This window comes from Phlebotomus argentipes, unplaced genomic scaffold, assembly GCF_947086385.1.
Source record: "Phlebotomus argentipes unplaced genomic scaffold, Phlebotomus argentipes genome assembly scaffold_4, whole genome shotgun sequence".
NCBI classification, from domain to species: Eukaryota; Metazoa; Arthropoda; class Insecta; order Diptera; family Psychodidae; genus Phlebotomus; species Phlebotomus argentipes.
Genome location: NW_026776174.1, coordinates 7900093 through 8170383, shown reverse-complemented (window position 1 = coordinate 8170383; position 270291 = coordinate 7900093). Strand labels below are relative to the sequence as shown.

The 270291-nt window shown below is 41.9% G+C and overlaps 47 protein-coding genes and 1 long non-coding RNA gene across 72 annotated transcripts; 25 read left to right on the top strand and 23 right to left on the bottom strand.

The window, feature by feature from the left end:
• Window positions 1-10219: 10219 nt before the first annotated feature.
• On the bottom strand, window positions 10220-11001 carry LOC132257723 (heat shock protein 22-like). The gene has a single exon (XM_059754744.1). The coding sequence runs from the start codon at window positions 10977-10979 to the stop codon at window positions 10317-10319; it is 663 nt and encodes a 220-aa protein (XP_059610727.1). The 5' UTR covers window positions 10980-11001; the 3' UTR covers window positions 10220-10316.
• Window positions 11002-11619: 618 nt separating this feature from the next.
• On the top strand, window positions 11620-15278 carry LOC132257722 (nuclear hormone receptor HR96). The gene is made up of 4 exons (XM_059754743.1): window positions 11620-13428; window positions 14529-14738; window positions 14804-15016; window positions 15078-15278. The coding sequence occupies exons 1-4, from the start codon at window positions 12031-12033 to the stop codon at window positions 15276-15278; spliced, it is 2022 nt and encodes a 673-aa protein (XP_059610726.1). The 5' UTR covers window positions 11620-12030.
• Window positions 15279-16900: 1622 nt separating this feature from the next.
• LOC132257311 (uncharacterized) lies at window positions 16901-18286 on the top strand. The gene is made up of 4 exons (XM_059754169.1): window positions 16901-17312; window positions 17383-17860; window positions 17919-18045; window positions 18115-18286. Exons 1-4 carry the CDS (start codon window positions 17200-17202, stop codon window positions 18252-18254), a joined length of 858 nt encoding a protein of 285 aa, XP_059610152.1. The 5' UTR covers window positions 16901-17199; the 3' UTR covers window positions 18255-18286.
• Window positions 18287-18314: 28 nt separating this feature from the next.
• On the bottom strand, window positions 18315-22263 carry LOC132258408 (uncharacterized). Its single transcript, XM_059755733.1, has 11 exons — window positions 22150-22263; window positions 21847-22081; window positions 21544-21783; window positions 21256-21470; window positions 20622-20856; window positions 20319-20558; window positions 20107-20254; window positions 19294-19643; window positions 19080-19222; window positions 18954-19021; window positions 18315-18664 (listed from the first exon to the last, which is right to left on the bottom strand). Exons 1-11 carry the CDS (start codon window positions 22202-22204, stop codon window positions 18431-18433), a joined length of 2163 nt encoding a protein of 720 aa, XP_059611716.1. The 5' UTR covers window positions 22205-22263; the 3' UTR covers window positions 18315-18430.
• LOC132257313 (protein takeout-like) lies at window positions 19875-21210 on the bottom strand. Its single transcript, XM_059754171.1, has 4 exons — window positions 20921-21210; window positions 20622-20856; window positions 20319-20558; window positions 19875-20254 (listed from the first exon to the last, which is right to left on the bottom strand). The coding sequence occupies exons 1-4, from the start codon at window positions 20985-20987 to the stop codon at window positions 20053-20055; spliced, it is 744 nt and encodes a 247-aa protein (XP_059610154.1). The 5' UTR covers window positions 20988-21210; the 3' UTR covers window positions 19875-20052.
• A 243-nt stretch (window positions 22264-22506) lies between the features above and the next one.
• Window positions 22507-23525, bottom strand: LOC132257312 (protein takeout-like). Its single transcript, XM_059754170.1, has 4 exons — window positions 23420-23525; window positions 23116-23350; window positions 22899-23041; window positions 22507-22843 (listed from the first exon to the last, which is right to left on the bottom strand). Exons 1-4 carry the CDS (start codon window positions 23487-23489, stop codon window positions 22542-22544), a joined length of 750 nt encoding a protein of 249 aa, XP_059610153.1. The 5' UTR covers window positions 23490-23525; the 3' UTR covers window positions 22507-22541.
• Window positions 23357-24780, bottom strand: LOC132257316 (protein takeout-like). The gene is made up of 4 exons (XM_059754173.1): window positions 24513-24780; window positions 24310-24452; window positions 24165-24232; window positions 23357-24099 (listed from the first exon to the last, which is right to left on the bottom strand). The coding sequence occupies exons 1-4, from the start codon at window positions 24695-24697 to the stop codon at window positions 23863-23865; spliced, it is 633 nt and encodes a 210-aa protein (XP_059610156.1). The 5' UTR covers window positions 24698-24780; the 3' UTR covers window positions 23357-23862.
• A 291-nt stretch (window positions 24781-25071) lies between these two features.
• LOC132257315 (protein takeout-like) lies at window positions 25072-26478 on the bottom strand. The gene is made up of 4 exons (XM_059754172.1): window positions 26343-26478; window positions 26034-26268; window positions 25787-25929; window positions 25072-25729 (listed from the first exon to the last, which is right to left on the bottom strand). The coding sequence occupies exons 1-4, from the start codon at window positions 26401-26403 to the stop codon at window positions 25428-25430; spliced, it is 741 nt and encodes a 246-aa protein (XP_059610155.1). The 5' UTR covers window positions 26404-26478; the 3' UTR covers window positions 25072-25427.
• Window positions 26479-27011: 533 nt separating this feature from the next.
• On the bottom strand, window positions 27012-28984 carry LOC132257424 (protein takeout-like). The gene is made up of 3 exons (XM_059754312.1): window positions 28754-28984; window positions 27997-28231; window positions 27012-27926 (listed from the first exon to the last, which is right to left on the bottom strand). The coding sequence occupies exons 1-3, from the start codon at window positions 28818-28820 to the stop codon at window positions 27482-27484; spliced, it is 747 nt and encodes a 248-aa protein (XP_059610295.1). The 5' UTR covers window positions 28821-28984; the 3' UTR covers window positions 27012-27481.
• A 1902-nt stretch (window positions 28985-30886) lies between these two features.
• LOC132257657 (dynein beta chain, ciliary) lies at window positions 30887-51225 on the top strand. Of its 2 annotated transcripts, XM_059754652.1 has the most exons (20): window positions 30887-31130; window positions 31187-31795; window positions 32267-32711; window positions 32814-33096; window positions 33222-33487; window positions 33552-33894; window positions 33955-34063; window positions 34138-34372; window positions 34430-35765; window positions 35827-36099; window positions 36333-36362; window positions 36614-37869; window positions 37937-38459; window positions 41853-48132; window positions 48193-48368; window positions 48429-48854; window positions 49457-49630; window positions 49694-49842; window positions 50085-50217; window positions 50286-51225. In XM_059754652.1, exons 1-20 carry the CDS (start codon window positions 30887-30889, stop codon window positions 50445-50447), a joined length of 13452 nt encoding a protein of 4483 aa, XP_059610635.1. In that variant the 3' UTR covers window positions 50448-51225. The 2 variants fall into 2 exon arrangements, with proteins under 2 accessions (XP_059610635.1, XP_059610636.1); XM_059754653.1 differs by lacking the exon at window positions 36333-36362.
• Window positions 38475-39767, bottom strand: LOC132257662 (serine protease easter-like). Its single transcript, XM_059754659.1, has one exon. The coding sequence runs from the start codon at window positions 39765-39767 to the stop codon at window positions 38496-38498; it is 1272 nt and encodes a 423-aa protein (XP_059610642.1). The 3' UTR covers window positions 38475-38495.
• LOC132257660 (serine protease gd-like) lies at window positions 40014-41511 on the bottom strand. Its single transcript, XM_059754656.1, has 3 exons — window positions 41106-41511; window positions 40615-41046; window positions 40014-40543 (listed from the first exon to the last, which is right to left on the bottom strand). The coding sequence occupies exons 1-3, from the start codon at window positions 41470-41472 to the stop codon at window positions 40020-40022; spliced, it is 1323 nt and encodes a 440-aa protein (XP_059610639.1). The 5' UTR covers window positions 41473-41511; the 3' UTR covers window positions 40014-40019.
• Window positions 51226-51549: 324 nt separating the features above from the next.
• LOC132257664 (vasotab) lies at window positions 51550-53074 on the top strand. The gene is made up of 3 exons (XM_059754661.1): window positions 51550-52029; window positions 52497-52664; window positions 52726-53074. The coding sequence occupies exons 1-3, from the start codon at window positions 52005-52007 to the stop codon at window positions 52758-52760; spliced, it is 228 nt and encodes a 75-aa protein (XP_059610644.1). The 5' UTR covers window positions 51550-52004; the 3' UTR covers window positions 52761-53074.
• An 864-nt stretch (window positions 53075-53938) lies between these two features.
• Window positions 53939-55785, bottom strand: LOC132257527 (sarcoplasmic reticulum histidine-rich calcium-binding protein-like). Its single transcript, XM_059754477.1, has one exon. The coding sequence runs from the start codon at window positions 55328-55330 to the stop codon at window positions 54179-54181; it is 1152 nt and encodes a 383-aa protein (XP_059610460.1). The 5' UTR covers window positions 55331-55785; the 3' UTR covers window positions 53939-54178.
• A 310-nt stretch (window positions 55786-56095) lies between these two features.
• Window positions 56096-63775, bottom strand: LOC132257525 (protein Malvolio). 5 transcript variants are annotated; one of them, XM_059754474.1, is made up of 15 exons: window positions 63537-63775; window positions 62629-62798; window positions 62268-62343; window positions 61291-61399; window positions 61109-61203; window positions 60972-61041; window positions 60769-60907; window positions 59861-60016; window positions 59639-59797; window positions 59130-59566; window positions 58944-59059; window positions 58782-58873; window positions 58642-58712; window positions 57534-57588; window positions 56102-57325 (listed from the first exon to the last, which is right to left on the bottom strand). In XM_059754474.1, exons 2-14 carry the CDS (start codon window positions 62794-62796, stop codon window positions 57537-57539), a joined length of 1740 nt encoding a protein of 579 aa, XP_059610457.1. In that variant the 5' UTR covers window positions 62797-62798; window positions 63537-63775; the 3' UTR covers window positions 56102-57325; window positions 57534-57536. The 5 variants fall into 5 exon arrangements, 4 of the variants coding, with proteins under 4 accessions (XP_059610456.1, XP_059610457.1, XP_059610455.1 ...); XM_059754473.1 differs by having other exon boundaries at window positions 56096-57588; XM_059754472.1 differs by lacking the exon at window positions 57534-57588 and having other exon boundaries at window positions 56105-57325.
• Window positions 63776-64196: 421 nt separating this feature from the next.
• Window positions 64197-66635, bottom strand: LOC132257599 (src substrate cortactin). Its single transcript, XM_059754574.1, has 4 exons — window positions 66349-66635; window positions 65323-66286; window positions 64694-64996; window positions 64197-64632 (listed from the first exon to the last, which is right to left on the bottom strand). The coding sequence occupies exons 1-4, from the start codon at window positions 66501-66503 to the stop codon at window positions 64552-64554; spliced, it is 1503 nt and encodes a 500-aa protein (XP_059610557.1). The 5' UTR covers window positions 66504-66635; the 3' UTR covers window positions 64197-64551.
• Window positions 66636-66761: 126 nt separating this feature from the next.
• Window positions 66762-68135, top strand: LOC132257600 (large ribosomal subunit protein uL13). The gene is made up of 4 exons (XM_059754575.1): window positions 66762-66855; window positions 67250-67380; window positions 67441-67550; window positions 67735-68135. The coding sequence occupies exons 1-4, from the start codon at window positions 66835-66837 to the stop codon at window positions 68085-68087; spliced, it is 615 nt and encodes a 204-aa protein (XP_059610558.1). The 5' UTR covers window positions 66762-66834; the 3' UTR covers window positions 68088-68135.
• Window positions 68136-92397: 24262 nt separating this feature from the next.
• LOC132257337 (aryl hydrocarbon receptor protein 1) lies at window positions 92398-134597 on the top strand. The gene is made up of 11 exons (XM_059754199.1): window positions 92398-92594; window positions 117462-117652; window positions 125299-125423; window positions 127984-128073; window positions 129389-129598; window positions 130104-130398; window positions 130458-130536; window positions 130594-130909; window positions 130965-131363; window positions 131420-132153; window positions 132832-134597. Exons 1-11 carry the CDS (start codon window positions 92539-92541, stop codon window positions 132998-133000), a joined length of 2664 nt encoding a protein of 887 aa, XP_059610182.1. The 5' UTR covers window positions 92398-92538; the 3' UTR covers window positions 133001-134597.
• A 3014-nt stretch (window positions 134598-137611) lies between these two features.
• Window positions 137612-144074, top strand: LOC132257530 (organic cation transporter protein). Of its 2 annotated transcripts, none has more exons than XM_059754483.1 (7): window positions 137612-137987; window positions 140127-140842; window positions 141249-141403; window positions 141469-141637; window positions 142612-143072; window positions 143544-143672; window positions 143730-144074. In XM_059754483.1, the coding sequence occupies exons 1-7, from the start codon at window positions 137985-137987 to the stop codon at window positions 143981-143983; spliced, it is 1887 nt and encodes a 628-aa protein (XP_059610466.1). In that variant the 5' UTR covers window positions 137612-137984; the 3' UTR covers window positions 143984-144074. The 2 variants fall into 2 exon arrangements, with proteins under 2 accessions (XP_059610466.1, XP_059610465.1); XM_059754482.1 differs by lacking the exon at window positions 137612-137987 and adding an exon at window positions 138620-138718.
• A 184-nt stretch (window positions 144075-144258) lies between these two features.
• LOC132257658 (uncharacterized) lies at window positions 144259-151917 on the top strand. 2 transcript variants are annotated; one of them, XM_059754654.1, is made up of 8 exons: window positions 144259-144430; window positions 146797-146866; window positions 146937-147008; window positions 147149-148108; window positions 149772-150219; window positions 150295-150627; window positions 150706-150855; window positions 150929-151917. In XM_059754654.1, exons 1-8 carry the CDS (start codon window positions 144338-144340, stop codon window positions 151116-151118), a joined length of 2316 nt encoding a protein of 771 aa, XP_059610637.1. In that variant the 5' UTR covers window positions 144259-144337; the 3' UTR covers window positions 151119-151917. The 2 variants fall into 2 exon arrangements, with proteins under 2 accessions (XP_059610637.1, XP_059610638.1); XM_059754655.1 differs by lacking the exon at window positions 144259-144430 and adding an exon at window positions 145793-146011.
• A 104-nt stretch (window positions 151918-152021) lies between these two features.
• LOC132257661 (26S proteasome regulatory subunit 7) lies at window positions 152022-153761 on the top strand. Its single transcript, XM_059754657.1, has 4 exons — window positions 152022-152215; window positions 152305-152342; window positions 152423-152905; window positions 152969-153761. Exons 1-4 carry the CDS (start codon window positions 152146-152148, stop codon window positions 153677-153679), a joined length of 1302 nt encoding a protein of 433 aa, XP_059610640.1. The 5' UTR covers window positions 152022-152145; the 3' UTR covers window positions 153680-153761.
• Window positions 153762-153862: 101 nt separating this feature from the next.
• On the top strand, window positions 153863-155388 carry LOC132257663 (uncharacterized). The gene is made up of 3 exons (XM_059754660.1): window positions 153863-153970; window positions 154237-154661; window positions 154728-155388. The coding sequence occupies exons 1-3, from the start codon at window positions 153892-153894 to the stop codon at window positions 155007-155009; spliced, it is 786 nt and encodes a 261-aa protein (XP_059610643.1). The 5' UTR covers window positions 153863-153891; the 3' UTR covers window positions 155010-155388.
• A 728-nt stretch (window positions 155389-156116) lies between these two features.
• On the top strand, window positions 156117-157756 carry LOC132258407 (cilia- and flagella-associated protein 206-like). Its single transcript, XM_059755732.1, has 2 exons — window positions 156117-156672; window positions 156729-157756. Exons 1-2 carry the CDS (start codon window positions 156117-156119, stop codon window positions 157754-157756), a joined length of 1584 nt encoding a protein of 527 aa, XP_059611715.1.
• A 119-nt stretch (window positions 157757-157875) lies between these two features.
• LOC132258147 (exonuclease 1) lies at window positions 157876-159783 on the top strand. Its single transcript, XM_059755278.1, has one exon. The coding sequence runs from the start codon at window positions 157936-157938 to the stop codon at window positions 159730-159732; it is 1797 nt and encodes a 598-aa protein (XP_059611261.1). The 5' UTR covers window positions 157876-157935; the 3' UTR covers window positions 159733-159783.
• Window positions 159784-159792: 9 nt separating this feature from the next.
• LOC132258148 (RNA pseudouridylate synthase domain-containing protein 1-like) lies at window positions 159793-160818 on the bottom strand. Its single transcript, XM_059755279.1, has 2 exons — window positions 160580-160818; window positions 159793-160518 (listed from the first exon to the last, which is right to left on the bottom strand). The coding sequence occupies exons 1-2, from the start codon at window positions 160763-160765 to the stop codon at window positions 159850-159852; spliced, it is 855 nt and encodes a 284-aa protein (XP_059611262.1). The 5' UTR covers window positions 160766-160818; the 3' UTR covers window positions 159793-159849.
• A 103-nt stretch (window positions 160819-160921) lies between these two features.
• Window positions 160922-164020, top strand: LOC132258149 (phosphoglycerate mutase 2-like). 5 transcript variants are annotated; one of them, XM_059755280.1, is made up of 6 exons: window positions 160922-161033; window positions 161118-161639; window positions 161911-162098; window positions 162875-163067; window positions 163129-163626; window positions 163688-164020. In XM_059755280.1, the coding sequence occupies exons 4-6, from the start codon at window positions 162962-162964 to the stop codon at window positions 163849-163851; spliced, it is 768 nt and encodes a 255-aa protein (XP_059611263.1). In that variant the 5' UTR covers window positions 160922-161033; window positions 161118-161639; window positions 161911-162098; window positions 162875-162961; the 3' UTR covers window positions 163852-164020. The 5 variants fall into 5 exon arrangements, with proteins under 5 accessions (XP_059611263.1, XP_059611264.1, XP_059611266.1 ...); XM_059755281.1 differs by having other exon boundaries at window positions 161868-162098; XM_059755283.1 differs by lacking the exons at window positions 160922-161033; window positions 161118-161639; window positions 161911-162098 and adding an exon at window positions 162474-162545.
• A 207-nt stretch (window positions 164021-164227) lies between these two features.
• Window positions 164228-187051, top strand: LOC132258199 (alpha-1,6-mannosyl-glycoprotein 2-beta-N-acetylglucosaminyltransferase). Its single transcript, XM_059755357.1, has 12 exons — window positions 164228-164562; window positions 173111-173366; window positions 176597-176728; window positions 176804-176923; window positions 177014-177174; window positions 181515-181756; window positions 181967-182112; window positions 182212-182375; window positions 183517-183622; window positions 183759-183862; window positions 184965-185179; window positions 185667-187051. The coding sequence occupies exons 2-12, from the start codon at window positions 173360-173362 to the stop codon at window positions 185887-185889; spliced, it is 1620 nt and encodes a 539-aa protein (XP_059611340.1). The 5' UTR covers window positions 164228-164562; window positions 173111-173359; the 3' UTR covers window positions 185890-187051.
• On the bottom strand, window positions 177885-187160 carry LOC132258239 (uncharacterized). The gene is made up of 3 exons (XR_009468270.1): window positions 187060-187160; window positions 178195-178309; window positions 177885-178126 (listed from the first exon to the last, which is right to left on the bottom strand). It is a non-coding gene; the product is annotated as an uncharacterized LOC132258239 (long non-coding RNA).
• A 58-nt stretch (window positions 187161-187218) lies between these two features.
• LOC132258205 (4-hydroxybutyrate coenzyme A transferase) lies at window positions 187219-192449 on the top strand. The gene is made up of 3 exons (XM_059755403.1): window positions 187219-187504; window positions 190212-191009; window positions 191130-192449. Exons 1-3 carry the CDS (start codon window positions 187339-187341, stop codon window positions 191579-191581), a joined length of 1416 nt encoding a protein of 471 aa, XP_059611386.1. The 5' UTR covers window positions 187219-187338; the 3' UTR covers window positions 191582-192449.
• Window positions 192450-192911: 462 nt separating this feature from the next.
• Window positions 192912-195344, top strand: LOC132257720 (SPARC). Its single transcript, XM_059754741.1, has 5 exons — window positions 192912-193052; window positions 193511-193596; window positions 193802-193891; window positions 194194-194541; window positions 194847-195344. The coding sequence occupies exons 2-5, from the start codon at window positions 193522-193524 to the stop codon at window positions 195252-195254; spliced, it is 921 nt and encodes a 306-aa protein (XP_059610724.1). The 5' UTR covers window positions 192912-193052; window positions 193511-193521; the 3' UTR covers window positions 195255-195344.
• Window positions 195334-197134, bottom strand: LOC132257721 (histone H2A.V). Its single transcript, XM_059754742.1, has 4 exons — window positions 197020-197134; window positions 196764-196841; window positions 196569-196682; window positions 195334-196058 (listed from the first exon to the last, which is right to left on the bottom strand). The coding sequence occupies exons 1-4, from the start codon at window positions 197020-197022 to the stop codon at window positions 195873-195875; spliced, it is 381 nt and encodes a 126-aa protein (XP_059610725.1). The 5' UTR covers window positions 197023-197134; the 3' UTR covers window positions 195334-195872.
• A 555-nt stretch (window positions 197135-197689) lies between these two features.
• Window positions 197690-204362, top strand: LOC132258590 (protein strawberry notch). Of its 3 annotated transcripts, none has more exons than XM_059755957.1 (11): window positions 197690-197778; window positions 198420-198525; window positions 198608-198793; window positions 198871-198978; window positions 199317-199522; window positions 199800-199887; window positions 200024-200970; window positions 201047-202772; window positions 202842-202980; window positions 203088-203427; window positions 203503-204362. In XM_059755957.1, the coding sequence occupies exons 1-11, from the start codon at window positions 197758-197760 to the stop codon at window positions 203743-203745; spliced, it is 4110 nt and encodes a 1369-aa protein (XP_059611940.1). In that variant the 5' UTR covers window positions 197690-197757; the 3' UTR covers window positions 203746-204362. The 3 variants fall into 3 exon arrangements, with proteins under 3 accessions (XP_059611940.1, XP_059611938.1, XP_059611939.1); XM_059755955.1 differs by having other exon boundaries at window positions 198871-199002; XM_059755956.1 differs by having other exon boundaries at window positions 197696-197885; window positions 198871-199002.
• LOC132258593 (protein GUCD1) lies at window positions 204354-205343 on the bottom strand. Its single transcript, XM_059755959.1, has 2 exons — window positions 204970-205343; window positions 204354-204896 (listed from the first exon to the last, which is right to left on the bottom strand). The coding sequence occupies exons 1-2, from the start codon at window positions 205140-205142 to the stop codon at window positions 204365-204367; spliced, it is 705 nt and encodes a 234-aa protein (XP_059611942.1). The 5' UTR covers window positions 205143-205343; the 3' UTR covers window positions 204354-204364.
• Window positions 205344-205345: 2 nt separating this feature from the next.
• On the top strand, window positions 205346-206375 carry LOC132258592 (2-methoxy-6-polyprenyl-1,4-benzoquinol methylase, mitochondrial). The gene is made up of 2 exons (XM_059755958.1): window positions 205346-205863; window positions 205922-206375. The coding sequence occupies exons 1-2, from the start codon at window positions 205397-205399 to the stop codon at window positions 206361-206363; spliced, it is 909 nt and encodes a 302-aa protein (XP_059611941.1). The 5' UTR covers window positions 205346-205396; the 3' UTR covers window positions 206364-206375.
• Window positions 206376-206659: 284 nt separating this feature from the next.
• LOC132258594 (dynein light chain 2, cytoplasmic) lies at window positions 206660-216321 on the bottom strand. 3 transcript variants are annotated; one of them, XM_059755963.1, is made up of 3 exons: window positions 216190-216321; window positions 214521-214656; window positions 206660-208256 (listed from the first exon to the last, which is right to left on the bottom strand). In XM_059755963.1, the coding sequence occupies exons 2-3, from the start codon at window positions 214626-214628 to the stop codon at window positions 208095-208097; spliced, it is 270 nt and encodes an 89-aa protein (XP_059611946.1). In that variant the 5' UTR covers window positions 214629-214656; window positions 216190-216321; the 3' UTR covers window positions 206660-208094. The 3 variants fall into 3 exon arrangements, with proteins under 3 accessions (XP_059611946.1, XP_059611944.1, XP_059611945.1); XM_059755961.1 differs by lacking the exon at window positions 216190-216321 and adding an exon at window positions 215926-216120; XM_059755962.1 differs by lacking the exon at window positions 216190-216321 and adding an exon at window positions 215285-215477.
• Window positions 216322-216823: 502 nt separating this feature from the next.
• On the top strand, window positions 216824-228806 carry LOC132258895 (oxysterol-binding protein 1). Of its 2 annotated transcripts, XM_059756433.1 has the most exons (11): window positions 216824-217099; window positions 219923-220012; window positions 221466-221654; window positions 221890-221985; window positions 222073-222235; window positions 222306-222465; window positions 225931-226124; window positions 226581-227207; window positions 227279-227613; window positions 227693-227830; window positions 228428-228806. In XM_059756433.1, exons 1-11 carry the CDS (start codon window positions 216966-216968, stop codon window positions 228636-228638), a joined length of 2337 nt encoding a protein of 778 aa, XP_059612416.1. In that variant the 5' UTR covers window positions 216824-216965; the 3' UTR covers window positions 228639-228806. The 2 variants fall into 2 exon arrangements, with proteins under 2 accessions (XP_059612416.1, XP_059612417.1); XM_059756434.1 differs by lacking the exon at window positions 219923-220012 and having other exon boundaries at window positions 216825-217099.
• A 202-nt stretch (window positions 228807-229008) lies between these two features.
• On the bottom strand, window positions 229009-231246 carry LOC132258896 (torsin-like protein). Its single transcript, XM_059756435.1, has 2 exons — window positions 230982-231246; window positions 229009-230923 (listed from the first exon to the last, which is right to left on the bottom strand). Exons 1-2 carry the CDS (start codon window positions 231190-231192, stop codon window positions 230073-230075), a joined length of 1062 nt encoding a protein of 353 aa, XP_059612418.1. The 5' UTR covers window positions 231193-231246; the 3' UTR covers window positions 229009-230072.
• A 63-nt stretch (window positions 231247-231309) lies between these two features.
• On the top strand, window positions 231310-232143 carry LOC132258235 (large ribosomal subunit protein uL30m). Its single transcript, XM_059755443.1, has 3 exons — window positions 231310-231489; window positions 231559-231685; window positions 231755-232143. Exons 1-3 carry the CDS (start codon window positions 231365-231367, stop codon window positions 232040-232042), a joined length of 540 nt encoding a protein of 179 aa, XP_059611426.1. The 5' UTR covers window positions 231310-231364; the 3' UTR covers window positions 232043-232143.
• A 32-nt stretch (window positions 232144-232175) lies between these two features.
• On the top strand, window positions 232176-234241 carry LOC132258208 (histone-lysine N-methyltransferase SMYD3). 4 transcript variants are annotated; one of them, XM_059755406.1, is made up of 6 exons: window positions 232180-232607; window positions 232665-232906; window positions 232968-233095; window positions 233159-233633; window positions 233727-233892; window positions 233963-234241. In XM_059755406.1, the coding sequence occupies exons 1-6, from the start codon at window positions 232492-232494 to the stop codon at window positions 234159-234161; spliced, it is 1326 nt and encodes a 441-aa protein (XP_059611389.1). In that variant the 5' UTR covers window positions 232180-232491; the 3' UTR covers window positions 234162-234241. The 4 variants fall into 4 exon arrangements, with proteins under 4 accessions (XP_059611387.1, XP_059611388.1, XP_059611389.1 ...); XM_059755407.1 differs by having other exon boundaries at window positions 232181-232607; window positions 233730-233892; XM_059755404.1 differs by having other exon boundaries at window positions 232176-232607; window positions 232968-233633.
• Window positions 234242-234261: 20 nt separating this feature from the next.
• On the bottom strand, window positions 234262-236548 carry LOC132258196 (centromere/kinetochore protein zw10). Its single transcript, XM_059755355.1, has 3 exons — window positions 234871-236548; window positions 234545-234810; window positions 234262-234477 (listed from the first exon to the last, which is right to left on the bottom strand). Exons 1-3 carry the CDS (start codon window positions 236477-236479, stop codon window positions 234262-234264), a joined length of 2091 nt encoding a protein of 696 aa, XP_059611338.1. The 5' UTR covers window positions 236480-236548.
• Window positions 236549-238070, top strand: LOC132258211 (dihydroorotate dehydrogenase (quinone), mitochondrial). 2 transcript variants are annotated; one of them, XM_059755413.1, is made up of 2 exons: window positions 236549-236817; window positions 236892-238070. In XM_059755413.1, exons 1-2 carry the CDS (start codon window positions 236815-236817, stop codon window positions 238047-238049), a joined length of 1161 nt encoding a protein of 386 aa, XP_059611396.1. In that variant the 5' UTR covers window positions 236549-236814; the 3' UTR covers window positions 238050-238070. The 2 variants fall into 2 exon arrangements, with proteins under 2 accessions (XP_059611396.1, XP_059611397.1); XM_059755414.1 differs by having other exon boundaries at window positions 236872-238070.
• Window positions 238071-238642: 572 nt separating this feature from the next.
• LOC132258230 (casein kinase II subunit beta) lies at window positions 238643-240945 on the bottom strand. 5 transcript variants are annotated; one of them, XM_059755436.1, is made up of 7 exons: window positions 240847-240945; window positions 240457-240571; window positions 240274-240376; window positions 240013-240204; window positions 239369-239558; window positions 239155-239275; window positions 238643-238881 (listed from the first exon to the last, which is right to left on the bottom strand). In XM_059755436.1, exons 2-7 carry the CDS (start codon window positions 240526-240528, stop codon window positions 238879-238881), a joined length of 681 nt encoding a protein of 226 aa, XP_059611419.1. In that variant the 5' UTR covers window positions 240529-240571; window positions 240847-240945; the 3' UTR covers window positions 238643-238878. The 5 variants fall into 5 exon arrangements, with proteins under 5 accessions (XP_059611419.1, XP_059611420.1, XP_059611416.1 ...); XM_059755437.1 differs by having other exon boundaries at window positions 240457-240532; window positions 240847-240919; XM_059755433.1 differs by having other exon boundaries at window positions 240013-240376.
• Window positions 240946-241011: 66 nt separating this feature from the next.
• LOC132258406 (N-glycosylase/DNA lyase) lies at window positions 241012-242194 on the top strand. The gene is made up of 2 exons (XM_059755731.1): window positions 241012-241189; window positions 241255-242194. Exons 1-2 carry the CDS (start codon window positions 241104-241106, stop codon window positions 242192-242194), a joined length of 1026 nt encoding a protein of 341 aa, XP_059611714.1. The 5' UTR covers window positions 241012-241103.
• A 2446-nt stretch (window positions 242195-244640) lies between these two features.
• On the bottom strand, window positions 244641-245813 carry LOC132258217 (putative transferase CAF17 homolog, mitochondrial). Its single transcript, XM_059755419.1, has 2 exons — window positions 244774-245813; window positions 244641-244700 (listed from the first exon to the last, which is right to left on the bottom strand). The coding sequence occupies exon 1, from the start codon at window positions 245731-245733 to the stop codon at window positions 244786-244788; it is 948 nt and encodes a 315-aa protein (XP_059611402.1). The 5' UTR covers window positions 245734-245813; the 3' UTR covers window positions 244641-244700; window positions 244774-244785.
• A 2134-nt stretch (window positions 245814-247947) lies between these two features.
• LOC132258238 (dynein light chain Tctex-type) lies at window positions 247948-249750 on the top strand. The gene is made up of 3 exons (XM_059755448.1): window positions 247948-248105; window positions 248238-248403; window positions 249287-249750. The coding sequence occupies exons 1-3, from the start codon at window positions 248085-248087 to the stop codon at window positions 249433-249435; spliced, it is 336 nt and encodes a 111-aa protein (XP_059611431.1). The 5' UTR covers window positions 247948-248084; the 3' UTR covers window positions 249436-249750.
• LOC132258192 (gamma-tubulin complex component 5) lies at window positions 249682-252917 on the bottom strand. Its single transcript, XM_059755347.1, has 3 exons — window positions 252661-252917; window positions 251535-252599; window positions 249682-251472 (listed from the first exon to the last, which is right to left on the bottom strand). The coding sequence occupies exons 1-3, from the start codon at window positions 252724-252726 to the stop codon at window positions 249844-249846; spliced, it is 2760 nt and encodes a 919-aa protein (XP_059611330.1). The 5' UTR covers window positions 252727-252917; the 3' UTR covers window positions 249682-249843.
• An 802-nt stretch (window positions 252918-253719) lies between these two features.
• On the top strand, window positions 253720-258460 carry LOC132258228 (heart- and neural crest derivatives-expressed protein 2). Its single transcript, XM_059755430.1, has 5 exons — window positions 253720-254028; window positions 255528-255722; window positions 256083-256279; window positions 256414-256566; window positions 258162-258460. Exons 1-5 carry the CDS (start codon window positions 253887-253889, stop codon window positions 258273-258275), a joined length of 801 nt encoding a protein of 266 aa, XP_059611413.1. The 5' UTR covers window positions 253720-253886; the 3' UTR covers window positions 258276-258460.
• Window positions 258461-259901: 1441 nt separating this feature from the next.
• LOC132257699 (protein YIPF1) lies at window positions 259902-261491 on the bottom strand. The gene is made up of 2 exons (XM_059754707.1): window positions 260696-261491; window positions 259902-260639 (listed from the first exon to the last, which is right to left on the bottom strand). The coding sequence occupies exons 1-2, from the start codon at window positions 261365-261367 to the stop codon at window positions 260406-260408; spliced, it is 906 nt and encodes a 301-aa protein (XP_059610690.1). The 5' UTR covers window positions 261368-261491; the 3' UTR covers window positions 259902-260405.
• Window positions 261492-270291: the final 8800 nt, after the last annotated feature.

Here is a 270291-nt window from a genome sequence, read left to right as displayed (position 1 = left end):
GCTGGTAATCATTTTTACTGGAAATCTGAATATTCTGCAATATTCACCGAAGTCTCTGGGGAATTTCCTTACATGTCTGACAACTGTCCAGATTTGGAAGCATGTGTAATATCAACACACGCTGTTAACCATAGCTGGAACTTTCTCTGTGTGTACTCACATATTGTCTCGGAGCGAAATCCCGTCCTCGGCATAACCCTGTGCACTGTTGGGTATCCAGCAAGGCTACGTGAACAACATCCTCGGGTCTCCTGTGCAAACGTAGAGCAATTTCATTCCCAAGTTTCATATTTACCAGTTACAGAGTCCATAAAGTGTTTATAAGAGTTCCCACAAGTTGAATTACTTTCACTTCACTCTCTTGAGGAGATTTCTTCGACTTACACGTCTCTCTAGAAATTGTCTTCATGTCTACTTCTCTGTGCTGTGACAATTTCTCTAGATATTTTTTCCCAGGGCATGAAAGAAAATCCATCTATCCGATAAATTGAAATTTGAGTCCCATTGAGAGCGTGATTTCCTTACACGACTCATCCAATGTATAACTTCCTATTAAATACTCTCCACTGCACGAGATACACAGCCTAAGGTTTCAATATTTTAACACTAACATCGCTCGGAATGGGTGAGAATGAAGCAGAAACTGCAAGAATCACGTTCACTTGCATCCTTTCTAGTGCACTGAATTTGAGCTGTGTGGAAAAATGTTGAGAAAGAGTAAAGAGGTTGATAGCTAAGGTATTTTTTGCTCATTATATAAACGTGTTCATATAACTATATAGCAAATTTAAAATATCTAACAATAAATTGAGGTCAGGGAAGCAGATTTAAAAATGTTCGTTTCAGCAAGTGTTTTAACTACTCATTTTCCTCTGTACATACAATGAATTTTTCCCCGCACAAGGATGCGAGGGTGAACGTGTGAAAAAGTGGTGCATATGAAATATTCTCTTCATTTCATGAGGGGTGAGTGAAACTTCTTACTGCACTACAGAATTTTTAGTATGCAACTCCGTAACAGTTGAACGTGCCAATAAAAATTGCACCCAGTTTTATAAAGTTGTTTTTTCTCTCCTGAATTCACTTCATAGTGTCCCTTCTTATGCACTACGGTTGGACCACCTTTCACCTGCGATATCGCTGCACGTTCCTAATTTCCTCTGGTGTAATTTCAAAAAGTGAGGACAGTATATTGAGTTTAGAGCAAAGTTCGGACATGGCATTGAAAAGGCTCTTCAATGGGAAAGTTTTTGAGCTCAACTATTTGTGAATTATTCAGAACAGTTGCAATCTAATCAGAGTTGAGTCAATGGTAAATATTTATCTTCTACCCGAGTCCCCTGTGGTTGGCCGGACAGAAATATGAGGTCCAATTTGGGGGTGTGACGGAGAAAACATTGGGGGCAAAATGAAGAACAAAAATACTCCCACGGGAGGGTAAATTTTATCTTGGCCAAACTTTCCAGTCACTCGCATCGTCCTATCCGAAAATTTCCCGTCCCAGAGTGTTTGTGTACATTGTTCACCCCCAATGCGAAAAGATCCACTTTCGCTGGGTCTCCCAAAAAGCAACCCCGTAAACATCATTCCAATTCTGTTTGTCATCCGAGATGGATGTTTGCTATGGGTGACCAACTTGGCACACGAGCGAAACACTGTCCCAAATCCACAGCAAAGTGTCTGTCAGAGGAGCGGAAAGTTTCACGAAAAGTAAGATTACAGGGGCAATTGGGGTGGATAAGGATATTCCATTGAGTACCACTTATTTGATACTTCATAAAAACTTTTAATATTCTGTCAGCTCAGAAGAAGCCTAAAATCATGAGCATGTGGATTTGTAGGAGAAATTTATCTTTGGATTTTCTATTATATAGACAAATTAATACTATAAATCCTGATTTGCATAATAAATCAAAACTGTGCTAAACAATTTTGTCATTTTTTTCTTTAGTTTAAGTTCATTGGTATGAAAAATTCCTCCGGTGTGAAACTTTCAGATGCTCTTATTTGTGCCTCATCTTTGTCCCTACAGTATTATGTGAATAAATCCCACATTATATGTTGCTACAGAAGCAGCTTCTTCATCTTGGGCTCACCATGGAGGGGAAAAAGAGGCGACGAAGATGAAGGAGAAGAAAGGACAAGAGAGAAAAAAATACCTTGTTTGATTTGGTCCGTAATGTGTGTATCACAACAGGTTTCTTTTCACATACCACCAATATAGATATATACAGAAGGGTATTATGCCGCATTTATTTATTTATGTTTTTCGGTAAACAATGTTTTCTCTTTGCTCTGAGGATATCATTAATGTATTGGTTTTTGTTGTTCTTGGCCACCCCCGCCGACGCAAAGGAGGCCCGAGAAAGGCAGATTCGTAGCGCTAAAAACAGCCACAGTGGGAAGAAGAAAAAACCAAAGACTTAACAGACGAAGGAGGAAGAGAAGAAATTGTATTAAAATAACTTCATTTGGCCACAGGTAGACTCTTGCGAGTGGCATGAAATGCTGACTGAGGCGAAATTCACCGACAATTGAGATGGACTTGCACAGCATCAGTGGAATAAATTTTCCTCCAGATATTGGATTTCATCTCGGCAATTTGCGTAAATGGCATTCTCAAATTGACAATGAGGCAAAGTGCTGAAAGGAAGCAACACATGTCAATGTAATCCCGAGTCTCAACTTCCCCTTAATTCTACTCAATTACTCATCCAGTCTCAGTCGTCATTAATTTTATCACTGCACTAATTTCAGTGTGAATTCTTCCACAATTCCCTTGCACCGCACTTCCCGAGGGATTATCGTGAAATTTCGCGGGCGCATTTGGGTGGAAATTGGTGATAAAGGAAAAATGATGAGGCGCACATGGAAATCATTTTACAAATTGTCTACTCCAATCAGAGGACGATGAGTTGCGATGCTGTAGATAACATGATGATGTCTTCTCTTTGTGTTAATCAAGACATCACAAAGTGAGATGTTCTCTAAGGTATTCAACTCTGCCAAGAAAAGGGGGAAAAGAAAGCGTGTACTGAAGAACATTGGGGGGTTTTTGGGGTGTTTTCGGGATGAAAGTTCAGCAGCATTCATGCATGATAAATGACACAAGCTGTCGATGATGGAATCATAAATTTGATCAATGTGGGTTCCCGAAATATTCCCACCATCTCCCTATTTGTTCCACCAATCAATCCCCGGTGAACACACACACACAAATTGCTCTTTCATAGACGACTTATCTTGTAAGATAAAGTCAAACACTTTTCAAGGTGTTTATTTCCCAAAAATCATTTGGCGCCTCGCCTTTCTTCCTCCACAAACGCCTATCAGCACACTTTGGAGCTGCTAATGGGATAAATTATCACAGAGGGAAAATGAAGAGTGGATGGAGCCATTCAAAAGCATCTCAGCAGTTTCAATGCCCACTTCCCACCTTGGTAAACGGTCTGACATGAGCTAATTGGAGTGTCAGTTCATTTCACGCGTCTTCATATTCATCATGTCTTCACGAGGGATGTCCAATTCATGTATCCAAACAGGCACCAAATTATTACATCACTTCATCATGCCACTGCCCGATTTGATGATAGTGCAATTGCCGATCTCACGAGCTCATAGTAATTTCCTCCTTCATCCATCTCCAGGAAATTCTCCTTTCGGTGGGGCGCGCATTGAGAACGGCACGACATTTCAATTTGTTCTGCATCGAATGTGTGATTAAAGCTATTTCATCTCAGCTGCAGGTGCAGGAAAATGCTCTGTATTTTTCCTCACGTGCCAATTTCACTCTTCAGAGGCCACTGAAGTTTACCCTACAGAGTTTATGTAATAAATTTCAAAGTGAGGTGGAAGTTGATGTCAGCTCTTTGATGAACTATTTTGAAGGCTAGGATAAATGTTCCGTGGAAGTTTCTCCACAGGAAAGCGTCAATAGAGGCTTTGAGTGGAAGAGAACAGATTCATCAAAATCCATTTGAATTCTAACGACTCGGCACGAGAGGGAGGCTGTTTGCCTCCTGGTTAGCAAATGTTTGTCCAGATCCCACCGCGGATGTGTACATCAGACAAATTCCGCCCTGAGCCACTGGCAAATAATGGCTTCTTCAGCTGAAGAGACCACCGGGCTCGAGCTCGCAACACGCCAAGGTGCCCGAGGCTACGCGGCCTCTCTGGACTGGGCACATCCGCCATACTATACAGCTCAGTATAAACAATCAATGAATTTACACCGCACATTGTTGATGCGTTCACCCACTGAATCCACCACAATCCGCCCATCCTGGTCTCTCGTGTTGGATGAAAATGCTGTATCGAAGTTTTCCGAGGAGGGAAAAAAGTTTAGTTCGAGCATTCTCTAGGGTTGGATGCAATCATAAATTCCCCATCAGCCCCATCAGGATATATACTCCGCAGTGAAAATGGGGAAGAAAAAGGCGCTGGGAAAAGTTAGAGAACAAAAGTTTAGAGAGCATGGCTGCAAAGAGAGCGATTGAGCATATTTGCCATCTTTATGTTTTACTGTATATCGTGTCTATTGAATTCCCACGATCCGCCTCGATCCACTGAACGCCTTGTCAGGAACGTTTTCATCCAATTTTCCGGAAGATATCTGAGACAAAGGATTCACACTTTGCAAAACGTTTGTACAAAATCTCTTCATGCTTTTCTACGGTGAGAAGGAACATATTGTGTTACTCACCCTTGTTTTCAAGCCACGAGGCATGCATACAAAATTTTAAGTGCATGTGCAGAAAATTGACATGCAGTAATGAAATCTTTTACTCCATCAATTTTATTTGCAACGTGTCAAGAGAAAACGCAATTCACGCTGATGATACCAAATTTCACGGAAATAAAGACTCCCTCGGAAAAAGGTGCCAAAAAATTCAATTCTCGTCACATAAACGTCGTAAAAGTATCTATTAACATTTCTTTAATACATCTTTCTACTTCTGCATGGAGACGAAGACTAGGCGAAATTTTATTGCCTCCCGCGAGGAAGCACAATAAAATGACTCTGAAATGAAAATTTACACAATAAAAAATCACAAATGCACTCCAAAAACTCCCCTTTAAATGGGTTAATGTGAGGAAATGGCCAGTATAATTCGCAGTTCCACACCGTTAGTGTCCAAAGAGAAGCTCATGAATTTTTTATTCAAACAAATTGTGCTGGTTCGCGAAAAAAAATGCCATGTGCTGAAAATTGTAATAACCACACGGGTAATTTGCAACAAATTTCCCAATGAACTTTTCCACCCCGCCTAAAGTGACTCAGTGACTAGCGCGAAGCAACTTTTCCTCAAGACGACATGGCGAAAGTTTTTCAATTTATTGGCAAACGCATTCAAGACGTCTGTAAGAAAGTGCTTCCTGCTGAAATTTGTTCAATGGGGAGGCAATGAGGGAGTTTCACAGCAATGTTTCACAAGGCATTTTTCCATGCATTTTTCTTTAGAGGTAAATTCTCAGGTCTAAATACATAAATTCTCAGGAGTTGCAGAAAGCAAGAATGTTGCATAATTCAATTTTTAACGTGTTTTCTAGAGATTTATTGCAGTATTTTTGAAAATTTTTAACACTCTTAACTAAATGTCAGCCCACTTTGGTAAGTTCTGGTGCATTCAGTCCACCTTCTAACCACCTTCTAACCACCTTGTTACATAGATGTATAACATTATATGTTCTTGCCTTGCTTAGATGAATTCTGCCTTGTACGAAACTTCTCCTAATTTTTGTCAATAACTTTTTCAGCACTTATGGTCCAAGTTTGCTCGCAAAAAACTTCTTGGCCGTAATATCACGATAAACTTTTACATTGTTTCAGCCAGGAGCACAATAGAAAGATAAGATGCAATAAATTTCCTGCTTAGTGCATAGCATAATGTTGACGATGCTGCAGAAACTTTTACAATCTCTAAATGAAATGGAGCGCTATAGAGAGGAAGATAAAACCACATGGCTTCGCTCGGGAAAGCGTCAAATTGTTCTCTGTGAAGCCATCACACATTGTTCTCAGTTGGGTCCTTTTTTACCCCGTGACACCCTTGTCACTGCATTGAGGGTCGAAGCACTTAAAAATCCTCGCCAGCAGGGAAGATGCAGAAACGTTAATGCTCAAATGCATCGTAAAAGTCCCGGGGAACCGCAATCTTCTCTCCCTTTTGCTCTATCGCTCAACTTCGGGAGGACCTTTGGAAAAATGGATGGATGTGAGAACTTCATTCCACCCCGGGGAGCTATAAACGTTTATAAACGAGACACTTCCATCATACGAGAAATATGACTGCATGCATTTTGAGCAGTGAAAATGTGATTTATGAAATTTGCACTGCGAAGCGCGGAAATTGAGTAGAATTTAATATTTCCGGATTATATACAAGTATTAGATTTCACTTCTATCCACCCCCAATTCTGCATGTCTGATGCGGAAATTATTATGTGCAGAAAATAACACCTCCCAACATCATGCATGGCGCGGAGCAAACAGGTATTAAATTGTGGGGAGTGAGAAAAGCGTTCATACATGTACAGTAAAGTGAAATAAGACATTCCCATAGCATCATGATGACCACAACTCAGAACTTGTTGCTGTAAAATGGTAATGTTTATTTGCTGCGACAGCAAATTATTTACTCGATATTTCTCTCTGAGCGGTGAAATGCTGAAAGACTGTGTCTGTTATGTATGTGTTCTCAAAAGGGATGCAGAGATCATGTTTATTTTGCCATGGAGATGAAACTACATGGAAGGCAAACATTTGTAAATGAGGTTAAAGACTCTGGAGAATTACCCCGGTTCGAAAATTAGAGTCAAAAACGGTTAGTTTGTTTATTCATCATCCTTCACTTCCACAGAATTGGCAACATGAAAGAAAATCCAATATTTGCCCTACAGATTGCAATAATAAATTGTGACACTGCGGGAGAGCTCTGTGGTTGACCCAATTTCCTTCTGCTTGGCAAATATTTTCTCTAAATTGTCGTCACACTGAAAAATGTCTGTCTCGGCTGCAAAAGGGCGCTCGCAAGCTAATACATTTTTGATGTGGAGAGATGTGAGAATTCCTTACGTGAACACTGAAGAATTCTTATGATTTGCACATTCAATTGTCCTCAGCTTTGTGTTCCACATATGAATTTCACACAGAGTTGCTGGGATTGAGGATAAAGGATGAAACCTCAAGAATTTTGAGCGTAATCGTAAGAATAACTTAGAGAGAAGTTTTTTTTGGCCTCTACTCCATAATACCTAGTGCAACTCAACTCTGGGGACGGATTAGAGTTTGAGGGAACGAGCAAAATGCCAAAGCTTCTCGAAGTGGAAGCACTTTGGTAGAATTTGAATTTTACAATCTCAACCCCTTCGTTTGGGGTTAAAGTGGAAATGACGATCCGGAGAGATGTGGAAAACTTGTCCATTTCGCTATTCACTCCAGTTAGTGATTTATTATTCATCCAACGGTGTGGGTTACAATTTGCTCAAGTCTAAGATGGTGAGACATTTCGGCAGAGTTTGCCTCCGGCGATGGCAACTTAATAGCTCACACTAATTCCCCGAAAATCCACAATATCATCACAACACACTCATCAGTGCTGAAAGGGGAAGCTTGAAGTTTTCACGGGATTATGCCAAGCTCTGGCTGCGTCCCATTGTCTGGCCTGGGCTATGGAGCTTCGCAGTGGCGCCAAACGCCCAATTGAAGAGTCTTCAATTTATTACTCAATGCATTCATTCAAATAACAAATTGGATCTCATCCGGAATGGAGAGAAATGCTATAAATACAATACAATTCATTTGCCCCAAAACTTGGGCACTTCGTGCGCAGTCATTCTCAGAGTGTCACTAAAGGTAATCCATCTGGAATGGGAGTGTGTTCAATTGGTCTTGTCGTATCTAAATTGTTGACATGAAGTTGACACGGATTAAAATAAATGGAGAGTAAGTCTAGTAACACACTTGCCAGCTGAAAAATGAGATTTCCTTCCCGAAGACTCAGTGTGAGTCCGGAAAGGTGACAATGATCTATCGGAATGACACGGAGCTCGCTTTCACTTTTAATTTAACACAAGAGAGCGGAGGAAAAAATCCAAGGAATTTGAATAACAACACATCCGGAGAGAAATATTCCCCGGAAAGGACGTAATTAATTGCTTTCTCACCTCCTGCCGTCGGCCATAGCTTTCTTTTTCCATTATTTATAATCCTTCTGGGTTGTTTTTCAATACAGGGCATTTTCAGAGAATTCCATTTCAAATTAAATATTTATGGCCATGCGAAGCAAAGAGAGAGGAAATAATCTTACTTAGCGCAAGACTCCAAGGGATTTTTCTATAATATCTATTGTATTTGGGAAAGAAGAAAATGTATTTTTTTCTTTACTTTGTAGACTAAATTGATGCTCATGAAAACGGGGATTGAATGTAAGATTTTGTCAGTGAGCGAAAGAAATTTTAATAAAAAGAACTGAATGTGAACGTAACTTTTCACGCGGTCTTAAAGTTCTTTCTCTTCATTTTGGGGTCAGTATAGAGTTCTTTCTTTCATATAATCGCTTTCGAAGGAATCCAATTAATTGACGTTTGCAATAGGTTCATTTTCAGGAAAATTCATGACTTTACAAGTGGCTTTAAGAGTGACAGGAAGGGGTTGAGAAAATTGAGGGAAAGCTCATCGATGGAGCTTTCCAATTAATGCCACGTGATAATTCTGCGGTGGTGGCAACACAGAAGCAATTAGGCGACACCCCAAAATAGTGATGGTCATAAAGAGTACCCCAATGACCTCCATTAAGCGTCTGTCTCTGCCTCAGCGCCGCGCTCGTTCTATGAATACCAATTTAAATGCTTTCGCTGCCGCTCTCCATGTCCTTTTTGTCACTCCTCCTGCAGCAGCACTGAAATTTATATGGGACAGTGAAACTTTTTGAAATTTGCTCTACGCTTCCAGAATGCGATTTCCACCTGTCTCTGTCGGAGGACATGCTCTGAATTCCTCCGTTCTCGCATCCCACCCCCGGGAAAGTTAATGTACAAGGAATGGGGAGCGAGTCTGCTGGGAATTTCCGGTGTTTAACTCTCTTGTATTTACATCCCAGAGTCACCAATTCGAATGCTCACTCTCGTGATGGTATTTCCATCACGAGGTGGGTGGCAATAAATTTGTCTGAATCTGAGATTCTTCGCAGAGAGTATTTTATTGCCTGATGCCAAATCATTTTTCACCGTTTCGCAGCATGTCTAAAATCAAAATCATAATTTGCGCAAATTTCCCATAAATTATCAGCGTGTGTTAATGTATGTGTGTGTCTCTCTGGAATTGAACAATTCCCCGAAATGAGCATCGCGAACAAGTGTGCTCCAACATGGAACGAGATTTAAAATGTGCACCACTGCTAATGATGACAAACAGAACGTGTTAAGCAATTAATTCTCATGGAAATTGCCTCATAAACTATCACAAATTATTTGTACGCCGTTGAGGTGGATAATTTTGGGAGATATTCCCCGCGGAATGTGAAATACAGCGCACAATACTACTTAGATAGCCTCTCAATCAATCAAATGAACCGTTTTGGAGAGACACTTTTATTGGCTGACTAATGTTATATGGAAGATAGTGGCATTAATTGGCTCTTCGAATGATTCACGACAAGATTTGACTTTAGTACAAGCTTTAGTAGGGAAAATTCTTGAGTGAGCACAGAAATCTATTTGAAGATAAGTTTAACATGACCATTGAACAACGCTGTAATGCAAATTTCTTAATTCCTCTCTTAAAGTAAGATTTACGATCACTTTTACTGAATTTTTATAGCGTGTAGCATTTCTCATCTGTCTTCAGAGAGCAGAAGAAATCTTCCTTCACTCGTAGTTTTTTTTCCAATGCTTTAATGCCTGCAAATCAATACGATTTTCCCATTGAAGATGGTCAATAACCTTCCGGTCTGAACAGGTGAAGCGACGTCAGTTCCAGTCAACAGGTAATAATGACGAGAACATTTCCCAGACGTTCAGCCACTCAATCTGTCTGCAGAGTCTCCGGGGAGAATGGGATCTGGTCTGATTTGCGAATGAACCCCAAAAGTGGCCTCAGTGGCCAATTAATTATCCGGACATGTGCTCCAGTGGCTATGGAAATGAGGCGGAAGGTCACCGGAAAGCTCACTCAATAATTAATAAGATGCTGAAGTGCTGATTCATGCAAACAACTCTGTCGAATGCTTTGTCATAGTTTATTTTCCAAATGTGCAAATTTCTCATACAAAGTATAACCACTTGATTGATTAATTCCAATATATTGTCACTACTGATTAATCCATGTTGTCTTTCACCATCTCAAAATCTGACGAGTCATCCTTCTTCTCGGGCATCAGTTTCTCCGCTTCTGCCTCTTTGGGAGCCTCCTCGGGCTGCTGATGAGTTTTCCCTGTCTTCTGGATCGGAATGACTCGCTCTTTTGATTGTGTCGCCAAGAGAGGAACTCTTATACTCAGGATTCCATCATCTGAGAGAGCCGATGAGGCTTCCTCGATGTTGAACTCCTCGGGAATGCGGTAGCGTCGCACGAAACTCCTCGAAATGCTGCCAAATTCATCCTCCTTCTCCTCCTGCTTGCCCTCCACAACAACAAAGTTATCCACTGTCTTCACGTTGATCTCGTCGCTGGCGTAATTCTTCACATCCAGGCTCGCTGTGTAGTCAGTGGGATTCCCCTTTGCTGGGCAGGACTTCTCCTGGCAGAAATCTCTGCGACTGCACCGCCTCCGGCAGCCGTGTCCACGCCTGTGGTGATGCCCATGATGGCCAGATTGTCCAGGCTGATCTTGCCAAGAGAGCTCAGCCAGAAACTGCCGGATCTCGGGCTCCGCGCGATGCAGTTCACTGCTGATATCACTGACAAGTTGTGCAAATGCCATTTTCACTGGTTCACAATTTCTCACAATTTCTTCGGGAACACAAATTCTTGCTCGCATTTCTAGCTCGCTCAAATCGTACTGATGAACTCCAAGTGGAAATCGACTGTATTTATACAACCAGCATGGCATCGAGAAAATTCCATTGAATATCACACCATAAAAATGATGAAATCTGGTGAAAATGTTCTCGATTAGTCTGGAAGGTTCTTTAAGGGACTTTCTCTAGGGATGAGTCACCTCTTTGTTCAGCTGCGAATTGCATATCATTGTAAATTCTGATTATAAGAAGTACCATTTAAGAGGCAAGTAAGAGTGTTAAGAGAGGCGAATGCGAAGCATTTAAGAGGTACATTTTCATGCAATTTAAAAAGAAACTGAAATCTTGACTGAAATATTCCCTGGGAGCGTGATTAATAGAATGAATGTATGGGAAATGAAATTAAAAGTTCGTTTAAAAATATTCAACAAATATTCTCAATTAAGAATTATTACTCATGACAAGACATTTTCATTGCTAATTAATTTTCATCGTCTATCTCTGCAATACAGATATGATATATCAACTGTGAATAATAATTAAACCGAGAATAAACGTTGGACTCCAGAATATTTCACCTGATTTCCAAAGCATCTTTGTGTAGATTTGAATCCACACTTCTTCTCTTTTGGTTCCATTCGAATCTTTTTTAATTTTCAAGATACTTTTCATCCGCCTTATCTTATGGCAAACTGAGCAACTCGGCGGGGAAATTATGGCAGCGCGTGACAGTCAGTGACAGCGCCTCAGTTTCTCTCAGTGTTTTGGTGTGTTGTGCAGGAAAGAGTTTCGAGTGAGAAAAGCACTTTATCAGTGCCTATCAGGGAATTTGGGATCTAAATGACTACCATCACACTTGTGAACATCCACACTCCACCCAGGTGCAGATAGCGGGCGAGCTTATCGCATTTCTGTGCTGGCACAGGTGTTCAATTGGGGCCCCAAAAGAGACTGAGTGCGCGTCCGGACAGTGAGAATAGCAGCAGTGCTTAGTAATCAATGCCTCTGACGTCAGACATGGAGGCGCCGCGGAGCTGAGGGACTGGGTTCGCAGTTCAAGGCCGCGACAGAATGAAGGGTTCCGCGAGCCCGCAGGGCGATTCCGGGGCTGGGAAGCTGTGCAGTGTGTGTGGTGACAAGGCGCTGGGCTACAACTTCAACGCCATCACCTGCGAGAGCTGCAAGGCCTTCTTCCGACGCAACGCCCTGGCCACGAAGCCGCTCACCTGTCCGTTCAGTGACCAGTGCGAGATCACGGTGGTCACGAGACGCTTCTGCCAGAAATGTCGCCTGGAGAAGTGCTTCGCCATAGGCATGAAGAAGGAGTACATAATGTCGGAGGAGGACAAGATCCAGAAGCGCAAGAAGATCGAGCAGAATCGTGCGAGAAAGAAACTGGCCATGGGAGAGCCGCCCGTGAAGGTGAAGCGCGAGCCCATGGACTCTGACGTTTGGATGCAGCGTCCGGAGGGATTTGGGGGCTGCGAGGGCAACTCCTCCTCATCCGAGGCGTCATACCAGCGCCAGGAGGGACAGTTCTCCTCTCCGGAGACCACTGGATCACTGAACTCACCGACGACGCCAACTCTGGCGTCCAAAAACCTGCCCACGATTGAGTCCTCACCCTCGGAGATCGTCAACAGTATTGTGGAGTCCTCAGACGTGTCCAGGGTGATCAATCGCCTGATGAAAACACAGGAGGACGCAATTGACGTGATGGCGAAGATTCTGAACTCTCCCAAGGACGCCATCGTCCTTATCAGTCACTTCGTGGGACAGCCAGGAGATGCCCTGAAAGTCATTAGCAAGATCATGAACTCTCCCTTCGACGCCCTGACCGTCTTCACGAAGTTCATGTCCTCGCCCACGGACGCCCTCGAGATAATCGCCAAAGTGGTCAGCTCGCCGAATGATGTGTTGCAATTCCTGCAGCAACTCATGCGACAACCTGAAGACGGCCTCCAGATCATGCAGAAGTTCATCAATGCGCCCGCTGAGGCTCTAAAGCTGATCAACAACATGATGCACCAGTCGAAGGTGGACTCAACATCGGGCGACAAGTCTCCGGAGCTGGAGAGTCAGCTCAAGACAATACTGCACAGCATACAGCCCAGCGAGAGTCCAAAGTCCTCAATAGGACAGTCACCGGGCGTGATGGCTTCTTCCACGTGCGACGGAGCGCCATCGGAGGAGGCAGAACTGGAGCCAAAGGAGGATGAGGCACGGATGATCCTGGAGGATGTGGAGAAGATGCCCATTCTGCCCAACTCAATCGAGTCCGTCCTTTGCGAGGCAATCAAACTGGAGTACGAGGGATGTTCGTCCATGGGACAGTCAGGGACCAACAGTCGGGAGCTGAATGATGCCGAGAGGGCGAAGCTCAATGAGCTGATCGTGGCCAACAAAGCGCTCTACGCTCCAGTGGATGAGGATCTCTCCAGTCTCATCTCCGATGACTACAGAATGAGGGTGAGTTTGAGTTACTTTGACTGAATTCTCTGTAAATTGTTTATTGATCAATTAAACGCGTCATTTGATTATCATCATAAATTTTCTTACTCATCATTATGTTAAGACGTTAATTATGAGTTAAATGATCAAGAACTAAGCATAATTTGGTTTAAATCAGATTGGCAATTGAATTTGCCCATTTTATCTGCATTAGCATAATTGAGGGAATGCATATAGCTGGTATTCTTCACAAAACACTTCTGCTTCATTCTATTCAAAATGCCTTATCAGTGTTTTCTGCAGTGCTCCGCGATTAAACACGTTCGACATAGTCGAGCTAAAAAATTTCTAACAAGAGTTGTGATAATGTCAATGGCACTTTTGAACTTCGCTGTGGGTCAGTGAGTGTTTAAATATTAATTCATGGGAAAAGTGGGAAGAAAAGACAAATGTATTGATTTTAATATGGCTTCAAACCACCCACTTTGAAGGCCCGTGAATAATAATAAGGAACCCTTATTGAAAACTGGGTGTTGAGAAAGGTTTTGTTCACAGCATTTGGTGGGCAAAGGTTAAAATTCAACAATATATTGTTTGCCTGTGGGTGAAGAATTGTAGCCAAGTGGGCGAATTTATTCCGGAGCCAGAGAGGAGACCATCAAAATCAATTCAGGGTGATCAGTTGATTACAAACGTGAAATTCGTTGTTGGCTCTTTTTCTTAAGTGATAAGGAACACGGCTATCGCTGTCTCGTATTAATTCAGGCACGAATGTGTTGAGAAGAGTTCTCCATCCCTGACTCTTGATAAATATTTTATTTTGGAGTCACACACAGAAAAAATACCACAGCGTAATTTTTACATAAGTCATCCTCTCTCTTGACATAATCCCAAATGGGAAAGCTCGTAAATCTGCCATTGAGCAAATAATTGAGGCACTGCGCAGATGAAATAATGGACCTCAATCACACCCATTGTGGATGTTTGTGTGTCTCTTTGCTGTGATTCAACTTCTTAGTCTTCTAATCAATTTCCCATTCCGCTCCGCGCGCTCAACCCCGAGAGCCGCACTTGAGCTGACGTTTCTTTTTTATGATGGTGTGCTTGTGCCTTTGCAGACCAATCACAACCAGCAAGATCCGCAGCTGCTCAAGCTCGTGAACTTGACTGCCGTGGCAATCAGGCGACTGATAAAGATGTCAAAGAAGATCAGCGCCTTCAAGAATATGTGCCAGGAGGATCAGGTGGCATTGCTCAAAGGTGGCTGCACGGAAATGATGATCCTCAGGTCGGTGATGCAGTACGACAGCGACAGAGCGTCGTGGAAGGTAATGTTTTTTCTAAGAAACACATTCTTGACTTTGGCCTAAAATGTGTGGATTTTCTTCGGCAGATTCCTCACAATCTGGAAGAAATGTCGAGGCTGAAGGCGGACGTGCTGAAATTGGCCAAAGGGAATGTATATGAGGAGCACGAGAGATTCATCCTGACCTTTGATCCCAAGTGGAGAACAGATGAAAATATCATCCTGATTATGTGTGCCATAACACTCTTTTCGCCAGATCGACCTAGAATTGTCCATTCTGACGTGATAAAGCTGGAACAGGTGATTCAACAGCCAATAACTTCTCTCTTCATTACATCCTTAACACTCTTTCCATTCGCAGAACTCCTACTACTATCTTCTGCGAAGGTACCTGGAGAGCGTTTATCCGGGCTGCGAGGCGCGATCGACGTTCCTGAAGCTCATTCAGAAAGTGAATGAGCTGCGGAAGCTGAATGAGGTGATCATCAGCGTGTATTTGGACGTGAATCCGTCCCAAGTGGAGCCTCTTCTGCGCGAGATCTTCGACATGAAGAACCACTGAATGTTTCTGCCTCACAAACACACAGGCTTTCTATGGGACATCACACGACATGCAATTTTCAATCATAACAGGAGCTTTAAGAAATCTTCATCACATGTGATATTTGTAAACTTCTTCAGTTCATTACAAGAGTGCATAGAACAAGCTATAGAATAGTGGATCGTTGTTGCCCAAGGCGCCGACGATGGTGGATTGTCACAGAGAGAAAAAAAACAGTTGATTTTTGTATATGGAAATTTTAACACAGAACGCAGTTATAAACGTTTTAAATGTAATAGTGTTTAATTTTGGAGATAAAACTTTGAAAATATATAGATAAAAGTGTTAGAAGAATATCTCAGACGTTCTGAATCCATTGCAGATCCGATGAAATCTCCTCGCGCTCTCGCTTCATTTTCTTCTTCAAAGGCGACTTTTTCGGCGATGCGGTGTCTTCCTCACGATTCCTCCTCCTCTTCAAACTCTTTCGGGTCAATTCCACTTCCGGAGACTCTTCCTTGATCACCACATTCGCAATTTCTGCGAATTTCTCTTCGAAATTTGCACCCAATAGAGGATGGCGCACTTTCAAACTGCGCGGAAACTCCTCAGGAGCATTGTCCTGAGTGAAAGTGTAGCAAATCTCCGGCTTCTCGGTGCTCTCAGTAAGAGTGATCTTTCCGACAACGGGATAAGTCTCAGCTTTCAGCCTTCCCGCGTCGTGACACGAAACTAGAGTTACTGTCTTGGAAGTTGATTCCGGGAACTTGTCAATGGTAAATTCTAGTCCATTATCCTCGATTTTCGTGCAGCCTGTCAAGGCGATCTTGCGACTAAGCAACGTCTCGGGATTTATCGATTTGTGACACTGCAGAATGAAGACCTCCTCCTCGGAAAACACCTTCACGTCAGGATCATCATTTGTCGGCGCAGTCAGAGATAAATTAGATTGTTTCTGCATGAATTCCTTCACTTTCTCGGAAGCCACGACTTCTTGCTGGCGAATAGCTTCCCGAATAATGGGCTTCTTGATATCCTCCTCATCTGAGTCCTTGGCAGAATCACTCTCAGAACTGGAACTGCTGATTTGCCCCTTTCGGGGAGTCTTTTCGATGGAATCCTGCTCCTCTTTCACACTCAGAGAACCGCTTTTCTGTCGCTTCTTCGATGGACTTTCTTTCTCCTTCTTGAACGACACCTTTTTCCCTGGTGAAAAACTCTTCATTTCCACAGCTTACACAATCTATACGCAAGGAAATCGAGGAATAATTTAACACAACAATCCCAAAACTTGCTATCAATTTTTGTAAACATTCACATGTGCTCACTTGACCGTTGACAAGTTTCTCTCCGAAACGATCGCCGCGCCACAAGCGGCAATTTCGCTTCAGTCGTTTTTCCATCTTTGAAAATTGGAGACGAAGAAATTTTCACTTTGAGTTTTTATTGTTCTTAACAAGATTTGTGCTTTGATTTTGTGTGAAAATATTGTATATGTGTGTTAAATAGAATTGTACAGTATAATTTAAGTGCGTTTTGAAGAATATTCCAAGAAATTAACATAATATTCTGAAGGTAAGTTCTTGTCATTTTATTCTCATTTTTTCACACAACACTGGTTTTCTCAGAATGCAATTTCCCCAATTTTTGGAAGAAGCTAAAGATGTGATTTCTAGCATCATTTCTGTCGTTATATATAATTATTTTTATGTGAAAATAAGATTGTGGAAAAACTGTTAGTAAAATTTCATAAGAATTTCAATATGGCCGTGCTTTCCGAAGCAGCCGAAGAATTCGCCGAATTTCGGTCCGGTTTCCGAGAATTGGACATTTAAAAATTAAATGTCTTATTTTCCCTCTTTAAACTGACACCTTCGCGAGCACATTTTTCTCCTCGATTCCTGTGCATTTTTCCAGAGTTTGTACGGCCATTTTCATTGAAATGGAGGATCGCACAATTCCTGACATCATTCTCGAGCACAACATGCACACAGTGAGGCAGGATCTGTTGAATCTGGTGGAATATGACGAAGCGAATTTCCAGCAAGTATACGCGTAAGTTTTCTCAAATTTCCACCATGATTTTCCGAGAAAATGGATTCTATTGCGTAACTTGTGTTGTCAGGAATTCCCAGGGTAAGGTTCGTCCCATTCTCGGACGGAGGGGCTCCGCTCCTGAGCCTCAGGTGTCTTATTCTCGGAAAATGAGTGCGGATTCTGTCTTCTCCGATGGACTTCTGTTCTCCAAGACGACTCTTGCGCCAGATAGACCATCTTATTTCGACGAGGTGCGCCTTACCAGCCACAGCAAGTGCCATGGCCAGAAGTTCTCTCAAATGGAGCCTTCCAATCCGGAGAAGAAGTTGAATTTCGGCGCCATCAACGTTTTCCCCAAATCACGCGCTCAGCCCAAAGAGAAGAATTTGCCGCAGAAGCTGAAGGTTCTGGAGGATAGTCTTCTAAACTTTGTCAATCTCTCGAAGAGCTTAAACGCTCTCCAACCCATGAAATTCGCTGTTATCCATACAGATGCTGGACCTTTTAATGGATTGAACGAGTACTTTGATTACTTGATCAATTTGGCCATCAAGGAGGAATACTGGGTAAATCTTTAACCTCTCCATGAACCTGAAGACTTCTAATGCCTTGTTATTGATCCAGATCTCAACAATCACATCTACGCTCAATCTGACGGACACTTTCAAGGACGGCTTCTTCTACTTGAGCCACGAGCTCTATGAGAGCATCGTCGAAGCGGGGAAATTCACCAAAAAGCCCTTCCGATTTGGTAAGTGAAGCCATTGATTAGAAGCCAAGCATTTTTCTCCTCTTTACACGCACTCTTATACTCTTGTAGAAGACATGCATGAGCTTAATGATTCCATTGATGCACTAATTTACTGGATTCGTGTATTTTACACCTTTGTCTGGCTCATGATGCGCCACAGTGAGAATGTGGGTCAAGTGCAGGAACGAAATCTCTTCATTGGCGTCTAGATGCTTATGAAAATGCACAAGATGCATTAAAGCAATATTAATTATAGGTTTTGTAGTTAGTGTTTTAATACTTTTAATTGTAGCTTCTGTTTAAATGTTTAACTGAGAGTAAAATCTCAGAAGTATAAATTAAAAATAAAGATAAACCAAAGTGTTTCTCGAGCTGAGCGGCATTTTCACTGCACGAGGAAGAACTTCAGCGGAACTTTGGTGGACACTTTGTTGAACACATCCTCTGTGATCTTGGAAAATACCTTTGTGATCGATGGTTTCATGTCTTTGAAGACGTCTCGCCAGTTTTCATTGACATACTCGTGAACGGCATCGTCAATTTCCTTGTTCTCATTGAAGATATTGTCTAACTTTGTCCACATGCTCTCCGGTTTAATGTCCACCATTGTGTTTATGGCCTGAAAATGTATGGAAAATAATGCCATAAGTATTATAAAATGCTCCACTTTTGACGCAAAAGCGATGAATTTATTTGAATAAATTGTACGTAAAATATCAGTAATCGACGATCTTATTATTGCCACTATTGCAATTAAACAACTATGATTATTGTTATTACTCATAAGTATTTCCAGAATAGAAGAAATTGTTTACCAATGGAATTGCATTATAAATCTCTCACGAGTAGTTATTTGATTTGATAGACCCTGCGGGAAGATCTTGAAAATATTGATTCACTTATCTTACCTTGATGTAAATTTCTCCATTCTGTGTGTATTTCTCCAAAGTGTATTTCACTGTTAATTCCACATTATCTGCAAAAGAAAATCCCTCACTCAATCTTCACTTCTTGTACTGCACAAGAACACTTACTTATTGTGATATTGCCAATTCCTGAGCTTGTCAGTGGAATGAGATGAAATTTGCCTTTCATTTTATAGGGGCCGTGCAGGGTGAGTTGAGGCGCCGTGAGCACGATTTCGTTCTCTTTCCCGCTAAAGTCTTCCTGTATTCCACTGGGTGTGAAGAGAAGAAATATGGTTTGAATATATTTTGTCACATGAACAACAATTCCAAATGTTCCTACGTAGCTCTGACTGCCTTCATCTTCCGCAATCCGTGGAGTTTTACATTGAGCAACAGCAGTTTGAAATGCACTGTCGGTGTGTACTTTGTCGAGAGTGTGGCATTATCCACGAGAAGTGGATCCATTGGGCGAAAATCGAGAAAATCATCACCAAAAAGACTGAGAATCACATTAAAGAGTTTCACTACACAATCACCATCACCGTATGTGCAAGGCGTAAAAGGTTGTTGGGCGTAACTCAGAGAACAGAGGTTGATAAAGAGAAAAATTTTCCACTTTTCCATCTTTTCGCCTGTCGTGTCTGGTGGAATGTACGCGATAAAATACTCTTGAGTGGTGGAGAATGATTGCTTTTATACAGTCTGATCGGTTGCGAGATGCGAAAATGTTTTCACGATGCATAAATTAGTATGAATTCTAAATAATATGGATGCTATTTAACTGATTTCTTGCTAATAGTAATTATTTTGTGGAAATCAATACGACTTGTGAAGGAAATTATTGGGTTTTTTGATAAATAAGTCTGCTGAATGTTTGGAAAAATACTTGATAGACAACTTTTCTTGTCTTTCTCTCTTATAATAACAATTCCATATACACATATACAAATAATAATATGCTAAGCAAAGAACTACTCTGATGAATATTGTTGTTAGAATTTCTAATGACCTCAAGAAATTACTTCATGACGGAATTGGAGACATTTATCACACTAAACCAGTTTATTCTCTTTTTATCACTTTGTTTTGTGGTTGATTTTCAGTTTTCCAAGAAGAAATCTTTGTAGGGTGTCTTGGAGAACGGCTCAATTACGAGGCTGCTGAAGAACTTTCCACTCAACTTGAACATTATGGGCTTCATTTCGTCATAGAATAGCTGCCAATTTTGGTTAAAGAAATCATTGGCACTCTGACCCAAAGCCTGATCCCCGTTAAAGAGATTGTCAAAATGGAAGTACATCCTTGAAGAGAAGCGTTGTATTTATCGTTAGATGCGATTACGAGTGGCTCTAATAAATCTCTTACCTGGATGTTGTAAATTGTGTTTTGTGATTCAGCAGCTTCATGTACTTCTGATTGTCTTTTTCAATCAATTTCACTGTGGCATTCCATTTGAAATCCCAATCGAGCATTGTATAGTTACACTTTCCTTCGCCTTCCATCGGAAAGAGGAGAATTTGGGCACGCATCTTGTAATCTCCAATTACTTTAACTTTATCCAATGTGTAGTGAATGTAGAGATTCGTTGGGTTTTCCGTGAAACCTCTAGAATTTGTGGAAAATATTTCGTTTATCCACGTTCGAACGCACTTTAGTTTATCAACTTACTCAATTTCGAGTATGTTAGCATTAGAAAATCCGTACACGTCAATATCAATGAGGTTTAGTTGAATATTTAGAACTCCCTTCGTTGTCTTTTTCACGTCGATTTTGTCATAAAACAATGGATCGATGGATTGTATGTTCATTTCTTTAATTCCACCAGGAAAATTTTTAATAATATGCGATGCAGTCTCGCGAAGACATTTGGAATCACCATATCGACATTTTTGAATGCCCGGAGCTGTGAAATATTCATGATATGTAGTTCAGAACTGATTTGATAACTGTCGCTGATGATGTCTTACGAAATTCAGCATATGCCTTGTGGAAAAGTACAATTAACGCTGATAAAACTATCACAAATCTTTCCATTTCTCTGGGATGATGATTACTGCCAAAGTCTCGAGAAAATACTGGAAAATTTTAAAGATCAGGTCCATTTATATACTCTCTGCCCTGTCTAGCTGTCATTATCTCGAAAACAATTTAGCGTGAGATAAATAGTTTCAGACTTGATGCAACAATTAGTGGTCGACATAGTTTTTACAAAATAATTGTGATCTATGCAAATGACATGCTAAATTTCTAATAATTTGTTTATTAGCAATTGATCTTTGACTTAAATTGAACTGCATAATTTATTCATTCGCTATTTTCTCCTCGTCGAAGAGTTCATTGTAGGGAATCTTGGAGAGAGGACCGCTAATGACGTTCTGCAGTATTTGTGAGATTGCATCCGTGAGTGCTGGCTTCAGTTCAGTCAAGAGAACGTTCCAATTTTGATTGAGGAATTGATTCATGTTCTCACTCAGTGCTTTGTCACCGTTAAATAGATTCTCAAAGTACATGTGAAGCCTGACGAGAGACAGCAAATAGATAGTTATCGTAATAATCTGTTTGAAAAAGGCAATCCATTAAGTTTAATTACCTGGTTGTGTTAAAGAAAAGCCGCGAATTGTCGACTTGTACGTATTCCTTATTATTCTTTGTAATCTTTTTCACTGTAAATTTCCATCCGGCATCCCAGTTATCGAATGTGAGATTGCATTTTCCCTGTCCGTTAATAGGAAGTAGCAAAATACGTCCTTTCGCCTTGTAATTCGCTGTCAAGACGAGCTTGTCTAGACGAGCTCTCATCTCGATCTTTCCTGGATTTCTCTCGAAACCCCTTTTGCGATGTAAATTGATTGAATTAGAATTAATTTCATGCTGATATTCGTGATTTACTCACTCCATTTTGTAGACTTTCAATTGACTGAGACCATTGAGAACAATATCCCGGAAGAACAGGTTGATATTAACCGGTCCATCCGCATTCTGTCTAATGTCCACCTTGTCCACGTGAAGAGGATCGAGTGGGATGAGATTCAATCCTGGATTTCCATTTCCGGAAGACCTAAGAACGTCCTGAGATGACTCAATCAAGCATTGAGAATCTCCAAACTGGCACTTTTTCACATTGCTTGCTGGAATTTTTAACAAAATTCACATTAAAATATTTTTGTCAGTCCGTCAAAATCATTAGTACACTTACGAAATTTGGCTGATATCAAGACAAAGGATAGTGAAAGAAGAAAAGCTTTCTTCATTTTCTCAACTTAAGGATAGAACGGTTTATAATGACAATGTTTGATTGAATAACTTGGATTTGTGTGAAGTTGCGCGGTTTTATACGAGTTTCTCTCAAGGATTTAATCTGATTACAATCTCTTACGTCTAATTTCCTCTCTCTGTCTCTCACTTGTGATCAATCGTGTGCGATACTGGAAGAAAATGTGAAGCATTCAGTGAATTTGCATTGCAAATTTGTGCATGTATGCAAGCTTTACTGTAAAGTTTCCAGTTATGTGTGAAAATTTACAGAGACGAGCTTTATAATACTAGACAGAAGCTTTTTCTCATCACTTTATTTTGACATCACATTGATTACACATTGAAGAATGTTCTATAAGGTATGCGGCTTAGAATATGATTGAAGATATCCATCCAAATTTGCCCAAATGTCTTCATGGCCGATGGTTTGATGTCCTCATAAACCAATTGCCAATTTTCGTTGATAAATTGATGTCCATACTCATTCATTTGCTTGTTTCCACTGAAGAGATCGTCAAAGTTCATGTACATTCGAGTAGTACTGACATTGAGCTTGAGTTTCTCAACCTCCGCATATTCCTCGCCATCCTTGATGACTTTCTTCAATTTTAACTTCATCGATCCAGCAATGTTGTCTGAAAACAACTCCATTATCTTACTTGAAACAGAAATAATTCTGAAATTCCATACCCAATGTCACATTTGACGTTCCCGATCCTTGAATATCAAGCAGCAACAGCTTTCCTTTGATCCTATAAGGCCCTATTAGAGTGAATCTTGGTGCTTTAATCATCAATTCCGCCTTTGTTCCATCAAAATCCTCCGGGAAACCACTGGAATGCCATTCAATACATACAATAGCGCATAACATTGTTTTCACATTGAAAACGTAATGGAAAAATCTTACCTCACGTCAGTGATCTTTGTATCGCGATATCCCAGAAATTGAAAGTCTTTGAATTGCAACGTGAAACTGATGGTTCCTTTGCCTTGTTGAACAAGAGTGGCATTTTTGATGGTCAAAGGATCCAAAACTGGTAACTCTAACTCTTCATTTCCCATCCAGAATTGATTTATGATGGACTGTTGCAGCTCTACAGCGCACGCCATGTCACCATAGTCACATTTTATCAACTGAAATGCTGTAATTTATAGAATCGAATGCAATATTTTTATTCATGTAAATCGTATAAAACTTTCACTAAACTTACACTTAAATCCACCTATTAACTTAACTTTTAGTAGACCTACAACGAGTACGAGTGAGAGAAAAGCTTTCATTTTGTTTGATCTTTTCACTTTGCGAGCAAACTTAGGAATGCGAATCTTTCTCAATAGATCCGTTCAATTATATAGTGAGAATTTATATAATAAATTTCTATGTATATATAAAAGAATTAACACCTGTGTGGGTGGGATTAGATCGTCTGAAAGGCATAAATCGTCATAAAAGTAGTGTCGGAAAACGATTTGCATTGTGCAGTGATGAAAATACATATATGACGCATGTCTAGTCTGCTATTATATCATAACTAATAGCAACTTTGCAATAAAATTATGAATTATTTTTAATTATACACACTGAGGTGTTTTATTAATAATTGTTCTCCACCCCCTGATCCTCCTGACCCTTTACTTCAATTCTATTCTTACTCTATTCGTCTATGAAGAACTCTTCGTAAGGAATCTTTGTAGTGATCTGATTGAATATGTCTTGCCATATTTTAGTAAAAGTCTTATAAATTGAGCTTTTTAAAATCGAATACACCTGCTTCCAGTTTGAATTGACATATTCATAAGCAATTTCTTCGACAATTCTATTATCCTCGCGAGATTCGGGAAATTCAAGTCTCATCCGATCAAACTCAGCTTTAATTTTCATATTATCTATCTGTAAAAAAGAAGAAATGATAAAAATTAGACTATTAATCATACAGAAGGCAATTAAGAACAAACCCGGGCATAAATCTTTCCATTCTTCTCCAACTTTCTGCTTATGAATCTCAACCGTGTGTGCACATTTACTGAAATGGAAATTAATGCGTGAGAAATGTTAAAAGCTATTGATTTAGAGAAATACAGAAAAACTTTTCACACTTACATAAGATTACTGTGCTGTTGCCTGATATTTGAAGAGGCAAGCCGAAGAGAGTTCCTCGTGCATCGTAGATTCCGTTCATGACATATTTGGGTGTGAAGAGCATAATTTCATTCTCCTTGCCGTCAAAATCCTTCAGGAAGCCACTGTAATTATTTTATAAAAATTACAATCGAATCAGTGGCTAAATTACCATTTTCTCTTACGTGAACTTTTTGGTTGTCGTATTTCGGAATCCATGAAAAGTGGAATTGTCAAAAGTGCAGTTAATCTTGAATGGTCCTATTTCTTGAGTCTTTATAACAAAATCCTTGATTTCAACGGGATCTAGTGGTGGTATATCCAAATCCTTGTTGCCATCTGCCAACTTTTGAATGAGCGAATCATACATTGTCACAAGACAATCGGAGTTTCCATATGGACATTTCACAACGCCAAAAGCTGGAAAATTGTACGATAAATTGCAGTTACTTTCTCACAAGCGCTACGACGTTGTGTCTTACAGCTGATAAAATCCTGTGCCGGTACTACTGATATAATGCTGAAGAATTCAGTTAAAAGCACTAAAACAAATTTTGAACACTGCATTTTCACTAGTTTCTTCCAACACTGTTTCTTGTGCACTCAACCAAGGATTAATGCAAACTGTCTTGAAATTGTAAGTCAAATGCATTTTTATACGGTCTGTGAATTGATTACATATCAGAGCTCTTTGTTTTGTAATAGGAACTTCCTGAGAACCTTTGCATATAAACAAATAATAAATTGTGTGCAGTGTATTAAATATATTTTCAACTCAACATATCTGGGAAACCTTTCATATATGCACATAAAATCAACGATTATATTGTATTATTACTGTTATCATCTATCAATTGATTGACACAGTATAAGATTGAGTAAGGTAATTGACTTCGAGAAGATACAGTTTCGTTTTGTAATGCAAATATCTTTCCGATTGAGATTAATTTCCAGAAATCACTTATAAAATCTGTTTACTTTGTCAAAATATTGTTGTTAAACGCAGAGCCACTTTAATGATAATAGTAATAAGATAACATCTTTTCACAATGAAATAAAAATTCAAATGAATAATTCATTCGTGAGTAAAGTTAGTGAAGTTATTCGACAAAGTATTCTCTGTATGGCAATTTGGCGAAGACATTGTTGATGATTGTTTGAATGGCTGCTGCATAAGCTTTGGATATGTCTGGCTTCAATTCGTTAAAAATATCCATCCAGTTCTCATTCAGGAAGGTATTTGTAGTGTCCCCTAAGAGTTTATCGCCATTGTAGAGATTATCAAAATGAATCCAGAGTTTGGAGGTTGTCATTGAGATTTTGATGTCGTTGGTCTGGAAGTAGTCATTTTGGTTCTTCGTGACCTTCTTACCGGTGAATTTTACACGGATTTTAACGTTTTCTGTGAATAAATTAGTCTTAATAGTAATGCAAAATGCTTTAGATATCCAAGTCTAACCTAAGGTGAAGTTGCTTTGGCCATTTCCTTGAATGGGTAAAATTAAGACTTTCCCACTGATTTGATATTGTCCAACCAATTGAATTATTGGCGCCACAAATTCAATTTCATTCTTCGATCCTTCATACTGTTTCGAGAAACCGCTGGAAATATACAGAGAAAAATACGTAGAAAAAGCGTGAGAAAACTGCCAACAAGATTAATATTACAGTGATCGGAAAAATTATGCAAAATATAGTCTTATTACGTTATTCTCTGAATTGCGATATTTTTCAAGCCATGAAGGGTAACATTGTTGAAAACCAGTCTTATGTTGACAGCTCTGTTCCCAGAATTCTCAATACTTATGGTTTTTATGGTAACAGGATCCAGAGGAACCAGATTTAGGGATGGCAATCCATTGTAGTGTTCTGAAATGACTTTCTGGGCCACTTGAGTCATACAATTTGAGTCTTCATATTGACATCGTGATATTGTCGAAGCTGCAAAGATTTTATTCATATTCACGACAGTTTTATGTCTTATTTATGCAAAGGAGAATTATCTTGAAACTCACGAAATTTCGCTCCACTGCAACTCAATATGAAAATGATTATTATAATTCCTCGAGAAAACATGGCGATTATTTAGAACTTTGCACAAAACAACTGAACAAATTCACTTTTAATGTGTATTCGATCACTTTGTGATGTGTTGTGAAATCAAACTGATATAATTTCCTTGTTTTATATGAATTCTTGTGCGAAGGTTGATCAGTGGATATCTGTACATTACTCTTGGCAATGTGACAATTTTCAGAATGATATCTTAAGCAATATTTTATATGAAAAAAAAATCGCCGGATTGTAGACAAGTTTTCCCAGTTTATTCTCGTCTAGTGAGAAAAAAGGCAGTTCAACCCTGCACATCAAGATCACTGCTAATAAGTTCTGAATGGAGAGTGAAAGTGATGCGAAATTGCGTGAAAAAGTAAGCAGAATATGGATGTGAGAAGAATCCTTGAGAACTGCTTTTTATTTTTCACATCGCGATTGAATTTATCAGCGTTTTGTTTGCAATGATTGATTCATTGGAAGAGATTTACAGAGCATTATATCATGGGAAATGAGGAAAGGAATACAGAATAACCATTATTGGAAAGTTGATATTCTGTCTTATTGAATTCATCAACATATTTTCACACTGCGATCAACTTGCAATTTGCCAACATTGTATAGTGAGTAAAGGGGAGACAGAATTGGGAGTTGTTTTCCTTTCATATAAAGTTTATTGATGTGTAATTTTCGTATTATGATATAAAAGTACAACAATTATCTTATATAACTTGCAAGTGTTCTTTTGAATCTCGATGAATAAATTATATCATTACATCTTGTTGTTAATAATTGTAGAAGACTTGAAAAGAATTTTTTTTAAATAATGCCTCTCCTAACGCTTAAATAAACTTTCCTATGTACATGTCACTTCGGAATATGATACAAAGTTTTTTTTCTAGTTTATCCACGTGGCAGATCTCAATTGCAGCAAGTGCAAATGCGAATAATTTTGCATTCTTGAGTAAATTTTAACATCGTACGTGATTGAATATCATTTTGCCTGAGAGATTGAATCGTCTTAATTGAGAAAGCTGAGATTGTATGAAAAGTATCAATTACACTTGTTCACAGATGACGATGTTTAGCTTGTTGAACTCGTCTAGTCCAGGTAGATATCACTGTAGGAGATCTTTGAGAATATCGTGTTAATGATGTGATTGAAGATTTGCGAGAATGCATCGTTTATGGCCGGTTTCAACTCATCCAGAATATCCTTCCAGTTCTCATTGAGGAACCTGTTCATGTTGTCACTGAGCGCTTGGTCGCCATTGAAGAGATTCTCGAAGTTGATGTGAAGGCGGGTGGTGCCGAAATTGAAGAGGAAGTCTTTCGTCTGAATGTACACTTTGGAGTTTTTGTACGTTTGCGACGTCTTGAACTTGATCTTGAACGTGAGGTTGTCCAGTGTCAGATTGCTCTTGCCATTGCCCGTAATGGGCAGAATCAGCACACGCCCGTCAATCTTGTACTGACCCAGCAGCATAACGCGATCCAGAGTCGCCTCAGCCTCGAAAACGACATTCGTGGGATCTTTATCAAAGCCCCTGTTTTTTTTGTGAGAAAAGAGTGCATTTTTGTTATACAACATCAGTGACTTATTGCTTAAATACTCACTTCACTTTCGTCACTACGAGATTCTTCAATCCCGTGATGTCCGTATTGCTGAGCATGAGATTGATGTTGACAGGACTCTCTCGCTCCTGAGTGATTTTAATCTCATCAACGTGCAGTGGATCAATGGGAATGAGGTGAAGTCCTCGATGTCCATTGGGAACCATCCGAATCACCTTTGTGATGACTTCCGGCAAGCATTGTAAATCGGCTGGCTTGCATTTGGGAATGTCATCAGCTGAAGAGAGACAATTAACATAAATGGATTAAACATTAATTGTAAGCATTAAATCTATTGTTATTATAAAATCGCAATTGTGTTATTAATTAAACATGAATCATTAAGATTCCAATCCATTTTGTATTAGCATATTTTTTTCGCGTAATTTCTTCTTGGAAAATCACACACATGAATTGACGCACATTTTTTTGAGAGGAAGCGGCAATTTTTCATACGAAGGTTTCAAGTTCACGATAATTTATGATAAAAGTGGAATTTTACAGGAAAACTAAAAGGTATTTCTGTCACTTTTGAAGTGTTTTGCCGTCTAGTGTGAAACTTGAATTTATTCAATCATTATTTGTTCTCACTGTTAGCATTTAATAGCGATAATACATTTGGTGAATTCTGACCGTTTTTTCCTAAAATTACACAATGACTATGCGAAGAATGTTGTTGTCAAAAATCACCAATATGTGAAAAGTGTAATTTCCTGGATATTTATTTTGGCACACACGATGATCGAACTGAGTCACTTACGAAATTTAGCCGCAAGCGATGACTTCACGAAGAGCAATACGCTGATTAGGAAGATAAATCTGATCATTTTTGTATACACTTTTCTCGCTAATCTTCCCAACACACTTGGCAGAAAATGAATGAGTTAATTAGAGGCGGGAAATTTGCGATCACAATCACTGAAAATTTCCCTCTTGTTTGTGCGTACACGCAAAAAAGCCGTGTTCACCGGTTGACGGCGGCGTTAACAATGGTCTTGGCTGGTGATTAGACTGATTCTTTATATAGCGAACTTATTCAAGGATTTCTAGTCGTCTCGTCTCAGCTATCAACACTAGTGCATCGACTTACACTGCTTCACAACTACATTTATCTGCTAGACATAAAATAAGCTCTTCACCGGCGCTTTTTTGCTACAATATTTCGTTTATGTATTCAATTAGGGTCTGAGAATATCATACTCAACAGCGCTTATATTGTTTTGTCTAAATACTTCCAGGAAAAGAAAATCATGGTATTTACGGTTCACAACCTTGACTAATTCATCGAATTCATCAGTAAAAATTTCTATGTAGTGCAAAAGATCATAATCAATGCCGGTTCGGGAAGAGAATAGGAACAAGCTATATAAATAAAAGTGGTTTTTCGCTCAACAGACCATAACATTGAGGGTGGTGATAAAATTTTATGTGATCCTCACTAGCGAGGATCGCATAAAACTTTAGATGTTTTGCTTGTAAATTTGACTTTTTGTAACATTTACATTTCTCGCGAGAAGTTCATTTAAAAGACAAATCGACGGTCATACTTCTCATCTCATCAAACTGGCATTGCGTTAAATTGGATGGACTGTGTAGAAAAAAGAACAATTATTCCCATGTCACAGAGTACATTTCTTTGAAGATGTGACTTGAATTGGAGAGAAAACCTGCTTAAGAATTCTGCTTTCCAAAAGAATGAAGAACGAGCTCACGCTGGCACTTGAATTGCTAAACCACTTGAGAAGTCATTTATGTTTTTATTGATTGTAAATTTAGCAAAACGAGGGGAAAAAATCAAGTTCAGAAGACACTCTCAATGTCACTGGTTAAAACGTGACACCACTAATCTCTGGGTGGATCAACGAGTCGAGAGATAGAGAAATCCCTGATTACAAGAATTGCTGGTTAATCGGAAAATACTCTAGTTATCTTCCGTGTTTTTGTAGATTGAATTTGAACTGGAAATACCTCAGCTAAAAAATTCCACCTGTCTTGGGAATGCTTTTTAGGGCTTCGTGGTTGGCATTTAACATCAAAGGCGAGTTGAATGAACGTGTTGATGCATCAACAGGTAAAATCGGGTTTTTTATGCTCTCCAAGAGAGCTTCAGAACCATGACGAAAGTCTCCCCCATTCTTATTTATTCGCAAAGCCCTAAACTTGCTACAAAAGTTGTGTTGTTGGGGTGAAGTTTTATGTGATGGTATTTTTTCCACAGTCATAACGAGTGGTGGAAACATTTGAATATCACGATATCCGTTCCAACGTCATTCTTCCACCCCCAGCGCTAGTCTCCCTGGCAAATAAATTGTTTCGAATAAACGGCAGACAACTCTGGTATTGTCTCTGAAAAACTACTTTTAGTCGCAGAAGAATTTTCGCAGTGGAAAGTCCATGCTGAAATGCTCTGCATAAAGTCATGGGTCTAATTAAGGAAGAAAATTGAGTTGAAAATTGCGCAAAGTGTGCGTTTTAATGAGGATACCAGTGATTGTGTGGAATAAAAGTGGAATTTTGACCTGAAAAACCACAAAATTCCGATAAAGTGTTACGTAATAGTAGTTATGTAACAGCAGAAGAAGGTTTTCCCTGAGGAAAAAGGTGTATAAATCCCAGGAAATGCGTAAAAGACATCCAATGGAGTGATACAGTTTGGAAAATGATCAAAAATATCGTTGAATATCCAGGAAATTATACTTTTACTCTTGCATCTCTTGCATTTTCAAGTGAAAAGTGTTACATAACACAGTGATATTAATCACTACTGCTAAATCTCATGCAAATAGCATTAATCTATTGAAAAACCATCACATTTTAAATATATCTAAAACAGTTTTAGTCGAATTTAAAATTTAGTCGCAATTTGTGAGTGAAAACTTTTCCACTTTCCAATATGGAGGCTGGAAATGAAAATGGTGGTCCTGACCTGCGCTTTGAATTCATGGGATCTTATGTGCAGAAGACGCTGAAGCTGAAGCCAGAAAAATGGCTGAGAGTGGTGACAGTGGAGGAGCACAAAGCAATTATAAAGGAGTTTCTAGACAGGCCAACTCCTGTGCACTTAGTGATTCTTCTCACGCCATCGGCACAATTAATTCCCTGCACGACGTTTCCCCTGACGCAGCTCAAGACGAAAGGTGAGTGACTCGCGCTGACTAGAGCACTCTTATGCACTTGCTCTCCTCCATTGCAGGGGTGTACTTCATCAAGAAGTACCCACAGGAGGTGCCTCGGGAGAATTGCCAGGATATGCTGATTGTTGGTGATTTGGCAACGAGAACTATTGATCAGTTGTCAACGCTGGTAGATGAAATATTCGTTCCGTTGCTCTCGAATCCGCAAAACCACAAAGGTTGGCCAGAGATGGTGGCTCAAGATGTGCAGAAGCACGTTCACAGTCTCAAGAGCACGGTTTATCAGGTGAAGGGCCAAGTGAGTGGCCAAACTGTTCTCCCAATGCCAGTGGGAGTGGAGAAAGTGATAAAGGCAGCCCAGGACATAAATGCGGACAAGGAGTGTGCAGTGGATCTATATCTCAAGAGTGCCATCGAGGGAGTGGTGATAAAGTGGGCCACCCAGATTAATGATGTGATGATTGAGAATCCCAACAATGCCTTCAACGGTGGGGCCAATCCGTCGCCCAGTGTGGAGTTGAATTTCTGGAATAGTCGCTTGAAGAATCTCAACTACATTTATGATCAGCTCAAGAATGAGCGGGTGCGGTGTATGGCATTGATTCTCGAACATACCGACAGTGCATACTTCCCCTGCTTCAAGAATCTCTTTAAGAATGTCGTAACAGGTAAGGAAATCAATATTTTGTACTGAATTCCTCATCAATGTTTCTTTGGTCGGTTCGAGAATTCGCGAGCTGTCCTTTGTTTTATCCAAAATCGTCTTGACGATGGTAAAAAAAACGTTGCGAATATCACAAACAACCTTCACATTTCTTTTGTCACAGTCATTTTTCATGTTCGTGGCAAAGAGCTCTCCAAAATAGGTACAATATTGATCAATCAGAGCGACTTGTTGCGCTCAACAAAAATTCTACATACTGTTCAAAAGAATTTCCGTGCAAGTTTTTGATGTGAATGACTTTTTGGAAACTATGCGATTCCAAACTTCCGTGCTGGCACGCAAAGTTTGGGCGGAAAGTTTGCACGCTGATATTCTATGATTAGAATGCTCACAGAAATAGAGTCTAATTGATGGGGAATTGCAAAATAATTGTCTCGTGATGAAGTGAACAAATCAGTTCTATTTGCCTTTGCAGCTCTCGCTGAATCTAAAGACATCACGCTCTACATTAATCCTCTACAGAAGCACTTCACATCGATTGAGGAGTCGGATTTCTCTGAGTCGAAGATCCTCATTAAGCCAATGATGCACGTTGTTTGCCTTCTATGGGCCAATTCACGCTACTATTGCCACTCATCAAAGTTGATTGTGCTGCTGAAGCAGATATCCAACTTGCTTATTCATCAGGCTAAGCGATATCTCGATCCTTCGAGTATTTTTCACACCGACATCGACGAAGCAATGCAGAGAATCTCCTTCTCCATTCAACTTCTGAAGCACTTTAGGCAGATTTTCGATGAGTGCAAGGAGAATCTCGCATCTTACTTTACAGATCGTCCTCCGATTCACTGGACTTTCCATCCCAACGCTGTATTTGATCGCTTCAATGCATTTCTCGATCGTCTCAACACAATTCAATGGTGAGTGTGTGTCTATTTACATAATGATCTGGTAGCAATTGTATGTAAATTGCGAGAGAAAATATGCCTTAATTGACAATGGGGTGCAATGTATATACGCAGGTTCTTCTACACTGTGATTGAGTTCCTGAAGCTGGAGAAGGTGGAAATAGGCGGGCTGAAGGGGCGCAATTTGAGTGCAAGAATCACTGCTGTGTCAGTGGAGTTCAATCACTGCTTCTCACAATTCTCAGCAAAGACCTATGATGTTCTGGATCCAGATGATCCGTCATTTAAGGAGGACTTTGTCAAGTTCCAAGAGAGAATCCTCGAACTTGATCTCAAATTGGCTGCAATTCTGTGTCAAGCATTTGATGATTGTCACAATTTGGAGAGCGTATTCAAGGTAAAGAGGTTCATTTGCAGTTTAATGTCTCGCTCTCTTGTGGCTTTCGTAGTGTGCTGTTGATTTTGTGCGCGCAGAAAAAGTATGGTGAACAGTTGTTGCATAAGTTTGTACAATATTTGCAGCTGATCAGCATTGTGGGCAGTGTGCTGGACAGGCCGAAGATCAAGGAAGAATTCACCAACAAGTACTCGGAGATACTGAAGATGCTGGACGAGGAGATTAGCATGTGCGAAGATATCTATCAGATGCAAATGAGCTACCTGGAGAGGGAAGGTCACCTGTTTATTGACCAAAGCTGCCCACCGGTGACCGGCTGCTTGCGCTGGGTTATGCAACTGTCTGGTCGTCTGACGCCGCCAGTTAAAAGCTTCCAGTCACTTCAACACCCGTAAGACTCTCGCTAGTTTTCTTCAATGGCGATACACTGACTAACACTCCTCTTGCATTTGCAGCGTGACTAAGACACCCGAAGCTCTTGAACTTGTTAGGCGCTATGAGAAATTGATGGAGCTGCTGTCTGTGTTTGAGGACAGAGTGTTTAATGAATGGCGCGAAAAAGTGCCTGAGCAGATTGAACTGAATCTGCAGAAGTCTCTGATGATCAGGCATGAATTCACGAAATTGTTATCATTGAATTTTAGCCCGCAACTCTTTGCCATACTGAAGGAAGTGCACTATCTGAAGCTGATGGGCAAGGAGGGCATCCCAGAAGTGGGAATTCAGTTCTCTGAGAAAAGTGAAACGTACAGAGGATACACTTTGTCTCTCGAGAGAACAATTGACTGGTATAATGAGGTAGATTTAAATTAACTTTCCTTTAGTGCACACCCTAAAATCCCCCTTTAATTTGCCCAGATCCTCGAAAATTCCACAACAGTCGAATTGGAGTTGATTGAAGAGGAAATCCAGATGATTGACACACTCCTTGAGGTCGGAATTTCCGAGTTGACTTGGAATTCAGAAAGTATGCAAACGATTTCAAGACGATTTGAATATCGATGCAACAGATTATTTGATTTATTCTTCTCTTCCGATCAGACATAATGGATTACTTGACAAAGCTGAGGACACCTGTGGAGTGTCTTCAGCAACGCATGCAAAACATTCAGAAGAACCTGGCAGAAATGCGACAAATCTTGGGCGCGTGGTCAAGACTACCACTCTTTGAGCGGAAGGATGGGAAGAAGGACACAGTGCTGTGTCTGGATGAGAGATCGGACAGGATTGCAAAGCGTTATGCAGACATTGAGGCGGCCTCGACAAAAATTCAAGAGTAAGTAATAGCGTTTCTTCAGCTATTTACAACTGTATACGTGACTTCCCCTTCCAGACTGTTGGCGGAAAATGTGGAGCTGTTTGGTATGCAGGAGAAGCAAAGTGCGCCAATTTGGCAAGATTACGTCGCATTCATTGACAATATTGTTTATGAGAACCTCTTGTTGGCCGTTGGCGTCAGCATGAGTTATTTGTCCGACCACATGGATCCGAGCAATAATTTTGCCCCGCTATTTGAGTCACGTCTGGAGCTGCTGGATCCCGATCTGATCTTTGTTCCCTCGCTGGATCCCAATGATCCCAAGGGATTCAATCACCTCCTGGCTGGACTGATAGTGGACATCGCAAAGATGTCTTCGCTTATGTCGCGAATAAAGCCAGACAGCACGGATTCCTACGAGAGAATCATCACAGAACATCCGGACATAATAGAGATGAAGGAGGAGATTTTGGATGGAGTTGAGAAGGTTGTTCAGGAAGCTGCGGAGTTTTGCCGCGGTTTCGAAAGATACTCATATTTGTGGTTAGATGATAGAGTGCAGTGCATGGAGTTATTTCTGGAGTATGGAAGGATTCTGGATATTGACGAGATTGATCTGATTGTGGTGAAAGATCCAGCAGCTCCTCAGCCATCACAACCCACAATTGAGGCTTTTAGAGAGCAGATTGACAATTATGAGTCTCTGTCGCAGGAGATCGAGGACATCGAACCCTTCCAGGTCTTCAACTCCTGGTTCCAGGTCGACGTTCGTCCCTTCAGGCAGGCCCTAATCAACACTGTGAGAAAGTGGGGCAACATGTTCAAGGAGCATCTGGTCAACAGAGTGACTACCAATCTCTCTGACCTGGGAAACTTTATCCGGAAAGCTGACGAAGGCCTCTTGCAGCCAGTGAAGGAGGGTGATTACGAAGGATTGGTCAACATCATGGCTTATTTGCTGCACGTGAAGGAAAGAGGTGCTACAACGGATGAGATGTTCGAGCCAATGCAGGAGACAATTGAATTGCTGAAATATTATGACATGGACATCCCTGAGGAAGTGAATGTCCTTCTCCAGGAATTGCCTGAACAGTGGGCAAATACCAAGAAGATCGCCATCACGGTGAAGCAACAAGTTGCTCCACTTCAGGCGGCAGAAGTCGTTGGAATTCGCAATAGGATACAGACCTTTGACCAGCATGTCACCTTCTTTAGGGATGTTTTCCGCAATTATGACTTCTTCAGGTACGAATGCGAAGACCCTTATAGATTGGCGGACAGAATCAATGGAGATATTCTGAGGCTGGAGAATGAGATGAAAGATATCCAAGGATCTGGAAGTCTCTTTGAAGTGAATGTCCCTGAATTCAAGCCGCTGAGGCAGTGCAGAAGAGAGTTGAGAATGCTGAAAGTGAGTTGGATGCAATACATTAAGAAAATGGTCTTCGAGTTGATTGATTTCTTACCAACAGCAACTTTGGGACTACGTCTTTATTGTGCGCACAAGTATTGAAGATTGGAAGACAACTCCTTGGCGGAAAGTTGACGTAGAGAACATGGATATTGAGTGCAAGAAGTTCGCCAAGGATATTCGTCTTCTGGACAAGGAGATGCGATCGTGGGATACTTATGTGACTTTGGAGGCCACCGTGAAGAACATGCTGACATCTCTGCGCGCTGTGGGTGAGCTGCAGAATCCCGCCATTCGCGAGAGACACTGGAATCAGTTGATGGTTTCCACAAAGGTTTTCCATTTTTGCATTTTCTACCTTTTTCTTCAATTATTATTTTCACGCAATGACGATGTATTATACATTTAATGGCATAGTTAGATTTAATTGCTTTGTAAATATGCCGACACAATTAGCGAACATGAAAGGAGACAAAAAAACTGATTATGGGTGGCATGAGAGGGTCTCGAGAAGACTGTTCGCTAATATTTGTACAGTCACTTTTAATGTTTTTGATCACATTTCAGCATTTGGCGAGTCTGCCCAAAGAGATTACCGTGAGTATAGCTCCGTGTAAATACAATGACTTAGAATTTTTACTTAGATTGATCATATAATATTGATTGAAGATATTTTTTATTGTACAAAACAATACTTTTTAGTGTTTACCCCTACTTGTTGTGTTAAAGTTATGCACAAAGAGTTTACAATCACTTAGAACTTTTATCTTGATATGTAGTATACTTTAGATTGTAGACAAGAACTCTCTTTGGTGATATCAAGAGATTCTAATTCTAATAATTCATAGGTTCAATTCATCATGGATCATGACACCACGCTCTCAGATCTCCTGGCGCTAAATCTTCACCAATGCGAGGATGAGGTGAAGACCATCGTGGACAAGGCTGTGAAGGAGATGTCCATGGAGAAGATCCTCAGGGATCTCAATACAACGTGGTCAGCAATGGAATTTGATCATGAAACACACGGCAGAACGGGATGCAATCTCTTGAAGGCTTCTGAGGAGCTGATTGAGACTCTGGAGGATAACCAAGTTGTTTTGCAGAATCTCATCACGTCCAAATTTATAGCCCACTTCCTGGAAGAGGTGTCCACGTGGCAGAAGAAGTTGATGATCGCCGATCAGGTGATCACAGTGTGGTTCGAAGTGCAGCGCACCTGGACTCACTTGGAGAGCATCTTCATGAGTTCTGAGGATATCAGAAAGCAGCTGCCAGTGGACTCTGATCGATTTGACAGAATCGATGCGGAATTCAAGATTCTGATGAAGGAAATGTCTGTGACATCCAATGTTATCAACTCAACAAATCGCGATGGATTGTGTCAGCGTCTGGAGGCGTTGCAGCAGGAATTGACACTGTGTGAGAAGGCTCTGGCTGAGTATTTGGAGACAAAGCGACTGGCTTTCCCGAGATTCTACTTTGTGTCCTCGGCGGATCTTCTGGACATCCTCAGCAATGGGACAGAGCCTGATTTGGTGGTGAAGCATTTGACAAAGCTTTTCGACTCAATCGCCAAGTTGAATTTCATAAAAGATCCCAATGGAGGATCTCACAGGAAAGCCCTTGGAATGGTGGCCAAAGACAGCGAATATGTGGAGTTTAACGAGGAGGCAGATTGTGCGGGAGCTGTTGAGGTGTGGCTCAATCGCATCCAGGAATGCATGAGAAAATCCCTCTGTCACTACATCGCCGATGCTGTGGTGGCTTATGAGGAGAAGCAGAGAGAACACTGGCTGTTTGACTATCCAGCTCAAGTGTCTCTGTGCGGAACACAGATTTGGTGGACAACAGAGGTGAATATCGCGTTTGGACGTCTGGAAGAGGGATATGACAATGCCATCAAGGATTACCACAAGAAACAAGTCTCTCAGCTGAGTGTCCTCATTTCCCTACTCTTGGGAGAGCTCAGCAAGGGAGACAGACAGAAAATCATGACCATCTGCACAATTGACGTTCATTCCCGAGACGTGGTCAGCAAATTAATACAGTCCAAAGTGGAAAGTGCATCGGCATTTCAGTGGCAATCACAACTAAGGCACAGGTTAGTTGAATAGTGATAAAAGAATTGACTAATTACCTTGAAACTTACGTGAATTCTTGGTTTTTAGGTGGGATGATAAGGAGTACGATTGTTTTGCCAATATCTGCGATGCTCAATTTCGCTATAGTCATGAATATTTGGGCAACACTCCTCGACTAGTGATCACTCCTTTAACCGATCGCTGCTACATAACTCTGACACAATCTCTTCATCTCGTTATGGGTGGAGGACCCGCAGGACCTGCTGGTACGGGAAAAACGGAGACAACCAAGGATCTGGGGAGAGCTCTTGGCATCATGGTTTACGTGTTCAATTGCTCAGAACAAATGGACTACAAATCCTGTGGGAATATCTACAAAGGACTGGCTCAGACCGGAGCTTGGGGATGCTTCGATGAGTTCAATCGTATTTCAGTGGAAGTATTATCTGTGGTGGCCGTGCAAGTGAAGTCCGTTCAGGATGCCATCAGGGACAAGAAGTCCCTGTTCAACTTTATGGGCGAAATGATAGCTTGCGTGCCAACAGTGGGAATTTTCATCACCATGAATCCCGGATATGCAGGACGAACGGAATTGCCGGAGAATTTAAAGGTGAGATTAGCATTGTAGTTTGTTTATTAGACATTCTCATGGGTGGACATTTTCCTGGATCCAGTTGTAGTAGGACGGGACTTTAGTATAGACTCCTGGCCATCCGTCGAGGCCACAGATGGATGGGCCAAAAGAGACGATGCCCGCGCAGAACCAATAAGGTCTGTGTTCCGTTGAGTTTGCCATGGCGAAGAGAGCACTTCCCGAGTCACCTTTGCAGCTGTCCTTGTCTCTCTGGCCACCAGCGCAGATATGACGATCAGTGATGCTGACTTCCTCTCTCTTGTAAACAATGCCGCAAACCAGAGGAGAGACATAAGACAGCTGAACTTTCAGTTTAATGTTGCTAAATGCTGCACTCTCGGTTCTTCCCCATCCAGCCACGTAGAATTTCGCCCCAGGATTCGGTTCCCATTCCTTGTGGAGGCAGATAGGCTGAACAAAGGCTCCCAGAGTGGCTGGATAGAGTAAACGGATCAGGGCGATATCATGCAATTGATTTCTCGATCTAGATTTGTAATCAGGATGAGGCATAACACTCTCGACGGGAATGTCTTGAGGTTGAGGAGCACAATCGTTTTCCTCGCAGTCAGGATCTGTGGAGAGATTCCACTCGCCAAGGCGGCAGCGGATGAGCTTCCAGGATTTTGGAAGATAAACTCCATGAACACAATGAGCTGCTGTTAAAACATAGCGGCTGCTGATAAGGATTCCTCCGCAGTGAAAGTCCGTGCGATTCATTGGCTTTTGGTATTCCAGCAGAACAGTCCACGGAAATTCGTCAATGAGGGTTCTTTCTCCGCCGTAAACGTAATTCCCCATGGTCATGGTCCCACATTCGAGTCCCCGCTGAGGCAACAGAGAATCCTTTCCCGCGCAGCACACCAGATACTGTCCATCCTCATAACCACACTGACTTCTGCTCATGAACGAGCGATCCTCATTTGTCAAGGGTCTTTTGTAGCGCAGAGTGTCGTAGATGGAAGAGCACTGACTCAGGTAAACACACTTTCCCATCTTCTGGTCAGGAGTGAGGCAAGTTGTCTCAGCTTTCCTCTCTTCTGCATTCCCCGGACAGCACACAAAGATCTTGTCACTGTGAATCGCACACAGAGATGATGCGAAATATGCACGATTTGGAGCGTTGAGGGGCAAATCGGCCATAATACTGTAAATATTTGAACACTTTGCCCACTCAATACACTGTCCACGATGTCCAGTTGGAGTCAGACAGCTCATATCACACAACACAGATGTGAGATTGACCACAACACTGGCCACAATCAAGAGAATTTCCAGTGAGCTCATTGCTATTTATTTATCTCACTAAATATTTGGTGTTACGCAGCTCAGAATAAGTCACTTTTAATGAACAATCACTTCCAGTGCTGACGGATGGAGATTCAGAGTCCAAATGAGGTAACGGCTCCAGTCTGTCGTGTGATTGCGATCGTCGAATTTTGGCCACACTACCTGAGGAGACCAGCAAATGAGTTTTGCTGCACAAACACTCTTCAAACATCTAGACAATTAGGTTGAAATTGGTCACTAAAATGCTCCTCAGAATTGTTCAATCCACTGCACAAATTTCGATACATCCGTAAAAACAACATATTGGCTAAGATCACAGAGTCCAGAGATGGGATGTTTCACTGCCACCGAGATGATCCCCAGAAGTTGCCATCTGTGATCCTCGTATATCAAGAGACCGCTTCCGGAGTCTCCATGGCAGGGCCCACGTTTCCCATCTCGCCAGCCACCGCAGAAAGTTCTGGGTGTTGTGATGATGCTGAAGATTTTCCCGGCAGCGAGACATTCTGTCTCAGAAACGATGGGTATCTCCAGACGTCGAGGCTCAAATGTCAAGATATTATTGTGTTCATCTCGTCCCCAGCCCACAATCACTCCTAAGCGTCCTGCAGGGAGGATTGAAGAGCGCGAGAGACAAGCTGGCTGGATGAACTTCTGGTATTCTACAGGATCCCGCATGACGAGAACAGCAATGTCAGCGTCGAAAGCTCCGCCGTTGTTTCTCAAGAAATCCGGATGAATGTGAATTGAAGATATCTCAGAGATGACAACGTCTGAAAAATTATAATTGTTGTCTTACATTTCCATTTCCACTTCACTACATTGAGTGCAGAAAGTAAGTCACCTTTCTCAGTCAGCTTCCGAAGATTGTGCTTTCCCAGAAAGGCTATAACATCTGACGCAGCATAGAGATAATCATCCCTGTTGTGCAAGCAATGAGCAGCACTCAGGATAATCCTTTCCGATATCAGTGTTCCTCCACATATGAAGGACAAGTTTGTGGTTTTATAGGCGTGCAGTGCCACCAACCATGGCCAGGAGCCTCTCTGCATTTCATTGCCAAACATCATGAGATTTGTCACCGTGAACTTGTCGTGAATCTTCCCGCACTCATTGTCAGTGTCGTCAAAGCGATTCTGCAAGATGACTTGTGGGTCAGCTTTTGTGATCTTGTCGTGATTTTCTCCAGCTGAAAATCTCTCCTTGGCCAGTTTAGTGTAAAGTGTGTGCTCCAAACGGATTTGCGTCATGAGAAGACCTTCAATGTAATTGGGTTCTGCAAATTGAGAGTGTGTCAGTAGAGAAAAGTTGATCATTTGATGCATTTTCACTCACTATTAGTGCAGATTCGGTGACCATTGTAGATGATAGACGACACTCTCGGAATTGGTGTGTGCGGTGGGAATTTCACGCGATACCGCACTGCCTGATGATGAGCGATGCGCCGGAGGGTGTCCTCCCTATTCTTCCACAGCCCCAGACTGCCCAGATTCTCAGTGGCGATCTTCTGCGGCACTAAGAGGACCACAGCGAGATTCACTGTGACCCCCATTGGTGGACTAGTGACTTCGATAGCGCCCTGCCACTCCTCGCCATTGTAGATGTAGTGAAAGATTCTGGGACAAGGTGAATTCGGTTGACATCTGATCAGTTGAAATGCACTCACGATCATGAACACTGCCAATGGCCCCAAAAGTGCCATCTCTCCTGGCACAAGTCAACAGTCTCATTTCTCCCATGTGCCCAGACTGAAATCTCACCACTTTCTGACCGCGCGTGAGAGAGAGAAGGAGGCTCTCAGGAGGAGAAGTGTGTCTCTCACGAGGCTGATGAGGATTAAAAAGCCATGTTTTGTCCTATTCTCTCATACAGTTTTAAATGCGAGCGTACAGAAAGTCATTAAGCCAGACAGAAAAGGGACAGAGCAGCGTTTAACCATTACAGTCATTAGCAAAATACTCATATTCCCTCTCGTTCTTTTCTTTTATTGCCTTTTCATTGCACTGAAAACATTAGTCGCCCTCCAATGGAAATTTTGTTTAAAAATCACAATTTGTATTTATGAATGTTTTACTCTTTCAGGCCCTCTTTCGTCCTTGCGCCATGGTTGTGCCGGATTTTGAACTCATCTGCGAAATCATGTTGGTCGCCGAGGGATTTCAGGAGGCCAGAGTGTTGGCCAGAAAGTTCATAACTCTCTATACGCTCTGCAAGGAGTTGCTGTCGAAGCAGGATCACTACGATTGGGGATTGCGTGCCATAAAGTCCGTACTCGTTGTGGCTGGTTCGCTGAAGCGAGGTGATCCCGGGAGGCCCGAAGAAGAGGTGCTCATGAGAGCCCTCAGGGATTTCAACATTCCGAAAGTCGTCACTGATGATATGCCAGTTTTTATGGGGTTGATTGGAGACCTCTTCCCAGCACTGGACGTGCCCCGGAAGAGGGATCAAGACTTTGAGAAGACCGTCAAGCAGGCGGCTTTAGATTTGCTACTACAGCCAGAGGATAACTTTATCCTGAAAGTGGTGCAGCTGGAAGAGCTGCTAGAAGTGAGACATTCGGTATTTATCGTAGGAAATGCCGGAACAGGAAAGACACAGGTGTGGAAAACACTGTTCAGGACGTATCAGAATGTCAAGAGAAAGCCCCTCTTCAATGACCTGAATCCGAAGGCTGTCACTAATGACGAACTCTTTGGGATCATCAATCCAGCAACGAGAGAGTGGAAAGACGGACTATTTTCTGTGATCATGAGGGAGCAGGCGAACTTGAGTGGAGACAATCCCAAGTGGATAGTTCTGGATGGGGACATTGATCCCATGTGGATTGAGAGTTTGAACACTGTGATGGACGACAACAAAGTTTTGACCCTGGCCTCAAATGAGAGAATCGCTCTGACGCCCACAATGCGTCTCCTGTTCGAGATCTCCAATCTCAGAACAGCCACACCGGCCACTGTCTCCCGCGCTGGAATTCTCTACATCAATCCTCAAGATTTGGGATGGAATCCCTACGTGACCAGCTGGATAGAGACTCGAAAAGTGCCGGCTGAGAAGTCTAATCTCGTGATTCTCTTCGACAAATACATTCCGCCATGTCTGGACAATATTCGATGCAGATTCAAGAAAATCACTCCAATTGCTGAGATGGCACATGTTCAGATGCTGTGTCATCTTCTGGATTGCCTACTAACGCCACAAAACACTCCGGCAGACTGTCCGAAAGAGTGGCACGATCTCTATTTTGTCTTTGCCTGCGTTTGGGCCTTTGGATCTTCAATGTTCCAAGATCAGGCGATTGATTACAGGATTGAATTCAGCAAATGGTGGGTGAATGAGTTCAAATCCGTCAAGTTTCCAACGGGAGGCACAGTGTTTGACTACTACATCGACACGGAGACGAAGCAATTCACCGTTTGGACGGAGAAAGTGCCCAAATTCGAGTTGGATCCTGATCTTCCACTTCAAGCGGTGTTGGTTCACACGGCGGAATCAATCAGAATTAGATTCTTTCTGGACTTGCTGATGGCGAAGAAGCATCCGGTGATGCTGGTGGGAGCTGCGGGTTGTGGCAAGACTGTCCTGGTCAATGAAAAGCTATCTGGCCTGTCTGAGAACTATGCTGTGACCAATGTGCCATTCAACTTCTACACTTCATCAGAGATGCTACAGAAGATCCTGGAAAAGCCACTGGAGAAGAAAGCTGGCCGAAACTATGGTCCGCCAGGAAATAAGACTCTCATTTACTTCGTGGACGACATGAATATGCCTGAAGTGGACTGCTATGGAACAGTTCAGCCTCACACTCTCATCAGGCAGCATCTTGACTATGGGCATTGGTACGACAGGAGTAAATTGACCATCAAGGACATCCACAATTGCCAGTACGTGTCTTGCATGAATCCTACGTCAGGAAGTTTTACCATAAATCCACGGCTCCAGAGGCATTTTTGTGTCTTTGCCGTTAGTTTTCCCAGCAATGATTCTCTAACTACGATCTACCTGTCCATCCTGAACCAACACTTTGCTAATGCTGAGCAGAAGTTCAACATTTGTGTGACAAAGATTGCGCCTAACATCGTATCGGCTTCCTTGGCCCTTCACGCTAAGGTATCGCAGGTGTTCCTGCCCACGGCCATCAAATTCCACTACGTCTTCAACCTCAGAGATCTCAGCAACATGTTCCAGGGTCTGCTATTCAGCACCAATGATTGCTTGGGCAGTGCCACGGACATGATCCGTTTGTGGCTCCACGAGACACAGAGAGTGTATGGTGACAAGCTCACGGATGACAAGGATATCGATAGCTTCACGAAGATGCAAACGGACATCGTGAAGAAGTCTTTTGAGGAACTCGATGAGAGCATTGTGTTCGACAAACCGAATATCTTCTGTCACTTTGCTGGTGGCATAGGAGAGCCTAAGTACATGCAAATCCCCGATTGGGGATATCTGACCAAGCTCCTTCAGGAGGCTATGGTATCCTACAACGATCTGGTGGCCGCGATGAATCTGGTTCTCTTTGAAGACGCCATGATGCACGTGTGCCGGATCAATCGCATACTGGAGTCGCCAAGAGGGAGTGCTCTGCTTGTTGGCGTGGGTGGCAGTGGGAAGCAGTCTCTCTCCCGCCTGGCGGCTTTCATATCAAGTTTGGAGGTGGCCCAGATACAGCTGAAGAAGGGCTACGGCGTGCTGGATCTCAAAAACGAACTATCCGGGCTGTATCTCAAGTCAGGAATGAAAAATGTGGGCATAATGTTTCTCATGACGGACGCCCAAGTGCCGAATGAGCAATTTCTGGTACTCATAAACGATATGTTGGCCTCTGGAGAGATCCCAGATCTCTTTCCCGATGACGAGGTGGAGAACATCATCGCGGGTGTCCGGAATGAAGTGAAGGGAGCTGGAATGGTGGACTCCCGCGAGAATTGTTGGAAGTTCTTCATTGATCGCGTCCGGCGGCAACTCAAGGTGGTTCTTTGCTTCTCCCCCGTGGGATCGACGCTACGTGTGCGTTCCCGGAAGTTCCCATCCTTTATCAACTGCACATCCATCAATTGGTTCCATGAATGGCCTCAGGAGGCTCTTGTTTCTGTCTCAATGCGATTCCTGCAGGAGCTGAGTGTCCTCCCGGAGACTTTTATGGACTCCGTGGCCAGATTCATGTCCTACGTCCACACATCCGTCAACACCACGTCCAAAATCTATCTGCAGAATGAGAGACGCTACAACTACACCACTCCCAAGTCCTATCTTGAACAGATCAGTCTGTACTCCAAGCTCCTGAAGCAGAAGCACGCTGAGTTGCAGAGCAAAATTGAGAGGCTAGAGAATGGTCTTGAGAAGTTGAGAACCACAGCGGCTCAAGTGGCGGATCTCAAGCTTAAGCTTGCCGTCCAGGAAGTTGAGCTCAAGGAGAAGAATGATGCTGCCGACGCACTGATTGAGATTGTTGGTGTGGAAACGGAGAAAGTTCAAATTGAAAAGCAAATAGCCGATGAGGAGGAGATGAAAGTGGCCATAATTGCTGAGGAAGTCACCAAGAAACAGAAGGACTGCGAGGAGGACTTGCTGAAAGCAGAACCTGCTCTTATTGCCGCCCAGGAAGCGCTCAATACCCTTAACAAGGCCAATTTGACTGAGTTGAAGTCCTTCGGATCACCGCCAGGAGCTGTGACCAACGTCACGGCGGCTGTAATGGTTCTCCTGGCTCCCAATGGAAAGATACCTAAGGACAGGAGCTGGAAGTCAGCGAAGCTCGTCATGGCGAAAGTCGATGCCTTTCTGGATGCACTCATTCACTATGACAAAGAGAACATTCATCCGGAAATTATCAAGTCCATTCAGCCTTATTTGAAAGATGCCGAGTTTGAACCAGAGTTTGTGCGATCGAAGTCTGCCGCCGCGGCTGGACTTTGTGCGTGGGTGATCAATATCATTAAATTCTACGAGGTTTATTGCGACGTGGAGCCCAAGAGAAAGGCTTTAGCTCAGGCGAATGCCGAACTTGCAGCTGCTCAAGAAAAGTTAGCCATCATCAAGAAGAAAGTTGCTTCACTGGAGGAGCAATTGGCCAAGCTGACGGCAGACTTTGAGCAAGCAACGGCTGAAAAATTACGTTGTCAACAGGAAGCGGATGCCACGCAAGCGACCATTCAGCTGGCAAATCGCTTGGTGGGCGGCCTGGCCAGCGAGAACGTGCGATGGGCAGAAGCTGTGGCGGAATTTATGGCTCAAGGAACTACTCTTCCCGGAGATACTCTCCTGATAACTGCCTTCATTTCCTACGTGGGATGTTTCACGAAGCAATTTCGTCTGGATTTGATGAATAAGATGTGGCTTCCCTACTTGAGAGCCTTAGAACCACCGATTCCCATCACTGAAGGCCTGGATTCGCTGACACTCCTCACGGACGACACAACTGTGGCTATTTGGCACAACGAAGGTCTTCCCAGTGACCGGATGTCCATTGAAAATGCCACCATCCTGTCCAACTCTGACCGCTGGCCCCTGATGATCGACCCCCAACTGCAGGGGGTCAAGTGGATCAAGCAAAAGTATGGGGAGGGCTTGAAGGTGATCAGGATAGGGCAGAAAGGATATCTGGACATTATCGAGAGAGCCCTCGCGAAGGGCAACACAGTGCTGATTGAGAACATCGGGGAGAATTTGGACCCAGTGTTGGATCCTCTCTTGGGGAGAAATTTGATAAAGAAAGGTCAAGCAATTAAGATTGGAGACAAAGAAGTGGAGTACAATTCCAACTTTCGATTGATACTGCATACGAAACTCGCAAATCCTCACTACAAACCTGAGATGCAGGCTCAGACGACACTCATCAACTTCACAGTGACCAGGGATGGGCTTGAGGATCAACTTCTGGCCGAAGTGGTGAAGGCAGAGCGACCGGATTTGGAGGAGTTGAAGGCAGAACTGACAAAACAACAGAATGACTTCAAGATCATGCTGAAGAAGCTTGAGGATGACCTTCTGTCTCGTCTCTCATCAGCTGGAGGGAATTTGTTGGGCGACACGGCTCTTGTGGAGAATCTGGAGACGACAAAGAAGACGGCGGCAGAAATTGAGCGAAAGGTAGCAGAGGCGAAAATAACTTCCCAGGAGATTGACAATGCTCGAGAGCATTACCGTCCAGCAGCAGCACGAGCCAGTTTACTCTACTTCATCCTCAATGATCTCAACACCATCAATCCCATCTACCAATTCTCCCTGAAGGCATTCAGTGTGGTCTTCCAGAAGGCCATCTCCAGAGCAGATCCTGCAGAGGAAGTGGTGGCGAGAGTGAAGAATCTCATTGACTGCATCTCCTATTCGGTGTTCCAGTACACAAGTCGTGGACTCTTTGAATGCGACAAGCTCATCTTTGCCTCACAGATGGCCTTCCAGATACTTCTGATGAGTGAGGAAATTTCCCCGATGGAGTTGGACTTTCTCTTGCGCTTCCCTATAAAGCCACACGTGACGAGTCCTGTGGATTTCCTCTCGAACTCCTCATGGGGAGGAATTTGTAGTCTGGCGTCGAAGGATGAGTTCAGGAATTTGGATAGGGATATTGAGACGTCGTCCAAGAGATGGAAGAAATTTGTGGAGTCTGAGTGTCCGGAGAAGGAGAAATTTCCACAGGAGTGGAAGAACAAGACAGCCCTGCAGAGGCTCTGCATGATGAGAGCTCTCCGGCCGGACAGAATGACATACGCCGTGGCGGACTTTATTGAGGAGAAACTGGGCCCGAAGTACGTTGAGAACCGTACGATGGAATTTGCCAAGTCATATGAAGAGACCAGCCCGTCAACGCCAATCTTCTTCATACTATCGCCAGGAGTGAATCCACTGAAAGACGTGGAGACTCTTGGGCGACAGCTGGGCTACACTACAGACAAGGGGAACTTCCACAATGTCTCTCTTGGTCAGGGACAGGAAGTGGTGGCCGAGGCGGCCATGGATGAGGCTGCCAAGCATGGCCATTGGGTGGTACTGCAGAATATTCATCTGGTGAAGAAGTGGCTGCCGGCTCTGGAGAAGAAGCTAGAGCACTACTCGGAGGGATCACACGAGAATTATCGTGTATTTATGAGTGCAGAGCCGGCAGCCACTGCGTCGGCCCACATAATCCCTCAGGGCATCCTCGAGTCTTCCATCAAGATTACCAACGAACCACCGACAGGAATGATGGCGAATCTTCACAAGGCGCTGGACAACTTCACGCAGGAGACGCTGGAGATGTGTGGCAAGGAGGCGGAATTCAAGGTGATTCTCTTCGCGCTGTGCTACTTCCATGCCGTGGTGGCGCAGAGGAGAAAGTTTGGTCCAGCTGGATGGAATAAGATCTATCCATTCAACGTTGGTAAGCATTGCGGGATTTGCCGCTCATGAGATTCCTGGGCTAATTGGATTGTGTTTGCAGGTGATCTCAACATTAGTGTGAGCGTTCTTTACAACTACTTGGAAGCCAACTCGAAGGTTCCCTGGGAGGATTTGAGGTATCTCTTCGGCGAAATCATGTACGGTGGTCACATCACAGACGACTGGGACAGGAGGCTCTGCATCACGTATCTGGAGGAGTACATGCAACCCGATCTGGTAGGTTGAAACATCTTTCTTAATCCAGACAGAAGGGAAAAGGAAGAGTTCAACTTACAGGTGGACGGAGAGTTGTTCCTCGCCCCTGGATTTCCTGCGCCGCCCAACACTGACTACTCGGGCTATCACAACTACATTGATGAGACAATGCCGCCAGAATCGCCCTACTTGTACGGTTTGCATCCAAACGCCGAGATTGGTTTCCTCACCACCACCTCGGAGAATCTCTTCAGGACGGTCTTTGAGATGCAACCACGTGATGCGGGCGCTTCTGGTGGGACCACCGTCACACGTGAGGACAAAGTGAAGCAGATTCTGGATGAGATCATGGAGAAGTTGCCGGAGGAGTTCAACATGACGGAGATTATGGGGAAGGTGGAGGAGAGGACGCCCTACGTCATTGTGGCCTTCCAGGAGTGCGAAAGGATGAATTATTTGACCAATGAGATCAAGAGAAGCCTCAAGGAATTGGATTTGGGGCTAAAGGTGCGTTAATTTCAAATTGATGGCCTTTTTGCGGGAATCACGGCGTAAAATATTGTATTCATACGCAATGGGTGCCACGTTTTTACACACAAAACTCATGATTTTGAGGAGGTAAACTCACCAGAAACACTCCTGGGCACCCCAAAAAATTGGTCCAGGGAAGAGAAAAGTGGTAAAAAGATGGTGGTATGATTGTATCGGTCGGGCTGGCGCTGGGAGTTCACTCCGGGACGCGATCCCACTACTGCTGGCCACGGGGACTTTTGGCTGCTGGTTTTCACACCTCTGGCCCGGTGCGCCCCTCCTTAGCCAACCTGAACGCCTCGGCCTCCGCCGTGGCGCCCATATTGATGGCCAGCTTAGTGCGGACGTCCCGTCAACGTGACCCGACCAACGCACAGGACCCCCGACCTCAAATCAATCCACAATCCAACCTCCGAGAAGCACGGATTACAAGAGCTGCCAAACCCTCGGTTGAGAGTCACGAAGTGAATCGCCCTCTTCAGCTGCGCATGAGCTCAGCTGGGCTCCGGGAGATGGCGCTAGCCGAGGGGCGGGCAATTGGCACATGGATGGTATATATTCTTGCCTTTCAATTTCAGGGCGAGCTGACCATCACGTCGGATATGGAGGAGCTGGAGAACGCCCTGTTCCTCGACCAGGTACCCATGATTTGGGCCGTGAGGGCGTACCCGTCCCTCCTGGGCCTTACGTCGTGGTTCGTGGATCTCCTGCTGCGTCTCCGTGAACTGGAGACGTGGTCAACTGATTTCGTGGTGAGATAACTCATTGTGTGACTTCCAGAAGTTATCATATGTTCTAATGCGGTGCCGCAATAGTTGCCAGCCTGCGTATGGCTAGCTGGCTTCTTCAATCCACAGAGTCTTCTCACAGCTATTATGCAAAGTACGGCGCGTAAGAATGAATTGCCACTGGATAAAATGTGTCTGGTATGTGATGTGACGAAGAAGCAAAAGGAAGATTTCACGTGAGTACCAAATTGGAGGACTGGCATTGCTCAATGTCCCGCGCTTTCCGGCCACACTTGAATATGTATTTTTGGCGGGCTTTCATGATTTTTTTTTGGTGGTCACGGAAATTGGCCGGGACTTGAGCATACCATTGATGTCTCTGACTTTTTTGCTGCTTTTCCGGCTTATGTGTCGTGCGTGAATGTGTGCATGTGAAATATCTATGAATTAAACTTTAACAATAAAGTAAAAACTGTAGAGCCGCACCGCGAGAAGGTGCCTACGTGCACGGGATCTTCATGGAGGGCGCGCGCTGGGACGTGCAGCAGGGCATCATCATGGAGTCCCGCCTCAAGGAGCTGCATCCGCCCCTGCCGGTGATTAACATTCGGGTAATTGGGCAATGACCATAGCAAGTCACTTCCAGTCTCCCTACTCACCTCGCTCTGTCGCTCTCTAGGCCATCACGCAGGACAAGCAGGACCTGAGGAACATGTACGAGTGCCCAGTGTACAAGACGCGGACCCGAGGACCCACGTACGTGTGGACATTCAATCTGAAGACGAAGGACAAGCCCGCCAAGTGGACTTTGGCTGGCGTTGCACTCCTTCTGCAAGTCTAAAGTGGAAATCTTGATGGCGCCAAGAGTCATCAACGCTATTATTACATGTTAATTGGCGCCAAGCACGCCACAAAAGAGCTTTCAGCGTAAACTTTTCATTCAAATGATTATCTATTGACACTATCTGGCTGGCAAAAAAGCGCAATACTACAGAGATGAAAACAATCTTGAATCACTTCGCGATTGTTTGTGAATCTCGTGGAAGAGTTTGTATGTAATTAAGACGAGATGAGGAGGAAAAAAATGTGATTCACGCTTTTGTGAATTAATTTGCACACACGCAGCATAATTGTTAATCAATTTCCTGACACAGTGTTGTAAAATGCTATTTTTGTGATCAAATAGAGATGGAAAAAACCGATAAAGAGCGTCTCGAGAGTTCAAGAAGGCAGGAGTTCAAGTGATTTTCATATTAGAGGATGTTTTATTCATTTTTTCCTTAGTATTTCATTTTTTGTTGACTCTTTTTTTTTCTTTAGTATAATTTATTCTTGCAAGACCTTCGCCATGAGTGGCGCCTCGTGCATCTCATGTTTGGAGTCTTTTCGGTGTCTTGAGAGATGCTGAAGAGGCACTCTGTACTCCGGTTCCTCTCCATATGAGAGGAGTTTGTTGTATCATGAATTTGATGAATAATTCCCGAGAGTGCGCACATGCCAGCAGGAGCTGGGAAATTTTCAACACAATTTGCAATTGTCGTTGGTGTTTGAATTGATCAAGGAGTCCTAAAATGCACATATCAAATGAGATACATTCCCGAGAAGAGATTGATTTATGCAAATTGAGAAGTCGCGCTCCTCTGTACATACAATGTGACGTAATGTATCGCGAAATTGCTGCAGTTGTATGGTTTTAGTGGGGATTGAATGTGGCCCTAAACGGTGCCATGGAGCGTCCCAGAAATTCGCCTGTCCCTTTCTTGAGGTCATTCTTCGCACATTCCTTTGGCGGATGTGCGTGAATTTTAGGCGATCGCGAAGAGGAGAGCCAAAACTCTGACGATAATGACGCAAATATTGGCAGGCAGCGGCTCTTTGCCGCCACGATAATGCTTCCACGGAAAGCAATATCCACAGCTCAGTGTTGTCTATCAAATATAAGTAGACGAGTCGGTCGTGTCTCAAGAGTCAGTGAGCTTCCGAGAGCCCGTGAGACAACAGTCCAGCCAAGGTGGGGATCATTCTGTGGAGACTTTCCCAAGTGCCTCAAGTGCCGCCAAGAGAGACAAAAAGTAATATTCTAAGCAATTCTCTTTTCGGTGAAGTGGATGCTGTGCGAGATCAAGTGATCGCGAGGGGTGAATAGCGAGGTGTGGTGAAGAGGAAACACGGACGGACAAAACGATCAATTTGGGAGGATCACTTGGATCGGCTTGCCGAGAAGAGAAGCGTGTGGATTTTTTATCGATCGACGCAGACAGCAGAACAGCGCACATCACAAGAGAGGCCCGCGATCCGTCCAGCCAAGAGGATCACTTGCCATCGTATAAAAGTGATTGAGGTGGAGCACGGAGGATCAGTTGTATTGTGAGCGAGTGCGAAGAAGGGTGGATCAATCATGAAGTTTCTACTGTGCCTTGTTCGTAAGTAGAGATGCATTTGTGGGATTTTCCTGGATGTTATCACACACAAAGGGCACCAGTTTCGCGTGAATCATTTGAAAGTGACACTGAGCGGAAATTGAAGAAATTATTGGAATATTCCAGTTCAATAGGCGAATGGACTGGAGATAAGCTATAGTGTCGTCATATACTGAAGTCTTCCTGGAGGAATCTTTGTCTCCTGATCCACTCAGAGGCTCAATTCATCGGCAATTGTGCACTTCTGCCCCAGATTTGCTCACTCCCTTATCATGCGAGAACATTTTCCCGCTCTCTTTGTCATTCATAGAAAGTAATCGGAGTGTTTTAGACTCAATGAGACAGAGACAGAGAGAGAGAGAGAAGCAGAAGTGGTAATTGAGCAGCTCCATTTGTGTTGATAATGGTGGAAAATGTTGAAAAATACGCAGTGATTCTTCGTTAATTGATTGATGTCTCTATCTCGGCAGTTATTGGCGTTGCTGTGACCACACTGGTGGAGGCTAATGAGTCACTGGGATGCCAGACACTCTGTCCTCTCAGCTATGCGCCGATCTGTGCCACGGATGACTCTGGAAATACCCAGACATTTCCCAACGAGTGCGCCCTCAAGACAGAGAACTGTCTCAAGAAGACAAGTATTGTGTGCTTAAAGTGCTCTTGCCCAATCAATCTATAACACTCTGTCTCCCTTTGCAGACTTCCAGAAGACCGCCGACGGACCCTGTCCCTAGGCTTGGGCCACAGCCATCCCGGAGAGCAGCATTGCGACAAGTGTGAGTGTTTTTTGTGCGTGTCCAGCGCGTGAACATCTTCCTGATTCATCACGGAAACCTTAAACTTTGCCGCATGCTCGTGTGATGAGTTTTTCCGGCTGCCTCGAGAAAAAAAGCCCCCCGGACGGACAAGTAAAAAACAAGGAAAATGCTCGCCTCTAATGGAGAATCTCTGAAGATGTTGAGAAATATGTTTTGAATTTGTTAGAAATAATAAGAACGTGATTTGTATTCTGATGTCATGATCCAAATATACTTAATGTGAATAATCAATGAAAATTATTATCACTACTATGAGCGGAATGTAGATTGAGACGCTGTTCCCCTTCCTCCATTTCTCAGTTTGTGAGTGATGATGCTAGTTATTTGTCTTATCAACACTCGTGGACTCCCGCTGGAAGAGTGACGCTGAGAAATTCACTGGAAATATGCATGCGAAGAGAAAACGGTGAAAAATTATCTCTAACAAGAATTGCAGAAATTTGTTGCCATGATTGTTAATACCGTTTTATGGACACTTCATTTTATCAGCATATGCTTAATTTTCACACTTTTCTCTCCTCACATATCGTGTGTTGTTTCTACGAAGGAGAATTATCGCGTTGGTGTGAATTTGGTGCAGATGAATTTGAGAAAAACAACCGCCAACTGAATAAGCCTGAAAGTCGGCAAAACTGAGTCTTCTAGCAATTTTGAAAGCAATACGATTTCAACGACTTCAATCCGTCTCGCGATCTATAAAATAATTTCTAGACCAATTAAAAAATCCTACTTATAACTTGTATATTCCTGGGAAACCCGTGAATAAGTTCAACAATCCTTTCTTCGAGAAGAAAAAACAAAGCGATTGTATTTTGTTGAAATGTGTCTGTTTATGCCATTTCTCTTCTCTTTTACTAAGAAATTGGCGCGTCCAAGTGATTAGCTATCCGATCACCCGCAAAAGAAAATTGTCACATTTCACTGATCGCGAGATCATTCACCGCACCAGAAAAATTCCAAAGTGAGATCATGCTCTTTGTGGTGACTTTGCCGTGTTGCATAACACTTTGTAACATTGACGGAAGGAATTATGTTTATGTGGTGCATTATTGAATTGTTCCACTGATTAAGATGGTAAAAAGACTTTGACCAGCTTTTTCTTCCTCCACACATACGCCGCCTTTCAACACTCTCAATTGATTTTATAGGCCCCCTTTTTTTGGTTTTTCACGACTTTTTTTTGTCTTCTGTTTATTCTTCCATCAGATTCTTTCTCTGTTTCCGATTACATTTTGTCACGGTCGGGGCACTAATGAGCCATGCTACAAGTGGGGATCGATAATAAATTACAGGGATGATATGGAGATGTGGAGGATGAGTTGTTTGCAGTGGATTTAGTGGTAGTGCTTCTCGTCGAAGCCGTGATGTTCATCTCCGTCTTTGCCGTGCTTCTTGTAGTACTCCTCGCCGTCGTGATGATGGGCCTCGTGGTCGTGCTTCTTGTCGTATCCCTGATCGTCGATGTCATGGTATCCCTTGTCGAAGTGTCCCTTCTTGCCCTTGTGCCCCTCGTGATTGGCGGAGTCGTAGTGGCCGCCCTTGCCGTACTTTGAGGCTCCCTTGTGGTGGTGCTGATGGTCAGAACCGTACTTCTTGAAGTTGCCCTTGTGATCGGCATCGTCATAGAACGTGTGATCCTTCTTGAATTCATCCTTGTGGAAGACATTGTGATATCCTGTGGTCTTTGAGCCCTTCTTGTGGTGCTTCTTCTCGCCAAACTTCCCACCCTTGCTTGAGTGAGCGCCCTCGTGATGCTGTCCATATTCATCTCCCTCATCGTAGTAGGACTTCTTGTGGCCGCCATCCTCGTCGTAGTGGCCAGAGTGATCCTCCTTGTCGTAGTGACCCTTTGAGCCCTTCTCGAACTTATTCTCGGTGTCGTACGCCTTCTTTCCCTCATGGCCGTGCTTCTTGTGATACTCCTCGCCGTATTCTGAGCCATCTCCCTCAGAGTGATCATGATTATAGTGGTGATGATCATCGCCATCGCTGTAGCGCTCGCTGAAGTGTCCTCCGGTGGCGTCGAAATCTCCACCGTCCACGTCTCCTCCATCGTAGTGATAATCTCCTCCGGTCGACACGTATGAGGCTAGTGGAGGTCCAGCATCGGCTTCGAGAGTGTAGGCCGCTGAAGGCTGGCTGTTGTAGTAGAGATTCGCCACTGTGGCAGCCGAACTGGGCACAAACTGACTCGGATAGCCGCCAGAGTGGGTGACAACGTAGGAGTGCGTGCCGTACTGATCACCATCCTGGATCAGGGGCAGATGTGATGGCGCTGAGGACTTGAAGTGGGCCGCCACGGCGTCTGAGTCCAGATAGACAAACTGCGCGGGATTGGAGCCGTACTTGCTGTAAATATATCCAGTGGCACTTGTGTCCTGATCCATGGATGATCGCTTCATGTACATCTTCTTGTTGTAGTTGGTCTCGCCGGAGGCGCACGCGAGGGTGACAAGGAGGAGAATTGTGCAAGATATCCGCTCCATGATGATGATCAGAAGATCACGCTAATGTCAAACAGTCCTATCACCAGTCACCACTCGGAATCTTCAAACAAACTCCTTCTTCTTCTGAACACACTCAAGCACTGACTGACTCCCTATCGCCGCGCTCTGGCACTTTATATTCAGCGCCGCTGGCCGCAAAAAGAGATCTCTGCTGGTGCCATTGGAGTTTTCCTTCTCCCTCCGCGAAAGAGTGCGCCGGAAAGAGAGTAGGCATGAAAAACCAGTGGTTTTTCTCCTGCCATTATGCCATCGATCTCTTGGACTTTTCCACACCATTGGCCGCTCTGTGACCACGAAGAACCACGTTAGGAGGCTCTTTTTACTTCCCCAAGCCATACTCTGGCCTCCAAGAATCGCCTTGGGGGTCATTCTTGCAATTGTCACCCTGATGGAGCGCCAATGGCCCAAATTATCGCCTCTCCGCATCACCTTCACGCCGCCGATCCGATGAATTTTGGCCATTTGACGCCTTTGACCCGAATTGGCCCCTGCCCAGAGTCTTTCCCACCGTCCGGTTGCCCAATGGCACACTTCTGGCTCTTTTTGTCCTCCGACTGTTTGGGGAAGTTAATTGAATTGTCGCAATGCTGGGACGACAAAGAATTTCTGCAAGATTCAACTTCATACTTGATTTGCACTGCCTTTCAAGAGATTTCCGTCTGAACTCTTATTTCTCAATTGGATGTTCCGCTCAAGTCTTAACCCTAAACCAGGAATGAAATTGAAAAATTGCAATTGATCTTTTATACACACCATTCAAATTTATTGTCCGACAATCGTGTGAGGATCACATTTCTAGAATAAAACTAATTAGAGAACCGATTGTGTATTAATAGAAAGAAAAAAAAGACCTTTTTGTCTGATCATACAAATGTCTTGATGTATTTCTCACGTGTAATTTTCACTTAAAATGAACAGTGTACAATTTGTATATCGTCTCTCCAACATACATTATTTACAATATTTACAGTAATCTCTCCAAATTCCTCAATCCGCACGATTACTCTATAAATTACACTTTTGCCTCGTGGACAAACGTTCGTCGCAATTTCCTTTTTGTACAGAATTTTGGCTTCATTCTTCTCACTTTTCTCATGTCTTTCAACTCACCAACAAAAAAAACGACATTTAAGTATATTTTTACGCTTCATTTTTACCATTTTGCAGTCGAATGTCTTTTTCTTCTTCTTTTTTATTGTTTAGTCTTCTCAGCCTTTCTTTTCCCTCAATTGCCCCGAAATGCGAAGAAAATTTGAATTACGTGAATTGGAGAAAGTGATTCTTCATATAATTGGCAAAATTCATTGATCTCCTTTTGCCACAAAACGGTTGCTCGTTTGACGGTTCCTTTGTGTCGATCGGCGTTCTGGTTTGTTTCGCAATAAAGGCAAAAAAAGAAGCTTCTTTGATACTGATAGGCAGTCATGCATGAAGTCAAATGATCCAGTGAGGATTGATTTTTATTTTAATCATTAGCCAAAATAGTATATTTTCATAGTTAATCTTGCAGTGCTCTTTATCAGACACTTCACATCATGTGTCAGAGTAGAAATTTATTGAAATGGAATTCCCTGTAATGGCATTTCTGTAGGCAAGTCAATTGGAATGTACTTGAGTACTGCAAGAGTCACTAATTCAATTAATTGATTAATTAAAGTAACAGCTAACTAAATAACACTTTAGTTAAGCCCTTTTTCAGTTAAAGTATACAAAAAAAACAGCTTGATTTTATTAGTCCTCAAGTGACTGGGTTTTTTTTTAAACGCATCCTTGCAGCAACACAAAAATCACAAGTCTTACAAACTACATTAGATATTCACCTAGTTGACAAAAAAGGCACAAAATTGAGGGATATTTTCTATATATTATCATTATGAAGAGTTAAGTTAGGGAATAAACTCGGATGATCAATGTGATGCCTGCGCAGTATTTTGCGTTCTTCGATACAATCCAATGTCGTAAATGGAGTATATACTGGGAGAGGAATTAAATAAACACCATTATTCTCTATTTAATTGAAACAGAGGTGATGAAAAAAAATCAATGAAACCATAAAAGACAATTAGAATGAAGTGAACCGAAATGACTCAATTCTACCGTGAGGAAAAGAGAGAAGTTTTGGAGACAAGTAAACCCAAATATTAGTTGTTGCCAAAGAAAGCCCTACAAAAGAGATACTTACAAATCACGCAGCGTGGTAAATTTGATTCAAACCATACGATGGATAGGATCGCAAGCTATTCAGGAGTTGTTCGAACACAAGTTGTTTGTTAGGTGTGTATTTTTTTGTCAATCCGCAAATAAATGCAAATGACCCAAATTGTTAGTTGAGTTTTCATGTTGTTTTGAATGTGCGTTAGAAAAGAGAGAGAGAGAAAAAAACGTGTCATTGTTAGTGGGAGAGAGAGATTATTTAATCACCAGCAACAGCATAATTATATAAAAGCCAAAAAGCTTGCAAAAATCATCTTTTCTGCGCGAATGGCAAGCGAAACAGAAATGTCTCAAAGCACTGAACTGCTCAATAAAAAAAAAGATAGCGGCAAAGGAGAGAATGGAACTGTAAGAGAACAAAAAAATCGTCGCAAATTTTCTCCCAATTAGTCATTGGTCTATTTAGAGTATTCCTACACACTTTCCACTATTCCACTGGTATTTACGATCTATCTAGTCTATTGAGGTTAAAGAACTTGATAGAGTTTTAGCTTGAAGGAGCAAGCAAGTATCATTTCTTCAATATCTGCCATCAGAAATGATTGCTGTTGTACTGAAAACAACAAATAAAGTTCATTTTATCTCAGTTGCATTATGCAAAAATAGAAGAATATACATTTCATAAGCCACAGTTTGTTAGCAAACTCCGATCCAATTGAGGCGTCCAATTTTAGCCCACATTTGACCCCCCAAGAATTTTTTGTCTTACAAAAGTTAGTAAACTTACATGCATTAGGCGGAAATTTTATTGCCAAGAACTGTCGAAAAAATCACCAGTTTATAATTGCGGTAAAAATATAAAATTGAAAGAAACCTTGATAAATACTTTATAACATATAAGTAATACTTAATAGTTGCACTGTAATCTCTCGCAGAGGTTTTTGGATTAGATAACACAATGTTAGAAGCGACTTTATGTGCATGTGAGATGCTTTAGGAAGCCGCAGATTAACTTCATCTTCCAAAGAGTGCGGGAAGCGTGCAGTAGAAGCGATAGATGGTGTGATAAAGAAGCATTCAAGGCAATGCGGCGGCTCTTCGAGGGAAGGGCGCATAGGGAAAGGCACGACGCTTACCTTGCATACGTGTTCCGATGGGGTCCAAAGCCCAAATTATTGCTCGTATGCGTCACATACTTCTGAACCAGCTGAAACAACAATGTGTGGATTCATTGAGAATGCATGGAAATGATATATGATTGCTTCAAGAGTCTCACCGGCATTTCTGCAAGTCGTTCACTTCCCATATTGACAGCCATGTGAATAACAAGGTAGATGTTGAAGCAAATATATGCAATGCCAAATAAGACTGGAAAGAAGGAGAAGAGATTATCAGTCTAGTGAGCGAGAATGGCATGAATTTGAATAGATCATCATACCAATAAGTACCATCCAGCCAGTATGCAGATTGGAATGGTTGACTTGATCAATCACGAAGAATATGTTGATGGCAATGACTAGAATACTCAGCAGAATGGACACGATTTTGTTGCCACTGGAAGAAAAAAAAACAGAGAGAGAAAAGACATTAAAAAAGTGCCATTGTTGAAGAGATTCACACTCACATTCCGTTGACAAACTCCCCCATGATGTTGGGATTGGACGTGAAGGCAATGGTTGGGATCGTGGCAAAGGGCAGCTGCAGTGCCATCACAGCATTCAGGATGTCATTCATTCCCGTCAAATCCTCGATGCGACTGAAGAAGGCCACACAGAATGTCGGCACGATGGCGATGAAACGCGTGACGAGCACTCGCTTCCATCTCGCCCACTGCAAATTCAGGAATCCCTCCATCACAAACTGCCCAGCATAGGTGCCAGTCATCGTTGAGCTCTGTCCCGCGGCCAGGATGCCCACGGCCCAGATGTACATGGCGGCGATGCCGAAGGTGCAGCCCAAGAACAAGCCACCCTTGTACAAATCCGCATCCACATACTCATTATCCGTTGGGAAAACCGATGAGATGTCTGGAAAAACGGTAGAATTCTGGCATGTCTCCAGCTGAAACAGATATGAAATTTGATATGAGAAATGTACTCCCCAAGCATGTCGGATTGACAATCTCTCACTCACCACATCGTTATTTGTCTTTCCATACAGTCCATGAGCAAAAACCGCCACAACAAATACGTTGATAATGAACGAGACAAATAATGCGACACAAGCCTCAATGAAAAAGTAGAAATTCGCCTCGCGAACATTAGAAGATTTGCGTCTGTCCACATCCCTGGACTGCAAGGAGAAAAAAGAAGTGTCACAGATTGAAAGGATCTTCGCACAATGGCCAAGAATCACCTTGACTAGAGCCGAGTGAAGATAGAGATTGTGCGGCATAATTACAGCCCCCACAATTCCAACCGCCTGAAGCAGGGTGCGCGAGTCACAGCCTTCGCACCACGGCACGAACATGCCCTTCAGCACATCCCCTTGCGGGGGCGCCGAGACAATGTACTGCAAGTAGAAAAAGGCAGTTTGATCAGATAAAACAGAAGAGATCAAATGCTGTCGTGAGCACATTTTCATACAATTGTCTATACATGCATCTGAGGAAAAGAAACTTCGTTAGTATAACAATCTCGTGAACACAACAGCTGCCGTATGGTGACCTTCTCTCTGATTACACACTATCGCCTCATAACATTTCCATACACAATTATTATCTGCCCAGATTTCCCATCAATTGGGGGGATCGGTTAAGAATTCTGCTTTGCAAACAATTAGGAAAACCAGTTAAACCAAGAGTGCAAACATCAAATTCCTTTCGCCAAAGCGCAGATAGATCAGAAAACTTTCCATACAACTTCTTCTATTTTTGTTAAGAAGGCAAATTGTACGTGAAAAATTCTGATAAACACGTTTCTCATGACTCAGCTTTGTCATCTCGTGGTTTTTCCTTTCATTCGCTTACCATTTCGTGCATAATAAATGCAATTGTAATTAAATTTACGACCAACACAGTGCCTTGATGTAGTGGTTTCATCCACAGACTATTTAAAGTATTCATTTCATATTCACGTATTATTATAAATATGAAATGCTTGTTTATTTTGGTTGTTCCCCAAGATTTTTGCATTGTATTCTCTCTCAGGAATTTCAATGATTAGTGAATTGAATCAAGAAATTATATTTCCTTTGGCGATATTCACATTTAGAAACAAAGAAAAGACGATAGAGAAAAATCCCCCATAGTTAGCGATAATTACCTCATATCCAAATGTTACAGCCATGACAGTGATAAGCAGCCCGAAGAGGAATTCCAGCTTCCTCAGGCCATACTTGTCCAGAAAGAGAAAGGTGAAGGTATCCAGGATAGTGATAAGTGTTCCAGCCCACAGAGGAATCCTGCCGTAAGGAAATCAAGCAACATTAGAACATTTCTCTTGCACAACTTCGCCAGCATACTCACACTTTATTCGATAAGAGAAAAATGGCAATAGCTGTTCCTATCACCTCCTGAATATCACTGCCAATAATTGCTGAATTGCACCAGACGAGATCAATGAACGATTGAGAAATGAGTGGAAAATAAGCAATTTAACTCACCGGTCTCCACCATAAGCCAGAGAACTATTCTGGGTGCCCGCTTGTATTGTCTGTAGCACATTTCAGCCAAATGATGCCCTGTGACGACTCCCAATCTGTGTATGCAATGAAAACAGGGGCAATAAAGACATTTTGCAATGCCAATAATTACGCAAAGGAATGCTGGACAATAAATCCAATACCTTGCGGACAGTCGTTGCATGACTAAACCTAGAATTGTGGCACTTAGAAGGACCCACAGCAATCTATATTGAGCCACTACGCCGCTCTGCAAGTCCGACTCGATGTTTCCTGCAAGATAAAGTGATTTACTTTATCAGTCAATATAAGGATTAACTAATTAACTAGTGTGTGTGATAAAAATTGTATAAGAATTGTGAATGGAGTAATTGTGTTAACACAGAGATTTGGCAAGAAACTTGATAAATATGTGATCATAAAGTGAGATTTATCACTTTGGGGAGGAGATCACGTTAATGAACACACGATTCCAGTCTTGTTTACATTCAGCTGTTTTTCGCCTCGTACGCAAAACATGTACAGAAGAGGCACATATTATTAAATAGAGATAATTGAATATACTTGAAGGTATGTGATATCAGGCAGAAAAGGCCGCTGAACTTTAAACTTGAACCTACAATGAATGTGACACACCCGAAAATCGGGCTCAATTTTTGCAAAATACTCTAATCAAGGGAAAATATTCAAATTTACGCATTGAGACAAAAGTATCTACTTGAGCCAAAAAGGTGGTAAATGGCCATTCATTAGGACTTTACGTAACATTCGCGATGTGGATGAGACCAGAAAAAGTTAATTGTTCAAAAGCATGATTGATGTAATGAAGCTGTCCTGCCTTGAAATGAACACATTTTTGACTGATATTTTCCATTTTTCCATTGATAAGTCATACTAAAATGCGTTGGAAAAGCGGAAGTTGCTTCCTATTTATGCTTTTGTGGAGGTTTCAACAACCATTCAACTCCACAAAGACTTGAATTCGCTATTGCGATACTTCCACCAGCCACAAATCAGGGCTTTTCTCATCTTAATCGTTTTCTTATCGTCTCTCCCAATCATTCGCTGTTAATGGCAAAACTCTTGACATGATCTTATTCGCAGAAATTTCTTTTTGATAAGATTGCAATTAAGACATCACCTGGATCGAGATATGCGATGGACATGAGGAATCCTGGTCCCGTGAAGGCCCACAACTTGCGAAAGCTGAAGCCATCCTGCAAGACAAAGAGGCAATTTGTGTGAGAAAGTCTTATCAGCTAATTAGAGACAACTTTATCGCCACTGAATCTCCCCCTTTTCCGCGCGCATCAGACATTTTTCGGTGGAGAATAAAGCAAACTGATCTGACATCAACACGAAATGTTTCAATAAGATTTGAATTGGGTGGGCAAAAGTGAGGAATTGACTCCAGATAATCGCTTATCAGTTGCTCTCTTGGCAAAAACGCCTGAACTGATAGCAGAAGGAGAGAGATTCAATGGTATTGCTGGCGTAATCACCTTCTCAATTTGCGGGATGAGCACTTTCTCATCGGAGAAGTACGTTTGGATGCCGGACAGGAGAGTGCCCTCGTCCGGAGGCTCCGAGTCCTGATGGCTCTGGTGGCTCCTCTTCGGCTCTATGATGTCCACCTCCTTGTCATCCTCATATCCCCGGTTCACCGACATTCCTGGAGCGACAAGACAAGACACCCAAATTAGACTTCTAATGACTCTCAATTGCACTTCCCGCCAATTTCTTCCCATGCAAACCGCGAAGGCGCACAATTCACAGCCAATCGGACTGCAGTGATGCCTCAGTTTCAGAGCGGAGCGCTCATTTGGAGATTTACTGGCCAGTGTGGCTGAGCTGACTGCCTCTAGTCTGCAATTTGCACGATCCATTTTCCCTCGGGGGAGTTTTATTGCGACAACTATTTGTCTCCATTATTTACTCAACTTCTATCTTTGCAAATAAACACGCGTCTTGTGGACTCTCCTCCCCGCCACTCTGGTTACGTGGAATTAAGAGGCTCCGGGTGAATCCCCACTTGGAGGCGCGTGAATGATCATTTTCATTGCCGTACGGTGCATTTTCTAGCGTGAATTCATTACGAAGCGGGTCAGGTAGCATCTCAGACACTGTCCATGAACCCCTCCACCCAGACAACGGCCAGCAGCTGGAACATTTTCTCCCGCTCAGACGCTCATCGTCTCTCCGGAGTGTTTTTGAAAGTGCACAGAGGAGAAAAAACTGCCCATTTCTTCATCCGTGCGCTCTTTTTGTCCAACAAACAAATTGCTGTGACATTTGCATGAGATCCACAAGCTGACTCCAAGCAATCCCACAGAGCATCTCTCACACGGTGACACTGAATCCAATGCCAGTGGTTTTCGGACAAAAGTGCTGCGCTGAGAAATGCCCTCACCTGATGTGCCTGAAGCAGGTAATCCGACAGAAAAGTCCTCCTTGTCACTGCACTGTTTTGATGCGCTTCTCAGCTGTTTTCACGCACAACACTGTCACCACAGTCAGTGCCTAGTCACTGCCACATGCACTTCCGACCGATTTCCAGCGCTGCACCATGAAAAATGCCAGTAAATTGCTGAAATTAGCGGAGAAAGATGAGGTGCTTTTTATATGGCAATGGCCACCCCCTCCACGTAACATCTGACTCTGACAGCCCGACCGAGCGCGTCCACAATCGCCACGCGTTGACCTTCGTGTCGCTGTGCTAAACGCAATCCAACGAAAGAATGTGCGCTTCTGCAGGACGCATTTGATGTTTCTGCCTCAGAAATGATGATCTTAATCTCCTCAGTGGCAAGCAATTGCACATTTTGAGGAAAATGTCGTCTGATACATTTTCTCGAGACTCTTGCGTACTGCTGACGTGCGACAAACGCAGGCAAACGTGAAACTACAGCCGGGATGAAACCTTTCAATGTCGACACTTTTCAATTCCTTGCTTATCAGCGAATTTCCCCGCAAAATTAAATTTTCCCGGCGCAAAAAGAAAACACACCTTCGAGGAGTCCACGTAATACTTATCACACACCTGTATTCTATCCCATCAATCACGTACAGGGAGATAAATAACTCTCATTCTTCAGTTAAACGTTATCTCAATAGTTTTTTTTTATTAATTCTCAGTGATTTTTTTTTCCACATAAAAAGAAGTACAATTGCTCACTGGACTCAAAGAGTCACATGCCCTCAAATAAAAGACAATCTATTTTGTGAAATACATTAAAATAATACATAAAAAGTCATACGCGACCGTCGAAAATGTTCATTTTCGAGTCTAATGCGATAAAACTGGAAAGTAAAAATGCTTAAATGTGGGCTTTCCCACCCAAAATCCCACTAAAATTCATTGTGATAACAAGAAAATCACTCTTTTGTTCGAATTTGGCGGTCAGGAGTGTCCTCCGATGGGCTCATTATTGCTGCAATTGCACATAATTGGCCGGGAAGAGGCCGTATCGGTTCTTGCACAGACCTCTCCACCATCCCTCGTCGATCTGCAGAGGAAAAGAAGAATGCAATTCAGTCATGTTTAGAGCCACATTTCTGCCCACTCACCATCTCGATGTGTGTTATGAGGTCCTCGGGATCGAAGGAAATCTCGTCCTCGGCCGCTGCTTGATAGTCATAGAGAGCTACAGCCTTCACGCCAGTGTCCTCGATGTAATCAGCCAGGTTCTGATAAATCGTCTCCTCGGGGACTTCCTGGCTGCTCGTGACCACTTGGGGCGCCTCCTCCTGCACTGGATCACTGGCGAAGCTCGCCGGCGGATCGATCCTGTCGTTCTCAGGTATGATATCAGGCTGTACAGACGCCACGCGAGGCTCAGCCTGCACCTCTTCGTGAATCTCAGGTTTCTCCTGAATAACAATGCACACAAAAGATCATGAATATATCTTGAAAATTTCCATTTCATCAGTGTTCAGTGCTCTTGTTTGCTCTCTCTTTCGCATTGCAATAAAATGTCTTGAATGAATCACTCTCTGAGCTCACTGATAAAGCATCTAATAAAGCAACGGAGCGACGAAAACGGAAGACGTGTTTCCAAGAACGCGATAAAATTACTGTAAACTCCAAGTAATTTAATCAAGAGCTCCAATTTAGTCTCAAGCTGTGAGAAAAATAGACACTTTCCACTTTCTGACCGAAATTTGGTAATCGTAACAGTGAAATTGAGCATTCTCACCTCTTCCGGAGCCGCTCTTGGAATGGAAATGGGCTGCTTTCGCTCCTGCGGAGTCTCCTGTGGTGGAGCCGCATTGAAGGCGCTGATGGCACTGCCCACGCCTTCAGCCCTTCCCGTCATGATTGCAGACTTTCTCTGAGGCTTCTGATCGTCCTGAGCGGCGCCCTCGCTCTCAAACACCTGCCTCTTCGCTGCCTCCTCTCTGTCGCGCTTATCCTTCTCCTCGCGCAGCTTCTTCTGCTCCGCCGCCTTCTCAGCAGCCTCCTCCTCCGTCTGCTTGGCCAGGTTCTCAAACTTCGCCCGCAAGCTCGACGGTTTCGCGCCGCCAATGTCCGGCTTCACCTTTGTGTAGTTTGTGCCCACTTTGTCGCTCTCCCCGAAGCCCACAGCGGACTTATCCATCCTGTCCTGCTGCACGCCAAACTGCCCACCGAAGCCCTTCTTGTGATCCAGCTGGCTCTCGTGTTTCTGCGGCTTCTCCACGTGATCCCACCCGAGCGCCGACTTGTCCTGCCGATCATCCTGCACCCCGAATTTGCCACCGAAGCCGCGACTGTAGTCCTTTTGGGATTCGTGCTTCTCCACTTTCTCCACATGATCCCAGCCCACGGCACTCTTGTCCACCCTGTCGCTCTGCACGCCAAACTTCCCGCCGAATCCAGCAGCGTAGTCCTTCTGTGAGGCGTGCTTCTCCACCTTTTCCTTGTAGTCCCAGTTCACGGCGCTCTTGTCCACCCTGTCGCTCTGCACGCCGAACTTCCCACCGAAGCCCTCGCTGTAGTCCTTCTGGGACGCGTGCTTCTCCACCTTGCCCACGTAGTCGTGCCCCATGGCGGATTTGTCCATGCGATCCGTCTCCAGGCCAAACTTGCCCCCATAACCGTAGCCTGGATTTGACTCATCAAGTATCTTCTTCTTGCGATCCGCATCCGCCTGTTCAGTCTCCAATCGCAGCTTTTCCATGCTACAATGCGAAAGTGGCCCATTAGTCATCACGAAATTGCCCCAATTACCCTGGTAATTTACTCAATTGCACCGGCTGTCCGGCCTCCCTTTGAGCCCCATCGCTGCTCCTCCTCCGATATCTCATTCACGTAATCCGGATCCGTCTCCCAGTCATCATCACCTCCGGCCTCATCGTTGAACGCCTTGGTGTCTCGTCCGGCGGCGGCTTTCCACATTTTCTCAGGGAAAAATTGCACTTTCGCGAAAGTCCCACGAAATCACCCAGGGAGTGGTTTCTAACCTCAAAGCCAAGGAAGACACTTATCACTTCGAAAAAAACATAAAATCTCTCAACTTTTCACTCGTCCCCCGTTCACTGGTCACCTATCTTATCACCAAACACCCTCGCGTAAGATTATCGCCACCATTTATCGCGCAAATTGATAAAAAAGCGGAGATGCTGCTTTTTCGTGATTCATCCCGCCGCGGGCAACACTGCTAGAATGATAATTTCGCAGCTGGCAACTCCACATCCGGCGTTCTGTCTTTCTCGTTTCAACTTGCAAAATGACTGGCATCACGGGCAAAGTAAGTTTCCCATTTCTCGTGCTTACAGTGGGTATTTGAGCAGAAATTGTAGTGAAAAATGTTCCTGAGATCCTTCGCGAATGGGTAGATGTGAAAATAGTCTGAGAAGTTTGGGGAAAAGCGTGAAAATCAGTCTCGCATTTTGCGGCATTACACGTGTGTTGTTTTCATTATGATATCTGAAAAATGTGGATCTTTCGGCATAATTCCCTAGAAAATTGCTGGCTTTCCTTTTCTACCGTTATACGTGCAGATTTCCTTTATCAGAATGAGCAAAATCAGTAGAAATATCGTTTAAATTGAGGAACATTTTTGGCGTGACTTAACCTCACTCTCTCGCCAAGTTTCAGGAAGTTGATAAATCTCTCTAATTCTTTCCTTTTATCTGTTTCAGCGGATGGTCATTGATGGCCGCAACCACCTGGTTGGCCGTCTCGCCTCTGTTGTGGCGAAATACCTGCTGCAGGGCGGAAAGGTCGTTGTCGTCCGATGTGAGGAGTTGAATCAATCCGGACACTTCTACAGGTACTGAAATATCCTTCCGACTAATGTCCTTCTTTGCCTAATGCATTTGTCTTTTTGCAGAAACAAGGTAAAATACTTGTCATACTTGCGCAAACGCTGCAATGTAAACCCAGCTCGTGGTCCGTACCACTTTAGAGCTCCTTCCCGGATGTTCTACAAGGCAGTTAGAGGTGAGATTTGCCCCCGTGAGGGTTCTGTGTTACGTCCAGTCGGTCTCTGTGATGATAAACTATCTTACCTACATTATTTGATGCAAAAAATGATAGTACATATCCCGAATCTGATGACAAATCATGTCGCTAAATGGATTCGTTGACAAAGTGAGGAGATTTCAATTATTGCTCTGCATTTCAGGCATGGTGCCGCATAAGACCAAGCGCGGCCAGCAGGCCCTGAAGCGCCTCAAGGTGTTCGAGGGCATCCCGCCGGCGTACAGCAAGAAGAAGACGGTGTGCGTGCCCATCGCCATGCGCATCCTCTGCCTCCGCTCTGACCGTAAGTACTGCAGCCTGGGACGCCTGGCCCATGAGGTGGGCTGGCAGTACTTGGACGTGATCAAGAATCTGGAGGCCAAGAGGAAGGCCAAGGCGCTGGTGGCCAATGTGCAGAAGAGGAAACTCCAGAAGCTCACCCTGAAGGCGCGCGAAGTGATCGCCCCGCGAGCGAAGGAGCACAATGAAGTCATTAAGTCCTATGGCTACAACTGAGATCCTCAATTTGAAGAGCGCCACTGAATAAACCGATGCGGAAAAGAAGATCTTTTAGCCCTTTGGGACCTTTTATGGCCTTCATGTTTCACGGGGAGCCCCATAAAAGCGTTTAGCGCTCTTTGTCGGGTGTCGCTGCGGTGGGAAGGTGGCGAGTGTAAAGATAAATTAAGTTGTAAAGTCTCATGCAATTGCACTTCGTTGGGTGTAAGGAATGATTTGGCCAGAATTTCGCCGCTCAAATTGGACAGTCAAGGTAAGTGGGTCACATCTTGTCAGAAGTTTTGCTGAGAAATTTGTAATCTTGAAATGAGGACACAAGTTGAGAAGCATTTTATTGTTATTTTTTTTAATGTTCACTTGAACATAAATCGGGATCTTTGAGAAATATTAATTGAAAATTTTTAATGCCAAAAGAACTTCAATGAAATTCAATTGAAAAATTCATAAAATTCTTTCGGGCACTATTATGGGGAAATTAATAAATTTACAATTAAAATCACCCTCGTAAAAAAGACTCCAATTAAAGTGGCTAATTTGCCAGCCCACCTGGTGCAGCATTGAAAATGGAATTCATTCCCAGATGCACAGAATTGAGCTTGCTTTGGCTGCAAAAGGACGAGAATGTGCATTTCTGGGTGGAAAATTTGCAACAAAGTGTCGCTGAGGCTCAAATCCTCACCTGATCGTTCCAATTATCGGTCAATTTGTCCGTGGCAAGCACGCAAAATCGAGGTATAAAAGTGAGCTGAAAATCGCACCAGATGACGAGAAAAGCTCGATTTTGGCTGGGTGTAATTTATTTGTGACTCCTCGGCGCGTAATTTGTGGGTAATTGGCCAGCGCAATTATAGTAATTTGTGACTCCTTATCCTCCTCAGCCATACTCCGACGTCGCGCATAAATATTTATAATTAGGCACTGGACTATGTGGCATAATTTCAAGTGGGAATTGCTCACTTTTTGCGCCTTTTCATGCATAGACTTTGGTAGCATTTCTTTTGGTGCAAATGAATGAGCAGGAAGAATAGGTCATGAAGTGAGGAGTGCTTTTGAAGAGCGAAAAGAGTATTCAGTGATGCATGGTTTTGGCTCTTTTGTGATGCACAAAGTATTGGTAATTGAGAATCTTGTCCTTTATCTCCAACATTAAAATGTTGGTCAAGGTTTCATGATTCGTCTCTTCTTTCCCATGGAATTGAAAGATGCAAAATATTTTGATTTTTCACACCTTTGATTTCTCATCATTTCTTTACATGATTAATTGCTATTCACAACAAGAAGTCAGCAAGTGAGTCTGGGAGGCTTTTTCATTGGAAATTCCGAACAACGGCGCTTTTCATCGCATTGTAAACATCATTTTTCTAAGGTTTGTAAAACATTTCACAGAAATACTGAGAGATTATAGAAATTAAAGATCTCAATATAGCTTATATAAGTTTAGATCGCAGAGTTTCACAATTCTTTGTCGTCTGTCCCTTAGACAAGCCCTTTCCTATCGAACCACAACGTTTCCTACAATGAAAATCAGATAATTAATTTTGCCACCGGCGCCATAAAATGCATGTCATATCTTTGGCCTCCCCAGCGGATGAGGACATATCAAATGTGGCTGGCAAATGAACGGCAGGAGGGGGACAGACGGGAAATTAATTGTATTATTTACATTTGCTAATTCCCAGCTAAATTTAAACTCTGAGAACATGAGAGTAAACATTTCACAGTAAATTTATGTGTGATCCCCTGAATGCAATTCTATATAGAAATTGGGGAGCAGGTGGGAAAATTCATAAAAAAAATGGTTACATTTCATTTCAATTAACCTGTATGCCGGCTGGATGTGTGGTTTCTTGCACTCACTGTTGCTGTTTTGGGCCAGAAAATCCAACTAATTAACTCGGGCCATCAATAAATTGGCATCAAAAATAGCCTCAAGTGTGCTGGACAATGTTTTTGTCCTGTGCGGCTGCCGAGGGATAATTAAGAATTCACGCGGTGTAACACCTGATTTTGCGGATTAATTTCCTCTTTTTTTTCGGTGGTTGGCGCGCTCAACGGGAAAGAATCCATCATGTTGCCAAAAGGGGTGGCTCTCCACATTGCCACAGCATTTTATATGGAAATGGTGTGTATGGAAAAATTACAATAAAAATTGAAAAATGATTTATGAGATCTTGGCGAGGGGGTAAAAAAAAGCGTCCGGAGATCAAAAGACCGCCCATCTTTTTTAATTTGTCACGCTGCAGTGAAACTCTCGTCTTCCTCCTTCTTCGCCATTCCACCGCCCTCGACTCTCTTCTGCTCAGGCACAAGAATGAAATATGACGAAGCGCACTGCGCTTTGAGATCTTTCTGGTGCAAATAATTGTGCTGGGGAGTTAATTGCTCTTCAACCATTGCAGCGCGCTCTTTCAAGACAAACATTCTTAATCCGCAAAAATTTCTCTCATTTAATGCCTTAAGCCAAGTGATTTTTAATTGGTTGCGCCGATTATGCTTCAGCCACGACGTTGAGAGCCACATTTTCCGCCCTCCCACCCATAGTTTTCCTTTTCCACTGCATCGACTCAGAAGCCACCGTGCATTTCCCGCCTCTCCTTCCCTGAGAAAGGAAGAAATGGAAAAGGCACGGAGAAAAACACTAACCATTAACCCATTAAATGTAAATTGGAAAAAGGGGGTTGTAACTCTGAAAGCTCTTCCATTGACTGGTAGAAAAAGAGGCGGCTAGTGTTTTAAAAGCACAATTGATTAGGCAAGAAAATTCCTTTTAATATGAAAATTATGCAAAATGGGCCGAGGAGAAGTGCATGCAAACGATAGTTTAATGCTATTTCTCTACCTTTACTATGCATAAATTTCAGGATTTATGCCGTTTTATTGTCGCTCATGGACATTCCTCTTGCTCAATGAAGAAATAATACAGGTGACAAGAATTAACAGCTCAAGGATGGAGATTTTTATCCTGTTTTCATTACAACTCATTTTTGCAAAATATATGACTCGATTTTTGATAAACAATTCTACCATTTCGGAAAGGTCATCATATATTTCCTGCAAACCGACAAAGAAGTTCACCGTCATATCTTAATGTTACAGCTAAAGATACTTAAGTAACAACAACACCGTCTGCTCGATGGCACGCGTTTATACGGGGCAATTTTATCATTTTATTGCCATGCAGATCGACTTGATGGCAAAGAGCGCGCAAAATTGAGGCAAGTCAAGCTGATGAGCAGCTGCAAATTTGTCTCCTTCGCGCCCAAAATCATGCCTCAAGAGCCGAGACATTGACGTCAAGGTGACTCCAGCTTCGTCACCAGAGAGTAGGAATCCTCCATCTGCGTACGTCATTCATTGAGACGACACTCAGAGCCCATAAAGTTGTCAGCTGTTTGCGAGGCTCACTGGACATGAATGGGACCTGCGATGAATTTATCAACATACTAAAGCGCCAATATTAATTGGCATAATTTGGCGAGCATAATTTTCTCCGGTCGCCCAGGAGGGCAAGGCACACATAATTTTTAATTTCTGGGACAAATATGACAATTGGCCGAAGGGGAATTGAGGTCTTTTTCCCTCCGCTCTGCTCAACGCAAAACAACGCGTCTCACAAAGTTGCTGCACAAATTTGCATCTAGAGAAGAAGTCTTAATTTTTCAAATCTCATTTGTAGCCTTTGTTACTGACAATCTGCACAATCTATAATTATAAGATACATCGCGAAAGAGTCTTTAGCGGTGACCGCCGAATGAGGAGTGAAGGAAGTCATGTGTGATTGCGAAAGGATCACTGACTCTATCAGACACGATTTGGGCGGATTCCGTTGCCCTTTTCGCCTGTCCCCATTTCTCACTCCACAATTATTTGGCACAGACGAATTACAGAGGAATTCCCGGTGACCGTTTGATGGATGCCTTTGACCCTCTGGGCTGACCAGAGTCACAGCTCTGCGCGCACTTATCATCCTGTGAATTTTTGGCCAGTTCCGCAGCCCTGATTAAAGAGCCATCCATCATTTTTTGCGCCTGCACTGGCAAAAGTGCACCGGCACTCCTTCTGACATTATTAATCTTCCTATTAATTGCATGTGGCGATGAACTCAGGATGGAAAAGGGGCTGAAATACCGCCCTGTTAATCACTCTTTCATTGTTGCCAAAAACCAAATATTAAAGGAGTTTTTTCACATGTTTATCTTCTGCCAGAGAACTCAATGGTTTGACGTGGATGAATATTTGTACGATTCCATAAGACAATAGCTGAAACAGGACAAATTGGGATAAAAATATTTTATCCACATTACAGATTAATTGATAAGCACCCAATTCAGGTAGTTTGTTGTTATCAGCTGCACTTTCAATTCCTATTCTGAAGCGTGGCAATATCTGTAAAATTATACAGTGAAATTCGATGGTAATTGCAACAATTTCCATTGGCTTTTCGTGAGCCTTCGTTGGCTCTTGCGCCCATTCTGTCCTAGTGAGTGGAACTTTTAATAGATTCTCAAACAACTATTATCGCTCATGGTCTTATCACTTGCACTAATCTGTCTGCAACAATTTCATTCCTCCGACAATGTATTCTTGGTGGCCGCAGAATATTGTTGGAGGAAAAATGTTATGTATTAGCAACACGACGACGCCGTAAATTACTATTTCCCGGTACCTATTTATTAGCTCCGCGTATAATTCAGAGCATTTGAATAAACACCGTACATATGTGGCATAAACTGCAATTAAATGTAATTATCAGACTTTTTGTCGCTGTAATTTGTACTTTTTTCTTGATTACTCTACCGCCATGGAGGTTCTGCCGTTCTTACACTCTCTATTATGGATGGCCACACAGTCGCGCGTCCATATTGTCCGGTGAATTGGCCAACGACAGGGAGGGTGGACTGCGGGGTGGCCATCCCCCTTTTCGCTGGCTGATCAATCATACTCAGCGGCCCCAGTCGAGAGAGACACTTCATGGCCACATGGAAGTGGATTAGTTTGCGGGAGAAAGAGCCATTTGCCAGATGATGTGAGACTGAGAGACTTTCTTGCGGTGGCCTTTGTGGCTCAAGCAAATTTCCCCTAATTTGCAATTGCAAGTGCACGGCAGATATGAAGGCCGTCACGTGATTTTTCAAAGGATTTTCTCGAGCTTAGAAATGCAAGAAGTGAGAGATGGAAAAGAGGTGAATGATCATTGGCTCCGACAAATATGCAGCGAAATGGCGTTATGGCAGGAGAAAAATTAATTGAATTTAATTATATTTAAAAGTGGTCCAGAATTGAAATTTTTATTTTATATTTTCACAATTGAGAGACTTGCGCCTTTTCCACGCTCGGTAAAGAGAGAAACATTTATCACGGTACCGTTTAATTTTTAATTGGCATTAAAAGCTTCCATTTCTGACACTTTTTTCTGCACTTGCACTAAATTGCTCAAATTTATGATGTTTGCCTGGGTATAATTTTGCGGCACTAAAAGGCTTCAGATGGAAATAGATACACCGCAGATAAAATTGTAAAAAGAAAATGCATTAGTAATTCGCCTATTAATATGGACACACATTCATAATATGCCGAGAGAGCGACTGCATTGTGGGGGGCGTCCATTCGGAAAGGCTGCGGCCCATGGAACGAGAAGGAGAAAGATGGAAATAGGTACACTTGTGGGAACTGAGCACAAAGGAAAATGCATTTTTTCGCGCCGGCTTTTCCAAATGCAAAGGCGCGCGAGTAAAATATTGCACCACGATAAATTTTGTGCAGTACCGGAATGCACAATTGAGATGGTGAATAAATCCATAACAAAATATCACAGGCAACAGTGCTGCAATTTCGTGCTAATAAATAATATTTTTTTGCCATTAATTCAATTGCTCAATTAACAGTTAAAAAATGCTCATAGCTATGAACAATATGGTAAAGAGGCGACGAAAAAAATCGCAAGCATTTCTGCAATTGTTCTCTCATCGAGACGAAATATGTGCACTTTGGTGCAATGATGCTGAAGAAATGGCAAGAGCTAATGTACCTAAACTGCGCTATTGACTATTCATTTTGCCCTAATTAATACTATTGCCTTTTCCATCGCCTCTCCAAATGTCCCTTTTGCATGCAATCGCGGCTGCTCGCTTTCCCATGGCAGAAACACGGGCTTTTCTCAATTTTCCTCAAAACCATACTTTTCCTCTACCTTCACATACGTTTTCCTTCCTGACATCTTTATGCAAATTTGCCCAGAGAGCCATAAAAGAGTTATGTAGCGAATTAATATGCAATTTATGGTCAGTTGATATTCCAAATATAATTGAATTAGCGCCGCTGTGGTGGATTTTGCCGTGAATATTTTCACATGATTGATTATCGTGATCACGGGTCTCAGTCACACACATAAAGCTAACTCGAAATGGCATCAATTATTTCTTTAACTTTAATTGCACAGCCACACTTCGAATGCGAGAATTATCCCTCCTCGGAAAAGAGGAAATAAATTTTCCTCGGGCGAGCGCTTTTTACGGGAAGTGAAGAGGCTGAGAATTTGCTCTTGCGTCGTGTGCATTAGAATGCAGAAAAATGTTATCAAAAAAGGGCAGAAATTAATTAAACAAGAGATAAAAGTGGAATCAAGCGATGGGTAAAAAGCAGTAGGAAATATAGAGTCATGTGCAATCTGTGTGAAATGGTAATGGAAAATATTAATATTAAAGTGATTTTAATAAATACCAGCGGAGAAAAGAAATGCACTGAAAATTTAAAACATTGTATTCAGTGTGAGTACAACATTCATGTGCATGCAGTTCACAAAAAAAGAGACTATCAAATTGAATTTAAATGCTCTCCGATGCATCTGATTTCACGGAATTTTAATCTATTCATCGCAACTTTGCATCGCGTTATATCCGATTTTATACACAGTGTAAAAGAGCGTCACGAAGAGATCTTCTTACCGCCAAAAAGATCTCTCTAGATATGTGAGAAATTCACTTTCCATCGCGGCGTCTTTCTGAGTTATCATTGCGATTTTTACAAAGACTCGCGTGTCACACTGCTGGCAGAATAGAGAAGAGCAGGGTAGCTTTCGGCAGAAACATAATATTTGATTATAGGTAAGAATGAATAGTTTTATTTGAAGCTGTCTCTAAAATTCAAATCCCGTGTATCTGTTCTTCTGCTTTTAGTGACAATTTGTCGTTAGTAATTTGATCCTTCATTGCTTCTTAGCTAGACTGTTAAATGTTTTATCTAAATCAGCCCCCTTTTCATCTATATGAGAATAAAATATGCAAATATTTCAATGGGTGAGATGTGAAAGTAGAATCTCGTGAACTTTGAAAAGCATGATGTTGGACAGTTTTCATTTGTCCTGTCATTCACGAAGGTGAAATTGACCTCACAAGTACAAGTTTTCCCAATTCAGTCACTTATCGCACCTGAATTTCCGAACGGTGCACCTTACTTTTCCGTGTCAAGCGAAAAGGGGGTTATTACAAATTTTTATGGAACACATATAGGGTTACATATGAAATTTGAGCACGCCATTGGGTCGTATTTGAGTGCAAATGCTAAAATTTAATTTAATTTCCTTGTCGACAGGGAATAAAAGAGACTGGGAAGTCACTCGACTCTGTCAGGCCTTAAAAAGCGCATACGTAAATCCAATTATTTATTGTTACCGGTGGACGAGCAAAAATTCTAAATGTCACACGATAAGTCGCATAAATTGCACGCCGCTTTGCATTTTATACCGTTTTATCTAAATGGGGTATTATTTCGAAATTTTTATAAAATATCATCATTCGCCAGCAACAATTTTTGCGCCCTTCTTTCGGGGGCCAATTAAGCTTTAGTGAAATCCCAAGAGGGATTATTTTAATGAGGAGTGTGTACTAAATATTTCATAAGATCGATATACAAATTACCGGCAAAATCATCTATCGATCTCCTCATTCACTTATACATTTTTCCCATTAGGAAGATTGAAAGATTCGTATCGACAATAATTGGTGGAATTTACTCTTCACAGCCTGAAAGAGAGTGTTTTCCATATTTTTCCTCCGCCACGGACAATCAGATAAATTATCCGTGGTTGGAACATGAACAGTGGAGCTCCATCAGTGGGTTCCATTGGCCAGAGATTGGCCATGGAGATTACAAATGCAGGAGGTTCCCGTGAGCGTTAAATTTAATGGGAGCTCTCACTGAAACACTACTGGTGTTTGTCCAACGATAGAATGCAGACCGCCCGAGGGTTGAACCTCACCGACCATTGTCTGATCCGCACAGGAAGCCCGGGTTTAGGAAGACGTTGGGCTATTGTGGAAGATTAATGGTCAAAATGCAGGAAAAATCCTCGAAACACTTACTCTACAGAGTGTTGTTAATATGATATTCAAATTATCCAAATTATGATGAATATTTCACACAAAAACCAAATATTCACTAAATTACTACTGAGAATCTCCGCCTTCTTCTATTTGCATTTCCTCGAATTGGCAAGTCAAACACAAATATAGCTGGATTGAAGAAAAATTCCTCCCAAGTACCAATAACAGTGATTTTCCCTTTTACACGTTTCCTTTGTGAATGTTCTCAATTTTTCAACAAATCCCGTATTCCCGCAACTGCGAGTAATTATTAGAAATGGAGAGTAAATGAGGGGTGGAAATTGAGACCCTATTAATTTCATAAAACATTCAATCCCCATTTTTCACTTCTTGAGAATCTGTGATGCGTTCTGGGAATAAAAAATCGCCATAATGACGCACTTAGTGTGAAAGAATTACCATTGATCTTCCCGTAAAAACTTTATAGAAAGTTCAACTGGGCAGTGCAATTCCTGGCAATTTTTCCTCTTACACACATTCTTCGCATAAAAATTGCAGTTCTTTTTCCTCGGCTGTTCGATTGGTTTTCCCATGAACCCAGCGGATCAATTATCCTTGGCGGAGTTGAGGTGAAAAGCTCAAGGGGCTCGCAAGTGCCCCTCGTCGCGAATTTATCAATGGCAATCAGCGTGAAGCTGAATTAATGCAGTTGCCACTTTAATTTGGGGTGTAATGGGCGACCATTAATCACGTGTCACACGCGCCAATATAAACTTTCATACGCAACTCATAAATTGCAATTTCCATTCACGTTTCTGGACTTGGTGGCCTGAATGAAGTGACTCAATTTATATCTTCACTTGCAGGTGTCGCAGAATTAATATAAAAATATTATGATATTTTCGCCCATAAACTCTCTCGCTCATCGTGGATGTTATCGATGCCATGGGAGCGCAACAATAAAATGAGCGTATTAATTTAAATTGGCCAGTAGTCCCATTTAATTTCATAAAACGATCGAAACGTTCTCGGAATCACAAGCGATCCATGTTCCGCGGCATCTCTCTTAATTACAACTCTTCCCTTTGCACTCTCCGCAGCAGACGACCGATTGTGATAAGGCGATAAAACATTAATTATTGTGTCAATTTTTGAGTTGGGATTTTATGGCACATTTTTCTGTCCTTCACGTCCGTTTTTTGGCACTCGCGAACACCGGTCAAAGCGCGTGCCATCGATCTCTTGGACGATGAGCACGCGCAACATTAACGGACACTTCCTCAGTCCCGAACATTTGTCTTAGATAGCGGAAAAGTCAATTTCACTCGGTGGAGCGTCCCAAATATGAGTTGACACAGAAATTGGCCGAAAAGCAGATGAAATGTGCAACATGATCATCAGCGTGTTCTTGTAAATGCATCGAATAATTCACGGGGTAATTTGAGAAATTATATAGATGTTAAAAATTGCTGAGAGAATTTTTAACATCGCCGGGAATGTGTGAAAGACGCAGCAAAAGAGGGCACGTGATCCACTTTCTCACGCAGTGCCATATGGAGCTTTTTGGGCTGCACTGAGAGAAATGTTGAGAAAGTTCTAGATAGACTCCAAATCAAGCTCAATATTGGTATAAAAGCTACTTTTCTTACTATCATCATGATGTCAGTTCTTTAAGACTTGTCTTGATTCTAAATATGGATTGTACAACAAAAACTTAGAAACAATTATTTCTATATTATAATTAAACCAAAAAACTCTGGTTGTACCATGAAAACCTCTTCTATCGTCGCCTAAAACAGTGTTCAAATTGCACAATCAAGAAAGTTTTACTTTTTAGTTGATAGTTTGTTTTCCCTCAGTGCTAAGTGAAAACATTTCTCCACGGTAATGGCATACAATTAACTTTATCAACTGCTAAACGACACTCTGTACAGCTCCCCTTTTCTCAGGCCCTGACCAGCACATTTCACTTTTTCTCCGCGGGGACTCGAGAACTCGTGCAAATGGTATAAATTCGCCAAAGATGATGAGGTCGCAAAAAGATGAATAAACTGTTGTTATTAATCATTACGCGATGTGAGGCGCAAGAGAACTTGTGCCTCTTCCTCGCCATAATCATTGTAATTAGCATTTTGCCGTGGTGTTTGTGTCATTCTACTTTTTATTGCATAACACACTCATGGAGCATCCATTGACATGCGGAGACACCCTTTATATGGGGTAGAGTGTCTCCTTTGACAGTGGCTTGGCAAGTGCAACTGAAACCTCTAATTGAATGAATTGAATAATGGGCGCAGATATTCTTGAAATTGCCAGTGATCCATCAAAACGACACTTTGCAACTCCTCTGTTTGCTCATTCCTCAACATTTGCCATCAAGATATATTGTGTACGTTTGTGGTCTTTGTCCCACCACCTGGACTCACCTCTTCGCGACCACGGAGGAGTCACAACTGCGAAGATAAGCATCGATCGCTGGATGCAGTTCGCGTTGCACCCCTTTAAATTAGATGGCATATCGTGCAGACTTTTATTTCAAAATTGCGAAAATCCACATCGATCTTGTCACTCTGGACAGGCGGAGAAATTGACTGGGAAATTAACACCCTGAGCAGTGACTTACACGAAAAGGGCAGTCCGGGAAAATCCCTCCACATGGACAAACTGTTCCAGCAGACGCACTTCTCCTCGTGGAACAAACGGATAAAAGAGACGAAATTTGGGTTGATATTTTTTGGTGTGGAGATGATCCGAAGAAAGGAGCCCGCAAAAGGAGGCAAGAGAACAAAAATTGCGTCCAACCGCAAAAACTATCATTATTTTAATTGCCGCCAATTTGACGGTACAACTGTATCTTCTTGTTGTTGGACTGTTTATAAAGTGTCCAGAATGCTTATGCTTTTCTTCAGGCGTCCTCAGCGCTCCCTTTTGCCAAAGACATCACCCAGAATTCCGTGTCTTTTCGGTCTCAGATGCGTCGGCAAGTCAAGTTCACGGCGAACGATGTCGTCGATAAGCCATCAATCATAGGGAAGTGCCGCGGGGACCAGTCAGGAGATGCTCAATATTTTATCGGGAACATATCAATTGGCGAGCACGCGGCACGAGAAAGTATCACGCTTGCTCGTCAATTCGACAACTAGTACGGCGGTGTTCCATGCGAAATTTGTGTACTCCGCAACATTCCTCTTATGGATTCTTGTTGCATGAAAATTGGATGGATATTGATGATATGTTGAAAGGGCTTAAGTGGAGTTTATATTTACTATAAGTCTTCACTGCACATTGGCGGTTGACTGAAAATACTATTAGGACATTTGAAGCATATCTGACCATGTTTTCTGAATATTCTTACATTGAATCATCGTAATTAAAAGTTTCACCCCTTATGGTTACATTTTCAGCTCCTCACGGCAGAAATTGCTCTTGAAGGAATCTTCACGAATCCAATAGAACAAAATATAAATTGTCCGTCAATTATCATAAATGTTCTCCTCGCACAATTTACAATAATGACCGTTGCATTACATTTTTTAACGTCAAAATATAATTAATTTAATATTTTACATGTAATTAATCATCGGTACTGTGTGGTAATGAGTGTAAAATACCTCCGCACATCAAACTTGAGTGAACCTCATCATCTTCTATCGCATGAAGAAATCTCTCTCTGCCAGAATGATTGCCGATCGGTGTTATTTTCGATTTAGGGTTGGAGTATCGAAAATTTACATGATCTCTCGCAATTTCACGGCGTGTCGATCTAGTTAGGGCCAATTTGGCAGGGCATAATTCCAGAAGCTCTAAGCAGGTGAAGCTCGAGTGCCTCCCCGCTTAGGTGGAGGCCATCCCTTAGCTCGGCGGAGCGCAATGCGCAACTTTATTCATGAAAATTTATTCATCAATAAAATATAGGCAGAAGAGAGCAAAAGTGTGCATCGAGACAATAAATAAATTCCGTCTCACGAGACAATTTGCAACTGTTTGGGGGTCTGCAGATCATTAAGTGGAAGGTGAGGCAATTGTATTTTCATGTAACTATCGGCCACACCGATGAGGAATGTCGAGAGGGTCCGCCAATCACTATAAATCCCCGATTAAGGAGTTGTACGACTTTTTGCCGCTCTCCTCGATTCACCTCTTTGGGGATTATTATTGGGAGTAATATGAACTTCATTATTTTTATGGCTGCCATTTACGCGGCAATCAACGTTTCATCCAAAATTTAAATGCGCGGCAGGTGCTGGGCCGTGAAGTGCACTTTGTGCACACTTCAACCTCCAAAACAACCGAGATACTGATATGGCTCTTCAGCCTTCGCATCTCTCGCTCTCGATCAGCACAGAAGACAGGAGAAACTCCCAGATAAGTTGTTGAGGGGCGCTAATCCTTATAGTGTCTGCTTGGGGTTCATTGACAACTGAGGAACTCATCTATTTAATGGTTTATCAATGGCATAGAAAGAAGTTAAAGACTCACGTAAAACTGGGTTCAATTTCAAGCATCATTGCAATTCTGCTCATATAAATCTCTCACTCTCAGCTTATATACCCCCTGGCTGTGCTCAGTAGCGGTGTTCGGTGGCAAGGTGAATCCTTTAATCAAATTTCAACACATTTTCATTGAGTAAAGAGACCTCCGTGGGTCCCCCAGTCACTGTCTAGCATAAAATTCACGTCTTGTGCGTAAATTCATTTATGGTATTTACAGTGTGTGCATTGTAAAATGGGCGATTACTGTGTGCATTCGAGTTGCAATTACATGTCTTGTCCGTTGCTATGAATTTGATGCAGACTCACTAATTATACCTCAAATATGAGAACACATTCAGCGTGATTTCCACTAAATTTTCGATAAAAACTATGCAGATGGTGTGCGGTGAGGCAATTTTGCGCACAGCGGCGACGCTTATAGATGCCACGTGCTTCGGAGCAGACGCCAAAGTCTCTTGGCCACTCTCCTGTGGCCCATAAAATGTAGAGCAGTTTTATGAGTTTATGCATTTGCATATAAGCCTCTTATTGGGATCTTTTTTTCACAAGTTCCTGTGACACCGTTATAACTTCTTAATTTACCAAAAATGTGGCAGTCAGTGCGCATCAAGGAAGGAACTTTGGGAAAATTACATACATTAAATGATGAATGTACGAATTTCATCGTCAAATATTTGTGTTGAACAAAATATTGTTTCATTAATACAAAAGGCGGACTCGGTGACTTTTTATGGGCAGTAAATGGAATAAAATAAAATTCTTATGATCGGATATAAAAGATAATCTTCAAGTTTGTCCATTGATTTTAATGGGTGAATTTTTGCATTGAATTCACTTTATGGATGGCACTGATGGGAAGCGCAGGAAAAATGGTGAGTTTTCATCACTTTTGCAGTTGTGAGCAAATTGAGATATTCCATCAACTTACATTGTATGAAATATTTCACATTTCTCTGTCAGTTTCGAATGTCACAATTGATGATTCAATGAGTGTTGCCTTGAGTTAATATTTATAAATTTTGCACGATCTTGAGGCGTCAATGGGAGGAAAAAATGACCCAAATTGCCCATCTTCCAACGGAATTCTCCACTCTTTGTTCTCTCGCTTTGGGATTCATCACATCATCGAATCCGCAGCGGAGCGTCTGGTATTATTTGTGCTGGACTATGAAATGTGGTCCCGAAAAAGGCCAGAAGAAGTCAGTGGTGAAGAAGGCACGAAGAAGACGTGGAGAAAAAATTGCATTTTGTTAGCAATTCCAAACGAGATGTACAAGAGCTACCGATCGATCGAGAGCAAGGGAGCAACACAGGAGGTGAAATTATGAATTGGCGTTTCCAATTTGATGTTTTATGTATGTTACGATTGCTGTGGAATTGCGAGTAAAGTGTGTGTTTGCTCTTTTTTGTGTGGGGGCCTCTTTTGGACGAGAGAAATGGCGGCAATAGATGCATTAATAAAGATGCATTGCGGCACGCAGTCGGTCAATAATTCACCTGAGAACTCACAAACTGCGCAATGTGGATGGCTGGGACAAAGGGATGATCCTCTGTGTCGTGCAAAAGGCAGTGACACACTTATTTCCTGTCGTTTTTCCGCCCTAGAAACACCTTAGAGAGAGAGTGTCTCGATGAATTATGCATTCTAATTGGCCTCACGTGTGAAAAGTGCTTCCCGCCACAAATGAGGGATGCAAAGGTACAACCTCTTCTCTCTAATTAGCGTACAACAATGTCTTACTCTCCTGTATTGAAACAGAATTTTCAACGATGAAACTTTAAAGTGTGAAAATAACTGCAATTTTGTGGCACTCGGTGTGATGCAAAGGCGACACTAGGGGAGAATTGTTGCACTTTATTGTTTTATTCATTCATTCTTACAGCTTCGTTTATTTCTAAAAGTAATTTTCCTTTGTCATGAAAGTATAGGAAGTGCATAAATAAGTATATTCTGCATTTTGCAAGCAATTTATGTGGTTTTGTCTAACCGAATGTACGATTCCACCTCATTTTTTTTCTGGAAATAGTTCACCGAGAGTCACGGAGTTCAGTTCTTCCCATCATGCTAGTCTTCAAAATATCCTCAAGAACACTATAAATTATCCTCGCCGAGTTGGTTTTTTCTCCCCTCGTGAACCCGCCTGGAATTACAAGAGCCAAAAAGTTGCAAAAGAAGTGACTTTGTATCACGAGAGAAGACAAAGATGATGTTCTATTGAGATATGAGAGTTGGAGGGAGGCGCTGTTTTTGGTGTGTGAGCGATAATTTTTAATTAATAAATTAAATATGGGAGTTGAGAGAGAGTGGAAAAATTTGTGGAGCTTGTTGATCGTGTCGAGGGGCCAGCGCCTCGTCTAAATCAAATGATCAGCAGGGACTCGATTTCAACAACATTCAAGAATTTTGTTCGCTGTTTCTCCTCTCAAAGCATCCACCAAGATCCATGCACATGTTACTCCTCATAATTTTCCTTCCCTTGGCATTCACCTATGTCAGAGATTTCATGAAATATACCTGCACAAACACTTGTTGAGACGATGAGAAAAGTGTTGCACTATAAATAATTGCATCGATGCTTTTGCATTGCGAAGAGACATGAACTTATATAGCAAAAAGAGACCGGGTGGTGTAAATTTCAAGCAATTCTCCTCTCAGAGTCCATCACAGTGTCTGTTGACTTCTACTCTCTCTCTAAGCAACCACACAAATATCAACAGAACAAGGTCAATTGAATAAACAATATAATTTCTGTGTCAATCTAAATTATTCTTTCCACGATCCCTGAAATTGTCCCGCATTCCGGCAAATATCTCTCCGTCGCCTCACATACTCATCACATCCCCAGAACATCAAGCTCACAGTTCTTAGTGGCTGCAAAGGAGCATAAATTCGAGTATCGCCACAGCTGTCATGTGCCAAACGCGGGAGATTTATGGCTGTTCCCATAGTAAATCATCCAATTTGTCGGCGACACTATCTCAAACTGAAATCTTCCAACATCACAAATTAGACCTCCATCCAATTCGCCCGTTTAAATAAAATATGAGGAGTGGATTCGCGAAAAATGCGCCATGGCTTTGATAAATTATCTTAAATGCCCTGCAAATTATCACAAAATTGCTCCTCATCGATTTTCTCCCGAAAAATTGCTTTCATCTCTCCTGAATTAGATTCACGGAAGGCTTCGGCTATCCTTTTTCCGATTTTTTCCCAGGGATCGATTAATTTGGTGAGACTTTGTGGAGAGTGAAACATAATTGGTGAGAACCAACAATCATAATCTGTGACCTTTGCACGATTTTCGATGGTTCAAATTGTTCCAAAGAAGAGATTAGATGTTGCTTAAGTAGTCAAATGTATTGTAAATAAAACTTCTGTATCTACAATCCTTTAGATTTCTCTACAATCTATCTCTAATGAGGGAAAAATTACTGGCAATTACTATCCATTTCGATGGAGCAGCAATTTGGTGTATTTTTTTTTGAAATTCTCCCCTCAAAATTAGCAAAAATCCCATGAGAATGAGCTTGGGAAAGTTTCATAATTTCAGCAGTGACCCTGATTCTAAAAGAATAGATACACCAAATTTTCTCTTCTGACTTTTTCCATCTCAGCATTCATCGCTTCTATATTTTCTGCTGCTCTGAAGCTGAAGAAGGAAACTGAAGAGATCGTGTAAGTCACTAAACGATGCGTGAATTTAAATATGTATTAATTCTCATAATTATTCCCTTCTGACTCTCGATGAACATTAGATTTCACCATGGGTATCATATCTCAGTTGTGTTTATACTTGTAAATGAGCTCTTTGCATATCGGACAAGTGAGATCAAGAGGTTTCATGGCAGTTCTTACTTCCTTGGCACGTTAGAGCGGCGTATGGTGAATTTATATCGTCAACTCTGGAGAGCCATTGGTCTGTGATTGAGGTTCTGCTCATGTTCTAGTTGTGCTGTTTTCTACCATTTCCACAAAAAAAAATTTCTCCAAGAACCCTCGACGCTAAAGTGTGCATTTTGATTAAAACGATATTGTTGCAATGCTTGTTACACATTAATTTTTTTATTGCTCTTTTCATTGCCTTAATGTGTAAACAATAATACAATATGCAATAAAGGCATCAAAATATACAGACTCCACGTAATAACTTGGATGCACACATATTTTATAATAAAAACATATATGTAGGAAGTCACTTTATGACAGAGCATAAAGCATTTTTATAGCACTATATTTTGCACTTAACTATATAGACACGGTGGTGCATATGTAAGTGCATCAAGTTATAGTATTTTTGTGCATTAATAATTTAGCTCTTTTTTCGAGTGTGCCTTTTTCCATCCTCTCCTATAAACAAAACCACACACGGGAGGTATATTGGTTTAATATCCACGAGAACCGGTCGCACGAAACCGCGCGCACACTATTAACCATCCTCTAGATACATACATTTGAAAATCTCATGGTTAAAAGGCACAAGAAATGGGTGGCAGTGGGCGTTTTATTCTCTCAAGTAAGTACGAGCAATAAATCTTTAAAAGTTTCCCGCTCAGATGGACATAATAAACGGCAAGTGAAACGTCTTTATTAAAACATACACTTGGCGCTGAGTAGCATGACGCCTAAAATGAACATTACCTTTATGCTAGGCGTATATTTGCTGCAAAACACTGCACATAAAACATCGACTCATTGTCTGAAGGCACTGATCAATTTTTCAGCACTGCGGCAGAAGAAATTGTCGCTGAATAGTTGAAATAAAGATTCGCTTACATTTTACATTAAGATTGAGTCAATAGGTAGAAATCTATCTAGAATTTTTGAATAGAAAAAGAATTATAGGCACATCTTCATTTCACGGTTAGAATCATGTCGATGAAGGACACAGAACAATCGATATATTGCAAGAATCAGAAGGAATTTAAATAGAAATGTTCAAAAGAAATCATCACAATTAATTATTGATTTAAGAACGCAGGTTAAAGTTTCAATTATTTTGTACAAAAATATGAAATAAAAATTAATTTTATTTTAATAAATATTTTCTTTCAAACCAATCTTTACTTCCTTACAATTTTCTTCGGAATCATTCGCATTGATTTTCAAATGCAAATATTACGTGAGCAGTATATTGACAAAGTGAATCTGTAAATACATATTGACAAGTATATAGACTTTATCGATAGAATTTAATACATATTGACAACTTTACGATGTTTTGTATTGCGAGAGAATGATGTGAAAAGCCAATACCAATAATTTATTTATTCTCTGAAAATTGAATTCTCAAGTACTGAATTAAAGTTTCAACGTATTTTCTAATTTTCTAATGATTTTATGAGACCGAGAAAATTTATCTTTTATGATACTGAAGAAACTCTTTTCCCACTTATATCCAGAGCAGATTTTCTACTTGCCGACTGAAGAGTGGAGCAGATCCTGTAACATCCTTCCCGGTAAAAATCTTGCTCAAAACGCTCCGCGATCACTCAAGCCTCATGGTTGTCCGCGATACTTGGAAATCACCCTGTGATCTCGGCTGTGCCTGGCTATCCCAGAGACGCCGGGCAATCTTTGAGTGAGCACAGCTACTGTGAAGACCGCCTCTACAGCGCGCAAGTGAGTGTGGAGCGCGGAACGCCCCTCGTATGAGAAGCAATGGCTTCCGTTCGGCGTGGTTCTTATGGTAACATCACGGCTTCCCGCTTGGTCGCGACAATTTGCGCAAATGCGACAATTTCCAGGAGAGGTGCTCACTCTCATGCTCCAGATGCCACGAGGTGATAAGAAATGCGCCGCTGCGAGGAGGCGTTGATGCACAAACGCAACCATTGATTGCTGCACTCCGAAATTGCATAAAGATTTCAGGCGGTGCTGTTTTTTGGCTGAACTATCCAGGAAATAGACAGAAATTGTAATTGGGAATATTTCGCAATTGAATTCGGTTTAGCGTAAAAAAAGTTTCTGGTACATATTTTTCGCAATAAAGTCACGAGGAAGTGAATGTTTTTGGTGTGAAAAACTCCTATTTCGCGCTGACGATCGGGCGAAGCGAAAATGAAATAAATTTGATATTCAAATATAATTCCATCAATGAGACGGAAAATTATTCCAAAAGTGACTTGCACGAGTGAATTTGAAAGAAAATCATTTGGCCTCTTCAGGTTCGCTCAGAGGTGGTTTCCTTCAGGCTGCGACTGTAATTGGCAGTTCATCTGTGAAGATTCCCCAGCCTCTAGAAGTGCTCTTCTCTCGGAGCCGTAGAGAAAACGTCGAGAGGTAATAATAGAGGATATGACATGTTTTAGTTGGGGCCAGCAACTACATAAAGTATACATGTTGCTCACCGAAAAGGGTGTATTTCTAGTGGTATCGACGCCATTGATAGAAGTGAGCAATAATACCCATCCCGCAGGAAAAAAGGTTAAAACACCTATAATAATGTGCGGAGGCAGAAAAAAAGAGACTTTCGACAGTCAAAATGACGGCGAGTGGAGGAAAAACAAAAATATTATAGAATATTTCGGGTTTCTGGTCACGCAACATCCTCCTGCATTGGCCGCTCTCTCTCGCTCATTCTCAATTTCAATCATATATCGACGTAAATTATCTTTTTTTGTCCGCTGCATACAATTTCTCAAAATCATATTATTAAATCCAAACCGTTTCTGAGGCCCAGGCACAAAAACGGTGCCTCCATGGAACTCTGATTGGCCAATTTGCCTTACCATTCCCTACTCTTTCGGCTGAGGCTGCTTCTTGGGTAATATCCACGTTAATTTCCTAATACACTTTCCCATACCTTCACTTGGCTTTCGCGTAAGCTCAATACTATCCTGCTCAGCCCTGCATAGATGTTGGCCTAGGAGAGAAATACCTTCAAAATTACCATTCAACCTCGAGATACAATTTTCCTCTCAGGCACAGCCTCAAGTCGAGGTTGTCAATCAAAGATATACAAAAATTTTGCTGCCTTCCTCTCTGGACTTCTGGCAATAGTGATACGAAGGCCTTACATAAATGTTCGAAGGAAAATTTTTAATACTAATTAAAATAATTTGATTCTGAAAGTTTGTGGCTCATTATCTGGCCAGTGTTTTTGTCCATGGAGGCTCTGGCTGTGGCGAGTTATTAGAGATAATAATGTATAGAGAGTGTATGGATATGAAATAAGAGTAACAAAATTGGTACCTGTCCGTTGGTGAGGTTTTACACAAAAACCAGCAATTTGCTTGTCAATGTTGTGACAAGAATTTGGTGCGGATAAAAGGAGAGTCTCGGCAGAAAAAGAAGGCGAACGCCGAGGTTCAGGAAAAAAATGCCCTCAACTGCGAGGGACGGTGATTCTCTGTGGGCAATTATCAATTGTCAGTTGACATGAGGTATCATCAGCCTCTCTTGGGGCCCCGCAGAATCCCACGTTGCCGCCAAAGTCAATCCCAGATCGATCCGGGTGGGTCGATGCGAAAGCAAAAGTGAATCTCCCCATAAAGTACCCTCATAACTCCGATGGTTGCTGATCACCGAAGACGCGCCACACTTGAGGAACATATTGCATGTCTCATAAAAAATGTAATGTGACACTCCGTAAACCTCAAATTACTGTTTACATTTTGTAAATCTCAACAAGTTTCACCGTGAATAGAGAGATACGCTGTCTTCGAAGACACAACAAAACAAAACGTCTCTTTTGCAATGCTTTGATACCTTCTGACTAATAGCCATTTTCTGCAATGTGAAAATATCAGACTGTCATGATAATAGTACCATCTCACATGTCATTAGATATTAATAATTCATGCCTTCAAACCTTTGAGTCCAAATGCGCAAAATCACAGACTTGTGCAATATTGCATCAGTTAAAGAGTTGCAAATCATGTCGTCGAAGCGATTTGATGCATCAATGTTCTTGCCATAATCACAGATTTTGAAATGAAATTAGAATTTCCCATTGAAATGAAACATCGTGAAAAATTACTATAAAATTCTAAATATTAAACACACATTTTACATAGAATAATTTTTGTGCTTTGATTTTCTCATAAAAAAGAGTACAAAATCTTGTTCCAAGAATTTCTTTTATATGTAATGCAATATTTTTATTTTACTAAAAATTTGATTTATCGCAAATGACGCTTGTCACGTCTTAGAACAGGATAATTTTGTTTCAATTGCTTCACTCGAAACATTTCATTGTGCATTTTATTTCCAAAACTTGTTTTTACAAAATAATTTTAAAATAATCCTCAAATTATTTTTGAAAAAATCCTGCATCTTAAAATTCTCTTTTAGAATGGCATAAAATAATTATAAGAAATCAAAAACATGTTATTGAAAATTCAAATCACTCTACTTTTATTGGAACTTCTCTAGTTTCTCGTTGAAACATCAGCGTAATTAACAAAAAGTGAAGAAGACATGTTTAAATATTTTTTAAATTATTTTACAATGCAATTTTCCTCAGTGTACTGACCGAGAATTAAACCCCATTTGAGACACTTAATTTTATTTTCAAGTCTAATTTGAATATTTCTAAAGCTAAGGGCAATTATGGGTAATTTAGAGGAGAACCTTTAAAATATGTACTGATAATATAGCATTACTATTAATACACGTATCCAAGTTGCAGTAAAAACTTTGTATTATCATAATTCAAGGTTGTATGTATAGCACTTATATACCGGCGGGCATCTGCAACTATGTAGCCCAAATGGGAGGAGCTCTCGATGTTTTCGCTGTGTTGGTGTCATACCTATGTATGTAGCAAGTCTCTTCCACTCAATCATGTGAATGGGATCCTTTATTCGACTCTTATTGTTACTGAGAGAGACAGACATATATAAGTCGTGACTCGGTTTGTTTAGGTTCACCTTATCAGTTCGCATTGGCGCTTGTTAGTCTTGTAGGGATAAAAAGGAGCTTCCGATGGAGCGTAGATAGCAACTCGGGTTAAGTATGATCTTAGGTGGGCCACAGTTTGAAAATTAATTTAATTTTCAGTCGTAGAATTAGTTTTATCAAAAGCACACATTAGATGTGGGAAAGAGAGACTCGCTGAAGACAATGCTTCCACACTTCGGGTCTGTCCCTATCTCTCAAAGAAACTACTCTAGTGGTTTCACTCGTAGGCTCCGCCTCTGCGTGTGCTTCACCTCTTCTCGCCAAGGCAAAAGCAAACACCGTCGATCTTGCCTTTCATTCTGTTTCCGGTTTTCGTCGCATTCGCGCATTATTCCTCCATCTCTTGCACACCTGACGACTCGACCGCTAAAGGCAGTAGTGCCGAATCAACAGACCATCCCTCTCGTGTATCACCTGAGCTGTTCCTCGGTGGTCAGTGATGGCAAGCTGCACACGGAGACACGGCCAGCACGTCTTAGTTGAAAGCGAATACTTGCAGAGGGCGCACACAGGGTTACCTCGGTACCAGTTCAGACCCAATTAATTAGTGCTAAACTGACTGCATCATCGTCCTGCGGCCCATCCGCGCCTATGTGAGTAGTGGCCAATCCTGAGGCCCATGCCCAAGTGTTGCGATGGATTCTGTGGTGAAACTGAGAGGCATTGTTCGTGATGACTGAGCATGGAAGTGTGAACAGGAGTGATTGCAACTGCTGAAAAGTCGTGTTGGGAGAAATTAATGGAAAAAATATACATTGAGAAAATTGTGTATAGAGTTTCGCCAGGTATTTTGCCTTGTATTGCTCAGAGTGTGGTGAAAAGTGCTGGTGAGATACTCAGTGGAATAAACGGAATAAACATATAAACAAATTTGTACCGACGAGAAATTTATGGTGGAAATTAATCAAGTGTAAATTGCTTTCTTAGACCCCCTTTTCGCGGCCCCTCTTTGGGCCAAAAAGCACAGTGTTGGGTGTTCCGGGGAGGCCAAGTTCAGTTCCGCCGGCAAATGAGAAGTGCGACAAACATCCTCGATGCGAGCTTCTGGACACATCCTGAGCTTAGAGCTTTGCTGAGATGTTGATTAGTCTTGAGATAGGCGTGAAAACTAGAGTCCGACCACGAAGCGCCGTGTGGTCGTTTGTCAATTTTGTCAAATTGCACCTGCCAGCTTGTCAGCGTGCATACAAAATCGCAGTATTTGCGACCGGTGGTCGCATGAGTTCCCCTTGCATGGAAAACACTGTGAAAAATTGTGCACTGTTCCGAAAGAGACACTTGTCCACGTCAATTTTCATAATTTATTGATACAAGTTCGGGCGTTGAGTGAACATGCGGCATGAAAGAAAAATGTGTAAATTGCGAGTCTAGTGGAAATCATCAAGTTCGATCACTTTCATTTGTGGCTGATAATTATAGGCATTTCACCTGTTCAAATTGATTTCACTCCATTTTCACCCATGATTTATGCTGGGCGCGCGCGATCAAAAGTTTGCCAGGCTGTTTTAAAGTTTTTGCCAAGCTCAAGAAGGGGGTTCCGTCCACCCCCACGTCGAACGCCTACAAATTATTCATTACAAGTCTATAGAAGCGGAGGAGGGTTTATTTAGTTGCGAGAACCTGCGCGAGGGGGTGAAGGCATCCCCCCGAACGCCCAATCGTCCGAAAAGCTCTGGAAATGGACATGGAAAGTTGTGTAGTTTTTCGAGTGTAACTCCACTTTGCGTGTCTCGAAATTATTTATTTGACACTTTGGTACGACGGTATCGGTATACACACCGTTCACGGCTTGAGTAATACTCACAGATTATTTGTCATGCCAGTCATTCTCATATTAAGTAAATGTCTATATGGGAGAAGGGCCTGGGCATATGCAAACGATACCGAACTTGCGCCCTCCACCCCGGCTCTCGATCAATCAATTAATCACTTTGGCCGGCAAATTGTCCCAAGTTCACTCACCAATTGTTTTTCAATTAGCCCACACAGCCCCCCGAAGGCTCTAATCAGCGCCCATAGGCCACAGTCCGCGCTGGTGCGTTAATTGAATTCAACGAGAGTGTCTACGCGGTTGAGGCATATCATAATCAATTCTCACCTAATTTTCAAATCTAATATTATACAATATAATGCTAATGGAGTTCAATTACATTTGTTAAATAAATACAGCCCGGACTGTCCGTGGGTGTAGGCGGAAACTACCGGTTGTGCGTTTTTTTTATATATATAAAAATTTATAAAGAACACACCTCATTGAAATACTGGAACACCCAACACTCTGCCTTAATGAAGACGTCGCTTTTTGCCGAATTAACCACCGCGCGAGATAGCAAATTCACACTGCGGAGTCCCCATTAGAGTAGCAAATAGGCGATTTAAATGCGCATTTCGTTGGGCCATCCCATAAATCTCCTCTCTCTCTTGCCTAGCATCACCTTGAACTCGAAAGGGCTGTAGTCCGGCACGCAAGAGTGTGAGACAAAGAGAGTAAAAGTGATCCCAGGAGTGGACATCCTATTGCTGACGTGAACCTGGATCGGATTGGTGTGGCGGGTTGCTTCGAGGCGCCATCGAGAACGGGGCTCCCATGTGTGGAAACGGGTGAGCCGCTGCCGACAAGTGCTCACCTGTTCCACCATCAGACGGTGGATGATCCCAAGGTTCCGGCGCTGGCTGGGGTGACGAGCTCCTTGGCTATTCCGGGCAGCGGTGGACACTCGAGCGCACTAGCAATGAGTCAACTCGGCACGGTGTACGCCACGAAACGACGGAGACGCAACGGGAAGAGGTGAGCCTAGTCAGTAAGGCCAGAAATCCCAAAAAGTTAGATAAAAATCTGCCACTTTTTACGAGCATTTAAATGTCGCTCGGCGCTAACGGATTACTGTGTAGAGAAGAAAATTACAACCAAACTTTAGACAGGCTTCATGAATATGTACGAAAAGTCATAACTTTTTCCCAAAATTTCATTTAGTCCCGAACAATTTTGCTTTCGTCTTTACTTATTTTTTTTTCAGACCATAAAAAGCCCCAATAAAACCGTGCCGCTTTAGATAAGGGTGTTTCTCAAATGGCAAAAATTTCTGACATATGGTGAAAAAAGGCCATCAAGAGGTGCGCTGGTTCTTTGACCTGGCCACATTGAATCCGTTCCGAATTGTGTAATTCACCGGGAAATGCCAGAGAAATCTCTTTTCAGGAGGCGTCACTCACAAATTCAATCTCATCTTGAGTGAAATCTGTCTCGGGCGTCACTCTCATTTCTCCTCGCTGGGGAGAATAGAAGCAGGAGACGAGTGATCTCTACCTGGAGTCCGGAGAGAATATCTGTCAAGAGATTACCACTGAAGAAATCTAATAGTGCGCCCCGGGCTTCACATGTGGTGAAAAAATTGATTATTTTCATGTCATACGCACCTGAACATGTTGATTCCTGCCACGAAACCCCAATTTCTTTGCACTGAACAACAAAAGGATTTTTCCGACACTATTTTCTCCAAATTTACCTGCTATAGATATATGTTTGCGAAGATATTGAACCCGAGAGAAGACCAAATATGTGCGCTGCGAAAAGCAAAAATATGAGTTGTATCTCGAAAAGATGGCTAAATGGTGTTCACTTTACATAAATTCCCTTCTACATTCGACATAAATCTATGATGTGTAAAAATATTTCGTTGGTCTCCAGCTGAGATTGATATTTGATACTTCTAATCATTCTTCGGTTCTCCCTTCGCGACTACCGAAACGCCGTGGTTGCGGTTCAATAAACATGGAAGAGTTTGAAAAAGAAAAGCATGAAGAAGAATTGAGAGAAGCCAGAATTTGACTCTGTTGATAATTTGAATTGGTTGCCTGAATAAAACAATAAAATCCCCAGTGCTGAAAGTCTTCTTCTCCAGAGAGATATCATGGTCAAATTATCTCACCGCGCCGTTTCTATCTGCCAGATGCTTTTCACTTGACTTTTCGAAGAATTCCTCTGTGGGAAATTGTCGGTCGAAGAATCCTCAAGTATATGACGAGGAAATTATTTTTCACTCTAGATTGGACACACAAGGTTGGATAACTCTCGTGAGCGCTTGTACAAAGACTTCAAGTCAGCTTTGCTCTTTAGACATTATTTAGTGTTTCCATGCTGAAGAAAACTCAGCGTTCTATTCCACTAGCCTTAAAGCTCTCGACAATGAATTTTAACCAAGTTTTAACACAATTTTTGGACTAGTCCATATTTGTTCATATCAGTCCTATTTTTTCCCTAAAATTGTGCTCAATGAAAGGAAATTAAGGCATTTCGGGTCGATAAGTTCATTAACTAACTGAGTTCCCTAAGAAACCACAGTACAAACCTTTTGAACTGCCTCACCCAGGCATCTCTGCTTTATTGCGTCTAAATTCACAAAAGAAGAGATCCTCTATTGATTTATTCTGTCGCGTTGATAAAAAGCCGCATGATTATTTCTTCCACAAATGAATTTATTCCCTTCTATAAATCACTGTATCCCCTTTCAAATATTTACATATAGCCACTAGTGGAGATTTTTCTACAATTCCCCCGGTCTTGTGGACTGGGTGAAATGTGTGCGAAAAGGGGAGACTGCCGCCGTCTCATTCTCGCCTTTCCTTCTGGGTGCCGGAGATAAGAACCCCCGTCGCTACCTGAGTTACTTGGGGCCTCCTGAAGAATGTCTGGTGGCCTCGTGAGTGTGTTGCGAAATTTGTCCATATTTTTAGCTCAATTTATTAATTTTGCAGTGAGCATTTGGCGGAGATGTTTTATTCTCATGTCAAGTGGCTGTTTGTTTACGATCCTCAGCGGTGATGGTTCACCCAAGAGGTACCATTGTGGGCGCCACGGAGCTTGCCTTTTTGCGCCTCCCCTACAATTTTATTATTTAGTCGGTATGTGGTGCCCAACCGAAATATGAGAAATACCACCTCTTGGGCTGAGAAAAGACCCCCTAATTTTTTTTTGTCCAGAGAGAGAGAGAGAGAGGAATTTTCCTCCACTAACCCACTTTTTGGCGCCAGGCATTCCCTCCTTGGCACAAAAATATGTGAGCGCTTTCCTCTGGCCGAGAGAATCGATTTTCTCAACATTTTCCCGCGCTCTCTGTGCTAATTTCCAATTGAAAAACCATCACATTCTCAGGCCCGGCCAGAGGTACGTGGTGTGAATAAAAAGGCCAGAGTCAGTGGGCAATCTATCAGGGGATATTAATTGCAAATGTATGTCGCCCGGGAAAAAGTGGTTTAATTGCATGTGTTAAAAAAATATTTTTGTTCCTCACAGAGGACGTGCTCACCAACGTAGAATACACATAATTACGAGTCTCTTTTTAATGACAGTCACCCGGCAAAAATAAGTGGTTGAGGCTTGATGGTTGGAAAAAAAAAACAGTGTGTTTGTTCTCTCTGGGGAAGACATATAAATAAAAATTTGTCATTTGGCAGTCGTCAAATCAATCCTCGGCGTCTCTTAGAGCGCCCAAGAAGTGTCCGCGACAATCCATCACGTCGCCTCACCTGTCAAACAGCTCAATAACTGAATTTTCAGCGTCGAAAGTGAGCAAAAATATTATGCAAAGTGCAACAATTTATTTTAACGCGATCATGAATACATAATTGCCACCGTCATACATGCGAAAGGGCGAGATGTTTGTGTGGCGAGATGCAAAAAAGACGGAGGAGAAGAGTAACAAAAATAGTAAATTAACATTTGAAGAAAAAATTAATTATTTAATAATTTCATGGTCTGGATTTTGATTTAATTGCAATCGTTCATGAGGTGTGCAAGTACTCACATCGTACATAGACAAAACGAGGCTATGTTTCATGTTTTGAGCTTATTTATTATGATTTTCTTGTTTTCTAACTCCTTAGTTGAGTTCTATCCAGAGAGTAAAGTATCTCTATCAAGAAATGATGCACCAAATACTCTTCGTTCTGTTGGTTTGTTGCACCAGACAAAGACGGATTCTGCAATGCTAGCGAAATGATTCTTTTTTTTCTCTCTCTCTAAAATACTCCGCATTCTTGCAGACAAAATACAGTATTCTGTACAATTTACTATAATTATTTTTCCGTGGAATTTTTCTGGAAAATACACCCCATAAACTTTTTATTAGGCAAAATTGCTCCTACCATTCATGCAGGCACTGTTGGCAGCATCGTAAGACAATTAGTGGTCGAAATTGTGACTATTTGCGACGTCCAAGAGGTGAGATGTCCAAAAAAGCACCTTGAGTGTAGTGAGAGATGTAAACAATCGGCCGAAAAGCCTCTCATTCGCATATACAAAACACATCAATCTCGCGTTGGTCAATAATATGTAATTATCGCAATCACCGAATCGGACAATTCGCATCTCTGCGCCAAAGCAGCCCCATTTGCCGGGGCTCCCAAGGCGAGAGTCTGCGCACTTCCATGTGGCGTTGGCCAGGACTCTCACGGTGACGCAGGGGAAAAGGTCGGGCAACATTGATGACCGCTTAAAAACGCATTACAACTCCCATGCCTGGTCCAGTGTCTCCCTTCGCTCCGCGTGCGCCTGTCTGGTCGCCGGCAGACGGATGATGGTGCTCTGGGCAAATGGACAGCCAACAGCATCATTGCGGCTGATCCCGGGAGAAGGGCGAGAGTGCGAGAGAAACAGATGCAACAACATCGGATAAATATCGCCAACATTTCCTTCACCATGTGACCAGACGACGGGCAGCACAGTGACCACTTAATGGTGCCTTCAATGGAAAATCGCCCCTTCGCAGCACGTGAAGGAAATCAATATATCGGAGAGACGACCGCTCAATAGCCCATAAAAGCTGAGCTATTGTGCAACTTTTTATTCGAATTTCGGCCGGGAAATGATACGATGAACTGCATTCGGACATATAATACAAGAAATTGTATTGAATGCCAGTAAATATTTAATTGTAAGAAATGCCTCTACAATTTCCCTGATTATTATTGCACAATGTAGGTCATGTAACATCTGGAGAAAGGCTTTCCCCATACAAAAATCCTCAAAAAAAGAGTTAAATTGTGGTTTCTGTCACACAAAAAAATGAATGACTTTACAATCCTGAGTGTTAGATTGCTTCGGTCACTCTCGACGATCAAATGCTCTGGATAAGAACTGAGAAACTCTGTGAATCCAAAAGGGCCCCCCTATTATACCACTTTACTACCGTATGCGGATTGTATTATAGTGTATCATTTACCTGGGATGACCTCCACGAAAGAGTTGCATTGTAATTATTGTAGGGTCGGAACGGATAATTCCCATTTCCCGGCCTAGTCCTCCCTCTCCTGGCCTCAAATGGCACTGATATTAGCCTCACCATTTCCCACTTTACTCAAGACTCTCTCTCTATTCTTACACATTCGGGGAAAACTGTCAGTTGTGAGAACGGAGAACATCTGTTTGTGGGACACACTTTCCAATGAGAGTTAACTAGCCTGCGAACAGTGTTTCCACCATTCGAGAGGAGGGTGAAATTTCATGTGATTAATTCCTATAATTATTGCATTTAATTCGTGGAGGGATGCCGCACATCTATAAATAATGCAGAATGTGCATGAAGGCATTGCGCAATATGACCAAATTGTTCTTGACACTCGCGTCCAGGTTGATCCTGAGGATGGCCGTGGGGCGAGAAATTCAGCGATGCAAAAAGATACCCGGGGCTCAAATTATAGTCCTCGGGTGCACTCAATAATGCTTTGACTTCTTCACTTTCGTTGCAAAACATCAAGACGCACCTCTACAACCTGACAATTTAGATTTTGATGCATCTGCATATTATTATGGCCTCCGACGTGGGCAAAAAGCGAGACTCCTCAATGGCCCCATCGAGAAGGTGGAAAGTGTTCCTCAACGGTGCACCGATGGGCAAATTAGAGGGCTCGCCAATCCCACGGGATCACCCCACGGGATTCACCCGAGAGCCACTGCAGCTCATGCACTCCGAAATTCATTACAATCGCGCCGTAAAATTGCTCTCCAGATCAAGTATTGAAATTATGCTAAACGGATGAATTTTACTCATTATCCAAGAGCACATGTTGGAAATCATCAACGAGTCTTGCGAATTCTTTTCCTCCTTCCAATAGGAAGTTTATACAGGGGGCTATTTTGTGGCACAGAGTGAGCCGAGTGAGATGCGGAGTTTAATTTCCTTTCAAATATTCTTGATTAATAGTCACATATCAATCTTAATTTGAGAAATTGACCACTTCTTGGTCACACAGATGAAAATTCATTGCTTCAAATTCAATCATCCGCTTGCATAATCAAGCACACTTCGACTTTTGCTGGTCTTCTTGTCCCCGAAACAAACTACCAGATAAGAGAGGAGAGACTCACTTACTGAGAATGACCACCTGCTCAGTTCAGCCCCATTCTGAGAATCATCATTTGCTCTATTTATGCTTGACTCTCTTGGCAGCAGAAGAAAGGTATATAAGCTCACTTTCGGAGACTCGGTAATTGATTCATTATTTATACGACATACAATTGATATTTTTGTGAGAGAAACTCCGTACGAATTCCTTCTGATAGTATTTGTCTTTGACACGGCAATTTCAGCCAATTCAACTCTTCTTCTCTGCTCTACTTTAGCCACTTTAGCTGGGCTTTATCGGGGGTTGGGGGGACTTTTTAAATTGCACTCTTGCGATTGCCAAACAATGAATGATGTGTGTAATTAATCAATTCTGTGAAAAGTGATTGAGGGAGCGCCAAATCAGTGGCTTCACACGATCAAATGGAGAATCATTCAGAGGAATAATCTCTCTGAGTGGCTAATAATTGTCATTTGACGGCATTCCATTGAGTTGGGGCGGAATATAGCGAACAGTGGAATTAATTTGTGGATATTATTGATGATTCCTCCTTGGGCATACTTTGTGCCTCTTTTTCTGTACCCACGGATGACTCCCTATGATTACCCATCTGGGAATTAGTGGGGGGAAATTTTCGCGGAGAGTATCAATCTGGAAATGGGATTTTTATAGCACTAAACTCACCGGGTCATCCCACATAGTCTCTAATTTGCCTCGCGAGAGAGGCGCAGTGGCAAATTTTCTTAAACTGACGTGGAAATTTCTTGGAAATTGTGAGTTGATTTTCTGTCTCTGGCGCGGCTATAAATATGGGTGAATTGGAGCCAAATTCCTCTATGTAAATGGCCGGGTCTGTTTTGCATAATACATGAATTAAGTGGCACTCAAATACGTCCACAGACCATCAATGCTTTATGCGATAATTTCTCCAGGGGTGTATAAAGAATGCCAACCATTTGAATAACACTGCGACTCCTAGCCTTAATGCCATGCATAATCCTGGGAATAATTAATTTTTCGTAGTAATTAATTAGGTTTTATTTGCAATTTTAATTACATCGGCATACCTCGCTGTACCCTCCCCAGGATGATCCATTTTTCTGCCACAGCGGCGGATGGTTAATGTGCCTCCAAAGACACACTGGAGAGCGAAAGAATTGCCAGTGTGTGGCAAAAAATGTGCATTAGAGGAAGAAAAACGTATCACTAGAACTCCAACATTGTCAGACTTTGGCAGCATCTCTCGCTCACTCTCACTCTCCTCAGCTCGGCCAGTATTTTTCTCATAATTGTTCATCTGTAAGCATAGACAAGAGAGATGAGGAGAGAGGGAAAAAAGTGGAGAAGAAAAGACCTTATTCATGTATTATTGCACAATATTCATACTTCTATAAAGACTTTGCTTATGATAAATTAACTCCATACACTTGAATTTTCTGCTTATGACATATTTAATGTATGTTAACGCCTCAATAATAAGCTGTAATTAAAGATTGTTGTAAGCGGAGTATGGCGGGGAGAGTTAAACGTGAAAAAACCTAATAGAAAAATTTCACGTTGAAGCTTTTTTCCGCTTCTCTCATTTTAATCTCGTCTTAATTTAAATGCAGCTTTTTGTTAATAATCACACAGAACAATTTTATTTGTTTTTGATTAAAACAATAAAAAAATATTCAACAGCTCATTATGGCAATAAAAATATCATAATAAGATAGAATGCCTTGCAAGGGAGTGTGGAAATACCGCCAGCACTGAGACCGTTCTTTATGGCCTCCCCATGCATTTAGTTATGAAAATCATATTATAAAATATTATGGATGTTGGATATATAAAGAATTTTCACGCTGCTTGAATATTAATTGAGGCACACTCGCCTGCAGAAAATATAGCACAGAACGTATGCTCGGCGAGTTTCGCGACGAAAAGTCCAAGATTGAAGGTTTGCTGCGCGAGATTTCGCCAGAACATCTCACGTGTTGCCATGGTGGAGGACTTCTTAATTTATGATGATGTCTCCGGTCAGCAATTTGTCATTTCGGTAGCGCAAAAAGATAAATTTGTGCACTTAAATTTCAATAATGGAGGAATTATGTTAATTTTTCCCCAACATCTTTCACACGCCGTGAATTTATTTCAATATCGCGCCTCCACGAAATATTTATCAGGTCAGAGCTTGGTGTGAATTTGTAAATATTTAGTTACTTGAGCACTGCTCAACAAATATTCCCTCAAATGTTGATCAGAAATGCAGAATGCTCGATTTTGACCAGTGAAATTACGCACAATGAGCTCAGAAAACGATCACTCTTTGATGTGCTGCCCCAGCAACTTATAATCATTTCATTTGAGCAGAAGACTGCAAATTACAGAGATCAGCAGCTCTTCGCGGTGGATTTTAGCGCGTCAATTTGAGAAGAGCCCGCGATGCTCAATCCTATCCGCGTTTCCCGGCGAGGATTGCAGGTGGAGAAAAAATCGTCCAGACAGCATTTTGTCGGCTTAAATAACGGTCTATTTAAATTCACTCTCGATTCCTGAAGACGCGCGCGATCGCATCCTTGGCGTATCGATTTCGAATTGAGGCCCTTTTTCATATATCTCCAATTACGCCGCATTTGAAGGTTTCTTGCAATTATTTCACGTGGGAAAAAAACGCCATGGAGTTTCTTGAGAAATTTTCCTACCGTCTCTTCACCAGTTGAATAATTAATTTCCCCATTTAGCGATGCAATTATTTAATATCACCTGAGAATCGAGGAAATCTTCATAAGTCATTCCCCACTGTGGAGCCTTCGCTCACGCTGGGTGTTTAAAAATGACTTACGCCAAGACCATGTTGTCCTGATCAAAGCGCTATCAGAGCGTTGGCATCAAAAAATTGCAATTGAGTCTCCTGTTCACTCCTTGCCGTCCGTCAGCGGAGAGCCTCTGACGAAGGGCGAAAAAATAAATGGACGAGGGAGAGACGCAAAATGGAATTGCGAGAAGTTGGGGGAGTGCTTATTCATTTTTAATTGCGCCACGCAATAGCTTTTCAAAGTTCACCGGTGGGTGGGTAAACAAGTCATTTAGAAATTGACTAAATGGACAGTTTTTCATGTCCTGCTGACCTCCAACGCCCCATGGAAGACATTTCCACTGATCTCTAGTTGAAATCTGACTTGGTGTATTCAAAAACATGCAAATGGCACCAAAACTCCCCTTTCCCCACCCGTTCAGGGTCATCTCTCCCGCCAATTTGTCTGAAGGATGGCGATGATGTCTAGACCGCGATCGAATATGGAGGAAAAATTGTAATAACAGTGAAGAGAGTGTGTAAAATTTATGGTGTGAGCTTAATTGACCTGTTCAGTGTACTAATATTTAATTGTGATTGCAATTGATGAGTTGAAAACGAGGCAGTAAAAAATGAAAATTCCACCCTACGAGTGAAAAATGAGTCCAAATTATGAGAAGTCTCGTATGAAATTCATCATTTAATCCACAAGGGGTTCATCAACTGCCGTTTCCTTGGATTACACCAGACTTTACAACCTTCTCTGTGGTGCTTTGCTAAACCTCTAGCCGAGACGTATTTTTCACTGTGAATTTTACCAGATTGGATGCGGTATAAAGTGATTTCTTCATTCGTCTCGCACTCTCCTTCAGCATCTCGCGGCCCAAATAGAGCCGTAAGCCAATTCGATTCCGCCCAGTGAGTAAAATTCAAATAAGCTCCGAAGTGGATTGTAATTGATTTGCCAATAATTGAAATTTCGACGCCTTTTAAATATAAAATCCCCACGTTGATTTATAGGCGCAGTTGTCGGCCGGTGGAAGCGCCAAAGAGTTCAGGTGGATTGATTCTGGCCTCTCCCCGGCGCGACCCAGGGCAATCGGGGTGGCGGGCAGAGGCGGGCGGAGTCGTAAGACAATTTTAACCACTTTATCACTGCCTCGCGCTTTTTGTTCCCAATAAATTCCTTAATTTTTCATCACTCGCGCCCATTGATTGTGTGGCTGTTGAGGTGTTCCGGCGACCGAAGATTCACCGGTTAATGGCGAAAAATTGCACGCAAGGTCTGGGCACGAGAGCCCAAAAGGGGTCATTCGTTTGGGGTAGGAAATTGCAGCGGAAGGGGAGAGAGAGAGACAGTCTGCGGCCGTTTTACGCAACGGCTCCACATGGCAAGGAAGCCAAAGAGATGAATAAATAGGTTACCGGCGATAATCTACGCATAACAATTGATGGTTTCTCATGAGAGCGTCCCGCATGCACACGCACTTTTGCGTTCCCCCCACGAGGGGCTCATTTCACGCCACCGTGGAGTGGGGCGTTAATTGCAATTTTTTCCAGTGTCAATCTCGCACAGGTCTTGATTGCTCATCAGCTCGGCGGAAGCTCAGGCGGGCAAAGTTTTCACTGGTGAGCTGGCAGGAAATGAGATAAATCGTGCACTCCACCCGAACCCCTTCAAGCGGGGCTTTCCAGCCCACGGAAAAGTCTCCGATGGAGGCGAGAAAATTTCATAAATTTCACACCTTCGTGCCTCCCACATGAACTGATCCCGAGACCGCTCTCGTCTTATCTGATCTCGAGGGATGCATATGCCGCCCAGGGCTGTGACCCATCTTGCACTCGCTCTAGCCCTGAATTGCAGACTCAGAGCTCATACAAAGTGGGTATTTTAGGGCACCTCTAGTGCACGCCAAAGTGTTTCCTAAATTTTCAGCACACTTTTTCTCTCCACCAGTACGCAAGGCCTTCCATGTTCCAAGATGGCAATTTAACTGTCTCTGAGGGAATTTTCAAGAGAAAGTCTCTCACTCTCACACGGAGAACTTATCGATTTTACGGAGTGGCAAAAGAACTCCCAACTCTCCAAGGTCTCCCGGTGATAGTTGAGGTAACCCCTGAACGGACATTTCGGATAATTGTCCGCAAGATGTTGGCTGAACAAATTGCTCATGAGAATGTGAGTCAAGCTATTCTTCACATAGCGTTTGCTTAGCAAATATTCTCTACATATAAAAACTCTGCCTCGATGGCATCAGCATAATTAAAATTATGTTAATAACTTATGTTACCCAAATTAATGACTGCACATATTTGCATGCAAATCCATTTTCGTTAGAATGCCTGTTTCGGCGTGTTTGTGCAAATTTTAATAATTCCTCATATGTCAGTCATTACTCAAACATTCTGGAGCTAAGAAAACACCAATAGTGTGAGCCATAAGTTTTCTTTTTGGCAGAATTTCACGCTCGGACGCCCTTTTGGCACTTTTATATAAGACAATGAAGAGCGAGCTTCCGTTTTCCAATTAAAATCCCGCGCATATGCTATTTTCAGCCCTTTTTTCAACTCTCCTCATTCTTGAGAAATTTTTCGACTTGTTTGTTTTAATGAAAACAAAATGCACTGATGTATGCTCAAAATGATTTATTAACACTTCAAATTAAACGAAAATCACTTCATTGCCATCACTGCAAAATATAATAAATTCGTGCGAAAAGAGCTGCCTTGTGATGAGTTTCCATTCTTATTTCAGTGTGCATTTTTTTGAGAGAGAGAAAGAGAAAAAAAAACTTCCTTTTGATTCTTGGGTAAAAATTAATTACAATAGAAAATTGAGGGATGAAAAAGTGTACAATTTCCAAGAAATTTTCTCCACCAAAGTTGTAGCTCACGAGGGTGGGTTGATGGTGGAAAAAGCGGCAAATTCACGGCGCGTCTGAAACGGCAAATTCTTAGCAATATCGGCGCCATATTGTTGAATTCCACCCTGAATTGAGTTGAAGGTATCTCAACCCATCCACCCCTTGGGTCGTCTCTGGGGTGGAATTTATGTACATTCTCTCTGGCAGTTGCTGTATATAAGAGGGGTTGGAATCTTACTTTACATTCGGACTATGTACAAGTTTGGGTGAAGGTAAAGTCCTATATGTATTCCACTCTCTCGCTCTCTGTCTCTCTCTCTCTCTCTCCCTCTCTTCGGCTGTGTGGTACAATTTTCCCAGCCAGAGGTGAGTTTTGTACAACTGCAGACGGAAAATGGATCAATAGAGGACGAAAGGAACATTTTTGTTTACCAACTCGAGCGCCCAGAGAAATGACTTTCATTTGGGGACGAAGACGCCAGGGAAGGGTGCGTTTAGGGTGGGCGCCAAGAAGCAATTTCTCCAATTCAATTTCTCTTCGCCTTCCATCCCAAATTCCCCCGGGGACAAAGGAAACTTTGGGTCTGCAGCTCAAACCCTCCCCAAACCAAGGGAGAAAGGGGTCTTTTTTCGGGTAGACAATATCAGTGTTGTATTTGGCTTAATGTAGTGTCATCCATCTATGGCAATTGATGGGTATCCAGTGTATTTAAACAGGAAAAAAACGAATGAGTTGTTTACTTTGATTATGACCAGCGATTGTGTGTTCCTCATAATGCTCACTAAAGGGCAATTTACGTGGAATATACACAAAGTGTGTGAAGAATGAGAGAAATTCCTCAATTGCCATGAATTTATTCTTTCTCCGCGGTTATCTATTACTCCTCCTCGCAGTTCCGGATATCTCCAATCAAATGTGTATTAAACATCCGCGCCGCAAATGGCACGGCGTGTGTAGGCCAGGAAAGATCGGCGATGACCATAAGGCACATGGAGTATCTCCGACGATTTGGCGGAGGGTGAAAGGGATCAAGCGTTATGCAATTCCCATTGAATGTTGGGCAATTAATCCCCTCGCGACTTTCCCATCGATTCCACGCGCTCCGGAGCTCTTTCAAAGCGCGCGCTTATTGACCGCAGCTCTTGTATCCCACACACACCTTCCAACGAGAACCGCAGAGCACGCCAGAGAGCCTAAAGGCAGCGGCAGACTGAGGTTTAGCCAAAGTGAATTAGACATCACTTGGCATGTACTCAAAAAGTCGACTGAAAATCAGTTTTATGGGGCACTTAAGAGACAATGTAAGTCGATTTTTTATCCCCAAAACATTGAAATATTTAATGAATTTGATTTGAATGTTCTTGCAACGCTTATCTGTTAATTATCAGACATAAACCCGAAGTCTTTATCTGCACTCAGCATAATCATGAGAAGAAATGCAATTTTTCGCTGAAAACAAGCTCATTCAGTGTATCTCTCACCTCTCGGTTCGGACCTGTGATCGCGGAATTCGAATGATGGCAAATAAATATAGCAAATAAGTGAGTAAACATACATTTAATGTTTGAACAATACATCATAAATAACAAATAAGCATCAAGATAGGGGGAGGTAGATGGAGTTGTACTGTAAGAGGTGCACATTGCTGACCATCTCGTGTTGTTTTCTGCCTCTGATTCCGCTACAAGACTCTCCGATGGGAGACCAGAAGGAGTCTTCCGTCCCGGGCATTCCGCCTCGACTCTCAGCCAGGATGGAGAATTCCGCCATTCTCCCAGATCGACTTCTTTCGCCTCTCGGATCTTCCTCATTGATAGTGGGTGGACGCGCCTGTGAGAGTCTCTCACAATGAAACTTTTGTCGGTTTTAAATTGATGCAGCATGAAGTTGAATTTGATATCGCCTCGCGATGTTTGCATCCATCTTTAGCAAACATGTCAGAAGAGGTGAACAACTGTAGAAATTCCAACAGATCAAAATTATTTTATTGACCCGTGCATGACGTTATCTCACACTTCTATTCATATTTTCAATTCTCCGCGTGTTCGCTCGGCAATTTTCTCTATCTGACCCCGCAGAGTCTTGGGCGCTTTAGCAAACACAACCCTTTCTAATTGCATCGAGATTCATATCCATGCGATTATGGACTTCGGGCGGCTTTCTCTGCCGCATTTTCCCACACGTCTGAGGAAATTTTAAAATTTCAGCGAAATTTCAAATTCAATCTTCCCGCCGCACTCCTAAAAAATGCGGGAATGTGCGGCCGAAGGAGTGCAACAAAATCCCTCTGATTGCGATAAGAGCGAAGCAGAGGAGAGAAAGAGGCGAAAGAATCCTCCCTCGCCCAGCCAAGACAGCACCAAAACAAGTGAATCTTGCATCGGTGGTAAAAAAGGCGAGCAAAAACAATTATTCGATATTTAACATTCAATTAAAAAGCGCGCTGTATTTTCTTCATCGCGCTCCTCTATTTTTCTTTTCGCTCGCATCCTCCAGCCATGGCAAATATTTGAGGAATTCACACTAATTAGATCTTCTTTTCCATACTAGCCAACACACCTGGCCGGTGCCGATGCGGAATGGCTCGAAGTGAAAATACTCCATTGCCGGTGATTTGTGGTGAATTTGTTCACTAAATTGCACCTTCGCGGCTCAAATATCTCAATGGCTAATGAATGATAATTAATATATTGTATTATTAATAATGGCGTCGCATATCGTGTTCTTGTGAGTGCACAGCAATTGTTCATACTGCTCTATTGAGCTCATGTATGGACCATGGATGTTTGGTCAGTGTCTTGCATCACTGCACCCTTTAGTGGGTGTTTGTTTGCGCTCTGCAACATTTTTTTGCTCTCCCTGGAAAATCTCTCTGTTTTTTTTTCATTCTCTTGTTTTGTACACCTGAAAGTGCAGCTTGTTTGTGCCTCCTTTTGTGCTCTATGCTCCGCGATGTTCGGAATGCTGCACATTTCCCCTCATTTGCCATTCTACCGCTGAGCATCAATCTGCGCAACACTTTTAATTGTGGAAATGATCTGGCTGAAGAAGTCGCGCGAGTGTCGAGCGAGAATTGTGAATATTTTTTGTGCTAATGAACAATGACGAAAACTTTCGCTTTTGCCACCCAAATTGTGGTCTCTTCCGCCATGCCACGGCGAAACACGTGGTGGCATGCACAAATTACATTTCTTCACGAAATATCGGTCAATGGGCGCTGCACGAGGAACGCAATGGATGGAATTATTTAGTGTGTGACGCTTTTCGCCCCGAAAGACGTGCAATGTACGTCTTCCATGTCAATTCTTCGCAAGCCACACAGTGCGCCGGAGAAGTTTAGAACGATGAAAGTGAATTTCCCATGCGAGAGAACATATTATTTTTCTTCGTGAAACTCGCACCACGCAAATTCTCTTGGCATACAATATTTTCCCCCGGAAAACTGACTCGGAGGGAGTGCATTGGGGTCTTCAATTTTCACACTGAGCACCTCTTCAATCAAAACTTTGCAATTTTCTGTGACATGTAAATTATATTGCACACACACACAACCCCCCAATCATGCTCCCAAACAGCTCTATGGGTTTGTGGTGCGTGTGCGTGATTGCATGTCTTTCATGTCTTCCTATTGCTCACATCAAATTGAAATTTCTAATAATAAATATACGCCTCATAATCAATATTTAGGACTTATTACAGCTCCCAATGCACTTTTCGAGCGCGTAATCGAGTCTGTGCCGCCTGAAATTCACACCCTCCGCTAAGACACGCGTAAATCCGCCTCCTCCCTTGTGATGCTGATAAAAAAGCACCTCCACGACGAGCTCGTCTGACGTCACAGTGTGCGAGTTTTAAAATTGCGTGCCTGGAGTCGATTTATTTCATGACGTCACCGAATGGTTCGATCTTGTATTCGCTCCACGACACAATGCTCAACACTTTTTTCTCTCCACTTGTGCACATTTCCCGTGGATTTATGTGCATTTGCACGGGAATTTGCTCGAGCTTTTCCCCCCAAAAAAAAACAAACACTTTTCATGCGCGACTTTCACCACAAGGCACAAAAGTACCATCGGCCATCACTTGAAAATACATATTGACAATTTTCCCCTCAAGTCGGAGAGACGGCCAAACAATAAAAAAAAACAAATTTGAGATCATTAATACTATTGCAAATGAATTTTTCAAGAGAATTGTCATTAAATGCAGAAATAGCCTCCAATTAGAGTAATTTCAACTTCCGAATGCTGTAATTGAAGGTGTGTGTATGTATGAAAATTGTGGGACGCTAATAAGTTAGTTTCGTAACATAATAAAATTATTATTTTGTGTTCTTTTTTCCACCGGAGAAGCTCGGTAGTTTTGTCAGAAATTACACCTACAGTGCGGTCTAAAAGGAGATTTGTCATCTGGAACAATTCCATCTTTTCTCACACTGGTGGAGAGAAAAGAAAATCCCCCGCAAAGTGGATTTATTTTGTGGCACAGCGGCGATTCTCACGCGCTTTTTGACGGGGAAAATGCGCGACGCTGGAAAATTGCCAGTGTCGCAATGAAAAATGGCAAATGAAAGTGACCAAGACGCTCGTGGGGCGCGAGTGTGTGTGGATATTTTCAATAACAATGTCAAATGCACCGTCGAGAGCGAAAACATCACTTGTGGTTTCCATTCAAAATAAAACTCCTTACAAACGACTCTCTTGCGCCTTTACGTTTCAAACGCAAAATAGCGTGCAATTCTAAATTTTCAGTTCACTGGGTCAGGTGTTTGTGAATATGGTTATTGTTTTTGTCCCGCTATCCAATTGATTGACTGCACAAATCCACGATTTCTCAAGGGAAATTCCCTTATACTTTCCGGGGAAAACTCGCACCTATCTCCCATATTATCTGAGTTGTCAGTTGCTAAAAGGCAGTTTTTGAGTGACTTTGAGTCCAAACAACAAATATGATGTATTAAAACTTTACACTCGACTTGCGATACGTGGACATGACATATGTTGAAGTTATTTTTTACGGGACAACCGCACTCACCATTCCGGTAACTTATGCGAAACGAATCCATCTGTCGTCTCGCCTTTTCCCCACACTTCTTTCCAATTTATATTGCTCAACTCCCTCGCAAAAATTCATCTGTGGAAAATGTGCGGGGAGAAAGAGTGACTTTTTCCTGACTTCCACCGATCCCCAACTCCGGTTTTCCCCCCCTCTGACGTTCATTGAGTGCCGAAACACCCACTGCGACAGAGACAATTCCTCGAATTGTATGAATTATAAAACACAGCACTGACTATTTATTAAATGATATTGCATTTGATGGCAGAACTTCCTATGACATTGGACTGTACCCCACTTTCCTGCCAACCAGACTGCCTATTACGGGGAATTTTGTACAATTGAGAAGCATCGGGAGGAGGAGGAGAAGAAAAAAATTGAACATCATCATTTGGGAAAATTACTAGTGAATATAATGTGGAAATGGATTCAGAGACTGCGATGAGGAATTTCAAATGGCACCGCAACTCTCTGGGCGGTTGAGAAATGTCGATGATAAATTACAAAAATTATGTTATTAAATGGCATTGGCGAAAATATCTTTGCGATTTTGAGCAAAACAATGCGACACAGAACTTATGCAACGACTATCATTTCATTAATATGATTAAGCGCTTTTGCTGAACTCCCGCGTCAGGGCAAAAGGCACTAAAGCGAAGGAGAGAAAAAAACAGTGCTATATGGGAATATTCCTAATTTACCTTCGGGGAAGTTGGGAAAAGCCTTCCCCTATCTGATGTAGACGCGCTTAATTACCCCTGCAAAAACTAATGCACTCACGTTTTTGTGGTTTATCTCATTCTGAAAATTTCGGGGGTAATTTAAATTGTTGAAATAGACTGGCACCAGAGGGTTGGTCGCTCGATTGCTTCTCCTCTCCCTTCCCAGCTAATTAATTTTCCCTCCATTTCAGCCAAATCCCGCTCCACAGATCCCAGAACAAAATCCGATATGCTTATGGAGGTCAATTGACCTCCAATGGGATTACTAATGCTGCTCAATGAGCCGTGAATGCGAGGGTGTCTGTTTCACCAACCCCGATGGCCTGAGACTCGGGGAGGAACTTAGATTGCTGCAAGGCAGGATTGTTGGATCGTTGTCCGTGGAGTTGCTTTCATGCCTCGCTGGGGTTTGTTTGATATGTTTCCTGTTTCCTCCTGACTATTTTCTTGTTACCCGGAAATCACTTAGAATCTCAATTTCCGACAGAGACTCCAGCACACTGACTTATGAAACGGGCGAATTCTTATTTAGTTTAGAAAAACTTCACAAAATATCCACAAACTGCACACACACATTTCGCTCACACTCACTTCTCTCAATCGCGTCTAGTGCAAAAGGCAAAAAAAAACACTTCCCAGCAACTTTGCGAAAGATTTATTGGCAGAGCCGCGAATATACACGTTATCTCATCAGGAGCAAAACGGAGTGTTTAGTGGACAAAAGATCTGCAACTTCTTGGACACTTTTTGTGTGTCAATTTTAAAAGGTGCCCGAGTGCACTAATAGAGTGGTGAATCGCCAGAAATGCGCCATGCAGAACTCCACTACAAGTGTTTATCGGCGAAAAAGCGAGAGTCCGATGCGACAACTTAATTTGCATAGGTCGCGCTACCGTTCAGAGACAAATACGTGTTAAGTGCCCCACGCAAAATCTGTCAAAAGGCGCGATGGGCCTTGATCTGGGGGAGACAAAAAGGAGGGCACAACAGCCAGCACGCCGAAAGTAGCGCGAAATTGAATTAAAAGGAGAGGAGCAAAAAGGCAGAATGCTCAGGCAAGAAGTGAAATACAAACCGCGCGATAAATTCGCCGAGAGACCACAAATATGCAGGAACATAACACCGTGAACTTGAGACTCCTTGCCGGGACGACAATTTAACACTCTGCCCGGCGAATATTTTATCTTAAACACCGTGGAGACATTCAGCGAGTCTCAGTGAATCATAAGGAGCTTGAAGGAGTTTTTGAAATAATATTGAACTGGTAGATTTCTTTGCTAGAACAATCTAATCAGCATTGTTCTGCTTTAGAAGTTTATCTGGAAGATCGCTAGAATCACAAACTCTGCGTCAGTTTCTTTTAAAAAAATTCCCTTTTCTTTCACCACGAAGCGAAAGCAAAAGTGTAAATTCAGTGCCAACAGTAAAACAAGTCAATTAGTCCAAAATGCATCACAATTCCGCCTGCCCAAGTAGATTTTCCGGCCGGTGGGTCATGTATTATGGACATAATGAATTTATCTTAACATCCCAGGGTGAAAAGAGTCGGGCAATGTAAACAAATTTTTATGGTAATTTAACCTCATTATGCTGATTCCCGAAAAAGAGAATATTTGGCCTGGAATGTCGAATGAAGAGTGCCTAATGCTTAGGCGAGATAAGCAATTTCATAATGTGAAAAGTGGCCCGAAAAAATGCTGTTTTGTGGAGAAGTTTACTCGGCCGAGTGATTTCCTGGTCATTTGCGGCATTTACCACGGAGTCAATCAAGTTGAGACAATTTTTAATTAAATTCCGTGCGGGGGCTGCAGCCCGGCCTGAGGTGAGGCGGCGGAAAATTGCCGTCTGCGTCTCTTGGCGGGAGAAATGTAATTATTCATGCCGTGAACTGCCAAAAAAGTGACTGACACTTATCTCTGGCGATGATCTCTACCACCCACCTGTCACGCCAGCTTATCAAAATCATATCATCTAACAAGACTCTCCGGTGCGCACACACACTTTCCCGCCACTCGGAATTGGAACGCGTGATTATTCACCATTTTCACGAGGATTCCAGGCCGAGGGGCTCACCTGGAGTGGCACTGGAAGGCAAATTTATGCAACTTTCGCTCCTGCTGAGTGCCTGTTGAATTGTGAGTCCTTGCAAACTCTGCGGAGCTCCTCGCCATGGCGTCAGGGCTTTCCTCCTCACGATATCCATGAGAAGCCCACGAGTTATCACCCACATCTGGGCAAATATTGCCATGAGTGATTAGAATTTAATTGGCAACATTTAAATGTGCCTCCAGTCGCCGTATTGGTGTGAATTTTTCTCACTCTTGAGCCCAAGAGCTTATCTACGGACCCGTGGTGTTTGTGTTTTGAAGCATCGACACGCAATGATTGAATTGAGTGTTAATTACTTCATGAAAATGCTCCATTAATACCTTATAAAGCTGCCTCTATATTCACCTATGAATATATGGTGCACTGTAATTGCCTTCTTTCAATTGGCCATGGTTAACCATCTGGTGGTAATTGCAATTAAATTTATACCACTGCCCGGCCAAATGCATTTTCTTCTTCCATCTCAGACCTCCTCGGCACTATCTTAAGCGATTATCGGGCCAATTTGGCTGAATTTTCACCTCCCACGAAATTCCACATGGTACGAAAATTGATTCAACTCCTTCTGTAGTCCTTCAACAATTTTCCTAGAACGTTGTGAATTTTTTTTTCCCGTATACAATTCATGATAAAATTTCACCTGTCGAAAAGCCTTCCAAATTATTTTCAGTGGAAGTAAAAAACGAGCCTGCGGAACAAGGGTAGAGGCGTGTGGAGAGAAATTTTGAAGAAAGAAATTCATACAATTCCCAGAAAGTCGTTTCCTCCGCTTCCAATTCGAAATATTGACAAAACAACTGTGACTGTATGTGAGAGGGTATTAAATTGAGGAATGGAAAAAGGGGGGTTGACGCGGGGGTGGGCGGTCAAAATTCATTTTATGACTTACAACATTGAGGCGATATACATAAAAAATATACATATGCAGATTTATTTATTCACTCTGTGCATATAAAGCATAATTTCACCCCATTTATATGCTTTTTTCTCCTCTGTCAAGACAACGGGGAGTAGTGCTTCTGGCCTCTTTTGCCAAGACGCCAGCACTGTTTGCTCAACAGTGATTTATTTTGAATTTCAGTCAGAGGGAAATTTTGCACTTCCGCCCAAAATTAAAATGTCAGAATGTTTATTTAATACACTGGGTGGTAATCAATCAACGACCAAATCGATTGTCAAAAATTTGACCTCTTTTCCATTTGCCACATTTGACCAACTGGCAAAGATTTTCCCGTCATTTTCTCTGCGCGCAAATTCACCGTGCAAAAACTACACCTTCACGTGGAAACTCTCACTGTAATCTCTCGCCTAATTGCCCCCCAAAACATTCACCGATGAAAGAGAAAAATTGCCACTTTTAGCATTTAAATAGCAATCTATTTATTATTCAGTCTTCACTTTTGATGGTGTTAATTACCCTTGACCAATTATGAAAATTTTGACTAATAACCCTCAAATGTGGGCTTCATTTTTTCTCAAATGGCCAGTGAAAAATTCACTCACTTTTCCTATATGTAGTCTCTCCCATCTCAATAATACAACCATTTGACTCGACAGCGGATTCCGTTGCATATTCAAATCCACAGTGAAAGAGAGAAGATGGCTTAATTATAATTATTCCGAGGCGAGAGGTGCATTTGAAGTCCGAAAAGGTGATGAATTCAAATCGCGTATGAGATTAAGAGATACGATAACGCCGCCTCGAAGGTACAAGAGTTCACAGTCCAGGGAAGAGGAGACGAAAAAAAAACTCCCAGCTAAATGGACATTTAAGCGGTGTTAAAAAGTCACCTGTTTATACAGAAATTGTCTCTGCGGCAGACAATTTCTGGCAAGACAGACGGAGAAGAGGCTAAAATTGATTTTCAATAGCGCGATACGGAATTTCGGGCGGGAGAAGAATGGGATAACGAAGTGCCTCTGGTGGAAATGAGCACCAATAAATCCATAAAAAATTAATTACACAAAATACGATAGCGCGGATATTGTTAATCGAACTTTTCATTCACTTTATGGCCAGAGAGTCACCAAGTTTTACAATGTCGCTCTCTCAGCGTCTTGATTGAGCATTTTGGTGCTCGAGCTGGCGCTTCTTCTTCTTCCCCACTCGCAAGGAGTCATAAATGCTCTCTCTTATTGACGTGAGTGATGCATCTGTTTGAGTTAGTACATTTAGTTAAGTGACATGTCTTCATTAAATACCACCTCTCGTTCGCTTTTTGGTGTTATTACGAGAGAAGAACTGTCAAAGAACCAGTAATTGCATTGGCTCAGTTCATTTTACCCGTTTTTCTGCCTCTCTTCTCCCCCAGAGGGAGTCCAGGTGTCCACCCTCTGGCGACTACATATCGAAAATACATAAAATTAATCAAACAAATAAATTAATCCAACATGAAGAGAGCAATTATTGACATAGACTGTATTGGATGAATGTCGAGTATTAAACGTTTAATTAAAATTCGAATTGTTGACGATGGGGTGAATGGATTGGTGTGAGTGTTTACCTGTTGTCTTGCTTCACAGCGGAATTTTGGGGGGTGGAAGATGGCCATGAGGGTGGGCCCAGGTTGGGTGGAGGAGAATGAGGCAAAGAGCATCAATCATGGGAGAGTGGCACAAAAATTACCTGAAACTGATGAACTCACGATATACTCCCATCGATATTTGTACGAAATTCACGTCTTGTATATTTTAATTACTTTTTTCCCACCTCCGCACGTCTGGCGCGAATGTGATGGTCTGTCCAGACGAGCGACAGAAATTCCCAATTTCCCACGCTATTAAAATCATTTCACCACCCGAAATTGAGGAGTGGGTGGCTTAATTAAATATTTCTCCTCAGGTGTGCAGCGCACTGAACTTCTCTCGCAGAGATCCTTACCATTTTGCTAACCACAAAGAGTGCTCCTCCTCGGCCCAAGATTGCAGCCTGTTCTGTGGCCGTTCTTCTGCCAGATATGTCTTGCGCTGTGGCGTATAAATCTCGTGGCAGAGTGTTAAATAACAAACAAAAGTCAACTACTGTGTGAGATTTCTGCAATTGATAGGGCGAGAAGGTGTGCTTGGAGGACGTCATCGTTCGCAACTCCTCTCTTAGTCATTTGGGACTTTTCGAATAAGTGGCCAGAAGGTGGCTTTTATAATTGTTTCACAACAGCTACACTTCTTATCTGCCTCGGGTGCTCTATGCCTTTTGCGCTGCTGAAGGTTCTTGCTGGAAAAAGTGTTCCGATATCGGGGAATCTCGGGGTGTTTAAGTCACCAATTTGAGGTCTTCAGGGTGAACGAATGTTAAATTAAATCAACCAATCATGCAAATAAGTGCTCTAATAGCAAATTGGCGAGAATTTCACTAATCCGTGAGCAAATTCACCCATTCTATTTATGCAGAATTATCTGTAGAGCTTGAATTTTGTATAAATTCTCCACCCTTTTGCATCCAAGGAAAACATGATGCAAGGCTCAGCCTGACGAAGAAGGTGCAGAGAAGTCGTCGATAAGGTGGAATTGTCCCAATTCCACTGCCAACGACACTGGCAATTGAAGAGTTTGTGTTGTGATTATCAAATTGGTTGCTGGTGAGACATTCTTCTCATCGCACTTTGTCCCTTCTTTACACATTTCTCACTCTTGTACCCCAGCGATGTCTTTTTACTCCACCTTGACTGCAGTCGAGATTTATCAGTTTCTTCCGATTTCGACTCAAACAGTAGCAATTAACAGTCAGGTGAGAAGGAGATTCATTTCACAGTACAATTCATTGGGTGTGAAGAGTGCCTCGAGAAAGAGAGAGAGAGAGATGATAAAACACCATGAGAAATCGCACAAGAGCAAAAACATTCAATTTCGCCTCCTTTTTGCCACATCGTTTTGCTCATTTTAGGGCAGATTTCCGCCAAAATGTGCCTAATTAAAATATTTCAGTTATATAGGATTTCATTGAGAACCACACGATGAGGTGAAATTTAATGAGCCACCAAATGCTCAAGAGGGTGTGCGAAAGATCCACTTCATCTCGCCATCGAGAGTGATTCAGGAGGACAAGAATGGTGTGAAGGAGAAACAAGAAGGCAACAAGAGTGTCTGAGGAATGTCAATTGTGATAATCGTTTAATGGGAAGGCCTTTTTGCTGCTCCTTTTTATTGGGAATTTATTAAGGTCTTTAGATGTCGCGAAGTGGATTTGGATGTCTCGTTTTGATACATATTCGCCAGGCTCAGGCTTTATTTCCTGATCTTTTTTTCGCTCTCACTCTCGCCACGAGTTCAGAGGCAAAATGTAGGAGTTTCCAGGGGGCATCAGAGATTTCACTACCCATGGGAATTACATGTAGTCCGTATGAGAATTAATGAGTGACTCAGTGCAATCGCTCTTCACGGGCATTTGTGAATGGACAGCGTGTCATTTGTTATGCCAGCCACCGAGGATGGAGCCCTAAAACAAAGAATGGGAACTCAAAGGTGCTGATTATTGCCCATAGGTTAGTTCACATGATTGATGGTGGAATAAGAGGCGATTTATAATTTTGTCTAATACCTCAAGCACTCCCAGTGCCTGCGTATGGAGAACATGGGAGTTGCTAATTAAGCATTTGGAAGCTGAGCAACATTTCAGCGTGCAGATCGGCACAAGGAAGCGTTAGATTTGACTTGAAGGCACTTCTGATAGATCACAGATATGTTAATTAAATTTTATTGTTTCAATTTGTGTGCGATGGTGCAGAGAGACCTTTCCGGATGTGAAGGAAGATATTTCAAGTGTTGCTACTGGCAACATTTTATTAGCTCGCGAAACAATCTTATGGACACTTTGCGTGGCTCTTTAAGGCAAATAAACTCTTTAGCACTCTAGGCTCTGGATCTAGATAAGTGCCAATGAATTCAGGATAGTTTTCCAACCGTTGCACACCTTCTGTGTCGCCAATTGAGAATAGCAGAGAAGATTGGCAAAGGAGTGGAGGAGAGAAACGCGGAGATTTAAGAGGCAAATTTCTTCGCCTTTATTTACAGTCTATTGTCCAATGACTCAACTCACCAGCCAGCAAGAAATCATGGGCTGCAGTTTAATGTATTCGCTATCTAAACTACAAATTTATGCCCTAAATTCAAACACCCCACGAGGGCATCATTTACAATTTTCATTGCCCATCAAAATTCCCCACTTCACATTGCCATGTCTTGACAGGCAAAAATGATGTTCTCTATTAAGAGAAATTACACTGAAAATTGATGCGTGCTCAATCGATTTTCCAAATTAATTCCAGCCAATCGAGAGGGTCCTCCGCCCACCAGTCAGTTGCATGATCTCGCAAATGGTCACCCCTCTGACAGTGTTCTCAAATGTACGCAACTCTGGGAGACAGAAAAATTTGTTGATTAATGATCAATGAGTGACTTCAAATTATTTCCGTTTCACTTTTCTGCCCTCCCACCCACCCCACCAACCCAATAAGGCCTGAGCCACGTTTATATATTTTTCTTCTCACCACAATGGAGATATTTTTGTAGTACAATTCAGGTAACAAATAATAGCAACAATATAACAATTAGAGCAACAACATATCAATTATCATTTGAATTTTTAATAGATAAATTGCAATGTAATTAGCTTTTGTATCTTTTTACTTCATATACAGTCTTGTTAATGCTTTACATAGCCTCATATTTTACTCGGTGGCTTCATTGCAGAATTGAACGTGGAATTCACGCCGATATTTAGAGAGAAATGCCATAGATTTCAAGTAAAATCAGTGATTAACTCCTCAATTTTCTCTTATCTTTTCAGCCTGAAACCACCCCCCAAAGATGGTGTGACCAAGAGCAACCCCTCGAAACGCCATCGGGAGCGTCTCAACGCCGAATTGGACCTCCTCGCCTCGCTGCTGCCATTCGAACAAAATATCCTTAGCAAATTAGATCGACTGAGTATTCTTAGGCTATCCGTTAGTTATTTAAGGACGAAAAGTTACTTTCAAGGTGAGTGAGCACTGATATAATTTCACTTAATTCAAACATACTCTCCCCGTTCGCCTTGTCCGTCTCATTTGCGTTAACAAGGCGGGCGAAATGGGGGTAACTTTGCTAAATGAAGCATTAGGCACAAATATTTTAATTATGAAAACCCCTCCAGCGAACAAGAAACTCTCAATGAATATTCGTATGGGCAAATGTCAAAACTCTGGTTGGCTAATTAACATAAAAATGCGGTGGATTATGATTTTTATCATATATAATAAATTTTGGGCTAGAATTTATTAACATAATGCCCACATATATAATTTTTATTATTTTATTCTGGCCTTCCATTTTCATTACAATTCTACATTTCACATTTGTAACTTTTTCCTCCCTCCGCCCCCGCACACTTTCTGTCGCCTCGATGTGTTTTTTTTTCTCTTCCTCCTTCTGACACCGCAAATCGTATGAAAATGTTGCCCAATGTCTGTGGAAGGGGGTGAGTTTCGTTGGTTCTTTTCTGCCCTCCGCACGGCTGGCCGGCGATAACATCCAAACCTAGGGCAGCCGAGTGTCCGCATATTCCTGGTGAGCTCGGAGGTCCTCGCGCGCGAGGAAATATCCTGAATTTGTGGACATATATCACTTTTACTGGTAATTTCTCTTAGCATTTCTCCGACCGCACATTTCACGTCGTTTGTGGGAGGATGTAAAAATTCCGCCTAATGGGAATAAAAATGTGCTCTAGCGAGGGTGCTCTGCTTTTCACCGCACAGGAAAGTCTCGAAAGCCCGAAGAGGCGAAGCAGAAAAAGAGGTCAAATGGCGCTCGAATTTACAAAAAATTTCCAGTCATAGCGTCAAAATCATAGACAACACTTCACGATCAATTCCTAATGTCAAATTCATACTTCAATAGTGCCAACATAAAGCCCGCTTTTACCACGCACACCTGGCTCAACCTGTATTCACTCGCGAGGTTATATTTTTCTTGTGTCAGCGACAGTTTCCTTTTTAATTTCGCCAATGTAAAAATGTTTACGATGTAGTTGGAATAAAATAAAATTTACTTTAGGCTCCACCTCAATTTCCCATCCATTCTTCTCGGCCTTTAGCCACCCTCCCTCGTGTTTTATGTGATAACATTCATGCGACACAGGGAACAAGACATATTTTGGCTTGTTATAATATTTTCTGGGGAGATAATTAAAACAATGTCTATGATGATTGTCATAAAATCTGATTTTATTTCTCTTCCGTGGCCCGAGCGAAGAATGTTTTCAGGGAATCCCATTAAAGTTCACCCCCCACGGAAAGGCTATCTCCTCACCCTCTCCCTCGTGGCTTCTCCTGAATTGTGGCCTAAAAGTCCCGTCAGCCTGCAGCTGTCTATCTAATCTTCAATCGCGTAAAGAACTCCCGTGGCAAAGAGTGGATTTATTTCAATTAGAGAGCAGCCCCTGGAATGCTCACGAGATTCTTTAGTTTTCTGAATTTTTTTCGCCGCATCTAATGGCCGTGAGGGAGGCACTAAAAGTTGCCCAAAAAGTTTCTCCGACTGCCAGTGTGGTGGAAAAAAAGGCATCACACGAGAGAAATACTGCAAAATGCTGAAAAATGCTTATCTCACGTGCACGCGAGTGTTCACAGAATATTTTTGAATTACCACTGAAGCGTCATATTGCACCCCTTTATCATCTGCCACACGCCAAAAGAAAGATAGAAGCAGTGCGAGAAATACTGGAGAGAATTTTCAAATTCCAGGCCTCAAGAATGCCCCAAATATTGGTGGAATTTCACGTGGAATTGAAATTTTTATATCTCCCCACGCCAAGAGACTTCCACGCGAATATTTGACTCCCATGTAGTTTGGTAAAATGATGGGTGACAGTGGGTGGAAATTATTCCCGCAGGACCTCCTTCTTCGTGAGAAACTTTCGCTGTCTCTGGGAGAAATTCACCCCGACAGAGAACATTTATCAACATTTCCCGAAAACTTTCCACCCCCTCACATAAATCCATCGTGGTGAATTTTCTCTCTCGCCCACCCACGAGGAAAAACTTTACTCAATATCCGAGATTTCACTGTGCGATGATGAAGGAGAATTGAATTTTTTGTGTCCATCGAACCACACCTTTAAATATTCATTGGACGAAAATTTTCCAAGTTGCCTAGGAGTGTAACTTTGTGGGAGGAGGATTTAAATAATTAGGGGATAATCGTGATAATTAAAAAAATAAGTTGGGAAAAAAGTAAATTATGGGGAAATTGCAAATAATAACGCCGATTGCGGGTGTTCAAATCAGAGTTGATTATTGACTAGACAAGAGATGAAACAGAGTAGAAATGTTTAATACATTTTATATGTGATAAATAGTAAAGGATAGCAGCTATAAATAGCAGGACATTAAATACATCCAAATGGCAACACTTCATTCAAAATCATCTACCACTCAGCGTTTTTTCAACTCTGACATGATGTACATAAGAGATGGATCACATAAGACATTTTTGGAAGTTTCTGTACGCCGTGGGGTGGCATCGGGGGTGAGTTGCCTGAGACGCAGGCGCACTTTGGCCATGTAACGCCGCCATCGCGTGCAATGGATTCACCCGAAAATAAAATAAAACATCCCTTGAGCTAAGGAGAAAGAAAAACACCCATTTTCTCGTCTTTTGCTCTTCTCTCGGCCAAAAGGGCGGCCAGAGCGAAATTAGGGACCGTTGCCCGGAGTTTGGAATTCACCGAGATGAAGTAAGCGAGGGGATTTTTTGCGGACGAACCCTCCTAAAGGAGGTGGGCGAGACTGGAAAGCGCATTGGTCGAGCTTCACCCATAATTCACTGCAATTTTCCCAGCGCAGAGCTGATGATGGCGGTGGCTTAATGAATATCTTGGGATGGGTGGAGTGAATCATTTTGATTTTCCATTTAGCAAATTTGCAGGTAGTTTTCCCGCACTAATTTCCACCCTCATGCAATTCCATGCGATGGAGAATTTAGCACGGAGACACAGGGCAAAAAATTCTCTATACAAGAGTCAAAGGAAGAGAAATAAACTTCACAATTTAACTATCTTTTGATAAATCGATATGGAACAATGACCTAAATTGTGTGTCTATTTTCCCCCTCTGTAAAAAAAGGAGCACGTTGAAAAAATTGCCGGTGTCTTGTAAAATATCCACTCTGTCGGAAGTTTCAACTGTGAAATCCAAAAAATTTTCCATACACTTCCACTTCTTCAATTCGGGCATCGAAAACACCTTGACAGCTGGATGAAAATAAATCAACGCCACAATCAACACCCACCCATCCGAGAAGGGTGATGTGTTAAAAGGAATAAATACATAATTTTCCTCTCAAGTCGCAAAATGAGACACAGAACCCATCGCCGAGGGTTGAGAAGTGAAGAGAAAACGTTAAAAAGGGGTGAATGAAATTAAATCCCGCGATGGTTTTTTACTTATACCTGAAATTGCTGTGTCCATTGAGGGTTTCACCGTCTTCCGACGCCTAATCAAGGGATATTTGAGGGAAAAAAAATCTAAGGCCAGCGGTAAGAGCGCGGAAAACCTCAATTTACGGTTGAGTTTCTTCCACGTGTTTCCTAGCAAATCAGTGCTTCTCAAAATTTGAGTCAAAACAGCGTTTTTTTCTCTTCTTATTGTTGCTTATTTGTATTTCCGAGAAACCTGAGATTACTCAACAAATCGCCCTCAGTCATTTTGCTAAGCCGAGCGGAGTAGTTCAGTTGAGAAACCCTGGACAAAACCCCTCAGTGGATGGTAAACTGTAGCCCTGAAGTACTCATTCTTTCTAATTGGCGGGTAAGGTTGGACGGAGGAAAAGCTCGAAAATCTCCATAACGCTTGGAAGGGGATGTCAGAGGGCTGGAGGTGCAATAAAATCTTCAATTCATTACATTTGGCTATAATTTCTCGGGCCGCGCTGCCTTCAACCATTGATCCGGCCAGGTGGTTGTAGTCTCATGTTCACTGAGGAGGATATTTCCTATTTCGAGGTGAAATATACGAGCTCAAGAGGGGCGCACAATATGGCACACTCTGCCCACCAACACCAACCAAACGCCCGAGCGAAATTGTTAACAAAAATACACTGGTGGTGCACATAAAATTGGAAGCAAAACCGTGGGACGCGCTGGATGATTCATATCCTCACGTGGATGGCGAGAATGTCTACGGGAGCAGTGGAAGTGGTCTCGAAATAAAATACAGCGATATCTATTGTGCCATTTGCACAGCACAATAAATTTCCACTTGGCAATTGTTGCCGTGCATTTTTGAGAAACACAGAGAGACTTTTCGCCCATATTTTCCACCCTCGGAGTGTCACTGAGCTCTGACATGGCGAAATCCAAGGAGAGGGGCTAATCAGCAGCGGAGTCGCTGTCCCACGACACAATCCGCGAGGAAGCAATTAGAGATTATGTGGTTGTTGCGTAAGAAAGTCGTCTGCCTGTTTATGACTTTCGTTTTGCTTAATAATTTCTATAATTGGTCGCCCCACAATAGGCACAATTTTCAAGATTTTAACTTGTTAACTTTTATCTCTGCCATTCTCCACTTAATTGCCAGCACAAATGTGCAACATACTCGAATTTATCTCGAATGTGTCAATCAGACTAATGCAGAATAACCAGTTAATTCGCTTCGTTCGCACACCGTCGACTTCAGCCATTACCACCCCAAATCGAAGGGGATCATCAATTGGAAAGCTAATGTCTGACCATTTTGAGCACAAGAGGAAGCACATCACGTGCCGGATGGACTCTCTAGAGGAGGATTTCGCATTAAACTTAATGATCCCTTCCCTGACCAGATAATGGACTCATCGTGATTAAATTCAATCGGAATTCGATGAACCTCTTTCGCTCTTTTGCCGGAAGCTTAATGATTCTCCGGTTTTAAGCTCTGTTCTTCGCAGAAGAAGAACTTTCACAGACACCAATTGGGCTATTTCAGATATATAGACTTTCGAATAACTCTTCACATGGACCATTAGGACGATTGCCATGAAGATTCCCAGCGCCGTGCGGAATTGGGAGATTATTCGCCGGTACCTGGCTCACAGAGGGGATGAAAAAATGATGAGGTGAACAAAAGCCGACAACAATGGGCGCACGCCCTCAAATGACAGTGGTAATCCCTCATGGACATCGTCTTTTGTGAGCCGAACCCACAGTGGGTGAAGCGAGCCGACTGTATCAATTTCCCATTATGCTGCACCCCTCGCCCAGACTCAAAAAAATCCACCCCCGCAGCCCGAATTCGCCGCAAAAGTCGCCAGAGTGTAATAAATAAATTTCCACTCTGACCTCATATACACACTGTTAATTTCGATTATATGGACGACATATGTTGCCGGCCTTAAGGGATCATTTCACCCCTCGGATGGTGTCTCTGGCCCGGGCCATTACTCCTCAAACTGTAACACTTCTTCATCCAGATAAATGAGCCTGAGTTTGAGAGCGCATTTTCACAGCGAGTGACCCAACTCGGATGGGAGTTTGTTGGGGGAATTTTGAAAGTTTTGTAACCCATTAAAGGTCTGTACATGGCATTGTAAATATTCTCGCACAAGAAACAATAAGTTTAAAACTACCAGGCAGAGTTATAATGGCTAAAAGTAACCCCCCTATTTTAATAACCAACAACAATTCTGTGATAATTTTTGCCAGAAAATATTGCGCTTTAATTCACTTCTTTTCCTACCCATAATATACTTAATGTAGGCAGAGTTAACGTTCCCATTAAACTATTTACTTGCTGTTGTTATTATGTTGCGATTGTAATAAAGAGAGTATGAAGCGGAAAGTGTCTCTCTCTCGAGGGAATGACTCACATTGACGGTGGATTCGTACGGGGCTAAAATGCTACCTTTAAGCTCTGCGACAAAATAATAATTAAATATATACAGACGTATTTTTCAACTCCGCCACATCCCCAGAGGAAGTCCCAGAATAGAGAGAGATATAGAGTGAGAGAATAAGCCATTTACTAAGCTCTTTAATATTCACTTAATAAGATTAGTTTATCATTTTATTCACTTTATATTGCTAAAATAAGGTTTTCGCTTCGCATCCCCTCCCCTCGTGAGTGCATCTAACACATGTACTTAAGGCAAATTTATGTGGGAAAGTCTCAAGTGAATTCCCTTGGGTGTGAAAAAATCCACCCAAGTGACGCTCTGAAATTCGCACAGTAGATAAAAATTGAGATAACGCGTATTTTCCTAGAAATTTTCCAGAAGAAAAACTCATGTAATGAGACGAGGATTCAGGAATGGAGAGAAAAAGAGCCAAAGTGTCTTGATCACCTTGTCGGATTCTTTTCCTCAATTTCAATTTCGTCGAACGAAACGTCGACGAATGTGTGTGATATTGAGAGAAACAAATATACATTGGCATTTGCACATTTTTTATCCACACACGCATAAATTGGCTATAAAATATGAGTTGTATATATTTTGGATGAGAGCCATAGAAGACTCTCGCTGGCGCGTTTTCGCTAATGAAGATACCAAAATAATTAGAGATGCTCGATTCACGCCTCAGGGAGAGATGCTTCGCTGTGCCTCTTTTTTTGCCTTTGCGCCGTTAAAGTGAAGAGGAAGACGCGCGTCTTATCATTTCATCGCGAAATTGGTCATTTGAATGCGATCAATGCGTGGCCGGGATCCCCTCCTTTGCGGTCTTTGCTCCTGTTTTTGTTACCTCATCTCAGAGCCCTTTTCGGCCAGAGCAGAAAGTTTGTTATTTTACGATTATTGCTTATTCACCATATGCGCCTTTATGACGGTATCACCGTCAATTATTGGTCAATGCCTCGGTCAACGTGAGATGGAGTGGGGAAAGAGTGCCAAATGATGAGTTATGCCTTCATTAATGGATTATGCATTTTTAATGTGCATGCGAAGAGACACGGGAATTGTTCCCATGATGCCTCTATCTGCACTTCAGCGCTTGCGGTCGTACAAGGATGAATGGGCAGAGGATCAGCTGCACGTGTCGCAGAGTCAATAATAAAAATGCAGTGACTCTTCACCCAGTTAAATTCCCGCGTGAAGCCTCCAATGGAGATTTTATTGTGTAGCAAATGGGCTTGACTAATGCTCTTTTTGTTGCCACACTCGCACAATATTTACCATCCAAATCATCCTCTAATCGTCAAATCACTCTCCTGCCACCCTAATTGCTTTGCCCTCTGCTTCCACGAGGGTTCGACCTTATTTCCATCGATGTCGAGTGCCGATTGTGCAATGTTTTGGGTAAAGACATGGTCAGATGAGCAAATAATTGAGTTGTGATGTCAGAGGTTAATTCACGCAGGAATTGAAAGTCATTCTTCCGACACTCAATGCAACTCTGGATCAATCACTCAATCAAATTTACTCCATCTGCAGCACAGACGAATTTTCTTCTTGGGTGAAATCCCCCTCGAATCGAGAGATTAATTACTGTAATTGATGCGTGGGTGAGGGATTTCCAATAGAGGGATTAACATGGGTAATCCGCCATGGAGAAAATAATTTTTTCTCCGGATTCATTTTGCCGAAAGGGTTAAATGGCAATTTATAGCAAATATACTTCTCAATCGAAATGAATTTCTCGCCATCCTAATATTACTTCCAATTTCATTTCTTTGCAGTGGTGATGCTTAAGGAGAAGGAGGAGAATGGGATGCTGTCCCACCTCCACTCCCACGACAGCTACCGAAGTCGGGAATTGGGTGTTCTTGAGCACAATCTTCTGGACGGCGATATGTTCCTTCAGGTAAAACCATCGCCGCACCTCACGCACACTCTCGGTTTGCCGCTGAGGAGGCGACGAGGCTGGAATTGGAGTTGATGAATGAATGAGAAAAATAATAATGCTGTAAAAAGAGTACACTGTAATTACCAATTAATTGCAATTAGAGCAGTGATAATGGGCACTATCGCAGAGGAGGAAATTGATTCAAATCGCATCACTGATTAATTTCATCCTTCGGGCTTATTTATTGACTGTAATTTTCCACATCTTCTCAACTCATTTCTCATGGTGTTAATCGACCCAATCTCTTGTTTCACAGCACAGGATCATATTTGTGAGTTGATGCGTTGCACTTTTCTTCACCAAATTCAAAATTGAATTTCTAAATGCACTTGATTAGCATCACACGCGCCTAAAGTGGATATTCGAAAAATTTAATTACCGTCACAAACGCCAATCGAAATGCAACCGGTGGGTGGAAATTTGCAAGAGCGAGAGTGAGACTCCACGTCAGAAGTGTGCAATTTTAGATTTATATCCTGGTGAAACGCAAAATTTTCAGACAAATTCACACGCTCGTCTCATGCGAAAGGCTCTCTCTCTCTCTCTCTCTGTCTAAATTGCATTTGGCGGCCTCCATTGCGATACTAATCACACTCAATCGCAAGACCATGTTGCGTTCCGATGAAGGGCAAAGGCTCACCGCCTTGCCTAGGCAGCCTTCCGGACGCCCCGAGTCACATCACGAGACTTTGCGAGCGGCACGCTACAGATGTCGCATTTCGACGACTCTCCATGTGGATTTTTCGGGTGAGAATGTGAGATTTCTGCCACCCTCGCCGCCAAATTGGGGGGCTCGCGTACCCCTGAAAAGTGAAATCAATCAGCCCGCATGCTGATTGATAGTGGCGTGAGGGCAAAAAAAAGGCATGGAAAAGAGTGTGAGACAATTAGAGATCAATATGTAATGTGACGAGAAAGGCAACCTGTAGCTGAAATCACGAGGCGACTGACACTGTCGTGCGTCTAATGAAAAATGAAGCGAAAAAGGTGGAAAAGTTTAGTATTATTTGGTTATTTGTCATCATCTTCCTTTCACACGCCAACTCCCGAAAGGCCTTTCTTGCGCCTCTCTCGCATGTCAACCCTGGAAATTATTAATTATCCCTCCTCGAGAGTCAAAAGCCAGGGCCTTTTACACCGGACCTGCGGGGTAATGGCTGCAATTTGCACTGATTTTCCTCAATTACACCGTAAAGAGGCGATTTTTCGCTGGCAGACTTTGATTTTAAACCACCTGACGTCACTGGATCATCACTTAATAGGCAAAGTGCGCGATTGCATTCCGCGGCAGAGATGAAATATTCACAAATGGCAAATTCCCATGCATGTGCAGGGCGGATTTCGCCAACTTCCCGCCACCCCTGAGGTGGAGAGGCGCTCTCAGACAAGATCATAGAGGATGGATGTTCAAGTACGAGAATGAGAAGTAATTTTTGTGGTTAAACCAGGAGACTAACTGCTTCAATGGGTTTTTAATAAATTGAAATTAAACGTAGTAAAATTATACAGTATTTTCCCCTCTCTGATGGCACGGTGAGATTTTTCAGATATATCTGCGTCTTTGCGTTATTAAAATCGCATTAATGTCCCGCATCATCCCGCGAAGATCAGAATCACGTCTGAGAATTCAGTGAGATGATTCCGAGTTGGAGGGATAAAAAAGTGGCTCGATGTGGCTTTTTGAAAGGGTCGCGACGGTGTGTCTTTTTGTCTTTCCGAAAATACATCATCAATTCACTCTGAGGAGCATCAGTTTTTCAGCGTCCCAACATCTCCTTATAATTGCTTTCCTTTAGCATCCTCTCAGCAATGGAGCAGTTTGAAAGTAATTTGGCCTTTTATCCGGAGCGCACGCAGTATATTGGTCAGAGAGATTGAGGAAAGTCCCACTCTAAACCCATTCATTAAACGAATTTTTCCAATTGCTTAGGGCCAGGAAGTGATGTTTATTATGGTGAATTTTTTGTTCTCCTAATTTTCGATCGGGCAAGAAGCTAATGTGGTCTCATTATTCATGAGAGAAACTATAAAAGAAGTTGAGAGGCAACAACCCTTGTTAATCCAGTGATGGATTTGTCGCAACATTTTCACCAAAAAAAAGGCGTCTTGGAAGCATGAGAAGTGCTCAATAAATCACCATTTCGTCGCATTTGCATATGAAATCATGGAATTTTCTCGCGACTTTTTCCACAAGGAGAGCATTCCAGAGGGGCGGACAAGCGCCACCGCGAGGGCGTCTGGTATTGCAGATTCACATGAGATGGTGAAAATTGTTATTTTCGTCTCTAAATCCTCATGGCAAATGGGCATGATTTATTGGTCTGGAGTGTGAGAAATGAGACGAGAATGAGAGAGAGAAGTGATCAAATATTTACAGAACGGGAGAGAGAAAGAGAATTACATGGGGAATAAAAGTTTAAGCATTTCCTCATTTTTATTAATATTAATGAGAATTACGAGTGTATTTTCTTCACGTGTATGTTATTTCTTATATGCTGTTTTTTCTACTCCTTTGCAGGCCCTTAATGGTTTCCTAATGATTCTCACATGTGAGGGCGAAGTCTTCTTCGCAACACACAGCATTGAGAGCTATTTGGGCTTTCATCAGGTGAGTTAAATCCTAGCATTAACACTTTGTTATCGTGAGGAAAGTCAGTGAGCCGAGAGACACCGAATCAAGACACTAAACTATCCATTTAGAGGCGATCATGTTGACTTGAAACAATGCCTGAGAAGGAGGAGCCTCAATATTGAGATCTTATCTTCACGGGGGCATATTTTAATTATCTGCACAGATGTTATGAGTGGGGATTATTGAATTTGAGCGAGAGGCGACGATCGTAGATGATTAAAAATATGAGTTATTGCCACATCCGAGATGCTGGACCCTTGGCGAGATGGCAAGACTTTTCCCTGGCAAATTAACCGAGGGAATTGTCTTCTTTCGCGCTGCTCAATCTAATGTGAGCAACAAATAGGCGTACTTCTTGCCATGTAACAACTTCATTTCAGCCTGGCAGAAGGTATTTAGAGTCCCACCGAAACACACTCACCAACAGCACGCATTTTTCTGTATGGCTCTCTTGTTCACCTTAAACCATAAATACACAGACATTTCCTCATATTCGTGGCAATTTATAATTGTTGCCGGGAACGAGAGTGTGCAGTTGTGGCTACAAGAAATGAATAAATCTGTGGTGCATTTTGACCAATTTGTGCCGATCGAAACGGTGAATTTATATCTCAATTTGTGCAGACGCTGTGATAAATTGCCCATGGCTCCTTCCACCTTTTCGCATTCACGGCGAAATTGTTTGTTTTGAGTCTCCCCGTGAACACTCTTGTGGTGATTTTGTATCTCATCTCCTCGCCTGATTATCGCCACGATCTCACCACTGAGGAGTGCACTGAGCAAAGGGAGTATTGTGATTTTCATAAAGGTGAAGATGCACAGAAGGAAAGTAGAAAAACACTGCTTAACTAGCAATCTTTGTGGCATTTCCGCGGCGGACAGTCCGAAGAAAGTGTTGAGATGTCTTTTGGAGATCTTCATCAACCATAAAGATTCCCCAAAGACGTCTGAGACGCTCCGGGAGCAAAGATCTCCATCCATAGGGGAGAAGAAGAACGTGTAGAAGATGATGAAGAGGCAAAAGTGTGCTGTGTGGCAAATTCTGATTGTCCACGATTTATGGATTTTGAGAACGGCGGGGTGCGTTGGCTGTCGAAAAATCTAAATGTGCCCCCCTCGAGGTGTCTATAATGCATCTCACGGGACCGCATTGAGTCCCTCCGCCCCTGCTCGGGTGCACGGAGATGCGCGATAAATCTTTAATTAATTAAAAATTGTCATGCCAGCGAATTTTATTTATTCCTCCCCAACTGATCAGCGGAGTAACATTCCTCACGTGTTCCATTCACAGTCCGATATTGTTCATCAATCAGTGTACGAGCTGGTGCACTCGGAAGATCGGGAGGAGTTGCAGAGGCAGCTGCTGTGGAACTCCTTCCTGCCACCGGACATGGCCGGATTGAATCTGGCCGAGGCCCTGGCGCCGGACAAGTGCAATCTGCTCGAGAGGAGCTTCACAGTGCGCTTTCGCTGCCTGTTAGACAATACATCGGGATTCCTGGTGAGTTGACGTCATCCTGAGTCTCCGAAAGGTGTAATCAACGGTTGATTGAGTGATGAATTAATGGAAATTTCTATTGAAAAATTATAAAATCGAATTCCTGCAAAAAGCGCCGCGGCTGAAATTTCTTCGTAAGACTGGTAGCAGGAAAAAGTGAATGTGTTAATACTATTTTCAATCTTGTCGGGAGAAACCATTCAATTGGAGAGACTATACAAAGCAATCAACATTTTGAAATTTCACCACTATAATTTTCTGCCGATAAAGCAAACATCATTTTCATAATCATGTGATGATTAATGGAATTATTGGTATCTGCCCTCCCACTCGAAACGCCTTGGACGGTATTTGAAACTCCGCCATCGATTCTGTATCACTCTTTGCCATCTCTCGACGAGTTTTCACGGCTGCAATTTTTGTCGGCGTTGCACAATTACTGGATAGATAAGCAAATGAGCTTTTGAGTGGAAGAATGAATAAACACACTTTCTAATTCCCCTTGCAGAGGTTGGACATTAGGGGGCGCGTTAAAGTGCTCCATGGCCAGAACAGGAAGACGGAGGAGCCGCCTCTCGCACTCTTCGCCTACTGTACGCCCTTTGGCCCCCCAAGCCTGCTGGAGATCCCACAGAAGGAGAACATGTTCAAATCCAAGCACAAGCTAGATCTGTCCCTCGTGTCGATGGACCAGCGAGGAAAAATGATACTTGGATATTCAGATGCCGAACTCGCCAATATGGGAGGTTACGACCTGGTTCACTTCGACGATCTCTCATATGTGGCGAGTGCCCATCAGGAATGTGAGTTGATCGTGGCCAATTTTGCTCCTACTCTGTAAACTAATTCCGAATCTTTGCAGTGCTGAAGACCGGCGCGTCTGGCATGATTGCGTACCGCTTCCAGAAGAAGGATGGCGAATGGCAGTGGCTTCAAACTAGGTATAAGACTGCTCTAGTAATATGAGTCACAGATAAAGCAATTATGCTCCTTTTCAGCTCACGCCTCGTATACAAGAACTCCAAGCCAGACTTTGTGATATGCACGCATAGGCAGCTTATGGAAGAGGAGGGCAGAGACTTGCTGGGAAAGCGCACAATGGACTTCAAAGTGAGCTATCTGGATACCGGCCTATCATCCAGCTACTTCACCGAAGCTGACCAGATTGTCGTCCCACCAACTGGCTCTCCCAACTCTCTGCCGCCGCCCGTAACACCCCAACGGACCAACAGACGCTACAAGACCCAACTCCGAGACTTCCTCTCCACATGTCGCTCCAAGCGCAAACTGCAGCAGCAATCGCAACTGGGACAGGTAATAAGCTCGAATGCATGTCCTGAGATTACCACTAATGCAGTATCTTTTGCAGATAACACCTCCTGTTCCCGTTGTGGAGTACATCCCAGAACCTACCATCGCTGTGGCCACGTATCCCAACTTAAATCCCATGTACTCCACGTCGCCCTATCCGCCAACGCCGGAGAACCTCTACATGACGCCGTCGGTGCACTCGACCAACTTCTATTCGGTGCCCGAGAACCTCTTCCATCAGTACCGTCTTCAAGGAGTCAGTGGATACTACCCGGAGTACCATCACTCGCCTGCACCCTCGCCCTACGTCACCAACGGCTTCCTGCCCTACGAAGGTTACGGACTCTCGGCCAAAGAGGAAAAGTGGCAAGAGAGTGGCAAGTACTATCCAGGATCGGACGTCACGAGTCGAAGTCATGTGTACGCTTCGAGTTACGGAAGTCCCACCACGCCACAGGTTTACCGTTGAAGATGTTGAAACTGTGAATAAGAAATCACCATATCTTGTTTCAGCAGATAATCCAGTCCAACCTGAAGACGCCAAAATCCTCACCGCCCATCATGGACGTCGTCTCGTGCTCATCCGGCGGCCCGTCCCCTGTGAACGCTTCCTCGGCGGGTCTGCCGATCAACACGGCACCTCCCGTGACCAACCAAACCACTCCCGTTTCGGCTCCGACCACAATGTCCACGACGGCTCCATCCAGTAACAATGGCATCATCACGCCCAAGGTGGAGAGTTCTCCGCCGGAGCACTATGAGCGACAAACAGTGCTGATGTGGGGCGCCACGGGAGCCCCGACAGCCAATCGCTCCCCCAACACAACGCCCACGTCCAATGGCATGTACAGTGAGGCTCACCACCTGAAGATCTCTAACCAAATGGTGATGTCGCCCGCCGTTGAGGAGTCCCACCATCACGGCCACCACAACTCCCACCTCAAGTGGAATGGCTCGAGTAAGGATATCGCATACCCCAGCATCCACCAGTCCCACCACGAGGAGCACCCCGCGATGTACGCTCAGGTGAGCCAGGCCGCGGGACTGGGCCACCATGGAGCCCCCCACATCGTCGGAAATGACCACGGCGTGCTCCACCAGTCCCCCCAGGGCGCTCCCGCAACGCCCCAGGGGGGCGCCCAGGCTCAGACGGTCGTTGGGAGCAGTTGCGAGGTATGGAGTCCTGCATCATACTCGCAATACCAGTATTTCACTTATCACCACGCTCCTCAGCACGCAAGCACTCAGTGAGTGTCGAATTTTTTGTTGTTTTAGTTGGTCTCCCCCCAGCCCCACCCAATCCCCTAACACTCATTCATCTCTGTAGAACCTAATCTCTGCTTTTTCGTCCTGTCTCGCCGCCGGGCATCCGTGATGCGTGATATTGCAATTATCGCCAAATCAATTAATGACATGCTGCTGTTCGGCGCAGCCATTTACACTTAATTCAATTGAATTCGCTCCTAACACAGTGTGCCTAATAAGCCGTTCGCCTGTGCCTTTGCTGCTGTTTATGGCGCTAAATGGCCCAAGAAAAGACCTATGAAGTGGCAAGGCTGAAATTATTGGAATTGATAACTTCAATTGTGAAACTAGAATCGTAAACATAATTGGATGTTTTCACTCTCAATTAACTACCTGGAATTTAGAGTGAAGAGAAGAAAAAATGGAAAGAAAGATTTATATGTGTATTTTGAATTTTACAGCATGCAGATTGCATCCGATGCCTTCGAAACCTACCCTCCAATTCCCTACATAAAGTCACTAACTCACTAACTATACTGGCCGAAAAGAGGGCTGATTTCAATGCGGTGATGCGATATGAAATCGCACCACTACAGTGAAAAGGAAGCCTTGAAACACTCTAAATGCTCCTCTCGCGAGGCGTTATCAAATATTTCTGACCTCTGTCATTGCCCTTTCAGGTCATCATTGGGCGACACCACCCAGTCACACTATCTATCGCGCAGCAACGGTTACATGGAGCATCGCCAACGCGGCACCATATCTCCAACATCACCGCTCACGCCTACGCATCCAACTCGTTCCCCGATCACGCGGACGGGAGTCCTCTGCTGTCCTTCTCTGAGGTGACCAACACGCTGCTGAACCAATGAACGGATCCCCGGCGCGCCGTGAAGCCAACCACCGACGGAAATTGAGTCACAGTTGTTCTATTTTGTGTGCAATGTGTTTAAGAAAGTGGATATCGAACAAACAGCAAGTTGCATATGTATATGTAAATTAAACCATTTTCCGGAAAACCCTATATAGATATTTATTATGATATTTAAATGTGTAACTATAATGTACATTGTACATAGAGAATCATATGGAAGAGAGTGTGGTATTTATGGAGGAAAGAGAACTCACTGTAGCATAGAGACAAGCCACGGTGTGAAATCAAGTGAGGAAAACCTTGCCAGAGACTTTTTGAGCAAATTAATCAAAAGGAGTATCTTATGTAAATACCGTAGAAGTTAATTTACGATTTAAGACGATGAGATATGGTGTGAAATGGGGCGAAGAGACACATTGGAATTTCTTTTTTTGAAACTTTCCCTAAAAGTGTTTATTTAGATAACTGTGTGAGCGAGAACGAGAGAGAGAAATTAACTTTTAGGATGCACCAGAAAAATGCTCAGTTGAATTCAAACTTTTATTATGTGTCAAATTTTATGTCAAAATCTAATTCAACGGAAATCTATAGCGTAGAACTTTACAGTGACCGTCAAGCAGTTGTGAGAAAATCTCACACGATTCATTTATTATTATTTCTGTGATAGATCTCAAAAGAATCAACTATGAAGGATTTCATTTTAGTCAAGAAAAAACATGATAGAAAAGTGGATGGGTCGGACGATTGTCCTCAGAGAATTCTACTACAGCTTTCACAGCTTCTTATCTTTATTCCGTAGATAAAAACAAGGAACTTTCTGTAAAATAAAATGCTCCGACAATCTTCAAATTGATCGAAAAGAATAAATTTTGGCAAAGAAAAAAATACGTAGTTAAAATGTGAGGATGGAAAAGAATCAAGGAATCATGAAAAGTGTAAAAAGAGAATCTGTAAGTGAAGAAGTAAATAATCTCTATAAAATTATTTAATTAATTTTCTATCAATAAAAAATCAATTGAAGAATTTTCAAAATATTCTTAGATGAGAGTGCGACGATGAGGAGAAATATTGTCCTTAAATATTTTCTAGTCCGATAGCAGTTAATGAGTAAAGATATAAAATTTTGAATATAATATAAGAATTATTCCTTTTATTGCAAATTAGACGTAAAAGTAAAAATGATGTAATTAAATAAGAGGCATTAAATGAACATTAAAAAAGAGGTCTAACCATACGTCATATGAATTATTCGCTAATTAATCCCACACAAATGAGTGATAATGAAACATTTTTCAATTCCATCTACTGTAGTCTGAGAGTCAAAATAAAAGTTAATTTGAAAATCATATATTTTCTCATTCTTTTCGTAATCCTTTTCAAAGAAGAAAAAAATCGCTTTATTTCAAAATGTTACATTGAGATGAATCAAAAATGTTCGAGAAATTTTCCCCTTTTTATAATATAAATTCAGTAAAAGAGTAACAAAAATTTTTGAATTAATGAGAAAATATTGTAAATTATGTATAACTTATTTCTACAGACATTATTATATGTATATAAAACAATAAAATTCATAATAGAATACTTTCGAGCATACACTCAATTAATATCCGTGAGAGGAATGTGGGTCAATGTGCGTCACTATAATCGACACGAAGCTGTAATGTTTCAACTACGCGCACAATCGCCGAAGTAAAATAATTCCAGGAACTCAAGAAAATCTCTAAAATCTGATGAAATCTTCACAATTTTACGGCAAACGAGCATTCTTAGCGAGTCAAAACAAGAAGTTTTTGTGCTAATTTAACACTTTTATTTTTAAATGCACTTAATTGAATCCATGAAAAGTCAGTCACACGGAAATGCTGGAAAAAAAACTTCTCATCTGCTGCCAAAGACACATGAAATGAACGAAAAAAATTGCGATTTTTGACGCGCTCCACAATAAAATGTTAATAATTGAGAGATTAAATGAGTGATAAATTGAATTAGGAGAATTGTGTGAATTTTCAAGTAATGTTCTACACATGCCAGCCTGTCAAGCAGAGATCTTTCTCACAAAAATTAACGTGACACGTGTTTGTGTATGATGAAATACACATAGAATTTTTGTCAATTCTCTGTCATTCTATTTTCCACGCTCGCAATACACCTGATAAATAAGGAGATGCGATGAGAGTCGAAGGAATAATTATTCTCAAATTACCCACAGTTGCATACATTAAAATTCCTGGGTGCACCTCAAATCCCAACCACCTGCAACTTCCGAGATATGGTCATGCACGAGGAGATAAGGAGTAAATTGCTAATTATATTATTTTCGTTTATGCTTGCCATTCTTCATGGCAAGATTCACGACACTGTCTCTGCACAGTCCCTCTCCGTATCAATTTCCTCCCCTAAAACCGCACCGGGGGGAATTCTTCGCTGTGGAATGCATGAGGCCAACGTCTTCCGAATGCCGCTCTTGATACACCACATGAGACATTTCTCCGAACGCCTTGAGTTTCCCTCACGCTTTCTTGGCTCTTCGCCCCGTGCCGCTGGCCGGCATTTGCTCGGCACAGAAGCGAAAATCTCGTGATGTTCATTATTTGGTGAATATTCGCAAATATTCTCAAGAACGGCGTTCATGTGCCACTAAAGCGGTGAAAATTGATGCACATGATGTACTTTGCAGCGCAATTTCTTTCGATCCAGATCGAATTTTGGCTGCTTTCTCGATCAACGAATATCAACCCAGAGATCAAGTGTAACTTCATGTGTAACTACGATTTGCCTCTTCTCAATGTGGTGTACATGAGCAGAATGAGCGCCAATGCCTAGCAATGGCAATAAAAGGTGCTGAAAAATATTTATTTGTGACATTACTTTTACCTGGCTGAACTTGAACTGACTAAATATTTGAAGGCGGGCAAATACCTTCTTTTTGAAGTGCTCCTCTTCCCCTCGCCTGGGTGATAGAATTAATATGATAAGTTGAATAAATATTTGGTTAGACGCCCGGTAATCTGGCCGAAGAAAACATTAATTCGCACAACTTTGTCACGTGAAAAAATGACCATTTTTGCATATGCATCACTGTACGTATGCAAAGACGTCATACATGTAATAGAGGAATATTCCTAACAAAGTATCAGTGAACTCAGCTGGTTTGTTGATTCATCAATTGATATGCAATGATTGTGTTTTTTTCATTAGCAACACTTGTAAGTGATTGTAGAGAAAAAATCCACTAACACGGTCAGTACTTTCACCTTGATTCTCTTCTCACTCTCGAGATATTGACTCTCATGCCAATGCGACTTAATCAACTTGCAAAATTTTCAAATATTTTCTAAATACCATCAGAATAGTGTTGTTTTCTTGCAGAAATACATAGCACGAATTATTGATTGAGCTGTCTTTCTATATATTGTTAACTTCACAGTGTGAACACCTGTGTTTGCGCCGACATAGAGGAAGAAAAGGCGACAGCATTGAAAGGAAACCCAATTTAATCCAAACATCGAACAATAGATTCCAGATTATTGACATTGCGAAGATCGTCATCGGAAAATTACACCATTGATGTGAAAAGCGAAGCATCTTTGCTTCGAGTCATACTGTAACAATTTGCACAAATATTTTTTCGACAATCGCGAGACTATCGCGTGATGCTCGAGGGGCGAACAAATGGGGTGAATGAGCATTAGACATAGAATTTCATCACCTCAATTACGACCAATTAAAGTTAATACAATAAATCGTTTTTTGCTATTTTCTCAGACTGCGACTTATGCAAGAATTCACAGGGAAATTACATGTATTTTAATAGCTATAGTTGTAAGAATTTACAGGATTTTACTGCTTCTGTCTTAAAAAAAAATTTAAATTGCCCTCAATTGATTCTTCAATTTTCTTAATTTCAGATTGTTCACCACAATTATCATGCACATTGTTATTATTACTCATTATTATGCAGAAATATTAAATAAACACTGTAATCAACAGGAATGAACCCCAAATACAGTCCCTCTTAATTAACCCAGCAATAAATTGCTAGAACAACCTCGTAATGTCATTTCCCAGCCCCTCAGAAGTGACGATTGGAGTGCAAAATGTGGATCACATGTGGAGAAGAGAGACCTTCCTCAATGCAAAAGCTCAACGACCGATTGCCGCATCTCGGCGTGACACACAGAGTGCAATCCAAAGGTGCGACATCGCACAGTCGATCACAAGATCAATCACGCTGTTTGCCTCTTGCGGAAGCCGGGGACATCCTTGGGCGAAAGTGGGTTCAATGGAGCACGAGTGCGATGAGGTAACAGTAAAGTAAACCACCACAAAAGTGTGTGATCACCCTGGATGGGGAACCGCGTGGCCCTCTCCAATAGAACCGCCGTGCTCGACTGTGTATTTTCCTCAACATGAGCAGACTGGATATGTTCGGTGGTAAATATTTAATTAATACTCTTTGCTAATTGAGACAGTGGCAAAAATTATTTATTGGGTAAATAGCGCGAAATGAAAAATTTTCGGCTCGATATCGAAGCTGTTATCGTATTGTATATAAGGTGAAAAACACCCCAGATGCCACCCACATTTTATCGTTTGTGCTCCCGAAGTGAAAACGTGCAGTCAGCGACGTCTTTCCCCAGACACTGGCCACATAATCAATTTATCATCTACTCCAATTGATCGCCTCCATGATCAATTGATTTCCCTGCTCGCCAGCAAACCACACACTTGGCGATCATCTAACAAAGTGATAATTTTTACTGTGGTCGCGGCGGAGAAGAGCTGAGAAGAGTCGCATACAGTTTTGGCCAATTTGGACAGATTGAGACTTCATAGTGGCTGTTGGCGAAAAAGCGTCAGTCTCCGCTGTCGTCTTGTCCAAATGATCGCTAATTGCTTAGCCAAATAAGTAATTTGTGATCTAATTTCTCCGGCAAACACGAGACCACCATAAAAATGGTAAGTCGCGCACTTTTCGCCTCAGTGTGAACTTTACGTGTCTTCCGGTCGATCCACAAGTCCACTGATAAGAACGATAGGACCGTGTCCTGTTCCCGTGCAAATTGTTTTGTATCAAAATCAGTGTCAGTGATTGTCCACTCGATTTAATCCTCTGTGAATTGTGCCCGCAGATCCTGACCCTTGAGGATCCCCACCCACGTGAGGTGATTAATATCAATATTTAATGTCAATGTCGACGACGCGGGACAATCAAACTCATTCGCTAGACAACGCGTTGTATTTTCGACTCAATTGAGAATCATGGCAAGTGATTTCCTCATCGTGTGCCAAGAATTACATAAGGTCTCTCCCGCGCTTCGCTACACTTTTTCCCCAGAACCACTTCACGTGGCTGCGACTTCACGAACACAGTGGCAAAAGGGCGAGCATTATTCACGACGACACCGACAATGCTCTCCTTGGCCGCGAAATGCATCACGGTGCAGACAGATGATCTTGTACGGATGATCGTGAGCATAGAAGTGATCTGAGGAAGTGCATTTTTCGGGTGGACTTTGCCAACTATTTCTAATGCATTTCAGTTCTTTGAGAACACCACTCAGTCTCGCTGATCGTTGCTCTTTCTGCAGTTTGTTTTTCCCCGCAGAAAGAATCTCTTTCTCTCAGTGACTTTCCTCAAAGTTTCCAAAGTTACCACAATGGCCAGAAGAATGAGTCGTGTGAGCTTTGTAAGTTTCTCAATATTGCGAAGTGCGATGATTTCTGGCGAGAGATTAACAGATCCGTGTGGGAAATATTAGATCGTGCTGATTTTTCATGAATGAACGCTGCTTCCTACTAAAATTAGGTCATACATTGCACTTTATCAGGCAATATCTTGCAATATCTCCCCACTTTTCGGCATTGTTTCTGTTTACATCCAGTTCACAATTCTTCTCACCACATGTTTATGTTTTTTTTCCTATCGATCTTTTATATTGTCTGAATTTGATCATTTTCCCAGGCTATTCATAAGCAATTCAAGATATGGCTTTAGGAGATGCAATGACGTCAAGACGATCAAGTATAGAACAGTGTGTCTAGAAAAACTTGAATAAATTCATTGCGCAATTGCTCTAGTTGGAATGTCTGTGATGATCTCTTCTGAGGGTTCTGCGGAGATCCGGGGAAGGAAAATGTTGGGAGAAATTCCAAAAGGAATACTAATTGATCCAGCGTCACACTTTGGTCAATGTTATTGCACAATGCCGAATTGAGCAATGCTCTCTAAATTAATGATGTGCGAGTGTGACATTCTGGGAGTCTTGCTCGAATTGATTCTAATCAATTAATCAAATTGCCAAAATTCATTTTCCACGTAGTCTTGATCTCTCTTCCTCATCAAGGCTTTCCCAGTCAATAAAGTAATTATCATATATACTTTAGAATCAACTCCACCACGTTAACATTCAGATAGCTTTGTATTTTTCAGGAAAATTTCAAAACTTTCAATCCCACAAATATAATACACTTTAAGGATATTGAGTATTTAAAGGATAATACGTAATAACTTCCTATTAAAATGTTATTGACAAGGATTTCCTTCTAAATTTCACACTAAATCAATTTAATCATACTAAAAATGACAGAATATCGCCGTAATTTTTTTGAAAATAAATTAAAATATGCTCTACAAATTCCTAAAGTCTGTTTCATGAGAACTTTTAGCATAAATCACTTCGCATATGTGCCATTAATATTCACAGAAAACCTTCCCACGGACGAAAGCATAATATAACTCAGAACAAATATGCAATGTTCAACCTGTTGAATACCATTAGAGAGTTTTCCTCACGAAAAAGCTCGCGGCCCATTAAGATGCATTTCCCATGGCAATCGATTGAGCAGAGGGGCTAATTGAAAGTATGGGCTCCAGCGCATCAGTCAGTCTCGCAGAACCCTTCCTACGGTGTGGAGGAGTGAAATTAGATCGCGCAGTGGCTTAAGTAGTTCTAATCCCTAATCATTGGGTGCTATTAGTCCATCAGGCGCGAGTGCCCTGCGAAAGAGAATCTCGCAATTCCTAGTTTTAATCCACAATTGTGCCGTTCTCTTTTCTGTGACTCAAGTGTTGTGCTTTTCCTCCCTCCGGAATAGGCCGACTACCCGCTGCTCAATTCGGGTGCAGCACCAGGTGGAGTCGCGGCGAACCCGTCCACCCAATGCAGAGATACCATCGACTTTGAGCCCGTCGCACCAGCACCATCGCACAACATCCCCTACCATCCGCGCAGAAAGTCCCTCATTGACGAAATCGACGTGCCCACCGAGAACGTGGACATGGTGGACAAAGTGGACATCATTGGCAAAGTCGTGGGCGACTGGGGCTGCTTCCAGTTGCGCACAGTCCTGCTCATCTTCCTGTGCAAAATCCCCAGTGCCTGGTTCATGTCTTGCATCATCTTCACCGCACCGGCGCCCCGTCACGGGGACTTCTTCTGCAAACCCCCGCCGCATCTGCCCATTGTGCCTGAGGTGAACAAGACGCAGTGGATCAAGATCTCCCATCCGGCCGTGCTGGACGCTGCCGATCAGGAGCTCAACATTGACTTCTGCAACGTATACGAAGACGCCCTGGATCACGTGCACAAGTACTTCAATCGCAGTGATGTGTCCAATCCCTGGATCGAGCCCGAGCGCAATGCCACCAACATCATCCCGTGCGAGAGCTTCGAGCATCACAGTGACTACAAGAGCATCATCACGGACTTCGATTTGGTGTGTTCACGAGATATTCTAGTCGCCACCACCCAGTTCTTCCACCTGTTCGGTGTGCTCTGGGGCGGCATAATCACCACTCAACTCCTAGTGCAGTAAGTAGAGAGCTTTAGTTGACTCTTTGCGAATCGTTTTTCACATCACATTCAGTGCAGATCAGACTCTAAATTAATCCAGTTAAAAGCTCCTTTCCATCATCAAATTCAGTCAAATTGCTGAGTTGTTGCTCTTTAACACACCTTAACAACTGAGGTCGTCATATCTATTATTATCTTAGCTAGAGAAAGAGAAATTGACTTTAGAGGTAAACATCGCTGTTCCAGTTCATATTTCTAACATCTCTAGCCATACTTCTCGGTTCAAGAGAAATTGTCCAAGGCTGAAAAGCTGAATATTAGAAGTTTCATGATCTTCGCCTTGGCGGAATTGCGTGTTTCATTTCGCAACTATTGTTGCTTTGACTCTGCTCTTGAACTCCAAACTATCGAATGTCTTTTGCAGCTTCAGTCCACGACGCGTGATGCTGGCTGGGATGCTGTCGCAGATCATCTGCGGAAATCTCACGGGTCTGGTCAGCAGTTACGGTCTCCATGTCTTCTTCAGGTGTCTCTCGGCCATTTGCTGTGGTCTAATGTACACAGCAGGAGCAGTGATATGTGAGTTTATCCGTTAAACCGCCCCCAAGAGTTAGAGATTAACGACAGGGTTTTCGTCTGGACAGTTTCGGACATCACAGCAGGAAAGTACAAGACAGTCGTTTGCACGATGTTCGAGCAGTTCTGGTCCATTGGCGTTATTCTGCTTCCCGGAATGGCGAGCTTCGTCAACAACTGGTCTCAACTTTACATGGCAATTTCCTTCCCAACCTTCCTCCTCGTCATTCTTCATAGGTAAGAAATTCCACAAGTTTTCACACTCATCAGTAATCGTGGCAAATCCATATTAGGATAATTCTGCCAATTCGCCCAAAGAATTGAGTGTAAAATATGTCTCTAAATATTTTTCATTTTAATCATAATATTTAGTTTAGATTGACAGACAATATTTTGCAAACTTTTTCACATTTCTGACGAAAATTTGCCCGCAAACAGTCGCTTGACAAACAACACGATCTTGTGCGAAAATCTCTTTTGCCTATTAGATTATTCTGGGTGGAATTCAGCAAAGACAATATTTGCCCACATAGAATAAAACAGATAATTTGTTCTAATTTTCCACACAAAACCAATAAAAAATAAATGTCCGTAATTTAGCACAAATGTTGTAGCAATTTGAGTCGGTTAATTTACTGCCTCGATTCTCCACGCGGGTGGACTTTTTATCTTATGTAAACGAGAAAAAGCTCTGCGTGAATCACCAATTTTTCATCTCGTGGATTTCATTGTTTTCCCAAGATATGTAAATATTAAGTGGATCGCGAGATTGTAGCACATTTTCTCGCGACTTTGAATTTTCAACAACAAATAGCAATATAATTCAGTAATTTAATAAAGAGAAATAAACGTGAACAATCTATTTTTAGATCTTTATTTTTTCACCCAAGTTCAAGTGGCGCAAGATTTGTGAACACACGAAAAGTTTATTCAGTGAAGAAAAAAAAATTGGGGTTTCGCCTGGGATTCTGTTGTATTTATCACATGGAATCTCGCGGTGTGGATTTTCATGGAGAAAAACCTGTAGTGAGAAATGAAAAATGCATTGCAATCAATCAATAGGCAATTACCAATTTGTATCACTCTTGAATTTGTAGGTCTGTGAATCGATTAAGATCTTTTCATTGTCACGTAAAGTGATTTTCCAATTGACCTTAGGGAGAAGAGAGTTTCTCGAGGAAATTCAATTAAGCTTTTTTTGCACAATTCAGGTGGATTCCGGATTCTCCTCGCTGGCTGATCGCCAGGAATAGAATCACCGAGGCGAAGGCGATCCTTGAGGAGGCGGTGAGAATCAATGGGAAGCAGAACGCCCTGCCTCGCGATCTCGAGCACCTGCTTCAGGTGCAGGCTGCCTCCTGTCTGGAGGGTCCTCCGCCGCCCAACTGGTGGTCCCTCTGGGAGGGCCACCGCGCCAAGCGCCACATGATCAGCATCCACCTCATCTGGTCCATCTACATCGTCACCTACTACGGAATGCTGCTCAACATCAGGGTTTTCGGGCGCGAGCACTTGGAAGCCAACACAATCGTGGCTGGAGTTTGCGAGATCGTGGGCACCTTCATTGGCCTCTACTTGATCCTCAACACCACCAGGAAGTGGCTCTGGACGGGCATCTGGAATGTGGCCGCGGGCATCGCCGCTTGTGCCATCTGGCTAATTCCAGATTCAGGTAATCCTCGAATTGATTTCGTGAGAACAATTTCCGCTACAATTCTAGACATGTGAGAATTTCACGTAAATTTCTTATGCACCTTTTTGAAGATAAGACCTTTGGATAAGCCGACAAGGCTGTCTTTGCTATGTGTAAAACAATTAAATCGCGCTTTAAATATTGTATTGATTTTTACATAAATTTTCCGTGCACTTTCCACCTTGAATTTCCGATCAATGACAAGAATTTTTTCAATATATTTTCGACATTCTCCGCTCACACTTATTAATCCTACTTCACTTTCGATGGTATCTCAATGGGAAAACACATAATAAATAGCATGAAAAGTGAAAATGCATCAAATTTGCAACTTTGCAACGATGACGTGGGTTCCCGTGAGAAAATGAGAATGTGTGAATTGCATCATTAAATATTATGCTGTATTAGAAAATAATCTTAACACAGATCCTGCTTCTCTTATCGTTTCAGTTCAGGGAATTGAGCGTGTTGTGCTGGAAATGACGACGGCAATGATCACGAAAACTGCAATTTCCACCACTCTGTCCATCCTCACCACTTGCACCACTGAACTAGTCTCGGCGGACAAGAGGAGAATCTGTAAGATGTGCCAAAGTATTCAGAATGTGTCCAGAAACTCACTTTTTGTCCTTCCAGGTGCTTTTTCTACCATTGTCTGGGCACGCATCTGGCTTCTAACTGCCCCCTTCATTGGCGCCACCACAATATTCGGCGAATATGTGGCTCAGACCGCCTTGTCCATCATGTCCGTTGTCGGTGGCTTCATCACGATGCTCATCTCAAGTCCACGCACACTGCCGGCCAGGAAGAAGAAGACGAATCTTCCTCCAGAACTGACAACACCCGAAGTATGGACCGTGAAAGGCCACCAGGAGAAGGCTGAAGCCTAATCAAGCCAAGTTTACTTATACTAAGTACAAGATTGATTTTCTATTCTCCTGTAAAATATTTTTAAAAGTGATTATAACTAATTTATTTAAAATCCAAACCATTTTCCGTTAATTCACGACAATTTCAAATGCTCAAATCGACCCAAAAGACACCCAAAGAAACTCCCGCTACGTGGCGCTGTGGTCGTTTCGGCTGTCGCTTTTGTGTGTTTCCCAACGGTATTTCAGCTGAGTGTTGGATTTTATCAATTTTTACCCAATTTTGCCGGTTTTTGTGTCGCAGAAACACCCTCAAGGTGAACCAGATTAATCTCTCCACTAACTGGACTCTGCGTCTTGCTATTTTGTGTCGAAATGGACGGTTCAAGTAGCAGAATAGTGAAGTCCTCAGTGGCGTCTCCGCGCTCAATTCTTCGTGAAGTGAATCGCATGGAAATACCAATGCAGGTGGGTTGTAATTCAATAAAATGCATGGCATAAACCCTTGAGAATCCCTTGACGTGAGGTAATTGCTCAAAAGCCGGGCGATTGTGGTGGAATTCGAACAATTCCGGGATGCAATTTGACGCATGCACACTGGCGCCCCTCCGAGGGCTTGCAGTGCACAGAAGTGGGCAAAACTGAAAGTTCCAATCAATATGGCTGAAAGTGGAGCATTTTTCGGTGAATCTCTGCAAAATTTGACCAAATTGACCCTGTAAAAGTGCGTGATTGACGTTAAATTGTGTGGAAAAGTACACAGAAAAGTGCTGAGTAGCAGAATCCGATTCCGGGAAGAACTTTCGAGCAGCGAATTGAAGGGTAAATTCCTTGTAAACACGGTGACAGAAGGGTTTCATTCTGCATGGAAAAATCCCAAAATTCCACGAAAAGCCTCAAAAATCTCATCTTCACCCGAACAATCTCTGTGATATTTTCCGTGTAACAATTGAGGGGTGTTTATGTGGTGGAATTTCTACTAGATTGTGCTCCAAATGTGGTGGAAAAATCAATTCCGCATTCATCAAACTCCTAATGGCCATAAATCAATCAATCGCCACTCTGAGGGACTTCCAGAGGCGCCCAGAAATGCTCTCCGGATGCAGGTTCTGATCCGGTGAACGTGTTGACGGAAGAGTGACGCACTGGTGAACGAAAATCGTTGAACTTGGAACTCCCTCTGCTGTGGGCTAATTTTAGCCCGTCTGCAAACAATTCTCTATCAACTGCGAAATACAATCACGTCCGAAAGGTTTCTCTTTGGTTTCACAAGACATCGCGGAAGCGGTGGAGAAAAGCAGCTCAATGTGCCCAAGATTGCGGGAAAGAAATATAATTTCAAGACCGGCTAGACTGAAGAGGCTTTCGGGCGATCGGATTCTTAGGTTGGCATTTTCCATCAACATCACTTCAGCTTCTTATCTCCCCTCTTAAAGAAAGACGCTCGTCGTCTTGTTTATGAGAAGATCTTCCTAATTCTCTATCAAGAAGACCATCAAGAGAGCATTTTAGTTGTGAAGCCGAATTCAAGATCTCAAGTCACTCGCAATAGCAGCAAAGAATGACAATGTATTGAAAGTCGGCGGGAGAAGGAAAAGATTGCAGTGAATGCCTCTCTCTGTTTACACCCATGACTTTTCTCTCCCACTCTCTCTCTCTCTTTTCCTCTCGCATTTTCCACGACGAGAAAAATCCCATTTCAATTCTCGGCCAAGAAGATCTCAACTTGTCGCTGTGTCTTTGTTTTATTTTTAGTCGATCGCCCCTGCTCTCTTTCTTGTCCCACTCGTGCGGCTCCTCTAAGTCATTAATTGAGAAATCTCACGATACCCACCGCAGTTCCCAATGGTCCACAGCGCGAGACAGAGGGGCCAGACGCTGCCGGAGTTGCTCGCGAGCCAGATCCAACCGTGACATTGCAGTTGTGCTTAAGTGTGGAAGCGTGAGAGTGTGTTTGCCAGGATGGATTTCATCCTGTCCAAGATCATCAGTCGTCCGCGTGGCGATGCGAAGGGATGCGACAAGGTGGCCAATGGCAATGGTGTCGAGGTCAGTGCGAGACGATCTAATTTCCTCAGCCAAAACTGCCAAGTGAGAGAGATACTCACTGTCCGTTCCGCACGAGAAGCTGCATTTTTCCACCTCGAATTGCTATCATATATATATTTTTTTCTTCTTCTCCACACATCTCTCGTTAATTGAATGTGTCTTGTAATGTATGAAAGTGGGATATGCGAATCACGGTTCTTCTGCGCCTCTTTCCACCCACCCCGAAAAATAAAGAGTGTTGATCATGAGACCAGAAAAGTGCTATTTTGGCAACGAAAATGCCTCGCATTTGAACCGGGAATGTATTTAATCCGTTGCCAGCCAAAGTATTGGGCACAAAAGTGAGAAATGATGCATTGGATAAGTGTGAAGGAATTACGTATTACTGCCTCAGTCAATTAAACACATTAAATTAACAGTGTGAAACCAATAATTTCTATTATGGGAAGATTCTGTCCCAGTATTTCCACTTATCAATTTACTTATCAGCTCCAGTGAGTTAACACTGTGCCTTCTTCTGCGTGATCTGTATTTCCAATGATTCTATTTGCATTTAATTGCAATTTCACTGGCAATTATGGTTCTTTGGAATGTTTTTTTTTTACTGAAACGGCAGTAGGTTTTCTTCTGGTGAACAAAATATAAATATTCATGCGGACAAAATTGTCACAATGGCTGCCTTTTGGGATCTTCTTTTGCCACACATGATTGAATTCTCCTTTGAAATTATCATATTTTGCATACTATATGTGAGTCTGAATTATCTTCTGTCTCTTCTTTCGCAGTCGCCGCAGAAGTCGCAGTTAAATCGTGAGCAGGAGGAAATTCCGGTGAAGGAAACTCTACGAGAGGAAGGTAATTGTTGGAATTCTGTTTTGATGTGTTGAAAGAAATGTCGCTCTATAACATTAAATGTGTCTTTCAGGGCTTTGCCAGTCGTCAGGGAACCTTATTGGCGCCTTTCAGCCGGAAGGCTCAAACTGGAGAGAGACAGAAAGTAAGTTTGACGATGATAAGCATGTGGGTGGAATTCTTTTGAGATCTTCGGATGGCAAGAGATTTACGGAGATGTTTTAATTATTTAAGTTCTCTTATTTATTTATTCTTTTTGTTTGCTTCTTTATGATTTGTGTGCAGAGTTTGAGAGTGATAAAGACCTATTTGAGGATCATCGTGTGGAAGGGATAGCAAATTACAGTGCACTTTCGTCTGATGACGAGGCATTTGTTGAGTGTCACTCGTTTATTGGGGAAAACACGATAGAGAATCCTCCAGTGCTCAATCAGACTGAGGAGCATTCGTCCAGCGCATTTGATAGTGGAACGGAGAGCAGAAGTCCGGGAAGGAACGACGTGAGTCTCATTGCGAAGGAGTTTGTGGAGGAGATTGTTTGTCGGGCTCTTGAATTGCTCCCCAAAGACAGTGCGAAGGTGTGTCAGGACATCAATAAGACTATCGATTTGGATGATAGTGAGGAGGATTGCTTCATTGTGGCAGACTCAACGTTAATCATTGATAAGGACGTTGATACAAAAGCCTCTCTCGATGATGAGATATTGAAATTCACGGAAAATCTTGCAAATATCAAAATTTCTGAGAAGTGTGAAGAGAAGGAAATTGTTGCAGAGAATCTGAGTCAATTTAGTGAATTGAATGGCACATTTGAAGTGAAAGATGTGTCCATGAGGAGTGTAGATAATCTCAACGCAACTTTTGATGCTAAGCAGGATCTTCCAGAAGTAGTTGAGATTAAAGAAGACGTGAAGGAGGAAAATCTTGAGACACAGTGCAAAATGCCTGAGACTGTGGAACATAATCTCAGTCGCAATGAGAGTTTTGATGAAGCAATCTCACGAGATTCACCCAAAGACTCCTCAGTCTCATCGTCCTTCAGCAATCTAAATAATCAACCTGACAGTGCCACTCTAGCCAACACTTTTGTGGAGAATCTCATCACTGAGAATGTCGATTTTGCCTTCAAAGTGCCAGAAGTGCCCGGAGATGGTCCGATGAGGAAGAAGAAGCTCTTTGGCCAGATGCACGAGAATCTGCCGGAAAGTGCCTTTGCCGAGAATGATTTCCAATCTGGTAGTGAATGTAAGAGTTTTATTTTTACTTTTTCTTTCTTTGAACTCCTGAGTTTTGTTTAAATGTTATTTTTTCTCCTTATTTTATTTATTCATATTTTCATATTTGACTCATTGTGGGCGTCGGGAAGTGGGGGAGGTGTTTGTAGATTTTACAAAATGCGAAACAGACGAGCAAAAGTTTTTTGAGTGGCAAGAGGAAGAGAGAGAGAGAGGAATTTCCCACACTTTCTTCCTCGTGTTAGGCACATTGCACATTTTATTTAATAAATGGTCGGGGTAAACTTCACATGCAATAGGAGGAAACCCTCGGCTGATTCATTCACCATGAATACCAGACAAATAAATCAAGAGGGTGGTTCATTTGAGGATTCGCGGCTTTTAGAATCCTCTGAGAAGTCCTCAGTTTGACCGGTGGATGTGAATTGAAGTGGGAAAAACATTGATTTCTGCATGAATTGTTCTGCCCTTTTACAGAAACTTGCTGAAAGCAATATCGTGTCTCAAGGTGTCCAAGTTCACACTGTCTTCTTGAAGCAGTGAAAATGTGTGTTTCTACGACATTCATTGATAAGATTAAATTAATTTCAAGAAAATAATATGACACAAATTAACAAAACATTCATTTAAATTTTGTATAATTAATAGTTGATGAAATGAGGCAAAAATTCACGCAATGAAGAGCCTCAAACAAGAGAGAATACACAGTTTTAAAATGTGACTGTGTGTGAAGCGAGATTTCCTTCCACCACACAGACGCATAGAGAACGATAGCATAAACACAGAGTTGAATAGCATAAAGCTTGCTCATGCCACGCGAGAGAGAGAGAGAGAAAGAGAGTGAGAGACGAAGGCATAATGAAGGCTTCTTACGATGATGATTGTGTGTTGGTTGAAAGTGCCATATAATCTTTTTTTTTCATTCTCTTCTCTGTATCTCTCTCTGTGGCTGTCAAGTTCGTGTCTCTCTTGTTCACATTTATAGTTTTTCCTCCTCTTTCTGTGGGTTGATTGCTTGGGTGGAAAAGGGAAAATTTTCCACATGATTTTTCCATTTTGTACAAAATGTGCCCATTTGTGTCCGTTCAGTTGGTGTAGAAGTGTCGAAGAGACGTAAATTTGGGTGAAAAAGGTACAGCAAGGCATATTTGATCTGAGAAATCTTCATATACCGATGACGAGGGCATAGAGAAAGAGAGAGAGAGAGAAGTCTCTTACTTGCTGCTTGTGAATGGTGTGTAGTTCTGTGTGACGTGAAACTTTCTTGAAAGATGTGTCTGGAGAAGAAAAATCTTTGATTTTCAACCATTTGACGGACATTTGGATACTTTCAGTGAGAAATTGTTGACTCTGTGTTTGGGGAAAATGATGATTTCTCTGTTAAATGTGTGATTTCACATTGAATTTAATACATAACAATGAATTTCTCCATTTCTCGCCCACGATTGATAATGACTCAAAGATAATAAATTAAGCATTTCCGTGAAGAGACTGTTTCCAGACACCGACTGAGTCTAATGCATAAGAAGCCTAAAGAAACATGTTATTCTAGGACTGATTAGTCTGTATATAGTTAACAAATTATTACATTAATATCTGATGTATAAATTGAATTTGCAAAAGTCATAATGGAGAAGAGCTAAAATGTAAATGTTTATGGTTTGTCTTTTCAGTTGAATTCACACAATCGGATTTGGATTATTTGCTGACAAAAGGCGGCAATTGTGGAGATCCAATTGATCGGAGTTCACTCCTATTGCGCTTCGATCCGCTCCTCAATCAGCCCGTTCCCGCTGCCAACTATCTGAAGGCCTCGTTCACGCGGCAGCAGCAAGAGTCGCCCATCACAGAGGTGACGGAGGAAGAGGAGAGATTGGGTGAGACACCAAATCTGGAGGACACTGTGGCGCCGTGCATGTCGGAGAATGATGATTTAGGGTGTGCAAATACATCTGACAATTCTCTGCTGGCCACAACATCGTGCGAGTACGCAAAGGATCTGAATTCTGAGAGTGACAGCTATAAAGATTGTCTCAGTCAGGCGTCCAGTGATGCGACGATGAGCGTCGACGTGATTAAAGAGGTCGTAGCAGAGGAAGTCAAGTCTGTGGCAAACATAACGTGAGTGAATTTATTGGCGGATTGTCTCTGGAATGATCATATTGAACTTGTTGTATTCTTCTCTTGTCTTTACAGTTCAGAAGGTACATACAAGAAGGAGTACAAGATGGCAGAGTTGGAGAAGAAGATCAAGAATGAGGTGCTGAAGACGGAGGACATTGAGAAGAAGCTGAAGGAGGCGGAAGCCCGTGAGGAGGCACTCCTTAAGCGCATCACTGATAATCAGAAAAACATCACGAAGATGACGGGTGTCCTAGAGGCGTACGAGAAGACAATAGCGGAGCTAATTGCGGAAAAACAGCAGATTATTGAGTCGTACGAGAAGAAGTGTAGCGAGCTACAAAATGAACGTGATCTCAACTTCCAACATTTGACCTCTCTGGAGGGGACTTTTGCCGATCTGCATGTGTAAGTTTCTGTGACAAATGGTTGTTTCTGGGAGATTGAAGATCAATAATTGATATTTATGTGTCTCTGTTTCGACAGTAAATACGAAAGAAGCAAACAAGTGACGATAACTCTGAAGAAATCTGAGGAGAGTCTGATTGCAGAAAAGAAGCAGTGTCACGAAAATTTGAGAATCCAGGAGCAACGCTACGAGAAGATGAAGAGTCACGCGATGCAGCAACTGGAGTTGTAAGTATTTTTGAGAGGTTTTCCTCGCTGATTTATGTGTTTCTGACTTGATGGTATGTTTGTGATTGTGCAGAGCAAACAGCAAATTGGACATGCTGATGAAGACGCATGGCCAGGAGACGGCAAAGCTGAAGGCGCTGCTGAAGAAGGAGGAGATCTCTCGGTTGTCCACAAATGAGCAGCTCCTGCAGAAGACTCGTGAAAATGAGGAGTTGGTCAAAATTTGTGATGAGCTGATTAATGGGAGCGCTCCAACAAGTTAAATTCCATTGTCTTCTTCCTCATGCAAAAGAAATGTTTGATGGGCACAGCGAGGAAATGATTTATGTATTTTATTATGACATGTGCGAGAGAGAGAGAAATTATTTTTCATACATTTACAAACAATTATTTGCATTATTTTTCATCTCCTGTCCAATGTTCTCAGTTGATTTGAGAAGATTGAGACAATGTGTTATGATTTAACTCACGAGCGAGAGAGAGAAACTTTCAAAAGTTTGTTGCAAAAATAGAGTGAATGATCATCTCTGTACAATATTGTTATTCCAAGAGTGCGAGAGAGAACGTAGGCAAGATGAGTGGAAAGAACTGTTGACGATATTGTAATGTGTAATAATTTAATGATTAATACTTTTAAGATTTTTTTAATCACAGAATAACTTGCATTAACAATTTTTTTTTCTTTTGCGTAAGAGACAACAAATGTGGAGAAGATGAGAAGAAAATTTGTATAAAAACTCTAAGTAATTACCGATTCATTAATATGAATGTATACTGAATTTTTGCATTGTGCAGTCGACAGAATAGTGTTTCAATTGAGGATTATTATCTGCTTGATGTTATGTTGGAGGGGAGCTGAATTGGGGGTGGGCTTGGCGAAGGCATGAATTCAGTGCTGCTATTCTATAGAAAAAGAGAGGTGAAAAGAAAACTTGTATTACTTGATAAAGAGCGTTAGAAGGGTATTTTATCACGCAAGTAACTCACAACATACACTTAAAAGGAAACCAACCTGCTATGTAAAACACAATATTGTCTAATAAATTATTTTTTATTAATCGACGCTTTATCATTTTGATAATTTCTCTTAATTTTAAGAGTTCGTTGTTGCTGGAAGAATTTGAAATTTGCAGTGGCGCTGACGTCGTCGTGGCGGCAGCAGTCAAAAGAAGAAGAAGAAGGCTAAAAGTTGCTTGTAATCTCGTATATGGTTCCGTGCTTGAGTAAGAGAAATTGGTAATTTTCCCGTGTTTTTCCGTAAAATAGGTAGGAAATTTGTAGTGCAACAGGATGCCTGATCACCTGGGAGATGATATGCGCAAGGTGAAAAATGAGGATACGGAAGAAAAGGAAATAAAAGGTAAATCATCACTGATATCGTCTCTGAATGACTGTCCGGAAAAGTGATGGAGTTTACTCACAATTTCTCACCCTTGTGACCACTTACAGCCCTCGATGAGGCCGACATAGAGTTGCTGAAGACCTACGTGAGTAGCCCCAGCCACCACAAAGGGTACTTGTGGGGGATTCTTTGTGATGTTGTCGTGACATAACCTCACACTTGCAGGGCCAGGGGCAGTACCACAAGGCGATAAAGCAAATCGAGGATGATATCCAGAAGGCGATCAAGCAGGTGAACGAGCTGACTGGCATCAAGGAGAGCGACACAGGACTGGCGCCCCCGGCGCTGTGGGACCTGGCAGCGGACAAGCAGACCCTGCAGAACGAGCAGCCTCTCCAAGTGGCTCGCTGCACGAAGATCATTAACGCGGACAGCGACGATCCCAAGTACATTATCAACGTGAAGCAGTTCGCCAAGTTCGTGGTGGATCTGGCGGACTCAGTGGCGCCCACGGACATCGAGGAGGGCATGCGGGTGGGCGTGGACAGGAACAAGTACCAGATCCACATTCCGCTGCCGCCCAAGATTGACCCCACTGTCACGATGATGCAGGTGGAGGACAAGCCCGATGTCACGTACAGCGACGTGGGTGGCTGCAAAGAGCAAATTGAGAAACTGAGGGAAGTCGTCGAGACGCCTCTTCTCCACGTGAGTATCTCTGTTCGCCGCATCTGATGAGCTGGAACTGATCGCTGACGGTTTCTCTTGCAGCCAGAGAAGTTTGTGAATCTCGGCATTGAGCCACCGAAGGGCGTGCTGCTGTTCGGGCCCCCCGGCACCGGGAAGACGCTCTGTGCTCGCGCGGTGGCCAATCGCACAGACGCCTGCTTCATCCGCGTGATCGGATCGGAGCTAGTGCAGAAGTATGTGGGCGAGGGCGCCCGAATGGTGCGGGAGCTGTTTGAGATGGCGCGCTCCAAGAAGGCCTGTCTCATCTTCTTCGACGAGATCGACGCCATCGGTGGGGCGCGCTTCGACGACGGAGCTGGCGGGGACAATGAAGTGCAGCGCACGATGTTGGAGCTGATCAATCAGCTGGATGGCTTCGATCCGCGCGGCAACATTAAGGTACTCATGGCCACCAACAGGCCAGACACCCTCGATCCGGCACTCATGCGTCCAGGTCGACTGGATCGCAAAGTGGAATTCGGACTGCCGGATCTCGAGGGCAGGACGCACATCTTCAAGATCCATGCGCGCTCCATGTCTGTGGAGCGAGACATCCGCTACGATCTGTTGGCCAGACTGTGTCCCAACTCCACGGGTGCTGAGATTAGGTCTGTGTGCACCGAGGCGGGCATGTTCGCCATCCGGGCGCGCCGCAAGGTGGCCACTGAGAAGGACTTCCTGGAGGCCGTGAACAAGGTCATCAAGAGTTACGCCAAGTTCAGCGCCACACCGCGCTACATGACCTACAATTAACTGCTAGGCGTGTGGCTCTTGTCTTTTTTCTAATAATAAAAGAAATTGAGTATATCTGCTATGCGAGATTTAGTCATTCATCAGTATTTTCCAGTATTTTCAATAGTTCTGTGCATTGCAACCGGAAAAGGATACCTGAATTTTGCCTACATTTGGGCAAGTTTGGGTCGTTTTCAGTCAAGTTCGCCGCATTTCGCCGAAAGCCGGCCCGGATGACATCTCGCGGCGTGAAACGGACTCAATCTGTCATCATGGCTGTCTCGAGGGAGAAATTGAGGACGGAAATAAATGGTAAATATATTATTAATTCATTAAATTTCCTCTCAAATTCAGTGTCAAAGTGTGTCTCAGTCCCTTGGCTGCCGATGTGTGCAGAAAAATCATGGGGAAATGCGAGTCAGAGGCGGGAAAAGGCATCTTCGCGTGGTGATTGACGCCGGGCGTTGATATCGGTGTTGTTTTGAAGGACGCGCTTTGAGGCTTCATAGTGGAAAAATACATTTTTTGCACAGTCTCAGTGGAAATACCCCTGATTTATGCGTGCAAATTCGTTTCAGCCATCCTGAAGGATGCCGACTTGTCGGTGATGTCGGCCAAGAAGGTGCGACAGACGCTGGAGGAGAAGCTGAACTGCAACCTCTCGGCCCGGAAGAAGGAGGTGGACGAGCTAGTGATGGACTTTGTGAATTCCAAGGACAACAACGACGCGTCCGGCAGCGAGGAGGAGGATGAGTCAGAGGAGGAGGCACCCAAGAGGGGCGCCAAGAGGCCGCCACCGACGAAGAAGCCCGTGGCGAAGAAGAGAGGCGGCGACAGTAGTGACGAGAGTGAGTCTGGCGGCGAGGAGGCCTCCGACGATGACTACAAGCCACAGAAGAATTCGGCCAAGAAGGGTGCGCCGAAGGGGAAGCGCAAGAAGGATGACTCTGAGTCAGACTCCGACGAGGACTGGAAGGCGCCGAAGAAGGCACCCAAGAAAGCCGTGAGTAGTCCTCAACTCTCCTCAGAGTGCTAAATCCGCAGCTAATGCGTTTTCTGGGGGTTTCAGGGCGCCGCTGCTGCTAGCACGGGCAAGGGCAAAGGCCGTGGCACCGGCTTCACTCGGGCCTACACACTCTCGCCGGAGCTGGCGGCTCTCATGGGGGCCGAGGCTCTGCCGCGCCACGAAGTGGTGAAGAAGATGTGGGCCATGATCAAGGAGCGCAACCTGTACGACCCGAAGAACAAGCAGTACGCCATCTGCGATAATGATCTCATCAAGGTAATTGGCGTGAAGCGTTTCAGGACATTCGGAATGCTCAAGTACCTTCGGGAGCACTTCCTCGACTAGACGCAAGTGCTGAGCAGCGTGCCATGAGGCACTCATTCACTTGCCATCCTCACGAGGATGGGGAATCTTCTATTTTTTAATTATCCTTTGCGGTCCCTCCCGAAATGTGCTATAGAGACAAGTCTTTTCATCCTGTTTTTGTCATAGATTGTACCTGTACAATCATCGAGTAATTATTTGGTAGTTTTTAAGGGGTTTTCTTTTAGTGCTAATGTTTTTTTCTTTGTCTTTATCACGAGTGAACTTACAGATGAGAGTTTATATGAAGTCAATCTATTCAAGATATTCCACGATATTCTTTAGCCTTTTGAGTATAAGAGTGTAAAAGATACAAGAAATTACAATTTTCAGGTAATAAATGACACATTTCGCTTAAAAATCCATTTGCTTTTTCATGGGAAATCAAATTTGGGGCGTGAAAGGAAAGCTTTTTATCCAAATCTTCCATAAAACGTTGAAGCTTTTTTCAGTCTCTTTGTCCTAAATACAATTTTTTATCGCTTCTGAGCCACTTTCAATCAATATCTTGATTTTATAGGGAAACTCTACTAATTTTTCACCTTGCCTGTTAAAAAGCCATTTATCATTGCTTGTCCTGAGAGAATGTGGAAATGTGAGAAAAGGTTTTCAGAATTGCTGTTCACTTTATCAACAAAACATCCTTAATTGAGACTCCACGAGGTGAAAGTGAACTGAAAAGTAATTAATTCTTGCCTTTCCGCGCGGCGGGAAAAAGTAGGGCAAAAGTTTTCCCTTGGCCGAGGGGAGAGGGTGAACCTGTTGCACGCCCAGAGGAGTCCAAAGCCACAATTGCCTGCAAATTGCTTTGGCTCAAGGAGCAGGAAATGGATTCGTGAGGGTTGTTTGTGTAGCAAAAGCGCTGAAGAGTTCAATTTCGCTGTTACGATTCTCGCGTGCTGGAAATTCAAGGATAGTGGAGGAATTCAGGTGTCTCCGCGCGAAGTGGAAGAGGGACTGAAAGGGTATCGATTTCCGGTCTTTAGCGACCGATGTTGGCTGAATAAACAAATTTATACATCAAAGTTTAACGACGTGGTGGAAAAATAAATCGATGTGAGTCAGTTGCGAGCTTCCCATCGACAGAGGATGTCTTCCCTGGCCAGGGCGATACTGGAGGAGTGCGTGCGCCAGGATGTGCTCGTGGACGACGACTTTGTGGCCTTCTACGTCACCAGCTTGGCGACGGAGACCGAAGAGGTTGGGCGAATTGTGGACTTCCTGGCCGACAAGAGGCGACCAGCGCTCATCACGCTGAAGATGCAATTCTACGTGACGGAGAATCCCGTGGCCGTGGAGCGGATCAAGCAGAAGCACAGGGATGTGGTGAAGCAGAAGACATCCCGGCTGTCCAGGGAGATCCTCGAGGGCTGTCCCAAGAGCAAGGAGGAGCGGGCAAAGCTGCTGCGGAGAATCGTGGTGGATCTCGTGGTGAACAACAGCATCGGCAGTCCGGCCAATGAGAAAGTGCTGGAAGAGACCGAATCGGCTCTCAAGAGCGTCATCTCCGAGAGCGACGTGACCACGTTCGCGAGCCTCAGACGAGTGGACAAGATCAGAACGCTGGAGGATCTCAGGAGAATTGTCTGTGGCATCAGAGTGTTCAACAGCGACGCCGGACACTGTGGCGAAGGCATCGTGAACTGTGAGTCCCTCAATAACTATCCTTGGAAACAGCAGGTACAGTAACTTCTCTTCCAGTGGCGGAGATCGTGGAAAAGTCCCTGGAAACCACAATTAGTCTCCTGAAAGGCTCTCTTGAGGCCACAAAGAAGAGGAGTCACATCTACTTCTCCTTCCTATCGTCTTGCCTGACCACCAAAGGGATCAAATTGCCTTCTTCTTGCTCTGCAGAACTCTTTGACATCCTCAAGGAGATTGGGATTCTCTCTGTCCAACACGAGCACTTCCTCATCTCCATTCACGGTCTCGTAGTGGCCTTCAAATTCGATGTCTTCCAGATTCTGGACTCCTTCAAGAACCTCTTGCGTTCCATCCACGAGAAGGTAAAGTATCGCACGGCGATTCCCACCGATGAAATTTATCCTAAGTTCAAGGATTTGGGCGTCTTGTGGCTGGAACTGCAGGACTGCGTGCACGTTCTGTCGGAAGTGAATCTCATGAATGACAATTTAGCCTTCCTTGCCGATCGCACCGGCAGCTACGATGAGATAGTTCTGGGCATGCTGCCTGAGAGTGCTGAAGAGGATCAAAATGGTGATTCTGCAGAAAAGATCTCAATTCCTTGCCACCTGAAGGACTTCAGAATCGTTGATTCAATACCCAGAGAGAAAATAACCTATTCTGGCTTCTGCCCATGGGCTTTGTCGCACGGAATCCTTCTGCCAGGCAATGAATCCTTGGGAATCATTCAGTTTCAGGAATCTATCAATTATTCCTTCTACTCGAGAGATTTTGCAGAAACTGCTTTGTCGAAGATGCGTTCAATTGAGAAGAAAATCTCACAGGAAGTAGCCTCTAATTCTCAGCTGAAGATTCTGCTGGACTTCCAAAGTAAGTCGTGGAAGCCGGACACTGAGAAATTGGCTAAAAACGTGAGAATTGACCAAGAAATGCAGACAGAACTTCATCCAATCCCGAGTTTCTTCGATCGGAGTCACTCTTCAAGGCGCAGAGATAAGGACATGAAGTGTCACTCTACACAGACCTTGCGAGAGTCCTGCACGCAAACTATAGAGGTAGAGGATAAGAATGTGCAGACAAATTAATAAATCCTGAATTAAATCGGATGAAAATCTACCACATATCATCGTTATCTTTTAAATTACTATGCCAACGCCTCTGGCGGGAAAAGTGTAAAGCATTGAAGACGTCACGAACTGGGCGGGAGAGTGAACAAAGTGAGGTTATGTTGGTGAATTGGGCAGTTTTGCAGCACTGACTGACGATGGGAATCACCGGTTTAATACCGTTCCTGGAGAAGTCTTCGCGACCACTGAACCTACAGGAGATCAGGGGCACCACAGTGGCTGTGGACACTTATTGTTTGCTGCATAAAGGCGCCTATGCCTGCGCGGATAAGTTGGTTCGTGGCGAGGACACCAATATCCACATTCAGTACTGCCTGAAGTACGTGAAAATGCTTCTGAAGTACAGGATAAAGCCCATCATGGTGTTTGATGGGCGTCATCTGCCCGCCAAGGCGATCACAGAGCAGCGTCGTCGGGAGTCACGCAAGCAAGCTCGCTCTCTTGCCGGAAAGCTCCTCAGGGAGGGTAAAATTGAGGAGGCGCGGAGTCAGCTGAGGCGCTGTGTAGACATCACACACAGCATGGCTCTGGAGGTGATGCGGGAGTGCAGGAAGATCAATGTGGACGCAATTGTGGCGCCGTACGAGGCGGATGCGCAACTTGCATTCTTCAATTTGTCCGGCATAGCGGACTACATCATTACGGAGGATTCTGATCTGCTGCTCTTTGGCTGTTCCCGGATTCTCTTCAAGCTGGATCTGGCCGGGAATGCGCTCTTCATAGATGCCAGCAAGCTTCATGTCTCCATGGGATGTCGCCTTGAGAAGTACACCTTCGACAGGTTCAGGAATATGTGCATTCTCTCTGGCTGCGACTACTTGGACTCACTGCCGGGCATTGGGCTGGCAAAAGCCTGCAAGTTCTTCCTCATGACTGAAGAGACTGACTTGAGAAGAGCCTTGCCTCGAGTTCCTGCCTATCTAAAGCTGAAGAATCTCACCGTGGCGCCAGAATACATCGAACAATTCCTCCAGGCTGTGGCTACTTTTAAGTTCATGTGGGTCTTTGATCCCTCCACACGTCGAATGGTGCGTCTCATGGAGCCTGATGCCTCATCCTTGTCGCTTCTGGAGAATGCCGGCGAGGAAATCGATCCCAATGCGGCTCTTCAACTCGCACTGGGTAATCTGGATCCTTTTTCCCTCAATCCAGTAGATAATTGGAACCCAGATGTCGATATAACTGTCCAAGGTAGCATCTGGCGAGGAAGATTTGCCGCGCCGTCTCCCAAAAGAAAGCCACGATCAGTGGAAGTACTGAAAGCGCGAAATCACTGCCTTCAGGAGATCAAAACACCTCCTGATCTACTCAGCATCTACCTCGAGAACACTCAGCCGACAACGAATAGTCTTCCATCATCCAGCTCTGAATCATCCACTTCAGAAGCCTGCTCATCTTCATCGGCGAGAAATCCCTTCCGGAAGAGCTTAGATAAGAGCACGGAAAGCCTTGAGGTGGACATTTCCCCGTCTTACGTGTCCAACGTGATGAAAGCCTCCAGCTCAGAGTCGGACTCTGGCTTGGAGGCCTCCCAGGGACCTCGAAAGCTCAGCAAATTCTGCCGAACAGTGCTCAATAACCAATACAACGTTGTCAGTCGCTTCTGGAATCAGCCGAATGATGAGATGCGGTCCAGCAACGAGAAGACGCCTGAAAAATCGCCCACTCCTGAACATCTTAGGCAGATTTACGGACAGGATGAGATTACTGGAGCCATACAGCAAAACCTGCTGACTATGTTTGAGGACAACGATGAGAATTGCCAGAAAGAGTCCCCGGAGGCAGTTCAGGAGGTGAAATCACCGCCACGGAAGATGGCGAAGAAAGAGACAGCTCGTGGCACTACTTGCCGCGTTCCCGGCCTCAAGAAGCCCACCGCTGGATCGAAGCTGGTCCAGAGCACACTGAGCAAGTTTGGATTCATCAGGAAGTGACAAATGAGTTTAATGAGGAACATTCATGCAATAAATACCACTCTGGTGACATACTTTCACATTTTCAATGGGGCAGGTGATGGAAAAACTTTGATCTACTCGATGCACTCTCCTTTCTCAGAACGCCTCCAGTGAGTCGAGTTTTTCGAGAGCGTCTGACAGAGAACTGAAGGTCTCCTTCACTCGCCAGCGCCCACAGAGTCTCGCCACGGTGAAGGGATCTCCACTGTCCACTTGCAGGCTCTCCACATCAGTGTCCACCCTCACGCGCAGCAACCGGATCATGAGATGATCACTCCTCGGATGCCCCACGTCGTCGTACAGAGTGTCACCGACCAGAGGGTGTCCAACTTCCTTGAGATGCACCCTGAACTGGTGTTTCCTGTCGCCACGGTAGGACTTGACAACGACCTTGCTACTGAACTCCTCATCGAAGTAGCCCGTCTCGACGAGAATCACCTGCGTGGTGCACTCGCAAGGGCTGTAACAGTGCTCCCAATCCGTAGAGGTGCACATCCTCACGACGGGCGACCTGAAGCGCAGATCCCGCCCAATCGGCGCATCAATGCGTATCTCAGCTTGCTCCATGAGTCCCCTGACAATCGCCACGTGGTATGTATGCACCCGCCGGCTTTTCAGACCTTGAGAGGCCCTCTTGTGCAATCCCACTGGATAAAGACCGCTAAATCCGGCGTCCGCTTGGAAGCACTGTCGGAAAACCGCCCTCTGCGTCTCCCTGTCCGCCGCATTTCCCACCTGGGCCTGTAGCGCAGCCCACAGAGTCACCTGCAAGTCCAAATTCACTCCCTCAGTGTCCAGATTTGCCAGAAATGTGATCCTTCCTCACCTCATCGACATCCGGCGGCTTAGCCAAAACAACAAAGTTTTCACTGCGGAAAACCTCCTCCAACGGCCAATAATCCACACTCACAGGAATCAGAATGCGAGACACACCCTTACTTAAGTGATCAAGAAACAGATCCAGAAACGTACTGCCCAGAATTTGTAGAAAACTATCCAAATAAAAGAGCATTTTCAAGCCACAAAACACAACAACAACTTTTCAACTTCTCAAATTTCCGCTATGTGGCGCTCAATCTCACCACCTGCATGCCATCTCTCTCTAACACCCCAAGTGTCAGTCGCAAATTTTCCTTGGATTTTGTCTGCGTGAAAAAAGCACATTTTTCTCTGAAAAAATGAACTCTCCACGACTTTTGAGCATTGTGGGACGCAATGTCATGCAGCAGCGATCCATTTCCGTTGTTCCCGGACCCGCACGTGTGAAAATTTCCAAGGCAGTGAGTATATTTTGGTTGGACTTCTGGCTGATTTCCCCCCACGCATTACGTAAGATTCCGGGATGACTTTTTCGCCTGTTTCAGGAAAATTTCATCCTAACTACAATCCTCATGACGAGTCTGGCCGCTGGACCCCTCTGGATTCTAGCTCACATGAGGGAATACCGAGGAGCTAATAAGTAGGATGTTTCCGGGAAGGATTAGTAACTATTTTGGGAAAATTCGCCACTTTGCAGAAGATTTCTAATGAGTTTCTCACTGGTAATCGCTGTAAATGGTGGAAAATAATAAAAAGGATGTAACTGTGTAAGGAAAATTGCTGCATTGGCGTGAAAATTCAATGAAATCTGGAATCTCTTTCCCCACAGAGCTTTCGTTGGTGGGTTTCCGCATTGACAATTGGCATTTGAGACGTTTCCATGTTGACGTCTTGTGTTTTGAAATTCGCATGAGTCTCTGAAAAACTCGAATTTTGCACAGATTGAGAATGATTTTCCGCGGATTGCCAGTGCCAGTGAAGAATACAGATGAATTGCGAGTGTTGTGCGCGAAGTTTAGTGCCGTGGGAGTGAATTAACGCGCCAAGGAGGACGCCTTAGAAGGAAGGTGGGGCCTTTGTTATTGTTTACATCCCCACAGAGAGGTGCTCGACGCCTCCTGCACCCACCCGCTTCCGGCTGGCTGATTCACAGCCAGAGGCATCGTCTGAGTTCAATTTCCAAACTACTGAGCACGCCAAACGCTGAAAATGCGCATCGGAATTAAGAGGCGCATTGTCTTGGAGCGTCCAAACTCGCTTGTTTGCTCGCGCTGATACCAATTTTATCATATTAGGCGAGCTAATTGGGCAAACACACTCACGGAGATATTTCCACAGCGCGATCCAGCGAGCAGCATCTCGACAGAGCTTTGTGCAGATCTCCCGCCAAAAAATCAGAGTCGCTGCTGGAGAGGGGCTCGGAGGAGGAGGCCGGAAGGGCAGGTGATGCTGAGCTCAGTAGTGTGGAATTCCTGACTGGAGAAGCACTCGCAGCAAGACAGGCTCTGATCCCTGATCGCACAAAGGTCAGTCATTTATTGGCTTCTGTTTCGTGATCTTCTGCAGAAGGTCGAGCTCATCTTATCTTACACATAATTAATTTTTTTCCTTGGAATATCTACTGATTGGATTATGGGATTTAATTCAGGCGAATGGTAATTTTTTACTGGTATCTCTCACCCGAAGTCTCCTCGTAAATGCTTTTTATCAGTTTTTCTCTGAAAAATGGAACAATAATTGGATCAGGCTTTCTCGATAAAGAGGAATTTCATGTGGGGAAGAGAGAGAGAGAGAGAGAGAGGAAATATCGGGATTTAACCCATAAATACTGTCTGCAGCGCGATTGCTTGTTTTCATACTATATATACATTTGGTAGTTTTTTTTCTGCTGGGTCGTCACAGAATCAAGTTTGTTCTTGAGTGTCCAAAAAAAATCCAAGGTCTTCAGTTGCTCTTCATATAGAACTCTTTAGGTATTTAGTCATCAAACATCCTCACCTTCATTGAGATCAACAGTGATGATTGGCTATTGACACAAGTGCTTCCTTCTGCCACTGTTGCAGAAATTGTTCTTGGAACTGTTGTGGTGAGGAAGACGCATTGGGATTTAGCAAGCACGTGATGCTTTTTCGAGTGTGAAATCTCTGTTTACCCATTAAACACATCTGAGAGGATAAACATCCGAAATATACAGTTTCTAAAAATCCCCCACGATCATCATTCTCAGTGTGAATTTCAACCGTTAAAGGGGTGATTTTGCTGAAGTATTCTAATCGCAATTGCTTCTCTTGGCTTTTTGCAGAAAATTGAAAAGCATTTTGAAGAGTGACTTAGTGTTCCAGCTGGCCTGAGAAGTCCGCATTCTGCAGAGAGAGAAAGAGAGTCAATCATGAGCACAGCTCCTTATCGTGTGGTGTTTGTTCGTCACGGCGAGAGTGAGTGGAACAGCCTGAATCTCTTCTGTGGCTGGCATGATGCTGAGCTCAGTGATAAAGGCAAGTTCTTTGGACTCGAGAACGAGAGAAAATTAGCCCATGATAACGAGCGATTCTGCAGGGAAATGGGATGCTGTCCACATTTCTGCTGGCGCTCTCAAGCGAGCCAATTTCACCTTCGACGTTGCCTTCACGTCCGCCCTCACGAGAGCCAATCAGACGCTGGAGTTGATCCTCAGCGAGATCATGTGCACTGGCGTTCCCGTTCACCAGGCGTGGAGGCTGAATGAGAGGCACTACGGCGGACTGACGGGGTTCAACAAGCGCCAAATGGCGGACGTTTATGGGGAGGAGCAGGTGCAAGTGTGGCGCAGGAGCTTCGATATTCCACCGCCCAGGATCACATGCCTCAATCCCTACTACAACGCCATCAGGAGCAACAGCAAGTTCCGCAAGATACCCACAAATGACTTCCCGGACACTGAGACTCTCAAATCCACCATGACGAGGGTCATTCCTTACTGGGAGGACTCAATCATTCCCGAAGTGCGTCAAGGGAAGCGAGTACTGATCGTGGCTCACGGAACAAGCCTCCGTGGCCTGGTGAAACATATTGAATGTGAGTTGAAGCCTCTCCTCGCCTGACCAACTTGATTCTAACACGCTTTTCCACTTTGCAGCTCTCACCGAGAGTGAAATCATGAAGTTCAACTTGCCCAATAGCATCCCATTCTACTACGATCTCGACGAAACCATGAAGCCGGTGGGGAAGATAAAATTCCTCGCTGACGATAAGACCGTCCTCAGTGCGATGGACAAAGTGGCGTCCATCGACAGCAAATAACGCGCTATTTACGTACATCACCTGCATGAATTCACTATTATTATTCAGGTACTAATTGTAAGGAAGGCTGCAGCCAGTACAAATCTATATACTAACAAATACTTCTTCCTTCTTCGGATGTTTACAATGGTGTTTAAGACATTATTTGATAAATAAACTTTAAGTGTCGCGTGCAATTTGTATTGCAAGTCTTGCGACTGTTGCAATTTTCACACTGGAATTGGCGGGACTCTGTTTGGCGCCAAATCTCTGCCAATCGGCAAAGTTTCGTGAAATTTTCACGCAAGAATAAAAATTCCCCCCTTTGTGGTGAATACACACTAGTTCCCTGCCGTGCTCCTTGGCGGCGCTGCACTGGGGTCAAGTCTTCAGTTGACTGTCGTCTTTCGATGCGAGAGCATTGCTGCGGGATGTGTTTGGCGAATATTTATTGATTAAATTTAGTGACTGAGGTTATATCTATCCACAATGACCCTCTGTGTGTGACAAAGTGTCCTGCGAAACCTGACACCCCCCAGCACTTGTGGGGGTCGCCCAGCTGCACCCTTGGGCATGCCCAGCCGTCCGGACAGTTTAACCCCCAGATAAAAAGGACAGAGATAAAGTGTGGAAGAATTTCGGCGAAAGGCCATCGTGAGGGAAAAACAACATGATTATCGCCTCTCCAGCGATCGTGACTCATTATCACGATATGTCAATCACATATAAAAGGTAATTAGCCGCAATTTCACTCGCTCATCCCCGCCAATGGCTTCCCGGACGCGCCTTCCGGATCGATTCACCCTGGCGAAGTGTCACAAAATGGGGGGGCCTCGCGGCGCGTGGGCGTCACGAGACGAGCACTCGGAGGTCGTCCGTCAGCGATGAGGGGACAGGCACACCGTGTGGGGCCCCGGTGGCCATCTGGAGGCCGCTGATGCGCCATCCCGGGCGACCAGGGAAGAGCAGTTCAGCGCTTTATTCAATTAGACTCGGTGCTAATTTTATTTTCCTGCAAAATTTCTATACGCTAAACCCTCGACACTTGAGACACAGCGAGAGGTGCTCAAGAGCCGCTAATTCCTCAGCTCAACTGTGGAGATTCACACATGAAGGTCAGCCACGAGTCGCCAAGCATTGATTTTCTGACCCATAAATTGACTGGAAGTCGCAGACATTCGCCGAGATTTCGATGTCGGGAGATTGAGAGAATTGAGGCAGACTCGCGCGATTCACTTTCACATTCATTCTCTGTTGACAAACCGCACGAATGTCTCGTAAAATGTACGTTAAAAAAGCGGCAATAGGAGAGATAAGAAGTGCGGAAAAAGTAATTATGTGGTCGCCACGGGTGAAATGTCGGCTTTCATGAAAATCTAAAATTATTTATTTCACCGGGAAGAGACAAAAAAAAAGAGTTGTTCCTGTGTGAGTTCAATGGCCTGGCATTTGAATGAGCGCTGAGAGAATCTCTTAGAGATCCTTATCAGGATGTGTTATTCGATGTCTTTCAGTGACAAGAGCATGCAATATTGACGCTGGAATTCTTGATTTTTAATGGAAAATGAGGGAATTCTCAGGTGTGAAGCATTGTCAGAAGATTATTATTAGCACCATTTGGCACACAGTTGCACATGACAGAATTTCCTGCAAATAATTCACTTCCTCCACGTCCCTCGAGTTTTTCCTGCGGCCTCCAACAAAGAAATCTCTTTGCCATTGTTTTGGGCTATTGTGCTTTTCTGTTCGCTGCATTTTAAATACACAATTTAACCAATTTGCATTATCAAACAACAAAATGCTATGTGTGGAATATGAAATTTTCTCCCGTATAAAAATATTTGGTCTCAATAGAAGGATGAGTTGGGAAATAGCAGAGAGAGAGAGAGGGAGAGAGAAAAAAAACACAGGGCTTAATTGAAATTTGTTCCAACCGCGATAGTGTCAGTGGCCTTTGTCAATTTATTTAGTTCAACAAGTCACTGAATTAATTTACTTTAATTATCATTATAAGCATATAATATTTACTACTGTCCATGTGCTTTATTGTCGTGTCTTGCTGGATATGGTAGAATTACTTGCTGTTGAGATTTTGAAGCATAATTAAACTATTGTTAACTTTTATGCGTGCATGCAGGCTAAAATTCCCATGAAAGATGATATCCGTTCTCTCGTGAATGACTCAATATTCACACTCGGATGGATTTAATTAATATTCAATACAACTGCGATTATCGTAACCCTGAATTATACATTATATTGTAGAGAGATAGAGAAAAAAAGAAGCCCGTATAGAACGAGTGTGATCTTGAATATTCACCATAAGTTCTCTCTTGCTGTGTAGATATAAATGTGCATAATTTTGTGTTGTTTAGTTATTAGGTTGTTTATATTTTGATTTTTGATGTTCATGCACTTCAACGTAATTTGTGAGACTTTCAATTGTTCCGCACAAATTGCTCACTCAAATGTATTTGATGGAAAAAAAGGCAGAGAAACTTGTACCTTTCGACATTGGAAGTATATACATTTATTTAGCAATCAGTTGCAGAGGCTCTTATGGATATTCCATTTATTAATTTAAAACAAATCACTCTCAATGACACTCGAGTGAGATGAGTGTAATTCCGATACATCGAGTGATTTGATAAAATTTTCTAATATTATGAGAATTGCCTCTCAGAATGCCTGGCTATGATGGCAAATACATTAGTAATGTTTTCCAGTCTGTATTTTGGGTCAATGCTTGGGATGTGCAGCGTCACCAGAGTTTCTCTACAGTGGGTTTTTATGTTTCTAGAGTCAAATGTAAAATGCAAACAACATTGAGTATGACGAGAGCTGTTGTTACGTTGCAGGGAATTCCATTTGAGGTGAAGTGTTACAAAAAAAAAACAACAATCACTCGAACAATTGAGAGGGGGAAAGAAACAAATAATTGCACTTGAATGCGAGTGTGTATGATTTTCGGAGGGAAGTTCATTATCAATGGCCTGAGCGGAAAGGTCAAATTCTCGGAAGTTAAAGTACACACATCATGTGGTACAATGGAGAAAACAGTTAAATCACTTTGCAGGGAAGATTTTCTCGTTGAGATACTGCGCGAGCAAAGAATGGTCCACGTGAGGCTCTCCGGAGGCCTCGTTTTTTTCATTCTCTCCCACTAATGATCCCGAATGTACCGTAAAGAGATTTATCTTATACTGTGCTGTATTGTTGCGAAATGATGAACAAATTACATCGTCAAATCGATCAAAATTGTATGCTTGTGCCTGAAATTGTTGGGTTTGAGGCGGTAAAGTGGAAAATGGTTAAAAAAAAAATATTGAGAGAACAGGTGAAGAGTGTAAAAGGAAAGGAATATTGGAATTTACTTAATAGCTTAACTCGCCAACTCGTTTATTCGCGACTGTCGCTTGGTTCGGTGGATATATGTATGTATGAAATACAACGGGTTCGAGGAGGTGTTATGTAAAGTTGCAGCGCGCGATCACGTATTGAGGGAAAAGTGTTTATGCAAATTATTTGTTTTCAGAGGAGAAAATGCATCTGCAAATTGTGAAATTTTACATAATTCAATGGATTTTCATTCACTTTCGCATCGTTGGTCACTAGTTTTGTTTACATTTCACAAATCGATTCTGTCTGCGATTCACGTGAATTTGAATTTTAAAATATATACTTTGTCAAAATATATTAATTCCAGGTAAAGTGGTTTGACCGCTTGACCTATTGGAAGTGGATGTAAAAATGCTTATCCGCCAAAGACGTAAATGTGTTATAATTTGGAACATAAAATGCGTGAGCTCACAGTAAAACTGTGATTGAGGTCCAGGGAATTTCCATGCAAATCTGAAGGCTAATCAAGGGCATATGATGTGGAAAGTGTCGTTGGGGTTACGATGAGGGGTGGAAAAATTTCATTAGGCGAGTGCCATAAACAAAAAGGGCGGTATAAAATGAAATAGAGTAAAAGTTGGACATGTGAGGCCAAAAGTTGTGATATGAAATAGTTGGTCGTTTGCGAGTGAGAGAAGAAAAAAAGTCTCTCTTTCACTATAGCATTTTCCACCCACCAATGGATGGCTCATGTTCTGTAAAGTGGAGTGAGACGCTATTAAATTATTATATCAACGATGATCATAACAATTTCATGGGCTTTTATGAAGAGCGACAGAGAAAAGAGGGAGAAAAGGAGAGAGAGAAAAGTGAAGCAAATTGTACGGCAATGGAATCATTATGGGAATTATTTTCGCATGTTGTGATCCATGGATGATCTTCTCACCCGGTTGTCATGGGAATTTTAACATTGGACTGTGACTATTATGGGAAAAATGGGATGAGCATGAAAATGAATTTATTATCAGAATAATTTTCCGCTGAATTTACTTCTTAATTGCCACATCATCGAATGATAGAGTAGAAAAAGGAGAGCAGATGAGTGAATGTTAAACACTATCTTCTCTGGAATTGTTTAATGGCTTTGTTATGCAAAAATATATGTGTGTGTATGAAATGGAATCTGCATCTCTTGTGCGAAAAGGTGGAAATTGTGAATGCGAATAAATATGAGCATTTGAAATATTCTGAAATGGAATCTCTTTGATGTTAAATTAACTTACATAACCACATAGAAGATTATGGAATTTAATGGAATCCATGTTAATTAATAAAGCGTCACTTTCCAACAATATTTTGTGGTGATGCATTCTGATTATATAAACGTATTAGCAAAAGTTTTGAATAAACTCTATTAGTGTGAAAATTTGTAATTTAAGCAAGAATCAATTGTGCTTTCAAAACTTCTATCAATGAAACTTAATAGTTTCAGTTTTACCATAAACTGTGTCGACGCACATCAATAATAACAATTCAGAAAATGTTTATAAATAAATCTATTGATTGTTTCCATGTGTAAAATTTCTATGACAAGTTCTGGCAAAAACATGATTATTTTCTCTCGATATTTTCTGCCATAAGCCTTTCTTTCGCCTCTTCAATATTTATGGAAAGCACATGGCAAAAATAGTAGGATATAAACCATGAGAATTATCGCAAATCTTTCGAGTTCTCCTATTTTATTGTTTACGCATTTTATTTCTGTATACCCTCGATATTTTTTTTCTGCATGATAAGAAAGGAGATATAAATGTTGCGGAGGAATAAAAGAAGACACACATTATATATAATTTTCTGATAATTCATTTGCAATTTAATAGCTATTTTATCATGAACAAGCTTTAATGGACTGAGTGACTATCTTGTAAGTGCAGTGGCATATTATCGGAACGACAATAATTCGTTATGTAAATTGTTAATTGTGGAAATATATCTTTTCCCTTTTCTCTGTTGTTTCATTGTACAAATATTCGTGAATGTTTATTTTGTTGATATGGAAAATATGGCTTTTCCTCTCTCGCCACTCTATTTTTTCCGTATCTACACTCACTTATGCGGGAGAATTTTCATATATTTAAATAAATTGATTTAACTCTATTTTCGTGATAAATTTTCCACTGTGTGCCGAACAATGTCTGAGCGGAAAACAGAGGAAATGTTACTCGGCAGACTGTAAAAAAATGTTCTCCCAAGAAGTCATATGGAAGAAAGAGCAATAATTTTCCTGTCTATCGAAGGGCATTTAATTAAAAGCTAAATACAATTTAATTAGGGTGTTATTTATTAAACTGCAGACCGTAGAATACGATTAAATGGTGTGAACACAAGTAATTTACAATGGGAGTAATCTTCTGCGCGTTCTTTGTTCTCCAAAAAACGGAGGGGAAGCGCAAAAGGAGTGAAATTTATATTGATAAGACATGCCAGATAAGTTGATCACTTAATATCCGCCAGGAGTATTAATTTCAGCACGAGAGAGCTTTGTCTCCAGATAAATTACAATTTGAACTCGCTATCAATATCATCATTATACCCGAATTGAATTGTCAATTACTTTTTCTCCCATTCGAAGAGACTTTTCTCTCAACTTGTGAAATTTGCAACATTTCTATTTAGTTATGGGAGCCTTTTTGTATATAGAGAAGCATTGAAGATTGCAAAAGTATGGATTTTATTATGTTGCTTTCATGAATTTAATCAAGTTGATCCTTTCTCTATCCTTCCTTCCTTCCTCGCAATTCACAAACTCCGCATGCCATAGAGATTTACCCAGCCGTAAGTTAATATTTAAATCTCATTTCGCCACATAACTTGCTTCATTTAATGGCAACAGAATGGCAAAAGCTCAACTTTTCCCTCTGACATAATCCAACCTCTCTATTAATGGTGCATCCGAGCGAATTTCCTCTCAAAAGTGTACGTATATTGATTTGGTTGTTGATTAATTTTATGCGATAGCAAAATATCGATTGTAATTACTTTATTAAATTGTGTAATTTTGTAGACTGTTGGTTTTAAATTTGCATTTTTATATGACTTTTTGGTGTTTACATTGAACTTCATAATTTAAAATATTTCATTGTGGGAAATGTGTAATTCAAAAAACCATTTACACGAATAGTTTTTCCACTCAAAATATTCCAATTATGATCATTTTAAGCATGATATCATTAACAAATTGTCCCAATTACCCAACAAATTCAAATTATCATTTCTGCTTTGTGATAAAAATATGTAATTGTATTCCCTTAATTCTCTTTTGTCTTTTAACTTTGCAAAATATTTGCATAAATAATTTAATTTTGGAATAAAGTTGCGTGTCACGAACTCTTTTGTCATTTAAATAAGCTAAATTTGCCTGGTAAAAATCGATTACTCAAATAAGAAGAATTTTTCTGCATTTTCTCATGCCTCAACAAGGTTCTATGCAAAGAACATTAAGTCTATCCAAGGTAATCTAATGAATCTGAGCTTACACTATTGTCCATGGCTTAGTCAAACACTTGTCCTATTGCTCCCATTACGGCATGGGTATTAGAGGACAAAAGGGCTATTATATGTAAGTGTGAGTATCGCTCTTTGTTTCAGCATGTCGGACGCGCTGATTAGATGGAAGGTGTGTGCCTTAGGCTCCATATCCTCGGGGGGAATCACGTGGAAATTAATACAGGAAAAGTTATGGAAAATTCCTCACACTTTTTTTTTTAATTAATGGGATATTTAATGTAGCCCTTGTGCCCTAAAAACGTGTCCGAGAGTTCCGCTTTTGAACTCAAGCAAAGCTCAAGAGGTGGCTGATGAAGATGAATTGAGGGTGAGATGGAAGTCCATAATGTGATCTTTCCAATTCATTAATTCTTTCGCAAATGCAAGGTATAAAGTGCGCTGAGCGAGAGAGCGAAGCGAGAGAAGTGAAATGGTTGGGAATTTATAGTGACAAATTTTCGCATTTAATTCTTGCAATAGGAATGTTAATTTAGCAATGGATTTTTTGCCAGGAGAGAAGCTTTTCCAGGGCACTTTTTCCTTTTCCTCCTCTCATTGGATGCAATGTTCGAATGGATTGGCAATGCTTTTTTTCGGGCTCTGGGCGGTGGGGTGGCATTGCTAAATGATGTGACTCTCTCTAGTTTGTTTATTCAATTCGTCTCTATATATGTCTCGCTGGAGTGCATGATTCACTCTTTGAGAGTGAAAATGAATTCGTTATGGAACGTTGAGTTTTTTTCTGCTGACTTCCACATAGTTTTTTTTTATTGTGTGTGTTATATTCTCCGTATAGAAATGTAAACGGTGCGGGAAACAATTGCTGGAAAATCATGAACATTGAATATTGTACAAGAAGCTGGGGGCGGCATTCGAAAGAACAAAGAATGGCAGAGGGAAATGTGGATGGTGTATAAAAAAAAGAGCCGTGAATTGATGTGCGAAATGGAAGAAAATTCCATTTACAGCATAGTTGGATTTTATTCCAATTCCAAAGATACTTTCTGTTCTCGGAACAACACGTCCCCATGTCCCTGCGGACCTTCACATGCGATATAATGTTCATTCAGGTGAAATTTTAATGTAATTTACAGTCGAGTCAATAAAGTTTTCTCCTCGTTGGTGCCCTGATGTTGCCTAATTAATGGAAAGTCCAGCTTTTCGTGCTTGATTTCGTTTGATTTTATACTTGATTTTATATCAGTTTTATTTCTCAAGCACACGTGGGCATTTTAATGGGATTTTTCATGTGAATATATTCCGGGTATTCGGAGAAAGAATCAATTCTTGTCGACAGGTGTTTAAATATTTGCTCAAATTGACAATTTTTTTTATCATACATAATCACATAATTTCTCTGCATATTTACCGAGTCTTGTTTAAATAATATCAATGTAAGGGAGAAACAGAAAACGTATTCAAATGATGTCCCAAATATTCAGAGTGAGAATTCTCGCGTTAGTATTCTTCATAGGTTGACTGTTGATTGTGTGTGGCGTTGTGGGAAATTTCACTGTGGAAACTTTTAATATCATCCTGGGGAAGAATTGCTCATGATAAGAATGGAGGCCGAAATTCCATTGAGAGCGTTTTGAAACTGGGTAGTGAGAGAGAGAGAGAGATGTTCCCTATTATGTCTGGTGTGCCACATAACAAATTTCTTCTAAGAACATTTTGAAATTATCATCATTTTATGGGAGGAAGAAGAACACACCGCAGAGTGGCGATAATGGGACTGCTGATGGAGATCTGCCGCTCTGTCGATTGCGCCATCAGATATCCGAACAATTTTGTTGGTTTTCTAATCATATTTGTGTGGATCGTGCAATGTGAGATAACATGATATCACCATTAATCTATTACTCGGCATACTTCATCTCCTCTCTTCACTCAATTAACAAGAGTGAGAGTGATATACCAGTGATGTCCAGTGAGATTAGGGACTGAGAAACAGAAGTATAGCATTACGGAGAAATATTACAGTCTTTCTGAGAGATGGAATGTGTGTAAATATTTTATTTATGCCCCATATGTTATCAGGGTGGAATTCCTCAAGTGCGTGGGTGCTTACTTTTCAGCCAAATTGAATTCAGCATGTGAAGAAAGGACAGAAAATGGTGCTTTATTGAATTTTTTGCTTTGAGGGGAAACATGAAATATTGGAGGACAATGGCATACAAACCCTACTTTATGTTCTTGCTTCGTGGAAAAGCTCCATAGCGTTCTAAATTACTCGTTAAAGCTACAGTAATACCTTCAATCGTTAATGAAGACTAATTTTTGTCGATGACTTTTTCCCCTTCTTTGAGAATTGAAGGGAAAATTATGTATTTTTCTCTGTAAAATGCTGTCATACTTCTAATTTAAATGTTGTTTTTCTGTTCTGTATTTTCAGATGGGGACAATTAAGCAAGTGATTGGCTGTTCACCATCGCGAGATACACATTTCTACATATTAAACTAATAATTGGAGCAGAGTGAGAAAGAAAAGACTTCTTGATAACGTTTGAGGCCACTGAATAGCTGGCGCTACATCAAACATGGAAATATTGTGTGTAAATCGAAAAAAGCGATAAAACTTCGGGATATTCTGTCTCACTGAGCTACACCAGGTGGGAGCGAGACGTGATATCGCTGAAAAACCATGAGAGGTAATTGAATTTATCAATTGCGTATCTTATAGTTTGCTCCAAACTTCCTCAGTATGTTGAAGTGTTCTGTGAAATGTAGAGGTGTGTCTTGAATTTCTTCCTTGCCCTCAAAAGGAGTTTTCTCTTTTTTTTCCCCACTTCTCTCTTTCTCTTGCATCACTAACGGAATGAATAAGTGAATTGCTGAAAGACCTCTCTAATTATCGGCACGTTTATTAGTCATTCATGAGTGATTCGGTGAAAATGTCCTATTCACTCCATAAGTGGTTCAATGCGATATTGACCAACGGCTCTTGTTGTGAGGGTGGAAAATGCCATCGGCGGACGTGAGCATTAGCAGAAATAGACGCTAAAGGAGAGGTGGAAGAAAAAAAAGAAGTACGAGGAGAATTGCTAAAGTAGAAAAAGACATACATGAAATATTCAAGTGCTGGAAACATTTCGAACAAATCGATGCCATATCAGCGACGGCAGTGGAGTTTACAGTAATTTTTCAAAGTCTTCTCACTGTGTTGGCATAATTGGTAACATGTGAAATATTTTAGTATTCCATTTGAGTGGTTGATAAACATGGTCATGTGGGGATTACATAAACGGGCGGTGGGGTTTATCATTTCGAGAGAAGACAGCTAGGCAGAAATAACAATTTTCGGGTGGACAAGGAGTAATTCTGCACGATGACGAGCCCCGCTGTGTGTACGCGAAATGAATGATGGAGGAGCGTCGAAAAGTTTATTGGGGATCATTCAGTTGTTTTCAAGTGAACAAAGTACGTAGGAAAATGTCTTGCGCCAACGGAGGAGGAGAAGAAGAAGACTAAAATTTTATCACCACTCGCGTGAGTTTGAGACTGAAGGAAAATGTGTGGCTTTTGCAGATGTAATTAAATCACTTGGTTTCCTTCTCGCGTTTTCGCAGAAAAACTGCACAATACAGGAATAGTTGGTGATGGTTTAAGCTATTTTTGACAGCATCTTCCTAGATTTTCGGCCAAGCATTGGAGCGAAATTATTATTGTGTAGAAACAGTAATACAAAATGTGGGAATTTTCGTGACACGGAGATCTATTTTGAGGGGGAGAAATTGCATTTATATACGGTGTTTTCTTACACATTTCTTGTCTTGACATTTTCACATGGAGGCTCTTTTTTGCGTGGCTTCCTTAAGAATTCCTCTCGTGTTTATTCCCCACCCACATCCACGATTACAAATTAATTTGTGCGACGAAACAGGCAAAGTCGATGGAGTTCAGATGGAACATTAAATGAAAATTCCCTCAAGATGGAAAATGTCAAAGTGGAGGGAGAGAGAGAGAGAAAGTGAGAGAGATGGGAAAGAAGAACATCATTTGCAGAATTTATGGTTGTGAATAAATGCGTAATTGATATTAGAATCGATAAATTTTACAATAACAAGTTCAGAAAATTACTCAAATATTTACAACGACGCATGTGAATTTTCTGAAATGCTCGGAAAACTTGTGAATGTTGGTTTATTTTTAATTGCATTCGGTAAACTTTGTAAAGTGCTCAGCGAAATACATTTTGTTTCACTCTACCTTCAGGGGTTGACTTGTTAGAGTTTTTGCTTATACTTTTAGCAGAGCTGCTTCGCTTGGTGAATATCAAATGTACATTACAACAGTGGCGTGGGAGGTTTTCAATTTTCCCCCTCCGTATTATTGAAAGTATAAAGTTTAATTTAAATTGGAGTCACAAAGTCAATGTGTCAGCGTGTCATTTTGGGCAAGTTTGAATGAACGAATTGACAATATTTGTGCTGGAAATTCAATTTCTCGTGGATATATTGCATCAAGAATGGATGCCAAGTGCAGTGATCAATCGGGGAAATTGCTAACAAATAAGTTTTATCAAGTTGCAGAACAACTTCACTTCTTCAAAACTCCATAATCACATCGAGTGATTGAGTGAAATAATCTATTTTATAGCTCTTTTCCCTTTTTTTATATGTAATCACGCTTTTACTATCGCAATTTCTCACGTGTAATTGTCCCTAACGAGACTTCACACAATTTTCCTTTTTGTGGGCGAGCACGCGGGTATGGAATACTTTTACAAAAGAGGACACAATGGAAGCTTCAAAAAATGACTCCGTTATGTTGTGCTGTACATAAAAGATTGATGACTGTGGTGAAATGGTTTCGCCTTTAAATACCTACCCATGAATAATGTGGATTGGGGGAGGAGAAGAGAAAAACCATTGAAAAATTGACACAATGAAGAAAATGGTGAAAATATGCGGTAAAAGTTGGGATAATTGAATTTGATGGTATGGAGATTTGTGTATTGAAATTCACCAGCAACGAGGCGAGGAATCAGGAGTGTTTTCTAGGAAAATTTCTAATGAATATGCAAATTTAATTAAATGAATATACAGCATTTTGGTTGGCACAGCGCACAAGAGATTATCCATTTTGCTGATAAAACTAGAGGAAGTAGCGTCTTTCATTTTAGGCTAAAGTCACAAGACGTCTTTGATTATTTAAATGAACAAGAGGTGAAAAAAATGCGTAATTAGGATATTATTTCAGGACTCTTGGGGTTCGGGATTTAAATCAAATGTTCTTCTGTTCCTTGTGGGAAAGTTTTCTGGGTCTTTCCCATTAGTAGAAAATACTTGCCCTCAATGGAGAATTGTTTACTAGCGATTGTGAGTCAAGCAAGTCGTTTTGAATGCTCAAGAGAGTTTTCAGCCTTGCTTAGAGCTGTGTGACAAGGGGTAGACTTAAAGACAACTTTTCCCTCTTCCAACCAAGCGGAGGGTGAGATTCTTAAAGTTCTCTCGTGTACACATTGTTTAAAGTGCTAGATTTCCCTTTGATTTCCTTTGTTCTCTCTGTGTGTGTACAAGTGTGTATTAAATATAATTATGGCACAGCCACGTAAAGCTAAACATTCTCCACTTCAAAGGTTGGTGTCTTTTTTCGCACATCTTCTTGTGAGACATTTACCAGGTGTCTCATATTAAATGGAGGGCTTTATGCTTAAGTTGGGAGCTTGCGAAAAAAAATTAATTTCTCCCATTGTTTCTCGGCGTGGCGACAAAAAGTGGGCGTAAATAGGAATGGCAAGATGAGGAAGACGAGGTTGAAGTGAATTTTATTAGACAAGAGAAATTGTGTGACAATGTGCAGTATTAAAAATGTGATTAATGTATTCTGCGTCTGTCTTATTGGATTATCTTTTTTTTCCCTCTCTTTCTTTCTTCAGGCAGAAGAATTCCAATTCCTCTACCAAACACGGGGACAATGTCGAGAAGACGGAATTCGTTTTGTCTGAGAACAGCCGTGGTCATTTTCCTGGTTCTTTTTATATTTCTTCAATTACACATTATGAGCTACTGTGAGTATTGACATTGACTGTGGCAATAAATGCTTGTTGCACTATTTTCTCAACCCTCATATCCACTCTTTGCAGCCGATCCGAGAGATACACACATTAATGATGTGACAAATGACTCAACAGCTGCTATTTTATCAATGGTACCCCCAGTTTTCCACAAGTTCTTAACGGCCAAAGCGAAGAATGTCAGTCATGGTAAGTCTCTATAGTTGTGCCACATAAAAAAAAACATGCAATATTCCCTTGGACACTATATTGTCTGGTCTATATTGTCCACTGAAACAGATCACAATGGCTCAGCAACGAGTGGCGGTGAAATGCAATTTCATAATCCAAACATCAGTGAGATGAAACGAGCTATCTTGCGATACAATGAAATGCAGAACGTCATCAATGAGGACATTTTTGGACCCCTACAAAATGATTCTGTGATAATAGTTGTACAGGTGAGTTTTCTACTGTTTTTTTTTTCTAATTTTCCACAGTGACATCATTAGATATGGACATAATGTATAGAGAAGACGAGTGCTAAAATAATTTTTGGTGCGAGGAAATTGAAATGGAAACTCAGTCTAGTATGTAGTTTAATTTAAAGTTAAACTTGTCGGTAACTCCCCATGAGCTTCGAATGAAAAGTTTACTCCACACCTCCATTCAATCACTGTGTATTGTTGTGCTGTCTAGGATGTATCCTAGCAAATTATCTCGAGAGGAACAGCCATACGCTCTGCAGTATAAATGGAAGTTAGTTGGCAATAGGGATTTGAATGTTATAACAAGTTGATTGAATTGCTGAGTCAAAGACTCCGAGAGTAATATGAAATTGCAATGCAACACCTCATAGCAAAGGGAGAGACAAAGAGAGAGAGTGGAGTTGTTTAATTGCATCTTTCGTTGCACAGTAGAGAGATTTTCTCCATAAATCCGCTCCTGTCAGTCCTGCTAACTGGCAAATGGCTGAATATTGTGTAAAGTTTATGCCTTGAATATGCATTTTCACGTGAATGATTGATTCAGGTTTTCCGTGTCAGTGTTCAATGAATGGGAGAGAACAGCTTACAGAGGGAGAGAAGAAAAAACGTTGTAAAATGAATTGAGACATTTTTCACATTATTCAGTATATTAAGCAGAATCCTTGTGACTTTCAACTCTCACTTGTATCTCACATATTTCAAAATTTTTTATATTACATGAAATGTGGGCGGATTTGACCATGTTGCTGGCATCACGAGATTTCATTGAACCAATTCGAATTTGATGATCTCTATTGTCGCATAGATCGAATTTATGTTGCAGCTGCAATGTCAATTTCTCCCAATGATCCATGTAATTGAGCTTGCGACGATTTGAACCCAAATACCATCATAACTGAAGCACTTCACGTTCCGGCAGCAATTTCTGTGTATCCAATTGGCGAGATGAAGTGTGAGAATAATTGCAATTATGAGAGAAATTGTCCAACTTACGAATATAGTATTCCAGAAATAGTGTGGCTTGGTTGACGGCTGTAGCAATTTCCGAAGTTTTACCTCACACAGAACAAATAAGTTATCCGGTGAGCACCAGACACGACGTGGTGGTCTGACGAAGAAAAGCGAAAGAGAGAAAAGAAGTGTTGAAAAGTTTAATTTTTTTCACTCAAGTTCACGGGTAAACTTTTACACAATATGACATTTTTTTTTTCCTCATCATTGAATTATAGTGGTTGAAAGAGGAGTGAAAATAATTTACAAGTTTCTTGATAACTTCCGTTTGGGTCTCAAATCATCCACAAGATTAAACTTGAAGTCCCGTTTTGGTGTCATTACGAATGTGGGTGGATTTCCGTGTGATTTCCCAAAATGCGAGCACATATAGAGAGAGAGGGGTGATAAAAAGTGAATTCTAACACTGTGGCGACACACGAGAGTGGGTAAAACCACTTAAAGAGGATTGACTTTTTACTGTGAAAGAGCGGGTGAATTGTATTTAACGGGGATTTATTGAGATGTGGTGTTGTGCAGTGGAAGAACAGAAGGGAACTGAAAGGCAACTTCAAGCGTATTTCTTATTCACGCCACGTTTACTAGCATTATTATTCAAATATTATGTAAAAGCTTTTCGACTTCTTTCCAAATTATTTACCTTACGTTGTACTCTTTTTCTTCCCTTTTCTATTCACTTATTTTTTTTTTCAACCCCAAGGAGGTGGAAAAAGTTGTATACCTATCATTTTTTCCCTTATAGTTATAGCAATAGGAAATAGGGTCGTTCCATAAGTTATGGGATATTGAGGAGTTATGATAATCCATTTTTAGTGATCATAGTAGATAAAGCGATATATTATGAACACTGAAATGGTAATTTTAAATTTCCTTTATTTATTATCACACTTTTTCTTCTCTAGTTTAAATCACGTCCTTTAAGAGGGTAAATATACGGAAAATCTGCTGTTACTTCTAAAGCCACTTTTTACATACTTCCTCATTTCTACTCGTGAATGGAAAAACCAATGAAAGGAGGGAAAGCGGAAAAAATTGGGAAATGAAAGAAGGATAAGAGGAATTCATGTTTCCATCAAAGTTTATTTTGTTTTCTTCCCATTGTTTCGCCTCCTCCACTTTCCCCTTATCGTGAGAATCAGGAAAAATTACCAAAGTTATCATTCGGAATTAGCATTCGTTTAATGCTTTCTATCCAGCTGGAGTGTGTACTTTTGTTTGTGGCGAAAGCCACGCAATCAGAAAAGTTTTACATTGGAGGAAATAGACTCCAACCAAACAATACTGAACTTTTCAGTTGGTTTTGTGGGTGAATTGAGGGTGAATGGTAAAGCACGCTTTCTGTGTGGCCACATCGAGGCCTTCCATCCATCCAGAAATATGTGATATTAATGCGATGTAGCACATTTGCCAAATTATCCTTCGTGCTATTAATGCTATGTTTTGTGTGATTTTGGCGCAAATTGAAGGAGAAAGTATCAATTTGTGCTAATTGCCGAACACTTTTAAGCTCTTCTCTTTCTCTCTCTCTTTCTGCAACTTGTCTTCTATCTCTGTGTGTATACGTTTTTGGTTGCCAGCGGGCGAAGAGGAAGTATTTTATTGAAAATTTTGATGATATCTCACATGAGTCAATGTTTTACGATGGGTGGCAATGGTGTGATATGGCAAACCTCCTGACTTGAATTTCTATACGCTACAATGATTAATTGCTCATATTTTACGTCTTTCCCATGGAATTCTATTCAATTAAAATGCCTATCTTCCCCAAATGAATGCGGGGTGTGTTTCTCAATGGGTGTGTGAAAAAGGGAAATATGTGCTCTGATAGCTCTTATCATGCGAACAAACTTCTTCAACGAATTAAATGAATTGAATGGAAAATTTCCAAATTTTTAGTGGCATTATTTGGTGAAAGAAATTTGAGAAAGATGATTTTCGTTTCGCTTCTGCACTTGACCCAATTCTTGGATTCTTCTTGGCTATGAAAGAAACCTTCATAAGTGAACTCAAAAGACTATAAAAGAATATAAGGTGGAATTCTGAGCAGCCGAGAGAGAGAAGAATGAAATTCTTAAATGCCTTATCTTCTTAAATCAATTGGGTCGACATTTTATGCTTTCATTTCTTATGCCCACTTCCACATCCCAACCCAGGAGAATTTTTTCCCAGAGCGACAATGCTGCATAAGCTCCCAAGCGCTGCTTCTCTCTATATTGTGAGAATACTCTTGACTCTCGGCCATGTCAGCTTATATTGGCTGTGCGGAAAGTTTTGCTGGGAGGAGTGCAATATAGTTTGAAATTATTTCTGTATGCTCAAAGTTTAGATGCGAATATCAGTGGCAGCCAGAATTGCCAATAATTTAGGTGTTGGGAAGTTTATTTAATGAAATTGGCCATCAATTTTCACAACTGGAGAATGTGTTTAAAATGAAACCGTTTTGAGTATTAGTTTGAGACTGTAATTTTCTTCCCAGAAGCTGCAATTGAAAGTTTATAACTTTAAATGTTCATTAGAATAGAATTTATTGGTTTTTTCGTTGGCTAACAGCCTAATCTCTTGATTTATTCTAATCTTTCTTCCAACCCCGAAGTTCAGTATGTTCTTTTTTGGGCAATAGTAATCACATTATACAGAATTTCAATTTCTTTGTGCGCTACATTATGTAAGAATAACATGTGTGGAGAAATATTGCCCAGCTCTCTGGGATAACAGTGGAAAGTGCAGGAGTTGGAGTGAAGAAGAAGAAGGAGCGTAAGGTAGGAAAAATGGGTAGAAGATGAGAAAAAATCGCGTATTTCATCAGGAGAGGATTTATTGGGTGAAACACGCACATCCCCAAGTCAATGCCTGGGCACACAATCTGAGGGGATTACAATGAGCATTTTGTGTGGAGTCACATCATGTGGAAATGAATGGTGAGACCTGCTGAATTTTCGCGATGAATCGGAATTCATATGATTTTTCTCCTTTCTCTTTTGCCTGTCTCTGAACAGAAAAAAAGTGTACCTGACACTTTTCAGCAATAACTCCTATTTGTCCCTCGTTTTTTTCCTTCACGTCCGCTCCGGTTCAGATATTTTTCAACCCTTAATAGACTATAAATTATCGTGGGTGGTTTTTGTGGGAAAATTTTCCCACTCAAACGACATGCCATAAAACTTTTTAATGCGAAATTATCTTTAATATGATGTTATATGGCGTGAGGCAAAGTCTAAAGTGGTTTTTGTTCAGTTTTTGCCGTCTATGTCAATTGTATGCGCTCTCGTACTCATCCGCAACTTATCCTCTTGTCCTTTCAGGTTCACAAGCGCATAACGTACTTACGACATTTAATTGTAAGTCTAGCACAAGCACGTGACATCTCAAAGGCACTTTTAATCTTTTCACACGACCATTACGACGAGGACATCAATGAGTTGGTGCAGAGTGTTGATTTTTGTAAAGTGATGCAGATTTTTTATCCTCACTCCATACAAACACACCCTAATGAATTTCCGGGAGCTGATCCACGAGATTGTCCGAGGGATATGAAAAAAGAGCAGTAAGTTATGCTTATGAGTACTTTCACTCTGCGAGCTTCTGTTTGATCTGCTGGGGATAAAGAGGGTTCCTCTTTATATCCCTGATTTTCAATTTCACCTCTTTTTGCTAACTCTTTTTTTCCTCTCTTTTTCTCAATCTCTGCCTCGGCGCTGACCTTCTTCGGCAACACGACAATACACAAAAAAACCTTCTTTGTGCGTGGGCGAAGGGCTCTTATCAAAAAGTGTAACAACGCGCTGTATCCAGATCTGTATGGCCACTATCGTGAGGCCAAGTTCACCCAAACGAAGCACCACTGGTGGTGGAAAGCCAATCGGGTGTTCAATGAACTGGAAGTGACGCGTTTCCATTCAGGTGAGTGTGTCGTCCGGAAGAGACAATCCATATGTAATTCGATATTACTAACCAGATGATGACAATTTACTAATAATGTTTAATTCTAATATACAATAGGTTTAGTTGTATTTTTGGAAGAAGATCACTATGTAGCTGAAGATTTTCTCTATCTGTTGGGCTTAATGCAGAAACGATCCCATGATCTCTGCCCTAAATGCAATATTCTGTCTCTTGGAACGTATCTAAAGACTTTTAATTATTACACGTACAGTAATAATAAGGTAAATATATATTTTTATATCAAATTTATATTACTATGATATTTTTATCTGAAATTTAACCTTATGTTGTTCCTAAGGTTGAACATATATTTAAAATCCTGTACAGAAAATTGAATGTTATATCACAGTTGAATTAATATCTAGGAAATCCTCAGAAAGATACACACACGCACACTTTAGAAACAAACACACATCCTCACACACATTCCATAAGATTGTGTAAATATTTGATGGAATCATTGAAGTGGTTCTTGCATATTCTCCTGTTTAAATATGTAACATGTGAGTGGAGAAAATATTTCAAAATAACAGTATAGAAATGTTTATTATTCATTATAAACGCCGGTGAAAAGTGCTGAAAATCCAAGAGTTATTCTTGTAGAAATATCTCAGACAGATTATTATCATTTCCTCTGGCGAAGAGTCAATCTCTCCAGCCCAATTCCTATTATGACGATGGTTACCATTTTCCGGCAATTGAATCCAAATGGTGTATTATTCATCCAATGTCATATCTCTGATGAGAATATCCTTGCTATAAGCTGGCAAAAAGGCTATTGATTTGCAATCAAAAGGGCAAATGGAAAGAAAACTGAGACATTTTCCAACACGTTTATCCATCGGCACAGTGAGAGAGAGAGAATATATCCTGGCATTTGTGTATGATGGAGAAAAAAGAGTAGAAGATAAAAATAAGAATATGAGACATTTGGCGCCAAATGGTATCAAAATCACTCGGTGTATTTTTCACGCACATGTGGAATGAAAATGAAGGATGCTGAGTGTGGTGAGAGATATCAGCGGGTGGGAAAGGGCATGACAACATCCATTTTAATCATAAAAGCCTCTGCAGATGATTCCATCAAAATATTACATTTTCAATCTCACAAAATGTGGCATCACACACAAAATACGACATTCTGTGCAAAAAGTGAGAGAGAAAAAAAATGACCAGAAACATTATGAGACCATAAATGCATAGAAGCGCACATTAATCATACAGACTGGGCTGTAGATTGTCCAGTTTGTGTGTGGAGAGAGAGAGAGAGACTCATGGGCGGAAAGGAGAGACATTTGTAACATCTTTTTTTCCCTTATCTTTCATTTATTTGTACAAACCGACCAAACAAAACCTGTGCAGAGCAACAAAAAAGCTTTCTTTGGGCAATCACGTGCTGCGGCTGCTTCCAATTCAAATGCAATGGGTCTTAATACACATACTAACAACAATGCAAATACTTATCACGGTAGCTATTCCAATTACAAGTGATGATTTACTATTGCAAATTTTGATATTAATTGAGTTGAATATCTTTTTCTTCGGCAATTCATATTGAAAATGCAAAAAAAAACGCAAAAAATTCACACTCGCGCGTTGTGGAGGCGGAGGAATTTTAATGGAGAGTATTCCTGTCACCACAACTGAGAAATATTCAGCACAATGGGGATACCAAGTGCTTCCATCTCTGTACTCTATTTATCAGAAGGTAGATACAGAGTTGATTCTCTGTCTTTTTTGTCTTTTGCAAGGATCTTTCATATAGTTTTCCTGTCTTTATATTTCTCATATGAAACTCCTCCCCTTCTCAGATACCAAAGGAGATTTACTACCATTTTATGCTTCTTCTGGAGTTATGATATGATTTTTTTTTTTGATAAAAGCATGATTATGATTTAAGAGTTATATTCCGCTTTTTTGCACTTCACAATCCCATAAGACTTTTAAGATATTCACTTGTTGGACAATTGTTGATGGGTAGATAAAAATGGAGTGCATAAGATACCGAAGATAACAAACAGCTTTGAAGGTCAAAAAGTCAGATTTATCTCGTTTTACTTGTGCAGAGAATAAAATTTCATGTGACTAGTTTTAATGCTAGAGATCTTTATTTTATAATTCTCTTTATGGCTTTCGGCTGCCAAATTGGTGGACGTAATTAAGAGTCAAAGGGAGAATGAGTGTCAAAAGATGGTGTACAGTTGATTACAGATGTTGTTTTTCTTGTAATTTTCTGCTTATAAATAACCGGTGATTTACTGAAATGCTTGAACTAATTAAACTGCAATGTACACCAAATCACTTGACTCTTATACCCTTGCATGTCCACAGTTGAGCACTTAATTGAATCAATTATGGAGAATATAATTGGTAATTGAGTGCTTGAAAAATGTGAACGATCAATTTTTCGGTATTTTATGCACTCTCCAGAACATTTTGCATGCTTTAATAAAATTGCTTACTTATTAATTGTTGGTTGTGCAAATTAATAAGCTCTGAATGTGCAATGCTAATTGAGTCATGAGAGATTCATAGAACAATATCCTCACCAACTCATTCGCAATCCATTTTCCATCTGGTGTATTTTCATTTATCACAGCAATTCTGCTGATGTTTGCCCCCGACAATTCACTGTAGTGTTCTTTAATTAATCCCTGCCATGAGGAATCCTTCGACTATATCTTTCGAGTGCGTGTGGCGTGTGTATTGTCTATTCATTAAGTGTGTGGTGCTCGATTGAGAATTGAGATGCAATTTGCGGGGGTGTGAGAAGATCAATGGGATTGATTGGGAATTTTCTCCTGGTGCAGGTCGAAGTGACTCCGTGGATTTCCAGCAAGCACAACATGGGCATGGCCTTCAACAGGACAACGTGGAAGGAGATTGTCAAGTGTGCGGAACACTTTTGCTCATACGATGACTACAACTGGGACTGGTCATTGCAGCATGTCTCGCAGCACTGCCTCAAACAGAGGCTGCATGTGATGGTTGTGAAGGGGCCCAGAGTTTTTCACATTGGCGAATGGTGAGTTGGAAAAATCGAGACACTCGTGCGAGAAAGCATGCAAAACGTGACATTAGAGATTTCTCAATGTTCGTCCCTTTCCATCATCCCACTCAGCACAAGTCCTCGAATATTAATTAACAGTGCCCCACATCATTAGTATATAAACTAAATTAATTCTGATTGCATAAATGCTGCTGTTTTAATTGGCATTTGGGATTGCGGAACTCTTCTCTAACAAGAAGAGGACGTTTAAGTGGATGAAAGGAAGACGAATGTCTTTCTTTGGAGGCGAGTTTAAAATCATGGAAGCGTGTAGTGCTAAAAGAGGCACTAAAGAGTATTAAATATTTACACGCCATTGAGGTCTCACTGTAATATTTATGTAACTGTTATTAAATTGGTGAGGCACCTGCCCCTGTTGATATCGCATAACCCATGTATATTGTATAATTTGATTCAACTTTACCTAACTCAGAGCCACCCTTTTCTCTCTCTTCACTTTCAGTGGGGTTCACCACAAAAAGAACAACTGTGAGTCCAACCAGGTGATATCAAAAGTGCAAAAGGTGCTCCACATCGCCACAAAGGCTGCCCAGCTCTTCCCCAAGACCATCACACTCACCGTGGCGAGTGTGGTGCAGAAGACGAAGCTGCGGAAGGGCAATGGTGGTTGGGGTGACAAGAGGGATCATCAGCTATGTCTGAATATGACTCTGTCCTACAGATAATTCACCTGATATCCATTACACTGTTTGCCACTCTTAAAGTGTTGATATACAGAAAGAGGGACAGATAGAGAGAGAGAGAGAGAGAGAGGGGATAGAGAGTGAGAAAGGATGGAAATTTTGTGCTGTGTGGAACTTTAATCCTCACAAAATCACTGATGAGGATGTCTTTTTTCTATCATTAAGCTCTATATGATAGTACTTTAGGTGGAAATAAGAAATTACTAATAGTATTTATTATAATTTGAAACTGTCGAAAAGACCTAAAACTAAAGCATCGCGTTTTGAGGGCCTCAATCCCAACATCTAATAACTTCTCTTGAATAATAATTTTGTCCTCATAAATTACTGTATTCACACTATCCGTAAGGACTTCTTCTAAGAATTTAACTTTGAATTTGTGATAATAACATTAAATGTTAATGATATAAGTATTACCATTTAAGTGAGGAAATGAAATATCTTTAGTGATTCTTCTTTTCTTTCTGTGCCGTCGCCGGTAATGCAAATTTTTAGTGATAGGAATTACTTTCGGCGTCTAAAATGCTGTGTATTTTCTTCCTAAACATTGGAATTTTCTTTCATATCTTTGGCTGATGAAAAATAGTTTCCTAAGTAGGTTATAAGTTCATATTTAATTGAGTGTGTGTAAAGCATAAATTGGGGGTTGCATTCAATCTGTCTAACGCCCATCATTCACCGATCATCACCCAAAAGTCTAGTCTCTATAGAAGTGTATTTTTTGCCGTAGATTTAAGGGAGGGGGCAGAGATTTGTGAGGACAGAAGCACGGCAAAGACGTAAAAAATAGGAATTTATTGCTCAAAGGCAAGATTTGAAGTGGGTGCTACACAGAATATAGGGTAAATTCACGTGGACAGTACATTTTGCAGTCAAACACTTACTCCAGTATCTTAGGAATTAAGAGAGAGGGACGTATAAACAAATCTCGTGTTACGATTCTTGCGTGTCTCATGAATTTTGGCACGGGATGGTCAGAGTAACTCCACAGACAATTCGATGTCTAGTCAGAGAGAGAGTAATGAAAGTATAAAGAGTATCCCAAAAATTACTATGGATTTAACACATAGTTTGTCGTCTTATGTAACTTTTTTGTAAAAAGAGAAGAGGTGAAGATAAAAATCGAATAAATCTTGAAAACCAATTGCTCACTTTTTTCGCTTGTTACTTTTCAAAGTGGTCCCGGGCTTCGCGTGCTGCTCTGCAGAGGCGCTGCTGGTGCGAGATTTTTAAAGGCCACGCTTTCTCGCGGTGCCGAGAGCGGCGCTGCTGCAGTTTGTTTCGTTTTCTCGCGAGGCAGAGTTTTCCAGAGCGCCGGATCATCTCCTTGACGGCCAGAAACACCCACGAGAATCTTGTGCGCCCGCAATCGCCTTTCTGTTTTCGCGCTACGTGGACAGTGTCGTGACGTGACCCAGTTGCAAGTGAAGAATGGCATCGTTGACGAGTCGCCTGATGGCCGGAGCCCCCAAGTTGGCCCGCGTCGCCGCATCCCGGCTCGCCTTCCACTCGTACAGCGCTGAACCCTCGCAGCCCCTCAATCGGGAGCCCAAGATGTGCTCCTCCGCCCTCGAGGCCGTCCAGTGCGTGAAGTCAGGTGAGATTCTGGGCGCGAGTGCGGCCGCCCTTCCTGCGGAATTTGGGAGGGCGCGCAATGGTGGCCGAAAAGGAAGAAGTCAATTGAATATTCGATTAACGCGATTACGTAACGCAATTGGGAGGCACTTTTTGCGCCCCAGCACAACTGGAGGCCGCTCAGGTTCTCGCAGCGCCACTGAATATCAATGGAAGTGCAAGCTTGTGGTCAGAGGAGAACAAAAAAACGTTGTTCTGTGTGTTAGAACGTTCATTGGCAGTCGTAAAGGCACAGCAAAGGGTTGATCATAAGTTGTTTCGGGGTGTTTTTTCAGCCAAAGTGGATTGAATAAAATCTTATCAGTGCGGCATTTTATCACTTTTATTGAGCGTTAAAATAGATAGCAGTTTATCAAGCATATTATAGAGGCCAAAACAGCATATTAATGGCTAATATTAGCCATTCTTAGTGAAATATGATCTCAAATGCATCTTTTATTTTCTGTTTATGTCTTTAAAGGAATCCTCAATGATTAAAAATAAGCAATTTCATTGGATTCCTAGTCAAGAAATCGATAATAAACTAATTCAACCTATTGAACTCACGTTTGCATGATAACGAATAAGTCAATTTCCTACATTATCGCGAAGCATTAAATGACTTCAGCAAATATTGACATGCGAGATTCTTGTAAAGCATATCATAATTTGTTTATTACATGACTGGATGGGAAAAAATGAGCAGTTTTGCTGCGATCGCTCTCCATGAGCGCACAAATATCATGATGATCAAGTGATGCGAATCAAAACGTGACGCTTCGCTGCGACAAAAATAGTTGCACAAAGTCTAATCCGGGGGAAGAGCGCGTCAAGAAGTCACAACAAAGCTGATAAAGCGTCGATCAACACGATCCCGAGGGAACTCTGGACTGTTGATAAAAGCCGCCAAGAGTGTGAAACGCTGAACTTTTTCCTAATGCTTGGTCATGTTTTTAGCGCTGAAAACATTCTCTCTAATTCTCACCGGCGAGTGAATTGTCCAAGTCCAAGGTCTCGAGACGATTTTAGCGTGTCTCATGAGTTGGAATTTTATCTTCTCACCTTGACAGACTTGCGGAGAATTGTCATAAATTCTCTCTCTTTTTCTAATATTTCTTCTAAGCATTGAAAGAAGACTCCCTTGTATTCAATTCTATTTGCTGTCACTTCACTTATTCATGGGCAATTCCAATTCAACTCGCGTGGGGTCAATCAGAAGCATGAACGCGTTCTCGGTCGTTTTTCTGGAGGGTGCAGAAAGTGGAATTGAAGAAGGGGAAGGGACAATAATTGAAGAAAACTGTAAAAGAGGAAATCAAAACAAACTTACAGCTGATTAAAATGCCACGTTCTTGAACCTCCGTCATGAAGCATCGCATCAACAATGAAGTAAACATCCAGCATTGCAAAATCATTGCATGTGCAAAATATGCACTTTTTGAAAACATTCCCGAGAAATCGCACAAGGGAATGGAATTGATTTAAAATTCACAAAAAAAAACTGATTTAATTACCATGATTGAAGTGCTAAAGTGGCGAAAAAATCACACTTGTTTTGCTAATTGAGACAATTTTCGTGACTCTGAAATCTGACGAATCTGCCTTAATCTAGTTCAAGTCACGCCTCGGAAGTTTCCTCTGGATTTCGTTGTAAAAATAGAGGAGAAAAAAAAGAAGCGCCGACAGACGATGAGGTTTTGAGTGGGAAAAGTGATGAGGAATTACTGTTGAGTTGAGTTAATTGACGTCTGACCTTAATCTTGGCATGTTAGAGTGTGACACTCTTTTTTCTCCTCTCCGCACTGTTTTTTGCCCCAAAGCAATACAAATTGGCTGGTGGAATTGCTGGGGGTTTATCAATTGATGTGCGCGAGAAGGTCAAGACGGATTTCCAAAACATTTTAAACTTTGAGGATATTCTCAAGATGAAATCATCACGAAAACTTCTCTATAAATTCATAAAGACTCTTTGCTTCCCAATGTAGCAATTTTATCAGTGTCACGATGTATTGACAAGAGCAAATAAACACATTTTTTTGTATCACGAATTGAATATTAGAACAAGTGGAATTTTATTCTCTGTGTCGTTAATGAATTTTACAGTCGCAGATTCTCAAAGAAACCTTATTTTGGGATCAAGGTTCATTCCATTCCACCTCGAAAATCTCCCTGCAAGTCTTTATCAGCTCAATAAAAGTGTGAAAATAACATGTTATCTTTATTCAGTAACTTTCATTGAATAAAGGAATTACTAACCGTGTGATAACGTTTCATGTTAGTTGATTTCATGAATGTGGAATCAATGTGATTCGATTGTGTGGATTGGTAAACCTCTGAAGTAAGATGTTATGCCAACTTATAGCTCGAGGGGCCAAAAATTGACTTGTTGAAGAAAAAATCGCGTCAAAATATAACCTTTGCGTTAACTGAGAAACACTATAAATCTCGAATGAGATCAAAAGTTACGCCTGCAGAGCACTGAATTGAGAATCATGCTGAGTAATTGAACTCTTTGTCGAATCTTCACACCGATTATTCGGTCAATTGGGTTACACAATGCTCTGTTGGAGGTACAATTATCAATTAAAGACGAGAGTGTGTGATAAGATAGTGAAGAGAGTGGCTTTTTATAGTGGCTTTCGTGGGCGATAAGAAGATTTGTGTGCCTAATTGAGCGTCTCTCATTGCAGATAGTGTGGTGTTTGTTCAGGGAGCCGCTGCGACGCCTCTGGAGCTGGTGGGCGCCCTCACGGAGCACGGCGTGAAGAACAACCTGAAGAATATCGAGGTGTGCCACATGCACACAGAGGGACCGGCTCTGTACTGCAATCCCGAGCACTCGCACATCTTCCGCTCCAAGTCCTTCTTCATGGGCGGCAATGTGAGGAAGGCTGTGGCCGAGGGACGCGGCGACTCGGTGCCAATCTTCCTGCACGAGATTCCCTACCTCTTTCACCGGAAGATCGTGCAGCCGGACGTGGCGTTGATTCATGTGTCGCCACCGGATCAGCACGGGTACTGCTCGCTGGGCACGAGCGTTGACTGCGTGAGGGCCGCTCTGGTGCACTCGAAGGTGATTGTGGCGCAGATGAATCCCAAGATGCCGCGCACCTTTGGCGATGCCATCATTCATCAGTCACACTTTGACTATGCCATCAACATTGACACGCCGCTGCCGCAGCACGGCGGCAAGGGATCGAGCGAGGTGGAGACGAAGATTGGACAGCTGATTGCGGAGAATCTCGTGGATGACGGCGCGACACTGCAGATGGGCATTGGAAACATTCCGGATGCCGTGCTGAGTGCTCTGCACAATCACAAGGATCTGGGCATCCATTCTGAGATGTTTGCCGACGGTGTGGTGGATCTGGTGCAGAACGGATGCGTCACGAACAACAACAAAGTGATTCACAAGGGTCGCATTGTTGGATCTTTCTTGATTGGGACGCAGAAGTTGTATGACTTTGTGGACAATAATCCGTTTATTGGTGAGTTTATTTAAATGCCAAACACGAGTATTTAAACAAACACACAAAAGACAGCAAGACAATTGCACTTAATTGAACCAGTTGCACTAATTGACTGCATCTCTTCTCTCGTCCTCGCAGAAATGCTGGAGATCAACTATGTGAACAAAGTGGGTGTGATTTCGCAGAATCCCAAGATGACCGCCATCAATTCTGCCATCGAGGTGGATCTCACCGGGCAGGTGTGCTCAGACTCCATCGGGACGCGCATGTATTCGGGCTTCGGTGGTCAGGTGGACTTCATTCGGGGCGCCGCTGAGGGCTTCGATGGCAAAGGGAAGCCCATCATCGCCCTGCCGTCGACGACGAACAAGGGCGAGAGCAAGATTAGCGCCGTGACGAAGGCGGGCGCGGGAATAGTTACTACGCGTGCTCATGTTCACTATGTGGTGACTGAGTACGGGATTGCCCATCTGTTTGGGAAGAGTCTCAGGCAGAGAGCGTATGCTCTCATCCAGATTGCCCATCCTAATCATCGGGAGGCGCTCGAGAAGGCCGCCTTCGAACGCCTCAAGACGATGCCTGTGCCGTAAATGTTTTTTGCTATACAAAATGACTTTTATTTTGCGCAGAAAGGTTTCTTTTCTTTTTTAATTTTAAACAAATGGAGATATTCTAAAATATCAAGCGCAATACTGATATATACATACATTTTATATAGTAAAGAAGAAGAAAAAAAAAGTTTACACAAGCTGCCTACCGCCAGAAAACATTGTCAAATAATGGGGAAGATAAAAGTTATGCAGAAAGCTTATTTTAACTAAAGAACGCTAAGAACCATTAGTGGAGAGAGTTACACTACAAATTTTTCATCTTTTATTCTGAGATACAAATTCTGTAATATTATTTTTAATTGAGAGTGAAAATTATTGTCTTTCGTGGGGGATATTTTACCATTTTAAGCTAAATAGAAAAGGTGGAAAAGTGTTACGTTGTTATTATGTGTAGAAGTAGAGAGTGTGTCCAGAGAAGGTATTTGAACTGCCCAATATTGTCCACAGTATTGACTTTTTCCCTAGAGTGTGTTGGGAAATATTGGGTGTTTGAGTACTTTTGAGAGGCAGTGTAGAAGTGAAGCGCCTGAAAGTATGTAAAATTGACTTGGCGGGAAATACTAAAATATCAAATTTAGAGAAAATCTATAGCTAAACATTTTCACTTCCTCAAAGTGTTTTCTCTCTGCGTTGTTGTGTGTGAAGAAGGGAAATTCCTCTCGGACCACCTTAGGTGCACCTCCCATTCACTTTTTTTTCCCCACCCAGACATATGCTAAAAAAGCCCAACATTTGGGATATTAAAAATAGATTTCTTCCTTCACCATGTTTACCATTTCTCTGGAGCAGCAGAAGACGATGAGAGAGTGAGAGAAGATTTAATAAACGGGAACTTGTATTCACATAATTCTATTCTTACATGAATGTTCGACACATTATGTGATGATTTGTCTTATCGAAACGCGTGTGGAAGTGATTTTTTCTTCACTCTACTCTGGGTGAGGATGAAAAGAGGTCATTTTATGCTTTTGATATGGATTAGGCAAGAGAGGACGAGAGGCAGAGAGAGAGAGAGGATTTTGCGTGTGTGTGCAACATCTGTGATCTTGAGAGATTCCGCAGAGAGCGAGAGATTGTGGATTTTCATGAGGAAATTGGTGCAGTTTTGCAAAATTGCCCGCGAGAGTGATTCTCCGTGGTGGTAGAAAATGCTCTCGAAATATTGCACTGTCGAGGCTCACGCTTCCTCCACACAAACATGCGATGTTTCATTGCTTTTGGCGCTTTTTTTGCTCCCCTTTTTTCTGGCCGCACTCTTCTCGCTCGCCTCTCCGCATCTCCTTCGCTGTGCCCAAGATTTGGAGCACATCATCACCCGAGAGAACTGCCAGTTTCTCCCGAGATCCCAAGCGAGTCACACAGCAGTGAAGCAGAAAGTGAATTTTCTGGAATTCTCACTCATTTCCTCACAAACAACAACCTCGCTTTTGTCGTGAAGTTTTCCTCTTTGGTAAGTAATAAGAATTTCCCATTTGCCAAACAATTGAACTCCATCGCCAACTGAATTGCAAGGATGTGGAGTGGATGGACCAATTTTCCAAGGACAGTGACATCATTGCATTTCCCTCCCACCATAATTCGAGCTAATTGACTCCGCAGAAGATTGTCTAATGCGATAGAAGTGCACAATTTGAGTGGCAAATAATCAAGATTGTGAAGAATAGAGCTTTTTCAGCATCTCGTCTTTGAGAGACTTGAGCTCTCGAGGGCTCTTCTTGGAAGAGGAAGACGATAAGAATGCAAAACGAGACTCTCTGTGTTCCACTGCATTCCACGCTCTGGATATTGTAATCAGGATGTGGTATTTTGTATATGAAGTGTGATAAATTTTAATTGAAACACTTGCAATGGATAAACTTCGCAGCTATTGCAATTGGAACAGTGGCGTGAGTTGAATTTTCCTTCCAGGACACTGAAAAATGGGGACGATTGGAAGAATTTTCCTGCTCCTCGCCTGCTCTCTGGTGCTCCTGGATCAATTCGCTCTGGCTGAGGTGAGACATTGTGTTCCTGAAGTGACTCTCGAAGCTTCTTTTCAGGGTTTCAGTTGTGGAGAATTCGCTCCAAATAGGCTAAAAGTTATCAAAACACCCGCTGATAATTTTTTCCTCGATCCCTCTCGCTTCTACGCGTCGTCCAGAAGCGCGAGAATGACCAAAAGTGGAATTTAAGTTGTTTCTCCAATTTGATTCCTGGCAGGAACTTCACGATATCGTGGATGAGCTGTCGTCGGATGAGATGCTGGACATCGACGAGGAGTTGCTGCGAACTCTCGAACAAGATCTGCATGTGAGTATTTTCTAATAATAAAAATAGACCCGCAAAGAAAAGCGATGAAAACTCTGGTGTTCATCTGTTTATCGGTTGAACATCTCATTTGAGAATCCGACTTTTTTCCCCCATCTGTAAAATGCCTTTCGTCTTTCATTGCTTCCGCCTTGACCGATGATTTCCTCAGAACGACAGATAAGTCTCAAATTTAACTGTTCTCTTGTGGCACAAATTAATTTAATTCCACCCAATCTCATTACGCCAGCGCTCTGCACAATTTCTGCACAGTATAATTCTCTCTTTTTTTTAATCTCTTCAAGCTGAAAGACGTGGCGCGCGAGAACCAGCAAGCTGCCAGGGAGGCAGAACTCGCGGCTGGGAATCCCGATGCCCCGCCGCAGATCTCAGATCCCTGTGCCAAGGTGCACTGCGGCGCTGGCAGGATCTGCCAGGCGGAGGGCCAGAGCGCGTCGTGCGTGTGTGTCCCCGAGTGCCCCGAAGAGGTGGACCCCAGGCGAAGGGTGTGCACCAACAAGAACGACACGTGGGCATCGGATTGCGAAGTGTATCGCCAGCGGTGCCTCTGCGACACCCACGACACTGCCTGCAAGGGTCCAGAGTTCCGCCACATCCACATCGACTACTACGGCGAGTGCCGAGACATGCCGGTAAGTAGTTAGCTACCTTTCTCTCCAATGTATCTTACCTGGATTCCCTGGCTTTCTCAGAGGGTCAATCGAGTCCTTTATTTTGCGAAAAGGTCGGTTTTATCCTGCAGAATCATAAAATTTCATGGTCCTTTCTCTCTGGCATGCCATTTACTAACCGTTGTTGGATTTCCCGCCCAAAAGTCACCCTTTTTTCCAAGCAAACTGGCTTTTCCCTCTTCAATCGTCCCCTCAATTCCCATGTCCATAAATTATGCGAGCCCGAGAGGGGTGCGCTTACGCCTGTCTCTCTCTCTCGCCGCCAGGAGTGCACCGAGGAGGAGATGAACGACTTCCCGCGCCGCATGCGGGACTGGCTCTTCAACGTCATGCGCGATCTGGCTGAGCGCCAGGAACTCAGCCAGCACTACATGAACATGGAGCTGGAGGCGGAATCCAACCACACCAAGCGCTGGGCGAACGCAGCCGTGTGGAAGTGGTGCGATCTGGATAGCTCCAACGATCGCAGCGTCTCGCGCCACGAGCTGTTCCCCATCCGGGCGCCGCTCATGTCGCTGGAGCACTGCATTGCGCCTTTCCTGGAGTCCTGCGATCCCAACGGCGACCACAGGATCTCGCTGGAGGAGTGGGGCCACTGCCTGGAGATCGAGGAGGGCGAAATGATCGAGCAGTGCGCCGACATAAACGAAGCCAAGCTCGCCAATGCGGCCTAGAAAGAAGCCCAGCTTCGCCGCCAACCAAGTAGCCAAAGTGCACACGCTAACAATGTAATGTGGCAATAAACCCTCGATATTATTCCTTTCTATCTTTATTTCAATTTAATTTACAACGTGAAACAAACTTTTCCACATCTTGTCAGCTTCTGCAAAGTCCACGTGTGAAGTCTTTAACAGCAATGCTTGTATTTCGTATTTACTCTCATTATCTCTTCTCAGAGATTTTTCTTCTTCTTTTCCTTTAATTACGACACATCAGAAATCAAAATACTACCGCTAGATTCTATATATCTTTAAAGAAAAATTACATAAATCGTGAAATACGGAGAAACACAAATTGCTCTCGCATGAATGCATCAACTTAAATTCTAAGGGAAGAACAAAAAAAAGTAGTCATATATCCAACCTCCGGTTCATATTCTTGTTCTTGTGGAAAGTCTGCCACGTCCGCCATCCGGAGGTGCTCCCGTGAACGTAAAATGTTGATTTAAAAAAAAGGGGGTTTTTCTCTCTGAAGAGGTCTCATTAAAGGCAATATTAAAGTGGAAAGATCGATATTGGAGGTCTGTTTTATGGAAATTATGATTAAAAGCTCGGCACGTCACTTTGCCACGGTTATTCCGGACCACCCTTCTTGCCGATGAGCGATTTGTGGATGTGCGGAATCACGCCGCCACCCGCAATAGTAGCCTTAATCAAGCTGTCCAACTCTTCGTCTCCACGGATGGCCAGTTGTAAGTGACGGGGTGTGATACGCTTCACTTTGAGATCTTTCGACGCATTTCCGGCCAACTCCAGCACCTACAAAACCAGGAAGTCGCATTATAGAGCATTTCCCAGAGGTCGACAACTTCAAGGATGACCATTTCACAATTTCCGACGAAATGTTTCATGTCGTATTTTCTACTGCACGATCCAAATTTTCAACTTTCATGCGAAATTATGCATAGCAAATGAAGACAAAATGGTAAAATGAGAGAATTCATTGCAATTTTCTGGCGCATTTGCGACTCTCTTCCCGCCAAAAACCAAAAAATTTCACAACATCCCAATGTTTCGTGAAACATTTCGCCCCTCCCAAGCACTCGTGAAACCCTGCTTCACTGGCATGACGCTCAGTTTGCCGCGCTCCAAATCACCGCGTGAGTGCGAGCGAGATGTCTACAGGCGGCAAAATGGCGGGCTAGAGAGAGGCAAAGGGAGCCGCGTCAAGCCGCCGCGCATTGGAAAGTGGGGAGCGCACAGATGGCGACTCCGGGCGCCCCTAACCTCATCTTCGTCTCCCACAGAAATCCCCTCTGGCATACTCACTTCGGCGGTCAGATATTCGAGGATGGCGGCTGAGTAGACGGCCGCTGTGGCCCCCACGCGTCCATGGCTTGTGGTGCGATTCTTCAGGTGTCGGTGAATACGGCCCACAGGGAACTAGAGCATGATAGAGAGGAGAGAGATAAGCGTCCGGGAGTCGGCGCCAAAATATCTGTCACAATGCCACTGGAAAATTACCTGCAATCCCGCACGGGCGGAGCGCGACACGGCCTTCGCTTTGGCTTTCCCGGAGTCCTTTCCTGCTTTGCCGCCAGCCTGAAATATTGCACATTCGAGAAAATCGATTGGGTCAGACCGAAGAAACGGATGAGGTTAAACGCCAAAGCAACGCGTAGTCGGCGATGGCGGACTAATAAACTCATTTTTCTCCTCTTTTTCACTGGCTGGCAGTGCAACCCTCAACATCCCCCAACGGATCAGCCCCAGTACTCACCATGACTGCACAGTAGTCTCAAATTTCAGATATTTTCACGGTGTTTTTCAGCTTTGAAAAAGCGACTGTCGCTTTGTATTGAACACAGCGTAGGGGAAGCGATTGAACTGCAATGACAAGTGACGCTTTGCCGCAGGGCTGCCAACCTCTGCATATCGAAGCCCTATGAAAGGCTGGCTGAAATTTCAAAGGCAAGACCGTTTTCCATGCACTCTCCGGAATATGGTTGGACAAGTCGGACAAAAAGCCAGCCGAATTGCGGTTTTTACATTCAACACAAAAAATACAAGCATTCAGTCAATATAAATACGTATCGCATGATATGGAATCCCCGATCAGAATATTACTTCGTGAATTGTAATTCTCTCTACACAAATTAAATTTGATAACCAATTTTTTCCTATTTATCTTCTATGCTTAATTGGCTTAATTTGATTGAAAGCATCCATTTCAAAATACAGCGACTCCGAGTTTTCATTCTTTTATCAATATAATTACAAATTGTAACTTGAAAGTATGAAACATTATGTTCACAAACGCGCGGACCTCACACGACTTCTGTGCGAAAAGTCTGCTGATTGTCCATCTGCACTACGCAGCCGACCGACAGTCCTTATGGGGGCACTGAGCGAAAAATTCCACTTTTTTCGCTTTTGAAAAAGCGAAATCCAATATGGCGCAGATTGTTGAGCTGTGTGGCTGTGTCAATGTGATGTGATTAGTGGTTTTTGATAAAAAATGCCGAAAGCAAAGCGTGCAGTAAGTGAAGATCCCTGAGTATATTACCATCAACAATTGGATAGTTGAAAATTGCACTGCAAAGACAGACTTTTCTTATAATTTCGCCACGATTGATGCATGAAATGGTATGTTGCAGAGTTTTTTTGTTTTGATTTTTTCCCTCAGTTTTTGACAGCATTTCGTGATGTTTTTACGACTCTCACCCGCTAATGCGGACGCTGGTGCCCTCCGGAGGGAACTGGGAAGATAATTTGGGCATGTTTTCTGGGTTTTCCCTGGGAAAGTCTGGAAAATTTCCAGTAATTTTTGCGCCAGAAAAGTTGGAGCAATTTTTATGACAAAACATAACCAAAAAAAAGTTCGTGGAATCATCGAAAAGTAATGGCGACTCACGGTCTGTCATAATTGTGAGATGATGTGTTTGGAAAAATTCCTGATTGTTTGATAAATCTTTGGCTGAGGACATTTCTGCTCAATTAATATTAGTGCAGAATGGGTGTGGTCTAAGTTTATTGATTTCTCACTGTCTGACAAGATTGGCTTGCCGATGTAAAATCATCAAATATGCACAAGTCTGAGTCGGAGGAAGTTCAGCATAGCGTTTCCCACTATATTTTGCCTTTTTTCTCGTCCATCCACACAAAATCGACGAAATGAAGGCCAACAAGACGAAAGGGTTTGCTTTCGATGACGATGAGGACATTGACGAGTCATCCGGATCAGACTTTGACGATGATGAGGATCCGGACAAGATTGAAGTTCCTGGTGAGTGAAAGTTCACATTTTCCCGTGTTGTCCGGGCGGGAGGGCTGAAAATCTCATGAAATGCCTCTGCTCTGTCCCCCAGGCGGTGGCAAGGACCTCGAGACGGCAGTGATTTACGCGAAGAAGAGCCACAGCGAGAATGCCACAGTTACATCACAATCCACCGTGACGCCTGCCGGAGCATCCGCTGGTGGGGCGAGGAGCAAAGTGTCCGCATCAAAGAGTGCCAATACTCTGGGCTATGATATGATAAAGCCAAATGCATCAGGTCCGTATTCCACCACCCACACCCAACTTCATGCATTTGACAGTGTTTCCTAACAGAAAATCAATACCTTCTTGCAGGAATGCCCTTTGCCATGGGCTCGAGCGGCACGATGGGTGGCATGGGGATGGGCGGAATGTCCGGATACTTCCAGGGAAATACCATGGCAGCGTCGCTCTTGGCGCAGAGTAAGTCCCAAAGTACAAATAAAAGTAAGTTATCTTTTCGTTTGCTATTATTATTTTCTGCTTTCTTTCAATATCACTTTACCAAACATTTTTCTCTCCTTGCATTTTTGCTTATTTTGTTAAGTGGAAAGAATGTGAAATATATTCAGTAAGAGGCAGTTAAGAGAAATCAAAATATGGTATTGAATATATAAGATAACATTCTGTTGAATTTTGAGAGTCCCACAAAAATTGTGATTACGAGAAAATAAATGAGATAAACAATCATTTAGCTAGTTAAGAACCAATCATTGTTACAATAATCATAATATTTTCTTTTCTGTTCGCTTCCTGTGCAGTGGAAATGGCAGGATTTGGCTTTGGCAACATGGGAGGAACATCTTCAACCACGGGCGGTGGCATGAGTGGATCGAATCCGATGTCAAATCTTAATCAATTTATGCTCCAGAATCTGAGCAATCTCATAGCGGCCAATCCCAGCTTCCTCACCGGTGGCATTCCCAACAAGCTGCTCTCGCAGATGTGGCTTCCGGACACGACGAAGGTATTGCAAAACTCCCTTTATCCATTGCACACACTTGAGGCGCGAGGGTGGGTGAGAGATACATATTTCTGGGAAGTGGTGAAGAGCATTTTGCTTTATTGATTTTGTCTGTTGAATTTCGATGCGAGTGACTCTCAAAGGCACAAGAGAGTGGTAGTTTTCGGTGAATTGTGTGGGATGGGGAGGAAGAGGAGGTGGGTGTGAGAGGGAGAGAGGGAAATAGTGATGAAATACGTTGAATACGTTCTCATGCTTGTGTGTATGTTTGATGTTGCAGCAAATGAATCAAGTGCCGGAGGAGGAGGAAGCTGAAGATGAGGAAATGGGTGTTGCAGAGACTTATGCCGACTATATGCCATCCAAGCGTATGTATATCTGCCTTCAATCTTTCACTTATTGTGAATATTAATGATTTTCTTCCGCAATTTCCTGTTTTGTGTGTGCGGAGGAGGAAATCGAAATGGCCTTTTCTAATGGAAATATTGTCTGGCCTCATTCCAGTGAAGCTAGGCAAGAAGCATCCGGATCCAGTTGTTGAGACGGCATCACTGTCGTCAGTGGAGCCGACGGATGTGACTTATAAACTCTCCATTCCCGATGATGTGATTGAGGGTGGACTGTTGAGTGCATTGCAACTTGAATCAATCACGTATGCGTCTCAGGCGCATGCTCATGTCTTGCCGGACGGATCCAGGGCGGGCTTTTTGATTGGTGACGGTGCCGGTGTGGGTAAGGGTCGCACCATTGCCGGCATCATCTTCGAGAACTACCTGAAGGGGCGCAAGAAGTCACTCTGGATCTCAGTGTCGAATGATCTCAAGTACGATGCGATTCGTGATCTCAAGGATATTGGGGCGCACCGGATTGACGTGCACGCGCTCAACAAGTTCAAATACGCTAAGATATCGTCGAGTGTGAATAACAATGTGAAGAAGGGTGTGATCTTCAGCACCTACTCAGCCCTCATTGGAGAATCCCAGAGCACTGGTGGCAAGTACAAGTCGCGACTGAAGCAGTTGCTTCACTGGTGCGGCGAGGACTTTGACGGCGTGATTGTGTTCGATGAGTGTCACAAGGCGAAGAATCTGTGTCCCGTGGGATCCAGTAAGCCCACCAAGACGGGTCTCACGGCGTTGGAGTTGCAGAACAAATTGCCCAAGGCGAGAGTGGTGTACGCATCGGCAACAGGTGCTTCGGAGCCGCGCAACATGGCGTACATGGTGAGACTGGGCATCTGGGGTGCGGGGACACCGTTTGGCTCCTTCAATGACTTCATCACGGCTGTGGAGAAGCGCGGAGTTGGAGCTATGGAGGTCGTGGCAATGGATATGAAGCTTCGAGGAATGTACATTGCTCGTCAGCTGAGCTTTCACGGTGTAACCTTCAAGATCGAAGAGGTGCCGCTCACGAAGGACTTTAAGAAAATCTATGATCGCTCTGTAGAGTTGGTAAGACGTCTGTTTTTCATGAGCTTTACGATAATGTTTCTCATGCCATTTCTCTCTCTCTCTCTCTCTCTCACAGTGGGTGGAGGCGATGCAAAAGTTCACTGAAGCTGCAGAGTTAATTGACGCTGAGAGTAGAATGAAGAAGACAATGTGGGGTCAATTCTGGTCAGCACATCAGCGCTTCTTTAAGTATCTCTGCATAGCGTCGAAGGTGAATCATGCTGTCGTGGTGGCACGAGAGGCTATAAAGTATGGAAAGTGTGTCGTTATTGGCTTACAATCCACGGGTGAGGCGCGTACATTAGAGCAGTTAGAGCGTGATGATGGCGAGCTGTCGGACTTTGTGTCGACGGCCAAGGGTGTCTTTCAGTCGCTGGTGGAGAAGCATTTTCCGGCACCGGATAGGAGCCGCATTCAGAGATTGCTGGGCATCGAGGCGCCGCCGAAGAAGACAACGCTGCAGATGATAATGGAGGAGGAGCCACAAACGTCAACGGCGAGCTCGGGCAATAAGAGAAAGTCATCACGACAGGCTGCTCAGAAGCACAAACGTTCTCGAAAGAATTCCTCTGATGCATCGGATTCGGATGGCGAGGGATCAGATGATTCATTCAAGATGTCGGGCAGTGAATCTGAAGAAAGTGAGCCACAGTCGGATGAGTATCAGAGTTCGGATTTCAATCCGTTTGAAGATGACTCGGATTCCGATGCTGATCCATGGGTGGGGCGACAGCAGAAGAAGGCGAAAAAGAAGCCATCCAAAGGGAGTTCGAAGAAGAAGCCGACTACGACGCAGGACAAAATACAGCAGCTGCTCACGAAGAAGCAGACAGCGCAACCGCCAACGATGCACACGAACGGCATGAAGATTTACGGTGGTGCACCGCCAAAGGACGCCATCGAGAGGGCGTGCCTCATGAAGGAGGAACTGCTGGAGATGATTGAGAAGTTGGGTGATGACTTGCCGCCGAACACTCTCGATCAGCTGATCGATGAGCTCGGTGGGCCGGAGAATGTGGCTGAGATGACTGGTCGGAAAGGTCGCGTGGTGCAGACGGAGGACGGTCAGATTCAGTATGAGTCGCGATCGGAGCAGGATGTGCCGCTGGAGACGCTGAATTTGACTGAGAAGCAGCGCTTCATGAATGGCGAAAAGGACGTGGCAATCATTTCTGAGGCGGCATCCTCTGGTATCTCTCTCCAGAGTGATCGCCGGGTGAGGAACCAGAGACGACGAGTGCATATCACGCTGGAGCTGCCGTGGTCAGCGGACAGGGCCATTCAGCAATTCGGTCGCACGCATCGATCTAATCAGGTCAATGCGCCTGAGTACATCTTCCTGATTTCCGATTTGGCGGGCGAACGGCGATTTGCCTCCACAGTGGCCAAGCGTCTGGAGTCCCTGGGCGCCCTCACGCACGGTGATCGTCGTGCCACGGAGACGAGGGACTTGTCGCAATTCAACATTGACAACAAGTACGGCAGGAGTGCTCTGGAGAGTGTCATGAAGACAATCATGGGCTACGAGCAGCCGATGGTGCCTCCGCCATCAGATTACAAGGGTGAATTCTTTAAGGACATCGCCGGAGCCCTCGTTGGCGTGGGTATTATTGTAAACAGCGAGGCTATGCCGGGTGTTCTGAGCTTGGACAAGGACTACAACAACATCTCAAAGTTCCTCAACAGGATTCTTGGTATGCCTGTTGAGTTGCAAAATCGACTCTTCAAGTACTTCACAGACACTCTCACAACCACAATAAGTCAGGCGAAGAAGGTGGGAAGATTCGATCTGGGCATTCTTGGTAAGTTTTCTTCAATCTCGCAGTCTTTTGAACAGTTTTCTTATAGGAAAATTGTTTGTGTGTTTTCAGACTTGGGAGCTGCTGGTGAGAATGTGACACGGATAAAGCTAACCAAGTTCATCCGGAGACATGCAACGGGAGTTGCACCCACCGAATTGCACACTGTGCACGTTGAACGTGGCATGATCTGGCAAGAGGCTATTGACAAGTGAGTAATATTACATCGTCTCAATTGCAAGAAAACTAGTGGACTTATAGCTAAGCTTAAGGATGTCAAATTGTGAAATAATATGATTGATTGTTCCTCAAAAACAGATGGGCGGATCTGCCGAGTGAGAAAGAGGGATTTTACCTGTCGCATCAGGTGCGCAATGGCAAACAAACGGCGGTACTTGTGTGCTTAGTGGAGGAGTCAATGAAGAAGAAGGACAAGGAGAAGAAGAAGAAGGACATGCTTTGTCAAATTTACCGTCCCAACACGGGTTTGCAGATACGACAGGAATCGCTGGCTGAGATTGAGAAGAAGTACAAGAAGGTGAGCAGCGATGAGGCGGAACAGCACTGGGTGCAGCAGTACGATGCTTCTGTGAACACATGCTCTCATGCGTACTGGAGGGGAAATTGCAGAAATGTCTCCATGGGACAGGATTGTGAGGTAAATCACTCATCAGACTTTTCCCATCCGTGTAGAGAGATGTCTTAGGGTGTTTTGTGTCTGATCTTCTTTCAGGTGGGACTGCGTAGACGAACTTACACTGTTCTCGCAGGATCGGTTCTCACGGTGTGGTCTCGTGTGGAGAATGTCCTGGCGGCGCGATCTGGGACGGCTAATAAGATGCAAGTCATCCGGATGAAGACGAAGGAGGGACAGAAGATTGTGGGAACACTCATTCCCAAAAATTGTGTTGACCTGCTTGTGGATGATTTACGGCGAGACACTGAGAAGGTGGAGGAGCAATCTTTCCAGAATTAGAATTATCGAAAAAGAAAAGACACCTTTTATTGATGTTTCAACCCAAAAATAACCAAAAAAAAACAGAGAAGAAGAAGAGTTTTTCGTTAACGTGACTAAAGGAATTTTGGAAATATTCTGGTGGCAAAAGAATTTGGGACAGGAATTTGATAGTTGTTCACTATTTAATGAAATATAGCTAAAAAAAAAAAGAATACTGTATTGAAGTAAATGATAAAAATCTAATTAATGTATGATTTAGAGAGTAATGCTAGATTAGGAGGAGCTCGCAACCCATTGCGATTCAGAGCGTAATAGACTTTAGTTGTACTACAGTATGTTTAAGTGACATCCCTAGATAAAAACTACATGAGTAGGATCTCTTTGGAGAAAGGAATAAAATAACATTGTATAATAACACTACTTTTTATAATTTATTTATAATAAGTTACGTCCCGTACTTTATAAAGAGAAAAAAGAGAGAGATAATGAAACATTCTTGAACCTTTCTGCTACCTACAATTTAGAATTATCAGCAATTAATGTGTCTAGAGATGTAATGAATTCAAGATAAATAGAGACGAATAAAATCTGTGAGGTGGACAAAATAGAACCACGATAAACAGATGTGAAGAGAAGCTCACGAAGACTTTTCCTGATCCTTCGCAAACTCCTCCTGACTGTAAATGAGGATCACGTCGTCGTCTGTGCCGTAGGATGTGCGAGCCTCGTGGAGATTGGCGAAGGAGGTCATGCAGAGGTGGTCCTTCATGGCGGGATTGCGGAAGAAGAACTTCCGGAGAGTCAGTATGTAGCCGCACACGACGATGTAGTGACCCTTGAAGCTGGTCTTCCAGGGCAAGCACAAACGCAGCTTGTTCGACTTGCAGATATCACAGGGCAAGAGAGAGGCGTTGGTGAGGAGAATGGCCGGTCCGTTGAGAGCGAGGTGTCGTATGAGAGCATCTGAGGTGATTTGTCTCTCCTCCAGCACGATGCCCTGATCCTGAGCACTGCGGAAGCGATGTGTCACCCTCTCGCTGTCCTTGTGCAGGATCTTGTCATAGTAGCAGTGCTGAGAGTATCCAACATTGACGCCAATTGTGGACGTGAGGTACTTGTGACGCACCCCGAAGCGCTTCAACACATAGCAGAGATCAATTGTCCACGTGCTGCAGGGCCAAATGACAGATATTAGTTGAGATATAGAAACATCTCTCCGGAAGCACTCCATTCGATACTCACCTATTGCCAAAGCCCTCTTCAGAGCACACTTGGGAAAAGTTCTCTGCGAAGAATCTGCGCTTCTCGTCGGGGAGTATCATGAGGATGCAAGAGAGTCCGCAGTCCCAGTCGTAGCACTGCCGATAGTGTGTCAAATCCCACTTCCAGGACACAGGGATGTCTTTCGTTGTCATTTTTGCTACTCTGTTCTCTTGGAGGGAACTAATAATGATGTCATGTTCCTTTAACCGCCACCCACTTTCGCTTGTGCCGGTGTGACTAACGCATTCCCAGAATTGATATCTCTGCCAATCCCTGATTTCGCCTCGCGTAATCACACTCTGTTGGGCAGGAGAGAGCCGATGCCTGAACTGTCACTGTACTTCCAAGAGATCGACGGTGAAGTGAGGTTAGGGTTCAGTGAAGTGAACTTTCACGGCAAGCAGAAATGCTCTCGAAAACACGACTTTTGGCCAGGAATTCCTATGGAAGTGTAGTTAGTCTCAGTGCTAGACACATCAGGAGTCAAATTCCCACAGTTCTACAGTCAAAGGATTCCACAGATGGCGAAGAGAAGGGAGAAAACTTGACTCACTTTGGATTCCAAACAGTGTCTGAGGACGAGAAAGCTGACAAAGTTTACAAGGTTTTCGAGGATGTCGCTCAATCTTACGATATGATGAATGATGTCATGTCCATGGGGATTCAGCGTCTGTGGAAGGATGCATTCATTGAGGATTTGGCTCCGACACCGGGCACAAAACTCTTAGACATGGCCGGCGGAACTGGTGACATTGCCTTCAGGTTTCTCAAGTATCTCGCCAACATTCGAGATCCGGAGAAGCGTCAGAGTCATCTCACAATTGCGGACATCAATCAGCACATGTTGGATGTGGGCAAGACCCGCGCGGAAAGGTAAGTCATCGTTTTAGCCTAGGCAGAAATCAATTATTGTCCTGAATCGTCCTCACAGGCTTGCATACAAAGATGCTGCGCACTGCACAATTGACTGGGTGTGTGCGGATGCTGAGAATCTCCACTTCGACGCCAACACCTTCACAGCATACACAATTGCCTTCGGGGTGAGAAACTGTACGCACATCGACAAAGTCCTCAGCGAGGCGTATCGTGTCCTTGTCCCTGGGGGACGATTTCTTTGCCTGGAACTGAGCCAACCGAGCAACGAAACGCTGAGAAAACTGTACGACAAGTATTCCTTCGAAGTGATTCCGCCCATGGGACAAATCCTGGCCGGACAGTGGCAGCCTTATCAATACCTCGTGGAAAGCATTCGACGATTCCCGCGCCAGGATCACTTTGCGGAAATGATTCGCGCCGCGGGCTTCAGCCAGGTGCGACATCGCGATCTCACGTTCGGCGTCTGTTCAATCCACTCCGGCTTCAAGTTGAAGTGAAAGAGCCATGATGTTTAGTTTAATTAGTTTCTTCTAATCTTCCATATAATTTTTTTTTTCAATAATCCATACATAACACATTTATATAATTTCCAATGAATTTTCAGCTGCATTGGTGTGTTCTTTGCGAAAGTAAAAGAATTGAAAAAAATTAAGTACAATTTCTTTTTAGACGATTCCATTACGTTACTTTGTGGTGCTTTTTTTTCCTCATAACGCACATCATTCATCTCAAATTTAGGAGTGTCATAACTCTGTGGACCAAACAAAGAATTCAACATTGTTCCTCTTATTCATTTTAGTGGTAATTTTCTTCCTTTTTTTCTCTTCTTCTTTACTAAGTTATTACATTATTCTTTGAGCACTATATCTTCAGTGTCACTCGCTTTAGTATTTATGGCAAAATAGTGCATTTTTTCACTTATCGAGAAGACTCGAAATTTAAATTACATCTGTGAAAAACACCTATTTATCTCCTCTTCTCTTCATCCCATTCTCAATTGCTCCGCGCGCTTCACACTTCCATCTTCAATCTTAGGAAATAAAACATTGAACATGAAGACAGCATAACACTTGCTCTTACTCTCCACCTCTGTCGACCTCCACAATCAGTACAATTAGTCTTTTTCTTTATTTTAAAGTGTTGTGGAAAAAAATTGAAAAAATAGATAATATTGTATTTACTTTTTAAATGCCTTAAAATATCTCACATTAGAGAAAGTGTGTAAAGTTCTGTAAATCCTGCCCTTCAGCTTTTTCTTTTCTTTTCTTATGCATGAAGAAAAAACATAAAAACGTATAAGAAAATCCATCTTGCGCTAGCAATAATGCGATATTTCATTACGAAGATTTTTTTTATTTATAGTTCTTCCTTCCTTTTAAAATGTATATCTGTTTCCTTTATCCCCACTGTTATTCCCCTCTCGTATCCATAATTTCCTTTCATTCACTACAGTAAATTTTTTTTAAGGATGTTTCCCACCATTTCTAAATTACCATAGAAAAAATTGGATATAATTCCAGAGGACATTCTTCTCATAAAATACTTCTTCTTCTTCCCCAGCAAATACCTTACAATAAAATCATATTTTCCATTCATTCATGCCTCACATTATTTTCAATGTAATATTTTCCTTACCAATTTTTTTTTTATCTCATAACTGATATCTTATTTAGTCATTCGCTATTTTTATATACGGTTAACTCAATGGAAATCAACAATTAAAGAGGAAACATTTCACAAAAAAAACTTTAGTAAATGACTTAAAAGATTTTCTTGCAGTGTTGTTTACAGCTATTCGAGTTATTTCCATTTATTTTTCATGTTTTCAATACATAATATCCCAATGATGTTTACGGCAATATTTCTTCTTTTTTTTAATGTTAGATAAGTGTAAATTGTGTTTTTAATAATTCATATCTTCATTGTTTTAAGTAAGTTTCGGTGTTTTTTTCTGTCTCTATTCTGCAGCCTCTGTCATTGTTTGTTTGGGCTTCAGTTCTGCTCCCTTTTTTTATTTTATTATTTATATTCTGTGGTTTTTTTTCAAGTGTTTTGTGTAGTTTTTTTTCTTCTTCTTCTCTTTAGTTGTTCCGTGTGTGTGTGTGTGTTAAATGGTGTGCTTGAATTATTATTCCCTCTTGAAATCCTTCTTACTTCATCTTCTTGTTTCCAAATTATCATACAAGTTCTCTTAAATTAATTTAATTACAAAAGAAACAAGAAAGGATTTAGCCGCTCTTGAACAGCAGAATCGCCACTTGACCCAAGTAGAAGTAGATAAAGTGACGAGTCTCGTGTGTCACATAAGATCCGAAGTTGCGTCCCACAATGCAGTGCCATGTGGGGTTGTATTTTTTGTCGAACTCCTTCTTTATGAAAGCGGCAATATCCTGAAAGATGGGAAAATCAAAATATTTACTTAGCGCTTATCGCGCGCGTCATACAAAAGAAGTGAGAGAACAAGAGAGGTATATGGAAAAAAAGGGTGAGACAATTCACTCTCAAAGTCAATTCGTTACTCAGTCTCTGCACTCCGGACGCGCGACCTTGCACGCTAACGTGTAACAATGCCAATAGACACACAATGAGCAAACCAAGAGAATATTTCGAGTTTAGACATACATATATTGATCCGAAAAAGGGTCTCCCCCTTATTAGTGTCCTCGCTAACAGATAAGTATCATTTTATACCAAGAACATGCCCAAAAAATGTTGATATAAATCTCTCTCTCTATAGTCACTGATTTCGCCACTATTTGGCAATACGCCAAATTTCCCTAATCTCATACTATTTCCAACCCTCCCAAACTTTGCATCTTATCAACTCAAAGAGTCAGTGAATCTTTTCTTCTATTCTCTTTTCTCCCACAAACTCACCCTCCATCATTTTCCCCCACACAAATTACATACGCAGTGAGAGTATTTCACTGGCACAAATTTAACTCTTTCAGAATTTTTCGAATAGATTGGCACTTTTCCCACTCATTCGCATTGCTCTCAAATAGATAGTCATTCAAGTTCCTTTTCCCTTCTCGCTTCATTGACCTCTCTCTCTCTCTCTCTCTCATCATTCAAAGCTCAGAGAGGAGTTAATTCCAGCACTCTCGCCTCGCTTCCTCGTCTCTTCTTTCATTCCATTTGAGAAATTTAATTATAATGGGGAAATTTCATACTGCATTACTTAAAATATAATTTTCATCAAGTTCCTCCTCCAATGCCAAATCTAACTGGAATGAAGGAAGAACAAGATGCACTCAAAACGAGGTGGACGAGGTACTATTTTAAATACATTACAATGTCAAAAATTCCTCATTATAGCCTGGAAATTCTTAACATCATTTAAAGAACCTTTTCATTCATTTCCTAGCGCCAAATGGAGAGTGAATGTATGACGAAATAGCACATAAGAGAGAACTATTTTGGGCGATTGAAGGGAAAATTTAGAAGTAACATAATATAGATTGCGAACAGGTATGAAATAGAATCAGGACACCACGAACATCCCTCCCATCCACCAACATTTTACCCCATCTAAGCCACACACACGCTTCATTTCAAAATACGCAATCACCCGTAATTCTGGTCGTTCTCACTCTCATCAACCCTTCACCTTTCGCCCTCACACACACACGCAGATTTTCTTTCACATAATAACATCACCTTTTACAGAGAGGATGAACCCATCCATGCATCCACATTTCAATCAACCATCCATTCGCTTCCTATTTTTACATATTTCCCACCACTCTTCCCGCACCATCGCACAACATTTATTTAAATATTATATTTAGCACATATCCGGCTAAAGGAAAAAGGCAACACCAACGACGATAGAACACCTAGCGAGATAGATTCTTAGCGAGGAGCTTTTTCACTCTCTCTCTCCCCTTCAGCCACTGTTGCTCTTGCTGCAAAAGGAAAAAAAAAACGAAGAACGTGGAAGACACACATTTGCCACAGACAAGTTCTATGAAGGAAGTTTCTTATTAAAAAATACTAGCAGCAATAATATCCTACAGGGATTCTTATGTAGACAGCAAGATAAGTCATCTTCCTGGAGGTTGTGTAGCAAAACTGTGGGGAGAATATTATGCACAGCAGGAAAATTCCCACCTGTTCCATTATAAGTCTCCACCCACGTATTCAGTACAGCAGCACAGAAATACATATAATCCATATAAAATTTCTAATGGGCATCATTCAACTTTCAACACTCAAGCAATTGACTGTGAACTGTCTATAGAAGCCCCACGACAGCTAAAAGAATAAAAGAATCTTTATACGGCATTTTTTTCTCCACTCTAGACTTTAATCACGCTGCCACAACAATGATCAACCAACCTGACTGAGAATACGAGATTTCTCTGATTTTGTAACAATTAAAAACCATCATATATTGTTCTAAAAATACTAAGAGAACAGTGGATGGTAATCAAATTTCACAGCTTTTGATTAAAGGAGGAAGAGAGTGCGAGAAAAAGAGAATAAAGGTTGTGTGTGGTAGCGCAAAAGGAAAAACGCCAGCGGACATCCTGCTTTTTCCTTCCTCTCTCTCTTAGTATCATCATCAAAGCAAAATGTAGCACGCTTTTTTAGCTCATATCCCTATCGTTCTCTCTTCTCTTCACTTGAAATGCACTCCAGAAGATAAAGAAAGCTCAAATAGGCAAAGTTGATCTAGTTTTTCTTCAACACCACATTTTACTATTGTTCAATCATCTTTGAGGCCTTGATCGATTTTTCCCCTTGGCTTGTGGTTTTGTGACTCAACGACTGTCTTGCTTAAGTTTACTTTGCTATGATCTGGATATTAATCAATAGTTTCCAGTTCTTATGTTAGTTCATTTTTATACGTGTTATCAATCTGAGTAATTGGATTAAATCTATGTTCAATTCCCAGAATACAATCCGACGTCTATGTCTAATGCAACTATTATTATTTCCGGCTAATTTTAACATAGAATATGTAATGCGTGTACACAATGAGATATTTCAAGAACTACACCAACAATTTCATTTACATTCATTTCAATACAACTCGAGAGACTCCAGCTTAAAGAGATGCAAAGCATGAGATGATACAAAAAGACGCGAAATTTGGGTATTATCTTGTTTACCAAATATTCTTCCATCGACAGAAAGTCTTCTCTCTTCACATTTCACCCGACAATCTTATTTTTCTTCTCACTCAGAGCTTGATCAACTTCCTCTACCGCTTTTTCTCCTCATTCTTCTCTCTCTCTCTCTCACCCACCATTCAACACTCAATAGCCGACGACAAAAGGAGAGCGGGAAACAGCAGCATGAAGCGTATCTATATCCATTTAACTGAGTAACAAGGAGCAACTCTTGGGTGAATGAAATTTGTAATGATTGAAGACACTCGCTCGATTTTATAGATATTCTCTCACTTTATGCGCATGGGAGTGATCAGCCTCTGTGTGCTGAATTATTCCAACTCTCTCAATCACTTTCCCTTCTTCCTGCCATTCTCATTTACTAACCAGCCCAAGAGGAGACGCAATGCACCCCCGTTCCCCCCTTTCTCTCTCTCTCTCTCTCTCACTGACAACCCTTCAACCATGTCAAAGGCCACGCACTTTAGCACATGCTTATCGTGTGTAGCATAAAATTTCGCACACAATATCGTGTGATGGTAATGAATTGATGGTGCTCAAAAGAACAAGACAGTGATACCCGTCGACCTTGACATCCAATTTGTATATTTCATCCCCCACCCGAGATTATCTGGCTCTTTTTTTCTCTCTCTCCTCTGTGCAATAGCTCTGCTTTCGGGCCGCTTTTTCTACTTCTGATATATGTATTTTTAGAGTTTCACGTCTCACACATTTCACATATTTTCAGCCTTGCCATAATATAATTCTGCCACCCCATTAGCGCACAGCAAAATATGGAAAGGATACGAAAAGTGAGAACAGAAATATAGACAAAAATTCCAGCAATTTATTATATGAGAAGCGGAATAATTAAATTACTATATACTTCTGCATACACCATTGAATTAATTGTGTATATATATATAATAATTCAATTATTATAACTCACTCCACTCAAAACCTCCCTCAAACACCCCCACCCCCGCTTTAAACACGCGAATTACAATTTTTACAACTCACAACAATTTACAGATGATTGCCATTTGAGGGGGATATTGTGTATTGCAGAGTCAACGTACATTTGTTGCCTGATAAAATCAATTTCACATTAAAAGTATCGATTTTTTGCCCTCCTCGACCATCGTCATCGCTGTAATATTTCACGAAAAAGAAATCAATTTTTATTATAAAATATCCACTGTATAAAACCGAGAAAGGATATATAAAATGTACAGGAGAAATTCATGAAAAGCCACTAGAATACGCGAGAAATAGAGGTAAAATGAAAACTTTTTCTCACACTCCATTAATATAAAAGCGAATCAGGGACTTATTATACACCACTTCATCGCACATATTCTCGCTTTGCCTTATGTACATATGCATATGTACAGCTCAAGTCTACACTTATGTACAATCAATTGTAGATGACTTTTCACATAAGAAAGGACTCTGCGGCACGATTTCAAGCGTTCTAAGTTTCTGTGTGTAAAACTCGGTAAATTGCATGTTAGTCGAAAATAACACCACCCACTATAAATTACCATCGGGAAAGTATTTCGCCTAATAGAGAGAACACATCACAGTCGGATCACCCACGAGAGATAACCCACTTCAAATTCACAAACTTCTGCGCTCTCGGCAAAACACATTCATCGACGATTCAATCCTATCAAATGCCACCAGTTTTGTACATCATTCTGGGCATGAACTATCCAACAACTTTGATGCATACCATTTATGGTATTTATTAATACGATCTAAACGATAAAGTTATCGAGTTCATAAGCTTCTCGAAACAGTTTTGATTTGATACTTGATAGTGATCCAGTCATTATGAATAAGATGAGTTTTATCGTACAAACTCAAATTGGCTTCTAGACACATTTCGAAAGCTTTATAGGATATCGCTGGAATTCACACATCCGATATCAAGACAATTTTATGCCGGAAAAACACGTTTTTTGAGTGAGGAAAAGTGAAGGTCATGTTGATGATCAACAGCGGGCAAACTTTGCGACTCGAAGAGCCCAAAGTGTTGGCTTTGCACAGACAGAAAAATCGATGAATTACAATATGACCTAATACTCCATTTTACGCATATCTGCAGTGCGTGAGGGGACAATTAGCTACCACTTTGAGTAGTTGGTGAATTTTACTTTCAGCATTAAGCACAGGTGAAGTTACATTTTACACCTTAATTATATTTCCACGAATTGTCTCACCACAAAGTTGGTTAGTCAGAAATTTCATACAAAAGTTGCTGGGCGACAGAAAACCGACAAAAACTCATCTATATATTCGCATCCTTTAGCACCGGATTCTCTCTTCTTCGGGTTATTTTCGTATTCACCCCGTCATAACTAACACTGCAACAACAACAAAAAAAACCTCCTCAAAACTTCACACGTAGGTGGAAATATATCCGTATCACGATGAAGAATAAAATTAGATATGATTGCTAATAAATCCTCCCTATATCATCCGTAGAGATGAACAGATAACCCTCACTTCACACACGCTGGAGCCTTCTATTAGCATTTTGGAGAAATAAATAAATAAACTCACACATCTCATGTGAAAAATGGATTATCCATTATTCAAATAACACACTGCTTATCAGTCAAATGGTGTGGGAGACATTGCATACGTATACTATGCTGATGAGGAGTAAGTCATAAATCTTCGTGTTTGCATGCGATACTTCACACATTGCTCTCGCGACGAAGGAAAAAACTGTCTTCGGAGTGAACTTAAGACTTAAGAAACCCTAAATCGACTTATTTCTCTGTGTGCGCTATTTTTTTTTTGCCTTCTGCCGCGAATCATCTCTGTCACATGCTCTCTCTTCCTCTTCACCAGCCTACGTGCGATTCCTCCTCCGTCTCTTCCTGCAGTTTCGGGCCCATTGCGAGGGAGTGCTTATGACGTTTCACACAAACCCTCATGCAAATTCAGAGGCTTTTCCAAACCGATTGTAGCTGAGATATTATCCTTTTTCGCGCGATATATCTTCGCTCTTCCTTTTCCCTCAAACTGGGTTGACACACACGGGAAATTGCCACAAAATCCTACATTTGTGACCTAAATGAGTAATGAAAACGTGTTTCCGCCGTTTTCTATCGATTTAACAGGATTTTATATATTATATTTGTGTCTCTTCCCCTGAAATTGCGTGCTCCACATAAATTCAGTCTCTCATCTTTCCACCAACTCTCAGCACAATTTCTCGCTCTCTCCACAAACTTTACTTATTTCGCCAATTCCCTTTCTCAAATTTCCCCCCTTCCTCAATTGTCTCTCCATGGCAATTGTGACTGCTGTGCCTGGGATTATTAACTATACCACTTCCAGTCTATTGCAATTTATGTAAACGGACAATTTGTGGTTCCCCAGAAAATCAAGCTACATCTTCTCCTCCTGCCTCGAATCTCTCGCCAGCCATTCGCTCTCCCTCTCGCTCTCTCTCTCTCTCTGTCTCTGCCATTCACTGGGCATGGGGCTGTTCAGCAGAAGACGAGACGTGCATCAGCTTACCTTCTCGATATTGTATTTCTCTAGAGCCTGTGTGGCGCAATCCACGGCGTCCTGCTGCATCTCTTCGCTCATGTCAGCATTTTTGATAACTGCCTTGCGGTCAGACATTTTTCTACGGTTTGGCGACGGCGACGACCTGCAAGGATACCAAGAGAACCCTGTGTAAGCGCCTGCCTTGAGCGTGCTGAGGGGGTACATTGGGTGGAGGGATAGGGATGTTGTGTCCCTCTGAACATGAGAGGCCCGCAAGAGTGTGAACCGCTGGAAAATCGCATAATTGGAGGATTTATTTTTACTCCTCCAGCCACACGCTCTCCCTCTCGCTCTCTCGCAGTGTGTTTGTCAGGTGCATGTGTGGGGCCAGAGCTGTAAAACGCCAAGTCGACCAAGGGGGAGGTTGGGGCTCGCTGGATATCCTGGCATTTTCGTGATTGTCGTGGACTTTTTCCACTGTCTCGGTCTCTTTCGCACTTGCGGCGCTCAGATGACGCCCTCCCCGGCTTCAGGCGAACAGGAAAACCCCCTTATCGAGCACCCGAGTGACCAGCAGGCATGGCGTGAGCGTGAAGAGTGGAAAACACCATCCGGAGACACCCAGGGAGGCCACGCGCGCCCTCACAATCACACCGGCTAGCTCCTTGCCAGCTGCAACAAGCCCCAACCGCAACAACCCTCCCGGCTAAGCATTATCGAGAGAGTTTTCCACACACAGTTCCTCTGAAAAAGCCCTCCCGGAAAAGGTTTGCCCATCAAGAGTGTCTTACTTGCAAATTTACGGAAATTTCTTTAGCAACTCGGTGTCAATTGAAGCACTCGCTATCTCTCCGTGGAGCCTTTGTCAATTATTTTCACGTTTTATGCACGAAAACAATTAAAATTTGCCTCATCCACCAATTTTTCTCCCAAGCACTTTTCACAAACTCTTCTACTGGTTGTCTCGCTCCAATTGGCTAGCCTCTAACACAGTCGCTCTGTGCTCGGGTGCAGTTCGGCGACGCGGCGCGCGTGCAGTGTTGCCATATTGAGCCGGAAGGGTGTCTCGGCTAGCGAGACCCGTGACACCCTGCAAGGGAATGCATTGCGCGATGTTCCCGTGCCGCTCAAGGACTTCGGCCGGGACGATCGAGCACAGATTGTAACATTTTTCCGCGCAGATTGAGGAGAGAAGTGAAGATGTCACAACTATTTCCGCAAGATCAGTGCGATTTCTTTGCAATTATACTCTCTCCATCGATTTACTATGACACATTTTCCCGCCACACGTGAGGAATGCGGTATAATTTTTATGCTTGCTATGCAGCAGCACGCAGGACACGAATGAATTTCTGGTGGAAATTTCACATGAATTTGGGATATGATTACAGTGTGAGAATGTACTTAAACAAATAGATAATATTTATATTACCAACGTATTTTAATTCTATAATTATCAGAGAAGGTAGCCTTTACGATACTGCTCATGAATCATAACGTTTCCACATAGCACAATAATTTAATCACAGTCAATTAAATCTTGCGAAAGAAGAGACGAAACTAAAGCGTAAGTTGGACAGATATTATTTGTTTATCAGTCATATCGTGCGTGGTCTCTGTCTCCTTGTCCTCCGGAGCTGAGACTCTTCTCTTGTATATTTTTTTGTTGTTGTTGTTAGGAAGAACGTGAACAAACCTTTTGTATTATTCACTATATCTTACGGTTATTGCTAATGAACACTAATACTGAGAGGGAAGACGGATGGATGATAATTATTGTGTTAAATCATTTGGGAAAATCTCGCGACTTTTTCTCCGGAGAAGAGCAGGTGACGTGACAATCGATTACTCGTGTGAAATTCGCAACTTCCAATGCGCAAGATCTTGCGAAAAACGAAAATTGTGTGCATGCAATTTGGATGGTATAGTAAAGGTCATCCTGAGAGGGTTTCCCAGACAAGAAATTAAGAATCATTACTTCGCTTAGCAAACGAGGAGTTCTCTGGAATCCTTATAAGTTCCTTTTAAAGCATATAATAATGCCTATTTTCATGGCTCTCAGCCAGAAAAAGAACCTCGTTTTCCCTTGATTCACAGCATGGCCAAGGGATTGTGTGAAATGACTTTCTGCTGAATTACATGCTGTGAAAAATATAGGAAAAATATCCTGAATCTTGTCATGACTTGGAAAGAGAACTTCGAATAATTCGTAGGAAAACCTTCCCGCCAAAATACTAGTACCAATCCCTCTCACCATCCGCGCTGTCGTTGAGTTTTTGTTCTGAGCCTCAGCTAGTCGCCACTGAAGGCGCTGCAAGGGAGAAAATTTTTGACAGTCCGTTTCCATTTTCTTGACGTGGCGAGCGAGAAAAATTATGTGAAAACTCATTTACTTCCTCACCGGGATACATTTGAGTGCATAAACAATCACAAGTGAGTTTCAGAGGTGCTGAGCAAGCAAAGGAAAGTGCAATGGGTGACTCAGCGAAGGCATTGCCGGGTCAGGATTGCGAGATGACTGGTTGGCTCCTGAAGTGGACTAACTACTTGAAGGGCTACCAGCGACGCTGGTTTGTCCTCTCCAACGGAGTCCTGTCCTACTACAGGTAAATCCCACGCACATTCGCCACCACCTGAATGTGGCCTACAGCATCAGTAGGATCAGTAGCCACTGGAAGATGTGGATTTGATAGAAAACAGGCATTCACCATTTTATCGTCTCTCTGACTTCTTTGCATTTTGGGAGTGATTTTTCAGTGTTTGTGCCTAGATTGTGAGCTCATTCTTGCCTTTTTCGTTCGCCTCATTTGTGTGTTCTCATTTTATTTTAAGGCCATGAATTTGCACCCAATCACCTCACACAGAAAAAGGGGTGAGAATGGGGAAATTGCCTGGCAAATTGTCGCAAGGGAATGGCGACATTCCAAATCGTGCTACAGGTGCAGAGATTTTTGTGTGCCCACAGAGCGGAGCCCCTTGTGAAAATATTTGCACAAAAGTGACACAAAATGATGAATAGCAATAGAGTTAGAAAAAAAAGTACAGGAGATAAATTTGAAATAGCCGTGAAGGTCGTGAATCATCGGATAGAATTTTCCATCTTATCCAGATGTTAATTGATTATGTAAAATAGAATCGCTCTCTAGGCAATGGAGGGAGAGAAAAATAAGGGGGATATTTAATGAAATTGCAGTATTGTGATTGTATGCGAAGATAGAGAGAAATTGCCATCGTCCGAGGCGACGAATTATAGGTAATGATAGTGATTCCCCTGATAACCTCAGTTCAAGGTGCACTTGAAGCAGGTAAACTGCTGACGGTGTTCGACGTGGGCTGCAGCAGACCTCTTATTTGTCTTCCCAGAAGTCCCCAGGGGGTTTTCTCTAAACTTTATGCCTTCTGTGAATGTGTTATTATTGATCAAATGCACCAAATGTATAGATACTGCGGCTTTTCTTGTGAGGAATGCAACGATTAGCGCCTATTTGCATCAGCATTGGGTCAAGGGCTTTCCGCAAGTGGAGTGAGGGATGATTTCCGTCGTGCGATACACTGTGTGCGGCTACTGACCCAAATTTCCACTGAAAATATGAAGTGACGAAAGGCACAATAAACATAGATTTCGACAAAAGTGTCTCTCGATAAGCATAAATATTGCTTCTGCTATTCAAACTGTAATTGACTTGGATGGCTTTTCATCCATCCCGAAAAAAAGGGGGAGGAAAAGGGGTTCGCGAGGCGGATATAATAAAGACTGCTGGGGTGGCAGCGCAAAGACGAAATCGATTTTCATGTGGGTGCAAAATTGCGGTGCTTGAATTCGACGAGAGAGACGAGGAGTTGGTATAAAATCGAGACTGGGTTTAAGTTTAAAATGTTTTGAGCGATAAAGGGAACCCCTCTACACACTCATCTTATCTTAATTTCATAGTGGGTCTATATAATCATTCTCCAGATATCTTATGTAGTGGAAAAAAAGCACCTGCAGATCCGTGCGAAATATCACAACGCAAGTAAATAAGTTGTGACTTGTGTTTTATTTAGAGGAATGCATAAAGTTAGATTGAATGTGGTAATAAAATGGACCTTAAACCAGTATTTATAGAATTGATTGTAGAATATTTAATAAAGTTGATTTCCTATTCAATTATTTCAACACTTTTGTGGCATTTATAATTGAATCAGGTCGTCTTGAAAGATCATCCGGTGTAATTAGTGGTTTATTCGGAGGTCAGGAAAGACAATCTCATTTGCACGTCTTCAAGTGTGTTTTGCTGTTTTCTCAGGTCGCTCGTGTGCACCTGAATGCCAATAACGTAATCATAAATTACTTTGTCCAATCCTCACCCCATTTAGTGAGAACAATTCACCCCGAGATTTACCCAATTTCCACATAATGTGGCGTGTGTGATGTGGAATCACTGTTAGGTGGAAAAGTTCAATCGATATTTATACAAGAAAACGTGTTCAATTTTATTCCACATAAATACCATTCGAAGTATATTTTTCTTTCATACTATCTTGAGCCTTTTGGGTGGTAAGAAAAGAGAGAGAAAGAGAGAGAGGAAAATATCTCCGGAATAAGGGAGAAATTAATGAGAATGTCAATGCGACTTTGGATGTGGGGCTTTTATTTACTGTGAAATTAATTTTCTATATTACTTTCTCAGCAAAGTATATCATTTCACGTCTCAAGCAGTTTCTGGTTTCGGTTGATATTTTCTCCATGTATTCATAATTCATCTCATACTTTATTTCCTCCTAAATAGATTGCTTTTATAGCTGTGGTTTTTGGAAACTATACAAATACAAGTAAAAATCTTTATACTTCCCTTTGCAAACCATTTGGCTTCTGATCTCATTCATGTTCTTTTATATGCGTAGAATTGAGAGTGGAGGAGAGAATGTTGATATAGAGGACATGCTAATGAATTGAGGAGAAACATCTTTACTTTAGCCATACACTTTTGTTGTAAATGTTTCGTTTGTTTTCCGTCAAAATATTACTTTACATAAAAATTGCTTTCATTTCCTTTTAGTGTTTTGCCTGAAGAAATACTTTGATCCATTGTTTTCTTTCTTAGATTGTAGTGCCAATTTTATGCGGACATACAAAATCAAAGTTCAGACAAAAAAAAACACACACATTACAAAATTATTTGGAAATTCACTTTCACTCAAGATGAGAGTATAACATCTCAGCGTTGTTAAGTAATATTATCAAAGAAAAAAAGAAGAAGAAAAAAAACAGTGTACGAAGAAAGTCTAGAGCCGAAGTAAAGTTGTTTGGAAGCATTTTTCACTCTTTCTCTTTATTATTGCCATTTTTTCTAATAATATGATCTCAACACATTGAAAAAAAAAGTGCCAATATTCTTGTAGATACACTAGAAATCAATTTATTTGTATTGATTCTGGGGTTTGCACAGGGCTGAACATGGAACCGGACCTAATATGGGCGGTCGGAGTGCCGGGGGCAAATTATCAATCAGACGTCGGAGAAAGGGCCCCCGACAGGAGTGAGTAGACGCCCCGCTTAATTTAATATCTCTTTATTTTCCAATTACTGCTGCATTTTTGTTCGTTCTCTCTTGCATAAACTAAGCAGATGTATAATGTATAGAAGATGGAGTAATAACTGTGATTAAACTGTAACTCTAATGAATCTTCCAATGTATATTAATGGCATGGCTGCAATTCTGTACGTAAGAATCTTTTGTAAAGACGAAATTCTATCCTATATTGTGTTCTTATAAAGTGTAACATATATCAAAAATCCTGACTTTTCTCGTAACTTACAATATATTAATTATTTATTAGGCTTTCACAAGAGTTTCTCACACACAGAATTATAGCCTTTAAAACTGTAACTTCTGCAGAAACTTTAAAAATTAAAATTTTTGTATAAAATAAAGACTAATTAATGCGCAATCCCCAAATCAGTTTTGTACGAAAATAGTTCATTATATCAAATTCTCTATCTCTTCCACGCAAATTGTCAATTTTTCAATGCTTATATACAGATATTTTACATAAATAAACCCAATGAAATGAAAAGCAGATGATATTTTCTCCTTGAAAATACTTTGAATGAAATACATTCTATATTAGTAGAGAGTGAAAGAAGAGGAAGAAGGAAAAATTTCTATTCATCATATGTAAATAGATGTGAAATGAAGAGATTTTTCAATTTTCATATGCGAGTGTGTAATATAATTTTTCTCCTGATTATCTGAAGGAATAGACTTCGGCTTTTAGTGGCTTCTGAAGAAAATATACGCAGTGCACACGGAGTGACTTAAAATTCACTCGTCTTCCCACTTTATTTATATTGTGTGTGTGTGTCTATATTCTTTCTTTTCACCCTTTGCAAGTTATAATTTTGCTCACTTTCCTTCATCGTCCTTGATATTGATTGACCTTCCTGAGGATGGCGTTTTGTTGTGTGTGAACCCAACTAATAAATGTCGAAGAAAATAATGTTTATTGCATTGAATTGTTTATGAGTGCAGCCTATAATAGTTTTTTCTAGTGAAAAATAAAAGAAATGCACGCTATGCTATGTATGTATTCTTATTTCTTTTTACTTTCATGGGTTTTTAAAATATATTTTGTGCAATAATGGCTGCAACACAGTCAAGCATAGGGTCAATTTATATGTATATACATTGTGAAAATCTGGTGCATTGCATGATGGATTTTACATTGAAAAAGGGCGGGCAGAGAGTGAGGAACACAAAGACAGTGATTCCCATTATAATGATTGTTTGCTTATAAGGTCAGAGAATTGATGAAAGCTGCTGTAATTTTTAATTTCACACACAAAGAAGAAAAGAAAAAAATGTTATTCATGGAGAAATTAGCTGCCAAAAAGCCAATGCGTATTTTTGTATATTGTGCATTTTATTATGTGTTAAAGATAGGAATTGTTTTTTTAATATTAATCTGGATTTTAATGTGGTTTCTTTGCAGGAATCAGGCTGAAATGTCTCACACATGCCGTGGTACAATATCGCTGCATGGGGCTCTAATTCACACTGTGGACTCTTGCACGTTTGTTATATCCAACGGGGGCACTCAGACATTTCACATTAAGGCCGCCAATGAAGTGGAGCGCCAGTCATGGGTAACAGCTCTTGAATTGGCCAAAGCCAAAGCCATGTAAGTCCACTGAGGGTTCCCTCAAATATTTGATTCAATTGTGTCGGTAATTGCATAATTGGGAGTACACCGCGTCAGTTCATACATGAGTGGTCAATATTAGGAATTGATACACAAGACGTTGTATGTAAATGAATTGGCAATTGACTTAATAATAATAGTCAGTGGCGGATTCCCATTTGGAGCGTTTTATACGTGCCAGAGAAATTGATTTTTTGCGTCACTTCTCACGCAGACGAACTATGGAGAGTGAAGAGGAGGAGGAGGACAGCAACGCATTGGCGATTCCGAGTGAGGAATTGAACGTGGTCATTCGTGATTTAAGTGCCAGGTCAGTTGGGGGGGAAAAGCGTGTGCAGTGAGGAAATGAGGGATTTTTGTACGAACATAATAATATTTGTGAACTCTGTTTTTGCAGGTTGGAAAATTTGAAGACTTGCTACGATCTGATTTCAAAACACGGTTCGGCTCTCCAGAGAGCTCTGGCTGATTTGGAGAATGGCGATGATTTGGCGACTAAGACGAAAATTGTCAACGAGAGAGCCACTCTCTTCCGAATATCTGCCAATGCGATGAAGAATGTGAGGAAAACAAGTGTTATCAAGTACACAGAACTGAGTTTGATAGGCAAATGTTTGGGCTTTCGTTTAGGCGTGCTCGGAGTATTTGCAAACAGCCCAGAGTCAGGGTCACAAGTGGTCGAAGATGCTGCAGCATGAGCGAGACCAGAGGCAGCATTTGGAGGAGATGGTGGAACAATTGGCTCGACAGCACTCTCATCTCGAGCAAGCGGCTCATCGTCACCGGCCCAGTGAGTTTCTCAGAATGTCACATTGTGTAGAGATTTTTTGGATGGGGGCAAAAATTGCTGTGAAATTTGTATTTTCGCTGCTTGCTTAGATTTAGAGACAATCCACTTGTCTGAACTTCAGATTTTAATCAAAAGTCTTGCAAAATCAAAGAACATTGAAGAACATCATATTCTATTCTTAGAGTGCGATTATAATTCATCGGAAATGTGTGAAGTGGAGAACATGTGGAATGGATCAGTCTGTCCATGGAAAATTACTCAAAAATATATTCTTGCGGGCGGAAGACTTCACATGTGATTTAGCAATTGGCCACGGGCACTCAGGGCGCTACGTAAGCCAAAACAGAAATTATATTGTCAGACAATAATAAAAACGTGTGTCGCGTTGTGATAAAATAACAGAGAAAAACAAATTCAGTGAAGCCTAAATGGCGAAAAGTGATGAAAATGTGAGTGTATTACAAGGGAGAGTGGAGAGCAGGATAAGAGGAGACAAACATCAGATGTTGTCGATGAATGAGGACCACATGAAGTCATGGATCAGGAATATTTTCACCGCCGAGAGACATTGTCAATACTTTGCGGAATATGCACCGGAACTTGTGGCAATTTCACCTGAACTTGTCACCCTCTTCGCGGAAATTTGCACAAAATTGCAGCTGACGGCGGATATTGAATTCGCCTGCTTTGACACTTATGACTTGTACTTGTACTACAACTTTGAGCACATGCAGAGACGCTGTGCCATGATAAGGAGCACGGGTGCAATGAAGCCGGAGTTTGGGTGGATTTTCGTCAAGAAGGAGTTTCTGGCTAATTTTGATAAGAATATTCTCTGCATTGTCTCCGTGGTGAGCAAGTTCTTCGGCACTAACCATTTTGCTTGTGCCCTGATATCGAAATTGTGGCGAAAGACAGAAGAATCTGAAGGTGTTTGCACAACATTGATGCAGGGAGAGTTGGAAGTGATGAAAATACTTAATGGCAAGGTAAAAATTCATTCTACTTCTCTTTTCTATACAGAGTTTTTGTCTAATTGTGTAATTCCATTTATTCTAGATTCGCAAATCGCAAGCCATGGAATCAATGGAAGTTTTCTGGGTGATGTGTGTTCAGCCACTCTTGCCAACACGCCTTCACGATATTATGTGTCTCTCTATAAAGATTCTACGGATTGTGTATCTGTATCGACAAGAAATCTACCATCCGTATGAATCATCGATGAATTTTGCCACTTGAATTATCACAAATTATTCATTGTCTGTTTCTGTCTCTCTTTCATGAACAACAATCATGACATATGAACAGATTGAAGTCACGACTGAAGTCAACAAATCAGTTTCATGCCATTCAAACGGATAAAGTCCTCATGGGAGCTTCGGTGATCCTTTCATCAGTTGAATATCTTCAAATACAAGCGACTATCGTGGAGAAATTGAGGATATCTGTTGCGAAACTGAGCAATCTCGCAGTGAATGATATAAAGACAGTGAGCAGAGAGATATATCGAAAGGCAAAATCTGTTTTCAATGAGAATACCACCGAGGAAATTGTTTAAACATTGAAATTGTACAGTTTTATGGAGGAAAAATCAAGATCATTCCTCTCATTTTCATTCCCACCAATCTTATTGCCTTTGTATATGAGACATTGTTGATCTTGAGTGAATAAATCTGTGTGTGAGTTGTTATCAGTATATAATATGAACAATGATTATCGGCCATTAATCGCTGAATTATCGGGGGAAATCAAGTAATTGATATATAACACAAGAGTGCGAGGCACTAAGGATAATGACAATAGTTGAGGGAGGGAGAAATGTAGTGTGATGTGACGATGAATGTGTGAATGCATGACGATGGTGAACACGTGATCTCGTCACCTTCAATAGTGGCGCACACAGAGTGGTGTGATTCAGCATGATTTGCCGTGTGGCCAAGTGACTAATTTGATATTAGGGAAATTTACCTCTAATTAATCGCATGAACATTCCATGAAGAATTTGTTTACTGGGGCAAAAATAAAAAAAAGGAGGAATTGTTTATGGAAAACGCGGAATAAGGACATAATTTGAGGAGGCACGAACAATGGGAAGCAGATGCAGTCACTTTGAACCACCTTGTGGAGTTTGTCGTATGTGTGTTGAATTTTGTGGCTTTTGCGATATTTTTTCCGTCAAATCGCTGAGTGTTCGCTCTCTTCGCGCTTCTCTCTCTCTCTCTCTCGGATTTGACGGTCAATTCTACGCAAGTGTGAGTGGATTTTTGCAGTGCGAGAACTGACACGGACGAAATTTACGATAATTTTTGCACACTCTTGCATCGAGTCAGCATGAGATATAGAGAGGGTCGTGCAGTACACAATCCTCCTGTCTGCTCAATATTTCAATTAAAATACATCTAATAAGAGGATTTTGTGAAGCACATTCCAAAATCATGACCTAGAACAGAGTGAAAGACTCTTGAGCGTCTTGAAGGATAAGAGGAAGGACGTTAACTTGACATAGAGCGAAGATGTTTGAAGATTTCATATGAAATTTATTGCTTTCCTGATTACACCTTATGTTGTTCAAATCGAAATTTGCTTCAGCACTCATGGATGCTTGATGAGCATCCCCTTCTGCACGTCACAACTCCAAACGAGACAGTGTGTGAGATAACGACGGACAGCATGTGTGTATGCCGAATGAAAATGAATGAGAGAGCATACAGAGAAGTGTGTTCATCTTGTTGCCAATCGCCCGTGCGAGATATACAGTATTTGCCACAGTGTAGTCTTTTCGTGTGGTTCTTTCTCACAAAAATCTATGGGAATTTCTCAATCTAACTTGTGAGGCAAAATAAGAGCTATTTTCAGTGTCAATAACTAATTGCCTTGTGCGGTTCTGTCGATTGTGTGTTTGCGGAGAGATTTTGTATTGTGGGATTGCACCTCTGTGCCGGATTTGTCTCGTTAATTTGGACGGCATTGTGCAGAAAAGTTGTGTATTTTAGAGAGGATATATACTGGCCACATTATATGTGCCAAAGCGCGAAGAGGAGTGAATTTTTAGAAACTGAATATTACACCGTTTTTTTACACTCTTCCCAGTCATCATTGAGTGTGGGGGATTTTTTTCTCAGCTCTTCGTACAGCAGGCTTAATGATGAGTTGAGAATGATTAGGTAGGATTATATTATATTGCATTTTTGTCATCATTCTATGGCATATTAATTAAATTCTGCATTGTCAATGTGCAAAAAAATTGCCATTTTTCGCTATCAAGTGGAGGAAGTGAAGAAATATTAAATTCATGGTCTACGAACGGTGGTCTATTTGAAGGGCACACAAGGCACATTGATTTGCCACTGAATGAATTCGCGATTGTGTCAATTAAAGTGGGGAAGTTTGAGTAGAGAGGAAAGTTCTTGGAAAGTTTCTCTTATCAGTGTTTTTTTTACACATTCTCTCGATTTTTTTTTGCAGATGTGGCCACATCAGCAACATCGGACGATGAAGACAATGAATTTTATGATGCACAAGAGGAAGGAGTCTCGACAAACAATTCGCAAGAAGACAGTTCGTTCATACTGAAGATACCAATGACACATCGAAGGGGATCAAATGATGCCACGGGCAGCTCGTCGGAGGGTGAGGATGCGAACAGCGAGACTCAGCAGGTAAATAAACCCTGACAATATAAATTCGCCACTGTTGCTCACATCCACTGTTTTTTGCGAGTATATCTTATCGGAAGAGTGGCAGGGATTATTATATAAAAACAAATGTATAGAAGAGAATTATGAATATGGCTCATTTGAAATTACAGGTGCGCATAGCTAATGTGTGTATATTTCTGATAGAAGATTCGCTTCTGTAATTTCGAGTTGAGCGATAAGTCAGTTAGCATTTTATCAGTTCCTACTGGTAGAGCAACATTTATATGTAGCGGGTTGTTCGCTATCTTGGGGTCTCCATGCAAAATTTTACCCTCATTTGCTGATGGTGGAAATGTGTGTGAAGGTCTTCTTCTCACCCTGCCAGAATTAATGGGACAATTCAAAAGCTCCTTCAGTGTAAACATTACGCAAAGTGCTTCGTTGGGGAAATATTTAATTTTACCTCTGTTAACACAGGTGTTGGTGGTGACGGAGAAAACGAAGGAGAACTCACTGGATGCTGTAGATCGTGTGTCAAATGCATCACAATCCATGTCACTGGTGTCGACGCCGAAGGCGATTAGGAAGAGACGAACACGAGTTCCGGACAAGCCCAATTATCCACTGAATTTGTGGTCAATCATGAAGAATTGTATTGGGAAGGAGCTGTCGAAGATACCAATGCCAGTAAACTTCAATGAGCCACTGTCGATGCTTCAGCGACTGACGGAGGACTATGAGTATGCGGATTTGCTGAATAAGGCTGCACAGTGTGATGATCCGTGTGAGCAATTGGCATATGTGGCTGCATTCACCATTTCCAGCTACTCAACGACGAGCAATCGCACCGGGAAGCCCTTCAATCCACTTCTGGGTGAGACGTACGAATGCGATCGACTTGATGACTTGGGCTGGAGGTGTGTGGCCGAGCAGGTGTCACACCATCCGCCCATGGCGGCGATTCACTGTGAAGGCAGAGGCTGGTCTTGCTGGCAAGAGTTCACGATGACGACCAAATTCCGTGGGAAGTACCTTCAAGTGATTCCTCTTGGTGTCGCCCATGTGGACTTCAATGCAACGGGACATCGGTTCACATGGAGAAAGGTGAGAGTGTGAGAGAGAGAGTCCTTTTTTGGTAATTATATACAAATTTACACCTTCAATTCAATTGAAAGGTCACGACGACGGTTCACAATATAATTGTGGGCAAACTGTGGGTGGACCATCATGGAGATATGGACATTGTGGGGGAGAACAGTGCCACAGGAATAAAATGCCATTTGAAATATATTCCCTACTCCTACTTCACACGTGACACCCAGAGGCGCGTGAAGGGGGTCGTGATGAATGCTGACGGTCAGGTGAAGTGGGTGTTGAACGGTACGTGGGACAATAAGATCGAAATAGCTCCCGTGATATCGACAAATGGCACCAAAGACAGTCCAATCTATAAGACGGGCAACTACAAAACCATCTGGTCGAGACGTCTGCCGCCGCCAGATAGTGATAAGTGAGTGTCAATTTTTTTTTGTCTTACAAACATTCTTCTGCAATATGATGCTGATGGGAGATTTGCTCTCTCTCTGCAGGTATTATAGTTTCACAACGCTAGCATGTCAATTGAATGAATGGGAAGAGGGTGTTTCGCCAACGGACTCGCGAAGGAGGCCCGATCAGAGACTTATGGAGGAGGGCAAATGGGATGACAGCAACGCAGAAAAAGTCAGGTAATGAGCACTAAGCTTCAAATTGATGTTGAGCTCCTAAATCACGCTCTCAGTGTGTGCTTTGAGATGAACTTTAGGAGCATTTTCAATATATATTCTGAAGGACATTCATTGGCCTCTTGAAATGGGATTTTTAAAGACCCAAAAGAAGTGATATTTTGGTCTTTTTCTCCCAAGTCTGTAGAAAAGAGATGATAAATGTGATTCCAATGCAAGCACAAATGATATTTGGCAGCCATATATTTTTCTTCGTTATGCTTCTTTTATTAATGCATAGCAAATCGCATTCAAAGCATTTTTTTTCTCTTTCGTTTGTGAATTGGACAAATATGTTGAATATCTTGAAATAGAAATGATAAAAAAAGAATTGTTGACTTCAAAAACTTCATAAAGAGACATGAGATATAAATAAGAGTTTGAAACATAACAATATTACATGTTCTTTTGGTCCTTTTGGCCATTTTGGCCTAAAAAGGTGGCTTTCGAAAATGTAGACCAACTTTTGCCAACATCAATTATGAAAAGTTTTCCATGCTGTGCAATTAAAGGGAGTTGTAACTTGAATTTTCACTCAAATTGCTGTTTGTCCTCTTGCAGACTTGAGGAAGCACAACGATTGCGCCGAAGGGAGCGAGAAGCGGAGGCCGAGAGTGCCGCATCCGAGGGACGTCCATATCCGCCCTACGAGCCCGTATGGTTCACGAAGCTGAAGGAGGAGGGCAACGATACACTGTCGCATGTGTTTAAGGGGAACTACTGGGAGTGCAAACAGAAGCAAGACTGGTCAAAGTGTCCTAATATCTTTTGAAGAAGTGGATTTCTGCACGCCCAGGACGTCACACATTGTGCAGATGTATAGCAAGAAAAACAAACATTATTATCTACCATGAAAATGTAATTTTGTATATTGTGAAAATGACAATTTTCAGTGAAATATCGCAATTTGCATTACAACCAACAAAAAGAAAGAAAGAAGGAAAGAAAAATGAGAGAGTTTTTGTAGACAAAACGAAAGAAGAAGCAGAAAAAAACATCTCGTTGGCTTAACTTTTTCTGACATTCTGACAATTGTAGTAAGATTTATTGAGAACGGCAAAGGAGAAAATCATGAATAAATGTAGTGGGAATTTTTTGTAATCGATGAAAATTCACTGATTGACAAAATGGGGTTTTTTGTGGGTATTCTCTTGAGTAGAAGAAGAAGGTGAGAAAAATTTGTTGAAATAACTTTACTAGACTCTCGTTGATGACATTCAAATGAATATATAAAAAAGGATTAGTATATAGAGAGACAAGTGAGAAAAGATGGGAGAAACGAAGAAAAAAAATATGCTACTCCAAATAAAAAAAAATATGATAACAATTTAGGTGAAAAGTCACTGAATATCTCTAAAAAAATAATATTACCCCTCATCTAATCTATATGGACATACTTTATCTGGTCTTTTATGCAAAATTATAGGTATTGAGTAATTAAAAGAAGTCTAATGTTGCGTTAAGAATTACCATTTATTTTTCCTTCACCTTAATTTAGAACTCCTCGCTCTTCCTATTGTTTTTTCTTATTGTTTAACGCTGGAAAAATACATGTGCAATTCGTTGTTATTTTCCCCTTGCGCGAAAGACAATGTGAAATATGGAATATTATAGTGAATGCAAGGTGAAGAATGGATTATCTCGTCTCCATTATTCTGGAAGCTGTAGTTTGAAAATGTTTATAAAGTCATATACATAATAGTATGGATCAAGTTGTTAAATATTGAGAGATTTATTGAAAGCGTCTGAAATGTCATTTTTCCCCTCCTAATTTATAATATAAGATTGTCCATTCACGTTTAGGCGTTTGATAGAATTTTGGAGCGAGAACCTTAATTACGCAACTCTCCTAAAAATAGCTTCAATTTATACTTTTTCATGTTTTCACAACATGGAACGCGTGGTCGGTTTCGAATGGTATTCCTAGGCGAGTGTGTAAGACCAATTTGGATTTCTGTTTTTTTGCAAATAATTTGCAAAACTATAGATGTGTAGATGAGAAAGTCTCTGTGTAAATAATGTGTTGGAAGGAAGAGGAAATGAAAGGGTGAAAATGCTTGTAAAATTAATTTAATCGAAGATGAAAAATTTACTAAAGTACAGGACTTTAATAAAATATATAAATTACAAAAGTGACTTGAGACAGTTTTTCTTTTTCTACACATTCCAAACAATGCGGTATATTTACAGGGAAAAATTACGCTCATCACAGATCAGAGAAGATATCATGAGAGATTGTTGCCATTTGAGCCACGAGACCCACTTTCTTCTCCAGCTTCTTGCAACCGTGCGTCGCGAAGAAGGACTGCTCCTTCTCGTACGTGACATCCTTGAGCACATCGTTTATCTGTTCGCTTGTGGGATTGGGCAGACCCACCCTGGCAAACTCAGCCTCGATGCACTTCTTCACATGACGCTGCTCGAGCGGTAAGAACGGGATGAAGTGGTCAATGAGGGCCTTCTCAATGCTGCCACTCTTCATCAGCGCCCCATTGGAGTTGTACAGACTCATCTCGGTGATCTTCTCGAACAGATGCAGCTCCGTTTCCTCCCGACTGTGACCTCTGTTCATGAGCGACGCCAGTTGCTGAGAAATTTCCAGGCCACCGGCATTGGAGATGAAGATAAAGATCGCCTTGCTGGAGTCGATCTGGTCGCCAGACGGGTGATCGAGCAGAGGCGTGATGCCTTCCATCACGCCCACGGGCATGTGGTCCACTTCGTCAAATATGAACAGCGACATGGGACAGCGAGCCAGCGAGGCCTGGACAGTGTCTATAAGCTGCTCCTTGTACTCATCTATCTTCTTCTGGTTGGGAAAGCTGCTCCTGCCGCGGAAGAAGTGCACGTATTTGCTGTCCTTGCCCAATTTGAAGATTGCATCCTTCATCACATTCGTGATGTACGTCTTGCCGATGCCAGGCGTTCCCTGGAAACTCATCACGAGTGGCTTTGATGACTTGGACAGATTTTCGAAGTGATACTGCAGAGCATTCGTGACGATCTTGATGGCAATGTGCTGTCCGAACACCGCCTTCTCGAGATCTTGCCTGAATTCTGCAAGAAAACACACAATAAGCACACCATAGCCGGCAGATTAACCTCACTGTCTCACTGATGATATTGGCAGGAATGTAATCCGGCGTGCAGCATTCGTACCACCGGCAGTAGGTGTTGAGCTTGATGGTGCTGTAATTGATCCCTAAGGCTGTGAGCATAGCTGAACCACCACCAACAACTGCCAATGTGGTCAGAGGCTCTAACAAGACAACATTCCTCACACAGGTCGCTAAGAAGCAGAACAAAATCACCCAAAAGGACTTCATTTTATCAACTAAACAAAAACTGAATTCAATGCCAGCGTAGTTTCCGCCATGAGCTAAACGTCAGCTGCTTTCGTTAGGTTCCAGTCCACGCGAGGAAGACGTCAGATTTCCACTGAAATCGTGGAAAGTTGGAAGTCTCGGAGATCGCGCAGTGTTTTTCTTGGGCAGAAAAATGGATAAAGTCCTCTTGAATACTGTGAATATTTGTAGAATATCTGCCAGAAACTTTGGGAACCATAATAAGAAGTTCGTATACAAGAATGGAGTGAAGTACGACAATGTTTTCTACTATCCCCGGTAAGATTGGAGGTTATGCCTGGAAAAGTGGAGTTTTCTCACATTTTCTGCCCTTATATCAATTTGCAGACATTCTGATCATCAAGATCCGTCTTTTGTGCCATCGAAGCTCTTCATGGTAAGGAGGATAGGGCCATACAAAGGAATTCCTTACTGGGAGAAGAGAATCATCCGGGATTTGGGACTTTCTCAAAGTGTAGGAACATTTACAATTTCTCGTACAATTTTAGTCAGATCCTGGAGTAATATAGCTTATCTTTTACAGCAAAATGAAATCGCTGTTGTGAAGAACACGCCGGATATGAATTCATTGCTGTGGAAAGTGAAGCACTTGATCAAGATCACTCCCATAACTTTCCCGCACGGTGAACCCACGGAAGAAGACATCAATTACACCTACCTGAAGAGAAATGGGGAGTGCATTGTGGCTAAGGAGATCAAAGTTGAGGAGAATAGATTGCAGGCAACAGATGAGTTTGTGAAGGATCAGAAGCGCCTTGACAATGAAACTCTCAAGAGGGATTCCCGTATGAAGTGGCTCAATCCGTGGTAGAACTAGAAATTAGTCATTAGTTGAAAATACAAATTAGTTATTATTTCAATACGTATCGAAAATGTCCTTTTCTGCTACCAAATAAAATTCTTAATTGAAAACAGGATTTATACTTCCCGGCATTTCCAATGCTCTGGAAGATCTGGAATGTGACGTCATGTTCCAGTTGGAAGGAACAGATGATTGCGTGTTGGATGCCGCGAAAATTGCTAAAAGCAAAACAGTTCGAATCGTTTGAATATTTTTAGAAACACCTCTCAGAATTTGACCAATTGGCTGATATTTCTGTCAAGAAGTGCTTCTGGCTGTTTTAAAATTAAACCCTGTTTTTGATTTTTCTCTCGCTTCACGCGGAAATGTGTTACGGTCAAAAGCGAAAGTCAGTGCAGTGAAACATACCAGAGATTCTTGTAAGATTCTGTGAGATTCTTGCGCAATTCTCAGAAGGAATGAAGAACAAGGTGCAAAGCCTGAAGCAAGGAAGCTGTATTCTGACGGAGAAACCCTTCGTTCACGTGTTGAAGTCGAAATACAGGAAAGAGAGATGCGATCACTGCTTTGCCAGGTGAGTTTTCTGCCCACCAGTGCGCGATTCCCAACTGAATTCCCTGGATTTTTGCAGCGAAAAAGTGTTCAGATGCTCAGGATGCAACTATGTGTACTACTGCAACAGGAATTGCCAAACCGAGGCTTGGGCTCTGCACAAAGTCGAGTGTCCCTTCCTGAAGAAAATAGCCCCGAGAATCGTTCCGGACGCTGCGAGAGTCTTGGCGAGGATTATTCTGAAGTTACAGCGTGGTGGAGATTTGGAGAAAGGATTCTACACTGAGACCTGCTTCAGGAAGTTCAGAGACTTAATGTCCCGTGAGTTGTTTAAAAATAGATTTGTTTTTTCGAGGGAACTTTGCTCATCAATCTTTATTAGATTACCACGAAATCCGAACGGATCCAAAGCGCCAGGAGCATCTGGAGAGTTTATCTATGGTGCTGCATGATCTCTTGGGAGAGAATCTCATGCCGAATCACACGGAACTGCAGGGAATCTACGGAAGAGTATGTGTGGATCTGGAGGAACTCTATCAGAAGAATATTACTCTGTTTCTCGTGCCTTTGCAGCTCGTGGTCAATGGCTTTAACATTCTGGATGGAGAAATGAACTCAATCGGAACGGGAATATATCTGGGAGTCTCTGTGGTGGATCACAGCTGCACACCAAATGCCGTGGCCACATTCGAGGGCACAACACTCTCAATCCGGGCCATTGCTGACATCCCTTCGCTGGACTGGTCGCAGATATTCATATCGTACGTGGATCTCATGCAAACTCCAGCCGATCGACGAGCAGAACTCAAGGCAAATTACTACTTCCTCTGCACATGCTCGAGATGCATTAATCCCGAGGAGTCGCAGAGAATGGAAGTGGCTTCGTGTCCAAATCGTAATTGTGAGCATCCTGTGATCGTTCTGGACGGCAAGGATCCACTGAAGTGTGATGAATGCGACACGAAAGTGACTGAGGAGTTCAGGAGTGAATTTCACGAAGTCAGAGATTTCACGAAACTCCAGCTGGCCAGCATGAGAGATGTTGCTTGTATCCTTTTACATTTGAGCATTTTCACACTTCCTCTGTCTGTGAATACTTCACACTTTCTGTGCCCGTGAAATCCTTAACGTCTGTCTATAGCAGATTTGGATGTGTGCAGTATCTGCCTCGCAAGGCAGAAGAATGTGTTGCATAGTCTAAACTTGTGGCATACCAAGACACTTGACTTGGCATTTGAGAGTGCGATTGAAATGGGCAAATGGCAAGAGGCACGCACGTTTGGCCAGCTGCTGCTTCCCGGCTTCAGGTAAGTCAGTCTAAAAATATCCTCTTTCACTCAACTCTCTAGGACTATCCTCCACTCCGACTTACCACAGAAAGTACAATGGGGACTTCAATCCTCTGCTCGGTCTTCTCTACATGAAACTGGGGAAAATTGAACTCTTTCTGGAGCACATAAAAGAGGCACGAGACTATCTGCTTGAGGCTTCGAAGATCCTTCGCGTGACCCACGGAGAAAATCACAGTCTCTACAGAATTCAACTAATTCCACTTTTAATGCAAACATCAAATTGAATAAATTCGGTTTGCAATTAAATTTCACTGAATTTCATATATTTCTCAACGGTATTCAAAAGAAAGGCAATATGAACTTCGTCCAGTTTCTCTCGTTCCACTAAACAATGGAATTGAGAGCAATAGCCCGGCGATTGGTGTTCTGAAAGAGAGCTCGGATCAGGTGCTTGATCTCCTCGGGCTTGTAGTTCATTGTCAAGGGACCCTTTCCCGACGACCACTGCTCTGTGATCTCTGCCATTGAAGCACTCAAAATCATCTTCAACTGCTGCAATTTTCCCCAACTCTTCACTGCTGTATTGATTTCCAGCGGATCCTGTGGAAAGAAGATGCAAAGCATTATTAATATCTTTCTATTCTACACAAATTCGTTTTGAATGTACCTGAAAAATACTGGGAGCTCTCTCGATGATTGTCGTGCAAACCTCCACCAATCCATTTGACACAGCCGATGGAAGATCCTCCACTAGGAGAATTCTCCTGATCAGTTCATTACAGAATTCATTCAGCAGATTCCCCATGGTTTTGTTGTACACCACATCGGGAAGAATGGTTTGCCAGACATTTTTCAGCAAATCCAGCTGCCGAAGGCACTGACGGACGACTTTGAATGGCTCCAAGCCCAATTCAGACACTGCATCGCTTAAATCTGAAAGAAGACAAGCAAAAGAAATTAATAACAACACAAATAAAACCTTCTATTCCTTACCGAATCCCTTGAGAATGTCCATTAACTGGGAGCGCTGATTCTTGATCTGATTGAGAAACTGCTCAGATCCGAGATGTTGCAGGGATTTCACCATCACAGAGACAGTTTCGATGCCCTTGCTCTGATTCTTTGTGATCCAGAAAGCCAAGTACATGCAGTTGTTGTGAAACAGAGCCGTTTGCTGGGGAATATTGAGTAGGAGTTTGGCGTGATATGTGGGGATTTCTGTCAAATATCTGTCGAGGATGATGGAAATGGTGGAGAGAAGTCCCTGCGCCACCTTCGTCTCACTGCCCTCAATCTCCTTCAGTACGCGCTCCATCAGCGAAATGAGCTCCATTGTGCTCTTGGACACCATACAGCTGGGAAAGATCGCAGGACCACACACTCCGGCATCTGCAGCGCCCAATTTCTCCGCCACAGGAATCATATCATGCAAATCCTTTCGCATTATATCCACTGCATTGTCCAGGATGTTCCTGAAGAAGCGATTGCGGAAGAGAAGCTCAATCTTCTCAGCATATTCCAGCAATTCTCTGTCCTCTTCGCTGAGAAACAGCATCTCAACCAGAAATTCATTAAACTCCGTGATGTCGTCGACTAATGTGCTCTCATTCATCTCCATCATGTTGTCCGGAATGGAGTAATCAAGGCACTCACTCATGATTAGCTTCACAAAAGTCTCCTTCATGTACTCCCTGAGAATCCTGAAGACACACTCGCTCTCCGAAATGGAGATATTCATGTGTCCCAGGCATGAAAAGGCACTCTTTATGTGCTGGAAAACTGTCCTATAGTTGGGCCGTAGATCATCCTTCTCCTTCAAGCTGTACGACAGCTGCAGAGTCACAAACTGCGGATCCGTCTCCTTATCTCCATCCAGCGACACAGGTTTAGTTATGATCGGCCTGAAGACGTTCTCCATGAGAAATTCACACATCTTCCGCGAGTTGTATTTGGTGCTGACCAGCGCCGTGACAATCTGATGCAATTCATTCTCATTCTTCGAGATCTTCACCGTCACGCACTTCATGTTCTGGAACGTCTTCTCAGTCATTTGCACCAAAGATTCGAATTTCAGCTTCAAATTGTGCAGCATCGACTCGTTCTCTTGGCAATATTGTATTTTTATGTTCTCATAGCAGTTGAGATGCTTCAGGATATTGTCCGTGGGATCCTGAATGAGGCTCCTGAGCTCGCAAAGCAGGTTCATCACAGTGAGGTGCTCCTGCGTGGACTTGGCCAGCTCAATATCACTGAACAGTTGATCAATCTTGAGGATCTTGTGTGTTACTCGCAATCCCTGAGCGATTTCCTGGAAATTCTCATGGCACTGGCGCAACTCCTCACTCGCCACATCCATCTTTATCTCCTCCTCGAGCATCCTAAGCAAATCGTCCGTCTCACTGGCGAAGAGACTCTCGCAGCTTCCGTGGTACTTGTCATACTCATTCAGCTCCGGAAGAAAGTCAACATACTTGTTGTTGACGAAGCTCCTCACGTTGTCCTGGAACTTCTTTATCTCATCCGTGAGCTTCTGCACATTCTTTCGTATGTCTGCATTCCTATTCACGGTGGCGAGCTCCACCACTTCCCGCATAAAACTCATTTGGCCAAAAAAGGGAACAACTTCTGCGAAAAGCAACACGCAACTAGACACACCAAACTGAAGTTACCATCAAAAGTGACGCGCAATCCGAATTTTGCCGTTATGAAGGCATTTTTGCACACACACATGGAAACTCTGTTTTGGCTCTGCTCGCACACCAACAAAGCCGGCACAGCCGGACGATCTTGAGATTTCTGCAAAAAAATATATTTTCATGAGCATAACCTAAAACTGTGCCATTCCAGGAAGTTCCAGAATTGTCTCTGCATTTAATTTTCACTGTTTCTTTTGATACAACCACTTTTTCTGTGATATCTACTCTATCTACTGCAAAGATGGTAAATACGCCTACCTTTTCCTGCACTGTTGTTGTCAATTTTCTCTAAAAATAGCGGAAAATATTGTTTTCCAGTTGAAGACTGCCCTTTGCGGTGGAGCCTTTGGGATTGGAGCTCTCTATTTCGCACAATCGGGGAATGAGACCTTCTACAGGAACCTCCTGATGCCGGCCATATGGAGGATGCCTGCTGAGATGAGCCACAGGATGGCGGTTTTTGCCTGCAAGTATGGAATAATGGGACAGGAGAAATTTGTTGATTCCGAACGACTCCAGACGACTTTGTTCAACGTGAGAGTGTCAAATCCGGTGGGAATCGCCGCTGGCTTTGATAAGCAAGGCGAGGCGGTGTCTGGATTGCACAAGATCGGCTTTGGCTTCGTGGAGATTGGCTCTGTGACTCCGGAACCACAGGCGGGGAATGAGAAGCCGAGGTGCTTTCGCTTGATCGAGGATCGAGCCATCATCAACAGATTCGGCTTCAACAGCGACGGCCACGAGAAAGTGTACGAGCGGATCAGGAAGTTGCGCGACAGCGGATCATTCCAGGGTGTGATCGGAGTGAATCTGGGGAAGAACAAGACATCCGCACAGGCAGATGAGGACTACGTGGCTGGAATTAGGCTTTTTGGTCCCGTGGCGGACTATTTGGTGATAAACATCAGCAGTCCCAACACGCCCGGCTTGCGGAGTCTGCAGAGCAGGGAGAACTTGGAGGGTCTGCTGTCCAGCGCCGTGGCAGCCAAGAGAGCCCTTCCGCGAGATGTGCCGCTGCTGCTGAAAATAGCTCCGGACTTACTGGCGGAAGAGATGGACGAGATCAGTGCCACGATCATGCTGGAAAAGTGTCGCATTGATGGACTGATCGTGAGCAACACGACCACTTCTCGTCCTCCAACGCTCCGGAGTGAGTTTCGCGAGGAGCAAGGCGGCCTCAGCGGAGCTCCCCTCGTCGATCTCTCCACCAAAGCCATTTTCCACATGTACAAGAAGACCGGCGGGAAGATCCCCATCATCGGGGTCGGCGGAGTGTCCAGCGGCGAGGAGGCTTACGAGAAAATCCTCGCTGGAGCTTCAGCCATTCAGCTCTACACCTCGTTCGCCTTCCACGGCCCGCCAATCGTCAATCAAATCAAGCGGGAATTGGACGAGTTGCTGCGCAAGAACGGCTTCAAGAATGTCTCCGAAGCCAAAGGAATGGGCCACAATGTTTTGCCGCCCAAGAACGTCTAAAGGGTCTAAAGTTTATACACACAATTATTCCTCAACCTCTTGTTATGGTGCCAATTGTTAAAGTTAAAACTCCCGGCATTTTGGGCTTTAATGATTTATTTTTTTTTACATTGATTTCATCTAATGATTTCTCTCTTTTTTTTCTACTGAACCTGATTTTCTTACTTGTAATATTAAATTCATAAAAATTATCTGAAATTTATCTCTAAACTTTCATTTTTTTTCTGACCATCAAATTTAGGATTCAGTTTATTGTATCGATAACTACAAAACTTGCACTGCATCTTCTTCTTTTTTATCATTTTAATCTCCCGTGAGGAATTAAAAAAAAAAGAAACTCGCAATGATTCTTTACATTATTCAGTTGTTGTTGTACAAATCGATTGCAAGGAATTCATACAAAAGAAATTAATTAATTAGAGGAATCTTCACAAAAGAAACATTATTCTTTCAATATAAAAACTGAAACGTACTTTTAATATTAACTAAATAAATTTATATATATATATATATATTCTTTATAAGTCCTCCACTCTTCCGATGGTATCATCATTTTGTTCCGCCTGTTCTCTTGCGAGGGAGAAGCCTTTAGGTTCTTTTTTCTCATTTATTTCTCCTTTTTTTTGTCTTCTACTACATACTCTGAATGCAGCTCATATTCATCTTACTTCTACTCCTTATCAATTCATCTTCATTGCAACACACTGCTGATAAGTATGACAAGATTTTTTTCTTCATTTCCGTGTTGTAAGTGTTCTTCTTCTTCTTCAAACCATAAATGAAATTAAGAGTTAAAACGAAATTAGAAAGCACGCTATTTGATGTCCATTCACTAAAAGTGGGAGAGAAAGAAAAGGAGAGAAAAACAAACAATTAGTACATCCTTGTGTCCACATGTAAAAGAGAGACTATATAATTTTTGTTTCTTTTTTTTTTTAGTCAATAGCTTATAGATTATGAATAATGCGATGAAGTTCATTTTGTGAATCAATTTTGCATCTCAATTTCATTTCTTTTTTTTTTAGTTTCATTTGTTACTTTACGCAAGATTTCATTCATTTTTTGTTCTTTCAAAAATTATTCATAACTTTTAATTTAATTATACATTTTGTATGTAGCTGCGATTTCCATTTTTATAATTTACCGCTCGTTGTGGAGCCTTAAAGTTGGCTGCATGTTGCAGCTGAATTTGATAAGCTAGGGAATGAATCTTGAAGCCATATAAACTGCAAAGAGAGAAGATACAACTCAACAGAGATCAAGGAAATATATCAACACATTGCGCAAATTGGTAAAGAACGTGAAATTGTGATTCATACCGTGGCACAAATTGATTTGTCGGACGTTTGGGACGATACTCCGGATGCACCATGAACAGCATGTGCGGGAATCCAGTGCCAAAGTAAGCCCCATCCGTATGGTGGTGCCTTGATGATTTTGGTGTGTAGACATCTACGCACTTTGGACAATAAGATTTCACCATTGCCTCACCGGGAACATCGGATAAACCTGCAAAAAGGACAACACAGAAACAGTCAATTGCGAATGTCTCGAATCACAGAGTCTTTTTCTCAGAGCCTTCAGTGTTATTTGGTGTCTCAAAAGGCGCGACTTAGAGGCAATTTAATAATAGAAAAAAAGCATCGCCTCCACATTTCTATACTTTGACTGGCACATGCAGAATAATAATAATAAAATATTGCACGTCTATTAGTTAAGACCTCCATAAAACCCACAATATTTCCACTTCCTACGATCTCGAATGTGCCTTTCAACAGTCATAATTCTTTCCATTCTACACTGGATTGTTTTTATCCAATAACAACGCTCAATATTGATTAGACTAAACAGAACAGCTGCACTCTCGCTAGTGAGAAACTTATGCATATGGCCAGTGATTCTCTGTTTTCCTGACTTCCTTGCACTTTAGAGCCGGTGAAAAAAGATTGATAAAAGAACTCACCTAATGGCAACATCGGCTGACTTTCACAATACACTCGGGGGCAAACGCCAAAATCACCAGTTTGATATTTCTCTATCATTTGAGCAATTCCGCGGTTTGTGAGGATGTATCTGGCATGAATCAATCCGTACAGCATCTCAGCCGCCTGTTCAATCAGATCCGACTGGTTGGGATTATCGTCGAGTTCATCCTCTGTGCGGGAGAGAACAGCATTTACATTACAACACTCATCCTCACTCCACCCCTTCTGCCATTCCTTACCTGGTTCGAGATCCAGAATCATATCCAGCGCTTGCCTGTAATTCGGTACCTGCTCATTGAGCCCAGTCAAGTTGAACTTGTCTTGGATGTAATCCTCATCCACCTGCAAAAAGGGAATCGACAGAGCATCAGCACACGTGTCCCGGAATATTCCAGAGAGCTACACTAATTCAATTTCACTACCTCACAGAAGAATTCATTGCCTCGAAGACCACAGAACCATGAAATCCATGACACCTCCTCGGAGCTACTCATCTTTCTGCGTATAAGAAAGGCTCTTTAGTTTTAAAACCTCCACCTACGGGAAACAAATGGATGAACTTTGGACGCAGCAAGGGAACTCCGTCACTCTCAACTCGGAAAAATATTTTCATCAAGCGACTTCCGAGATTTTTGTCATAACTCGGGGAAGAAAAAAAATGATGTGAGATGTGGGCCAGACAAATTGCCACATTTCGCCACACAAAACCACTCGTGGTGTAATCTTTTGGGCAATATCCGTGGAGCAATGTGTGTGGAGTGTTTGGGGAGTATTTTAGGGTGAAAGAAAGAGGTATTTGAGGGAAAAATTACCTTTTAGTGCCGCTAGCCACGCTTGAAAAAAATATATGTACAAAAATGGCCTCCACTGACTGACATCCACTTTGCGACAGCGACGCCCTCGCACTCTGAACACTTTTGGTGCGTCAACTCTGCTGTGTCAGCAGCGCTTCGGGCGACTGGAATTGGCAAATCACATTGTTTATGGTTTTTGCGGAGAGCGGGAATGTTTGTGAAGTGCCAAGGAAATTAAGATTTTCATTCGGAATTTCTGCAAAACCAGCAAAAATATGTGTGCTAAGATGTGGAGGCAGATTTCATGCACGCGACTGCAGTTGCAGCTGAAGGCGACACTCACGGGAGGACAGAGTTTCCGGTGAGAGAAAATCAAACCCCAAAAGCTAACCTAAAATTTCATATATTTACCAATTTGGTTTCTAGATGGAAAATTGTGAAAAACGACGATATACCGGAAAACAACGAATATCTTGGAGTTATGGCAAATATACTGTGGCTCTTGAGACAGTCAGACTCTCATCTTCAGTACAAAGTGCTTGGGGAACTGCCATACACAAACAGACAGAGAATCAAAGTGGCAGAGCCTCAAAGGGTCCCAGGAGACGGTGATTTGCTGTATCCGGGAAAATACTACGAAGATCTACTCATCATGTACTTTCGTCTTGACATAAATTTGGAAGAGTATTACAGCAAGTGGTGCGAAGCTCATGATCACTTCAAGTCCACCGCCGGTCAGTTTCACGGGATTCGAGTGCTGAATCAGGATCCCGTGGAGAATTTGTTCTCCTTCATATGCAGCCAGAACAATCACATTTCCCGAATCTCGTCAATGGTGGAGAAATTGTGCACAAAGTACGGCCAGAGAATCTGCGAATATGAGGAGACTGCTTATCATGCATTCCCGAACATTGAATCCCTGGCAGAGAAGAATGTAGAGACTGACTTGAGACAGAATGGATTTGGCTATCGAGCGAAGTATTTCCAGAAATCGGCTGGTCAAATAGTGGAAAAGGGAGGCCTTGAGTGGTTTGCCGAACTGGAGAAGAAGGAATACATGGACGCGCGATCTGAGCTCATGACTCTGACGGGAATTGGACCAAAAGTGGCCGATTGCATCTGCCTAATGTCTCTCAGTCATCTCCAAGCCATTCCCGTTGACACACATGTGTACCAAATCGCCTGCTCTTATTACCTGAAGAAGCTGCAGAAGAGCAAATCCGTCACGACCAAGATTTACCAGGATATCGGCGATGAATTCAAAAACATCTACGGACCTCTGGCAGGTTGGGCGCAAACAGTTCTCTTCTGTGCCGACCTGAGACAATTTAAGGACGGAAAGGCGGTGAAGAGAAAGGCTGAGTAACGATGAGAAATAAATATGTTTCCTTTATTCCTGATAAATTGTCTGCAATAGAGTGAAATAGGAAATGGCCGAGCTCAAGGCTGTGGCGTAACTTTCGATGGAGATAATGTAGAATTTCGCTGCTGTGATTCCCAATTCACGCTGAGATCTCTGGATGACCAGAACGATGTGTCTCTGGATCATCGGCATGTTGTACCATTCGGAATCGTAGGCCGCGAAGGACACGTCGCTCGAAGCAGTGGTGAGATACGAGCCGAACCACGAGAACAGGAAAAGTTGCGTGTACAAGCAGACGCAATAAGTCATGAGCATGGAAAAATCGTAGGGAGTTTCTAATATCTGGAAAAGAATGACGCTGAAGATTAAAGGAAGTGCTGGAAATACTGCAGTTGCGTACGATTGAGAGCTGGAATCCCACAATGCAGAACATAAAGGTGCTGAGGAGGTACTGAATCAGCATCAAGACGTTCAATATGTCTTCGAGGCGATTAGTGAGGTTCATATATTGATTGTGCTTTATCACGACTTCTTTCAAAATCCTGAACACTTTTTGTGGCTCTTCTTTCACTAATTTGAGACTTTTCAGCGGCACTGCTAGGATCTTGAAGAAATCTCCACAGTAATTCATCAAGGCAATTGTTAGTGTATCGAAACCCATGAGAATAATCAGAGCGATTAATTCACAAGTGACGGTGAGACTAAAAATTCCAGTGTATCGCAGGAAATCGGTTTTCATTTGAAAAGGATATGTAATTCTAATGGGAAAGGAGAAGTTCTCGAGCTTGATCTCTTGCGACGTGGCGTAGAAATAAATGAGTTTAGTGATGAGCGGATTTAACATGAAATTCGTGGCGAAACCCAAATAAGAGTATCCAAACACTTTCGACACCAATTCTGCTCGTCGCACAGAAGAAGTCTTGATGTCTTTCGCCTCAATATCACTAATATCAACTGAAATATTGAGCACACAATCGTTATAAGCCATTCACAGTGGGTAAAGTTATCAATCTTACTGTGATTCCAAGCATTCTTCATGTCGTTGATCAACACGCGAATTTTCTCCTTATTCTTGTAGAAGAAAATCATTTTGAAAATGCACAAGTAATTGGTCAAGGACTCTGAAATCACACGACTCAAGTCCATGGCGTCGCTTTTGTGCAGAAACATGTAGTAGAATTCGGGGAAAACCAGGACGATAATTGTGATAAGGAGACACAAGAGACACTCAATTTTCTGGCTCAATTTCACGGCATCGCCTTCGAACCAGTATCCAGACCAATTCAGGAGCTTCTTGTTGGTCGCACAAAAGCCCTCCATTCTCGCAAGGATTCCCGGGGAAATGCTTAAACACAAGCGCAGACGAGTGATAACTATATTCTCGACAGGATTTCCGTTCATTTTATAAACAAGCTGTAATAATAGTAATTAAACGAATCACTAATAAACCTTGAGTAAAAACTTTTAAATGGTTTTTTTGGAAATTTCCTTCAATCACTTCTTTTAATTACTTTGTGACACGTGGTTTATTCTTCATATTCTCAAATTACTTCGATACTATTTATGCCCATAAATAAATTTCACCGATTTTACTCCATATTTTATTTATTCAACTCAACTAAAAGTTTGATAAAGATCCGGAAATACGATTCAAAACCTTCAAAACCTGCAAGTCATGGCTTAACCACTCTATTTGTGACCCTAAAACATGTTTATACACCAAATTATTCAGGAGTATTTCGTGAATCCCAGAAAATATTCTTGTTACCTACATTTTCTGGGAATCTTCCGTTCATCAATCATTTATCAATGAAGATAAAGTGGTTACGTTTGAGAAGAAAAAACTTTTGTTCTTGGAAATTTTCCCCTAATTATTGCTTTTACGTTTCTAGGAAATCTGGAAGACACATAAATATTGATTTGTTGCATTTCACAAGATGTTGTGCGGACAAGAAACAGCAGTTTTTGTGCGTGGAATAGTGAAAAACGGTCCAGAAGTAATGATTAAAATTACATTCAAGCTAATTTTTCTTTTCAGTCTGTATTAAAAGAGAAGATAGTACAATTTCTTCAAAATATGGAATTCTCCAAAGCTAAGAAATGCTCTAAAATCTCAAGATTGCAACTGCTTGCGAATCTTTGTTTGGACTTCCAGCGGGAATTCCTTGAGCTTTTCGCGCACACAAGTTATACAAAAGGTCGCAGTGTAGAAGAAACTGCATTCTGCTCCGCGGCAAACCACTTTCCCACATTGCGAACACTCGGCGCCCAGGACTAGGTAGCGTTCTGCTGAGTGCTTCCCTCGTGAGTCCATCGAGGGTGGTGAGAAAGGATCCAGCATGACGAAGGATTCTTCGCTGAATTGAATCTTCTTGGCAAACGGAGGATTTCTGCCCACGTAGTCACATTTTTCGGACATGGAGCACACAGAGCAGGTGAATGGGATTCTGGGCTTTTCTTCAGGACGTTTTCTATCACCCTCCGATTTCTCCGCTTCCGCCATGAGCAGCTGCAAAAGGGAAAAAAACCTCTTGTATCCACAGGCAAAATCATTTAATCCACTAGAAACTAGGATTTCTAACACAATTCTTCATCTACTGAGTCTTTGACATCTCTTGAGGCCACCAGGAAGGTTTCTTCGTGAACACTTCTGTTCCGCCAATGAGGATTTTCTTAGCTGCCAGGGCAGAATCTACGCGAAGGAGCGCTAAAGCATTGTCTTTGGCCACTCCTCTGAGCTTCCCGAGGTTCTTTCCTTCCTCATTTTCCACATTCGTGTCCAGCTTATCCGGAATTTGTTTGGAGTTGGTCACTGGCATCAATCTCTTCCGCACAACGCCCGTGTGGTAAGTCCTGGCTGTGAATTCCTGGCCCAAATAGCATCCCTTGTGCACGCTGAGGCCGTGCAAGTAGTCACAGTTGGCTTCCAGTGGGAAGCATTTGGCCGGCGGATGCTCAATTATTCCCTCTCCAACACCCAGACCATATCTATGACTCCTGTACTCATCTTCCACCACATCACATTGCCCTGAAGTGTCAGGAATCGTGGATTTCGGGACTAGAATTCTGTATCCCAAGTCTTTAAGTCGTGGATCCTGGCAAATTATCCCATTTTCCAGAGCCTCTCTCACGGGAACATCACCGTCATGTCCTTGAGCTTTGAATGATGCCCACACACTCATCTCTGACTCCAGGGAATCAATGGAAATCTTCTTCCGGACGCGAAAGAGTAGCAAATGCTTTCGCAACTCTTGCAAAATATCTGTGTCGCACTCTAGTAAGAATGTCTCCGGTGTTGGGTGATAGATGAGGGTATCATAGAGAACTCTCCCAGCCTTGTTAAGCACCATGGCGAACATTCCGGGCGCCCCATTCTCCAAGTGCCGCACGTCGTTTGTGATAAGGCCTTGCAGGAAGGCGCCACTCTCAGCTCCGGAGACGCGAATTAGTGCTCTGCTCTTGAGATTTTCCAACAGGAAGTGCGACTTAGGGCTAGTGGAGTAGCATCTCCGGGTGAATCTGGCCCACTTTACCAGCGACATTTAGCGAAAAGAGCAAAAATACACAAATTAGAATCCTTATTTACCTTTTTCTTCTCTCTTATATCACTCAAATGCCGCAAGAGGGCAGGGCACTGCAATACAGCGATATTTTCGAGCCGAAATTGAAATTTTTGAAGCTTTACATCGGTTACATTGCAATTCGTGCGATAAGAAATTTATTCATTCTGTTTATTCATTACTTCTGATAAAACGTTTGCAATAAAGTGAAATAAGAAATAGAAGAGCTTAATGCTTTTGCGTAACTTTCAATTGATATGAAGTAGAATTTCGCTGCTGTGACTCCTGATTGACGCTGGGATCTCTGGATGACCAGAACGATGTGTCTCTGGATCATCGGCATGTTGTACCATTCGGAATCGTAAGCCGCGAAGGACACGTCGCTCGAAGCAGTGGTGAGATACGAGCCGAACCACGAGAAGAGGAAAAGTTGCGTGTACAAGCAGACGCAATAATTCATCATAATAAAGAAATCGTAAGGCGTCTCCAGAAACTAAATTAATACAGATATAAAGTCAGAGAAATCATTGTAAAGAGGATATGATGTACATACAATTGATAGCTGAAATCCCACAATGCAGATCATGAAGGTACTGGCTAAATACTGGGCCAGCATGAGAAAATTCAAAATGCTTTCGAGGCGATCAGTGAAATCTATATATTGATTATGCTTGGCCACCAGTTCTTTTAGATCTTTGGAGATGTTTTCTGGTTCATCTTCCATTGAGTGGAAATTTCTCAAACGAACCGTCATGATCTTGAAGAAGTCTCCACAATAATTCATCAAGGAAATTGTCAGTGTATCGAAACCCATGAGAATAATCAAATTTATCCACACGGCAACAATAGTGAGGCCAGAAATGGCAAAAAATCGAGAGAAGTCACTTTTCATTTCAATTGGATACGCTATGCTGATGGGAAAGGAGAAGTTCTCGAGCTTGATCTCTTGCGATGTGGCGTAGAAATAAATGAGTTTAGTGATGAGTGGATTTAACATGAAATTCGTGGCGAAACCCAAATAAGAGTATCCAAACACTTTCGACACCAATTCTGCTCGTCGCACAGAAGAAATCTTGATTCTCTGCATTTCAGTGTTATCATTTTCAGCTGAAATAATAAATCACGACATTTTCATATTTATCTTCTTGAGATTTAGATCGTCAATATTACTGTAATTCCAGGAATCTCTCATGTCGTTGATCAACTCGCGTATTTCATCCCTTTTCTTGTACATAACAATCATTTTGCAAATGCATAAGTAATTCGTTAGAGACTCAGAAAGCACACGGCTAATCTCTAATATATCACTTTTGTGCAAATAAATGTAGTAAAACTCGGGAAAACACACAAAAATTGTGGTGCTGAGAAGACACAAGAAACACTTAATTCTTTGGCTCATTTTCACTGTGTTTCCTTCGAACCAATATCCTGACCAATTCAGGAGCTTCTTGTTCGTCGCACAGAATTTATCCATGATTTCTCTACAATCTATCTTCCACAGAAGCGCTCACAAACTAATCATTTTCCGAGATTCTCTCTTGTCCTTATGAATGAAATTTAATGAAGCAATTTGGATGAATACATAGTAATTTTCTAAGAATGAGTTAGACAAAAACTTCAGTCACACCTTTGACTACATGAATAATAAAAATTCAAAGGATTCAAGTTTCAAGTTCACTTCATTATTTACCGATTCCTTATTATTTCCAACTCCAATCCTTCTCCCATAATTTCGAAATCTCTCACAATGTTTTCCGTGTGCAATTGAATTTGTCCATCTGACTTTGAAGTGTGTTCATTCTGTGGCAATCAGCCACAAAACACTCACTAAGTACTTTTGTTTAGACTTTATTCAGCACCTTCAGCCGATGATCCAGAGACACATCGTTCTGGTCATCCAGAGATCCCAGCGTGAATTGGGAATTACAGCAGCGAAATTCTACATTATCTCCATCGAAAGTTACGCCACAGCCTTGAGCTCAGCCATTTCCTATTTCACTCTATTGCAGACGATTTATCAGGAATAAAGGAAACATATTTATTTCTCATCGTTACTCAGCCTTTCTCTTCACTGCCTTTCCGTCCTTAAATTGTCTCAGGTCGGCGTAGAAGACCAGCGGGCTTCGCTCAGCTGTAATGATCGCCCCTTTCATCGGGCAACACCAAAATCCTTGGCTTGCTGCTCACTTTACAATGCACAAGGGGGAATGTCAAGAGCAGTTGGACTTCGTGTTAGTGGTGCTGAAAATCAATTTTCCTACCAATTTACCATAGATTATCACCAAATTCTTGCACAAACAGTTAAATAGATCCTGTGTTAAGCTTTCTGCGATATGGACGACTCCAGAGATGAGGTAAAGTTGCAGTAAAATGCCAAATAAACACGCAGAGACATTTTTTTTGTTCTGTCGTGTATAAGTCAATAAAGCTCTGACATCATCATCAAAATGCGGAAAATGTAACAGAATTGCAATTAAAATTCACAGAATCAATTCGTCGTGGATGACGTGAGTAAGATCATCAAGGAGGCGATCGAGAGTACGATCGGCGGAAATGCCTATCAGCACGACAAAGTGAACAACTGGACGGGATCTGTGGTGGAGACGTGCTTGGGTGTCCTGACCAAGTTGCAGAAGCCTTATAAATATATCGGTAGGCCATCAAGGGAAGCGCTCCAAAAGCGCCCCAAATCCACTCATTCACTACTCGCAATTCTCAGTGACTAGTGTGTGATTTATTGCCTGAGAAACAATAGTCATAATATTAAATTATGTGGAAGAGAAAGTGCAGAGATGCGATTTCTCACATTTCCGGCATATTTGGCCAAAGAGAATGATAGAAAATCCCCATCCGGAACCGATCATTTTCCACCCATTAATAGCTGTTAATCACATTGAACAGTGATAAATCTGATTTACATATCGATGGGTGCCCCAAAGACCCCGAAGACTATGAAAAGTCGACTTTTGATAGAATTAAAGGCGTAATATTTGTTTCCTACTTAGTTGTTTTGCACTTCTTTAAACCTACTTAAAAATAATTTACTACGTGAAATATTAAATCTCAGTGAATTCAGATAGATTGTATTGTATTTATAGAGAAAATTGAAAATTCAGCGTGAATTTTATCTCAAAACACCTTTCAATCAATCATTAAAGTGCTAAAATTGCTCTGTAAAAATATTTTTTTGAAATATTTGGGTTAATTTCATTGATATTCATTGAATTTTTGACTGAAATATGGCAAAGTTAATAGAAAAACTATCAAAAATAGACTTATTATACCAAATATTTTCAGTTCCTTTATCAATTCTTCGTATTTCTGTGAATATTTCAATAAATAATAGTGGAATAATCTGGGAAATATGCAGAAAAAAATAGAGTAGAGCAATATTATCAATTTACTGGAAGATAAATTTCAAAGCGATATCAAATCTCAAACTTCAAATCGCTCCACTGAAAAATGGCGATTTTGACTTTTGATAGTCTTCGAGGCTTTCGTCGTATATAAAATATTCCTCTCTTTTTTGTTGCAGTTACTTGTATGATAATGCAGAAGAACGGCGCCGGACTTCATACGGCCAGTTCGTGCTTCTGGAACAATGAGACTGACGGCTCCTGCACAGTTCGCTGGGAAAACAAGACGATGTATTGCATTGTGTCGGTATTTGGACTAGCAATTTAGGCCGTGCAAAATGTATCCAAGATACTTCAATTAATGTCTCTTTAAGTAAAGTGAGTCGCAGGGAAGCGTTAGGGGACCACTGAAGTCACCAGACAGCTGCATTAGATCATTTAAATGAGAAGTAATAACATTAGAGACAAACTCAGAATCTTTGCGTTATTGCTAGCCTTCAACCTGTGACACAGTATAACTTATTTCACAACCTGTAAATTAATCCAGATATTCAGGAATAAAAAAAATCTAGAATTTATTTTATAACCAAAACTACAAACATTTATTTTATCTCATTGGGATCATAGAAAAGTTGCAAAACATGTTAGAGGATTAATACAATAAAAAATAGAATGTATCGCGTTAATGATGTTAACGATGTTAACGAATAATGGTTAATAATGCTCGTAAGTAAACTCAATAAGGAAGTCGACGATCGAACGCTGACACAAGACCACTAAGGTAGGTTTTCCCATTGATGGCCACTTCCTGATTTAGTGTTTCGCTGAGAAATCGATGGCACTCCACGTAAGTCTTCTCAATCTGATCAATTTGCGGCTGAATCTCGAATGAATCCTCCTCAGTATCGCTTTCGAAGTCCTCCTTATCGATGGCCAGCCACTCGCTGCGCACGACTTGTACGAGATAAATCAGTTGATTGACGCCCGTGAGGATTTTCTCGCCGTCGCGCTTCTGGAAGCAGTGCTCCAAGAGTGTCTCCAAGTAGTCATGATGGGCAGTTGTGATCTGCTGCAGACTCTGTGCCGTGGCAATTTGCTGCTCAATGGCATGTCCGTGGTGCTCCAAGGCTTCACTCATGAGATGATAGTGAATGTTGTTGAGCGCATAGAGAATCCAGGAGCGAATGATGGCCAGACGACGATTGTTGCGCAGCTTCTTCGTCAGCACAGCATACGGCGAGGCCATGGAGAAGCTCTTAGTGAACTTCAGACTCTCCAGCGTCCACACACTCCACTTGATGCTCAGCAAGAAGACAAAGAGACGATTGTAGCTCCGCATGGAAGTCTCATCAAACACTCTGGACATGTCGGATGTCATCTTGTAGATCAGGGAAATCTGCCGAATCACCTCCAACACCGTGCCACTCTTGCAATCGCGCAGAGACGCCACATCGATGCAGAAATTGCCATGATCCTCTGGATATTTAGTCGAGAGGACATTCCGAAGGTTGAATGTGAGAGAGAGCGGATGAATATTCCCCGGACGTGTCTCGATATTCTCAAAGAGATCCGTATAAAATGTGAACATCGTCGAGCTGTCCTCGAGGAGGAAAACATTCCGGATGATACGAAAGTGATGGAGTAAATTCAGCTCTTTGGTGTAAATATCCACCATCACTTTGTCCGACGCCTGAATCTCAACATTCAGCGTGTCATTGAGGGCTTCCATAATCATTCTCTCCAGTGGCAATATTCCCTGACTTCTCTCCATCAAATTCCTCAGCACAAGATTCACAGTTGCTTGATTGCTGTTGAATTTACAAGTAGATTTCTCAAAGATCTCCAGCAATAGTTTTCCGCCTTTCTCCAATGTTTTCTTCCGGAAGTCTTCATATTCTCCACTCACGGGCGATGATTGGGCAGTCTTGACACTCTCAGGCGAGAGATAATCCTCAATTGCCTCCAGAAACTTCTTCAAGAAGTCCTGACAAAGCGAGTTTGTGGTTCTCATTTTGAAATTCCCAGCACGCGACAGAGTATGAATGGCATCAAGTCTCTCCTCGATTTTCTCACATTGCGTCTTCAGGAGCTGCAGAATTGGACATGTGGACAGAAGTTCGTTAATTTCCCGCTCCTGCTGAGTGTTCTTGCTCTGCTGATTCAGCTGAAATGACCTGAACACAACTCCGCCCTCAGCACTGATGTCCTTGACGATGAACTGCTTCTGCTCATCAAAGATCTTCCCAAATGACCACCAAGAGTTGATTGTCTGCAGATAGAACTGAATGACGCAGGTGAAAAGGGATGCAGCCACATTCTTCTGCACTCTATTGAGACCATTCTGGACGATGTGGAAGATCTTGGCCTGGGAAGAGAGACAAACACTGTCAGCGTGAGAAAGACACGCGATTCCACCACGAATCTTACCTGCATGAAGGCACTGCAGATATAACGTGGATAATATTTCCACTCCAGCGCGATGCTCGCGTGGATCTTCGCGACGGATTTGATTATTTGCAAGTGTGGCTCGAGGCCATAACAGAAGTTGAGGAGAGTTTCAGGCTCATGCATGGTTTCCGGGGTGATTTTCTTCTCCGCTTCCAAGAGATACTCTTCCATTGGGTGCAGCAGATCTTTCAGTGCCTCCGCATAAATGAAATAGACTTGAGGCGGAGCATCTTCGGCATTCAGAACGCGCCGACAGAAGGTTCTCAGGCGCAGAACAATCGTCATGGGCTCAGTGAAGTCAGCCATGAATTTCCTGAACACGATGACATTCGAGAGATCCGCGTCTTCTCTCAATTTCACCGTGTCATTCGCGATGCAGTAGAAATTGCAGTTGTCCGGATGGAAAAACATCCAGATCACTTCGCGAATTGGACAGTGAAGCAGCGAGAAAGGGACGCGATCTGAGAGACTTGCTGACATCGATGATTCCTCAGTCTCAGAGTCTGAAGTCTCTGCAGATTCTCTATGCTGAGCCGGTTCATCGCCCGGCAGATATCGGAGGAACATCTTGAGATCCTTTCCATCTGTTTCTTCAGCAGGATTTTCCACTTCCTCTTCTGATTCACTCCATTCGCTCAATTCATCCTCCGTATCGTCAGCATTCCTCACTTCAGTCGCCTTTTCTGCCAGTGATTTCTCTGGATTCACCAATTCCACGGGTTTTTCCTCCACCGCGAGTTCCACTTTGCTCGCGCTTCTCATTTTCTTGGCTCCTTCGATGGGATTCTTGGACAGAGTCAGAATGAGATCCAAAATCTTCCAGTTTTCGTGAGAATCATTGTGCTCCTGACCATCATTTTCGATCAAAATCTTGGAAGTCTCCTTCACCATGTCAGCACATTGTCCTAGATTCTCCACATCCAGTCTCTCAGCGATGCTCAGGATCTTCCTTTTCACCTCATTTGTGCTGACAAAGTTCGAATTCACTCCCCGAATCCGGGAGCGAGCAAAATCCCTGCAGAGCCGATAATTCTTATCGTTCTCCTAGAATAAATCCACAAATTAGTTCGCCTATGCAAATTTCCCCTATTCCTCAACGACCTACATTAAATCCAGTCAGTGATTTTATCAATTTTGGCAAATTTTCCTCAAAAACAGCCTGTTGTTCCATTTTTTTTCAGGTTATATTCATCAAAAGTTACTAGATTATTGAGATTTTCTAACAACAAGTTGATTAAATGCAATTCATATCTCTTCTAAAGGCAACTACGAATATTTTCTGTACTATACAGCAACAATTATAAACGAAATTAGTGTATTTTCAGCTAAATTGTAACATTTTTATCCCCACAAAACACACAAACGCAAAGCGGTTGTCAAAATTCCAAACAATTCCAATGTGTATTCAAATGTTTCCGCCAGAGGCGTTGAGGTGCACTTTTTGGCGCCGATTAATAGAAATTTCTCGATATCTCGAGGCAAAATGGCACATTTTTGGTAGCAAATCGAGTCAAATTACAGTGCCATTCTCCTCACACCCACTTGACTGACCACCAGTCTCCTGCTGGGGCAACATGATCCTGCAGATGAAACATTACAACTTGTGATCATTGAGCGAAGGGAAAAATGGTCTGAAAAGTCAGAAAAAGGCTCTGAATTTACATTAAAAACATATCCATGCAGACTGAAAATCAGTAGGGAACTTTCAACATTTGCCTCAAGTGGTTTAATTTCTCCTCCCTTTGCGACATTTCGAGTTTTTTTGTACCTCTTCTCGATGATTTGTGTGTATACATTTGTTTGCGACAAATTTTTGGGAAAAATTGCATTTACACACCTTCTAGAAAAATCATAGTGTCGAAAAAACCGAGCAAAGTGGTTTTACTCCGCCCATTTTTACTTCGCATGCGTATTTCGAATCCACAGAATATGTAGTTGAGCTAATAATACAAAGAGGAGGAGCTGAGAAAATTCGGCATTGCAAATGTGAGTAAGAAAAGTCAGTCATGGAGGAAAATGTCCGCCAATTTTCCCCTGTAATACATGTACAGCACAAGGAAATCCCCTTCGGCGAGCTGCAAGAGGAGCAAGAGAGAGGTCTGGACTGAAGGCACTTGAGAAAGATCCCTCGAAGAGGCACATGTTGGTCCAGCCCACACACCCGCAGCCACGCAAGACAGCTCTTGTGGGTGAAAACTTTTCAGTCAGTCAATTACGGTCGGAGGATTAACATTGAAAAATCCCGGGGACGCAAAGTGGTGCAAATAAATGATGAATTTTGTGACTGTTTCTGAATTGAAGAATTTCAGCGAATAAGTGTTGTGGATAAAAATGAGCAATTTCGAAACTTCAGCGGATATTTGCCAAAGACTTTGTGGAAACGGAGGTTCTTTGGTGGATCCTTATTATGAAAATAATGGTGGAAATTTTTACACAGCAATGTACCAAGCGGATTCACAGCAGAATGACATCAGTGAGTTTTAAAAGACACTGTTTATTATTTTAAATAGAGAATATACATGTGAAAATAATAAAGAAAGTCGTGCAGAAAAGTAAATTGAAAAGGATCGCTTAAAATACCTCATAATTTGTCATATTTCATGAAATTACAATGTTGAAAAGTTGATAAACTCTTGGAAAAATAACACTAAGGTGGACTTACTAGTCCTTAGACTGTCGAGATCATCTATTTTTTCTCCAAAATTAATAAATTTGGATCAATCTTATGGTTATTAGTTACAAAAGTATCAAGAAAATCGTCTAAAAGTTTATTCAATTAAATCATTCGGTTCCAAATAAGACCGAACAAATGTATTTGATGTAATTTTGGTTTAATTTGAACAAACCATGGAAAGACTATTGTATGTTCGGAAATTTCGAACAGCAAACTTAATTTCTTGACTGAAACTCTCCTAAATTGATTATATTCTGCTGTCTTGGAACAACAAGACACATTAGCTTGCCACAGATTTAGCAATGCATAAACGATTTGACAAATAAACAAGACAGCCTGAAAGAGCTCTCTTTCTCACTCGACACTGGACGAAAAGTCATAGGCTGTAAACAGTAGACATGTAAAATACCTACTAATAGTTCAAAAGGTTTAAAGAAATGCAGCGGAAAAATTATTGTGTGTTTCTTTACTCCATAAAATCCGGATGTAAATTCTCGTATGTAGCATCATCTCATCAAATTGAATGTTTACGTGCTCTCCATTCCACACTTTTGTGTGTTTATGGTCTTTGAGTTTCTCATGTGTCTTTTTCTAAGACACGTGTTAGTTTGATTTTTCCTCGCCACCCAATTTCACCGTGATGACAAAATTGTGTAAATAAATCCGGAGAAATTTTCCCTAATGAAGGGATTAAACAAGAGAGAAATGGAATGTTTAGGTCTTCCGCAATGTAGAACTTGCGACGTTGCGATTTTCTTATTGTGTTTAAGCTATCGACAATGAATTTGAACCAAGTTTAACCACAATTTCTAGAGGAAAATAGTTAAAATTGACAATTAAAGTGCTAATTGGCGTCCATATTGATTTATATCTGTCCTTTTTTCCCCTAAAATTGTTCTAAAAAGTCAATTTCAGACATTTTGTATCGATAAGTGTTGGTAAGTTAAATAACTTACCGACTTTTCAACGTAATCATTACGTCCATACACTCATAACCCGAAAAATCCCCCAATTTTAGGGGAAGAATAGGACTGTTATAAATCAATATGGACTATTTACCCCTGAATTATCGATCTTAACCAAAGGAAAAGTCACAAGAGAATTTATGAGGAATCTGAAGCGTCTTAATCAAATTTTTCAATATCAATTTGTACTTTGTATGGAAAAAGTCAGATACCGAATCAAAATTTTGATTCGGTTGATTTTTTTTGCGAGTGATTTTTCCTCTGATTTTAACCGTTTTCCCCTTGAAATAGTGTTAAAACTTAGTTAAAATTGATGAATGCTTCGCTTTGCAGATGGAAGTCACATCGTGAATGAGGAGAACAGCTACTGGGGCTCTCCATGTAGCTCAAATTCACCCCTCAGCCGCCGCGATTGCTCGCCCAGCAGCGGAACTGGAAGCAACCTTCGGCAGAGGAACAGCATGTCGCCAACTTATCACTATCCGCCTCACGTTTACTATCATCATGCGCCGCAATACGAGAAATTGGGTAATTTCCTCATCTTCTGCCTCTTCACTGTGCCTAATTTTTCTCCATATATGAAGCTAAGAGATGACTAATTAATATGACAAATATTTTGAACTAGGATCATCTCTCGGTTGATTTATTTTCTTAACATCTCCTTTGACATGCTGAAGAAAGTCATCAAAAGGGAAAAAATGAAACACGCCCACGTTGTCTGGTCGTTTATCATAATTTCTCTTGTTTACTTTCATAACATATAATTTTCAGAAGGATTATTATTTGGTGAAATTGACATTCTTAATGATTTGGCAGCATTTTTTCTCTTAATAATCTTGTGCTTGGAAGAAAGGGTTAATATGGTTAATTTGCTCTTCTTGTGTGGAGGTCCCATTTGTGAGGAGGGTGGTTACTTTAACACCACGACTACAGAAGTGATTACGTCCACACCTTTTGTTCGAGTGGTCAAACGTCGAAATACGGCCAACAAGAAAGAACGACGCCGAACGCAGAGTATCAACTCGGCCTTCTCCTACTTAAGAGAACGCATTCCAAATGTACCCTCCGACACTAAATTGTCCAAGGTAGGATCGCATAAGCTTGATTTTGTGTGATTTATCGCAATATTTGGGAATAATTTCAGTATTTTACACACAATTCTTCCTCTCTTAAATTAAGAGATGGGGTAAAATGGTAATGAATTGATTTATTCATTCAGATCAAGACACTGAGACTTGCCACGTCGTACATTACGTACTTAACGCAAGTGCTGGAGGGGAACCAAGATCCATCCGGCGGTTTCCGTGCAGAATTGACATCGTCTAGAAAAATAAATGCCGAAAGGAGAGCAAATATGAAAAATGAAGCACAGGTAAGTGAAGTTGAGAAACCGTGGCTTTTAATTCAATAAAACTACCGAAGATGGGCATAAAAAACACCACAAATACTCTGGTAGGTTGAGTGTTGAAGAGTTTTTGAATGAGAAAACTATCCTCCGAGGCCCATTTGCTGCCTTTCAAGAGACACTCTGATAAGGAGGAGATTGTGTAATAAATTCGGAAATAGACAGGCATCTGGTTTTGGCCAAAGTGAAAACTCCATTAGATAAAATTGTAATATTGCCCTGAAAATTGAGTTCTCGCTGCTGACGCAGAAATTGTTCCACTTGCAGATATTAATTGAATTTGATTGTGGCACAAAAATTTAATAATAAATATTTCCCAAACACACACACACACAAATGAGAGTGAATACTTAACACCCTGAAATTGTATTTCACATCATTTGAAATAACACAAAGTGCACACTAAACCGCCTCAAAAATTACTGCATTATGATCTCTCTAAGTGATAAAGCCGCAAATTCACTGCATACGCTGTGTTTTCGTACTCATCTGCGAGTTAATTCAATTAGATTGCAGTGCTATTATGTAATTGACTCTTAACGCAAACACACCCTTCAGCTGAATTTAGGGGTGACACTCAGCCCTAGCTGCATTCCCTCATTATAGTTTATTAGAGGGTTGGAGATTTTAGTTATATTTTGCATGAAATACCATTCAATTGGTGATAAACTGTCATTTTTCCATCTTAAGTGATAATTATTGTTCTCCAACGTGTGACTTTTATGTACAAAAGCCGAACAAAAACCCATTTGTGGGATCGGTTTTATGAAATGTTACGTAGAAGATTTCCCATCCAATCAGTGCCACTTCACTTTTAGCGTCGGGGTGGCGGGAGAAAACGTATAAAGAGGAATATATCATGGAAATTGTACGCCTTTTTCCAGCAAGTCACTTAAGATTCTGAATGTTCTACACAAGGAGGAGATATTATGCCTTGAATCTGTACATCACTTCCTGACACTTCCACAGTTTTTGTGCAGAATCTTCAACACTCTAGACACTTCTGAATGCCGCAAAAGACATTTTCTATTGCTTTTTCTACTTCTTTAACTGCTTCTCTTATTGATTTCTGACTTATCACAATTTAATCTGGGTTTTTCTAGGAAAATGGTTATACCATAATATCTGCTCCTTGGTTCTACACACTTTTCCAATCTATACATTTTTCCTTCCTGATCTCATCACTTTAATATTGCATTCGTGTATCAAAAGGAAATGCAGCCTCAATTGTCTATGGGCAATTTTTTTTTAATTTGTAGCATTAAAAGAGACTTCTTCTTCCAGTTAAGAGTGCTGCATGTGCTTGAGTTTGTGCGGAACCGCGTTTGAAGATCAAATCGGAACTTTAAGTGGCTTTCAAGTGACAAAGAAATTTTTCATGATTAGACCGCGATGGGATTGAAGAGGATAGAGTTTCCCACAGAGTCGTTTCGATTCAAAGAGAAGGAGTTTCCTCACTAAGAGGTCGAAAGAGGGCAAATTTGTTAAAAGACAAATCAAACAACTAATTGTTATATATGCAATTCTCAATATTCCATCTTTTTCTTCTCTCATTCACACAGATCTTCTTGACGAATTCTGACATTTCGCCGGTGGATCCCAAGAAGACAAAAGGACGAACAGGCTGGCCACAAGATGTTTGGAATCAGACTGTGTGGAAGGAAGAGAAGCAATAAGAAAACGACCGACGCATTATAATTTTTCCAAAGAAGAAAATTCTTAAGCCAATTTTTTGCCAAATTGAATTGCGAAAAAAAGATTCATATAAATAAGAAATAAATAAAAGTAAATATATACATAATACAAAGGAGAAAATTGTTATTTCTAATCGCCTGAGAGAGAGATTATGTAGGAAGATCAAGAGCAAAGAAGCTGCATCGAGACTATTAAATATCTCTTGATTGTGAGTGAATTTATTTTTGGAGCATTTTCTGTACCTTTGGTTTATTGAACAATTTTCCAGATGGCCCCTGTTTGTTTGCCTGTGTGAATATGTGAGTAAACTTGAGTGAGAGACAACTGAAAATGCCCCTACAATTTTATCGAATTTTCTCTCGTATTCTCTGAAGCGAGACTCTTCACTTACTAACATTACTTAAATCTATGGTTTCTCGCATTTTAGCACATAATATCCTGACTAATATACAGAAATGTCTGTCTTTGTGTGTGTATTTTCTAATTATATGAATTCACTTAAAAACTCTCCTTCAGACACACTTCTTCACGTGCACATTATTTGTATTAAGTAAATGAAATAAATGTTTAAATGATATTATTTGCGCAGGGAGGAATTTATTTAAACAAATTCACTACGTGCTAATGCTAAGACAACCACAGCCAATGTGAAGATAAAGTGAACAACCCAAAAGACGCATTGAGGAAATGAAATATCTAAAGAGATGCTACAGCTATAATTGTTCTTTTATCACACTTTCTAATTTACATTTTAAAAAGCTCTCAAAAGCAGCAGAGATAAAAAAAATATAACATCATGACGGAAAATTGGAGTATTGCTTGGAAAATTGATAAATTTTCAAACAATTTGGAACAGAGAGCTTTGTATTTTCACACAGATTAAAAATTTGCAAAATTTCTAGTGAAAAAATATTTAATTAAGAGTCTAACTCTAATGAGTGTATGAGAGTTATAACTACGTTGATATGACGCTAAGTTAAGAAGTAAATCTCGCTTCATTTACTAAGGATTAACTGAGCTTATTAATCTGAGCACAGATATTCAAAGTCGTATTTGCACTTTATTCTGGGATTTAAATAGTTCAAATAAGTACGAATTGGCTCACTTGAATGAGTTTTATTTCCTCAAAAGAGCACAAAATCTTCCCTTAGTTCCCCTTAAAAACTGCATAAGACATTCGCGAGGTTGCCATGAAAATGCCGCGCTCGGAATAGTCTAATGATTGTCAATTGATATTCATGCGTCAGTCTGAAGTCGATCTTTTATGCCGACTGAAAAATTTTCTGGCAAAATTCAAAGAAAATCACGGAAATCGCTAAATTTTATACTTTCCTGATCGGGATAATACATTTTCGAACTGTAATTAAATTCCATACCGTACGCCCATGTCGACATTTTATTGAGCATATAAAACGCTAATGAAATTATCTAGAAATTATAATAGTTGTTAAGTCTTTATAATTTTCTCAAATGGAATTACTATTTATTCTACAGTCGTAAGACACATGCGACCGTCGTTCGTCATCGGGTTGAACGATACATTTTTATAGGGTTGCCCCTATAAGAATAAGCGTAAAACACAGCATCACAATTTCCCTTACAGTACCCACAATACAAATAGGATCAGAATCCCAGCCAGTCTAAAAATCGACGATTGTGTTCAATTGTCTCGTGGTCAGAAACGGCGGAGAGACGCTTCCAACGCAGATTAACAGTCTGAAGAGCTTCCTGAATTACTCCAGCGTTTCAGAAGAAGACGACAAAGTAACTAAATGTGAGATAAATTGTGATAAAATTGTAGAAACCATGAATAGAGGATGATTTTCTAATAAAATGCAGAGAATTTCGATATATTATTGGTCTTCTTAGGGGATCTAAAGAGATTCTCTACGCTGAGACAAAAGCTCCATGGAGAGCTTTTAAAGGAACCTCGAGAATCTCTTTGTTCTTCTATAGAGACTGATAATTTCTCTTCAGTTTCATACAAAAATTTGTCCCGGAGACTTTAAAATAGCGTCTGATGATCTGATTAGCGTTCGTCCTCATGAATTGTGCGATAGATTTATTCAACCATCGCAATTTTACACACTTGCAATTGATGTTATCACATTTTATATGGCTTTCGTGGAATTCAGAGCCAACTGAGCTAAAGGACTGTTGGTGTTTGGAACGTGGAAGAAGTACAACATAAATCCGGCGGCAAGGAGAAAGTGTGCTCCAATGATGCCCAGAATAAGGATTAGGGAGAACTTGGAGTTGCGAAGCGCCGGCATCATGACAAATATCAGGACAGATCCGGACATCAGAGCCGCCGTGATCACGAGAAGCCACTGCAGGACTGAAACCTGTGGGCAGAGAGCATTAATAGCTTGAGAGACTTGTGAACGCTGCGGAGTCTCACCTGAATGACCCACAGGATCGACACGGGGACGTAGATGGCCAGGGAGTAGCCGTAGATGCAGAGGAGCGTGAGGAATCCGGGCGTGTAGGCGCTGGTGTCGGTCTCCAGGTCGGCGCTGACGGGCTTCAGGCTCCACTTGAAGGCGCCCCAGAGCGCCAGCGGCACGAGGCTGGCGTAGATGATGATCGCCGTGGCGGCGTAGCTGACGAGGTGGAAGTTGTAGTGCCAGTGGAAGTTGGAGCTGGCCTGCTGCAGGTAATTCGCCACGTTCCCGCTGATGGCAATCGAGAAGATGAGCGTGATGACGATCCAGATGGGGCCGTAGAGGTCCGGATTGGAGCCGATCTGCGACTTCAGATACGTCGATGGGGCTCTCTTGGGGATTATCGCCGAGGCTATTCTGTCCATGACCATAAATGTGTCCACATTGAAGAACTGCTGGTAGTACTCGATGCTCCAGAAGGAATAGTTCTTGCCACTTCCTGCCGCCTCCGTTTCGTCAGGACTTCCGGCCATGAGTTCCTCCAGAACATCTGTTCTCTGTCCGGATCCACTTCCGCTCTTCCCAGGCGAATTGATGTTGATCTGAGCGATTCCTGCAGAGCCACTCGGATTCGCGCTCGCCAGTGGAAAATCCTTGAAGGACAGCAATTCGTCAGAATCCGTGGACATGATCTCACTTTTCTTCTCACGGAAAATGCCGAAAATGTACACGTAAAATTACTTTTTCGCTATCAAAATGAAATTTCTGATGTGTTGTTTTGACGTGTGGAACCTCGAATGGAAATACACTTCGCAACATGTTCCAAGAATATAGTAAAAATCAAAGAATATGATTTGTTATTATTTTGATAATTGAAGATATATTTAGACGATTTCAAGTGTTTTGCAATAAATTGGAGAAATAGTCGTGAATTTATGGATTACACAAAAGCTCCTTTGCTTGTTTTCTGAGCGAGCAATAAATTTCCCGCAAAAGTACACTGTGAAAAAAGGAAATGGGATATTTTATTTTAAAAAATAACGAATAAATTCCTGTTTTGATAGGTATCTTTGATGAATCAGTATAATTTGACAGCAAAAAGCACTCAGATAAGGAATATAATAAACTTTTGAACACTTTCACTTCCTATAATACTTCCGATGAGCTGTATACCACTTCTGACTGTACTATCACCCCCTTGTTTACAGTTTTCATAGCAATATGCAATGGAATTTTCTTCATATCTTACCGTAAAGTGTTCGATAAATCGTTAATTGTAGGATATCAAGTGAATTCCAACTTGAATATATGATAATGTGTTAATTTGTGGAAGAAAGGGGTGTCTTGAGCAGCACTGCTTTGGCCTTTAAACGAGGTTAGACGAGAGTTGTCAGGGTAGAAACACCCAGTCCTGAAAATTCTCTGTGCTCCATTAATCAAATTCCCATCGAGTGTGCTGATGAAGTGAGTGAAATTTATGATTAACATGTATACATATGTAGAGACTTGATCATCCCTGGGGGGGAATAAAATATGGTGAATAGAAGGATGGAGTAATTGGAGTTGATCTGGAATGTCAAACGGATGTGTTAGAATGGGAAGAATGTGGAATCAGTGCTATTTTTTCGGGAATTCAAAGTGTTTATTCAAGTCGAAGGAAGGCGAATCACCCTCCCCTGGAACCGTGACTATTTATAGTGGCAGTGAAAGTTCAGCAGAGGCAATTGTCAGACTGATCTCCCGAATGCTCATCAGTCTGCCTTCAGTCGTGGTGTGAACAAGTCTAGCTGTTGTCCTAGTCGATCCTTTTGGCTCCCGCACAAAATGTGTTCATTTTAACGATGTAATAAAAAAGTGATGGAATTTAAGGTAAAAGCCAAATTGCCTTCGTGAAATGGGCTCTTGTCTCCTCGAGGGCGTTTTTATTGGAGTCGGAGGAAAGTGGCAGCAGTTCAGAGGGTGATCTTTTGGGGCAATTGCAAGAGATTTGGCCGCTGTAAGTAATAGGAAATGGAAAATATTTTTAGGCTCTGGTTTTTTGCGGGCTCTTTTTGTCATTTCCCGAAAGAACGCGCGCGCGGCAAATAGATGCAGTGAAAGATGTGAAAACTTCCGTTGTGGATTTTTACAATCCACCCTGACGAGAGAAAACATCACTTCCCCGCGCGACATCACTTGGTCGAGCAACGGTGAATAACCTTCCGGTTTATTTTAAGTAAAAATACAATAGCAGAAAGGAAAGCTATCTTTTAGTGTATCGCCCTTCCTGCTAACTATAATTAACGCGGGAAACTGCATTTTTTCCTTATACGGATGTCGAGAGAGCGCTCTGCATGGGGGAAACACGTGAGCTCCATGAGCTGCAAAGACACCCCTTGATGACTTGTCGTTCGTGTAAAATATTCTATCTTCTGAGACGCATCAGGCGCATCTCTTCACTTTCCCACCGACATTTGTGGATGAAAATCAAAATCCTACCACAAATTAGCGCATTTTCTAAACACATTCAATTCCCAGCGAGCCATTGACCTGTTTTATTGCTGAGTCAAAGTGCTCACAATTGAGCTTGCAAGACGTTGAAATTTAGTGACCAAAACTCCATTCCTCGATATATCAATCGATTTGATTGAAAATTTTCCCAGTTTTTCGTGGTTTTCAGTCTCCTAGAGGACAATAAACACCTTAAAATATTTATAAATTGCCTCTAAATACTTTTAAACACAAGAATCTTTTATTTTCCTGTGCTAAATGTGTCATGAAAAACGCTCGAACAGATGCTTTGCTACGCCACTGTTCGGAATCGCTTGAAGAAAATCTAGAGAAAATCTATTTTCTTTAATTTTTCTCTAAAACAAAAACCGGTCTGTATTTCTAATAGGATGTATAAAAATTGCTTCAATGAGCATCCTTGAAACAGAGCCTTAAAGTGACATAAAAAACAAGTTAAAAGGGGCGATAAGAGGCCTGAGAGTACAATAATCGAATTATATATTTAATAATCTTGATTGTTGTACCAATACCTTCACTAATCGCCGCTACAATTGCAAGTAATGCTAATACTTTGACCTGAAACAAGCGCCTTTGCGAGCTGATCTTGAAAGAAAGTGAAGAAAGTTCTTAGGCGAATTTCGAGAGGCATGAATTTGAGCAAGATTCTTGTCGTGACAGAATGAAGAAAGCACGAGTGCTGTGCTTCTTCACTGTGAAACCTTTCATTACTCATAGAATGCAATTAGCATTGAACTTCGTGCTTCGAAAGAGAAATTATTTCTGTATTTCACACTCAATATATGTAGGTTTATACTTAATGTGTGATCCAGTTGCTAGAAACAGATTATTCATAATAAAACACATTACAAATCAGCTGAAAAAATGAGAGTAATTTCATCAATCAAATTAATTATATACTTTTCTAATAGCTCAGTTAAATATGGAGGAAGATTCTCTATATTGCTTTTACCGAACTGTGCAAATTCTCATTAGACGCAGAAAGAAAGTTTATGCTGTGTCGTTTTGGAAACACTTATAAAATGCCACATCACAGACGAAATATTTGCAAGCAATGGTGGAAAGACTAAAATTAAACCGACTGAGAGATTTTTTCCCCATATATTTAATTCTGTTTAGTCGCATATTGTCTCAATGGCGATGAAATACTTCAAGTGTTTCACGCTGAAGGTGATTGAAGAAGGGATCCCTATTGTGGCGGATTTGGGAAAATGGGTCCCTGTGAAAAATGCGTGAATTCTTTTGGAGAAAATGCGCGCATTTTTGCCGGCGTCTGCAATTTCCCCGCAGAATCATAATCTGTCTCCAATGTCTGCATGCGGCTGAGTGTGTGTCTTTAAAAAGTGGAATGTATATCTTGAGGATGGGGCAATGTAACGTGTATCTAATCTATTTTTGTAAATAGTCATTACATTTCGTCTTGTACAGCGAATCACACAAGGAAGAACCCCAGCAGACAGCATCGGTGTTGATATATCCAAAGGCGTCACACAGGCAGCGCGGATGATTTGAAAGAAGGAGAGAAAAAATAACATAAAGTGTAGAAAAAAAACATTGGAATATGTGGCGGCGTCAACCTATTCCTGGGCTGCGATGTAGATTATTGGGGGACACAAATTTTTCCTCCTAACTAAACAATTTTCTCGGTGTTGGATTCCCTTTTCACCACCAGAATCGCGCGGGGTGGGTAAAAATATATCAATGGGAAGAGAGTGAGAGAGGGAAATTCGGTGTTCATGCGGTGATCGAGTAATTGATTTGAGGGTGATTAATTACTCTTAGGAGTTGCGTAAATCTACAGCATCCTCTTCTCATTTCACACTCTTGCCTCGCTCCACGTTTTCTTCTCTCTGAGTTGCGGAAACTCGAAATAGATTGTCAAGATCGTCTGCAATTCACTATATGTACATATCATGCCTATGTATTGAAAATTGAGCGAAGTAATTAACTTATTCCATTCTCTTCTCTCTTTTTTTTCTGGCTACAATTTCAGCTAGGAGAAGCGGAAACGGCACAAATGGATCAGTCTCGTGAGAAGTTACTCAAGCCATTCGGCCCGCGCCGATTGTACGGCATCAGCAACGACATGGCAATGGATCACGAGTATCCTTCGGTGATATACGAAGAGGAGGACCCCACGGAGCTCCACGAGATGTACAGCGAAGACCAGGCGATGCCCAACTACATCTTCAGGCCGGCCGCCAACATCGCCTGGGCAGATCAGCAGGAGTCGTACAATTCGCTGCCCGTGGAAGTGGGCCAGATAAACAGCGTGGATGAGTACTTTGAGCGATGCGATAGACGAGCTCAGCCCTGGGAAGCTGAAGATGCCAGTGATTTTATTACAACACTCGACGAGAGTCTCATTCTCGATATTCAATCGCTGGAGCGCATTGACGCCATTGACTCGACATCGGGTGGCAAAGTGACTACAATTTCAGGCACTAAGGCCAAAAATCAGAGACCCAAATCTCTGTACGAAATGTCAGCGGTTCAGCACGCAGATGCCGCGGCCAATCAAATTATGGTGACATCAGGTGGACCTGTTGAGAAATTTCCCAAAATCATGACCACTTCTTGCTACGGCGCCCTCGCCACTGGCAGAGACAAGAGAGTCTTGAGCAGCAGTGAGGCCAGTTTGCTGCTGATGCGAAGTCAGGAAGAGTTGCATATCTCACCACCGCTGGAAACCCACCTGATTCTGCCTCATTCGGCGCTCTGGACGACGTCGGCGGACGAGCTGAAGAGCTCAAAGTCACACCAGAGATCCCGCGATGACATCGTCGCCTCGCTAGAGAGCTCATTTTGCGACTCAAACTCAATGTCATCGTCGATTAACTTTTGCGGCGGTCCTAATAAGTACTCCAGTTCGACTACAGTGGCCATTGCTGACATTGCCGAGTTGGGTAAGTGAAAAATTCAATTATGATTTCCGCTTAAGACCGTCTATCTGGACGTACGAAGTGCACTTACAGTAGCGAAAATTTGCTTAGGACACCAATGAAATTTTACGCCTAAAATTCCATATTTCAACTCAAAATTCTCCAGGAAGATTTCTAAATTTGAGGTTATGTTCGAGTTCAATACAATTTACAGTGTTTCTTGTCATCAAAGGCTTAAAATAGAGATGTTTATTGACATAAAAGTGCTTAATTCTGCCAATGATTAACGATTTCTGGGATCTGAACATAAGAATTGATGTCCTAGAATATCTTCTTGATTAGTCACATAACCTAGAAAATGATTATTACGTTTGTTTCTACGTAAAAATCGAGGCAGATTAAAAGAATTGGAATAATGTGTCAGTAAAATTACCTTTTCCCTTTGAATGTTCTTAAAATCAGTTCTTCAGTCTTCTTTAAAAAGCAGTTGAATTATTGCTAACTCAAGGAACAAAACTGGCATCTTCAGACACTTAAGGAGTCTCCTAACATAAGAGAGGAATTACTAAGGTATTCTCTAATAGAATATTGTATCTCAGTCGCGCATAGAAGCAAAGCATTCACTAGTTTATTGATGAAAATGTCTTGAAAACTGAAATAAATATCGAATTTTTAGCACAAGACAAAATTTACAAGTGTCTTAAGCTTATTTTCGCTACTGTATGTGTATTGAGGCTGTATTGACGGGTCATTTTTATGTGTTTCACATTATGTTCATACATAATGGCCATATGTGTGCACATGAGGAGAACCTGTTAATAGATTCTTACCAAATTAAGAAATATGTATAAGTTCTGTAAGATATATATATCGTGAGCACCGCTTCCACCCTTTTTTGCAATCCGATGTCCGTTGGACTTTTAATCATGCACATTTATGTATGTATCGCATGTCTTATGTGCACGTTGACGCATATTAGTTGAAAGTTTGAGGAGAAATTTTAATGGAAATGTTAGTGCGCCACATATTCTTCGTATCATCACAATATCATCAATATCAGAGATGTAGAATTTGGTAAAAAATATACTCTTTCTCAGAATCAGAAGAATCTCATTTTAAAAATCCAGCGATGAAAAGTTACATTGTTTCGTAATCGGCTCAACTCGCTCGGCCAATATAAGTATAATTCCTTAACACCATGTCTTGCGCATTTGATTTATTCTATAGGAGCAGATAATAAATCATGGTATCACTGGCAAAAACACCTTTAGATTCAATTGAGACACGAGTTGACCCTATGGAATTTCATGATATTTTATTGTTATGCTACATTTTGCAAAATTATACACCTTTTCAGCGCGATCATTGTTTGAATGGGCTGAGAATATCGAAACGATATATATTGGTAAATAGCACGATTATTCAAGGGAAAATAAAAGTGCTGCAAACAATTTAATTTTCAACTTCAAATTTAAATAATTTCACATTGCTGTTGTTGTAAACTTGGTATCTGATATGCAATGGAACCTGTCTAAATGTAGCTGTTACTCTGGCGAGTATCGCTGATGCAAGAGTGGTCTTATGCATCGCTAACATGAGATGCAAATGCTCAGCAAAGTTTATTCGGTCAGATACATCGCCACACTCAGCAGGTTGTTGGAAATTGCACATTATTTCAAAATATATAAATAATACTCCCGAAAGGTTGTGCATTATGATCAGAATCCTAAATGGTGTGTATATTTTACATAAAAAGTGATATATTTAAATTGATGTTTAATACTGTTCGCGCTTGTTCGTTCAATGTGTTGCAAAAGTGTATTAACGACCAAGGGGAAGATAATAGGTTAAACAGTGTACACCACTTCTACAATTCCTGTGGAGAATCACAGACACTTCTAGAACTGCGGCAGTTAAATCACGCGTGACAATCGAAAACCCACTGATTTCCTCCAAATTAAGTAATTGTAAATCAATAATGAGCTGAAATTCGTTATATTAAAGAAGAAAATAGAACAAACCGCTCTTAAAATAGACAATTTTGTAGGTTATGATCAATTTCAGTGCAATTAATACAGTGTAAGTTTGCTAAGAAATATTAATTATTCCAATTTGACTGTACAAACTGGTCTTTCTAGACTAGATGTTATTTATGATGAAAACACAGCATTTGTAATTTGTAATTTATCCACGATCATCTCTTTCTTCCCCACGCGTTTCGTGTATTTTCCTTCCTACTCGCACAGTGGCTGTCTCGACATGTCAGAGTCGGACGCTGACAGAGTAGGAAAGAAAATACACGAAACGCGAGGGGAAGAAAGAGATGATCGCGGACAAATTACAAATTACAAATGCTGTGTTTTCACCATTAGGAATGAGATTTTTATTGAAGAAAATAGTGCAAAAATTCTCAAAGTATTGCGAATATTTACTATGAAAGTCGCTCTGAAACGCCTAATATTGCAAATATTCAAGCACTTCCACTTCTAAACACTTCTGCTTTAGCCGTACATCACTTCAGATCATCATATCTTCCCCTTGTTAACGACCACTTAAAATAATTTCAAACTTTCCCACCTCTTTTTCCGCACAACAGTGTGCAAAGTTCCTTGAGTGGGAGCATTTTGTCTAGTCACTGTGATTTCCAGTTATGCTTTATTACATTTAAGGTATTGAATATTAGAGCCTCTCTGGAATTTCATGTGATTTCATTCAATGATGATCCCGCTTTATCATGTCTATTTTCAAGTTTGTTCCCTCAATGTGTGCAAATTGACATAAAATCTCGAATATGCAGTCGTAAAAAATGGAGACAAATTTACTAAATTTGCAGCACAACTTGTGGTTGAGGGAAAATGAACGGATTTCAAATGATGCTGAGGCAGATATTTGAATTGCAATGTTACCTACGTAATTTCCTGTTGAATTTCATTGAACTCTCTTTATGCATTGAGAGTGGATGGTTTCTGCATTTAGGTTTTCACCTACGTACACGTCACCCTTTTACTTTATTAATGACATTATGGTCGCCAATAAGCATATTATGTACGTAAGTAATATGTGTTCAGCCTATCTTTACTCGCCTCTTCGCAATACGTGGGTTTTGGCGGAGAGCAATGAATGAAACTTGCGGAGAGATCTCAAGCAAATATTGCTAAACGGTTCACTCTACGAGTGTTATTTCATTCAGAAAATTGTCTATCAATTGGAGTAAGAGTAAATTGGAATATAAGAGACTCGATGTATTTGGTGTAATTTTATTTTCATCTCAAAACTAATACGCGAGAGAGTGAAATGTTGAGGCTCAAGAATGCATATTAAGTGTTCTTTTTTTCCGTATATTTCTTCAGCTCATATCAATAATGTTCTGTGTGTGACTTGAATATGAAAAGTGGGTCACATGCTCTTTAACATGGCACACCGGTTGAATGCGATGTTAAGTGTACATGTGTATACAAACATGTCGATTAATATGTTGTCATATACTTATGTGTATTAAACATAGCATCAGGCTACATTAACTCTCTCGTCTCTCGAATAATATATGCTGTCAGACAATCTAATGTCTACTATTTCAATATTCACGTCCATAACAAAAATAATACGCAGCGACTTCAAATGATTTATAGGTGACGAATTAGAAATCAACTCCGTTTCTCACCACAAAAGGCACATTTTCTTCCTTTTCACCAACTATTTTTCACAAATTCTTTCATGATGTGCTTTGACATAAACAATAACGACAGAAATTATTAACACATATTGAAGAAAATTGTCAGTGATGACTCTGAAGCTTGCTTTAAACTTAATGTCACGAATATTCAAGTTAACTGCTATCTTATTATATCGAGTCTACTCATGTTTGATTATCGTACATGTGCATAGTGTACGTATAAGGCTTATATTACCTCCGTTTAAATGAAAATCACTTAAATTTCTTTGTCATCAATTTGTTTACACGATTTCTGTGTTAAGATTAAAGCTGCAGAGGTTCGAGATACAATGTTTAATACTGTTATGTTTAAGTATACGTTTTGCATGCGCGATACAATTTACATGAAGGCATTTTCATTTTCGAAAGTGAGAATTTTTATATATTTATATGGGGATAAAAGAAATTAATACTAAATCTACCGGAATCACAAAATTGCTACTCAATCGGGAAGTTTTCTTGTGTTCCCAAGGCTTTTCTGTGATCAAATCCAATGACACACTATTTATTG

Coding starts and splice junctions, on each gene's coding strand:
- LOC132258592 (XM_059755958.1), top strand. CDS start 205,397: ATGCTCTCGAAAACACGACTTTTGGCCAGGAATTCCTATGGAAGTGTA. Junction 205,864..205,921: donor GGCAAGACCCGCGCGGAAAG/GTAAGTCATCGT, acceptor TCGTCCTCACAG/GCTTGCATACAAAGATGCTG.
- LOC132257316 (XM_059754173.1), bottom strand. CDS start 24,697: ATGTATGATTCGCTCATTCAAAAGTTGGCAGATGGCAACAAGGATTTG. Junction 24,453..24,512: donor ACGACAACCAAAAAGTTCAC/GTAAGAGAAAAT, acceptor AAATAATTACAG/TGGCTTCCTGAAGGATTTTG. Junction 24,233..24,309: donor CAACAGCACAGTAATCTTAT/GTAAGTGTGAAA, acceptor TTTCCATTTCAG/TAAATGTGCACACACGGTTG.
- LOC132258228 (XM_059755430.1), top strand. CDS start 253,887: ATGAGCAATTTCGAAACTTCAGCGGATATTTGCCAAAGACTTTGTGGA. Junction 254,029..255,527: donor TTCACAGCAGAATGACATCA/GTGAGTTTTAAA, acceptor TTCGCTTTGCAG/ATGGAAGTCACATCGTGAAT. Junction 256,567..258,161: donor ATATGAAAAATGAAGCACAG/GTAAGTGAAGTT, acceptor TCATTCACACAG/ATCTTCTTGACGAATTCTGA.
- LOC132257658 (XM_059754654.1), top strand. CDS start 144,338: ATGGACGGTTCAAGTAGCAGAATAGTGAAGTCCTCAGTGGCGTCTCCG. Junction 147,009..147,148: donor AAACTGGAGAGAGACAGAAA/GTAAGTTTGACG, acceptor ATTTGTGTGCAG/AGTTTGAGAGTGATAAAGAC. Junction 148,109..149,771: donor TTTCCAATCTGGTAGTGAAT/GTAAGAGTTTTA, acceptor TTGTCTTTTCAG/TTGAATTCACACAATCGGAT.
- LOC132257313 (XM_059754171.1), bottom strand. CDS start 20,987: ATGGAAAGATTTGTGATAGTTTTATCAGCGTTAATTGTACTTTTCCAC. Junction 20,857..20,920: donor CAAGGCATATGCTGAATTTC/GTAAGACATCAT, acceptor AATATTTCACAG/CTCCGGGCATTCAAAAATGT. Junction 20,255..20,318: donor ACACAATTTACAACATCCAG/GTAAGAGATTTA, acceptor CTTCTCTTCAAG/GATGTACTTCCATTTTGACA.
- LOC132258217 (XM_059755419.1), bottom strand. CDS start 245,733: ATGTCGCTGGTAAAGTGGGCCAGATTCACCCGGAGATGCTACTCCACT.
- LOC132257600 (XM_059754575.1), top strand. CDS start 66,835: ATGACTGGCATCACGGGCAAA. Junction 66,856..67,249: donor TGACTGGCATCACGGGCAAA/GTAAGTTTCCCA, acceptor TATCTGTTTCAG/CGGATGGTCATTGATGGCCG. Junction 67,381..67,440: donor CAATCCGGACACTTCTACAG/GTACTGAAATAT, acceptor GTCTTTTTGCAG/AAACAAGGTAAAATACTTGT.
- LOC132257721 (XM_059754742.1), bottom strand. Junction 196,683..196,763: donor CCGCCCGTGCGGGATTGCAG/GTAATTTTCCAG, acceptor ATCATGCTCTAG/TTCCCTGTGGGCCGTATTCA. Junction 196,059..196,568: donor TCGAATATCTGACCGCCGAA/GTGAGTATGCCA, acceptor CTGGTTTTGTAG/GTGCTGGAGTTGGCCGGAAA.
- LOC132258230 (XM_059755433.1), bottom strand. CDS start 240,528: ATGAGTAGCTCCGAGGAGGTGTCATGGATTTCATGGTTCTGTGGTCTT. Junction 240,377..240,456: donor GCAATGAATTCTTCTGTGAG/GTAGTGAAATTG, acceptor CCCTTTTTGCAG/GTGGATGAGGATTACATCCA. Junction 239,276..239,368: donor ACAAATCAATTTGTGCCACG/GTATGAATCACA, acceptor CTCTCTTTGCAG/TTTATATGGCTTCAAGATTC.
- LOC132257699 (XM_059754707.1), bottom strand. CDS start 261,367: ATGTCCACGGATTCTGACGAATTGCTGTCCTTCAAGGATTTTCCACTG. Junction 260,640..260,695: donor CGATCCTGTGGGTCATTCAG/GTGAGACTCCGC, acceptor CTCTGCCCACAG/GTTTCAGTCCTGCAGTGGCT.
- LOC132258406 (XM_059755731.1), top strand. CDS start 241,104: ATGTGTGCTAAGATGTGGAGGCAGATTTCATGCACGCGACTGCAGTTG. Junction 241,190..241,254: donor ACGGGAGGACAGAGTTTCCG/GTGAGAGAAAAT, acceptor TTTGGTTTCTAG/ATGGAAAATTGTGAAAAACG.
- LOC132257527 (XM_059754477.1), bottom strand. CDS start 55,330: ATGGAGCGGATATCTTGCACAATTCTCCTCCTTGTCACCCTCGCGTGC.
- LOC132257657 (XM_059754652.1), top strand. CDS start 30,887: ATGGAGGCTGGAAATGAAAATGGTGGTCCTGACCTGCGCTTTGAATTC. Junction 33,895..33,954: donor CAATTGACTGGTATAATGAG/GTAGATTTAAAT, acceptor TAATTTGCCCAG/ATCCTCGAAAATTCCACAAC. Junction 50,218..50,285: donor TGCCGGTGATTAACATTCGG/GTAATTGGGCAA, acceptor GTCGCTCTCTAG/GCCATCACGCAGGACAAGCA.
- LOC132258593 (XM_059755959.1), bottom strand. CDS start 205,142: ATGACAACGAAAGACATCCCTGTGTCCTGGAAGTGGGATTTGACACAC. Junction 204,897..204,969: donor GAAGAGGGCTTTGGCAATAG/GTGAGTATCGAA, acceptor TTGGCCCTGCAG/CACGTGGACAATTGATCTCT.
- LOC132257720 (XM_059754741.1), top strand. CDS start 193,522: ATGGGGACGATTGGAAGAATTTTCCTGCTCCTCGCCTGCTCTCTGGTG. Junction 193,597..193,801: donor ATCAATTCGCTCTGGCTGAG/GTGAGACATTGT, acceptor GATTCCTGGCAG/GAACTTCACGATATCGTGGA. Junction 194,542..194,846: donor GCGAGTGCCGAGACATGCCG/GTAAGTAGTTAG, acceptor TCTCGCCGCCAG/GAGTGCACCGAGGAGGAGAT.
- LOC132257337 (XM_059754199.1), top strand. CDS start 92,539: ATGAGTCAACTCGGCACGGTGTACGCCACGAAACGACGGAGACGCAAC. Junction 125,424..127,983: donor ACGGCGATATGTTCCTTCAG/GTAAAACCATCG, acceptor ACTCCTTTGCAG/GCCCTTAATGGTTTCCTAAT. Junction 128,074..129,388: donor GCTATTTGGGCTTTCATCAG/GTGAGTTAAATC, acceptor TTCCATTCACAG/TCCGATATTGTTCATCAATC.
- LOC132257663 (XM_059754660.1), top strand. CDS start 153,892: ATGACATCTCGCGGCGTGAAACGGACTCAATCTGTCATCATGGCTGTC. Junction 153,971..154,236: donor ATTGAGGACGGAAATAAATG/GTAAATATATTA, acceptor AATTCGTTTCAG/CCATCCTGAAGGATGCCGAC. Junction 154,662..154,727: donor AGAAGGCACCCAAGAAAGCC/GTGAGTAGTCCT, acceptor TGGGGGTTTCAG/GGCGCCGCTGCTGCTAGCAC.
- LOC132258192 (XM_059755347.1), bottom strand. CDS start 252,726: ATGGAACAACAGGCTGTTTTTGAGGAAAATTTGCCAAAATTGATAAAA. Junction 252,600..252,660: donor AATCACTGACTGGATTTAAT/GTAGGTCGTTGA, acceptor GATTTATTCTAG/GAGAACGATAAGAATTATCG. Junction 251,473..251,534: donor TCTGCAGTGCCTTCATGCAG/GTAAGATTCGTG, acceptor CTCTCTTCCCAG/GCCAAGATCTTCCACATCGT.
- LOC132258149 (XM_059755280.1), top strand. CDS start 162,962: ATGAGCACAGCTCCTTATCGTGTGGTGTTTGTTCGTCACGGCGAGAGT. Junction 163,068..163,128: donor TGCTGAGCTCAGTGATAAAG/GCAAGTTCTTTG, acceptor GCGATTCTGCAG/GGAAATGGGATGCTGTCCAC. Junction 163,627..163,687: donor CCTGGTGAAACATATTGAAT/GTGAGTTGAAGC, acceptor TCCACTTTGCAG/CTCTCACCGAGAGTGAAATC.
- LOC132257424 (XM_059754312.1), bottom strand. CDS start 28,820: ATGATCAGATTTATCTTCCTAATCAGCGTATTGCTCTTCGTGAAGTCA. Junction 28,232..28,753: donor ATCGCTTGCGGCTAAATTTC/GTAAGTGACTCA, acceptor GTCTCTCTTCAG/CTGATGACATTCCCAAATGC. Junction 27,927..27,996: donor CTCGTAGTGACGAAAGTGAA/GTGAGTATTTAA, acceptor CAAAAAAAACAG/GGGCTTTGATAAAGATCCCA.
- LOC132258205 (XM_059755403.1), top strand. CDS start 187,339: ATGGCATCGTTGACGAGTCGCCTGATGGCCGGAGCCCCCAAGTTGGCC. Junction 187,505..190,211: donor CGTCCAGTGCGTGAAGTCAG/GTGAGATTCTGG, acceptor CTCTCATTGCAG/ATAGTGTGGTGTTTGTTCAG. Junction 191,010..191,129: donor GGACAATAATCCGTTTATTG/GTGAGTTTATTT, acceptor TCGTCCTCGCAG/AAATGCTGGAGATCAACTAT.
- LOC132258238 (XM_059755448.1), top strand. CDS start 248,085: ATGGACGACTCCAGAGATGAG. Junction 248,106..248,237: donor TGGACGACTCCAGAGATGAG/GTAAAGTTGCAG, acceptor TAAAATTCACAG/AATCAATTCGTCGTGGATGA. Junction 248,404..249,286: donor GAAGCCTTATAAATATATCG/GTAGGCCATCAA, acceptor TTTTTGTTGCAG/TTACTTGTATGATAATGCAG.
- LOC132258590 (XM_059755955.1), top strand. CDS start 197,758: ATGCCGAAAGCAAAGCGTGCA. Junction 197,779..198,419: donor TGCCGAAAGCAAAGCGTGCA/GTAAGTGAAGAT, acceptor GACGAAATGAAG/GCCAACAAGACGAAAGGGTT. Junction 199,523..199,799: donor GGCTTCCGGACACGACGAAG/GTATTGCAAAAC, acceptor TTGATGTTGCAG/CAAATGAATCAAGTGCCGGA.
- LOC132257664 (XM_059754661.1), top strand. CDS start 52,005: ATGAAGTTTCTACTGTGCCTTGTTC. Junction 52,030..52,496: donor GTTTCTACTGTGCCTTGTTC/GTAAGTAGAGAT, acceptor CTATCTCGGCAG/TTATTGGCGTTGCTGTGACC. Junction 52,665..52,725: donor GAACTGTCTCAAGAAGACAA/GTATTGTGTGCT, acceptor CTCCCTTTGCAG/ACTTCCAGAAGACCGCCGAC.
- LOC132258896 (XM_059756435.1), bottom strand. CDS start 231,192: ATGAAGTCCTTTTGGGTGATTTTGTTCTGCTTCTTAGCGACCTGTGTG. Junction 230,924..230,981: donor CATTCCTGCCAATATCATCA/GTGAGACAGTGA, acceptor GTTTTCTTGCAG/AATTCAGGCAAGATCTCGAG.
- LOC132257525 (XM_059754472.1), bottom strand. CDS start 62,796: ATGTCGGTGAACCGGGGATATGAGGATGACAAGGAGGTGGACATCATA. Junction 61,042..61,108: donor CTGGCTTATGGTGGAGACCG/GTGAGTTAAATT, acceptor GGTGCAATTCAG/CAATTATTGGCAGTGATATT. Junction 58,713..58,781: donor AACGACTTGCAGAAATGCCG/GTGAGACTCTTG, acceptor TTGTTGTTTCAG/CTGGTTCAGAAGTATGTGAC.
- LOC132257599 (XM_059754574.1), bottom strand. CDS start 66,503: ATGTGGAAAGCCGCCGCCGGACGAGACACCAAGGCGTTCAACGATGAG. Junction 66,287..66,348: donor CGGACAGCCGGTGCAATTGA/GTAAATTACCAG, acceptor TTCGCATTGTAG/CATGGAAAAGCTGCGATTGG. Junction 64,633..64,693: donor TCATAACACACATCGAGATG/GTGAGTGGGCAG, acceptor TTTCCTCTGCAG/ATCGACGAGGGATGGTGGAG.
- LOC132257722 (XM_059754743.1), top strand. CDS start 12,031: ATGAAGGGTTCCGCGAGCCCGCAGGGCGATTCCGGGGCTGGGAAGCTG. Junction 13,429..14,528: donor CCGATGACTACAGAATGAGG/GTGAGTTTGAGT, acceptor GTGCCTTTGCAG/ACCAATCACAACCAGCAAGA. Junction 15,017..15,077: donor ACGTGATAAAGCTGGAACAG/GTGATTCAACAG, acceptor TTCCATTCGCAG/AACTCCTACTACTATCTTCT.
- LOC132258895 (XM_059756433.1), top strand. CDS start 216,966: ATGGGTGACTCAGCGAAGGCATTGCCGGGTCAGGATTGCGAGATGACT. Junction 221,986..222,072: donor ATTCGTGATTTAAGTGCCAG/GTCAGTTGGGGG, acceptor CTGTTTTTGCAG/GTTGGAAAATTTGAAGACTT. Junction 226,125..226,580: donor CGAACAGCGAGACTCAGCAG/GTAAATAAACCC, acceptor CTGTTAACACAG/GTGTTGGTGGTGACGGAGAA.
- LOC132258148 (XM_059755279.1), bottom strand. CDS start 160,765: ATGCTCTTTTATTTGGATAGTTTTCTACAAATTCTGGGCAGTACGTTT. Junction 160,519..160,579: donor AGCCGCCGGATGTCGATGAG/GTGAGGAAGGAT, acceptor TTGGACTTGCAG/GTGACTCTGTGGGCTGCGCT.
- LOC132257530 (XM_059754482.1), top strand. CDS start 138,689: ATGGCCAGAAGAATGAGTCGTGTGAGCTTT. Junction 140,843..141,248: donor ACCACTCAACTCCTAGTGCA/GTAAGTAGAGAG, acceptor TGTCTTTTGCAG/CTTCAGTCCACGACGCGTGA. Junction 141,404..141,468: donor CACAGCAGGAGCAGTGATAT/GTGAGTTTATCC, acceptor TCGTCTGGACAG/TTTCGGACATCACAGCAGGA.
- LOC132257662 (XM_059754659.1), bottom strand. CDS start 39,767: ATGAGCTCACTGGAAATTCTCTTGATTGTGGCCAGTGTTGTGGTCAAT.
- LOC132257660 (XM_059754656.1), bottom strand. CDS start 41,472: ATGGCACTTTTGGGGCCATTGGCAGTGTTCATGATCGTGAGTGCATTT. Junction 41,047..41,105: donor TCACCGAATCTGCACTAATA/GTGAGTGAAAAT, acceptor CTCAATTTGCAG/AACCCAATTACATTGAAGGT. Junction 40,544..40,614: donor TCGGAAGCTGACTGAGAAAG/GTGACTTACTTT, acceptor ATAATTTTTCAG/ACGTTGTCATCTCTGAGATA.
- LOC132258199 (XM_059755357.1), top strand. Junction 177,175..181,514: donor CTGTGATAATAGTTGTACAG/GTGAGTTTTCTA, acceptor TTGTCCTTTCAG/GTTCACAAGCGCATAACGTA. Junction 181,757..181,966: donor AGGGATATGAAAAAAGAGCA/GTAAGTTATGCT, acceptor GCGTGGGCGAAG/GGCTCTTATCAAAAAGTGTA.
- LOC132258196 (XM_059755355.1), bottom strand. CDS start 236,479: ATGAGTTTTATGCGGGAAGTGGTGGAGCTCGCCACCGTGAATAGGAAT. Junction 234,811..234,870: donor GGACATTCTCAAGGGATTCG/GTAAGGAATAGA, acceptor GTCTTCTTTCAG/ATTTAAGCGATGCAGTGTCT. Junction 234,478..234,544: donor GAGCTCCCAGTATTTTTCAG/GTACATTCAAAA, acceptor TTCTTTCCACAG/GATCCGCTGGAAATCAATAC.
- LOC132257315 (XM_059754172.1), bottom strand. CDS start 26,403: ATGTTTTCTCGAGGAATTATAATAATCATTTTCATATTGAGTTGCAGT. Junction 26,269..26,342: donor TTGCAGTGGAGCGAAATTTC/GTGAGTTTCAAG, acceptor AAATCTTTGCAG/CTTCGACAATATCACGATGT. Junction 25,930..26,033: donor ATCGCAATTCAGAGAATAAC/GTAATAAGACTA, acceptor GTATATTTCCAG/CGGTTTCTCGAAACAGTATG.
- LOC132257723 (XM_059754744.1), bottom strand. CDS start 10,979: ATGCGAGCAAGAATTTGTGTTCCCGAAGAAATTGTGAGAAATTGTGAA.
- LOC132258235 (XM_059755443.1), top strand. CDS start 231,365: ATGGATAAAGTCCTCTTGAATACTGTGAATATTTGTAGAATATCTGCC. Junction 231,490..231,558: donor AATGTTTTCTACTATCCCCG/GTAAGATTGGAG, acceptor ATCAATTTGCAG/ACATTCTGATCATCAAGATC. Junction 231,686..231,754: donor ATTTGGGACTTTCTCAAAGT/GTAGGAACATTT, acceptor TATCTTTTACAG/CAAAATGAAATCGCTGTTGT.
- LOC132257312 (XM_059754170.1), bottom strand. CDS start 23,489: ATGAAAGCTTTTCTCTCACTCGTACTCGTTGTAGGTCTACTAAAAGTT. Junction 23,042..23,115: donor ACAAAGATCACTGACGTGAG/GTAAGATTTTTC, acceptor ATGGCATTCCAG/TGGTTTCCCGGAGGATTTTG. Junction 22,844..22,898: donor AACGTCAAATGTGACATTGG/GTATGGAATTTC, acceptor AGTTGTTTTCAG/ACAACATTGCTGGATCGATG.
- LOC132258208 (XM_059755404.1), top strand. CDS start 232,492: ATGAAGAACAAGGTGCAAAGCCTGAAGCAAGGAAGCTGTATTCTGACG. Junction 232,608..232,664: donor TGCGATCACTGCTTTGCCAG/GTGAGTTTTCTG, acceptor GGATTTTTGCAG/CGAAAAAGTGTTCAGATGCT. Junction 233,893..233,962: donor CTGCTGCTTCCCGGCTTCAG/GTAAGTCAGTCT, acceptor GACTTACCACAG/AAAGTACAATGGGGACTTCA.
- LOC132257661 (XM_059754657.1), top strand. CDS start 152,146: ATGCCTGATCACCTGGGAGATGATATGCGCAAGGTGAAAAATGAGGAT. Junction 152,343..152,422: donor TAGAGTTGCTGAAGACCTAC/GTGAGTAGCCCC, acceptor TCACACTTGCAG/GGCCAGGGGCAGTACCACAA. Junction 152,906..152,968: donor TCGAGACGCCTCTTCTCCAC/GTGAGTATCTCT, acceptor TTTCTCTTGCAG/CCAGAGAAGTTTGTGAATCT.
- LOC132257311 (XM_059754169.1), top strand. CDS start 17,200: ATGGAGGATCGCACAATTCCTGACATCATTCTCGAGCACAACATGCAC. Junction 17,861..17,918: donor CCATCAAGGAGGAATACTGG/GTAAATCTTTAA, acceptor TTATTGATCCAG/ATCTCAACAATCACATCTAC. Junction 18,046..18,114: donor CAAAAAGCCCTTCCGATTTG/GTAAGTGAAGCC, acceptor ATACTCTTGTAG/AAGACATGCATGAGCTTAAT.
- LOC132258408 (XM_059755733.1), bottom strand. CDS start 22,204: ATGAAGAAAGCTTTTCTTCTTTCACTATCCTTTGTCTTGATATCAGCC. Junction 20,857..21,255: donor GGAGAAAATAGCGAATGAAT/AAATTATGCAGT, acceptor AATATTTCACAG/CTCCGGGCATTCAAAAATGT. Junction 20,559..20,621: donor GCTAACATACTCGAAATTGA/GTAAGTTGATAA, acceptor CACAAATTCTAG/AGGTTTCACGGAAAACCCAA.
- LOC132258147 (XM_059755278.1), top strand. CDS start 157,936: ATGGGAATCACCGGTTTAATACCGTTCCTGGAGAAGTCTTCGCGACCA.
- LOC132258594 (XM_059755961.1), bottom strand. CDS start 215,981: ATGAGCAGTATCGTAAAGGCTACCTTCTCTGATAATTATAGAATTAAA. Junction 214,657..215,925: donor TATAGAATTAAAATACGTTG/GTAATATAAATA, acceptor GTATCCTTGCAG/GTCGTCGCCGTCGCCAAACC. Junction 208,257..214,520: donor AGAAATACAATATCGAGAAG/GTAAGCTGATGC, acceptor CCCATCTTTCAG/GATATTGCCGCTTTCATAAA.
- LOC132258407 (XM_059755732.1), top strand. CDS start 156,117: ATGTCTTCCCTGGCCAGGGCGATACTGGAGGAGTGCGTGCGCCAGGAT. Junction 156,673..156,728: donor TGGCGAAGGCATCGTGAACT/GTGAGTCCCTCA, acceptor CTTCTCTTCCAG/TGGCGGAGATCGTGGAAAAG.